This window comes from Nomascus leucogenys, chromosome 1a (assembly GCF_006542625.1).
Source record: "Nomascus leucogenys isolate Asia chromosome 1a, Asia_NLE_v1, whole genome shotgun sequence".
Taxonomy (NCBI): Eukaryota; Metazoa; Chordata; class Mammalia; order Primates; family Hylobatidae; genus Nomascus; species Nomascus leucogenys.
The window spans coordinates 59,068,931-59,357,288 of NC_044381.1; the positions used below are offsets into that span (position 1 = coordinate 59,068,931).

At 37.5% G+C, this 288,358-nt stretch overlaps 1 protein-coding gene across 1 annotated transcript; it reads right to left on the minus strand.

Moving 5' to 3' along the window:
• Window positions 1-25,010: 25,010 nt before the first annotated feature.
• RORB (RAR related orphan receptor B) lies at window positions 25,011-224,468 on the minus strand. Its single transcript, XM_003267416.4, has 10 exons — window positions 223,816-224,468; window positions 88,481-88,566; window positions 84,087-84,228; window positions 75,732-76,133; window positions 57,425-57,546; window positions 55,571-55,703; window positions 52,624-52,731; window positions 50,322-50,432; window positions 46,324-46,436; window positions 25,011-32,711 (listed from the first exon to the last, which is right to left on the minus strand). Exons 1-10 carry the CDS (start codon window positions 223,820-223,822, stop codon window positions 32,556-32,558), a joined length of 1,380 nt encoding a protein of 459 aa, XP_003267464.1. The 5' UTR covers window positions 223,823-224,468; the 3' UTR covers window positions 25,011-32,555.
• Between the last annotated feature and the right edge of the window lie 63,890 nt (window positions 224,469-288,358).

Sequence of the window (288,358 nt, forward strand, 5' to 3'; positions counted from 1 at the left end):
TGCTGCTTCATTAATCACAATCTTTTTTTATGGCAGCGCTTAAAGGCCCATCCATTGTACTTCTCGGGAATGGGGTAGATCAAAACCAAGTGCTTTTAGTGCACCTTTGACATCTGGCACAACAGCCGGCTATCTGCGATATTGCTCTCAAGCAGTATGGGGAGCTGCATTTACTGTGACCATGCTGGCCCCTCTGATTTAAGCTACTGCAGAGGGCAATGAATTACCTTAAAGGAGCTCCACTGCAGAACTCCAAGTTTTATGCCGGACCCCCACCAGCTTCCCCACTTTATGAGTATGAACAATCAGACAATTGAACTGATTTGACTTTGCCACTCCTGGAGTTTCATTGCTGCGAACCTGGGGATGTAATGATGGCAATGCCATGCTAAATGCTGCTCTGACTAGCAGCAGTGCCTGCTGCCCATTCAAGTAGGGCACCCATTCTTGTTAGCTGAAAACTGCTCTGATTTGCAGCAAGGGGGAAAAGAGATCCCATGCAATCAGATTAACTCAATTCTGAATGTTATTTTCATTTAACACCGTGGAACCAGGCAGTGTCCCAATTTTTTTTTTTTAATGGTAAACTCATTAAAAGGCAGGGTTCTTTTGCAAGTTGTCGTATAGCACTGATGTGGAAGGCACCTGCCAGGTCCTGATACAGATTGCAGACACACACGTTCATAGAAACTTACAGATTGCAGACACACACGTTCATGGAAACTTACATATATAACACACATATATATCTACTCCACAGACAGGCTTAGGCTGTCTTATACGAAGAATCAGCACCATAAATGTTTATTGAATTGATTAATTAATCCAAGAAGATAAAACATTTCCCTATCCAGGGACAAAAATTTCATTGACTTTTGCAACATTAAGTGTTAAAAGACAAAAAAAAAAAAAAGTGTTAGAAGACAATAAAATGCCATTTACCAGCTTTCAGGGAAAAAGTTAAAATTTTTTATCCGAGAATCCTATACTCCACCAATTTCTTGTTACTGTGTAAAAATGCAAAAAAAATCCAAATAAGCAAGATGGCAAAAGAATAGTAACTACATGGTTTTCCTAGATAATGAAAAAAAAAGACTATTTTCAAAGACATTTGTCAGACCACTGAAAGATGAATCAAATGCAAAGAAAGGAGGAAATAATAATAATAATTAACAGTGCTTGCTATGTGCTAGGCACTCTTCTGGGTACATACATTAATTAATTTAATTATTCTTGTGCAAACCAATGAGAGATTGCTACTATTATTATTCCCCATTTCCAGTGAGGAAGCTGAGGCATAAAGAAGTTCACTTTCTTGCTCAATACCAGCCATCCAGTAAAAGGTGGGGCCAGGATTTGAACCTCAGCATTTTAGGCTTCAAAATTGGCACTCTTAACCCTTACACTATGCTGCCTCTAATAAGACTTTAAACATAATCACAGAAATTAATATTGATGATTCTAAATTATTACCTCACTTATTATTTACAAAATTGAGTGCTAAAAAAATTTTTGTTCCGAATGATATGCTGCAAAACCCAAGAAAAAGATGATAAAGACAAAGGAAGTAGAATAACTCATCTTTTAAGCACAGATACTAAACACATGGCTTAAAATAAAAAATAAAAAATAATTGTTTTGACTTTGAAATTGATGATTACATGAATATAGGCTTAAGCACATTCTTAAAGAAAAGAAAGATTTACTGTAACCACTCATAAAATATTTAAAAGAATATCTAGCTATAATTCAGATCAAATATCTATGAAAGACATCTAAAAACACTGGATAAAGACATAAGATAAAATAAGAGAATCTCTAGCTAACATATTATGACTTAGGATTAATAGGACCCAAAGACAACTATGTAGAATAAAATAGAAAACAAAAATATAGAAATCAGTCAATGTAACAATTATTTATAATAATAAATATAATTTATAATGTCCCAGAGCTGACATGGGACAAAAGATGGGAGAAGTGGGTGGATACTGGATCTGGAATATATATATGGAATATAAATAGACATATATGGAATATATATACACTTTTAAAAAAAAATTTTTGAGTTGGAATATCTTGTCACCCAGGCTGGAGTGTAGTGGCACAATCTTGGCTCACTACAACCTCTGCCTCCCTGGTTCAAGTGATTCTCTGATCTCAGCCTCCTGAGTAGCTTGGATTACAGTGGATCTGGTATATTTTAAAGAAAGAACAATCAGGATTTGCTGATAGATTGGATTCCTGAAGATTCCTCATTTTACCGTGTAAATATTTACTGCATTTAGTTAGGCATGCTTTTTTTTTTCAGTAAATGGCCTGAAGCACAATGACCCTTCTCAATCTGAAACATCTTTTTTGATTTAGCCTCAATTATTCATCCTATTCCAATTTTTTTCTGTTTTCTTCCTTAACTGGCTAGATCTCTATGGCTTGTTCTTTGTATCCAGTTATTCTTTTCTCAAATCATTTTTATCCCTTCATTCTTTTCTTTGCATTCCTTAAGTGCTTCTTGGTTTATCTCTTTTTTGTTTGTTGGTTTCTTTTGTTAATCAGGGGTTGACATTTTTGTAGTCCCAGGGGGTGCATACATGGCTAGACAGTCAGATCGGTGGTCACTCCTGAGACATGGCAGGCTGCAGTCTTGTGGTTGAGGCAAGGAGATAGATAGCAACAGAGGGCCCCAACCTTCAGTAGATGGGAGCATTCAAGCCTAGGGATCCTGGCAGATGGAAACACGGGATCAGCAGCAAGGAGGGTTCATGCTTACCTGTCAAAGATAGTGCTTGATCCCATAGATGCTCCTCTCTGAGTCAGCAAACAGGGTTCAAGCAGACTTAGTTGTTGGGAGTTTTTTTAAAAAAGTTATTTTAAAAGCCGTGCTGCTTAGAAGCCTAAGAGGAAGAAACTGATAAAATCAATAGCACAGATGTATATGTAATTACATTCTCATACTAATTGGTGATGTCTGTTTGTAGCTCTCCCCCACTGCACCCAATAATCTGATCTGTCGGAAGTTTCTTTTATAGCTTTTTCAAAGAGTCAACTTTTTGTTTTATTGATCAATTCTACATAGTTTGGATTAATTTCTGCTCTTTAATCTATATTATTTTTCTTTTTCAATTTTATTTGTGTTTATTTTATCTTCTCGAGCTGAAAGCTGAGTTCAGTTTAAATATTGCTTTCTAAACTGTATAAACATATGTATGTGTTCCACTAAGTTCCACTTGGTTACATCCCATAAATATTGGTATTTAGAGCTCACATTATTTTCATTTCTAAATCATTTGTAATTTGATTTCTCCTTTAATCCAATAATTACTTAGAAATTTATTCTTAAATTTCTAGGTGCTTTGATTTTTGTTTTTGTTGGTCGTGGTAATGAGGTCTTTATTTTCTTGTTTAACTTCTAATTTTTCCATTATGATAATTTCATGTTTTTGGAATTTATTGAGACTTTTTATGACTCAACACAAAGTAAATTTTTATGAATGTTCCATGTGTTTGAAAATAATGTGCATTTTTCCCAGGGCCTTAAAAAAGAAAATAATGTCAATTTTTTGTTTATTGGGTACAGAGTTAAATATTTTTATGTAGTAGATCAAACTTGTTAACTGTTATTAAAATATTTTCTAAATTTTATTAAAAAAAAACCTGTTTGATCTAGGATCTGAGAACTGTATGATTTTTGTCCTTTGTGGGTTTTTCAATTTCCCCTTGGAACTCAAATAGATTTTGCTTTATATATTTCAAAACTACATGGTTAGGTACACAGCAAAAGTAGATGATGGTCAGGCACAGTGGCTCACACCTGTAATCCCAGGACTTTGGGAGGCTGAGGTGGGTGGATCACTTGAGCCTAGGGGTTCAAGACCAGTCTAGCCAACCTCATCGCTACAGAAAAAAAAAAAAAAATGAGCTGGGCATGGTGGTGTGCACCTGTAGTTCCAGCTACTCAGTAGGCTAAGGTGGGAGGGTCATCTGAGCCTGGGAGGTCGAGGCTTCAGTGAGCCATGATTGCATCACTGCACTCCAGCCTGGGCAACAGAGTGAGACCCTGTCTTGAAAAAAAAAAAGTAAATAACTGCAAGTGAATTTAACGTTTTGAAATGCTCAATAATCCAAACTATAATTTTCTTGATTTTTTTTGTCTGATTACTATTTCTACATACTAAAAAAAATCTTTTTGCTAGCATTTGTCTATGACATTTTTTTCCATTAACTTCTCTCAATTATGAGTGTCTACACAAATACCAATTAGATATTTGAAGAGGCTTTTCTCCATTGATGGAAACCTGTGGGATATTTTTTCCAATATTTAATTTTTGATTATTATGGATACATAATAGTTATACATATTTATGGGTACATGTAATATTTTGACCCAAACATACAATGTACAATGATAAAATCAGGGTAATTGGGGTATCCAGCACCTCAAATGTTTGTTTCTTTGAATTAGGAGCATTCCATTTCACTTTTTTAGTTATTTTGAAATATACAATAAATTATTGTTAACTATAGTTGCTGTATTGTGCTACTGAACACTAGACCTTATTCCTTCTCCCTAACTGTATTTTTGTACCCAATAACCATCCCTTCTTTATCGCCCCATCCCCACTACCCTTCCTAGCTTCTAGTAACCATTATTCTACTATCTTCATTTTTTTTCCAGCTCCTGTATATTCGTGAGAACATGCAATATTTGTCTTTTTGTGCCTGGCTCATTTCATTTAACATAATATCCTTCAGTTCTATCTGTGTTGTTGCAAATGACAGGCTTTCATTCTTTTTCATGACTAAATAATATTTCATCGTGCTTATGTACCGCATTTTCTTTATCCATTTATCAACTGATGGGCCCTTAGATTGATTCCATATCTTGGTTATCTTGAATAGTGCTGTTATAAATATGGTGATGTGGCTGTCTAGATATCTCTCTCTCTTTTTTTAATTTTCTTTTGAGACAGAATCTCACTCTGTTGCCTAGGCTGGAGTGCACTGGTGCAATCTTGGCTCACTGCAACCTCCGCCTCCTGGATTCAAGCGATTCTCATGCCTCAGCCTCCTGAGCAGCTAAGACTAGAGGGGCACGCTACCACGGCCCCGGCTAACATTTGGGTTTTTAGTAGAGATGGGGTTTAACCATGTTGGCTAGACTGGCCTCGAACTTTTGGTCTCAAGTGATCCACCCACCTTGGCCTCCCAAAGTGCTGGAATTACAGGCTTGAGCCACTGTGCCTGGCCTAGATATCTCTTTGATATATTGTTGTCTTCCGGATAAGTCATTTTAACTGGAGTAAGATTATATCTAATTGTAGTTTTAATTTGCATTTCCCTGATTATTAGTGATATTGAGCATTTTTTCCATACGTGTTAATCATTTGTATGTCTTCTTTTTTTATTTGAGACAGAGTTTTGCTCTGTCACCTAAGCAGCTGGAATGCAGTGATGCGATCTCGGCTCACTGCAACCTCCGCCTCCCAGGTTCAAGTGTTTGTCATGCCTCAGCCTCCTGAGTAGCTGGGATTTCAGGCACCTGCCACCACACCCAGCTACTTTTTGTATTTTTAGTAGAGCCTGGGTTTCACCATCTTAGCTGGGCTGGTCTCGAACTCCTGACCTCAAATGATCCCCCTATCTTGGCCTCCAAAAATACTGGGATTACAAGTGTGAGCCACTGTGCCTGGCCTATATGTCTTCTTTTGACAAATGTCTATTCAAATCTTTTGCCCATTTTAAAATCAGATTATTATTTTTTTGCTATTGAGTTGTTTGAACTATTGATATATTATGTAGTCCGGTTATTAATCCCTTGTCAGATAAGTAGCTTGCAAATGTTTTCCTCCATTCTGTGGGTTGTGTCTTCACTTTGTCAATTGTTTCCCTTGCTGTGCAGAAGCTTTTCAGCTTGACATGATCCCATTCATCCATTTTTGCTTCTGGTGCCTGTGCTTTTGAAGTCTTACTCAAGAAATCTTTACTCAGACCAATGTCCTGCAGTGTTTCTGCAATGTTTTCTTCTCAAGAAATGTTTTTAGTTTCAGGTCTTAGACTTAAGTCTTTAATCTGTTTTGATTTTATTTTTATATATGACAAGAGATAGGCATCTAGTTTCATTCTTCTGTGTTTGGATATCCAGTTTTCTGAGCACCATTCACTGAAGAGACTGTTCTTTCCCTAATGTATGTTCTTGGTACCTCTGTGAAAAATGATTTGGCTTTAAATACATGGATTTATTTCTGTGTTCTCTATTTTGTTCTGTTGGTCTATGTGTCTGTTTTTATGCCAATACCATACTGTTTTGACTACTATAGCTTTGTAGTATAATATGAAGTCAGGTAACTTCCAGCTTTGTTCTTTTTGCTCAGTATTGTTTTGACTATCCCGGGTCTTTTGTGGTTCCATATAAATTTTTGGATTTTTTTTTTCTATTTCTGTGAAGTGTGTCATTGATAGGGATTGCACTTAATCTGCAGATTGCTTTTGATAGTACAAACATTTAAAAAATTTTTAAATTTTTTTATTTCAATAGGTTTTTGGGGAACAGGTGGGGTTTGGTTATATGAATAAGTTCCTCAGTGGTGATTTCTGAGCTTTTGGTGCATTCATCACCTGAGCAGTGTACACTTTACCCAATGTGTAGTCTTTTATCCCTTGCTACCCCCACCCTTTCCTTCAAGTCCCCGAAGTCCAATGTATCATTCTTATGGCTTTGCATACTCATAGCTTAACTCCCACATATGAGTGATAACATATGATGTTTAGTTTTCCATTCCTGAGTTACTTCACTTAGAATAATAGTCTCCAATTCCATCCAGGTTGCTGCAAAAGCCATTATTTTGTCCCTTTTTATTCCTAAGTAGTATTCCATTGTGTGTGTGTGTATATATATATATATATATATATATATATATATATATATATATGCCACATTTTCCTTATCCACTTGTTGACTGATGGGATTGGAGCTGGTTCCATATTTTTGCAACTGCAAATTGTGCTGCTATAAACATGCATGTGCAAGTATCTTTTTCATGTCTGTTTTTCATAGTGTGGTGGTGCACACCTGTAATCCCACCTACTCAGGAGGCTGAGGCACAAGAATTGCTTGAGTCCATGAGCCTAGATCACACCACTGAGCTCCAGCCTGGGTGACAGAGAGAGACTCCATCTCAAGATATACAGATGGTCAAACGCTGTATATGGAAAAATGCTCAACATCATCACTAATTATCAGGGAAATGCAAATTAAAACCACAATGTGCTACCACCTCACTTCTGCAAGAATGGCCATAATCAAAAAATAAAAAAAAATAGATGTTGGCATGGATGCAGTGAAAAGGGAACACTTTTACACTGTTGGTGGGAATGTAAACTAGTACAGCCACTATAGGAAACAGTGGGGTGATTCCTTAAAGAACTAAAAGCAGAACTACCATTTGATCCAGCAATCCCCTATTAGGTATCTACCCAGAGGAAAAGAAGTCGTGATATGAAAAAGATACTTTCAGTATTTTATAGTTTTCATTGTAGAGATCTTTTATAGCTTTGGTTAATTCCTAGGTATTTTATTTTATTTGTAGCTATTGTTAGTGGAATTAGTTTCTTGGTTGATTTTTCAGATTGTTCACTGTTGGCATATAGAAATGTTACTGATTTTTTGTATGTTGATTTTGTATCCTGAAACTTTACTGAATTTATCAGTTTTAATAGATTTTTGTGGAGTCCTTAGGTTTTTTCCCAAAATATAGATCATATAATCTTCAATCAAGGATAATTTGACTTTTTCTTTTCCAGTGTGTATGTCCTTTATTTCTTTCTCTTGTTCTAATTGCTCTGCCTAGGACTCATAGTACTGTGTTCAATAACAGTGGTGAAAGTGGGCATCCTTGTCTTGTTCCAAATCTTAGAGAAAAGACTTTCAGTTTTTCCCATTCAGTATGATACCAGATGTGGGCTTGTCATATATAGCTTTTATCAAGTTGAGGTATGTTCCTTCTATACCCAGTTTTTTAAGGGTTTTTATCATGAAGTGATGTTGAATTTTACTGAATGCTTTTTTGGCATCTATTGAAATGATCATATGGTTTTTGTGTTGTTCATTCTGTTCATATGATGTATTACAATTCTTGATTTGCATATGTTGAACCATCTTTGCATCCCTGGGATGAATTCTCCTTGATCATGATGAATGATCTTCTCAATATGTTGTTGAATTTGGTTTGATAGTATATTGTTGAGGATTTTTGCATCTATGTTCACCAGAGATATTGGTCTGTAGCTAGTGGTGAAGCCAGCTGGGGCTGAGTTCCTCCTACCAGGGTAGAGAATTATCCTCCAGGCTAAAATGCTTCCCCAGTGAGCACTTGCAGAACTCTGACCTGTGCTGTGTTCTTCTGTGATAGGGAAACACTAAGTTCCCATGCAAAGTTCCACACTCACTTCACTCTCCCTCCCCCAAGCACATGGATTTTCTCTCTGTGCTGCACTGTCTGGGTTGGGAGACAGATGGAGCAGGAAATTCAAGATTGTTCTTCCTATCCTCTTCAAGGTCCCTTTCCTTGATATTATATTCAAATTAGGTACTGTGATTGCTCACCTTATTTTTTGGGTCCTATGAAAGTGCTTTTTGCATGGATAGTTATTCAATTTGGTGTTCCTGCAGGGAGACAATCACTGGAGGGCTCTCTTAGACTGTCTTGCTCAACCTTCTCCCTTAAGGTTCTCTTTTAAAATATTATATATTTAGATTTTTTTTAAAAAAAACTGATTTGTCATTCTATATATTCTTTCTTTTTAATTTTTTTTATTCTTTGCATTGCTATAAAACTCTCTAAAGGGTAATTAACACATCTGTTACAAATTAGTGTGTATAAATTTATTTTGTGTCATTTTATTGTATGTTTTCTGTCCATTATGCGGTCTATTGTTTCTCTTTTTCCCAGGAATGTAGTATGCTTCTCCATGCACTTCAATTTTTTTTTCTGCCTTACAATAAGAGTTTATAAGTATGATCATATGAGATTTTGTACGTTACAGTATTTATTACCGTAGTCATTGAGTTTTCTTCATTTCATTTCTTGCTGATATAGTACTTTAAAAATGTATATTTTTGCATATGTATCATCAATGCCACTATCTAATAAAATTATCTTTTTACTTTGAATAGATTGTTGGAAAATAGTCTTTTTGTGTTTTGTAGATATACAATAATATTGCTTATAACACAAAGATGATTTTTTTCTTTTATTCTGATATTTATTCCAATTATATAATTCTTTTTATCAGGTATACATAGTTTCCTTCTATTCATATATTAGTCAGAGTTTTTTTTTTATTAAGTATGTCTTTTTGGGAGGTGGAGCCAAGATGGCCGAATAGGAACAGCTCTGGTCTCCAGCTCCCAGCCCCAGCGACACAGAAGACGGGTGATTTCTGCATTTCTGCTTGAGGTACCGGTTTCATCTCACTAGGGAGTGCCTAACAGTGGGTGCAGGACAGTCGGTGAAGCGCACTGTGCGCGAGCCGAAGCAGGGCGAGGCATTGCCTCACTCGGGAAGCGCAAGGGGTCAGGGAGTTCCCTTTCCTAGTCAAAGAAAGGGGAAGCAGACGGCACCTGGAATATCGGGTCAGTCCCATCCTAATACTGCGCTTTTCCAACGGGCCTGGAAAACGGCACACTAGGAGATTGTGTCCCACACCTGGCTCGGAGGGTCCTATGCCCACGGAGTCTCGCTAATTGCTAGCACAGCAGTCTGAGATCAAGCTGCGAGGCGGCAGCGAGGCTGGGGGAGGGGCGCCCGCCATTGCCCAGGCTTGCTTAGGTAAACAAAGCAGCCAGGAAGCTCGAACTGGGTGGAGCCCACCACAGCTCAAGGAGGCCTGCCTGCCTCGGTAGGCTCCACCTCTGGGGGCAGGGCACAGACAAACAAAAACTCTGCAAGAACTTCCACAGACTTAAATGTCCCTGTCTGACTGACAGCTTTGAAGAGAGTAGTGGTTCTCCCAGCATGCAGCTGGAGATCTGAGAACGGTCAGACTGCCTCCTAAAGTGGGTCCCTCACCCCTGAGCAGCCTAACTGGGAGGCACCCCCCCAGTAGGGACAGACTGACACCTCATTCAACCCGGTACTTCTCTGAGACAAAACTTTCAGAGGAACTATCAGACAGCTGAATTTGTGGTCTCACGAAAATCCGCTGTTCTGCAGCCACCGCTGCTGACACCCAGCCAAACAGGGTCTGGAGTGCACCTCTAGTAAACTCCAACAGACCTGCAGCTGAGGGTCCTGTCTGGTAGAAGGAAAACTAACAAACAGAAAGGACATCCACACCAAAAACCCATCTGTACATCACCACCATCAAAGACAAAAAGTAGATAAAACCACAAAGATGGGGAAAAAACAGACCAAAAAAACTGGAAACTCTAAAAAACAGAGCACCTCTCCTCCTCCAAAGGAACGCAGTTCCTCACCAGCAACGGAACAAAGCTGGATGGAGGATGACTTTGATGAGTTGAGAGAAGAAGGCTTCAGACGATCAAACTACTCTGAGCTACGAGAGGAAATTCAAAACAACAGGAAAGAAGTTAAAAACTTTGAAAAAAAATTAGAAGAATGGATAACTAGAATAACCAATGGAGAGAAGGGCTTCAAGGAGCTGATGGAGCTGAAAGCCAAGTTTCGAGAACTACGCGAAGATTGCAGAAGCCTCAGTAGCAGATGCGATCAACTGGAAGAAAGGGTATCGCTGATGGAAGATGAAATGAATGAAATGAAGAGAGAAGGGAAGTTTAGAGAAAAAAGGATAAAAAGAAATGAACAAAGCCTCCAAGAAATTTGGGACTATGTGAAAAGACCAAACCTACGTCTGATTGGTGTACCTGAAAATGATGGGGAGAATGGAACCAAGTTGGAAAACACTCTGCAAGATATTATCCAGGAGAACTTCCCTAATCTAGCAAGGCAGGCCAGCATTCAGATTCAGGAAATACAGAGAACGCCACAAAGATACTCCTCGAGAAGGGCAACTCCAAGACACATTATTGTCAGATTCACCAAAGTTGAAATGAAAGAAAAAATGTTAAGGGCAGCCAGAGAGAAAGGTCGGGTTACCCACAAAGGGAAGCCCATCAGACTAACAGCTGATCTCTCAGCAGAAACTCTACAAGCCAGAAGAGAGTGGGGGCCGATATTCAACATTCTTAAAGAAAAGAATTTTCAACCCAGAATCTCCTATCCCGCCAAACTAAGTTTCATAAGTGAAGGAGAAATAAAATACTTTACAGACAAGCAAACGCTGAGCGATTTTGTCACCACCAGGCCTGCCCTAAAAGAGCTCCTGAAGGAAGCACTAAACATGGAAAAGAACAACCGGTACCAGCCACTGCAGAAACATGCCAAATTGTAAAGACCATCGAGACTAGGAAGAAACTATAGCAACTAACGAGCAAAATAACCAACTAACATCATAATGACAGGATCAGATTCACACATAACAATATTAACGTTAAATGTAAATGGGCTAAATGCTCCAATCAAAAGACACAGACTGGCAAACTGGATAAGGAGTCAGGACCCATCAGTGTGCTGTATTCAGGAAACCCATCTCACGTGCAGAGACACACATAGACTCAAAATAAAGGGATGGAGGAAGATCTATCAAGCAACTGGAAAACAAAAAAAGGCAGGGGTTGCAATCCTAGTCTCTGATAAAATAGACTTTAAACCAACAAAGATCAAAAGAGACAAAGAAGGCCATTACATAATGGTAAAGGGATCAATTCAACAAGAAGAGCTAACTATCCTAAATATATATGCACCCAACACAGGAGCACCCAGATTCATAAAGCAAGTCCTGAGTGACCTACAAAGGGACTTAAACTCCCACACAATAATAATGGGAGATTTTAACACCCCACTGTCAGCATTAGACAGATCAACGAGACAGAAAGTTAACAAGGATATCCAGGAATTGAACTCAGCTCTACATAAAGTGGACTTAATAGACATCTACAGAACTCTCCACCCCAAGTCAACAGAATATACATTTTTTTCAGCACCACACCTATTCCAAAATTGACCACATAGTTGGAAGTAAAGCTCTCCTCAGCAAATGTAAAAGAACAGAAATTATAACAAACTGTCTCTCAGACCACAGTGCAATCAAACTAGAACTCAGGATTAAGAAACTCACTCAAAACCGCTCAACTACATGGAAACTGAACAACCTGCTCCTGAATGACTATTGGGTACATAATGAAATGAAGGCAGAAATAAAGACGTTCTTTGAAACCAACGAGAACAAAGACACAACATACCAGAATCTCTGGGACACATTCAAAGCAGTGTGTAGAGGGAAATTTATAGCACTAAATGCCCACAAGAGAAAGCAGGAAAGATCCAAAATTGACTCCCTAACATCACAATTAAAAGAACTAGAAAAGCAAGAGCAAGCACATTCAAAAGCTAGCAGAAGGCTAGAAATAACTAAAATCAGAGCAGAACTGAAGGAAATAGAGACACAAAAAACCCTTCAAAAAATTAATGAATCCAGGAGCTGGTTTTTTGAAAAGATCAACAAAATTGATGGACCGCTAGCAAGACTAATAAAGAAGAAAAGAGAGAAGAATCAAATAGATGCAATAAAAAACGAAAAAGGGGATATCACCACCGATCCCATAGAAATACAATCTACCATCAGAGAATACTACAAACACCTCTATGCAAATAAACTAGAAAATCTAGAAGAAATGGATAAATTCCTCGACAAATACACCCTCCCAAGACTAAACCAGGAAGAAGTTGAATCTCTGAATAGACCAATAACAGGTTCTGAAATTGTGGCAATAATCAATAGCTTACCAACCAAAAAGAGTCCAGGACCTGATGGATTCACAGCTGAATTCTACCAGAGGTACAAGGAGGAACTGGTACCATTCCTTCTGAAACTATTCCAATCCATAGAAAAAGAGGGAATCCTCCCTAACACATTTTATGAAGCCAGCATCGTCCTGATACCAAAACCTGGCAGAGACATAACCAAAAAAGAGAATTTCAGACCAATATCCTTGATGAACATTGATGCAAAAATCCTCAATAAAATACTGGCAAACCGAATCCAGCAGCACATCAAAAAGCTTATCCACCATGATCAAGTGGGCTTCATCCCTGGGATGCAAGGCTGGTTCAACATACGCAAATCAATAAATGTAATCCAGCATATAAACAGAACCAAAGACAAAAACCACATGATTATCTCAATAGATGCAGAAAAGGCCTTTGACAAAATTCAACAACCCTTCATGCTAAAAACTCTCAATAAATTAGGTATTGATGGGACGTATCTCAAAATAATAAGAGCTATCTACGACAAACCCACAGCCAATATCATACTGAATGGGCAAAAACTGGAAGCATTCCCTCTGAAAACTGGCACAAGACAGGGATGCCCTCTCTCACCGCTCCTATTCAACATAGTGCTCGAAGTTCTGGCCAGAGCAATCAGGCAGGAGAAGGAAATAAAAGGTATTCAATTAGGAAAAGAGGAAGTCAAATTGTCCCTGTTTGCAGATGACATGATTGTATATCTAGAAAACCCCATTGTCTCAGCCCAAAATCTCCTTAAGCTGATTAGCAACTTCAGCGAAGTCTCAGGATACAAAATTAATGTACAAAAATCACAAGCATTCTTGTACACCAATAACAGACAAACAGAGAGCCAAATCATGAGTGAGCTCCCATTCACAATTGCTTCAAAGAGAATAAAATACCTAGGAATCCAACTTACAAGGGATGTGAAGGACCTCTTCAAGGAGAACTACAAACCACTGCTCAATGAAATAAAAGAGGATACAAACAAATGGAAGAACATTCCTGCTCATGGGTTGGAAGAATCAATATCGTGAAAATGGCCATACTGCCCAAGGTAATTTATAGATTCAATGCCATCCCCATCAAGCTACCAATGACTTTCTTCACAGAATTGGAAAAAACTACTTTAAAGTTCATATGGAACCAAAAAAGAGCCCGCATCGCCAAGTCAATCCTAAGCCAAAAGAACAAAGCTGGAGGCATCACGCTACCTGACTTTAAACTATACTACAAGGCTACAGTAACCAAAACAGCATGGTACTGGTACCACAACAGAGACATAGATCAATGGAACAGAACAGAGCCCTCAGAAATGATGCCGCATAGCTACAACTATCTGATCTTTGACAAACCTGACAAAAACAAGAAATGGGGAAAGGATTCCCTATTTAATAAATGGTGCTGGGAAAACTGGCTAGCCATATGTAGAAAGCTGCAACTGGATCCCTTCCTTACACCTTATACAAAAATTAATTCAAGATGGATTAAAGACTTATATGTTAGACCTAAAACCATTAAAATCCTACAAGAAAACCTAGGCAATACCATTCAGGACATAGGCGTGGGCAAGGACTTCATGTCTAAAACACCAAAAGCAATGGCAACAAAAGCCAAAATCGACAAATGGGATCTCATTAAACTAAAGAGCTTCTGCACAGCAAAAGAAACTATCATCAGAATAAACAGGCAACCTACAGAATGGGAGAAAATTTTTGCAACCTACTCATCTGACAAAGGGCTAATATCCAGAATCTACAATGAACTCAAACAAATTTACAAGAAAAAAACAAACAACCCCATCAAAAAGTGGGCAGAGGACATGAACAGACACTTCTCAAAAGAAGACATTTATGCAGCCAGAAAACACATGAAGAAATGCTCATCATCACTGGCCATCAGAGAAATGCAAATCAAAACCACAGTGAGATACCATCTCACACCAGTTAGAATGGCCATCATTAAAAAATCAGGAAACAACAGGTGCTGGAGAGGATGTGGAGAAATAGGAACACTTTTACACTGTTGGTGGGACTGTAAACTAGTTCAACCATTGTGGAAGTCAGTGTGGCGATTCCTCAGGGATCTCGAACTAGAAATACCATTTGACCCAGCCATCCCATTACTGGGTATATACCCAAAGGACTATAAATCATGCTGCTATAAAGACACATGCACACGTATGTTTATTGCGGCACTATTCACAATAGCAAAGAGTTGGAACCAACCCAAATGTCCAACAACGATAGACTGGATTAAGAAAATGTGGCAGATATACACCATGGAATACTATGCAGCCATAAAAAATGATGAGTTTGTGTCCTTTGTAGGGACATGGATGAAACTGGAAAACATCATTCTCAGTAAACTATCGCAAGGACAAAAAACCAAACACCGCATGTTCTCTCTCATAGGTGGGAATTGAACAATGAGAACTCATGGACACAGGAAGGGGAACATCACACTCCGGGGACTGTTGTGGGGTGGGGGGAGGGACAGCATTAGGAGATACACCTAATGCTAAATGACGAGTTAATGGGTGCAGGAAATAAACATGGCACATGGATACATATGTAACAAACCTGCACATTGTGCACATGTACCCTAAAACCCTAAAGTATAATAAAAAATAAAAATAAAAAATAAAAAAATAAAAAAATTAAAAAAAAAAAGTATGTCTTTTTGGAGGCTATTAGTAAAACCGTAGGCTCTTCTTCTTTAATCAATTCTTATATAACATTTATTTCAACCTAAATTTGTTATGTGAGAAGTTTAGTTTACAGCTTTTAGGAATCATTTTTCTTTCTTTTCAGCATATGCAGACAATAAAGAGGGTAATATTACTACAATAAAAATACAATGTGATGTATCATTTATTTAATGGTAGAATTTATTTTAATAACTTTATAAATGAACTTAATCTTAAATTTCTAGTAATATAAAGATCTGAAGGTCTTCTTTATATTTATCATTTGTACTTTACTTCATTTTATGGTGGGAAATTGTACTTCATAGCTGAATTTTGGAAGTACTGTTTACAAATACTAATATTCTGTAATACTTGTTTTTCTCATAATGGGCTGTTGTGGTGTTCAGATAAAAATATATGTGAAAGATTTCATTAGATATAAAGAACTCTGCAGTGATTATTCACTGTTATTATAGTAAGTGCTCAATCAGTATATGTTAATTCAATTTGATACTTAACTTGGCCACCTTAACAGCATATTTCCTATTTCAATGATCTATGTTCTTTTAAAAAGGAATATGTGATCCTGTGCCCAGGGATGCATTAGGTATGTAGGAATTATTTACTTACAGATGAATTACAACAGAAAGCCTTTTTTTTAAAGGCAGATTTTGGGGCTTGTTTTTACTGTTGATGCTGACAACACATCTGTGAAATACATGCTTCCCAGTGGTCATTTTGGTCAAACACGAAGCTGAGCAGATGCACGCTTGAGCTCCAACCACCTGGCAGGCCTTTGTTGACTTGGCAAGAGTCTCTAGGCTGGGAAATTTGAAGAACACATTTCATTCCAGCTGAAGGCAGGATTATGAGTTGATGATTTACTGTGAGACCCAAGGTTTACTATAGAGATTTATATTCGGAATGAAATGGGAAGCTTGGGGATTTGTATCCATCAGGCACAAGGACCAGGAGCCAGAAGGTAAATTATAGACTAAAGCTGTTTCACCAGCTGGTGAGACTTTGCAGTTCAATTCCAAAGCAGGTAGAACTGCATTCATTAACAAAAGGGCAATCAGGTAAGCTGGCATAGACTTTGCCAGGGTCTTTGCCTACAAGGGAAATATCTTTCCACATGGTAAGTGGAGACTTAGAAAATATTCCCTGTGGTTTCTCCTAGGTTGAGTTCCATGAGCCATTTCCCAAGTAAAGAACCTCAGAATGTCTTCTTCTGCTTTGTGGTCGTCAGATGTGTTCAGGTATCAGAGCTCCTGGGAGTCACATGCTCCTTACAGGAAAAAAATACCTCATTATCAAATATTACTGTTAGTCATAAAATAATTTAATAAATAATTTGGTTCTAAATATTATTTCATCGGTGGTTAAATTCTAGCATAAACTTAATATTAGCCAAGGCTTTCTTATTTTATGAGCTCTAGCTTCAACACAATTCCTTGCCCATGGACAGCCAAACCTCTTCTCAGGATTTCTGGGTATTTAAATCCTCAGCATCACAGAAATCATTTTGAGGTTTTTACAAAAAAATTGAAAGTGCATGGGAATGACGTTGTTCAATGAGAAGCAAACAACTTAAAAACCATACATTAGGCATCCTTGTTCTTAAAATCCTCTGGGCCATGCAGCCACCAAGAGTTTTTCATTGACCTGTTGGTTCATCAGTGCCCAAGTTGCATGATCTCATTGAGTCTTTTCTTGGTGTCTCCTTCCCTGGTTTCTTTATGCACTTCTTCTCTCTTGGAGAGCCTTGGAAACTGAATTATTCTCTAAAACTTGTAAGTACAAAGCCATACAGTCTCAACAGAACGGAGCGTTTTATGTTTAATGGAAATCGTCTTTCTGAGCAGATAGTTGTGATTTTAAGTAACAGATATTTTTTCCTGGTTTACCAATATAGATGAGTGGCATCCAGTCCTAATGTTTTAAAAAAAAATTATAAGGGAGAATAATCAACAATTTATCTAGCTTGTGGATGACCAGTTTGGTGAGGGCATAGTGGTAGAAACACTGGGCTAAAAATAAGCTTCCCAGGTAGGCATACTGAGCCTCTGTAACCAGCCTACTTCTGACCTTCCTCTTCCATTCTCCCTCCATCATTGCTCACCATGTACTCAACTGCCTATGGAGCCAGGCAGGTAGCAAATGCTTACAAGAAGAAAACCAGAGAAAATGTGTCCTGTCTAAAGGGAACAGCCTTGACTGGGCTCTCATCAATTTTTGCATGTGGGAATGTGGGAACCATGTTGCTGTATCTTCTGGTTTTTACAAAAGAATGTAGAAATTTTGATTTGATACAAAATTTTCTAATTAGGTATAAGCCTAACAAAACATGTTTGGGGGCAATATTTAGAATGCAGCTGCCAGTTATTCTACATTCTAGACCTTTGTCTCTGTCTCAACATGCTTCTTTCACTATATGTTGTGACAAACATCTTGGTATCCTTCCGGGCTCAGTTCAAATGGCACCTTTTCCCTGTTTTCTCATTCTCCCCTTTAGTTTTACTCACTACTTCTCTTCTTCTTCTTCCTCTTCTTCCTCTTCTTCTTCTTCTTCTTCTTCTTCTTCTTCTTCTTCTTCTTCTTCTTCTTCTTCTTCTTCTTCTTCTTCTTCTTCTTTTCTTCTTCTTCTTTTCTTTCTTCTTCTTCTTCTCCTTCTCCTTCTCCTTCTCCTTCTTCCTCTTCTCTTCTTCTTCTTTTCTTCTTCTCTCTCTCTCTTTTTTTCGAAGTCTTGCTCTGTCGCCGAGGCTGGAGTGTAGTGGCATGATCTCAGCTCACTGCAACCTCTGCCTCCTGGGTTCAAGTGATTCTCGTGGCTCAGCCTCTTGAGCAGCTGGGATTACAGATGTGCACCACCACGCCTGGCTAATTTTTGTATTTTTAGTAGAGACGGGGTTTTGCCGTGTTGACCAGACTGGTACTTCTTTTCTGTTCCCAGAATTCTCTCTTCAAATACCTCTTTCTAAATTTGTCACGGCATTTTTTTTGCTGGTCTGCTTGCTTTGCTACATTGTGAAAAACTTGAAGATGGGGACCATGTTAACCATCCCTTCATCCTTAGAATCTGGAATAGTACTTAGCACAGAGTAAGCACTCAACATTTGTTGAATCCATGAAGGAAATAGACATGATTCTGGGACCTGGAACCTGAGACCTGAGATCTGTTTTCTGCTTTACCTCTCAAATTCTTTTTGCTGCAAGGCAAGGCATCGTGATCAAGTTTAAAGTATACTGCCTTTGAAAAATTGTTATTCCTAATCTTTGGGGGCAAGCAGAAAAATAGCTGATACAATCTATGTGGAAAACTAATGGGAAAAACACTTACTGGTTGTATTGATCAAATGTCTGGGCTCTTTCTTTGAAAAGTCTGGTTTTTGAAGAGTATTTTCCTGTGCAGTTTATTGAGAGCAATCGGGCAGGCATTTGTTCTTGCCAGGGTTGGGGGGGAATGTGTGAGCAAGGTACAAAGTGGAAGCTGGATGAAACTATAAACATCTGGAATTCTTTTTTCTGGAATGTGAATTAGAACAATTTAACTGTTACCTTGAATCTATGTAAAAAAGAGATTTAAATTTTACTAAGGAATAAATTAGTATTTCCCCCAAAATACTCTCAGATGGCCATTAAACCATCTGAGAATTGAGGTCTCCACAAGTTTAGATTAAAATTACTTTTAGAATTTAAAATCCTAACTTCAGGGAGGAATGGTATTTTCAAATGGAAAATTTAAATAGATAAAACTTAGAGCCCCCTCCCTGTTATCCTGAAAAAAGTAGTTTGATTAAAAATATCAATAAAGGTGAAGATTTTCTTTTAGTTGGAAGATGTAGAATTAAGATCTGTGCCAAGGGATTATTTTAATAGCAAACATTTTTATGGCTTTTTTCTTCAAGACTAGAAACATTTTAGGGCTTAATGGCTTTAAGCACAAGACAAAAAAAAATCAAGTTTCTGTGTATGTCACGTTTTTAGATTGTCTACTATGTGTGCAGGGAATTTTGAGGTGTAATGAACAATTCTCTAGCCAATGATGTGGATGTGTGGTTTGAGAAGAAAAAGTTTCCGGTGACTGAGGGGCGTGAGAGTTGCTATTTATTTTGGGAAAGTCTTTCCTGACTCTTCTCTCTCCACTCGCCTACTTCCAACCCATCCCACCTTAAAATAATGTTTAATCTTTCCAAAGGGGGAAAATCCAAATGGCATTAAAGCCAAGCATGTTTGAAGACTGCAGGACTTTAGGCTTGTAACATGTGGTGAGGATGGAAAGTACAGAGGAGGAAGTTGTTAACAGTCTAGATGATACCAGGTGGTAGCTCAGTATGGCTCACAGCTCGGGTAGAACTTGTCCTGCCATTTGGTGAGTCTCTTCTGCTGCCACTTGGAGCTGTAAAGGAATTCTTAATTCCCTTCTTCATCCTCCTGGTTAAACATTTTTACCTGGCTGCGAGAAGGTGTTGTAAATCCTTTTGGTTCATGTTTAAATACACAGTGGGGCATTCGATCCCTGGGAAATCTGCATGAATTAATAAACAAATACCCTCTTCACATAGGCGGCCTCTGTGGCATCTAGAAATTGAGACTAAGTGCCTGTGTTCTAGAGTCATCTTTTTTTTTTTTTTTTTTTTTTGAGATGGAGTCTTGCTCTGTCGCCCAGGCTGCAGTGCAGCAGCGCAATCTTGGCTCACTGCAAGCTCCGCCTCCCGGGTTCACGCCATTCTCTTGCCTCAGCCTCCGGAGTAGCTGGGACTACAGGCGCCCGCCACCACGCCTGGCTAATTTTTTTGTATTTTTAGTAGAGACAGGGTTTCACCGTGTTAGCCAGGATGGTCTCAATCTCCTGACCTCGTGATCCGCCCGCCTCGGCCTCCCAAAGTGCTGGGATCACAGGCGTGAGCCACCGCACCGGGCCAATTCTAGAGTCATCTTAATCACTGCATATTCCTTCATGATCTAAACCTTGCAGATTGAAAATCCTTCTCTTTGGTGCCCTGTGTAAGACACAGTAATCTTTGCAAAGAGCCTGGGAGTCAGCTTTCTACCCAGTAAAAGTCCTTGAGGAAAGGAAGTACAAAGAGGCTTAGGTATGAGTGAGAGGAGGGAAAATGAAGGGGGAAAAATACAGATGAAGTTCTCAAAAAAATTCCCTTCCATGATGGACAGATATTCCTTTATTCTTCATATATAAGGTTTGGGATCAGGTATTTTCCCACCGTGGGTCAACATGCACAAATCAATCCGTGTTGCGTATGCCTTTTTATCCTGGTGCTTTGACATCTGGGGGCTCACTGATGCAGGAAAGTCTGCCCCTTCCAGTGCTACCCAGTTCCTAGAGACAGTTAATTATTTGCCTCTGAGCCCACTTTTTGAATGCAAATTCACCAATCCAGAGTCCATACTCCCAACCATCTTTATTGAGCTCTCACACAGGGTGACATTAGCCCCCTTGCCTAATCACCTAGAGCCAGGTACTAGACAACTGGAGACAGCCACCACACCACAGAGTCAACTGAAATTATTCAAATTAGTCAATCCTAAACCTGCTTAGTCTACTTTACCTGTTCCTTTTCACAACACAAAAAGTGTCTTACCCACATGTCCCCCTTGTTCCTTCTGCCTCCTGGCACTTCACCGTTGCTTCCCCTTGTGGCCCTGTGTGGTGTGGCATGCCGCCTCTTGGAAACTGTGAGTAACAAACTATCTTCTCAGCAGTAATTGTCTCCTGATCTCTTGGCTTCACAATACCTGAATAATAATAAAACCTACATTGTAACACAAGTGCCTGCAAAAGCCATGTTCTAAATGTGTATGACTGGCATCCATGACATAGACAAGATCCCTGATGGTCTCCATGTCAAGAATCTGTTCCTGGTTGTTCTGATGATGTTCTTCAAATGAACGGAACTTGATTTTATGAGCAGATTAAATTGTGAGGGATAGCAGGGATAAGTGAGAATTTTTATTGTGCAAAAAATTAGACTGGGAGCAAGGACTGAAATATGTATCAATTTTATTGAAGGTGTTTTTTTAATGATACTTTAAATTCTATGGTACATGTGCACAACGTGCAGCTTTGTTACATATGTCTACATGGGCCATGTTGGTGTGCTGTACCCATTAACTTGTCATTTACATTAGATATATCTCCTAATGCTATCCCTCCCCCAGCCCCCCACCCGACGACAGGCCCTGGTGTGTCAGTTAATAAGACAGAGAGAGGTTTGGACATGCACTTGCTCTGCTTAGTCTCAATGAGCAGAACTAGCTATAACTTGGGGAAAAGATATGAGAAGAAAGATTTTATTTCACTATTGAGACTAATTAAATAATTAACATTATTAAAAAAAACCCAAGTGGGCTACGATGGGTGATAATGAGTTCAAGAGTAGAGCTAAATAGAGAATAACAGATAATCTGTAGTGACATCATATAATTTTGGTGTAGCTGGTGTAGCAGCTGTAATAAGGTTTACTCTTTATAATTATTTATATTATATCTTTTTCCTCTGTATATCCACCTTTCTTGGACCCAGACCATAGATTCTATGAGGGCAGAGTCTGTACCTGTCATATTTCACCACTGTATTATCAGTGACTTTGTTGGCATTGTAGTGGATCAATAAATACTTGTTGAATAAATGTTTGTTGCAGTATCTGATGGAAGATGAAATTAGAGACTTTCCTGAATTTCTTTCATATTTGGGTCAGGACTTCTATTTCCTAAACCCTGTTTCCTTTTCTCTGTGGGCACACAACTAACTAGGCTACGTGTCTCAGCCACCTCCACTGCTTTGGTGCTATGGGATTAATTCCAGGTGATAAAGTGTGGGCAAGCCTAGCCTATGTAAATCTACTGTGTAATCCTGCATGTTCTTTCTTGCTTTCTTCATCTTCTAGCCACATGCAAAGCCTCTAGTGACTAGATAGACATCTAAAATGACATTTGATCTGCTGTTTTGACTGCTGTAACAGGAACATACGTTCACAGATAAAATGGTTTCCATCTCTGAAAAAGTGGGACCTTTTATAAAATTTCTTACTTGGGCAGGGATATATTTCAAGAAGTAATCAGTTATCCAGATTCTCTACTTTTTGACTGAGACTCTGTGATTTGATCAAACCAGACTGGAAGGTTGGAGAAGGGCATGCCAACACTAGGCTTTGATGCCAAATTTGCTTTACAAATTAGGCTCCCAGATCTCTCTGTTTCTTGTTTCCTGCCCAGCTGAGTCTTCTGTGAAAATCTGAGAAGATATGTCTAATATCTAATGCCCTCCAATAAGCTACTTTCAGGCTCCTTCTCTTGTTGCTTTTGGCTAAATCTTTGGAGAAAGGGAAAGACCATTCTTTCAATGTCCATTGCCAATGGGCCATCACTTTCCTTCTCATTGCTTATGGTGAAAAGCATGTCTATGTCTGGTGACTCTGCTGGAGAATGATTTTCTCAAGGGCAACATCAGTGAAATGACAGCAAATAGTTGGGAAGCTAGAAGTAGAAAAGGACTGCAGACTCCAATAAATGTAGTTGACACATTTATTGAGTGCCGCCATGCCATGGCCTACCTCACGATCTTGGGTGCTTTAAAGGTCTCTGAGACAAGGCTGTCAAGAATTTTACAGTCTCTTGGAATAATATTGATTCAACCAGTTAAGCTTAGCAAGTTCAAGTTCAGAAAACAATAAGAGAAAACTTATAGCATGGTGGCTTTGTAATCTGAGACACTTCACTGCCAAGATGGTATTAGAGGGTTTGCTTCACTTCTGCCTCTTCTCTAAATGGATCAAGAAGCTGCTGCCACCTGGAATATGTGGCCACACCCGGGCTATGCCTTTGATAATTGACATGCCTCATGCACACTGGCCTACTGTGATTGTGGGAATATTTCGCCAGGACTTGCTCTTAAGTAAAGAAGAGGATCTATGAACAGAACAAAGCCATGTGCATAAAAAGGGCTTAATTTATAATTTCTGATAACACTATCAAAAGTTAATAATTATCATGTTATATGGTCCTAGCTGAATTTTAAAATGGTAAGTTTTTTTTTTTTTTTTTTTTTTTTTTGAGACAGAGTCTCGCTCTGTCGCCCAGGCTGGAGTGCAGTGGCGCTATCTCAGCCTCTCCGAGTAGCTGGGACTACAGGCGCCCGCCACCATGCCTGGCTAATTTTTTTGTATTTTTAGTAGAGACGGGGTTTCACCGTGGTCTCAATCTCCTGACCTCGTGATCCGCCCGCCTCGGCCTCCCAAAGTGCTGGGATTACAAGTGTGAGCCACTGCGCCCGGCCAAAATGGTAAGTTTTATCTTGCATTGCAATGCTGCATAGATCTAGATTTCTGAAAAAACTTTAGATGACTTTTTAGCCAAGAGTTCTATGACCAGTCATTGACGACAATTGACATGAGCCTGGGATAGGTTAAGGTAATATGTTTGCCATCTCTGACTAGACACTTGAAGACCTTATTATAAACCAAGGGACATAAATGGTGCTCTCACAGAAACATCAGTGCAGTTCTCTGTTTCTGTAATCTCTGAGCAGAGTCACATGGGATCTGAATGTCTTGTGTAGAGATGTGGCTTGAAACATACTGGAAGGGTTTTCGTTGGTTCCAAAGACCAGCGAAGGTTGGAAGAAACTTTATAGAATGGTTTCTAGGGCTCATCTTGTCATTTGCATCGGTGCTTTTACTTTTAAAATCTGTTAAATCTTGCTTTAAACTACTCTTCTTGGAGCATTTCAGCTCTAGGGACCCCAATCTGCAGCAACTTCCAAGCACATGAAAAATTGCTGGCCTCTCTTGGAGCTACCTTTTTCAACATCACTGTGAGTCTGTGATTATCCTCAATTGCTTCCTAATCCAGCTCCAAATGAGATTCAGAGCATTCATATGTTGGTGGGCATTGATTTTGGTAGTGGAGCAGCTTGATACAAAACAAAAAAAATCAGACACAGAGACTTAATCATTAATTATCTGAAAGCTTTCATCAGATGTAGGGATTGTCATATCCATTTCAAACCTGCTGCACGTTATTTCAACAAAGTGGTTGCAGGGGAGTTGCTTATGGCTCTGTTAGCTGGGGCTTCCTTTTATTAAAGTGCTGAGAAAAAGAGAGCTATTATCTTTGAGAGATGCTGCTCTCATTTTAATTGTAACTTGGTAAGCTATTTGGCTAGAATGGACTCTGAGTCTTTTCTCAATGAATATTTCTAACTCAGGCCAGGTCCCTGAGGACACAAGAATTTCCTGAAAAAAAAAATTAACCATTACTTACTAGAAAAAGGAAAACTCTGTAGGTAAGAACCCATGGGGTAATGTTTTCAAAGCTAAATCTTATCTTTTCTACCCATTCCCTGTTCCCAGGGATGAGAGTAGGGGTTGGGGTGGGGAGGAAAGAAAACCATTAGGCAGTCCTTTTTTCTTTTTCTTCTTTTAATTTTGTTCAGCATTAAAGGAGGGAACTTCATAAACATTGATTGTCATTTACAGAAAACATTCAGAAATCATGTGTGCATTATCCGGGAATGCTAACAGTATTGAACTAATAATTTACAGGACATAAAATAAGGACAAAAACCTATTACATTCTAAAGTAATATAAAACTCTTTTTTAATTGTTAGGGAGTGCTGTTTTATTCTAGTATATTTATAATTAAAAAAACTCAATACTTACTTCCTAAATGACTCAGGCTGCAGTTTTACTCACATACACAGAAATTAGGGTTTATATATTAAACAAGGAGAGAGAGATCAGAAAATTGAAGATTTTAAAACTATATATGTCACTGGGTTTATTTGTGGTTTGCCTTTTTCCTCTACAGGCCAATAAGAATACATGGTAATAATGTAATTAAACTCCAGAAAAATCAGTGGTGACTATAAGAGACATTATTCTTTTAAAAAAGTAGAATTATTATGCTTTTTAGAGTGGATATTTTTATTTTACATACTTGTGGCAATGCAACTTTTATGCATTGCCAACAGTGGTGTGCATGCTAATGAGATGCAAACTGTGCCCCTCCCATGCTGCCCCCCAGGCGCAGTAGGTTAGTGGGCACAGCCAAGCCCCAGGCAGCCCACGGTTTCACGGGACTTAGAGTCGCTCTTCACTTTACAAGTGTAGGCTGGAGCTAAGGTAAAAACATTAAATCTCTGAACGTTGGAAGTATATGAAAATCATTTCTCTCGATCCTAAAAGCAAGGAAGCATTGTTAGGGATTTCAAAAATATTGGAATGTCTCATTTAAATCTAAATATCTTTTTATCATTATAAATCGATCATCATAAAATACTAGCCTTTTAAAGTCATATTTGGGATGCAGGAAAAGCATCAGTTTCAACAACTTGCTCCTGCCTGTGTTGCTATAGCTCATGACACCTTGGATTTTCCTCCCTCTCAGTCTCTCCCCAACCCTCCCCCAGGTTCTTTACAACATTTATTTGGTGAAGGTCAGTTATGGCTTCAGCAAATGAGTGGTCTGACCTCAGGTTATTAATAAGAAATAAATGTGTACAAAAATATCTTGTTCATCAGAAAGTGGAGTTTGTTTTCCTTAAGCTATTCCATGCAGAAAGGATTTGGACAAAGCCATTTGCTACAAGGAAAGATGACTTAACTCAGGCAACTTTTTTTTTTTAATTTTCCTTTTTCATATGGTCTAGTTATAGATGGAGTTTGCAGGTCTTAGGCCAATCTTCAATACAAATTCTTTGGAGCAGATTTAATTGACAGCCCTGTCCCTTTCTCAGTCATATTACAAAAAGAAGCATACACTTAACACCAATGACCCGTCAAGATGCTTAAACTGTTACAACCAGTTTCCATTAAAAAACTGAGAAGTACATAACACGCAGAAAGGAAGCAAGTACATATTTGCTCTTTGTTGATTTTCCCCCTCTAAAAAAATTGTTACAAAGTCTTATGCTTAAACAGAGACATAGAAAAATCAGTGTACTCACTGTCTCCAGTTATTTACAGCAAAAATTACAGAGACAGCATACATTGTATTAGACCTTCCACAAGCATATATTAAAAGTAATTACATTTGAAAAAATATTTTTATTTTTCCTCTACATTTCTACAATACATACTCAGTTTTCTGTGGGTGTAATTTTTCTTTCTTGTGTGTGTGTTAATCAGATGAAGCAGACGGTACTGTGCTTGGATGTGGGATTTGTAGCTTTCCAGACATACCTAATGTGTTTCTACGCATGGTTGTGACAGAGGCACGCAAATGCTTGCCACCAACTACTGCCAGAAGAGTATAGTTGAATACAAGGATCATGCTGCCCAGCTGGGGTGCAGATGCCCTGTGCTGCCCTGAACAGGGCTCATTCAATTCCGGTAACCCTTGTGCTTTATTTTTGGCCATGAGAACAATCACTGAGCTGCTTTCTCTGATCCACTGGAGGCCATGCTTACAGTCACGCAGGAGGCAAAGATTACTATGGCCCATTCACATTGGAGGAATTTCAGCAGCTTAGGAAAAAAGTGCACAAACAGACAACCCCCATCTGCTGCATAGGAATCCATGGTCTGCACTTCCAAACAATGGAGGACTACATGATCACGACTATAGAATAAATTCTTCACATATGACTAAGGGAAAATAAAAACTTGTCACAGATATTGAAGTCACACAGTTAAAGAAACACTTTGAGACCCAAAAGAATAAAAGTCATGCATTTGCCTTTCAGAAAAAAAGTGGCAAGAAATCTAGCCCCCTGGCTCTATGAAGAAGGGAGTTGGGGCAAGACAAGTTGGAGTGTCTTTTATAAGCCATCACTAAATTGAATTGTTTTCATTTTTAGAATGTTCGCTATTTTTTAAACTGACCTCCTGTTATATCCTCTAGTTGTGACAATCAAATACCAAAACAAAATTGAGTATCAGAAGGGGAAGATCTCTATCCCCTCCTTCCAAAACTAGTATCATTCTAATATTGTCCAGGGTTGAATCTGGCCAGACTTGCTGCAGTTGAGCTGGCCCCAGATGCGATTTTGCTTTAAACCAGAGGCTGCAAGCTGACGATCTATGGGCCCTCTTCTGCTCAGTGATGTATTTGTTTGGTCTGCACTAAGCTCTGAATCAACTGCCATCATGTATAATTTCAGAGATTTTATAAAATTCAGAAGCTCCAGCAGCATTCAGCTTCAGGTAAATCGCGGATGTCCCTTTTTCCACAGGGCATTTCCTGGCCAGCTTGTCACTGGGCTGCTTCACCCATTTGCATTAAGCCCCCTGGCCCTTTTAGGCTTTCGAATTTTCAACCCCTGCTTTAAATGGTAAACTACCCTCTACCCTGTACCCTCTGGTCCTGAGACCTAAAAATGAATAGAGTGTTAGCTTTTTTTGGAAAGACCCCCTATAGTTTCCCACAGGCCTTTACTCTAGCTGCTGCTTATACTGACAGTTGGAAACAGAACATCAAATAGCACTTCGTCTAAAGCAGATGGTAGGCTTTCCTCTCTTCTTTATGCAGGGGACTTTGTGCAGAGTTTCACTACAGATGCACACTTTTAAGGTTATTGCTGTTCTATTGAACGGTGCTTCTGTCAGGGCACAGACGTCCATGGCCTGAATTGACTGCCAATTGTAGCAGCTTCCTTGGAAATAAAAGTTTATAGAAAAAAAAAAGAGTCAGGAAGAAATTATTTCTTCTAATTTCCAATAGAAGTAGAATTTTTCCTTGCTTCTATAATGAACAGAAACAAAGAACATAGAACAACACTGCCATTATTTGCATCTGATTGTTGTTTTTGAAAAAAGCTGGTAAGTTTTAGGTTGTCCTTGGGACCCAAGAATTGTTTTTGCCTTCAAGCCTGGTATACATTGCATTGTAGAGAGTGAGCATGAGTTGATCTTCATGGTTTTCTACAAACAGTTTAGCTTGACTGCTGTGAGGTTATGCTTTGAACAAGGCAGCTATGATAGGAAATGTACTGACACCTCCCTGGCACCTCTTGTTAGTATGCAGAGTTTATTATGATTTAAGACCTCTTAGAATCTACCAAAGAAATCTAATCACTCAGGAGATTGTTACATTCTCTGATTTTACCTACTCGGAGGTATTTTAGTCCAGAGCCCTGAACACAGTGCTAAAACAAGGGAAATTCAGAAAGGGTATGTTTGTGGAGAATGTCTCCACCTTCAGCTTTCAGTCTTTGGGGGATAAAAGAGCCACTGAAGGCAGGGCGCGGTGGCTCAGGCCTGTAATCCTAGCACTTTGGGAGGCCAAGGCGGGTGGATCACTTGAGGTCAGGAGTTCAAGACCAGCCTGGCCAACATGGTGAAACCCCATCTCTACCTAAAATACAAAAATTAGCCGGGTGTGGGGGCATGTGCCTGTAATCCCAGCTACTCGGGAGGCTGAAGCAGGAGAATTGCTTGAACCCAGGAGGCAGAGATTGCAGTGAGCCGAGATCTCATGCCACTGCACTGCAGCCTGAGCAACATGTTGAACAAGATCTGTCTCAAAACAAAAGGAGCCACAGAAAAAGGGGCACAGAAATTAGTTGAGTCATGGACAGTATGGGTATATACGGGTGTCAAACCAGATTTGGAATCCTTTCCTGTCCTAGTTTCCCTCCAAAATTTCCCTTTCTTTTTATGGACCACAAATACACTGAAGTTTGAATTCACCCAGTTTCACCTCCCTTGTCCATTTTATCTAATGCCAGTCAGATTTCTGTATTTTCCTTGTTCAGGATTTGTATAGAAAGTTTGGATTTGCAGGGAGATAAAAATTCCTCTGAATGGGACAGCTAGATTATTTGGCTCTTAGCAGAGTTTAGAAAATGAGACCAAGTTGTCCTTACGTCGGTGCAACTTTTCAGCAAGTCCAAATAATTCAATCTAGTTTATCACATGAAGTAACTGCTTGTTGGTCTGAAAGCCTTGTCAGAGAGGTGCTCTCAGCAACATATTTAGTTTATACCATTCACATTTTGCTGTCATTTTCCTGTTTTTAATTTTTTCCTCCTTCTTGATGTATTTTTTTTTTTTAATGAAACATCCCTGAGTGGATACAGTGCAACATCTGCATCAAGCAGTGATTGTCATTTATGAAGCACGAAGTGAGAAGCCCAGATTGTGGATTTTTTCTTCCAGTGTACACTTGATCATGATTGTTGTGAACATTTGTTAGTCCTCGTGGGGAAGGAACCAAGTTCTGGGATTGTAGGTACAAAATACCTTGACATGCAGTCATAGGACATCTTCGAAGGGCAGCTTTTTAAGGCTTTTTACCATTGAAAACATGACTGGATTCTCTTTAAAGGGAAGGTTGGGCAACTGTAACCCAAACTAGAAATCTCTTCTCTCAACTAAGTGGGATGAGTACATCCTGGTTGCCATTGTTTTGTTCTGGTTCAGATGCTAGCTCTGTTTCCTTCCTCCCAGCTTCAAAAGGTCCATGCCGTCCCAATGAAATGCTTACACTAGTGGAAACAACACAAATTCAAAAGCAGTACCTCCCAAGGTAAATGTGGGGAACAATCTTTTTCCTATATCACCCATGGGAAAAGGGAGGAAAAAATTCTGAGCCACTTCATCAATTGAGCCAATTTAAATCCTCTAAGGTAAATTGGAGGAAATAAATAACTCCCTCTGCAACTGAGCAGGAATTACAGGCTGACAATGGAAAACGCTAGGCCAACAGAACAATGAAAACAAAGTTTGACATAAGTTCAAAGCTCAAAGGGAAACACCAAGCAGACACATGAAGCATCGCCTATCACAAGCCAATCATAAAACATACATTGCATTTGGAAATGGCTTGGTTTAATTGAGTGCCTTCCATTACCCTGTTTTCCTAGCAATCAGTAGAGTAATCTTTCCATTAGAAAGAAATATGACTCTGGGAATTAATTCTTTATACAAAGAGCTAGCAGGAGTGACATTTACACCAAAAAGAATTGAGTCCCTGTAGCAGCATAATAAGCAGTCTACAGCTGTCTTCTTAGAACCAAAGGTAATTTGGTTCAATGTAGTTAAATTAATTGAATATAACAGTAGTTGAGAAACAGATTCATTATTTTAAAGCCTTTTTGTTTTTCCCCATTGGTTTAGAATTCATCAATCATGAGGTGAGAAAATGTTCTGTTTTCTAAAAGGAAAAGACGACACTACTGTTTTGATCATCAATCAAGAGTTCTGTGGTATCTTGGAGATGGTGCTCAACCATGAACTTCAGGAGAGCATAAGAGATTAAAAAAAAAAAACAAAGTTTCCACTGATGGAAACTTTACAAAGCAGGGGTTTGTGTGTGTGTGTGTGTGTGTGTGTGTGTGTGTGTGTGTATGTGTGTGCATGTGTTTAATATGGAGAAAAGGGCAGTTCTTTAGGAGTTGGTGGCTGGGATATGCTTACAGGAGACCATCATTGTCATTGTCCTATAAACAAACTTTTCTCCTAGCTTGTTTTTTTTTTAAGTTTTATTTTGTATCAGAAAATAACAAAGGTATAGGCCTCCAGGACACAGGCAGAACAAATTTCTTGGAATATATGCTTTTCTTAATTAATTTCATTGGTGAGCAGGTGGAGAAGTGAGAATTTGTACAAGGAAGTCTAAAATCTCTGATCCTAATGTCACACTTGTATTCTTTATTTCTAAAAGTTGCTAAAAAAATAATTCTAGGGTAAATGGATGATATAATTGTAAACTTCACAGGAATTAGTTTTGGCTTTGGGTTACATGAGTTCCCTAGAATAACACAGATCTTTTATTTTCTCATCTGTCAAGTTTTTGCTACATTTTTATATTATAGCATTTTATAATATGCCTACCCCTTTATTGCCACTTTTCCTAACAAATATATTAAAGAGAAGGAATATAAGGAATTACTTCTTTACTCTGGGTCTTCTCTTTCTACCTTTTCTTGCCAAAACATGGTGAGAGAAAATGTTTACATGAAATGGTATTGTTGCCCTGGGTTCTGATTTATTCTTTTAACTTTTCTAGAAAAAAATTGCTGGTAGTCATAATCCACAGATTGTATTTTTCAGTTGAAGACACAATAAGCACTGAAATCAAGCTTCTTTCACAACTGGAAATCCAAAAGAAAGAAAGTGTTTTTATGTGTTCTGGTGAAAAATAGAAAATACCTACTGTTTGGTCAAAAAAGTCTTGGACCTTGCAATGTTATCTGTGGCCTAATTCTTGAAACAGGAAAATGGCTTCAAATAATGTCTCCTTCCCAATATGTACCATCTTGACAAGGCTTTGATGTCACTGACAGAAACAGAGTTTGTATATAGAGGCCACACATTATGTTTATTCCTTTGTAGACTTAATTCTGAGTTGGTACCGTCCTGCCATTGACTATAGATGAAAACTCTGGCTGGGAAAACAAAATCCTGATTGTCTAACATAAAGATAACATATAACACAGAAGGTAAATCATAGAAGAGAGCCTGACTGAACCTCCATTGCTAGTAGGTATGGTATTTAAGCCACAGTGCATGTGCATGTATAAGTAATAGTCATATATAATATTCTCACATATTATATACTTATTACATACATGCACAGTACTTTCCAAGACAGCTACAAATTTACACATGCATCAACTACCTAAAAACATGGAAATAGGTAAGCCTACTAAGTGGAATTTTCTTAAATTATATTTGAACAATCAACAGGAAAAGTAATCATGTAAAGTACCGCTCTTTTCTTGTATATATCTACAATAAAATTCTATAAACAGTTGTCTCCCAAAACGTACCCGAATAAAATTAAAAAAAGGATAACACCCAGTGTCCTATATTTGTATATTTATGGTCATTTCAAAAACAAACAAACAAATAAAAGAGCCCCACTCAGGTGCATATTTACATTCTTCAAACTGTAGCGGTGAAAAATAATTCTATTAAGTGCAGGACATTCCTAATGTTGCAGTAGTGACATTTTTCTTAAGTCTTCATGAACACATTGCTTTTGTCTTAATGGTGATGCATTCCATGACTATGAGACAGTTCTCTTGTCCCCTTCATTTGCAGCCGGTGGCACAGTCAGGATTAAAGAGCTCCTTGTATAACGGAGGAAACAGTGTATTCACTATCTCTGGATGAGATTGCTTAAATACCTGCAGCTTCTCCCCGTGCAAGTTGCAAACTGCCGTGATGGTTGGTATCTTGGCTATTAACTGCAGAACGGAAAGACAGAGAGGGAGATAGAGAGGGAAGCTCATTAGTGCTCTGTCTGTGGAAGCAGTGTCCTTTCTGGCCCCAGATGAAGGTAAACGGCTTTGGAAAAAGATGTTCAAAAAGAAAGAAGGCGCACTTCCAGCTTTTCTCTTACAACAAAACAAAATAAAACATACCCACCCCCACCCCCGCCCCGCCGGACACCATCTCCTAAAGGAAAAATAAAGAGAAAGAAAGCAAGCAGGACCAAGATTCCTGATTCATTGCTCTTAAATAAGTATATATGAGAGGTTTTCTAGTTTAAGAGTTACAAGTGGGTGCTCTGTAGGTGGGCTACCTGAGTTCCAAAAGAGCTTAGCAATGGTGTAGCTGTGACTTTGTCGATGTCTCAGTTTTCTCATTCATAAAATGGGCTTACTAATAGTACCTACTTCATTGGGTTGTTGTGTGGACTGAGGGAGGTAATTCCTACAAAACTGTTAAGAACTTTTGTAGTTCTTAACACAACACTGGAGATGTGAAGTGTAATTGTTAGTGAACATTATTATTACCCATAATTTCCCATAGATTTTTGTGACATGAATATTAGATTTTTAGCTTTGGAAGGTGAAAATATTTAGGGATATACAACCAAACTGTATGAGGTGTAATCTATAATGATCTGGACTGCTTGGCTATCAAGCTCACTAACCCACTTTTATAGTGGCTCTCTAATCCGTTTCCACTGTAATGCATAATATGAAACACATAGAGAATTTGGGAGGTCACTGGCACTTAGCTTCCTTAGGAAGGTGTTCTAAAAATGAGTGGAAGGATATCCACTTACAATTGTTAGGTTTTGATATATGTATCATGTAAGATGTAATTTTTTGAGTTAAGATACCCAGAAGACAGTGTTTTATAATAATTTAAATGCCGTATGGGTCTTAAGAGATGAACAATTCAGCTTTTAACATACTTATAGTTTAGGAACACTTCGGATCCATCATTTTTGTGTCAAAATTAGCTTAAACATAAGTCACTGTGATTAAATTATTGTGAGAGATATGTTCTTGTATAGAGGAACACTCTTATAAAAGATAAGCATGATAGTTCATATAGCTGACTAAAGACACACTTGAAAGTGATGAAAAATACAGTTAAACAAAACCTATCTCATCACCGGTTAGGCTCATCATGTTCCCTACCCTGTTCAATAACAAGAATCCATTTCAGCCTTTGAAATAAAAGAGGAAATAGATAATTAGTTGCCTTGTGGTTTTTCAAAATCAGGAACTTCCACTCTTTCATTAATTTTCCTTTTAACAACTAATGACTATATAACCATACTACAAGCAATTTAAAAATAGCATCAGGATTACAGCTGTTGGCACATTCAGTAAAGGGATCTAGAACATGTAAAGAAGTTTAGAGTTCAGACTTTCCAATCTTAACCATCTCCACTGCTATTTAAAGACAGAGATAGAAATGAAAAATGCGGAATCTTTGTCGATAGAATGGATGCTAAATTTTAGACTGAGAATCAAAACTTTACCTCCAACATTATTAATTTTTTTTTCGTTCTTGATACACCACAAGGAATTGTGTGCCTAGTATGTAGCAGGCACTTGGCTAAACACCAGAATGCACAAAACATTATGAGTCTTGTTTGTAGTCTACTTGATGAGACTGATGAAATAAGTTTACCACACAGTCAAAAGCAGACTGAAAAACTGTGGTGAGTGCCAAAGAAGAATAGCGGGAGGAAAAGTGGGAGGTAAGAAGATGCCCTGACTTGTGGCAGGCCTGGGATGGCTGCCCTGAGAAAGTGATATTGAAGCTGAGCTCTGATGGAAGAGTGAGAGAATTAGGTGCTGGGGCAGAGGGTACATAACATGCCCTAGGATCATGTGCAAAGATGCTGTAGTGCTTTGCACTCTGGAAGAACCAAAGGCAGTTCAGGGTCGCTGGAGCAGTGGGTGAGGTAATGCCAGAGAGGTGTGCATGGCCAGATTATGTAAGCCCTCATAGTTCACGTTATGTTCTCTGAGAGGGTTTTAAGCAAAAAAGAAAGATGATTCAGAGTCCCATTCTGAAAGACTCACTTTGGGTCCAGGGTGGAAAACTGTGTCTTTTCTATATTTTCATAGGTACAGAGTGTTCAAGTGTCCACTTAACTGGAGTCGCTTGGGAAATTATTCAAACTCTCTTAACCAGCTGGCTCACACAGAAGGAGACTACAACAATTTAGGAACAGTTCTTGCACATTGTAATTCTCCCTGAAATAGCTGTTGAATGCAGAGTGGCTTTGAACGCTTTCTACAATCATCTGCAGTTGAATTGATGATGTGCAGAGCTCTTGAAACTTCCAGATGCAACTCTATAATTATTGTCAATCTTGTCAACAAGAGTGGCTGGGGTGCTTCTTAAAAATGCAGACTACTGGGACCTACTCCTGGAGGATTCAGTTTCAGTGAGTTTGGGTGAAGCTCAGACTCCATGTTTGAAACAAACATTCCCTGCAGACACTGATGCAGTGGGTTCATGGCATCAACTTTGGAAAACACTGCTTCAGAGGTTCAAATTTCATAAATTTACAACTGGTTTTCAAAATTGAAAAGTTGAGCCAGGCACAGTGGCTCAGATCTGTAATCCCAACTACTCTAGAAGCTAAGGCAAGAGGATCGCTTAAAGCCAGGCGTTCGAGACCAGCCTGGCCAACATAGCAAGACTTTGTCTCTTAAAATTTTTTTTTAAAAAGTAAATTATACATTGAATTTGAAACAGTCCTGTGAACTAAGTGTAGAATTAGCTGCTTTTCAGGAGGTAGACATGGAAGTTCTCACATCTAGAGAGGGAAGGTTCCATGTGCTTAGAGCTATTAGTTTGGTGGGGGTCAAGTAATGAAATTCCTGAGTTCCCTGTGACACACAAATACTACAGAGGGAGGATTAGTCTGTTGATAAAGAACATGGGATTTGGAGTCAGGCTGCCTGGGTTTGAATCCTATTTCTGTCCTTTATAGCTATGTGATCTTGGACAAGCCACTTAACCTCTCAGCTTTTTAAAAAAATATTTTTATTATACTTTAAGTTTTAGGGCACATGTGCACAATGTGCAGGTTTGTTACATATGTATCCATGTGCCATGTTGGTGTGCTGCACCCAGTAACTCATCATTTTACATTAGGTATATCTCCAAATGCTATCCCTCCCCCCTCCCCCCACCCCAGAACAGGCCCCAGTGAACACATGGACACAGGAAGGGGAACAACCTCTCAGCATTTTATCTGTCAGATGGCGATTATAACAGTCCCTGCCTCAGAGGGAGGTTGTGAGCATTAAGTGAGGCAACAAAAATTTTTTTACAGTGATGCCTGACACACGTGGTGATCTGTGTGGTAGCTGTCATGCTTCCACTCCCACAGTCTGAGATATCTCTCTTCCTTTCAGGAGAGAAAGAGTCAAGGCCATGCTTTTCAGTCGAAGGACATGGAGGGCAGGAAGCCAGCTTAGCTCTCAACCAAGCTCCAAAAGTGGAGTCATTAACCAAAAGTTAACGCATGGCAAAGTCAGCCATTGACATTTATTGAAATGAAAAAGCAAAATCATATTGATTTTTCATTTTCTTATAGCAATTCAAGTAAGTTGCTTATTTTACTAACTGTGACTCACAATGTAGAGTCCTGTGTACAACAGTTCTTAAAGCATTTTTCTGCTCCTTTGGTGACAGGGTGGTGTGGGACATGAAATGTATAAGAGGATGACTGAAACCCTTTTATAGTTGCTCATTTGCCCTGGAAATATTTAATTACGTGCCTGGTTTTGGAATGTTAATATGGACTCTTCCTCTTTTCCTGGGAAAATAACTGGGATTTAAGAGTCTGGTTCAGGACCCAGTTCTGCCTTCTTTTATGCGATTTGGATCTAGTTCCTGTTGCTCATCTGTAGAATGGGCCGGATGGTGAGAATTGCTTTCTGTTAAAGAGCACTCAGACCGCTTCAGCAAACAGCACAGAGAAGGCAAAGAGCTCTCCCAGCACCCATGCTCTTGGAATAGGCTGACTGCAAGACACCCAACTGGCTGTGGAAACAGAAGTGCCGACAGGGGCATCCATCACTCTGGAGGCATGGTGGGCCAGGAGGCCATGTGGAGGCGGCAGCAGCACTTGTCAGAGCCCAGAAGGGCCTGGTGTAGAGAGCAGCAGGCAATCACTTACTGCTCATTAATATTATGTACTGCAGCCAGGGGACCCCCATTTCAAAGGGAGCTCAGAGCAGCCTCCACAGCAGTTAATAGCTCAACAACTTTTTAAACAGCTGGGGAAGTGATCCAGAAGCACTTGGAGATGGAGGGGGTAGTCAATTTTAAATCATCGTGAAATTCCTTCATGTTTAAATAATCCCCATAGCAGAAGTAGACAGAGGGTCTATCAAAAGGCATTTTCACACTCATCTCTTTCTTATGACAAGCATTTCTTATGAGAAGGGAGCTTTAGCTTATACCTACAGGGGTCTACAAGAAGAAAAAGCAGCTGTTTGAGAAGAGATAATAATCCTATGCTTCTCTCCAGAGGGCGGTTTTATGAGAAAATTCACAATTTTATAACTGGTACATTTGATGTTAGAAAAATGGAACATGCAGAGGGTAAAACTAGTGATCTTGCTCATGTGGGCTTCCAGGCCATCAAGATGCCCTCCAACCTAAAGCAGGAAGACAGCAATGGTTTGATCAAATTGGAAGAAGCTTCAGGAGCATGAGTGAAAACAGGGCACACAATGTGAAGCTGAACACATCAATTTCACATGTCCATTTGATTTTCTTTTCTGTTTTTCTTTTTTTTTTTGTTTTTGGTTTTTGTTGAGTCAAACCTAGTTGGATTCGAATTATAACATTAAACTTGAGATATCTTTCTGGGTCATAAGCCCTGCCCCCACCATCCTGACCCCATCCTTAGCATCCGTGTGGCAGTGCCTGTACTTTCTACCCTGGGCATGGCTGACCGAAATGGAAGTGGACACTTGACTCAGCTGGGGCTGGAATAGGAAACCAGACTGAGAGTCAGCAAGTTGCTTTTTAACTGTAGCAGAAACTACCTGTAACCTGAGGAGTGAAGAGCTAGCCGTATTTCATCACGTGCACCAGGGAAGCACAGAAAGCTGGTACTCAGAGAGGGAGAAGAATGAAGTAGATACCTACAGGGACATAAGTGTGTAAGATGAAGAATTCGGAAGGCTTCCCAATTCGTAGTTCCAGTACTTTCCTGATTGATGGCTGCATTTTTAACCTTGAGTTCTATGAGATATTGCTTCATTATTTGTTTTATTTTTATTTTTTATACTTTTGCTTAACCTAGTTGGAGTTGGTTCCTCTTACTTGTAACCAGAGTATTTATTTATTTATTTATTTAGAGACAGAGTCTCACTCTATTGACAGGCTGAAATGCAGTGGTGTGATTTCGGCTCACTGCAACTTCCACCTCCCGGGTTCAAGCAATTCTCCTGCCTCAGCTTCCCAAGTAGCTGGGACTACAGATGCGCACCACCACGCCAAGTTAATTTTTTTGTATTTTTGGTAGAGATGGGATTTCACCATGTTGGCCAGTATGGTCTTGATCTGACCTCATGATCTGATCCGCCTGCCTCGGCCTCCCAATGTGCTGGGATTACAGGCCAAAGAGTCTTAATGAACACATCAACTTGCAATTTGATGAATGAGGAGCAATATCAAAACCTTTCTTCTCATTTACAGACCATTAATCTGATGGACAACCCTTGGAATTTCTGGATATTGTACCTATAGTATATGCCAGCAAACCATAAACAGTTAAAATACATTGAAATAATCTAGCTTCTCAGTGGAGTTCCTCAAGGAAACCTGCCATGTGTTATTCACAATTGTCTCCTTGCACCTGGCACGTAGTACCTATTCATAATAAATGCAGGTTCAAGCAGAAAACTATCCCAGGAGAGAGCTGTGTTTCTTCAGTCTAGATTTGAAATTTAAAAACTTGGGGGATCTGTTGAACTGTTTTCTATAATTTTGCCTATTCTTGCATTAGTTTAAAGTATATTTACTGTTGGGAGGAAGCCTGAGGGAGGCTTTGGGGATGCCAGTTTTACCTCAGCAGTGGTCACACGGGTATGCTAACTTTGTGGTAATTCACTGAAGTATGCACTTACGACTTGGTAACTTTTCCCTATGTATGTTATACTTTTAAAAATTATTGACATTCTAAAGTATGAAACAAAGTCCTGACCAAATAGAAATGAGAATGGGGAGACTAAGACCATGAGTCACATCATCTGGATAGGGGCTCCTCAAGTGCTGATTGGCCAGACTGTGCTGTTCAAGATGAAAGTGAACCCAAATCTCTAGTCCCACCTGCTAGGAATTCTAATGTAACACCCAGTTTTTTTTGTTTTGTTTTTTTTGTTTGTTTGTTTTTTGTTTTGTTTTGTTTTGTTTTGTTTTTTGAGACGGAGTCTTGTTCTGTCTCCCAGGCTGGAGGGCAGTGGTGCAATCTCTGCTCACTGCCATCTCCGCTTCCTGGGTTCAAGCGATTCTCCTGCCTTAGCCTCTTGAGTAGCTGGGATTACAGGCACCTGCCACCATGCCGGGCTAATTTTTGTATTTTTGATAAAGGTGGGGTTTCACTGTGTTGGCCAAGCTTGTCTTGAACTGACCTTAGGTAATCCGCCCACCTCGGCCTCCCAAATGCTGGGATTACAGGCATGAGCCATGGTGCCTGGCCCATCCCATTATTAATCATAGTGAAGTCTATTTTGATTTCAATGAGAAAGCAATAAAAATAACCATAAATGACCTTTTGCAGTTTTCTTTGATCTCTCAATCAGTGTTCGGTCCATAGACTCCATCTACAAATCAACTGACTGTTTTTCCTAAATCTGAATGATAATGCACACTACCAATGTGACCAGAAATGATTTCTTTCAAGTACAATTTCAATTATTAACATGCACAATAGGGTTGTTCAAGCCTTCTATCTTTTAAGCTTTTTAAAATTTTTTTTTAGTAATTCATTATTGTTATAATAGAAAGACAAGCTTCTCTCTCATGTTGATGATACAGTTTTGTTATCTTTATGCTAGAAACAAACATAGGAATTAAGAAGTTAGTGAATCTGTTGGCATGTACCATTCCCGGCCCAACTTACTGCAATTCTCCCTGGGAAGGTGCAGAGGTCTGAGCTGGGAAGGTGCAGAGGTCTGAGCTGGAAAGAGACATTTTCTGGGCCTCTCAAACATTTAGGAGTAGCTGCCTTACATTAAGAGTTCAGGTGCTGGAGTTGGCTTAACTGGGTTCAAATTCTGGCTCTCCCACTTAGAAGCTGCTTAACGTTAGGCAAGATATGTAATCACTTGAAGTTTCAACTAATGAGAGTATAGTTTTGAGAATTAAATGTCAATCTATTTAGAATCTATCAGGACAGTGCCTGGCCCATAGTAAATGCTCAATCCTTTTCAACTTTCGCCATTCTTTTTATCAGTCATGTGATTCTGATCATGTATTTCTTTTCATTGTAGTCAGTGAGGCACTTGATTTTTTCCTCCACAGCATGTGAACTTGTATCTCATCTATGTTTATTTATCTTGCATATTTGACCTGCAGTAAATATTTATTGAGTGAACAAAAATGATAAAGATGAATTTTAGGAACACTTCCTACTTCGCCCTATTTCCACGTGAATGTTTCTTTTGCAATATGAAAGCTATGGCTATGATGTTGTATTAATATAGCACGTTATCATTATATCCTGCAAAGTGAAGGCTGCATACTCTAGATAGTGTCTCACCTGAAAGCTGAAGGTAATGCTCAGGTTCCTCACCTGGATGAGAAGATTTTGCTCAGACAGAATGATGGAAGCAAGAGAATGTGTCTGGAGTAGGCAGGGGAGGTGAATCTCCCTCTTGTCTGAACCACAGAGATTCTAGATCAGCCGTGTCCAATAAAAACATAATGTGGACTACAGATGTAACCTAAAACTTTGTAGCAGCCACATTACGCAAAGTTAAAAGAAAGAACAGGTGAAATTAATTTTATAATTTATAAAACTTGAAGTACCTAAAATATTATTATTTCAACATATAATCACAAAAAGAATGAATATTTTCCATTCTCTTTTAAATCCTAACTCTTTGAAATAAGTATATATAAGTCTAAAGGCTTAGGAAGGGGAATCTTGTGCTATAGATGCCCAAGGCAGTGCTGGCCACTGTATAGTAGGTCAGAAGTCAGGAAATGAAAGGAACGCCTCCCTTTCTCATCTTCCTGAGCCTTGTTGGAATGGGATGGGTGCGAGATGGGGAAAGGTGGACTTTTTACACTTGATCATCTGGAGTTAGATCAATCTCCTCTCTCTATGTCGTAGCCTGTATGGATTATGTCTTTTTGAGAAGTCTGGCTTCTTAGCGGTCTATGGGGGACCCGGAGAAATGCCTAGTGTTTACTCTGGGACTCAGCTGTGTGAGGGAGGATCTGTCTCCTCTGTGGCCCACGTGGCAATGACAGTGAATCAAGCAAACTATCTGAGGAGATGAATTTCAAAGTTCAAATTCAGCACAGGCTTCAGTCATTCTTCTAAGTCAGGATATTCTCTTTCCATGGCTACCCTTAGAATCCCATTGCATTTTCATCAACGTGACATAACCTTAGACTACACTAATTCCTTGTGGATGCTGGTGTGTGGTTAGGACATCTACATGGTTAGCGGGAGCTTAGGAAGAATAACGGGAAAAGAGAGAGCCCCGCAGGGGACAGGATATAACTTTCTGGCCAGCCAGAAATAGGAAGAAAGAGAGAGGGAGATTGTGAACTTCAGCAAAGTAACTATAGACTCCTCTACATCCTAGGAGAATTAGAAAGGATTTATCAGCATAGAGCTATGGGCCTAAAACCACCCAGAGGTGTGGTGTGGCCCATGATTCCTGGAAAGCTTGCATGTAAAGCACATGGTGAGGCACAAGCACTTGAACATGTTTTCAGAAGTGAATTGAAGGCATGGTACTCGCTGAATGTTAGTTGTGAGAAAATAAAAAGAAACATTCTCTCTAAGCCTGCATATGGTGAGCTGAGTGGGCTTTGCCTCTGAGGGATATCAGCAGTTCTCTATGCCTTCCTGTTGGATATATGTGTTGTTATAGAGTTAGCTATTTTCAAACTTCTCAATACAGCTTTGGGCAAGAACACACCTCCAGGAGTGTTGTATCTATTTTCAGGAGTGCTGGGAAAAATAAATATGCTATCTAACAATATTTCATGACTCTAATTAACCAGGAGGCACAAAAGGAGGGGCTAGACTGGGGAAGGCCAACATTAAGCAAGGCTCCAGCTACGGGCCTGACCTGCAGGCTGCATTTGGGAAAGGGCTGGATGCATGCATCTGAGGACAAGATGTGAGCAAGACACCACAGATCCAAGCTTTGGCCTTGGCCATGAGCACACTGCCACAGCCTGGCCCCAACTGGACCGGCCTTCCTTATCCTCTACCCTCTGCACCTCTGGTCAGCGCAACAAGAATGGCAGACTCAGTGCCTTTAATAGAGAAAGCCCTAGAATGGAAGAGCAACAGTCTTTACAGTTCAAACATTCGCTGCCCTATCTCTCACCCTCTCTTTAACCTCAGCAGTGGTCCTGCTGTTCTCAACTGAGTGGGGAAAGAGCATCACAGGTTCCTAATCCCCACAGCTGTCTTCACTGAGGAAGTAAACCTCCTAAAGTGAGTCATGGCAGCATCCAAAGCACAAGTCACGGAGCTCCTCCTGGAAGCCTGACGGGCACGCTGACCTCTGAACCCGGGCTTTGCACACACTATAGGCTTTGCAGCTTTGAGGCTGGAGTATCATCCTCAACTAAATGACCATAGTGCAATGAGTACTAATTTGGATCCATAAGACTTGGCAAAATCAGTCTTTTTCTTCACTTCTTATAACAAATAATAAAATATCAAAAAAGTCCTTAAAACAATCACACTGGACTGGACGTTGGAAGGCAACACAAGATGTCAGGAGGAACCTTTTGTTTTTCTCTTTAGGGAGTCAAAGAAGATAATACTAAAGAGACCTTAAAGACCATGCAGTCCAACCTACTCATTTCCCAGACAAGAAAAGTGAAGCCCAGAGAACAGATGGGCTGCCTCCTCTAGTCATATGGGGCTTAAAAATATATATGTATATTTATTTTATATATATATATGTATGTATTTTTTTCATGAGCTTTAGTGAAAGTGACCAGTGTTATCTCATTTCCTGGCTTCTCAAATCCAGGATCCAGCCAAATCTAACTATTATTTATAGCATGAATATACCTTATGCTTTCCTACCTCCATGCCATTGCCCCCATCACTTGGAATGCCATCCTGCACTTCTTCAACCTCCCAACTTCCATCTTTTGAAATAATTTTCATCTATCAGTGATTAGCTCAAATATGCCATCTCTTAGATAAAAATGTCTCTGCTGAAATATTTTTTTTTTCTGTCAACAACAACAGCTACAACACAGCAACAGCACTTACATATTACCTATTATGGACTGGGCAGCTTACTTACATTTTATCTCATTTAGTTAGCCATATATTGGTGTATCTTTAGTCACATGGTACAAATGAGGAAACGGAGGCACAGAGAGTTAAAGTCACATGTCCAGGGACACTCAACTAGCAAGTGGCTTTGATGGTTTATTATAAATATGCTATGTACCATAATTGTGCTGATAAGGAGAAGAAACTAGATTCTTTAATAGGGTTTTTTTCCCCCGATCAACCCTCTCCTCTCCCCAAACCAAAACACAGGTTAACAAATGGGGATTAAAATCTTTTAGTTAATATTAGGATACATAATCCCCAAATTTTCAAATCTTCTAAGATTAAAATTTGGCCCAAAGTAGAAGGCACTGCTACCTGAACTTTAATTTCAGGAAGTAGGCATGTAGAAAGTGTGTTGGAGATTGCTCTTGCAGAATGAAGTTCAGTGACTGTGTAGGAGCCTTGTACCTCTAACCTGATGTCTGTTAACACCTATTCAGGGTTGAACAGGTCAGCAGTAGAAATAATCTTTTGCACATGACACAGAAGGCAGAGGTACCCTCTACCTACCGGCGATTTCACCGGAGCCCCTGGACTTCAACACAACATTTCGGGTACATGTGCAATTTTTTAGAGACAGGTTTCACAACATTCACTGGAGTCCCGAAGGGGTCTATGAATAACAAATATTAATAATGGCCCTCACTGTTTTAGAGGTATTGTGGAAGGCAGAAGAGCTTCCATGACTACGATGGCATAAGGAGCCTTTCTGCAAAGATAAGAAGAATCTGTGGTGGGATGAAACAGTTTCTCTCGCATTTAAATAAAATATTCCTTTTGGGGAATTTGATGAGAGGGCATCCTAGACAGTGATGGCACATTTGTCCGGAGTGTTAAAGCAGTCAGGAGCTGATGAGGCTCACTCCGTATTCCCAATCCTCCAGCATTTGATAATGGACAAATGTGAGACTTAGACAAATGGAGCGATTTAATCTGAAGCCACAGAGATCAGAGCTGCGATAAATGAAAATTCAGTTCTCATTCAATTTCATGGTCAGTTCGCATTAGTTCAGATAACATCTTATTAAAATGATAACTGTTACAAGAAAGGGGCCACACAAAAACCCAACATCTGCATGTGGCCTATAGAAGCAATGCTTTGTCACCTGGTTCTAGCCAATTTTATCCAAGAAATAATCCTCTTCTAATGCTTTCTCAGTTTTGCAACATTACTTGTCTATAAGAAAAGAACTGAATTGTGCACTTTTCCAAGTAAAGATGGAGAAAGGGAAGTTAATCTGATGTACAGTTGACATAATTTTCTTTCTTGCCTTCAAACATCTTTCGTTCTTCAATTTCTGTCTTCTTCCTATCTCACATACCTCAAATCATAACCAGGACAGTGGGAGGTAGAAAGTGGTGCAAGCATAAACATTTTACCCTCCTAGGGGAGTAATAATCACCATTTCACAACGTGTTAGAATCTCATTTGAACCTCACAACACATCTGTACAGGAGAAGAAATTGTAATCTTCATTTTATAGATGATGAGACCACGGTTTTCATACAAGCGGACAATCCTCCCAAGCAAGGAGAATAGCAAGAATTTTCATCTAACTTTGTGTTTTTACAAGACTTTAATTTTAGGATGGTAAATATGGGGACAAAAGTCTTCAGGAGATCCCAAATGCAGACAACATCCCTCCACATTAATTAACAAGATGTATTTATGCATATACGCTACCAAGCAACTATGGAGACACATGCATATATTTACATTATTGTCTTTTCTGCCCAGTGAATCTGAAAGCATGTTGAAGTTCTGCTATTGACTGGGAGAATACAGGTGCAGAGAGTAGGTGATTTGTCCTTGACCACCTAATAAATGAAAAGTTACGTCAAAGAGAACTATTGCTCTATAATGTGGAAATGTTCTTGCTAGTGATGCGTTAATTTTAACAAAATGTTACCATAATGAAGCAGCATATTTAACTCATGGAGGTTTTTTATAGCAGTACTCTGTATGTGCAAAGTAAAATCTGATGGTGTCTCCAAATAGAGTCTTTACCATCCCCCTTTTTAAAACAAAGAACTTCAAGGGCAGAGTGGGAAGGTTTTAATGATAAAAATATAAAGAGTAGGATTCCTATGATCTTTAACCAAGAATAAGCTCAATTTCTTAATTTCTTACCCTGTAAAATATTCTAGTTCTTAAGAAATCAAAGATACTTTAAAATCTACTATAATTCTGACTGCCCAAAAATTTCACTTCTTGAGAAATCAAAGATACTTTAAGATATAAAACAATGCTGAATATCAATCATTGAGAATTACTTTTTCCTTTTGTGATTATTCTACTTTGGTAAACACTTTTTTTCAGTACTCTTATTAAAGATCATTCTTAATTAAGCTGAATCAAGAAATTGATGGCATGTTGCATGGATTTTGCTCCAGGGAAACTTCCCCATTTTGAAAGAACCTCAGGGCAAGTCTTGCACGAAGAGATCAGCATTGAAGGGAAATTTACAAGTCATCAGTCTAATCTTGCACTCTGAGTGGGAATGTCATTTATAACATACCTGAGAAGTGACTAGGTAGTATCTACCAGAACATGACCTATGACACAGAGCTCACTGCTTTATACAGTAGTCCACCCCCCTGTACAACAATTCTCATCATTTGATTGTTCTTTCTTATTTTGAATAAAAATCTGCCTACTTTTAACTTTGTCCCAGACCTGGCTCCTGAACTGGCACAAAGCCCCCTCTTTCTTCACATATGAATTTTGAAGACTTGTTTCCTTGTTTCGAGTGCTTTTTCTTCTGATGAAACACCCTTGGTTTCATTGATTTGTCCTCCTGAACCTTGGGTTCAGATCTGTCAATATCATCCCTCTATAAGAAAGCCCTTCTTGCAATCTATTACAATTCACTAGTCTCTCTTTTAAATTGCATACCTCAAAATTTATGCAGTCTTTGGTAACTTTCAGAAATTGTGGCTGCTGAGAAATTTCCCTTGATTTATAAGCAGGCCTTTTTGCTCACTGTGCTCTCTTTTGGTGGTGGCGGCTCTGTGATCTGCGGACCTACCTTTGCCAAGGTCTCATCATCCAGGTGATTCTTCTGAATCACATGTTGAAGTGCAAAATAAATTTTTTCCTGAAGCTTCTGGACCTTCCTTGGTTCTATAAGCCAGGCTCGGTCTGATGAAAGAAAGAGTGGATAAGTGGAGGGAACATCAACTTTGTTTTGCTTCACCCACATATATAAGTGCCAAGCTTCAGGCCCATTTCATATTACTTAGTTCTAAGTTGCTTCTGAAGACATGTCATTATTTACATCAAACATAAGTATTTCATAGGCAATACCGTGATGCCAGGAATGCGCAATATTATGACACAGGAAATCACTTTGGAGGAAAGGACACAATGGTTCAGATAATCTGCTGCTTTGTTTCTTATTGTCTGTGACAATTTACATCTCTCACTCTTTGCTTTGGACATATGCTTAGGTTTTCTTTCAAAGTAGAAGTTAGCGATTTGTGAAGAAGAATTATAGAAGTGAAGAAAATCACAGGAATATTTTTGGTGTTCAGGATCCCTTTTCCTTTTCTCAGCTTATTCTCTCATCAGATATAAAGCTGAAGCTATGTTAGAATTTATATAGCATAAACATAAATCAGTTTCAAAAATTCACTTCTGAGTTCTATTTTCCTATATTGAATTCTTAAATGGTGAATAGGATAATCCCTCCTTTCCTTCCTGCCTCTCTTCATCTGTCTCTCCCTCCCTCAGACCCTCTCTCCCTTCTTTTCTTCCTTCCCTCCTTTCTTCCTCTCTCTTTTTCTCCCTTCCTCCCTCCCTCCCACACTTCTTTCCTTCCCTCCATCCCCTCTCCTTCACTCTCTCCTTCCTTCCTAGAAGATTTATACACCACGGTGACAAAACTCAGCCCAGCATCAATGCGTTAGGTTGGACCTTTATGGAAGAGACACCCCAAATCTTCAAATGCCGAACAAATAGTCATGGAAAAGAACTTGAACATGATCTTCCTGAACACAGTTCAGGTCAGGTGAGAAACTCAATTCTGTAATCCTAGACAGGATGAAGACCAGTCTAGCCAACAGTTAAGCAAACCCTTACGTAAGTGAGTACAAAAGCTTTCAGTGACAATTGTCAATCAGAATACATTAAGTTCCCCTCCCTCTCCCTTCCCTAAGCTGTTTGAAGCTGAATAAACAGTGGCTCTTATGTCAGGACCCTAGAGAAAGAATAGGGGGCTGTCTGGCAAGAGATGGAGCCTACATAGGCTGGAAATCTTTTTGAATATGGCACTAAGCCAGGGTGGCAAATGAGGTATTTGGAGTTCGTGAAGCCTCTCAGTGTGAGTCTGCTAGCAGCACTGGAAGAGTCCCCACTAGGTAGAGTAAACCAAATTGCATGCTTCCAAACTTCTCAGAATTTAATGATGATAGCACTTTTTTTTTTTCTAGAAAAAGGCCAAACAGCTCAGCTGATTTCTAGTTCAGAAGGAAGAGGCTAGCTTTTCTTCTGGGGTGATCATTTTCATAGATCATTCATATTTAATACATTTAATATTTCATGTCTTAAATATTTGCTGCTTAAAATTTACTGACTTGCCACAAATATACCCAAAGAGAAAAGTGACTCTTTCTAACGCTTCCTTGGAGCAAGCAAGAACTAGAGGAAAACCATCTCCCTCATCCATAGATTCACCAGCTTAGATTTAGTTTTCTATTGAACTATTCTCAATGGAAATAATCAAATGCAATGAGAAAATGGTAGAAGGAAAATTATTTGGCATGTGGCTGCTAACAGAGAAAAGTATTCTTGTCACTTCTTCCATCTATCTTTGTGCTTCCAAGCCTGGGAAACTTTCTAGGGTTTAAAAAAAAAAAAAAGGCCTAGAGGAACAGCTTGATTTTAGACAGAGCCATAAACGAAACTGTTAGTAAAAACACTCTATGTGATAACTAATTTCCATTTTTGATAAAGTGGTTAAATAAAAAACAGTAGCAAATTAAAAATATCCTGATAAGATCGTCAAGAATCATATTAGGAATAATAAAGCCGAACAGATAAAAACTGCAGACATTGGTGTTATTGGAAAATATAGTTACAATGACATGTTAAAATTATAATATGTTATCTTATGTCACAGGTAAGATTAATTTCTTCCAGTTTCATTGAAAAATATAGTAGAGCATATATAAGAAAAGAAATCTGGTCTCTACAGATAAATGGGTAACAGAAGAAATGAGTCTCTTGACCTTAAAAATTAGGCAGGATTTTGTTTTTCTTTCTGTAGAGAACTGTCAGTGATGCTGTTATCCCTTAACCCAAAATGTAACCAAACAACAGCTGAGTAAGTAACTGAATTCTCATTCTGGCTGGAGACCCATGTATTTATTACTATATTATTGTTGTTATATTATTATGATTATATTATTTATTACTATATTTTAAGCTGGCATATACTTTTTTTTTTTTTTTGAGACAGAGTTTTGGTCTTGTTGCCCAGGCTGGAGTGCAATGGCATAATCTCGGCTCACTGCAACCTCTGCCTCCTGGGTTCAAGTGATTCTCCTGCCTCAGCTTCCCAAGGAGCTGGAATTACAGGCATCTACCACCATACCCAGCTAGTTTTTGTATTTTTGGTAGAGAAGGGGTTTCACCATGTTAGTCAGGCTGGTCTCAAACTCCTGACCTCAGGTGATCCGCTGGCCTCGGCCTCCCAAAGTGTTGGGATTACAGGCGTGAGCCACCATGCCAGGCCTAGTATATACTTTTAAAAAATATTTTACTCACTACACTTCTAGTTGATCCATAAATATTGTCACACCTTGAATTCTTTGAGAACTTGGCATTTCAGTGCGTTTTAGAGCTAGTAGAGGTCTTAGTTATTATGGAGTCCATTCCTCTTATTTTATAGATGAGGAAACTAGGGCTCTGAGGGGTCAAATGTTTAATATCACACAGATAACGTGGTCACAGAGCTGGTACCAGAATGTCCACCTCCATGTCTGAAGTTTTTCCTCTTCTACCGGGCGGTCTTCAGTATGAGTCATTTTCCCCTCTGCTGTCCTCACCTCCTTTTAAAAACTCCTGATACAGGTGACCCTTCTACAATATGGGTTTGAACTGTGTAGGTCCAGTTATATGAAGATTTTCCTTCTGTTTCTGCCACCCTGGGACTGCGAGACCAAATCCTCCTCTTCCTCCTTCTCCTCAACCTACTCAGCATGAAGACGACCATGATGTCGTCTATGATGATCCACTTCCATTTAATGAACAGGAAATCTGTTTCCTTTTGCTTATAATTTTCTTAGTACCATTTTCTTTCTCTAGCTTACTTTATTGTAGGAATACAGTATACAATACATTTAACATGCGAAGTCTGTGTCAATCGACTGTTTATGTGATCAGTGAGGCTTCCGGTCAACAGTAAGCTATTGGTAGTGAAATTTTTCAGAGTCAGAAGTTACATGCGGATTTTTGACTGCATGCAGGGAGTTGATGCTCTGACCCCTGCATTGTTCAAGGTCAAATGTATTGCTAAGAAAATAGGCGCCAGCATTTGTCTGAAGTGAGCACATCAACATGAATTTGGGCAAAGATGCCAACACAAGAGGTATTTAAAGAGTAGAAAGTGTTCCTTTTACTTATGTAGGTCCCCATTCTGGAGCTTGCATTTAGGTACATTTCTACTGTGTCTCATCCAACTGGACATTTATTTTCTATGTACTTTATTCTTAAAGTCAAAATAGAACTTGGCTGTAACTCAGGCCACTATTTGTCTTCCTTTATTTGTCAAGGAATGATTCTGCTTATCTGAACCTGGAATAACCCCTGACCTATGCTCTACGCTTACTTTCGGGCCGAAATTGGTCATTTTAATAAACTTGAAGCTATTTCCCTTTTCACTGTCCAAAAATATCAAAAACTTGGTAAAGAAAATACAGTTCTGTTAAAGTTTCTCCTGAACATTTTGGCTTAGGCAGGTGTCATCGATGTTAAAAATAGTAAAACAAGTTTTTAAAAAAGGTAAGAGAACTGAGACTGCCCTACCTGGAGATATCAGAACAGCAGATGAGAACAAAGCGATCTCCTCCTCGGTCAGCTGCAAGGAACACAAATTCTTTGCAAAGTCAAATGCTTCATTCACTAGGTCATCAGAACCTATAAAGGAAGAAGAAAAATGGAATAAAAATACTTGAACTTGAAATGGGGCAAGAGTAAGAAAAATCTCATAATCAATAAGCTATCCAAGGAGGTGCATACTAGACTTCTAGAAAAGATATTTTTTAAGTTTCTAATTATAAAAAGTGATTTGATACTAATCAAAGAATGAGAAAATTGGGCAACATCTTGACCAGGCAATCGAAGTTAACATTACCTACCAATGGCAAGCAAGTAGACTTGGTGTGTGAGCAGTGTCACATCTGTCTGGCAATCCATAATATGATTACAACCTTATAAATTTGAAATGATTTCACATTAAAGAATATAAAATAAGTGATTTGGGGGTTCTTTACAATAGAGATAGTATTCATAGAAAACCTAAAACATTACGTATAGGGGCTGAGGATTGTCAGTCTTTGTAGCACTTGAAGCTAGCAACGTAGGGTATTCTGTTCTTTTAAACTGAGACATTAGAAATACCTTATGGAACAGAGATGAGATACACCAGTTTCGCAATTTCCTTGGAAATTTGACAGAGGAGCTAGAGTTTATTTATTATTACCTTCTAATGAATGACTCACAGGTCAGTTGTTTAGCTGTTGCATATTTTGGCAAAATAATGTTGCATCTCTACACTGATCTCTGGTGAATGTTTATTTGATGAAGCTGGAAATATACTGAGGCTGCTTGCCAAGGCTTTTCCTCCTTTCTTGAAAATCTAGCCTTAGAGATGACATGGATGTGTATCAACCGTAGAAGGGAAACATTGCCAGCCCCAATGGACTTGTTGTTGGCTGCCATATCAACTAACAGCACAAGAGGTGAAAGGGCAGTGGCCTTCTTTGGTGTCCATGTGCAGGATATGGAACAAATGGCACTATCAATCGTTAAAACCTTTCCTGGCATCAGCCCATCTTTGCTAATGTTCTTCCTACCATGCCATGCACTGATGACTGGATGTGATGATATATAACACTTTCAAACAAAGACTGACTCTGTTAGTGCCTTCCCACAGGAATGGTCTGGGATCATTGTGGACAGGTTGGCATGAACTCTGTGCTCCCAGAACTTTGTGAATTAACTTCTGTGGGTGAGAAACAAGTAGAGGAGCTCCTCATTTAATTAAGTATCTTAACTCATGATGATAAATTGACATAAGAAACGTAAGAGGTCACCCCCATGGATGACCAGGGGTCTACGCAATATACAATAAAGTTGGAAAAAAAAAGCTGATTTCACAAAGAATGATCTAGAATTCAGCCCAGCTCTTTTAGCATCAGTCTCCGGTTATTTCTTATTTCTTTCTTTTTTTTTTTTTTTTTTTAACAGGGTCTCGCTTTGTCACCCAGGCTGTAGCGCAGTGGTGTGAAGATGACTCACTGTAGCCTCAATCTCCCAGGGTCAAGCAATATTCCTGCCTCAGCCTCCCAAGTAGCTGGGACTACAGGTGTGTGTCACCATGTCCAGCTAATTTTATTTATTTATTTTATTTATTTGAGATGGAGTCTTGCTCTGTCGCCCAAGCTGGAGCACAGTGGAACGATCTCAGCTCACTGCAACCTCCGCCTCCCATGTTCAAGCGATTCTCTTCCCTTAGCCTCCTGAGTAGCTGGGATTACAGGTGTGAGCCACCACGTGTGGCTGATTTTTGTATTTTTGCAAGAGACGGGCTTTCACCATGTTGGCCAGGCTGGTCTAGAACTCCTGACCTCAAGTGATCCACCTGCCTCAGCCTCCCAAAGTGCTGGGATTACAGGCATGAGCCACCACACCTGGCAATGCCCAGCTAATTTTTGTATTTTTTTGTAGAGATGGGGTTTGGCCATGTTGCTCATGCTGGTCTTGAACTCTGGGGCTCAAGTGATCTGCGCCCCTTGGCCTCCCAAAGTTCTAGGATTATACGCATGAGCCACCACACTGGGCCTCCATTTATTTCCGAATGAACGATGTCTCAATAGGGTTGTTCTCAGGAGGGTCCTTAGTTCTCTCTCTCTTTTGTATTGGAGGCCACAGTCAGAAGATCAGGAGAGGCTTGCCTGAATTAGAAGCTCACCGGGTCCATCGCTTATCAAATAATGAGATACTGGTTCACATCAAAGAATCAAGGCATTTCATTTACCAATTTCAATCTAAGTGGAGAAACTGATGGTGGCTAATAAAATTGTGTCCTCATCAAAGGGAAACTTACCTAAGGCTTTGAACATTTGCATTCCTCCATATTTTCCTTCAAACAGAACAGTGTTGTTTAATGGGTTGAAGGCACGGCACATTCTCACTAAAACCACTTCCAAGCAACCTATGAGTAAAAATAAAAATAAAAATAAAATAAAAATATACATATATATCCAATAATAAAGAAATTATTACTACATATAGGTAAGAGACTTTCAAGAACTTTAAAACACACAGAGAGACACATACACACACAGGCACACACATACAGAAATCCCTTAAGTTCCTTCCCCTAAAATAACTATCAGGTTGGTGCAAAAATAATTGCAGTTTTTGTCATTGAAAGTAATGGCAAAAACCTAATATATTTGCACCAACTTAATATATTAGAAATAAAGTTTTCTTGATACTTATATGAGGAATTAAGGAGAAAATATATTTTACAGGTGGCTAAGCTGGACACTACTTTTTGAAAATACATTTCTCTCTATTTTTCGACTAATATTAAAGTTAGTTTCGATTCTTGAATTCACAATTGAGGAAATGAGGGCAGAAATTTTGTCTGCAGTGATAGGTAGCCACGATTATTGTATTCACTCTTGCATCTCCAGGACCAAGAAAAGTTTCTGGCACATAGTAGGTGCTAAGCAAATATTTATTGAATGAATTTGTTTACTACCATTGTTTTTCCCTTTGAGCATTATTAACGTCCTGAGGAAATACTGCTGCATAGCTTCTCCATGTTTTGGAGAAATGGGCTTTTGCCCCATAGTGCAGTTGAAGTTAACAGCCAGACTCAGCAGCCACAGATTTGCATGAGAGCATCATACTGGTGATTAGCCTACAACTTTGGTACCTGTCTTATGCCACCACTTTATCTTTATGTCTCTGTTTTATTTCCTTTGCTGTATATATGTTTGCTGATTCTTCTCTGCTTGTCTTTGATATGTCATCTAGCATAGAGGCTTATACATGGGGAGGATTTGCAAATACTAATTGAAGGAATGCTTTTCTGACACAAACAGTAGATGGGTACCATTTAGTGAGTATCTACACAATGGAAGGAACTTTCTTTGGCCTCTTACATTCATTTTTTTATCTTTGCTCCTTATGATAACTATTTCAGGTGAGTTTATTAGCCCTATTTTATGGAGGAGTTACATGAGGCTAGAAAATATTAAGTACCCTACCTTTTTGACTAGAGTCAACATTTTTACACCAGGTAGAGATGTTAAAGATTATACGGTTCAGTGGTTCCCAAATGTCAGCCCATGGATTGGTTATATCTGAGTCTTAGTTAGAGATACAATGAACTGGGTTCCCCTCCAGGAGATTTGGATTCCATGGGACTCATGGTGCCCATGTCTCTGAACTGTCAATAATCTCCTTTGATGTTGTTGATGCAATTCCGAGTTTGGAATTCATTGTTTCTAGTCCATCTCTTTATTTTGCAAATGAGGAAACTGCTATCTAGAGAGTTTAGCTCAAGGTCACATATGAAGTATGGCAGATTTCACTTTTCAAAGAGGGTCAGAAAAAATATCTTCCATCCCATATGTTTTCTAGGACCTTACCACTCCCCTATCAAGTAGTAGAATCCATGTCTCCTATCTTTGAATCTGGGTGGGCCTTCATGACTGATGGTATATAATGGAAATAACAATATGTGTTTTCTGAAGCTAAGTTAGAAAAATCTATGCATTTCTGCCCTGTTCTCTTGGGGTGTTGGCTTTTGGAGCCTAGTGATTATGTTGTGAGCAAGTCCAAGCAGTCTATGGAGGGTCTCACATGGAGAGGAACTGAGGCCTCCAGCCCAGTTCCAGGCTGCCAACCAGCACAACTCATCAGCCGTGTAAATGAGCCAATTTGAAAGTGGATTCCTCTGCCCTCAGCTGAACTGACTCAGTGAATACCACATGGAGCAGAGATAAGGTCATTCCCACTGAGCCCTGCCCGAATTGTAGCTTTGAGAGTGAAAGAAATAATTCTTGCTGTTTTAGTTAAATTTTGCAGTGGTTTAGATGACTGGTACATCAAGTTGGCACTCAGTCAAGGTTTTCATCAACTTGCGTCATTTGGTAAAGAAGGGATCTTAGAATAACAGTTATATGTGGCCCAAGTTCAAATGCCAACTTTGCCTTGTACTGGTTTTGTAGTATTGAACGTAGCTCTTCAGTTCTCTGAATCTTTTCCTGCTCCTCTGTTAGAGGGAAATAATAATATGGATCTCACAAGATTACTTGAGATGTCACAGGGAAATATAAACATATATGTATGTTATTTTACATATGAGTATGTTATTATTATCATGGCCTAGGACCATGAAAATTCTCATAAACACCATCATGGTTCTTAATTTTTATTTTCAAAGGGGCTCAAGAAAGACAAATAATTTCTTTTTCCTGTTTGGTAATAACATCTGCAAAGTCAGTCATATGCAGAGTTTCTTGAGCTACTTCCATAGCGATTGTAGCAGTTGTGTGTGTCAGAGAGTGTGTGAGGGAAGCGTAGGGGAAGATTAGAGTACCGTGGAGTTTCTCCTGGTGTATACTGGCTGCAGGCTATCCTCATTAAAATGATTGGAAATGACCACAGAGGCAGAACTCAGCTAGCCTGCATTTTTTTTTCCTTTCACAGAAGGCAAGGAGTACGTTTTAGCGCCGGCTCAGCAATTCAGCCACCTTGACACGCTAATTACTTGCACTGCCTGTCAAGCTGGGTATCTCAACCTCCGCAATTAATAGCTCCACTTTCAATAAGCAAAATTGTATTTGACTTCAAAGGGGAACTGAATGAGTATCAGGGCATTTTTATTACTGAGAGTTTCCTTTGGGAGTTGGCTGACAATGTGGGTGGTAGAAACGAGCTGCATATCGGAAGGAGGATTTTCTAGAACCAACACAGTGCTAAGGGCTGACCACATCCTTATCTGAAATAGGCCCCCCATGAATCTTCTTGCTTACCTGACTTCAGAAGTAGAATTTGATCATTTTGACAGAGCTCCATGAAGCCTGTTATCCGCTTTGCAAACTCCACCACGTATTGGATGGCGTGAGTGATCTGGATGGCACATTGTTGCCACAGTGCTTCCCTGGACTTCAGGAGAGAAGACACAGAATGTAAATAGGGCAAACGACTTATGGAGAGTCAACAGAACACTCAGGTTTGCCTTACTGGTGCTTATCTGTCACTTGGGGCCCAAGGAGGGAATTCATATGATTTCTTTAAAAGAGGAGGGCACTACTTCTATTTTTTTTCCCTAAGATAATATTTTGACCTGTTTGGACCTCAATAAGCCCAAATGATCAAAGTACTGAGGCTAAAATAATAGCAACATTGTTTATAGTACGTAAGGATAGCTTTGTTATTTTCTTTACTATTTTTTCCTCCTTTTCCTCCTTCTCACCTAAACGAAGTCTGAGTTTGTAAAGAAAATAACAAATCTATCTTTACATACTATATTAATATAAAAAACAAAGCTTTGCATTGAGGGATAGTGATTTCATTCACAGGCTTCCATGACATCATTTTCATGGGTATCTGATGGACACTAAATTTGTAGTATTTTTATGTTATGTTTTTTTTCCAGACCTATGGAGAATGTTTTCTGGTTTAAAAAGAATTCCGAGGCTGGGCGCGGTGGCTCATGCCTGTAATTCCAGCACTTTGGGAAGCCGAGGCAGGTGGATCACGAGGTCAGGAGATTGAGACCTCCTGGCTAACACTGTGAAACCCCATCTCTACTAAAAATACAAAAAATTAGCCGGGCGTTGTGGGGGGCGCCTGTAGTCCCAGCTACTCGGGAGGCTGAGGCAGGAGAATGGCGTGAACCTGGGAGGCAGAGCTTGCAGTAAGCCGAGATCGTGCCACTGCACTCCAGCATGGGTGACAGAGCGAGACTCTGTCTCAAAAAAAAAAAAAAAAAAAAAATTCCGAGGAAAAACGCATTACATCAAATCAAATCATTCTCCTAAGTTCAGTAGAATCCCCCAAATATTTTTTAGTCCTCAGTTTATTTTTTGAAATGAGAAACAGAAATCTATGTGTGTTAATTCTAATTTTTATTGACCATAGTGACTCAATGCCTTTGTTTCCCTATTTATATAAAAGTACTAAGATTTAGTTGTTCTGGTGGAGAAAAATCAGCATATTGTAAACATTTATTTAGATATACAGACATTTAAATATTTTATTAAAGTTCCATCTACTGGTAGATTTTGTAATTGGGGATCTCTATCCCAAGGTAATGTAATGTAAATACTGAAAAACAACAATAAATTCCTCTTAAAAACTTCTTCTATAAACCCAAAGAAATAACACACTGTAATAATAAAAATATGGGATGAGTTTTCCTGTTTTTTGGATTCTTTTTAACATGGAGGGCAAGAAAAAAATTTAGAAAGCCTTGTTCCATATATTTGTTGTGTAAGTTTGTGACGATTACAACTGCTGTGATTATTACATTGCTCCTGCTCCTTGCCTCCACCCAAGAAGCCAGCAAGAGATGTCCTAAAATCATTTGATGAAGGCACAGTCTCTGTAGTCACTCAAATAGGGCAGTGGTTTTTCAATCAGGGTAGTTTTGCCTCCTTGGAAACAGCTGGCAGCATCTGGAGACATTTCTAGTTGTCACAAGTGTGTGTGAGGGCGATGCCACGTCTAGTGGGTAGGGCCAGGGATGCTGGTAAGTATCGAACAATCTGCAGGATGCCCTTACAGAAAAGAATTGCCCAGCGCAACATGCCAATAGTGCTGAGCTTGAGCAAGACAGCAATAGGGTAATCACAGAAAAACTTTCTCATGGTTTCCCAGAGTACCTTGCTTTGATAGGCTTTAATTTCTTCGTAGGTGTGGGTCTGCCACGCCAGCTGGTGCAGCTCTTCCATGGTGTATTGACATGTCTCCAAATGGGACTTAATGATGTTCTGTGCAATTCGATCTGTGAGAAAAGATAACAGTTCAAAGGTTTGTGAATAAAATCAGTCTGCTCATTAGCTTTTAATGTGTTTACTATAAGAATGCCTTTTGGAGATACTCCTATTGTATTAAAGTGTCTTTAACATTGCTATCTATCTTAAAATCTTCAGACAAACTCTTTATTGCATTTTTTCAATTTTCAGTATTTTAATCAAAATTTATTGCTTTCCCCCAGATCTTTTGATCACAACTTAGGGGTTTTACAAGTTGGAAACCATTCAAAGGTATTTATTTATAAAAAAGATATAAAATTATTATATTTCTTGCTTTTTGGCTTGAAAGTCAACTAACAGTCTTAACACTTGTACTCCAAATACTTTAAAATGTTTTGAAAATCACTAGAACCCTATTGTTTATCTCAGAAAGGGGGCATTAAAATATAAATTTATTTGCTTACTTTTTTTAAAGGAAGCATTAAACAATGAACTAAAAGAAAGGCTATGTATAGAGGAAATAGGGAATAAATAGAATGCAGGGACAAGGAAAGAAATTAAATTTTCTGACTGTTAGGTAACATGGGCACAGTAAGATGGCGCCGGTTCTGGGTTTTTCTCCCCCAGTTTCCGGTTCCCCACCCTGCGAGCCCGCCAAGAGAAGGCCAATCAGGGAAGAACACCTCCTGCCTTTTACTCAAACCCCACCCCTAAGCCAATCACCGACGCCTACGTAGCCCCACTGAGTATAAAAACCCAGCACCTAAGCAGCTCGCTCCTTCTTCCTTCCTTCCTTCTCCTCAGTGTGGTGTCGCCTTGGTGCCTCCAATAAAATCTCTTGACCGCGACCAGCGTGTCTTTGGTTTGAGCCTGATCGGGTCCGACTGTTTGAGTCAGTCCGACTGTTTCACTGACAATATTATTTTTGTAGATTTGACTTTGGGGCAATGTAAATATCTTACATAATAATAGGAGAGGTGGTGTACACAATACAATATTGGCTTATGAGTTGGTAATGATTGGAATTGGGTCATAAGGACCATTATATTCTCCTTTTAAATTTTTTATATAGTAACCTTTTTCTTTTAAAAAGTTTTAAAGTGATTAAATAATTATATTCACAAAAATTAGTAGCAAACACAATTTTGGGCAGTTTATCCCAATCGAGTTGTATTTCACATCGTATCTTAAATACCAATCATTTTGGGTTTGGAGACATGAAATTTGAGCAATAGAACCTGACATAAGAACTCTCCTTAAAAAAAGCCTGCTGTGGGAGATCAAGACCATCCCGGCTGGCACGGTGAAACCTCATCTCTACTAAAAAAAAAAAACAAAAAATTAGCCAGGTGTGGTGGCATGCGCCTGTAATCCCAGCTACTCAGGAGGCTGAGGCAGGAGAATCGCTTGAACCTGGGAGGTGGAGGTCGCACCAATGCACTCCAGTCTGGGCGACAGAGCGAGACTCCATCTCAAAAACAAAACAAAACAAAACAAAACAAGCCTGCTGTGAGTCCCCTGGAGGTGGCTAGAGCTAGGAGGTGGTCCCTTGTAATCCCACCTGCTAGTTGAACACTAGTTGAAAATAAAATTTTCTTGTATTTCAGGTAGTGCCATTTCAAACATAAGTTCTGTTCTTTCTAAATGGCCAACCCCATTTCTCCAGGACAGCCCTCAAAGCAGCATTTGGCTGTCTCCTTTCTATCTCACTAAGCTTCTGGTTTATAGGGTACAAAGTAAATTAAATTTTAGTGATCTAGAGAACAAAAAATTGTAAACTTAAGCTTCTAATAAATTTTCTAAACAAAAATCTATAGACCATTGCCTGGCCCATTGGAAACACTGAATAAATGGTAGCCACAGTTATCCTTATTAGGACAGTCCACATAGTTTGTCATCAGGGGAGCAATATGATGACTCCAATGGAGATACAATTCAGTGGAGATACTTAATTCTGTAATCCATCCTACAGAAGGAAGATATTTCAAGAGTTTTTCAATCAAAATAAAATAATACACGTTATGCTACCAAATGCTAACTTCTGATGATAGTTCTACTCTATTGGATTCAGCATTGAGCATTTCTAGACTTGCACTGCTTATGATATTACAAAATCCTTTCTTTAAAAAATCCTATATTCAAAGTTTTATTGAACATTCTCCTATGGTGTAAAAAGGGTAAAAATTACTCTATCCATCATATTAAACTAGATTGGTATGTCATGGCTCATCATTTTTCAATTTCACCGGGGCAGTCTAATTACTTAGAATCTAAAAAACATATTTGCTTTCCAGTAGGTACATAATGATAACAAAAGATTTTATAGCTTTATAGTTTTCAAACTATTATCTTCTTGGTGTAGTTTGTTTTCATTTTCAAAGACATGCTGATTTGTTGGTAATTTACAGGCTTCAGGGTTTATAAACTAGATTATCATTGTCACTCACAATTGTATTATGAAAAACTCTATCTGTTCTTTTATGATATCTGCCTGGAACTGTTGGCCAAAGCTTAAGAATTCTCTGGCCTTCTGATATCAAAATTTAGGAGTCTATGGTTTATGAGGAAGGGTAGGTACAATAAATACGTGGGAAGGTTAAGGAAATAGGAAATTAAATCCACATGCATGCTTCAGGACTCAACCCAGATGGCCATGCCTGGTGAAAGTTTCCCTGCCAACCATGTCCTCAGGAAGAAGGGCTGGCTGCCATCACGCTTTGATTCTGCCTCAATTGAGCCCTTGTTCCAGTGAGACTCATACTGTGGTTATTTGAATCCCTCTGTTTGTCCCACACCCTTTAAGAGTATGAGCTCTTTAAGAACTGGACAGCAGATCCTAGCATAATGCCTTCATATATTCATTCACCAAATATTTTCGAGAAGGTACTCTGTATCAGGTCAAGGTACAGATTAAAAAACAAAGATTTTGGCTTTTCTTTTCTTTTTTAATTTTAATTTATTTATTTATTTTGAGACCGAGTCTCACTCTGTTGCCGTGGCTGGACGGCAGTGGCACGATCTTGGCTCTTTGCAACCTCCACCTCCCAGGTTCAAGTGATTCTCATGCCTCAACCTCCCAAGTAGCTGTGATTACAGGTGCCTACCACCACGCCTGCCTAATTTTTGTATTTTTAGCAGAGACAGGGTTTCCTCACCTTCGCCAGGCTGGTCTCGAACTCTTGACCTTAAGTGATCCACCTGCTTCAGCTTCCCAAAGTGCTGGGATTACAGGCATGAGCCACCATCCCCTACCCTTGCCTGTATTTTATAGTATCTTACAATAATATATTTTCATATCATGATGCAATAAATGCCCACAGTTACTGTGGGAGCCCAAAGAAGAAAGTGGCTAACTTAGTCTGGGGGTAGGGGCAGGAAAATAACCACAGAGGAGATGCCTGGGTCTTGAAGGATGAGCACAGTTTGTCACATGGAGAAGAGAAGGATGTATCCCAGGTAGAGGGAATGATGTTATGAAGGCACAGATAGAAAGCTAGCTGTAGGCTAGGTAATTTCTGACATTACATCTTATATCTTTACAACCTTTACTTCTTTACAACCAGTCTCCCCTTTACTGAGGATAGAAGTGAGGTTTTGAAAGAGTGAGTGAGGGCTGGGCGCAGTGGCTCACACCTGTAATCCCAGCACTTTGGGAGGCCAAGGCAGGTGGATCACGAGGTCAGGAGATTGAGACCATCCTGGTCAACATGGTGAAACCCTGTCTCTACTAAAAATACACACACACACACACACACACACACACACACACACACACACACAGAAAATTAGCTGGGCATGGTGGCAGGTGCCTGTAATCCCAGCTACTCAGGAGGCTGAGGCAGGAGAATTGCTTGAACCAGGGAGTCGGAGTTTGCAGTGAGCTGAGATCAGGCCACTGCACTCCAGCCTGGGGAAATAGCCTGACTCTGTCTCAAAAAAAAAAAAAAGAAAAAAAAAGACCAAGTGAGTCTAGACCAGTTTCTATGGAGCTAGCAAGCAATGTTTTTGAAACTGAGTCTGTCTTTCCTGGCTTGAAGTCTTGTATATTTGCAACATAGGGTGCATGGAGGAGATGAGGAGAAATAAGACTAGGGTGGATGGATTTTGTGACTGAAGTACGGACATCTGAGTAAGCAGGTCAAGGAATTTCATCTTGTAGGATTTTTGGATTTTATCTCTGAATTTTACCAATTCAGAGATAACTGGTAACCAACTGAAGTTGTAAAGTAAGAGCTGTAAAGTATGGTCTGTTTTTTGTCTTATTTATTTATTTTTGAGACAGAGTCTCATTCTGTCACCCAGGCTGGAGTGCAGTGGCATGATCGCAGCTCACTGCAACCTCCACTTCTCAGGTTGAAGTGATTCTGCTGCCTCAGCCTCCCGAGTAGCTGGGACTACAGTTGAGTACCACCATGCCTGGCTATTTTTTGTATTTTCAGTAGAGCCGGGGTTTCTTCATGTTGGCCAGGCTGTTCTCGAACTCCTGACCTCGGGTGATCCACCCGCCTTGTCCTCCCAAAGTGTTGGGATTACAGGTGTGAGCCACTGTGCCCCACCTTGGTTTTTGTTTTAGAAAGGTGACTTCAGTCATGGCAAAGATGAGATGGCATTAGTGAGTACATGAAATTAATCAGGCTGTTGTGAAAATTCAGGCAACCTATGAGGAAGGTCTGAACTAGGTCATAATGACAGAGATGGAGTGGAGGAGCTAGATTCAAGAAAATTTTGAAGGAGAATACATGGGACCAGCAGATGAGGCACCGAGAGAAAATATTAAATATAGTAGGTGCTCAACCAATGCTGAGTTAGTGAAGATAATGTTGAAGATGTCCATCCATCTATCCATTCTTCCTTCCTTCAATTGCCTGCTTTATTTCGCAAAGGATTTGTAAGAGTTAAGATTGATCCTTTGTTTGATGATCTTAAAGCCTAAGCACTCAGAATGGCTTTGAAGTCAAATGGTAAGCATGCAAAATTATTTTCCATATCCATGTGGTGGGAAATGCAAGTCAAATCTCTTTTATAAATAAGACTTATTACGAATGGCAATGAAGGCAAAAGCAGCCATTGCAGACACCTTCCTCCTCCGCTTTCTCTCACTGTTCTGCAGTGCAGAGGTGAGCCACGTGCAAAAACCGACTTGACCCTCTCAAAGCTCAGCTTGATACAAGACACGGTACAGCTAGACTTGGTCTCATGGGAGCAAGGCTGGAGGGCTCATTCTGTCAATTAGAAAGATGCTTGAATGTCCAAGGAGATGGTTTGCTTAGACTGAGAGTCTGCAGTTGTGAAAAGAGGAGAAGGATTTAAAAAGAAAGGCCAAAGGAGAGACAATGAATACAGTATGCAAAGTTCCTGTTGGGAGCCAAAGGAACTTTCAAGAGTCCTTGCTTGGAAAAGTAGAAAAGGTAATAGTAAATGTAGTCCTCTCTAGGGACCAACCACATGAGAAAGTCCAGACAAAAGGAACTGAGGTAAAAGAGCAGAGGATATGGAATCTTTCTGGGCAATCTCACATCCTTCGTCTGTTACCCTAACTTGGATTGCAGCTGTTTTCAGCTCAGTTTTTGTTGGCTTCTTTGACTAGCTTGGGCTGCAGATGGTACATGTCGAAGAATAAGTCAGCATGCTCTGTGCTGGAATAGTAAGTCCAACAGGAATATTGCCCAGATTACTAACTGATGGGAAATTCCACCACCTGCAGAGGTGATGCACACAAACTCTACACTCTGCTCTTCCTGAGACCACGGATGAGGCTGCAGATTTCTTAAGTGGGTGTGAAAGAAAACTTGTAATGAAAATGCAGCTACATCTTCTCAGTTGTTAAGACTCCCTACATGTGTTCAGTGAGACAGAGGTTTGTTCAATTTACTAAGAGTATGTGGGCTGCTTTGATAGTTAATATAATGATGTAGAGGAAAGAGAAAAACAATTTTATATGCTCAGTCTGTCCAGTCATTCCTTTTAATCATGATAAGTGATTTAATCATGAAAAGTGAACATTGATGCAGGCAAGGAAAAATTGGGTGTGTATTGCAGGTTAATATTAAATCCACATTCCTCATTTTCTATTTGTTAATTTCATGAACAATCACTTGCTATCACTCTCTCTTTCTCTTCCTTTCCCTTCTATATTCTCACATGTATAAACACATAAAACTTCCCCCCAAAAATTGCTGTTTCGTTTTCAACTTTGGCCCTGATACTATTCCTTGTGGAAGGCTTATTGGAATCCAAGATTTATATTCAATTAACAGAATTTATAACTTTTTATATTGAGCAACTTTATGGGATAGAAATGACAATGTGTGAATCAAATGAAAAAAGTCTCAGAAAGTTTTAAAATAATTGATATAGGTAAATATACTTCTGTATCACTTTGACAAAAAAATGTTTTAAAATATTGTTAAAATTGTCACACCTCCCTAGAAGTCTTAAGGGTAATCTTTACTTTTGATGTGGGCAATAAGAAAAGAGAAATTAAATTTTTGAAGGGAAAACTAGAATAAAATTGATGGTAATTCTCAATAGTATGTGCAATCATTATAGAACCCTGGGGCTGGAACTAACTTCCTTCTTCCATTTCCAAATGGACTATATCTAAATAATCCTAGAAATTAGCTGAGTCACCTCTCTCTCTCTCTCTCCTCTCTCTTTCTCTCTCCCCTGAGACTGTAAAGGACTTCTACATATCCTACCCCATCCTCAATACTCTTCATTGTGATCTCTTAATAAATCAAAGGAGTATGAAAGACAGTCCAATGTAAGGATTTACAGCATGATTGGGATGTGCGTGATAAGGTTTATACAGGTAAATAGAGTTTTAAAAGGTCAATTATATCAGACGTTGTAAAAAGCTAATAATATTTTGAAGCAATGTTTATAGAAATGTGTGAAAAATAACTTCTCTTACATATTGATCCACATAGTTAAGCAAAGTTTGGAAACAAGTCATCCAAATTACCTAATTCTATGTAGAAAGAAAAAGGGCTACATCTGCTTATTTTGGTGAAAAAGAAGTAAACTGACAAGCAAGGTGACAATGTCTTGTTTATAACTGTGATGTTATAAAATGAGGACCAGCTTGCAGTTACTAAAATAGCAAGTGACCTTCTGCAGCTCTGATTTCAACCACTCAGCGGGTTTTTTTCCACCAAAGCGGCTTATTTTAGCTGTCACTAGACATTTCAGCAAATGGCGCTCTCCAAAGGCTACAATGTCTCAGACACGGATTGCATGGGTAGATTCATTAGAATCCCACATCTTGGGAGTGGGGAAAGTTGAGAATATCTTTAAAAACTGCTGCTTTCAGTGTTATTACCAAGAGCACCGGAGGCCCTACTGCACCAAGGCAAGAAAGCTGAGCCTCAGAGCTATATATAGCGCTAGAGGGTGTTGCTCCTGAATTTCCTAATTCTCTGCTCTCACCTCCTCCCTCTTTTTTTTTTTTTTTTTTTTTCCTCCTGAGAAAGAATGGTTTCTTCTTGGTGAACTATACCCTCTATTCATTTTTCTCCACAAGAGACTTTTTTTTTTTTTCAAAGTTGGAAGTATTCTTCCTAAAAATACCGTATCTCAGCCTCGAAGTGATTAATGAATTTTTAATTTGTCACTTGCCTTAAGGATCCAGAGTACCACTGAATTCTCTGTTTAGTTTATACTACTAGTGCGAAAATGGAATTCTTAGGGGATTCACTGTGAATTAGTGGCAGGATATCTCTATGGACTTGCCCAAGGCATGTTTTAAGTGCCTACATTAGGTTTTCATACTATCAAGATTTCTTAGAATCTGTGCTCTTAGGCGGTAACTAAAACGTATTAAAACACTTGGTTGAAAGGTGAAACATTTAACCAAATGCACACACATTTTTCCTTTTTCAAAACAGACCACCAGTTTTGCTTTCTGTCATTAGACAGAAGTCTAGTGGTTTGTCACTGATGGCAATGTCAGAAAAGACAATGTCTATTTAAAGACCTTTCTGATTTTTCTAATCCCTATTTAGAGGTCGTTATTTTTAGCATAAATAGAATTCTGCTGTCATAATAAAACCATTGATATATTTAAGCTTAAAACAGCAATCTATTAGTGATCTGTAGATTCAAAGGAAGAGTAGGAGATTTAGCATTTCGTTTCCTCAAGTTTTTTTAAGCAGAAATTGGGGGCATCAATAATTTATAACTTATTTGTTGGCTCAGTTCATGGTCCAGCCACTCATTACTTCCTCCTCAATTAATCAGGATAGCTTTCAATCTCCTTTACACGCAAATTCTATTGCCAACTCACATATCAGAGAATGGCATAACTGATTTTTACTTCATGCAGACCTGAATATTCTAAGACCAATTTGCTCCTAGAGTTCTTCAGAAAAAATATGTTGACAAAATGTAAGATTATGCTGTTAACTTTAAAAAATGATAAAAATATAATAAAACACAATTCAATAAATTATGAAATGGAATAAAAATTTAAAAATCAGATTAATGCAAGTAATAGTAATAGCTGGGCAAAGACTAAATGAATAGATTAATAAAGTGATTAACATTTTCTCAAATTTTAGGAAGCTTAAGTAAGATAGCATTTTTTTTTTTTTTTTAGTTGGAGTCTTGCTCTGTCGGCCAGCTGGAGTGCAGTGGTGCCATCTTGGCTCACTGCAACCTCTGCTTCCCTGGCTTAAGGGATTCTCCTTCCTCAGTCGTGCAACTAGCTGGGACTACAGGCACGAGCCACCACACTTGGCTAATTTTTGTATCTTTTAGTAGAGATGAAGTTTCATCATGTTGGCCAGTCTGGTCTCGAACTCCTGGCCTCAGGTGATCTGCCCGCCTCGGCCTCCCAAAGTGAGCCACCGCACCTGGCTTCAAGTAAGATAGCATTTTCTAATAAAGGCTAAGAAAGCAGGAAGTAAAGCTGAAAGAACCTACATAGCATTTGTGTTTAAACAGAGTATATCCAAAGCAGGGAAAAAATTACAAGCAGGAAAAACAAGTTAACTATCTAAGAGGGTGCTTTCTTTATTTAACAACAGAAAGCTGTTTTGGATCACAAGCATTTTGCTATATTGCAACAGTGTGTGTCTGATTTTTGGGAAATTACAGTTTCCTTTCTTGAAATCAGTTGACGAAACTGGGAAAGAATCTATTATTAAAAGATTGCATTTAAAAGTGAACTTTTACAGTAAACGATCTTCTTCACAGAACAGTCAGAAAGATTAATTTACTTAAATGTCCTGCAGTTGATGAGTTTTAAGGGAGTTATGTAGTAAGACCAAGGAAGCCAACATGGCCCCTTTCAGTCTTTTAGTATGTGCTTTTGAGGAAGTCACTTAACCCATTTAACTCAGTTTTTTGGGGTTTGATCCTCCATCTGCAAGGGATTTGGCATCAGCAATGTTTTCTAAGGGCTGTGTGAAGCTTGACAACTTGAGTCTGGAAAGGCTACATGAGAATTTTCTTTCCTTTTTTTTTTTTTTTGAGACAGAGTCCCATTCTGTCACCCAGGCTGAAGTGCAGTGCTGCAATCTTGGCTTACTGCAACCTCTGCCTCCCAGGTTCAAGCAATTCTTGTGCCTCAGCCTCCCAAGAAGCTGGGATTACAGGCACGTGTAACCACAGCTGGATGATTTTTGTATTTTTAGTGGAGACAGGGTTTCTCCATGTTGGCCAGGCTGGCCTCGAACTCCTGACCTCATGTGATCCACCCGCCTCGTCCTCCCAAAGCGCTGGGATTACAGGTGTGAGCCACTGCGCCCGGCTGACATAAGAATTTTCTTTGTTGTGACGCATGGGGGAGAAGCCTTGTAGGGTTACAGAAGGTGAGAGTACAGTTTATAGGCTTACAAGCACTTGAAGAGTCTTAGATAGGACAAACCAAAACAGCAAAATCCAGAGGCCATGGAAAATCTTCCTTTAGTCTCCTTAAAAACTGCACCTCCACACGCTACCAAAGGACAACCAATGGGTCACAGATGATGAAACCTCATTATGAAAATTGCTCAGGGCCATCACTAGGATTGATTTTCACCATTTGAATTTTGTTGACATATGGATTGATTGTTAATTTAAACAGATGCAATCTCTCCCCCACCTCACCACTCTTTTGGATGTTTAGTCAATACATTTCTGACCTTTAGGAAGAACTAATTTAGAGGTAATCTTTGAAGGCCATTTTTATATTTTCAAACACCCTAAATTTTAAAAAGTACATGGTAATTTAAATAATGCATTTAATTGACTAAAGTTTAAAATAGTGGTTTTTGATGGTTCCTTATTGTGTCAAATTGTTCCAGAACAAATCTTGCTGAAAAGCAAATAGCAGTTCCCCAGTAGGCCTCATAAACATGCCTCAAATTTAAACAGCAAATTCATTCTCCTCAGTATTGAGATTATGTTGTCAAGAGAAAGCTTACCTTAGAAAATAAATAAAACAAAACAAATAAAACAAAAATTGTTTTCCAGTTGGGACAATTTCCAACAGGTTTCCCCACATTTGCAAACATCACAGAAATAAATCCCGTATTGGTTAGCAGAGAGCACCTGTTAAATTGGTTGCATACTATGCTAATCACACCAAAGTATGCTGATCTCCATCAACCTTGTGATCAATTGGCATTTCTGTGTTCCATAGCCCATGTGGTATTCTAACCCTTACCAGCTCTTCCAAAAATGGGTGCTTGGAAATGTGGCTAATACATTCACCCCAGCCAGTGGAAAAGTAATTCAGAGCTCTAAGAGCCAATGTCAAAGCTTGCAATGCCTTAAAAGTATGGCTTCTCTGCAGTATCACGTCTTGAAATACTATTCGATGTAGAAACTGTCATTAGGGACTGATTCTGAGGTCACTTCATAAATAGAAACATTCCCTGCTCCTCCAAGTCACAGGCAGCCCCTCCTGTAATCTCCTTTCCTTTTGCTTACTGTAGACTATTTTATAATTACTATGGCTTTTGAAATTGAATGTCTAAAATGGAGTTGGCTTTCCAGTAGCTTCTTAGTAACATTTTGTTGGTGGTGGTGGTGGTGGTAGTCGATTTTAGAATCTTCTTATGAGGTTCTGAATTCTAAGGCAAAATGTAATCCCAAACTAGTATCTCCAGGAGAAATACACTGAGGAAGATAAATTTTGCATAGTTTCAACTCAAAATACAAACGGTGCTTTAGAAGATTAATATTAATGTAGCCTAATGAATTGCTAGCACATTGGGAGAACTGTATTAACAGAGGCACAAGCATGTAGTGACTGATATGCACACGTGTACTGTAAGTAGATATGTATGTCTATGTGTACTTGAACTGAGCATATATGTGTGTGTTGTTTGTGATGTAAATCATATTTATATTTGTTTGGAAACTGGCTGCTTACAAAGTGCTTTGTATACATTCTACCATTTATTGCAGTTGTGGGGAAGCACTGTACATGTTACTAGGTGATTGTAGGCCATCTTTGCGGGGTTACTAGAGGATATCTAGAAAGATATGGATTCAAATAACCCTAGGGATTAACTGTAGAGTCCGTGGCTCCAGGTATCCTCTACGATAATTCACGGCCATAGACTGGTTAATACTATAGCTGTAACCATGGTAGAGGTCCTAGGAATATGACAAATTGGCCCCAAACTGGGAGAATTCCTTTTTGAGATAGAAAGCAGGATTTTGGAAATAAGCAGGCTTTGGGAGATATTCTGTGGTTGGCACAGAACAAGGTGGTGCTAAAATTTCAGAAGAGTCAAGTAAGTCCCTCTCCAATGACCCAGGTGACCTAGGTAAGTTGGTCCCTCAGTAGTCAAGAATATCTTCTGCTGGGCATGGTGGCTCACCCCTGTAATATCAGCACTTTTGGGAGGCTGAGGCGAGTGTGTTACCTGAGGTCAGGAGTTCGAGACCAGCCTGGTCAACACGGTGAAACCCTGTCTCTACTAAAAACACAAAAGTTAGCCAGGCCTGTAATCCCAGCTACTTGAGATGCTGAGGCAAGAGAATCACTTAAACCTGGGAGGTGGAGGTTGCAGTGAGCCGAGATCGCACCACTGCACTCCAGCCTAGGTGACAGGCAGACTCCGTCTAAAAAAAAAAAAAAAAAAAAGAACCTATATTCATTTTATGAACATATTTGCTTTTTCTTCAAGAGGAGCTTGGAAGTGATCAGGTTGTAGTGAACTAGAGAGGACAGGTGCGTTTGCCCTAAAGCCGCATCTGTACAGCAGCTCACTCTTTAATTGGATTGTACATGAACTTGGAGTGATTTGGGATTGGCCACTACCCTTTCCTTGAGCTGCTCCTGGTTGTCCTTGACATTCATTTTAATCTGATTTCTTGTTTTTTTGTTTTGTTTTGTTTTCAGGAGGGTGGACGGAGAGAAGAAGCAAGTGCACGGTTCTGATTTGACAGTGGTTGTTAACTGCATGTTTGGCTGGGTCATTTCACTCAGTGAAAGCCCCGAGTATCGTCCTGCTCTCCAGGAGGGAGGTGTGCCGGCTACTGCCATAGACAAGTTATGCAGCATCATTCAGAATTGCTTAGTTGCTTCCAAGTCCCCTCCTCTCTTCTACCCTACTCTTATCTGTGTGACGTGGCTATAACAAGGGGGGGATATTAATGCACATGACCAAATCTCTCTGGAAGATGAGAGAACCATAGTCTTTAAGAGTCATTTGGTCCAATTGTCTTATTTTTCAGATGGTGAGACAGAATCTCAGACAGCTGGACTAATTTTGAATACATTCACATGGCTAGTATGCAGAGTTAGGACCCCCAATCTCAATGTACTTTCCCTAAATGGCCTGCAAAGGGTGTGTGGTGGGGTGGGGGTGAGAGAGGGGTTAGATGACAATGAAAGTTCACAAGACGTCTCCTCTCAATGCAAGGAAGAAAGAGCTAAACACTGAATTTTCCTTTTCCCATATTGTTCAAGTAATTTTTCTTGCTAGTTTGGTCTACTTCTATCTGTTTTAATGATGTATCAGACAGTTACCTCTAAATGGAATGCCTATCTGTATTTGATACAGGTTCTCTCACAGGACACAGGAAATATATAGCAAGAGTTAAGTTCCATTATCTGCACCATTTCTGCATGGGTAGTTAGATGTGCATAATAGATTTATACAGTATAAAATATTTATCCTTAAAAGCATATGCCATTAAAGGTGCTGCTTTAAGACCAAAGCATCTGCTTGGGGTTCTTAATAAACCACAATTGAAACACCACCATTTTTAATAGAATTCTGCAAAATAAAACACTACTAGTAAAATCTTCTGTATTTTTATGTAGCCTTAATAGAATGAAGTAGTACATTACAGGGACTGGATCGCTTTTAGGTCAATACCTCTTTGTAATCTCCTTTAACTATTAATACTCAGTTTCTGTAATAGGTGAATTTTTAAAAAAGAGATTTTTATTTATTTATGATGCTTAACCTTCCAGGTTCTATAAATAGAACACAAAAGCAATATGAAAATAAGTCTTTGTTAAAGACTATATAAGAAGGGATCAATTAATTCACATTTCATTGTCTTTATCTGGAGAGAAAGTTACTGAATAGAAGAGCAAACCAAGGTGATGTTTCTGAAAGGCAATGTACACCCTTAGCATTGTAGCGAATTTGATGGATTTTTTAAATATAAAAAGCATGTTATTTGGCTGTTTGAATTGTCTTGTTGTCTGAGACGTTGTAGATACATTGCCAATCACTTCCAGCTTAAATGAGCTTTCATTAAGAGTATTAGTCCTGCAGAATTCCCCAACTCATCTGAGCTCGTTAGTGGTGGAGCAAAGACAAGATGTTCCACTTTCCTTTTCTGCATGTTTGCGGAGCATCTTTTAGCTAGCTTCCTCTCCCTGCCACCAACCACTGCAAAATGTTATCCCTAAAGATATAACACATCCATCACGCCAGCTTGAAGTAAAATTCCAGCTAAACCCAGTTAATACTGCTGTCTAAATATTAATTTGCAGCTTACTTGTTGCCATTCTTTCATTTCATGGCTTCTTTTTCCTATGGTTTTAGAAAAACCCAAGGATGTAACTCCTGAAATATTTCATGGTTTTCTGTTTGCTTACCCATATTTTATTTCTATTCTCAAAACTAGGGGAATAAAACATTCCTGATAAGAGATGTGGCTCAGGTTGATCAATACTTGCCATCTCCCTCACCTCCAGAGGAGTGTGGTAGCATCCTGCCCAGAACGTATACTTAGGATGTGGTGAATTGCCATGACTATTTATTTTCGTGGTACCTCCTAGATGGTGAGGGCAGAAACCCTGTTCTGCTCTTCTCGAGTGTATGGCACATTTCAAAAATAGGTATTTGAAGAAAAATGCCTGGCAGTCTAGGACAGTGACTTAACCTTAACCTTAGAATTTAAGCTTTATCACTTAACTAACTCTCTGTCCTAGGAATATCACTCACTGTTTCAGACTCTCAATTTCTTTATCTGTACAATGAAATGGTTTCTTCACTGCTCACCTGAAGGAATTGGTGTGAGGCTCAAAATGACTAAAACGCATGAAAGGATTTTCTATATTTTTCTCCATATATCAAACATTATTATTAGGGCCCTTAACCTAGGAATTTTGTAGTTTCGTTGGTGAACTTTCAGCAAGACAAGTTTGTTTTTTTGGGAGAATATTCCTGACTCTGCTAATATTCAAAAACTGACTTTTTGGGATCTGCATGCGGTTGCTTATATAGTTGTGTTATGGTTCTTACGTGTGTTTTTAACAAAAATTTCAAACTCATGAGATCTTAGTCTATAGGGACTGATCTAAAAACTGGTTTTTAAAAGCGATCTGCTTTTAAGATGACCCAATATCAGAAGCATAATGACCTAGTTGCACACATTTCATTATTCTCTTAGAATCCAGAGGAAGCAGATCAGGACTTCTGGTAGCCAAGGGATTTGTTAATTTTTTTTTTTTTTGGTGTGACATAATCTCGAATTCACCCAGTCAGGATGTGGCAAAATCTGATTTTCAGTTTTAGATGCGTAGGGTTTTTTCTATGGCAGCTTGCCACCAACCAGATTGGTTTAGATGCCTATTAATCAAAGCAAGTCAAAATGACAGCGTGCATACTCTGAAAGCTCCAGTTTGTAGTGCCTAGAAGGAGGTCAGGTAGGCAGCAAACACCAAACCTGTTTTGCTGTGAGAATGGCAATCAACTTGTGAGGAGCTGCCATTGGTGGGAGGAAATACAGTATAATGGTTAAAAGAATGGGTTTTGATGTCACTCAGATATGGGCTCATACGTGTTCTTTGCTTTTTACAAGTTATATAACTTCTAAGCCTCGATTTTTCCATCAGTAAAATATACAAATACTTACATAACAGGCATAATGGGATTGTTATGAGAATTAAAATAGGACTTGCTCATCACAGTGTAGGTGCTCGATAAAAGGTAATTATATTATCTGCATTAACCAGTGATATAGTCAATTAAAATAACAGTTATATTATTAATAATAATGGTGCTTACGTATGATAGGTATTGTACTAAGAACTCATAAATATTAACTCACTTAATCTACACACACACAGATAAAGACTATTATTGGCCTGGGTTAACAACTGAGACTCAGAGAAGTGAAGTAAATTGTTTAAGGGAAAAGGCACAATTGGGTTTTGAATGCAGGCACTTTGACTCCAGAAGCAGAGTTCTTAGTCACCACACTGTACCACAGATGCCTTCCTGCCCAGTGATACAGTCAAGGATGTAATATTTTAGTGAAATGAGTGTCAATGTTTTGGACGGTGCAGGAAAGACAGTATATTATAATATTGTGGCTCTTCATAGGTACCTAGATTCAACATTCATAGAATGGGTTTGTGTCCACTAGGTGGCATTGCTGTTTTAACGAAATGTGAACCAAACCAATATTTAGGCTTAGGGGTCTGCTAAATTTGAGAGCACTGGCAGGACAGTCCATTTGCATCCCTAAATGTCTGATGAAAAAATCCTCCAAAATTTGAAACATATTTAAAGATATCTAAAGACTAGAGGTATCTTGAAATAATTGAGTAAAATATACGTGAGTTTATTTTGCATGTCAATGTCTGTGCAGAATATCTGGATAAATTTTGAGATTCTCTAGTCCAGTTCTGTCAGTTCACAGAATAGACTCAGGGTCAGAGAGGAAAAATGACTTGTTCAGGGTAACCCAGACCTGATGGTTTGGCTGTGGTTATCTTTCCGTAATATTTAATGTGGTTGCTAAATCATAAAAAAATTATGATTTATTAATTCTTAGAAGACTCCCCTTTTGAATATAGGCCAGAAGATTGCTCCAATGTTGTGAGTTTTTGTTTTATAAGGATTCAAACATATCTCCCAAATTAATAGTAGACTCAGGAACTTAGATATTAAGTAGTATAAATGCAAAGGAAAGTGCCTTTTCCCTCTTGAAAAGATTGAATGACTATTTTAAATGACCGTCCCTATTAGTTGGCAATGCAGTTTATGAATTGAGACCCATGGCAGGTAGCAGTTTAACAGAGGAGTGGAGGGACTCTAGAATCGGACTGTCTGAGGTGAACCCTGGCTCTGTCATTTAGTAACTATAGGACTCTGGGAAGTTATGAGACATCTCTAAGCCTCGGTTTCAGCATCAGTATAACAGAAATACTATTTTAATTTATCTTTTAAGATGTTCGTGAAAAGTAAACGTGTGAAGGGCCCATGATATAGTAAAAACAAGGTTAAGGATGACAGTAATAATTAGCTATTTTTTTATTTTAGTTGATGTTTCTTTTTTTTATGTCTCTCAGCTGTGAAAGTCATTACAGGTGCTTTGTCAACAATATTACTCACTGTCACATGCTGAATTGCTAAAAGGAAGAAATAACACTTCAGGTTTATAACTGTGTCACATTGCTTCTTCCTCAACCAGATGGTACAAGTAGCCAAGAATATGGCCATGTATTTCATTATGTGTTCACAGCAGCTTAATTTAAAACACTTGTAGGCTTTAGGCTCCTATTTGCAGGTTAGACAGAGAAGGTGACTGAGCATGTAGCATAAAACAGCAATAGCTAAGAGTTATTGAGCACTTCTTGAGTGCCAAACCTTGCTATGTTTTACACGCATTAACTCATTTAAGCTTTACCATGTCCCTGTGAGCTACAAACTAATGTTTTTCCCCTTGTAAAGATGAAGGAACTGGGATTGAGAAACTTGCTCCAGCTTAAATAATAAGCCAAGGAGCCAGGATTTAAACTCAGGTAGCACAGTTCTTAATTGCTCTGCTCTGCCACCTCTTTGGGTAAAATGTAAAGAGCCCTTGAAGGTTCCTGAGCTCTAGCCTGCTTTCTCCAGTACACTAAATATTGCAGTGAAGCCTGGGATCACATCGCCACTGTTTGCTTAGCTCTTCTAGGCTACTGTTAACATGCAACCCTGTTACCCAGGAGAGTAATGCGTTAAACCTACTTCAATATTTTTATGGCAGTCAGTTGATGAGATTAACTGGTTAAACATTTAATAGACCCCTGAGTTTGACGGAGTAAAACAAAGTTGCAGCGGGTCAGAAGAGAGCTTGCCTAAGACAGGGCACTCTTGAAGATCGCTCCTTAGGAATCGGAGGAAAGAGGATCAGCTTTCTGATGCAATCATGCCTATGACTAGCTTATTTGTTGCTCTCATGTTCTATAAGATTCCACACTATACTCTTTTCATTGCTGTAATTCAGAATCCCATATGGAATTCTTGAATTCAGATTTCCAAGAGCCTTGGTGATCTTCTGGTCTATCACCCTGACTTCACCAAGAAGGAAGCTGAGATACTGTTTGCTTAAAGTTCGTCCCCATTTATCTTAGAGGAAGAGTTGGGCCCCTGTTAGTTTGGTTATTCCACACTGTTTCTATATCCTTCGGCAATTTCACTTTGAATAGCATCAACTTTGAATACATGCCGAAATTTCCCTGTTTATACCAATAACATTTTTCCTTCAGTGAGAACCCAAATTCAACAGATAGCATCTGTTCTTTACAGATAGCATCTTTCTATTTATAATTTCTTCTTTCTTCCTTTGCTTGAAATAAACTTTTATGGGGTGGGGAAAAATGACATTTATTAGAATATATTTAAAAATCAATTTGTTTTCTCAGTAGAAGCTGTGAATCCAAGTAATTCAATTTAAATCTAAGAAAATTACCATACTAAATAGGACCAAGGTAAATTCAAAGCAAAATCTCAAAAAAAGCCACTGGGAGGAGACTTTCACTTACCGATTTCAGTCATGGTTATCCCTGGTGCTAACTGCCCATTGTTGAAAGAGCTATAGGTAAACAAGTTGGGTACGGATGTGAGGTCATAGATAGGTTCTTGCTTTATCTGTTTGATTCCAGTCATGTCAAGTCCTGACTGATCAGGGGACGGCTGACCGGAATCGACGTTGTAATAACCCTCAGACTTGGGCAGGTCAATGACGTGCCCGTTGGCATAAGTGCCGCTGGTCTCGTTGTTCAGGCTGCTCAGGCCGTTGCTAATGCTGCTGCTGTACACCCTGGCAAGGGCTTCTGCCTCCCCACTCTGCTGCTGCCGCTGTTCCTGCAGCCGCTGCTGGTGCTTCTGCACCTCAGCATACAGGCTGTCCCTTTGCTTCTTGGACATCCTCCCAAACTTCACAGCTGGGTTGGAGAGAAAAGCAGAAAACAGCACTTGTGGTTATCATTCGCGTTAACCACCTCAGGTACAACGGGTCACGGGATGGTTGTCCCTTCAACTTCAAATGCACAAATGTCTAGCACCATAACTGAACCCATTCATTTGCACTCCACATCTTGGGAAAGGTTATATTCAGAGGGTACCTGTCCTGGTTTATGCCCACAGTGAGAAATAAATCTAAGCCAGGAAGAAATATAAAAACTCATGTATGTATTTCTCATTGCCATGAAGTTAGAAAGCATGTTTTCCTCTTTTTTTCTTACCTGTGGAAAAAAACGCAAAAAAACAAAATACCAAATTAGCAATAGTGCCCACTATTAAAATGTTAACCAACACTCATAACTAACTTTTCTCTTAATCTTTAGGATTACTAGATTGCCAGATTGGATCCTAGTGTTTCACTTTGAGATCTATTTTCTGTTTTCTTTCTTAAATTTCCTTTTACTTTTTATAATAATTTTCTTTAAGAGACAGGGTCTTGCTCTGTCACCCAGGCTGGAGTGCAATGGCATGATCATAGCTCACTGAAACCTTGGGCTCCTGGGCTCAAGCAATCCTCCCACCTCGGCCTCCTGAGTTGCTAGGACTGCAGGTGCATGCCGCCAGGTCCAGCTATTTTTTTTTTAAATTTTTGTAGAGATGGGGCCTTGCTGTATTGCCCAGGCTGGTCTTGAACTCCTGGCCTCAAGTGAGCCTCCTGTCTCGGCCTCTCAAAGTGCTGGGATAACAGATGTGAGCCACTGCACCCGGCCAGGCTGATTTTCTAAATAGTGTGTTGGGTAAGACCAAAGACATGGGGCTGGGTGATAAACATAATTTTAAGTGACGGCATCATTTGCCTTCAGTTGGCTTTTGGGATCAAATGATAAGAATCTTTGGAAAATAGCAGTTTGGGGCATCCAATGCCCAGCAAGTGACAAAAACAGTAACTATCTTTTCTCATTCTACCACTCCCAAGTTTTATTCTTCCTATGTCTTCTGGCAATATTCTCAGCAGTCTGAGGAAAAAGAAGGAAGAAGTGCTGCAAGCAGTCACAGAGTACTATCAAGGTGCTTTCATTTCAATGTGTTGTTTCTTAAGATACTTAACCTCCTGAACTGTTGTGAATATTGACATTTCTCCTCACAGGTTGTCAACTGCCTTTTTAGGATGTGAACATCCTGAGTCACAGGCCTACCTTGTTTGAATTATCAAGCATTGTTCAGCTCATGTTAATAGTGGAGGCTACCACAAACTTGGAGGCTCCTCTCTGAGTTTCTGTTTTCTGTTCTTTTGTGACGGTATTCCCACCACCTCTTGGTGTTAGGAGCTCAGAGAATGGAGAAAGAAGGAAATGGAGTTTAGAAAACGGCTCAGTTCCTGGATTCAATCATGAGGGTTGATGCTCTTCTGAGAATATCTAAATGGTGAAGTGCTTAAGAACTCTCTAGCACAAAGGGAACACAGAAGAGATTCCCACAGTGAAAGAGCTGCCATTCACCCTCCTCCTCCAATATTTTTCCAAAATTCATTTTCTTTTTCCATTGGGTACAGAGCTACCATATTTATCTGAGCATAGGCTGATCAGAATGGAGACCGTAATTCCTAAGCCCCCTCACTGGCAGGTACGTGCAGGTGATTAAGTTCTGATTAACAGGAAGTAAATGCAAGTGTCACATTCACTTGCGGGTATTGGGGCATGTTTTCCTCCTTCTTGCCTGCTGGATTGTGGATGTGAGGGCTGGGCTTGAAGAAGCCAAACTCTTTCTGTATCTTCTTAATCCTTCTTAAAAACCTACATTCTGGGGCTGGGCTCGGTGGCTCACATGTGTAATCCCAGCACTTTGGGAGGCCAAGGCGGGCAGATCACGAGGTCAGGAGATCGAGATCATCCTGGCTAACATGGTGAAACCCTGTTTCTACTAAAAATACACACACACACACACACATACACACACACGCACACAGAATTAGCCGGGTATGGTGGCATGTGCTTGTGGGCGTGGTGATATGTGCTTTGTAGTCCCAGCTACTCGGGAGGCTGAGGCAGGAGAATCCCTTGAACCCGGGAGGCGGAAGTTGCAGTGAGCCGAGACTGAGCCACTGCACTCCAGCCTGGGTGACAGAGGGAGACTCTGTCTCAAAAAACAAAACAAAACACAACAAACAAACAAACAAACCAACACCTACATTCTGGCTTTCTGATGCTGCCTAAGTAGGAAAACAAAGTGATAATTATCTAGTAATTTTTTCTGTATGAAGACAAACAGTCTGACTCATTCAGACTAAACTCCCCTTTCCATCTTAGTGGTTGGTTTTATATGGTCTTGAATTATTTAGATTGTTGTATTTAACTTTGTTTGTAGAGACACTACCCTTATTAGATTCTGATTTCATAGACAAATTTATTTGCTTACTAATTGCAGTGACATTTCCAGTTTGTCTATGTACCGAATTCTACAGTAACTTATATGGCAAGCTTCCTCTGTATCTTTATATTACATCTTCTAAGCAATTTATTACATATTATTCTCTAGGGGAAAAACACCTTTTTATACAAAAAAATAAACAACTATAAATGTTGATTCAGAAAGAACTTCCCCTTCTCCCCCAGGAAAGTAGAGTTCTTTATTTGCTGCCTTTCTGCCCTTTGCATTTGGGTAGGTTCAGAATAGCTCTTTGTTGTAGAGTTATGCAAGTGAACACAAGGTTTGTATCCATTGCTATAGATCAAGATTTTTGTTTTAGCTAGGGTAGATCTACTTTCTGACTTATTTTAATAGAATAGTTTTGTATTTTATTGGTTCAAAATTTATAGGAATCAAAGATTGAGAATAAGAAACTCTTCTAACACAAAAACAGAAATTTGTGGGTTTTTTTTAAACCCTTTTCCATTTAATCCTTGCTTTAGATTTCTGATATTTAGGTGAAATATACTTTGTGGAGGACTGATTGCATTAATGACCCTGATTGCTCTTGTCTATTTCTTTCCATGCCCTTCCCCATGTCAATTTGCAATGCTCTTTCATTCTTTGCAGGCATCCTGCCCAGGGTCATGTGACTTACTGTGGACCAATGGAATATTGACAAATGTGACACAGCAGAGACTTGAAAAAGGCTTGTGTGATTGTGCACCTCACCATGACAAGGACATGCCTGAGCTATCTTGCTAGAGAATAAACTTGCTGGGGGATATGTGAAGCAGAGTCAAACCTCTTTGCTCATCCCAGGCAAGGCCATCTACAATCAGCAGAGCTATAGAACTGACCTGCAGCTGATGTACACAGAAATCTGCTGTTAACCACAGACATCATAATCACAAGCTAACAATGTCAAAAGAGTATGCTGCCAAGACCTCTGCCATAGTTAACATCTAAAACCTCAACAAAGAAAAGCTCTGCATTTTTTACAAAATTGACTTATCAGGTCACTGAGCAACTGAAATATTTTCAAAGAAACAACTTAAAACTACTACATTTTAGAGTTATTTCAGGTGTAATCCTAAATCAAAGACTTCACTGACAATGACTGTAATACTATTCTATAATTAATTTTCCATTTATTTCAGAAACATTGATGAGCCAGTGTTTCAGTTTTGTGCCTCTTCTTGCAATAACAGTGGTGACAAATTTGGGAAAATAATTACAGTACATGGCAAAAATAAACCTACTGACTTTCTTGACATAATTCATTTTCACTATTTGTAAATACATTTGTTGTATGCATAGAACTATTTTAACAAAGGCCATGTTAATATTTCAAATATTAGCATTCTTCTTATCACCACATATTAATCAGACTGGCATATAATTTAACTGTTTGCCCCTCTCAAACTTGAATTACTCTGTTAATGGCATTCACTTGAGTATAAAGACAGCCTCTTGTTAAACTGCTAACTCTTAAAGAAACCAGCACAATTCTGTATACATTGCAAGTGCTCATAAATATTCAATGATGTGGTATTTGCTCATGATATGCTCTTAACCTGCATTTTGATCCCATAATAGCAAAGAACAATTTTATGTGAAAGTATAGGAAATCATTTTATATTTATTTGAATTGTGGTATTCTAAATGGAATAGAAGTTTTGGATATAACTGAAAAGTAAAGTCATAGCTCCTTCAAAGATTTCTATTTACATAACACATGGACATGTGTTTGTGGTTTCAAGAGAGCCCAACTGACTATCAATCTATGACTTTCTAGAAATTTCCAAAATCATTTTATCTACTACCTTTGGTTGTGAAGTTCTCTATATTTACATTTTGCTGCTTACCAATGAAACTGGTCTTAATTTAACTCTTTTCAGCTTCAGAGATGTGCCTCTTCTGCCACCCTTTTTTTAGTGCCGTAGGCTTTGTTATTAGAAGTCTGATTCAATCTACCCAAGCCTATTCATTATTTTAAAATCTCCTCTCTCTTCTCCTTCCTCTTTTTTTCCGACAGAACTCCTTGTGATGTTGAAATGTTCTCTGTGCTTTCCAATATGGTAGCTGCAAGCTGCATGTGCCTAATGAACACTTGAAATATAGCTAGTGTGACTGAAGAACTGAATTGTAAATTTTATTTAATTTAAATTCATTTAAATTTAAATTATTTAAATAGTGACATGTGGATTGGGCAATGTAGTTCTGGATAGAAGCTTAATCTGTGAAACCTGTCCTTTTAGGGCAACTTCTGTCTTTTTGTAGAGACATGCCACTTGGGAGAACATATACTAGTGAGTATCAATTTGTAGTAGCACAATTGGAAACAGTTACCCTGAAGATTCCTTTGTAAAGGGTGTAGGTAAAAGAAAAAAAAATAAAATGATAGAGAAGATTCAGTAGGCTTATGCATGCTGCCAATTCACACACACACAGACACACACATGCACACATGTCTGCACCTCTTTATACACATAAAGACACGTGTATATGTTTCCAAGTGGATTTGATTTTTGATTCTTCGCTTAAGCTAAATTTGAACAAATTCATTATTGATAAATTTGATGACTACTGATATATTTTTGATAGCTAATAAACCGATATAGCAGTGAAATTTCAGGAGAGAATGAAAATCCAGTGTTTTCAACAGTTATTTTAAGCTATCTCCTGGTGGCCACATTAAGCAGCCAGGTATGATGAAATAAACATTCTTGGAGCCTAATTGACATAGAGCAAATGCATATACCAAAATGAAGATGCCACTTTATCTCTGAGGGAAGTAGGGGGCTGTAGAAAGCAGTTAGGTATGAGGGCATCTCACTTTGGCTATTGGTACAATTTCTTTTTCTTTTCTTTTTTTTTTTTTTTGAGACAGAATCTTGCTCTTTTGCCCTGGCCGGAGTGCAGTGGCGCTATCTCGGCTCACCGCAAGCTCCGCCTCCCGGGTTCACGCCATTTTCCTGCCTCAGCCTCCCGAGTAGCTGGGACCACAGGCGCCAGCCACCACGCCCGGCTAATTTTTTGTATTTTTTTTAGTAGAGACGGGGTTTCACCGTGTTAGCCAGGATGGTCTCAATCTCCTGACCTCGTGATCCGTCCGCCTCGGCCTCCCAAAGTGCTGGGATTACAGGCGTGAGCCACCGCGCCCGGCCAGCTATTGGTATAATTTCTAAAGCACTTTAAAAATACTTGCTGAATCAGAAGAAGGTAGGGATTCTTCTGATTAGGAAATAACCCTGCCTTTCATTCTTGAGCCTTTACTAGACATAGGTAATCAACCATAATTTCAGGGCTTTTGAATCATTCAATATTACATACTAGGCAATACTTATCAATAGGAGATAAAACCTATTCAGCTTCCCTGGTGTTAGCATAATTTACTTGGCATAAGGCACCTTTTCTAATCAAAGTTCAGACCAAACTTTCTCTGTATGATATAGTGAAGAGGCAGCTTCTTCTCTTAGAGAGAATCATTTGTTTTCTCTTCTGCTTGAGCCCCTTCTTCTCCAGATTCCCCACCCCACCCACACCCCTGACCATTTCTCCTCATGATAAATTTCACATAAGATGTGCTTAGGAGGCATTTTTGAAGATGTCCCAGGCAGCCTCAGGATTGTCTCTGGGCCTAAAGTTGAAATGAATCATTATTCTTAATCCTCAATGTCCTTAGACACTATATTGCTTTTATTTGCATAGAGGTTTATGTGCTGCAATGAATTCCTTCCTCCTTGAGAATAAATTGTGGCTCTGTTAAATGACCCTCCCATCCTCCCGACACATTTCTTTTATGTTATGGGATCCAGACCATCTAGATTTTGTGGGCTGATGTCACTAAATCTGTTGAATCTGCCTTGGATCATATATTCATCTCTTGCCCATGATTCTATTCACTAGCACAGACTCAGCCCTGCCCTTCCAGAAAGATACTTCATTTTATCGTAGGAAGAAGTAACAAAAACAAATACTGTATGGCTTATCTCTTTGCACAATTATTAATGGGGCTTTTCGGACACTGTGAATTAAAGTGCTACCTACTGCCATATGGTAGAAATGAAGTGCGAAATCATCAGCTCAGATTCCCATATAATTACACCAAATAAGTATCGAAAACTACTTAATCCTCTCTCTTAATTTATTTGCCTTGATTATACAGAAGTACTCATTGCTATAAATTTATCTTAGGCATAAATATATCTGGTTAGTGAGCCAAGTAAAACAAGTAAAACAAAGAAAAATCAGTTAATAGAAAAATTTTGGAAACCTCATCTCTGTAGCTTTAGAAGCTACCTATAAACTGAAGGGTTTCAGGTCAGATTCTTTTTTCTTTTTTTTTTGGTCAAATTTGTTTTATAGGTGTACTTTTCTGCAGGACAAGTTTAGATGGATTGGGAATTAGAGAAAAGGTAAAGAATCTAATCACTCATGAAATCCGTTTATATTAAATGCATGCCAGTTATTTGCATTTCTTTAAAACTTGGAAGTTTCTTGTTTTGTGTGCATCTATACAGCCTTGAATTTCACTAGAGGGAGTGCGACCAGAGGCCCAGAATCCACACTGATTGACATAAAGACAGAATGTGTCGGGGCATTGTCTATGTCTTAGGCTCTAGGTAGAAGGGATTTCCATCGTTTATTCAACAAACATTTAGGTGTGTGCTTTTAAGCAGAGCCTGATGTTTTAGTGGGAACAAGACAGAAATGGCCCCAGGACTCAAGGCCACTCACTGTATGATACAGGGGTGATGTGTCCAATGTCGGCAGGGAAAGAATTACTTTGGATGAATGAACAAAAACGGAAAACAAAGCTAGGTGAAATTCTTCGTTCATCTTGTTTGAGTTTATTTGTCCTCTTTCATTACTCTAAGATGCTCCCTTGGGAAGCCAAGCCATTCAGTGTGGGTGAGAGTCAAGGTGGAGTGTAGATGGTATCACATTCTGAGGAAGACATCACCTACACAGCCTTTCTAAGACTTGGACTTCTCTCTAGCCTTTGGAAACTTCATTATGGGCTCAGATAGTCCAATTCCTCCTCTGGGTAGCTATGACCAGCCAGCAGGACTTCCAAGCTTCCCATAGAGGCATATGCAATTCCTTAGTGTCTCCACACAGTAAGCAAGCCCAGTCAGACCTACCCAGTGAACATACTCAGATGTGGTCCTGGTTTGCTTGGGACTTTCTGGTATCGTCTCTGAAAGTCTCATGTCCCAGGAAATCCCTCATTTGCAGGCAAACCTAGACAGATGGTCACCTTCAACCTACGCCTATGTGGCTTCCACTAAACCTAGTTAGCACAAGTTGCTCCCTGAGCTACGGTAAAGTCTTTGCTTTCTTGTTTCATAGGCAATGCTCTATTTTTATGTATTCTTACTTTTCCTTTTAATGCACTACCAGCACAGTGATTTTCTTTTCTCCTTATCCCGAATTCCGCCGTCTTCCAGCAGCTTAAATAGACTCCGGCAAAGCATCCATTTGAAAGGGCTTAAGTAAGAAACAGGAAGGTAATGCCTTACCATCCCTTGACATTCCTAGGGCAAGACACTTCTGCAGTCGGCAGTGTTGGCAACGGTTTCTGTTGGTTCTGTCAATTAAACAGTTTCTCTGCCTTGGGCAGGAATAAGAGGCATTGTTCTGCTGGCTCCTCCTAAAGAATCCCTTGAGGGAAAAAGAGAAGGGGAGGGAAACAGATTTATAAGAAGGGAAACAAGAGAACATTAACGTATACATTTGCTACATTTTCTACAGTGAACATAACGGAGTTTAATTTTTAAAGCTCTTTGGATACCTCTTCTTATATGGCTTGCAGATATTTCTGCTGGGGAAAATAGATGCTATCTGCAGAGATATGAGGGTATCATTCATTTGCCCATTCACTCATTCATTCATTCTTTGAATCAATGTTTGCTAAAGACATTTGCAGCTGTGCAAATTGTATGCAGAAATAAACAGAAGTTTCTGCTCCGCAAAGAGCAGTGGGGAAGGAGTAGCAAAGGATATTACTAAACCAAACATGACAGAACTTGATGGGGAAAATCACACAGGTTTGTGTCAAGTGCCGTGGTGGTGAGGAACTTGAGGTATTGGTAAGAAAAAGCAACACTGGGGAGTATGCACTACTGTTTTCTTAGTTTCTAAGATGTGTTTTTCCCCACCATAAAATTTTCGAATTTGGCTCGAATGCAGCTGAAAAGTGTTTTTTTTTTTTAACTTTTTGAGGTGTCTTGCTATGTTGTTCACACTAGAGTTCAGTGGCTATTTGCAGGCAGGATCATAGTGTACTGTGGCCTCAAACTCCTAGACTCAAGTGATCCTCCTGCCTCAGCCTATAGCTGGCACTACAGGTGTGTGCCACTGTGACTGGATCTGGCAAGTTGTTTTTAATAATCAACCACACCATTGAAAAAAGAAAATATTATATATAAGCTGTCTAACAACAAAAAGTACTAAGTAAAAACTGAATGAACGGTCTCTACTTGGCCTCAGGCTATTCAGTGTAAGATGCCTTCATGCAAGCACATTTGGGTTCATCAGGTACAAAATGAACTGCCAGTGACCATACACTGCTTCTCTAAATAAATCCACAGCTGAGTTGATTTTTAAAAGATTTCTCCTTAGTTGTCTTATAGAAAACTCTATTGGGGAAAATAAGCATTTTCTCCAGAGACAGATAAGTTATCATCCATCCATTCATTGACTCCTGTAATCGATTTCCCTAATTACTCTTTGCTCTTGAATTGTCTAGAGCAAAAAAGGAAAAGTGCAACGTGTCCTGAGCAAAATGATGGTCTACATCAAGCTTTCTAAGAGAAATTTTGGGAAGAGATATCCCACAGCATCATCTTTTGGACGGAGGAAGTATAGAAAAGTTCAGGAATGGTAGATTCAATGACTATCTTGCAGAGAAGCCTAGAATAGATCCCCTGACTTCCCTCAAACAGCTTCCGTGTTTCCTCAACTATCTACAGGATGAACAAGCTGGGCCAGGGCTAGGTGAGCCTAGTGAGGCAAACATCTTGCCCACAGCATTTAAAGGTCGCCTAAAGTTTTTGTAATTAGAAAATACAATATTTTAACACAATGTGTTAAAAATCAGCATTAATACAAAAATACCCAATAGTTTAAAGAAAAGATCTGTGTTACTGATTTTCCTTTTGTCTCGAGCTCCAATATGGCTCAGCGTGGCACTGGTGAAGAGAGCTTGATCAATCTGAGGAAACTCAGACATGGAGGTGTGGTCGAGCATCTCCTCAGACAGAGAGAGTCCCAACTGGCTTAGCCATTCAACAACAGGGACTAGTTTCATCCCTATAGATCCAAGTGCATTCCTTATTTAATAAACCAGTGATGGCATAATGAGACATCTGACTGTCCAGTTTGACTGAATTCATGGAGCATCTTAGAGTAGAGATCAAACGTAAGCTCCCAGGGATTGAAATGATGTACTTTATATACCATGAAAACTGTCAGGAAGCATAACCTCAGCCCATCAGTCTTGATTAAAGATGACTTGAAATTTACATTTTAAGACAGAATTGTGTGGTTTTTATCTTTGTATACTCTAGTGCTACTTAGCAAAAGAGTTGACAGGACAGAAAAGACTTTTCTGAAGTCACAGCTACAGCCCTAATTTAAGACCAATTTGACATTAATTACGACTCGTTTCTTGCTTATCTGTTGCTCATTATTGCAAATGAGGTTTTTGGCATGAAAAAGAGATTGCATTCCAAATTTTATTGAATGAATAGAAATTTGAATAAGTGCACAAGCTGAATTGATGTTATTTAGAATGGGTTGTTTATGTTGACTTGAAAACAGTATTATGAAAACTCAGAGGTTGATACTGAATGTGCTGACATTGACATCAAATTCTGAAGAGAATTTTTAAGTTTTCTATTTGCAGAAAAAAGTAGCATATTTACAAATGTGGGATTTTCCATGAATTAAAAAAAATAGTGTGGTGTACAGTGCCATTTTGACTAAAACCTCAGAGTATGCTTCATAATAACAGCATAATTTCTTTGATTGTGGATTCTTCCTTTAAATAGAAAAGATGGACACTTGTTCTTGGCTATTGGCTTGCTGGGTTATATTTGTGCGCTACTTAAATTTTTTGGAAATTACTGTTTAAAATATTTTGCTTTTTAACTTGAGCATATCCCCATCTTCTGAAATCACACATTTTTCAGATGGGGCTTATACAATCAAATGCCAAACATCTCCATTTTGATAGTGATCTAAAAATCAGTTTTAGTAGATATTATGTAAACCAGAGCTCTCAAGATTGCATAACAAGCCAATAAAATGCTATCCTTAATGGAGAGGATTTTGACTCCTAAACTATTATTGTTTATGAAGAAAACTATTTGTCTATCTGCCTAGAGGACATAATAACTTATTCAAGGAGGATAAAAAATTGCTGACATAATTTTGTTTTCTTGTTTACTCTTGATGAGTTGAAAAATTGCATTAAAGTGGACAACATGCAATTCTTAATTATAGATCTGCAGAGGAACAGAATGTGAAGAACATCTCACGATAGTCACAAATAGATTATCACTAATCATCTTTAAAGTACAGCAGTGCGTTGACAGGTTAGTACATTAATATGACGCTCCCTCTTCTTCCCTCTCCCACTTTATTCTTATTTATTTCCTTTTCTTCACTCCAGTTTTAACTCCAAGATTCATGCCTTTTTGAGACTATTATGAAGACATTGTCAATTTTTCACACAGTACCAGTACTTGACAGTTACAGTATGTTTTGCCTTGTTTATATTTGAAATCCTGTTTAAGATTAAGATTAGATCTTAGACTCTATGACTATACTACACCTCCTTCAGTTTACTGGCCTTAAAAGAATAATTCACTTTGCTTGCATCTTTGATGAAAAATATAATTGCTCTTGCCAATAACTTTACCAGCATATTACCTTTCCCTCCCAGACTGTGGCTGCATTTTATTTGTTCTGGTTACACATGGTCCTTTAACGTTAGCTATAGAACTGTTTTGATTTCCCCTGGCTATTATGTCTCTCACACTCACTTTCTTTCCTTCTAAGGATTCATTATTAAAACTTACTGTTAAATTTCAACGTTCCCTTATTTCAGATTAAGTCTACGTTTACTGCTATTCCTCCAGCTCTTTATTTAAGAAAGCAACTTGCTCATAAGAATTAGTTTGCCACGGGAAGGATGAGTGGAATCTGTCTGGAAGTGGAACACTGGATTGAGACTGAAAAACCCCGTGTTTTTGGCCATGCTCTGTTCTTTACTGTCTGAATCAATGATGTTGATCAAATGACGTAACCTTGTTTATACCTCAGGACCTCATGGGAAAATGAAGAGGTGGGTGGGGGCAGGTGAATTTTTGTCGATTTACAGTTAATCTTGTCGGCTTCTAACATACCATGCTTCCAGTTTTCTTTTCTTTTCTTTTCTTTTTTTTTTCCCTGTAACGTGAGAATAAAGGATGGCCATATGCATATTGTAGCTGTTACCTTGACTTCCTTTTTCTCAAGCAGAAAGTTAAATATATACCTATTAGTTTATAATCTTTATTTTAACCTTTAGTTTTTTCGTATAGTAAGTGCTTTGGAATTTACTGGAGACAATACTGCTAAAACAGCAGGAGTCAAGTGTTTATATCTCTGTAAATGTGAATAATTCAAGGTTTTAAATACACATCCATTTTTAAGGAGCTGCTGACCAGTTAGAAAATAACAAAAAGGTAAAAGGCAAAAGAATAGAAAATCAACCCTCCCACCCACCACGCAAGAATTCCTGAATGTCAGCAGCAGGCAGAAGGATCCTTTAGCAAGGACGCCTTCCTTAAAAAGGTGTCACCGCGTCTTGTGAGGTACACAGATGCCTGAGACAAATACAGAACCATGCGGTATGAAAGTCCCATACCTTGCAGCCTTCACATGTGATGACTCCGTAGTGGATCCCAGAGGATTTATCGCCACAAATTTTGCATGGTATCACTTCAATTTGTGCTGAAAGGAGAAAATAGACATTTTGAGCACACAAAAGTTTTCTTTCTCCTTTCACTCTTCCTGTCTCTCTCCCCGTCTATCTCTGCCTTGATGTTTGTATTTGAAAATACGGGGGTGTGGGCGGTGGTGTGGGAGTCATCCATTAGTATTTGCATGGCTGTCCTAAGCTGCTTCTAAGTCAAAGTACATTTCTCTGCCATTGTTTGCTTCGTTTTTCTCAAACTAAAAAAACACAACCAGAAACCAGTTTTCCAAAGTCTTGCATTCACTGTTTTCTCCTTTGTGAATTTGACCTTAAAAGTAGTGGGACTCAAAAAGTCTTTGTTTTTTTGGTTTTTTTTTTGGAGACGGAGTCTCGCTCTGTCGCCCAGGCTGGAGTGCAGTGGCGCAATCTCGGCTCACTGCAAGCTCCGCCTCCCGGGTTCACGCCATTCTCCTGCCTCAGCCTCTCCGAGTAGCTGGGACTACAGGCGCCCGCCACCACGCCCGGCTAATTTTTTTTTGTATTTTTAGTAGAGACGGGGTTTCACCGTGGTCTTGATCTCCTGACCTCGTGATCCGCCCGCCTCGGCCTCCCAAAGTGCTGGGATTACAAGCGTGAGCCACCGCGCCTGGCCCCTCAAAAAGTCTTTGAACCCATGGCTTTTCTTTTCTTATTTTGCACTTGAAACATTAAGTTACTAAGAGCTTTCACATGGCCTTATCTCAGTGATATTTAAAATAAATACATAAATAAAGCAAAACTCTGGGAGGGAGCAGTGCATGATAGCTTTATAAATTGTGTGGCTGGATGTTTACTTACAAAAATGTCAATAATCAGTCCAATATTTATTGAGCATGCTGTATATGTTCTCTAAAATAATAAAGGCTATTGATGGAGGATAAGATATGCTAATGATACTAGTAATCTAATTAATAAAATGAAATTAATATATGGAGAAATCAGGATAAATTATGAGGGTACTAAATATGAATTCAATACAAACTGAAATAGTTTCATTGGAGATGAAGGCATTTTTGTTGATTCTGAAGATTGTGCAGGATTTAGTTAGGCTGAAGGGAAAGGCAAAGGGCATTTCTGTTGGCAGAAGGGAAATGAAAAAAGATTGGAGGCCTGGGATGATTGTGGATTGTGATCATTGAGACAATAACTTGGCTATAATGTAAATTTAGGTGAGATGATTGGCTAGAGGGTTGATGCCAGACTATGGAGTTCCTGGGGTTAGGCAGAGAGGTTTTCACCTGATCTCACTGGCCATAAGGAATCAACGAAGTGAACAGGTTAAAGAAATGATGAAAGTAACTCACCTTAGAAAGGTGAGTTTGGCAGGCTACCCATAAATAAGCAGAAGACCACTAAAGATTACTTCCAACTTGGTGTTAGGAGATAAAAACATGGCTGATTACATCAGTGGTAGAATAAATGGAGAGGAAGATGTAAATAGAAACATGGTTCAAAGGCAGAAGCTAGATTATACGATTAAAAAAGGGAACCGACATGGAAATGAAGAGTCAAAGGTGACTCCTAGTTTCCTAGCCAAGAGGCTGAGATAAAGCAGTAAGTTTGACAGAAATGGGGTTGTTGGTAAGGCAGTTACTTTGATGGAATATGGTGGGGCATGGGATTTCTATTTTCTATGTGTGCAATTTGGTGTAATGTCCTGTATATAGAACCTCTTGGTAAGATGATTTTAAATAATCAGCACACAGGTTATGGATGGATCCACGAGATAAAATTTATTTAGAATGTAGTGATTCCTATGTCTGATAGTATTCTAAGAGTTGTTAAAATTATACACACTAGAAGATCTGCTATTTCCTCTTCCAATTTAAAATAATTATGCAAAATATACTTCAAAATGCTTTGTATATCAATCTGCCACTTGGATGCTTTTCTACAGTTTCTCACTCTTGAATATACAAAACAAATAAATGCAAGACATTGCCCTCTTTTTCTTATTATTTTACATTTTTTAAAAAAGACAATACTTAGCTTTAGGGTAGTACGTTGAGTTTTTAAAAAAGTAAATATTTCACAGAAATTTCAAATCATCTTTGTAAGCAAAAAAACCTCAGTGTTGTGTGCCTATTTTTCATGTGAAAAAATTGAGGATCCAGGTTAAGTTCTGCTTTTGAGTTGATTTGGGAATTGACAACCAGAAATTAGATAAATATCCTGATACTTCATTCAGTAACCATTCTCTGACTTCCACACAGACAACATAAGATTACAGTTTTAAATTCCTGTATTACTCCAATAGCTCCAGCTAAAGAGCTAATGATAAAAAGCATCAGAAGAGACAAAGTCACCTAAAATACTTATGAGACTAAGTATACATTTTTATTCGTTTCTTTTTATTTTAGCTTTTAGATTACACGAGCTAGTATTTGTTTTCAAGATTTTGTGATAGGAGAAAAATATGAGATTTGATGTTATTCTATTCTGTCCTTCTGGACTCCAGTCCTTAGTCTGTTAATGATTGGAGCCACGGCCAAGATAAAATATCTGATCTTATGTTTTCTAGTTTATAAAGCTTAACTGACAAACTTCATAGATTTGTGAGCATCAAATAGATATTTTATGTAGAAGCGCCTTGTAAAATGCTAAAGAGCTAGGAATTGTTAGTCTTCATTATCATCGTCATCATCATCACATCAATCATCATTGTTAACTGGTTTTCTAAAACTTTTGGACACAAAATATGACAAGCCACATTATTATTCCTTTATTAAAGATCTTTTCATTTAAAGATAATCTAATAAATGACAGTCATTTGTACTATGGTTTTTTTTTTTTAGCAATAACCTTTCAAATGTTGGATTGTTTATAACGATTACAAAATTGACTAAAAATCTCAGTTATCCATTGTATAGTTTTTAGCTTATATAATATTAAGTCAAAGGTTCTCTTTGCATAAATTACTCCTCAGGGAGTAGCTTACACGTGGGGAGAATCTGCTTCTATAAGTTCTTAATTATAAAATGATCTAACTTTAAAGGAAATGAAAATAGAGATAATTTGCCCCCTGGGGTGTGACAAGATGTTTTTGAAAGCCACAGAGGTTATCTTACACACCTTTGGAAATACAAATGAGATAAGGAACATTCAATAGAGCATCTGCATATTTATACATATTTATAATCCTGGCTCAACATGTAATCCTGAAGAACTATAAACATCTTAACAACATTTTTAAAGAGAAATAAGTCACTTAAAATGGTATATGTGTATAGCTGTGTGTGGAAAGGGGTTATCGGTTTGGAAATCTGTGACCATTTTAACTTATTGTAATAGAATAAATCATCTGAGGTTTATGATAGGTAAAGGTAAATTTAAGTCATTTAAAATACTAATTCTTTTCATTTTCTCTCATGTGAGGAAATAAACTGCCTCTGAGCTGCAGCTTTATAGTTTATGCTTTTTTTTTTTTGAGATGGAGTCTTGCTCTGTTGCCAGGTTGGAGTGGAGTGGCACGATCTCGGCTCACTGCAACCTCCGCCTCCCTGGTTCAAGCGATTCTCCTGCCTCAGCCTCCCCAGTAGCTGGGACTACAGGTGTGCACCACCATGCCCAGCTAATTTTTGTATTTTTAGTAGAGACGGGGTTTCACCATGTTGGCCAGGATGGTCTCCACCTCCTGACTTTGTGATCCGCCCGCCTCGGCCTCCCAAAGTGCTGGGATTTCAGGTGTGAGCCACCGCGCCTGGCCTATACTGTGTGTTTTATAAAGCACATCTTCCAGACAGCATTTCACAAACTGATTAGAACAACAAATCCCATTATTTCTCCAATGCCTGCCATTTCTCAATATCTTGCCACTATAACAGGCGTAGGCTCTTGTGGAATTGTCTTGCAGTGAATACAGATCTAGTGACATGCTGTTGACTATGGTTTCCAACTGAACATCTTGGGAGGATTTGGTTGTTTGGACCTCACCAGCTGTTACAATGAAGGTTATAGAAGGAAACTGAGGAAAGAATTTGACTTTTGTACTTTTGCTTGACTCATGGATTTATTCAACAATAGTATTCCCCAAGAGACAAACTTAGAGGAACTGAAATGCCCTGAGAGATGGCTTGAGTGAGGTTTATTCATTTTTCATTTTTTCAGTTTCTTGTATATTCATTTCACTTATATTTTTCTGTTGGTAATCCTTTGTGGAGACGATTGTTAAAATGTTATGTATTATCAATATTTTTGCTTATAAAATCAATGCTATATAATTTTATCTTTTTTGAAACAATATTCTGACAGTGTCAAAGAGTGCCATGAAAGATTTAAAATAATTTGCTGCTTTACTTTATATTAGAACAATTGATGAAGTACAATTAGTTTACTATCTGGTGATCTGGCAGGCAGATCCTATTCAACAATTATGGAATAAACAAAATTTCTCTCCCTCTTTGAAGATGGCAATTCTCTCCCCTGAGCTCCCCCTGAAAACGCCTTCTTTGTTTAGAGTTCCCTGCCACAACTTTGCACAAAACTACCATGTTTTCACTTCTTCCTGCATATCAAAACACACACATTTTTAGTTCTGCCCCCTCAGAACCTCCGCTAGTAACAGCAGGTGTTAAGATTATATAAACTAATCCAGCTAATGAGTTAACTAGAAAATGCATCACATTGATTCAACAAAATACCTTAACTCTTAAAAGCATCTATTAAGAATGGTAATAATAACAGACTTTTCATGTACTTTCTGGTTGGAGGAAACATTTTTACTGTGTTTATTCTTATGGCTCTCAATTCTCACCATTCCAACTCTTAAAATTCAACTTGGCCATTCTTATATTCTGGGCATTTTAAATCCACTGAAGACAGGACAAGATCATGCTTTGTTTTCTATGGTGTCTAAAGGAGAATTTTTATAACTCCTTAAAGTAGTGGTTCTAAATGTTTTATTTATTTCAGTACAACCACGAGATTTGATATATCAAATTTGATATATCAAAATTTATAAATTGCCTTATGAAAGAGGCAATAAGCAATATTAATTTTTTTTTGAGACAGGGTCTCACTTTGTCATCTAGGCTGGAGTGCAGTGTGATTGTAGCTCACTGCAGCCTCAAACCCCCAGACTCAGGGGATCCTCCCATCTCAGCCTCCTGAGTATCTGGGACTGTGGGTGTGCACCACCATGCCTGGCTAATTTTTACATTTTTTGTAGGGACAGACTCTTGCTGTGTTGTCCAGGCTGATCTCTAACTTCCGGCCCCAAGTGATCCACTTGCCTTGCCCTCCCAAAGGGCTGGAATTACAGGCATGAGCCACCATGCTGGGTCTGATTTTTCGTATTTGGGATAAAGAGAATGAACCAGAGATTGTGGGGGATATATATTTTGGAAAAGGCCCCCAAGTGATTCTTGTATATGATGAGGCTCCCATTGGGAATTAAATGAGTTAAGTTATTAGCTAGGAATTTTCTCTACCACATAAATCACCTGCGAAGGTGGAAAAACCCAGTGACAGGCCAGATCTGAACATTTTAAATAGTCACCAGGAATTCTCTCTATGTTTTCTCACTTTTGGTTTGGGGCTATACTTATAGCATGTTTGTTTTCTGCTCTGTCTCTCTCTCTTTTTTTTTTTCGCCTTAAGGACATCTGACCCGGCTATGATTCCTGGACACCAGACACTGTATTCCTAGACACAGACTACATTTCACGACATTGGATTCACCTGTTAGCTTCTGTTTCCCATAATTTTATAGTTATGCTAAAAGTGGGCAGTGCAATTAAATCTCTTAATGTCTGAGTAAAGCACAATTTACACATGTAGAAATTTCCAATAAAGATGACTATTTTGGTTAAAAATCCTTTTGCAGATGGTCTCAGTAGCCCAAGTTGTATCTCATCTACCCAAATTGTATCTCATCTACCATCTGCGACAAATCCAAGTTAAAAATCTCTGTTTGTACTCTTTCCCTCTCTCACTGGCAGACTGATAAGTATCCATCTCTATTAGGTACAAAGTATTCTGATGTCACCTAATAACAAAGCCAAAGGTCTGTGATGCAGCAGGTATCCCTGGGAACCAGTTCCACTGTAACTGTGATTCATCAGACAGTAGCCCCAAGGTTGGGATGGGATAGGATCTTGGAAAAATGAGATCCTCAGAGGACAACTATAAAAGTCTTGAACTTCGGCCCCTATACCATGCTAGAAGGTGGTGATTCTAAAAGATTCCCGTCATTGGATTGTGCCCATGTGTATCTCATCAGTGCAGAGTGCATCTCAACATCAGCTTCCTGTCGAAATATACAATATGGTGCATGAAATTCAGTGCACTCTAATTTCTACTATAATACTCTCACGTCTATCAGCATCTGGGGACTTCTCTGTAATACTCTGGGTGGTGGACCGTGGGAGTTTTCTGTTACAATGGCTGATAGCTCCTAAATAACTTAAAGACACATTTGGCTTTATATTATTTTATTCCCTATACCATTTATCATTGAAAGCTAGATTAAGAAAAAAATTACTATCATATGATAATGACAAAAGAAGATCATTTTCAAAGGCATCATGTGTAGGATTATCACAATAGAGGCTGATTTATCTTTTACATATGAACATTTACCCTTGAAGTGTTGTTTGCTCACTCCCCAGAGGACAGAAACAACAGAACATGAGACCAACAAATAACGACAGCAATTAGTATAATCATTAAGAGAAAATACTGATAAGTTAAATATTCCCCTTGTAAACAAAGTAAATCACTTTATAAGTTGTAGTGGCTTTGAACTCATACTTTAGGAATTAATTCCCATTAAATTCATCTTGTCCTGTCAACATTTTAATTATAATGGGATAACTTGTGCGTGGGACCTGACGTTATTCAGATTGAGTGAATGTCTTTTTGACCACTCAAGGTGTGGTCCACAGACCAGTGGCATTGGCATCTCCGGGGATCATGGTAAAATTGCACACTACCACGACTCACTCAAGACCAGCTGAATCAGAATTTGCTTTAGAATGAAATCCTGAGGCTAGCATTCGAGTTTGAGAAGCAATGTTTTGTGATGTCCAGGTAGCCACAGTTTTAGCAACTGTAAGAACTGATGGAATTTAAAATTTCCCTGGATTCTGGAAAAGTGGTCTCTGCTTTTTGCCTTTTAGGCATTTCCTTTGGATTATAAAGGCAGTAGGATAATTGAAAGGTTAGAAGAAAATAAAAAAAAAAAAGAGAAAACTCTGGCCACTAACCGACGAGGCAGAAAAAAGAGAACACAGCATATTCCAGAAATATCTTGAGTTACTGTAATTAACACCTAGTGTACCAGGCTTCCTTTACAGATTTAATGATTGTTACCTGCACTCACATTTTCTCCACATTCTAGCAATGTTTGGTAATGGCACCTCCCTCTTGTGTACACTCGCTCTTGTGGTTGTGGCTACTAGCTCGCCCCTTGGATACGTAGTACTGACAAAGGCTCTCTTGAGAAGGTTAAAAAACATACAGTTTTTCTGTTTTAAAAATTGAATGGTACAAAGTTTACTTCTTTTGATACAGGTAAGGGAGATCAAGCAGTTTTTTGAAACCAAGCAATGCACTCATTTTGGCTATTCACGGTAGTTCTGGAAAAGCAACATTTGAAAAGCTGTCCTGTCTCATTGAGGCAGATTAGTTAACACGGAGTTCAACGGTCATGATGGATATTCATGGCATTCCTCTCATCTGTCGTGTGCTGTCCTGAGATTTGCTAACTCAAAGTGTGGTCCCTGACCAGTAGCATTGGCCTTCCCTGGGTGCCTGATTTTTGCTCCTACCCTGGGCCTATAAGAATCTGGATTGTGGCTGGGCACGGTGGCTCAATCTCAGCATGTTGGGAGGCTGAGGCAGGTGGATTATCAGGTTAAGATATCGAGACCATCCCGGCCAACATGGTGAAACCCTGTCTCTACTAATAATACAAAAATTAGCTGGGTGTGGTGGTGCGCACCTGTAGTCCCAGCTACTTGGGAGGCTGAGGCAGGAAAATCGCTTTAACCCAGGAGGTGGAGGTTGCAGTGAGCTGATATCGCATCACTGCACTCCGGCCTGGGCGACAGACTGAGACTCTGCCTCAAAAAACAAAAAAAAAAGAATCTGGGTTGTAACAGCATCTCTGTGATTCATACACACGATAACATTTCAGAGGTTCTAAAAAAGAGGAAAGCAATACATTCTATAATTTATCCCTCAGGATCTCTGTTCCCAAACCTCTCCTCTCTGTGAAGAGAACTTTATTTATTTCTCGCTCTCTATTTGAAGACATGTACTCTACTTGATAGCTCATTTTATCCAGTTAGGAAAAGAAGAAACAGAATTATTTGCTTCAGTAAATAAAACTCTTCTCTCTTTAGTTTCTTATTTTTTTTCTAAACGCCTTTCTCTAGTCTACATTTAGTTAAAATCTTCAACAGGAAGCTCGTGATTACACAGCATCACCTTCACTGAAGGACAGGGATGGGGCACACCACAAAACCAGGTCTCAGAGATAATTTAGAATGACCAGGCAGAGTTTATTCCTTGGAGAATAATTCAAAAAGAGCAAAAGACATTGTTTCAGAAAATGAAAAAAATACAACTTTTCTATGTTAAAAATCAAATTGTGGCCGGGCGTGGTGGCTCACGCTTGTAATCCCAGCACTTTGGGAGGCCAAGGCGGGCGGATCACGAGGTCAGGAGATCGAGACCACGGTGAAACCCCGTCTCTACTAAAAATACAAGAAATTAGCCAGGCGTGGTGGCGGGCGCCTGTAGTCCCAGCTACTCGGAGAGGCTGAGGCAGGAGAATGGTGTGAAGCCGGGAGGTGGAGCTTGCAGGGAGCAGAGATTGCGCCACTGCACTCCAGCCTGGGCGACAGAGCAAGACTCTGTCTCAAAAAAAAAAAAAAATCAAATTGCATTAAGAGAATGGAGAGACGTCAGGACTGAGAGAAAATATTGTGAAACATGTATGTAATAAAGTACTTGAATCCAAAATATACAAAGTGCTCTTAAAATTCAAAAAGTGGCAAAATATCTGAATAGACACTTAACCAAAGAAGATTTATGAATGGAAAATAAGCATATGAAAAGATGCTGAATATCATATGTCATTAAGGAATTGCAAATTAAAAGCAATGAGGTGCCACGATAAACCTATTAAAAAACTGATAATACCAAATGCTGCAGAGGATACAGAGCAAATGGAATGCTTGCTTGTTGCTGTTAGGAGTGCAAAATGGTACACCCACTTTGGAAGGCAGTTTAACAGTTTCTTACAAAGCTACCCATAGTCTTACCAAACCACCTAACAATTGTGTGCCCAGGTATTTACCACTGAACTGAAAACTTATGTCCACATGACAACCTGCTCACAAATATTTATGGCAACTTCATTCATAATTACCTAAAACTGGAGACAACTAAGATGTCCTTCAACAGGTGAACAGACAAACCAACTGTGGTACATTTGTGCTTTGAAATATTATTTGGCAATATAAAAAGAGCTATTAAGCCACGAAAATATATGTTGGAAACTTAAATGGATATTACTGAGTGAAAGAAGACAGTTTGATTCCAGCTACGTAATATTTTTCAAAGGGCAAAACTACAAAGATAATTTAAAAAATCACTAGTTGCCATGGGTTTGGAGTGGAGGAAGAGGATGAAGGGGTGAAGGGCAGGGAATTGTTAGGGAAGTGAAACTATTCTGTACAATACTGTAATGACAGATACACATCATTACAGATTTGTCAAAACCTATAGAATAGTACAACACAAAGAATAAATGGTTAATAATAATGTATCAGTATTGGTTTATAATTGTAACAAGTATACCATACTTATGCAAAATAACAATAGAGGAAATTGTGTCTGGGGGGGTTGGTGAGTGCATAGAACTCTATGTACTATCTGCTCAATTATTTTGTAAATCTAAAATGGTGCTAAAAATGTCTATTAATTTTTCAAAAAAGTGAATTGCACAGAGGTGCTTCTTTTGCTGCAGGTAGTGAGGAGCATCTGAGAGGGCCCAGCAAAGACAAGTAAGGAGTATTTTAAGAACAACCAACTCCCACCACTCAACTACATGGAAACTGAACAACCTGCTCCTGAATGACTACTGGGTACATAACGAAATGAAGGCAGAAATAAAGATGTTCTTTGAAACCAATGAGAACAAAGACACAACATACCAGAATCTCTGGGACACATTTAAAGCAGTGTGTAGAGGGAAATTTATAGCACTAAATGCCCACAAGAGAAAGCAGGAAAGATCTAAAATTGACACCCTAACATCACAATTAAAAGAACTAGAGAAGCAAAAGCAAACACATTCAAAAGCTAGCAGAAGGCAAGAAATAACTAAGATCAGAGCAGAACTGAAGGAAATAGAGACACAAAAAAACCCTTCAAAAAATCAATGAATCCAGGAGCTGGTTTTTTTGAAAAGATCAACAAAATTGATAGACTGCTAGCAAGACTAATAAAGAAGAAAAGAGAGAAGAATCAAACAGATGCAATAAAAAATGATAAAATGGATATCACCACCGATCCCACAGAAATGCAAACTACCATCAGAGAATACTATAAACCCCTTTATGCAAATAAACTAGAAAATCTAGAAAAAATGGAAAGATTCCTGGACACATACACCCTCCCAAGACTAACCCAGGAAGAAGTTGAATCTCTGAATAGACCAATAACAGGCTCTGAAATTGAGGCCGTAATTAATAGCCTCCCAACAAAAAAAAGTCCAGGACCAGACGGATTCACAGCTGAATTCTAGCAGAGGTACAAAGAGGAGTTGGTACCATTCCTTCTGAAACTATTCCAATCAATAGAAAAAGAGGGAATCCTCCCTAACTCATTTTATGAAGCCAGCATCATCCTGATACCAAAGCCTGGCAGAGACACAACAAAAAAAGAGAATTTTAGACCAATATCCCTGATGAACATTGATGCAAAAATCCTCAATAAAATACCGGCAAACTGAATCCAGCAGCACATCAAAAAGCTTATCCACCATGATCAAGTTGGCTGCATCCCTGGGATGCAAGGCTGGTTCAACATACACAAATCAATAAATGTAATCCATCATATAAACAGAACCAGAGACAAAAACCACTTGATTATCTCAATAGATGCAGAAAAGGCCTTCAACAAAATTCAACAGCCCTTCATGCTAAGAACAACCAACTCCTGTAATTCCAGCACTTTGGGAGGCTGAGGTGGGCAGATCACGAGGTCAGGAGTTTGAAACCAGCCTGACCAACATGGTGAAACTCTGACTCTACTAAAAATACAAAAATTAGCAGGGCATGGTGGTGCACACCTGTAATCCCAGCTACTCAGGAGGCTGAGGCAGGAGAATCGCTTGAACCTGGGAGGCAGAGGTTGCAGTGAGCCAAGATCGTGCCACTGCACTCCAGCCTGGGTGACAGAGTAAGACTCCATCTCAAGAAAAAAGAAAGAAAAACAACTCAGCCAACATCTATTTATTTTAGACCACAGTTATGTGCAAAACCAAGTTTCTATCTTCACAACGAATACTATAATTCTACAGCCACACATGTTTACATCACCTGAATGCAGGGCAGACAGGTGACTGCTAAATAAACCTGGAAGAAGATGATGTTAATATGAACTGGGGGAGGCTGGGAAGGTTTGGTGCTGAGGTGGCTTTTGAGCCAGGTCTTGGAAACTGAGCAAGTTTCTAGTAGTAAATAGCAATGGGAAAGGGCAATATTAAAGTTGGTGGTTAAAGAATGAAAAAGGAAAATCTAATAACAAGAACAAAATTCCAGATCACTTGTTTATTTTGGAGACTTAGTTAATGGGGTTAAATGAAAAGTAACTAGTAGCGGAATGCTTCCAGAATTATCAATCATGCCTTAATCTGTAGTCACTAACCATATATCAAGTTGAATCATATGAAATTGCCACCTTTTTGTGCAAAAAATGTTAATATTGCCAATTTCATATAGTTCAACCAAGTATTATTCACTGTATTCTGAGATGCAATTCCTATACTGCATTATTTTCCAGAATACTTGAAAAGACCAAGGATTCAATGCATGCTTGTTAAATATAAATATAAAGCCATTAAATTATCTACTTGGAGTCAGACATTTCAAAGGTTGGGACAATAACCTTTGGCCTTTCACCCCCTACAATATACACACACACACACATATACACACACACATGAGCAAAAGTCAAGTGACTAAAGTTTGGTGTAGAAAGCATACACGCTGTTTCTCATTGTGCTCATTGATAGACGCAGTAGAGACCATTCCTGAAGTTCTCAGCACTTGTTCAGAGAGTTTGAAAATAAGTAAAACATGTCTTTTTCTGGTTGGTGGCAAAGAAAGACTAAATCTCTTGAGTGTGTTAAAAAAAGAGACGAGCCAGGACGGCAGAGAAAAGAAGGAGGCTATGTTCTAAAATATAGTGATCAGAACCAATTTCAGTGTCTTTGTTTTAGAAAAAAGAAACCTGGTAAAATAAAAGTGACATCATATCTTCTCATGAGGTGTGTGAGTGGACTATCACCCCACACTGAGACAATGTCCGTGTAAGATTAGAATGTTAGTACTCTATTAACATTTCTCTTCCTAATCTAATAGTAACTTTATTTAACTGGTTCACAACATCTTAACAATTTGCGTGTATTGTTCTCTGTCCCTTTTTCACGTTTACAGACACTTTTGATTTTTAATGTGCCTTTAGCCACTGAAGCCCCAAATACTTATATACACAAACTATAGAACATAGGTGAGGTATTTATAGGCATGTGCACTTGTGTGTGTGTGTGTGTGATTGTTTGGATTATCTACAAGAGCTTTGATTTTTTCGAACATAGATGATGCTACAATGACTAAATATATTGTCAATTTCTGCACTGAAAATTAAGTTTTTAGATAATTTATGTTCCAGCAAATTTGTGATTTAGCCTCCATTGCTTCAGAATTGAATCTTGAAATAAAAGGAAATTATAGAATTAAAGAGAGAATTTTAGTTCTTATTTCATCTCTAGAGACAAGAATGACTTTAGAGGTTAGAGAAAAGCATATTTGAGTTTAGTTTATCTTTACCCAAGTGGCCTTTTTGAAAAGGAGACATACAGAATTTAAAGGAAAGTATTCTCATTTGCACACCACACCAGAAATTGCTTCAGGAGCAAAATGATAATTTAAAATGTCACTCTAGAAGCTCCCTCTTATAATTTCACCCTATGCGAAATATCACAAAGGCCTGGTGTCAGTGTGAGACTGAGGTGAGGCTTCGTCACCCAACAAATGTAGAATTAGTGAATAGCTCCCTCAAAGACTGAAGCGCCTGTTCTGCTGATACTGCACACTTTCTCTAAAGAGATTACCAGCATAATCCTAAATATTATGGGACCCGAGGTATCTTATATTTGAGCGCATCAGATCCAGCATGCTGCACCTAATCCCTAACAGCTTTATTCGGTGTTTATGTAAGCTGGTGAAGTTGTTGTATGAACATGTCGACTGTCCCTTATTCCCAGAGACAACATCACTCTGTATAATTGCCACAAAAAGTAGTGACAAATGATATTATAATTTTCAAATTTCACTTTAACAAATTTCCATCTTTCAAATTGCTTTTTTAACAAGTAGAACAATCTAATGCTCTTTTGGAGATCTATACTAATATTTGAATGGAGATACTTATGGTTGTTCCATTTGTTAGCTGTGTTTCTTATACATTAATTTGTGGCAAAGGCATTTTGATGCTACCATGTAAATTGAATTAGTACAAAAAATTTCTTTTCCATTTTTTAGACATTTGAATTACTTCTAAAGAGGCAGAGTTTTTTTTGCAGGGGGGAATATTAGACGAGAAAGACATTACTGAAAACTAGGAATTACTAAGCCTAGCACCAGATATTCTACCGTAGGAACTTTTTTTTTTTAGAAAAATGCTGCAGCTTTAATTTGGGATATTCATTTTAATTCCACTAAAATTTAAGCGGAGAAGAGAACTATCTGGTTCTCTTTGCAAACTGTAAAAACACATTTGTTCATATAGATCATTTAAAAAGTGAATTGTGTGTGTGTGTGTGTATGTGCACATAAACCCCTAAAATCGGCCACTATGTTTTATGTAATTTTACAGTAGAAGATAACTTCAAGTTTTTTAAACACAAAATCAGAGGAGAAAGAAACATTTCTGTTCACCTGTGAGCCCCTGCTTATTATGATTCAGACCCAAAGAGGATTAAGTACGTAGACGTTAGTATGTCTAGTGTTATTAATTTCTAAACAACAGCAGCAACAATATCCTGAGCAAATCTGTCAGTAGCAAGGATAAATAGTTACTTAAAGACTCCATTGATGTGAGAAATGCAATCTGCTGGTAATAGCTTATTTCACCAATAAAATCTTAAAATACATATATTTTGAAATTGGTAATTGCACAGAAACAGTATCTACTTTTTTCCCTACAAATACAAGCACCAGGAAGCTATAAGCATTGTGGAAAGATGTGATTCTGAGTTTATATATTTAAAGGAGTTTAGTTTGATAAGTAACTTTTTTGAACGATGCAGTGTTTATATTATTTGAAACAATTATATCAATTTTCATTTTAATATTTCCAACTGTTGTGCATTGCTATCTAGTACTAGCAAGGAAATTACAATAAATCATTTTACCCTGAAATATTCTTAAAACAAGTGCTCCAAATTTGCCTGTGTTATGAGATAATGTGTGTCTAGAGAATTATGCACTAACTTGCAAAAAATTTAGGAGAAAAACTCAAATGTAATTCACCTCATTGTTAATAATCATTCAACCAAATAGCAATTATGTTTGAAAATATATTTCTTACATATGATAAAGCATCTGGTATCATATATATAAATCAAATAGATTTTTTTAAACTTAGAAAAATAAAATAATTATGATAGCAATGCCGATGACCGAAATCAAAGCTACAAAACTGTGAGAAGGATGTTCACATGATTAACCTAATGTTAGTATAATATGGTGGATAACTACTTGAATTTAATCTTGAAACTTATGCATTTGGTAGTTCACTCCAGGATATGACAGTATTTATCTATAAATATCTTCTCCAGTGTAAAATTAAGCCTGAGTGACTTGTTTTATTATATACATTCCTGAGTCAGAAAATATTTTGTTGTCCCCACACCTAGCTATCAATTTATTTTGCTGAGAGCTTATAAATGCTTACTTCCTTGCCTGGAGGATGGTCCATACAGCTAAATATCAGAAGAGAGAAGAAAATGTAAAACTCACCAGTGGCATCAGCTTTAGTTTTGAGCTGGTTCTCACACATTTTGACGTAGCAATTAAAAGTCTAACTGAAAAATATGACACTTTTCACTGGGGAGGTCTGAAGACTGCCCCTGTGTTAACCCACAACTTCAATCCCAACAGGCTGCATTAATGAGATTAAATGAAAGAGGAGTTAAAGGCATCAACGGCTCCATTTCATTAAGTAAGGGTGAAAGGCTGCTCAGGCACAGAAGGTGGGAGGGAGAATTTTGGTTTTTCTTTTTGATGCTACTTATTCGCTAAAGAATGCATCATTTGCTTACTAGCAATCAGCAACTTCAAGATGTTCCCACCCCCAAATTATATAGATACATATAATTGCTGCACTTAAATTCCCCTTTCTTTTCATCCTGTTGGAAACAGATTCGATATGCATATGGCATGTAACAAAAGTTATCCCTGTGACTATAAAAGTACAACATAAATTTTCTTCAGGATTAGTTTGTCTCAAATTATTTTGGATGAAGGATCGCATCAAGGTATTACCATGTTCCTATTCTGTCAAATACTGGATCACAGTTGTCTATGAAGTAGTTAATACAGCAGAGGAGCAGTTTATAGTCTAAGAAAATATGCACACTTAAGAGGAGCAGCAGCAGCAAGAGAGCCTGAGCACCAGTGTAGAGACTTAACACCAGGTGACCTCACCGGGCCCCACACCTGAAGTCTAAAGTGACTTCATTTCCCCAGTGTGCCCTGGTGCTCCCACTTGTATGAATGATGAAGAAACAAAGACAGAAATTTCTGATCCTCGCTAGGAAGGATAAATATATGAATAGGTAAAAATTGCATTAACTTCCATGGGAACAAAATATGTTCTTTATATGAAAGCAAAATGCCTACATATGTATTAGCTTTATTTAACTTTACTTAGAGTTGCTCAGTTGCTTGCATGATGAATCTCAGATCTTTCTCTTTGCTCTTCTCATCCCCTACCACCTTTGACAGCTCTTGATTTCTTTCCACTAATCACTTATCACAAACCTTTTCTTATTTTTTAAAAAATAAATTTTATTATATATATTTAAAATATACAACATGATGTTCTAGGACACATGTATTGTACATAGTAAAATGGTTACTAAAGTGGAATAAATTAACATATCCATCATCTCACATAATTACCCATTCCCCCTTGTGACAAGAGCAACTATACTCATTTAGTAGAAAATACAATACACTATTATGACAAATGGCTTCTTTTTTCAAAAAAAAGGAGGTTGTCTTTTAATTTAAAAAAGTGATATTTGAATATTAAACAAATCGTAACATACACAAAGGTATAAAGCAGAAATTTTAATCTTTTTGCGTTAGCCCAACCCTCAGCCCTCAGTACTACCCCACTGAATTACCCACTGATATTTCCTTGCTTTTTTTTCAGAACAAGTCTATGCATATGCAACCATATATGTTGGTGGGAGTGTAAATTAGTTCAGCCACTGTGGAAAGCAGGTGGATATTTCTGAACTTCAAACAGTACTGTCATTCAACCCAGCAATCCCATTATTGGGTATATACCCAAAGGAAAACAAATCATTCTACCAAAGACACATGCACCCATGTGTTCATCACAGCTTTATTTACAATAGCAAAAGCATGCAATCAGCCCAGATGCCCATCAATGGTGGCTTGAATAAATAAAATATCGTACACATACACCATGAAATACTACACAGCCATAAAAATAATAAAATCATGGCCTTTAAAGCAACATAGAAGCAGCTGGAGGCCATTATCCAAAGTGAATTAACACAGGAACAGAAAACAAATGGTTTGTTAATCCTCCTTTTATTCCTGTCTTCTCTCTCTTTTTTTTTTTAAATCTTTTTTTTTTTTTTTAATTGTACTTTAGGTTTTAGGGTACATGTGCACAATGTGCAGGTTTGTTACATATGTATCCATGTGCCATGTTGATTTCCTGCACCCATTAACTCGTCATTTAGCATTAGGTATATCTCCTAATGCTGTCCCTCCCCCATCCCCCCACCCCACAACAGTCCCCGGAGTGTGATGTTCCCCTTCCTGTGTCCATGAGTTCTCATTGTTCAATTCCCACCTATGAGTGAGAACATGCGGTGTTTGGTTTTTTGTCCTTGCGATAGTTTACTGAGAATGATGTTTTCCAGTTTCATCCATGTCGCTACAAAGGGCACGAACTCATCATTTTTTATGGCTGCATAGTAATCCAGTCTATTGTTGTTGGACATTTGGGTTGGTTCCAAGTCTTTGCTATTGTGAATAGTGCCGCAATAAACATACGTGTGCGTATGTCTTTATAGCAGCATGATTCATAGTCTTTTGGGTATATACCCAGTAATGGGATGGCTGGGTCAAATGGTATTAAATGTTAGACCTAAAACCATTAAAATCCTACAAGAAAACCTAGGCAATACCATTCAGGACATAGGCGTGGGCAAGGACTTCATGTCTAAAACACCAAAAGCAATGGCAACACAAGCCAAAATTGACAAATGGGATCTAATTAAACTAAAGAGCTTCTGCACAGCAAAAGAAACTACCATCAGAGTGAACAGGCAACCTACAGATTGGGAGAAAATTTTTGCAACCTACTCATCGGACAAAGGGCTAATATCCAGAATCTACAATGAACTCAAACAAATTTACAAGAAAAAAACAAACAACCCCATCAAAAAGTGGGCAAAGGACATGAACAGACACTTCTCAAAAGAAGACATTTATGCAGCCAAAAAACACATGAAGAAATGCTCATCATCACTGGCCATCAGAGAAATGCAAATCAAAACCACAGTGAGATACCATCTCACACCAGTTAGAATGGCCGTCATTAAAAAATCAGGAAACAACAGGTGCTGGAGAGGATGTGGAGAAATAGGAACACTTTTACACTGTTGGTGGGACTGTAAACTAGTTCAACCATTGTGGAAGTCAGTGTGGCAATTCCTCAGGGATCTAGAACTAGAAATACCATTTTTTTTTTTTTTTTTTGAGACGGAGTCTCACTCTGTCGCCCAGGCTGGAGTGCAGTGGCGCAATCTCGGCTCACTGCAAGCTCCGCCTCCCGGGTTCACGCCATTCTCCTGCCTCAGCCTCTCCGAGTAGCTGGGACTACAGGCGCCCGCCACTACGCCCGGCTAATTTTTTTTGTATTTTTAGTAGAGACGGGGTTTCACCGTGGTCTCGATCTCCTGACCTCATGATCCGCCCGCCTTGGCCTCCCAAAGTGCTGGGATTACAAGCGTGAGCCACCGCGCCCGGCTATTCCTGTCTTCTCTTAAACATCTCCACTTTTCTCTGGCTTACATTGTAGTAGAACTGCTTTTTGATGGGGGAAAAGGCAAGGGGTAGAGACGAGGCTGGGAAATCCATTCAAGATTGTTTTCGGCATGGTAGAGCTGAACTTTGTGGTTCTCAGCTGTGGATGCCCATTGGAATAACCCAGAAAGCTTAAAAATATTGATGTCCAGGGATTTCCTTCTTACTCTCATTGATTTGTTTGGTGGGGGGATGGGGGCGGCAAGGCATCTGGAATTTTAAACACTTCTAAAGTAATTCTAATGGGCAGCAGGGACTGAAGACCCTTGGAATGGTCCTCAGAATCGCCGGAGACATGGAATAGATTCCTAACCCCAGCAACTACTGAGTCAGAATCTGAGGAGGAGTCTGGGAACCTATAGTCATAAGCACTTAGGTATTTGTTATGATTAGATACATTTGGTAAAAACTTTAGCAAAGAACCTTGGGCTTTGAGTTAACACATCTGGTTGTCACTTCTTGGGTAAATTACTTAACTATTTGTACCTCAGGCTACTCATGTCTGAAATCAGATTGTAACACTCATTAAGTCATGAAAGGAGTAAATGTGAAAGTGCTTAATATTGTGTCTGAAACACACTGGGAATTCAGTAAACATAGTTCAATATGAATCTTCATGCCTTTGCTCATCGTGGAGCTATGCATTTTGGCTGTTGACTCTGGTTATAATTCATTCTTTCAATATTTATTAATGAATTCATAAGTAATTACCACCATTTGTACTTGGAAATAAATGTGATGAAGCTCACAGTCCAGTGTGTATTTAAATCCTATGGATTTAATCTTATTTGATTGTTTTCATTGTAATTGTTAGTTTTCTGTATTTTACAAGAAATAAAATTCTAACTTAGAAGATCTGTAGGTAATGAGGATAAGTAAGAAAACCATTTAAGAACTTCTTTTTTTTTTGTCAGAAAGCAAATCAATTTGGGGGATACCAAATATTTGATGTGTTATAGTTCAAATTGTAGACAGATTTGTTCCCTGTGAACTACTTCAAAGTTATTAAATATTAACTTGAGTAAATGAAATTAATAGGCACCCTTCATAGGGTGCTAAAAGCCAAGTATTAGGGGTAAAAACTTATACGTCTTTATGTCTACTGAGCCTTGATAAAAATCCAGCTCCCACTCTCGCAACCAGGAAATGGGTACAAAAGAGCATCAAAGGAGAATTAATAGCACCTTGATGCACAGAGTATGCTTGTTGCCTAGAAACAAAGGGCAGAGTTGGAGATAGGAGCTCAGATAGGAGGGGTGGATCTAGTGTGTGTTCAGGAAAGAAGGAGGATGGCTAGTATCTCTCTAAAGTTTCAGTTTTATCACATCACCTTCCTTATCAAAAACTTTTCAGCCCTCTAGGTTCCACAAAACAAACCCAAGCTCCTCCTTGGCCTACCTTTCTACAACCCGGGCCAGCTCTGTCTTCAGGCACTCACCTGTGATCCTAGATCAAAGCCATCCATTCACTTGAGCCATCCCAAATACCTCACTTCTCTGCCTTTTCATGCCACCTCTATCTCCTCCTTGAACTTCTTGACAGCCTCTCTCCACTGTGCTCCAATTACCCACACCTAACCTAATTTTGAAGACCCAGCTCAACTCCCACCACATTTGCAAAGTGTCCCCTGACCATTCACCCACTGTAATTTCTGCTTACCCTGGGATCCTGTGTCCCCACCACTCATTTGGTCCTGGTACTCTTCAATAATCCTGTTTATATGCTTCTCTTTCACCTTGACTATAAGCTCCTTAGGCATAAAACCCTCTCTTTGTGTGTCTTCCAGTGTCTAACATAAGGATTCAGTAAAATGAATGGAGTTGGCTGGGCATGATGGCTCATGCCTGTAATCCCAGCACTTTGGGAGGCCAAGGTGGGCGGATCACCTGAGGTCAGGAGTTCAAGACCAGCCTGGCCAACACGGTGAAAGCCTGTCTCTACTAAAAATACAAAAAAGTCAGCCAGGCATGGTGGTGGGTGCCTATAATCTCAGCTACTCAGGAGGCTCAGGCAGGAGAATCGCTTGAACCTGGGAGGTGGAGGTTGTGGTGAGCCAAGATCGCCATTGCACTTCAGCCTGGGCAACAATAGCGAAACTCCATCTCAAAAACATACAAACAAACAAACAAACAAACCAAGAATGGAGTCGATCAATGGGTGAATACACACTTGTTGCTCGACTCAGCACTGGGGGACCATATAGGAGTCTCACTGCCTACGCTCATGATTTCCCCTAACTTGTGTTTTACATCGATGGCTCATCTTTGGGATGTGTTTGCTTCCTTGCTTGCTGATGTTTAGTGGGAATGAGAGATAGTTTAAAAAGAAAAACTCTTGCCTCTTTTTGTTCTTTATTTAATCATAGTTGGTTCTAAGTGTAGGAACAAGGAAGTTGAAACAAAAAAACTTCTCTTTATTTCCTGTTTTCCCTTAATATACAACCTGTCCCTTCATCCCCTTGATCTGGCATTTAATTGTCACTTTGAATTGTTGTCCCAGTGGTTTAGGTCTGTTTCTGTCCTGTTGGTAGATTTCATTTTCTCTGCTTAGGGGAGCTTATCTTTAGAGGCAAGGGGGAGTTGATTTCTCCCCTGGGTAGCTCTCCCTTGACCCCATCTCACAGTAGGCAGCAACTATTATGCACTTTTCACACTAACATGGTGCTTACAACCATCCCTAGTATCAGAAAACATTATGGTAGGGGGACAGAAAAGTTCTCCAACCACCCACAGCTGCCAAGATTCAGGGGGAAATAAGGGATGAATCCCCTTAAATAGAAGAAATGTCATAAAAAATAGCTTGACTTTATAGAAACCATCCCACGGTGGTTCTCGAAAGTGTAGTCCCCAGACCAGCAAAGTCAGCGGCATCACTGGGAACTTGTTAAACGTGTAGATTCTTAGATACCATTCCAGACCTACTGAATCAGAGACTCTAGGGCTGGGTCAACAATCTATGTGTTCACTAGCTTTCTGGATGGTTCTGAGGCATGCTCAAGTTTCAGAACTGCTGGTTTGCACCATGGGTTTTCTAGTCAGAAAGCTAGATTTAATAAACAGCTCTGTTACTCACTAACTGTGTAGTCTGGATAAGTTAATTTTCAGATGTTTCAGCTTCATCATCTCTAAAATGATGATGCTATGGTCTGAATGTGTGTGTCTCCCCCAAATTCATATGTTCAAATTCTTACCCTCAGGATGATGGTATTAGGAAGTGGGGTCTTTGAGAGGTGATTAGAGAATGAAGGCAGAGCCCTCATGAATTGAGTTAGTGTCACTGTACAAGAGGCTCAAGGGAGCTGCCTTGTCCCTTCCATCATGTGAGGACCAGGGAGAAGGCTGTGAACCAGAAAGCAAGACTTGGACATTGAATCTGCTGGCACCTTTATCTTTGACTAACCAGCCTCTAGAATGGTAAGAAATAAATTTCTGTCACTCATAAGCCACGCAGTCTATGATACTTTGTTATAACAGCCCAAACAAACTAAGACAGGTGATAAGAACACCTACCTGATAGAGCTGTTGAAGAATTTAAAGTGAGATAATTCCTGCAAAGCATTCAGTCCAGCCCTGGGCACATAATAAACATTCAATAACTTTGAGGCATTAGTAGGATACTACTTAGTGGAGAATAGAAAGTGTTCCATACTTTAAAAATCTCTGTTATTTTTCTCTACACGTTTCTCAAAACTTGGCTGCACATTAAAATCACTTGGGGAGCTTTTTAAAAAATATCTGATTCCCAAGAGGTTTACATCAGACTAATTTAGCAAGAAATTTTGGGAAGTGAAACCAGGCATTTTTATTTTACAGAAGATACCAAGATCTTTATGAGGTATAGTAAAATCTGCTGTTGCAATGTATTATAATCAATATTGTCATGAGAAAGTGTCGTGAGATTAAAAGCAGCTGAGAGTTAATCATCAGTAATGTGAGATGTTGTATTCATTATTTCCATGATTTTGCCCAAATTCAGTAGTACAGAAGTACAGAGAAATGCCAAAAGGCAGGTTCTAGAGCAGGGTTTCTTATGCTCGTCATTGATATTTTGGGCTGGATAATTCTTTGTTACCTGGGGGGATGTTCTGTGTATTTTAAACATCCTTGGCCTCTATCCACTAGATGCCAGTGTTGCCCCTCACTTATGACAACCAAACAGGTTTCCAAATATTGCCAAATGCCCGCTGGGGACAAAATAGGCCCAGTTGACAACACCGTTCTAGAGTTTCAGTGCCTGGACACAAATCCAGGCTTTACTATGTAACAGTATGATTAGTGCAAGTTACTTAATCCCTCTGTGCCTCAATTTCTTCTGTGAAGTAGAGATGAAAATTATACCCAGCTGATAAAGTTCAGTTTTGCTGTTTGAGAAATAAAAGAGAAAATGCATATGAAACACAGGTGATGGTGTCTGAAACATGGTAAATATTCGGTAAATATCAGCTATCAATTGTATGTTTATTGATAGTCTTATTTTCATTCCAAATCACTGAAAAAATTCTTCTCCTGAAGTCTTTACATTGAAGTCATGTATCCTTCTGGAGGCAGTATGGGTCATATTAAAAAGAAAAAGAAGTTTTGTGTCCATTCATTAATTTATCCTTTGAGTTGAGAATCAGAATGACCAACTACTCATTACCTCCTAGGGTCAACAGTTGGTAGGTGATAGAGAAAAAAGCAAGGGTGAAAGGATGTGTCAGAATTAGAAGAGGGTTCTGTTTCTACACTTCTCTAGCTATGCAATGTTGGGAAGTTACAGCCCCTCAGAACTATTGTTTCCTCATTTGTAAATTAGGAAAAATAATTACTATTTTGTATATTTGTTACAAGAATTGAATCAGATGATATATGTGAATGCACTTAGGCCAATATCTTGGTATGCAGTAGGCACTAATGAAACATTTAATTCCGTGAAAATTATAGATGACAGCATAGAAGGAAGCAGTGTGGGAATAATGTGGGTATATCTGTGTCTTTCTGAACTTTGACTTTGTATGACATCATTTCATCTGAATTGATGAGTAAGCAGTGAGAAATATTTCTTCAGTCATGACAGCATTTTGTTCTGTCAAATCTGCTTTGGCAAAATGAGGTATCTGAAGTGTACTTAGTAAAATTCAGTATTATTTTAATGTAGTCAATTCTTTAGAAGGCTAAAAGAATGGGTTAATCTATTTACAGTTTGGCAAATGCATCATTTGTGCTATTGAGCATTATTATTTTTTTTTTACAATTCACTCAGAAACTTGAGCAGTTTAATTTTTGTGCAATGTAGAATAAGGATTATTCCTTTAATTAGTAGTAAAATTATTCTGGTGACTGGATTTGCAAATATCTTAACTTTGATTCAAATCCATGTTATAAAAAACCATTCACAGTTTTAAGTATTTTCCCGACAGTACTTCTATTTATTTTTCATCAGAGGGAAAGTTATACAGATAACAGAGTAGAAAACAAAGAAACTAGCAATTGTCTTTTTTTTTTTTGAGACGGAGTCTCACTCTGTCGCCCAGGCTGGAGTGCAGTGGCATGATCTTGGCTCACTGCAAGCTCCGCCTCCCAGGTTCATGCCATTCTCCTGCCTCAGCCTACCGAGTAGTTGAGACTACAGGTGCCCACCACCACGCCCGGCTAATTTTTTGTCTTTTAGTAGAGACGGGGTTTCACCATGTTAGCCAGGATGGTCTCGATCTTCTGACCTCGTGATCTGCCAGCCTCGGCCTTCCAAAGTGCTGGGATTACAGGCTTGAGCCACCGCGCCCGGCCAAGAAACTAGCAATTTTCTTATTGGATGACATTAGGAGTAGAACCCAAAATTCAAACAGCAGAAATCTTGAGCCCTGACTGCTCATTTACTAATATGTTTCCCAGCTTCTTTCCAATACTTTTTATTTGAAATCATAAGAAAACAGGAATGACTTCATAATATCATGTAAAATAGATTCTTTCTATTCCATTATATTATATAAATTATTAGACAAAATATGTAAGGTAGATTTTGGGGGATAATTTTTATTTGCATAAAAAGTGCTAAACATTTTTGATATTAAGCAAACACATCCTAACTCAGTAGAAATCAAAGCTATTTAAGAACAGAGATCTGGATGTTAGAAAATGGTTGTAACAATCACTTCTTAAATTTTGACATTTGTTCATTTATCAAATACCTCTTTGTTGAGTGGATATTCTAGTACCTGAGTTAAGAACCTCACTTCATGGAACTTTCAGCCCATAAGCTTATTGTGCAGGAAGAGAAATAGACTTTCCTGGTTCTCATTCAGCATCTATTCAACAATGGGGAGTTCAGCACGTTGCAAAACAAGTTCCTCTGTCGCATTCTCTTGCAACCAATTATCATTCCCTCCAGCCCATACGTCTGTGGTATGCCTATAAACCTTGCTAAAATAAAAACACAATTTCTGTGTTGCTTCATTGATCTTATTAGTATAGTATCAGAAATGCTATGAGATTAGTTTGTCATTACTTAATTTCTGGTATGCCCAAGATGACTACCAATGACACCACTTTACTTCCCAAGTCGTAAGGCTCTAGTCAGTAATTCGTCCTGCAGCCATGGTGTAGAGTGTCTGTAGTGTCTGTAGTGCATGTGTGTCTATATGAATACATGTATATATATATATATATAGATATACTTATGTACTTATGTATACACTTATGTGTGTGTACATATATATATAAATAAATATATATACAGTATAAACACGTGTCTATATGAAATATCTATATGAAATATCTTTCCCTGTCTGCTTTTGAATGTAGGACATTTCACTTATTTCTAACTTCTGAAACGTTTTCATTTATCCAGGAATCACAAATATTGCTGTCAAGGAAGAAACACATCTGTAGTCCCCCAATATACCTTTCATCTGGACACTTATGCTTATGTAAAGTGGCAAGCCTCATCATTACAACCCCCAACTCAGTGGTGAACTTCAGTCCTGCCTGAATGATGTTTGTTTTACCTTCTTGCCATCTGAAGTCATTTCCCTGAGTGGAGGAGACACCATTCAAAAAAATAGACAAAGAAATTGATAACATAAGAATCTTTCCCAAGGGATCTTAACTTGGTAGTTGACTTCAGATAAGTCCGTTCAGAAGCCCATATATGATGAAGACTTCTATTATTTGGTGTCATGGGTGATGGTAGTAATTTTGCATGTGCAAACGTCAAATGCAGCATCATATATCCTGAATATGCAACATCACAGGATGAGCTTTGATTGTTTTAATCCAGGAGACATGGCTATAAGCTGCTGCACCTGGGACCTATATTATTATATATTCGTGCATGGGTTTCATCCATGCTAGCTCAGAATTTTCTACCAAAACCATTCCTATCTCTCATGAGTCTGGTCTTCCATTGTGGTTAACACAACAACAAGAACAACGACAAGTAGAATACCTGCTTCTTTGTAAACATTAGTGCTTTTTAACCCTAGATGTGTTGGTTTGGTTCATTTATTGCTATTTTTTAGATCTCATTCTGTTTCTTTTCTTTCTGTACAAAGGCACCAACAACATATACTCATTTACATAAGAACCCGACAATCCTGTCAGAAAGAATACAGGTACAGTCATTAGTGTTAAACCAACTCAGCTCTGTTCCAAAACCAGCAAAAGAGTTGAGTTTCTCATCTTATATCTTCTAAGGAACATATTCACCAGGAGACAGCTTAACAACCAACTACAGTAAATTTACTTAAAAATGTAGAAAAGTCCAAGAATGGTAGCCTTATCTCTGTGTGCAGCCCAAGTTTACATTTGTAGAAAGAAATTTGTCCCTGAAGTATCTTACAAGGTAGAACTGTGCACGGTTCTTTTCCCTCACTCATCCTGGGACATCTTACAGCCAACCAAAAGCATGAATATTTTACTGAACAGAATGAGAAACAAATGAGGAACATAAAACCACATGAACAATTTACATTGCCAAACTAAATGTGGACTTAGAGTCATTGAAGAACTACATCTTTCTAACTCAGAAGTGAAAACAGGAGTTTAGTCTACTTAAAGGTAAAAGAAAATTCAGAGAGGCAACCAAAGGCAAATATATCATGCCATTCATTGTCTTCATTTTCTGATCTCTCCAGGGTCCATAGAATTAAACAGTAGTAATAGCTAGCATGGATTGAGAGCATATTACAGTAGGTGCCAGGCATTGTGTTAAGATATTTAAATGCATTATCTCATTTATTTAATCACAACAACTCTGGGTGGTAGATGTTAGTACTCTCAAGTAACTGGTGAAGAAACTGAGGCACAGCAGGGCTAGGAATGGAACTTTAGATTGGCGATTCTCCACATGTGTTCCTCCAATGAGTAGCATCAGTACCACCTCCTGCTCCTGTGTACTTGTTAGAGATGCAAATTCCCTGACCCACCTCAAGTCTAGTGAGATGTGGTCCAGGAACCCTAGGAACGAACATGATAGCAATCTGTGTCTGAAAACGCTCTCCAGCCTGATTCTAATGCTTGCTAACATCTGTGAACAATAGCTTATATTACATAATTAATAATGTGGATCCGTGTCTGTTTGAGCATTTAAGCCCATTCTCTAAATCACGTACACAATATATAGACTTGTTTACAAAGGTGAGTGATATTTAGAGCATTTCAAGAAAGACATGCTTTTTAATGTTTAAGTACTAAATATTGATATTTCTTCTATTTGAAGAAGTCTTGAAGCATTGTGCTCCCAACCCCCATACTTTCAGTAGGGCTAGGTGATCTTTGCCAACAAAGACACACTACATGTTACAGAAGCCTTTTCCTGTTTAAGGAGCAGACAGACACTGGGTGGTTACCATGGTGGACACACCGCCTATACTGTGGAAAATACAGTATGTCACTTCTGTTGAAGTTTAAATTCCCCAAAAGGCCTCTGTTGGGATACTGCTGGTCCATAGGAGGTTACTGACCAATAATACCATGAGTTTTTGGTTTGAAAGGCTGTCTATAATCCTCCTAACCCTCATGAAGTCTAATTTGACTACCTGCTGTAAATCTGTGTTTCCGAATGAGAATCGTCACTTGTTTTTTCTTTCTGCCTTTTAATCATAGACATTAGGCTGGGTCGGCATTTTCATCATTACCATTTTTACTTATCATTGTTAATACCTATGCTATACTTAATGTTGAATGTTATTTCAGGACTGAATGAAAACATATTAAACTCTGGTTTCCCTAAAGAAAGAAAAAAGTACAAGGAGAAATACATGTGCACAGTGATCTCTCTCCTTTTCTTTCTAGGACGAAGGGTTACTACATAAAACTTGGGGGCTTACCCTACTTTATCAGAACAAATGAAAAAGTACTGAATGTGAATACAATTTAGCGAATGTAGTAGCATTTGCATTTCCATTTTATTTACTTTTTGTTTCTTATCCTTAACACTTACTAGTTGTTCAAGTTGCTGTCCTAAGTACTATTAAGTGGTAAATGAAAATTATTTTCAAACTCCTTGAAAAGCATTATTAAAATATAGCTGCTTTGGGGGTCAACAAAGCCTGGGGAATCTTCAGTGATAAATGTCGTATCAAAGACTTAAAAGACTTCTTCTTCTACCTTATTTAAACAATTTATTTTTTCCTGGGCTGAGATAAAAATTGCCAAGTAGAAATAATTGCTATTTAACACCACTACACTTACTAACAAATAATAATTGGGTGATCTAGATAAATAAATGTTGAATTATTATCTTATGGTTGAAAATTAAGAGCTGTATCCCAACAGCTAAATAATTTTTCAGATGAGTAGGAACATTTCACTAAAGAACAATATATATTGTCAACTCTGTGATAAAAACACTCATAGAATGGATAATCCAATTGCCCATGCCCTTGCAACTAATGGGTCCAAGAATAGTTAATGCTGGGAATCTAAAAATGATCTTCTGTTTGCCAAAGGCAGTTGATGGGTGATGTGTTGAATACACAGCTGCCTTAGGTATGTTTTAGAAAAGTGCTTATTCTGATTTTCTGAAGAGAGATTAAATGGCCTTGCCAAGGAGTTTACATTGCTTAGGGTATGAAAAAGGCAGGCTCGTTAGCATCCCTCAAAACAGGCAAGGATTCAAATAATATTTATTCAAAAAATGAATCAACCTATGAATTAAGACCTCATCAGCATTGCATATGTCCTGCCTTATTTGAGATTTTAGATCATTAGTTTAGAAAATAATAGGACATTTTTAAAAGAATTGTGTTCTATGTAAATTATAGGGATAGGAGAAAAATAAAATAATATTTAGTGCTTAAGCTACCTTTCCATATACAAGAACATAGTACCAGCTTGCACCGATCCATTCACATGGAAGGGAATAAACTCTCTCCTCTTTCCTTTTAGCATAATAGTTAGGACGATGGCACTCAACCTTTTAATATATTATTACAGCACACTTAAGCAAGGCAAAGACCTCACAGTCTGCTTACCCCACCCGTTATCACTTTCTAGTGGATTTCCAGCTCTCTGTGTGTCATACAGGCAAAATAGCAACTTTACGATGTGTTATGTCAGCCTGAACCCTTGGTAGAGTGATGTATTAGAGCCATCTATAAACTATCTAATAACATGTACATTTTAGTTTGTGAATACCAACATTTTAATGACTCCTAGTAATCGACTAAGTAAGTTACTGGTGAATTGGTCCTTATTCTTACATAAAAATGAAACTCAGTGGAGTAATTATTTTTGTATTATAAGACCTGAGATAAGGACTTGTGATAGTTAATTAGAGTCTTGCCTGGAGGAATTCATGATCCTTCCAGTGGACTGAGACTGAATCTTTGGGAAACACCAATTTGTGGCATAGGCTTTGGACTTGTGCTCATATTATGACTAGTCCACTTAAGAGATGCATCCTTAGTCAACAGAATCAACCTCTCTGTGTCCAACTTTCCCCATTTATCAAACTGGTGCCATGATTCCTTCCTTGTGTTTGGCAAATAGAAAGCGGTCAGAAGATGGTGGTCACTACTGAGCATGAAAACTGCACATCCTGTAGCTGAGCTCACTGCCATTGCATCAAAAAGAGCTGCAAAAGCCCAGACATGATGAGTGCCTGTGTTTTCTTCATCACTGGAGGTTGGGCATCCTCTCCGAGAGCCACTACTGGGCATATGCATGTTTTGGGGTTGAGTACCTGAAACTCTTCTGACTTGGCAGATCATGTGTCAAATAGAGCTGCCCCTACAGACCATGCATTCCTTCCCCTAGGAGCTAGTTCTTATTCCCTACAATTCCAAGACAAGGAAAATTACACCTACTGATTAATTCAGCAATAAATTCTTACCAAATGCATACTAAATGCCTGGGCTTACACTCGTTTACACTAGCTAGTTATACGAGCTAGTTATCCAGCTAACAAGTTGCTTGTTATTTTGGGAGAGCATTACAAACATTATCATTCTTATGGTAATTATAAAAGCAATAATAGTTACCAGAAATAATAATACTTTATATTTAAGTGGCACTATACATTTTTAATTTAAAAATTTTCACCATTTATAAATGAAACCAATGTATACAGTGAATAATTTCTCTACAGAGCAGAAGAAAAGGCATTAAATAGCCAGATACAGGGAAAGGACTTGCCAACTAAGTGTGGGATTTCTTTTGGGGGAGAAAGGTGCTACATAACTCAAGAATTGTTAACTTTCTCCCTCTCTGTGGGTATGGCTCAGTTCCAACAAAATAGTTTAGGGACATAACAGTCTGTTAGTAAGGTCAGCTGCCAAGGACAGATCGTCACTTGTCATCGTGTGTATCCTGTTATCATTAGGGCTTTGGAACCAAACACTGCATTAAACATTTCTCAAATACAAATCCAGAAGTCCTTTTCTCACTATCAGAATGTCCACCTCTGCTGTTTTCATTTGGTACCAAACACAGTGCCAAAAGGTATCATGCATGCCTCTTTAACATTTATTCTTTAAAACAACAATATAGGATTCATTCATTTAGTCATTGCTTGGAAAATTATTAAGTGCTTATGATGCTTCAGGTCCAGAAACTCATTGAACAGTTTCTATAACAAATTTTACATCTTGCGATTTTTATCTGAGGAAAAAAGCACAAAGTTCCAGCAAAAAGGTCATCATGGAAGACATTTTATTTGGCCTGGGGAGACAGCGGGTGAGGGTTGCCTCCCAAGGTTTGTGATGTTTCCTCTAAGCACAATGAGGGCAATGATGTTGATGGAGGACCTGGATGGAAGTTAAATGTGCCATGATGACATAGTGGGGCCCCTGGCTCAGCATGATGGAGGGCAGGAAGTGTCGGTGTGGGACTGGCCAGCACACCGTTCTGCTGACGGTGTGAGAAGCTAAGTTCAAGGTCTACTTTTGCTTTTAAGGTGTTTCCTTGTCACTGTAGCCAGTGTCAAAATTAAGAAGTTGCTTTGCTTGTTCAACTCATCTCTTCTAGTGGATGAGTGAATATCATCTAGACTGAGAAAAAGGAAAACTCATTCACTCCCATTCACCTCCTAAAATACAACCAGTGATTAGGAATTTGGAAGGGAAGTGCCCGCATGACTACAACTCCTTCTTTCTTTTGCTCTTAATCAGAAGGTCTCTGTAGACAGGTGGGCAAATAGGATTTCTAGCAATGTCCCACGGTAGGAAGTCCTTCTACATTGAAAATTTTGGAAATCTCACAGGAAGCTTGGTAGTGAGAAATCATAGAGAATTGAGTAGTAATCTTTTTAAACTTCCAAATTTAATGTGATGTCCTTGAGGGAAGACAAACTTTTATTCACACATGTTAGAAGTTGTTTATGCATAAAATATCTCTGACATGATAAACAAGAAACTGGTAAAACTGATTGCCTTGGGGAGATGGTTAGGCATGTGAGGGGAACATATCATTGAAAACCTTCTCTGCAACTAAAATATTTTATATATATATATGTAATATATATATAATATATATAATTCAAATATTCTCTATGCAAAATTAAATTAAATTAAAATTTAAAATAAAAACCACAATTGTTAAAAGATTACTTTTAGTGGATATGTAATATTTCTTCATGTAATGTGCCTTAATGTATTCAAATTTTTTCATAAGTGAATGTTTAAGTTGTTTCTAAGCTTCTTTTTCCTACTATAAATTGCACATGTCTGTTTACTTCTCTTATTCCTAGAAGAGGAATAGCTAAGAAAAAGAGTATAATTACATATGTATCCATGTGCCATGTTGATTTCCTGCACCCATTAACTCGTCATTTAGCATTAGGTATATCTCCTAATGCTGTCCCTCCCCCCTACCCCCACCCCACAACAGTCCCTGGAATGTGATGTTCCCCTTCCTGTGAGTTCTCATTGTTCAATTCCCACCTATGAGTGAGAACATGCAGTGTTTGGTTTTTTGTCCTTGCGATAGTTTACTGAGAATGATGTTTTCCAGTTTCATCCATGTCCCTACAAAGGACACAAACTCATCATTTTTTATGGCTGCATAGTATTCCATGGTGTATATGTGCCACATTTTCTTAATCCAGTCTATCGTTGTTGGACATTTGGGTTGGTTCCAACTCTTTGCTATTGTGAATAGTGCCGCAATAAACATATGTGTGCATGTGTCTTTATAGCAGCATGATTTATAGTCTTTGGGTATATACCCAGTAATGGGATGGCTGGGTCAAATGGTATTTCTAGTTCTAGATCCCTGAGGAATCGCCACACTGACTTCCACAATGGTTGAACTAGTTTACAGTCCCACCAACAGTGTAAAAGTGTTCCTATTTCTCCACATCCTCTCCAGCACCTGTTGTTTCCTGCTTTTTTAATGATGGCCATTCTAACTGGTGTATTCCATGGCACATGGATACATATGTAACAAACCTGCACATTGTGCACATGTACCCTAAAACCTAAAGTATAATAAAAGAAATGTAGAAGAATGAAAAATAGTCAAAAGAGAACAGATTTTAGCAAAGTAAGAAATGATTATAAAAATAAAATTGACAAACTGAAAAATTACTTTGAAAAGACCAAAATATTACTAAATTTCTGTTAATATTGAAAAAGTGAAAAAAGGATAACACCTCTGGTGGCTAATTTTTTGTATCAACTTAGTAGGGCCCTGAGACCCAGATATTTGGTCTAACACTGGTCTAAATATTGCTGTGAAGATATGTTAAAGATGAGATTGACATTTAAATAAGTATTCTTTGAGTAAAGCACATTACTGTTCAAAAAAAAAAAAGAGTATAATTATTTCAAAAGTTCTTTGAAACATTGAACATTGCATGAGCATGCCTATCTCATGCCTCTTACTGACATTGAATGTTATTATTTTTTAAAAATAGTAATTGCTAATGTAATAGGTGAACAATGGCCTCTTGAAAACTTCATATTACAATACAATAACATATTTTACCCCAGATTGCCTTCTACCTGCCACTTAACATGAATTTTTGGCTCTTACATGTTTTGTATCAAGCATTAGTCTAACAGAATTATCATTTTAAAGGGAAATCTGCTCAATCCTAGATAGAAGTAGTCTGTAGATTTCTCATAATTTTGGTAAACTATGCATTATTTTACATACTCACTGGGTAAAGAATAGAGTTAATTATCAATGTAGAATATGTACTGATAAAATAGGACTTATACTTCAAGAAAAAATTTCAATATATTAATGTTGTTAACTCTAAAGCCTTTGAAATATTTTAATATCTTGATATCTGAGTCTATCTCAGTAAGAAAACTACACCAAATCTAGCATGAGACCCTAAACTCAGTTCAATAGTTTAAGTTGGGACCAGCTGTGGCTCAGAGGATGATCTGAAATAACAATTGTGGGTGATGGACTTTACAGCCCATCAGTGACCCCAGAAACACCAATTGCCTCAGAAGGACTTCATGAAGTTTTCTACATCTTCATTAACTTTCAGCAAGACGGCCAAAGCACCTCAGTGATGAACGGAGATGTTTAATTTAATTCACTTTGAATATGACCTTCACCTATAAATAAATGTTTTCATAATGTGATTAAAGACACTATCAAGTCTGAAAATATTTTTGGTCTGTCTAGTGTCCAAGATTTTTTGATCATTTATTCTTTCAAGACATTGCCTTTGCCCAGGAATTACTTTCAAGAATAAAACCACCTCTCGGAGAAATACTGCAATCTTGATTGTGAATTATTCTTTTACGAGTCTGGAGCTTATTGCTAAGCTCTAAGCGAAGAAGACTGGGGAGAGGGACATGTCCAGAGCTGCCCTAAGTGTCATTATTGGAAACTAGTCCTTATAAGTCTGGTAAAGTGTTCGTTATCTGAGAGGTAGACATAAGTCTGGGCAGGAGATGGCAGCATAAAAAGGAAAGGTAGAAATTCACTAGAGAAAAATCTCAACTTCATAATTTGTCTAGTGCTGGGCCTCAAGTTTCTTACCTGGTTCTTAGTGGCTCCACGCTAGTAGTTTCTAAAATAACTGGAATTTCTGGAATGTTTAAAGTTCGTCCCACGGTCTGGCTCAATCACGATTCTGGGGCAGCCATTAGCACCCCAGAAAGAAGGCCAGGTATGGGGCAGGTGAAACAGCCAGGGCATGGAGTCAGAGTTCTGGCCCTGCCACGACTCAGCCTTAGGACGTTGGGAACGTCATTGAACCTTACTCCTCAATGTAGCTAATTATGTATTGCTACATGGTTACAGTGTGGTTGGAATATTGAAATATTGTATTTTTAAAAGTTTTGTAAACATTTTAGCATTCACAAAACCTTTTAAAAGACCATGCTAAGTACAACTCAACTCTAGAATGAATGTTATTGTTAGTATTACTACTATTAGTTAGGATTCTCTGGGATTGAGTGCTCTTCCAAGACAGCAGAGGAAAGGAGATAGTAGATAGCACTCATAATGTTAGAAAATCTGTGGGCTTGTTTTAATTTCTTTAAATGTGTCTATATTACTCATTCTGATCGAAGGAGCTTCCATATTTTTGAACTTAGAGGCCATTGAAAAATAGTTAGCATTTCAATTCGTGGCATTTTTTTTTTTTCCTGGTGGAAAGACTGGAGTTGGAAGTCCAATGTCTTGCTATACACAAGAAAAACAAGCCCATTTTTACTTAATTCCATAGCTATGTGTGTAAGAAGTACGGTCCAAAGGGTGAAGTGTGAGGAGAATGGGGAAATATTAGTCAAAGGGTACAAAGCCTCTGTGCTATGGTTTGAGTTTGTCCCCACCAAAATTTTTGCTGAAATTTTATCTCCACTGTGGCAGTGTCAGGAGGTGCGGTCTAGCGGAGGTGTTTGGGTTATGCAGGTGGATCCCTCATGCATGTCTTGGTGCTGTTCTCATGGTCGTGAGAGAGATTTCACAAGTTATTGAGGGAATAGAGTATTCATGAGGGAAAGGATTGTTGTAAAGTGAGGTTCCTCTTCTGGTTTGGTCCTCTCTTTGTATGTGTCTGCTCCTCCTTTGACCTTCTCTGCTGTTATGATACATCATTAAAGCTCTCACCAGAAGCCAGGGTCATACCTTTGAATTTCCTAGCCTGCAGAGGCATGAAATAAATAAACCCCTTTTCTTTATAAATCACCCAGCCTCAGGTGTTCTGTTGTAGCGACACTAAACGGGACAGTCAATTAGATAGGAGGAATGAGTATGATTATTATTATACCAATTGCACAGCATGCTGAATACAGTTAATAAATGAGTACTGTATACTTCGATATTGCTAAGAGGAAATTTCTAATGTTTTCAATACAAAACTGTGAATTAGTATCATATTTCACATTGTATTTAGAAATCATAACACAACTTTGTACCCACAAATATATAAAAATATAAACTATACTTTGTCAATATATAATTAAAAAAATAAAAAAAAAGTACAGCCCAGTTGGAAAAGCATGTGTGGGTCCAACATGCTGACCTGCTCTGTAGCTGAAGGAGATTCAATTATGATTGCTCTTTTACTCTGACCTGCAGACCGAGAGTGGGCTGTCAGGATCTTCAGAGGGGAATAAATGGTAGATTTTGCCCAGTGTTTGGAGGAAGAACAGAACCTAAAAAAGATGATCTCCTAGTAGGTTGTCTAGGAATCACAGACTTTCAGAGATGTAAGTGGCTTTAGAGGTCATTAATCTACTACTCTTCACCTCCAACAGCCAGGGCCCCAAGCGGTTGATGGGCAATTGACACGCCAAGAGAGTGAGTTCGAGTTGCAGATCAGCACAGTCCAATACAAATACAATGCAAAATATATATGGAATTCAAATTTTTCTAGTAGCCATATTAAAAATGTAGCAAAAACAGCTGAAAATAATTTCATTAATATATTTTATTTAACCTAATATATATCAAATATTATCATTTCAGCGTGTAACCAATATAATTTTTTTTTTTTTTTGAGACAGAGTTTCACTCTTGTCAGCCAGGCTGGAGTGCAATGGCGCAATCTCGGCTCACCGCAAGCTCTGCCTCCCGGGTTCAAGTGATTCTCCTGCCTCAGCCTCCAGAGTAGCTGGGATTACAGGCGCCTGCCCCCATGCCCAGCTAATTTTGTATTTTTAGTAGAGATGGGGTTTCTCCATGTTGGTCAGGCTGGTCTCAAACTCCTAATCTCAGGTGATCCACCCGCCTCGGCCTCCCAAAGTGCTGGGATTACAGGTGTGAGCCACCGTGCCCAGCCACCAATATAAAATTACTGAGATATTTTACCTTCTTTTTTCATACTGTATTTCCAATATGTTTTACATTTGGACCACATCTCAATTTGTTTTCATTTGAATTTTCTCAATTTCTTTTAACGTTAAATTTTCAAAGATTGAAGTGAAACATAGTTCTGCCAAAATGATATAGTTATGCTCAATGGAAAATATTTTAAATCACTTTGATATTTAAATTTAATAACGTTAAAATTTCATTTATTCTGTGCATGTTTCAAGTGCTCATTCGCCCCATGAGGCCCTGTGGCTGCTGTATTGGCCAGTGCCGCTCTACATAATGCTCCTTTTCAGTTACAGAGTCAAGACTTGATATTTGCAGCCTGGTGCTTGGCTTATAGGAGAAACTCAACAAATGAGTTTTGACTGAATTGAGACTAAAACTTGGGTATACTAATTCATTTTTCAGATGTACCAGTTACCAATGATCGGGTATTGCTCCTACTTCCTATAGAGCAGTGATTCTCAAAACATAGTTTCCTATGGAAGCCTCTGCATCACCTGGGAGCTTGTAGGAAATGCAAATCCTTGGGACCTAATTTCAGACCGACTGAGTTAGAAACTCTTGGGGTAGGCCCCAGTGATCTTTGAGAACTACTGCTCTAGGTCTAAAAAAGTCTTATTTTCCCTAGGGCTTTCCCCGGGAATGAAGGGATGCTGAGAGAGCAAGAGCTTCTCATTCTGCAGTGCTGTCTGATAGAACTTTCTGTGATAGTGGAAATGTTTTATATCTGCACTCTCTAATATGGTAGCCACTAGCCACATGACCACTGACCATTTGAAATGTGGCTAGTGCAAATGAGGAACTAAGTTGTAAATTCTCTTTCATTTTAATTAGCTTAAACATAAATTTAGAGAGCTGCATGTGGTTAGTGGCTATCTAATTTACCTCTTTTACCATTAAGCAGGGGAAGCATGGGTTCAGTAATTGTAGTGAGGAATCATCAATCCAAACTTGGAGTGAGCTCAGGGTTAAGTCTGAGGCAGACTCTGTGAGGCAAAAGCTCTGTCTTCTCCAGGGATACTCTCTTAGAATGGAGAAAAAATGGATTCACTGAATCAGTGTGTGTTCTAAATCCAGGATTAGGGTAACCAAAACAACCTGTAGCCCATTGTTTGATCAAGACCCGTAGAGTTACTTTATCTAGGTCAGCAGTAGAACCATGAAGTCTCACAAGGAGGCCACGACACACAGTAATCATATTTTGTATTTAGTGACTGGACAAGCTGTTCTCATCCTCTGGTCCCTGAGTTATCAGAACTGGAAGTCTATTAATTTTTTAATGACACAGGCTATCTGGCTGTGCTGATGGTGACCCTTTTTATTTGTTAATTCTCTTTTCTAAAAAACGCTTTCTGGAGCTGACGAATGTCTCTACCTTTGCCCTGGACTCTTCTTCCCTCTGCTGTTCTTGGGGGCAATTACCGTGATTTCCTGTACTTCTAAAGTACAGGTGTTTTCCATAATGACATAGAGAAAAAGAAAATGACTGGATTTCAAGGGATGAGGACAAGATAGAAAGCCCTCAGTGCTACAGCTCTTATTACTCAAAATAAGAGTGAATTAGAAGAAAAGTGACTTGCATTTTTTGTTCAGGTCATCATGCCTTACTTAAACCAACTCAAACTCTGAGTTTCCCTGGACACAAATCATATTTGATCATGAGATTGAAGTGGGCTCTATAGAGCTGGGATGTAGCTCCTGTGGAAATTTACTAGCTAAGACAGAGGGACTGCACAGTTCTGTGGGACATCTGAGGAGCCCATCGCAACATGCTTGGTAATTTAGGTGCCCCCAATAGAGTAAACGTGACCCCAAAAAACTCCAGCTCCTCAACCTGATCCTCACCCACCTACTCTTCCCATAGAGAGGAAATTTAGTTTGTATTTAGTTGTAAATCTTAGACGATGGCTAGACCATCCTTACTTGCAAGTGGAACCAAAAAACAACATAGGATGAACAGACGGTGACACAGAAAGTGGTAAACCGGCAAAATGATTCTGTCTTTGACAAAAGGAAAGGGATACAAAGCTGTTGTTTTCAATTGCTCCACCTGAAATCTTGCCAAACACTATGCTCTCTCTACCTCATCGATCTAATGCTTTAATTGGCAGACAGTAAAGTCTGATGGGAAAGTAATGGTTTCTTAAATACTTGAGAATGAAAAGCAAATTAAGTTAGCACAGTGTAAAAGGCAAGTAATTACATAATGTCAATCTTGTTTTATACTGTTTAGTCTTAAAGAGCATACAAAGAAAGGGCATGGTCAGGAGTGAATAAAGTAAGACTGCTTTGTTAGGTTACTTAAGCTCTGCTTACTCTTGGTGAGCCATAAGCTTCAGGGAAGGCTTCTTGAATGACAGCAAGCCTGTCTCCAAAGTTGTCACTTTCTACTGCCTGTCCTAATGTGTACTAACCATTGACAGGATGATCATCATTCTGAGCCAAGGATTGGTCTCGGTTCGTAGGCATGTTTCTGAATAGGAAGATAACCTGAATGCATTATGGAACTGAAGCAGAGGGTCACAGCATACCTTATGTTTCTGGGACAGTGATTCAACTGGTGAAGGGTCCCCAGTTTTTGGCTGTGTCCAAGGCTGGATTTATGGCTTCAGGATGGTTTTCAACCTTAGGGCCTGGGTTTTATCATCCACCAAAAAGGGACACCCTCAGGGACTGGATGTGTAGAATAATCAACGGCATGGACAGGGAAGTCGCATACACATAAAAAGGGGAGGATATCCTGGTGTAGAGAAAGATGAATGGGAACTTATAGGATAGATGAAAATTGGGATATCAATGAAGCAGCTTCTCTCCCTCCCTCTTTCCCTCCTTTTTCTCTTTTTCTTTCTTCTTTTCCTCTCAAATGAAAATAGTGGCATTTTATATGTATGCGTTTGTGTGCATGTGTGTGCTCTTTACAAAAACTTTATAGACTGCAGCCAGAGATGTAAAGAAGAAAGTAAAACTGCAAGTAATACTATTTCCCAGAAAACAATCACTGTTAAGAGTCTAGAATATATTTTTATGAACTTCCCCTATGCATATTCCCAACTTTCTGCTTTTTTCTCTCTCTGTCTCATATATATGAATGTGACGATATAAAAAATTGTATTAAGAATACTATATCAACATATATACTACATATAGATTGTATATATGATTTTCATGATATTTTGTACGCAGATAGCCCCAGTTTTGAATATGCCTTAAGGAGTAGAAAAATAAGGATTGTGGTTCTTTTGTTTGGAGCTTCCATGAGGTTTGATTCAAATAACCATTGAGGACCTAGAAATTTGGGTTGAAGTACGAGAGGGGCGTGCTGACAGCTGTGAGTCCTTGGATGCGTCATGGGCAGTGCTATGCAATGTTCATACCTGCACAGCTGCTGCAGATAATGCAAAGGTCTCACTCGTGCAAAAGGCGTATGGATAACTCAGGGCCCATCAGGGTGAATGTTCCTTATTTCAGTCAATTGACATTATGCTAAGTAAGTTTTATTCTTATAAAAACATACTGAAGTCTCAGCCATCCAGAATTTTATAGATGGAGCCTTTGCAAATTCCCCAAAAATACTGTGGTTGCTATTTCAAGCACCATTATTTTTCTACTGGAGGCTCTTTGCAGGGAGCGCTTTCTAAAATATATTACATAATTTTTATTTTTTCTGATTATAGTATTCTGAATATGAGTTAACTTTTTGTGAAGACTCAGCTCCCTTTTCAGAACCCATTGCACTGATGTACTATATCAAGACCCAGGTCTTTTGAGGTATGTAGAAATGTTGGTGTTTGCACGAAAATGGCACCAGATGGCCATGCTTTATAAGCTCTTGTGTCTTCTATTTGTAGGTCTCTGTTCCTGTATTTACTGGGAATCTATTGCTCTTCTGGCTGGATTAGTGCATTTTCCTGCAGCAACATTGTTCACTGTCCTGTCCCTTCCTTTCCATTGACTCCAATTCACCCCTTCTTACGGAGGACTTGGAAAGCAGATAACCAAGCTTGCTGGAATTATGTGTAATGTAGAATAAAATGGAAAAATAAAAATAGACTCAGCATAGGCCCAGCCTGATTTTACATCATGGAAGAGTGATGAGCTTTAGGAATGAACTTTGCTACCTATTTTGGTTATTTAGAAGTTCTTCTTCCTTTTCTGTTTTTTTTTTTTTTTTTTTAGATGGAATTTGGCTCTTGTTGCCCATGCTGGAGTGCAACGGTGTGGTCTCAGCTCACTGCAACCTCCGCCTCCCAGGTTCAAGCGATTCTCATGCCTCAGCCTCCCAAGTAGCTGGGAATATAGGCATGAACCAGTGTGCCTGGCTAATTTTGTATTTTTAGTAGAGACAGGGTTTCACCATGTTGGTCAGGATGGTCTCGAACTCCTGACCTCAGGTGATCCACCCACTTTGGCCTCCCAAAGTGCTGGGATTACAGGTGTGCGCCACCGCACCCAGCCTCTTCCTCTTCTGTTTTAATAAAGTCATGGTTATGGTGCCTGACTTGCAATCACTAACAATCTGTTGAGTTGAATTAAGCAAAACTTATGGTATGTATCTGGGGAAGACATCACTAGATGTTTCAGTAGTGGATGGACAAAGGGCTGTACCTGAAGATACCTTGAGCAGAAAGCTGCTGTGATTCTCATCAGCCCAAGAAACAGTCTATAGATATAAGCAAGACTTTCCTAAGGTTCAGAAAGCTCCTCGCAGGCCTCCTGACAGCTTCCCCTAGCTCTCCTCACCCCTGAATAGTGTATGTGTGTGCGTGTGCATGTGCATGTGTGTTCATGTTCATGTGTGCGTGTGAGAGTGAGAGAGAGAGAGAGATTGAGAGAAAGAGAGGATAATTGCTTGTTTTGACAATGTGCCATCTTTATGGACTGTTTTTTCTTTTTGGTTTGCAAAATAGGAAGTAGATGACTGTTGACAATGGCCCAAATTTTGATAGTACCTGTGATTCTCATCAGCTTTTGGAATGTTCTTGATAGAGTCCCAGTGCCTCCTTATCACCCACTGCAGGTTTTGAGACATGTTGCTGACCATTACTAGCCATTTTGGTCTGGCTCTTCTGATCATGTACAGGTAGTACTTGTTTTTCTCTCTGAAGTACTCTTCTTTCCATCAACATGTAAGTCATCTATTCCGAGGAAATGGGTGGTAAAAGAAGGGTTTCTCTATGCCCTTGGCTGTTTCTTATTATCCAGTTCTGTAGCAATGTCATGGGGATATTCCAAAGTACTTGGTGGCCAAACATGTGGGAAATCTCCCAGGGCAGTGCTTCCCCAACTTAATGTATGTAAAAATCACTTTTATAAGTGATTTTTATAAGATTCTGGTTCAGTAGGTATGAGATGGGGCCTGATAATTTGAATTTTTAATAAATCCTTCCACTCTAGGTACTACACTTTCTCTAGCAAGAAAGCAAACTCTTGTCTTATCATTCTTGAAGTTCTGCATTCCCACTGTTTATTTTCTAGGGATGTGAGAATCCTGAAGCAGGAGATTGAGAGTTCCAAGAAGATTCAAGTGAGTATGGATGGCTATGGTCAGTTTCTGAACTATCAAAATTTGGGCCATTGTAAACAGTCATCTACTTCCTATTTTGCGAAACCAAAAAGAAAAAACAGCCCATAAAAATGGCACGTTGTCAAAACAAGCAATCATCCTCTCTCTCTCTCTCTCTCTCTCACTCTCACACATGAACATGCACACACATGCACATGCACACACACCCCATACAACATTTCGGTAGCATTCTAAACTTTAGAAATAATGTGACAAATGTTTAGTAAAATATGAAAGCCAGGATCTCTTCTACTTGTTGTACATTAATAAATAAAACATACTTAATCTATCTACTGGAATCCCTGTGATATAAACAATTTAGTGTGAATACATTTGGCTTCCAGCTGTCAGTGAATTTAGGTAAATCCAGCTTTAAGAAAAACATGTTTTATGTGAAAAACAATTTCAAATTCCATGAAAGCATCTACTTATTATCTCAATCATATCACACTAGGGCAGTAAAATAAATAATCAGACTAGTCTCCAGGATTTTATGATCTATGTCCGCATAGTGTCAGCTATCCACATTAAATTAGAGTGTTTATGGCTTTGTTTTATTTAGATTACTTGCCATAAATCTGGAGTTTTCTTTTCTTTGTAACTACAGTGTGTGTAACTTTTGTGTTCTCCTAAAATGTTTTTAAAGCTAAGGGACTCCATCTTAAAAAGGGAGTTAATGAGGAGACCGTGATATTTTGCCTGCTGAATAGACACTGATTCACACAGTGGAAAGCGGTTCATTCACACGCATAGGATATCGTGGTCCCAATTCTAGATTGGGGCCATTTATAAAAGACGATATAAAGCTAGTTGAATTTTAGAAGTTCAGTCTACACTAAGGTCCTTTTTACAAAAACTCAACTAGAAATTTCAGTGATTTCTAATGCTTGGAAGAAGGGTTCTTCATTGTTACCTCTTTTCACTCTATTCAGCTGGCTCTGAAACTTCTTTTAAAATAACCACATTGGCTGGACACAGTGGCTCACGCCTGTAATCCCAGCACTTTGGGAGGCCGAGGTGGGTGGATCACGAGGTCAGGAGATCAAGACTATCTTGGTTAACATGGTGAACTAAAAATACAAAAAGTTAGCCGGGCCTGGTGGCGTGCGCCTGTAGTCCCAGCTACGTGGGAGGCTGAGGGAGAGGAATCACTTGAATCCGGGAGGCGGAGGTTGCAGTGAGCCAAGATTGCACCACTGCACTGCACTCCAGCCAAGGTGACAGAACGAGACTCTGTCTCACAAACAAAACAAAACAAAACAAAAAAAACAGATTAGGAAGATTTTTGAAGTGAAAATACAAATATCTCCTAAAGGGCAACGATTTATGTCTACAAAATCTAAAATCCCCCTTGGGGCCTTGTGAGGTCCAGACAGAAGCCCTAGCTGGCTGGACCAGAGGTCTCACTTGACATGACAGCACATCATGGAAAGAGCTCGCTGTGTGTAAGTCAACCTGCTTGATTTTATATGGATTATCTTATTCAATTCTCACGATGATTTTCATGTACAGGTGAGGAAACAGGAGATTTGAGAGGCTTAGTAAATTTCTTCAAGCCACACAATATGTACATGGCAGAAACAGGACTTACACTGAGACCATGGTACAGCGTTTTAACCACTACAACTCTTAGACTATAACCCAGATTATTATATAAGTAATAAAGTATTTCTATTACACTTTACAAAGACTCATAATTGATCTGAAAGCAATCGGTCTGTCACCAAATGTATCTGAGAGCTTACTGTGCACCAGGCACAAACCTAGGCACTGAGAGTAGAGTGGTAAACAAAAGACACTGCATTTCAGTCCAGTAGACAGTACTGCTACTCCTAGAGGTCTTAGTACTCCCAGCACTGCTGCTGCTACTACTACTATTACTACTACTACTGTTACTACTGAGAGCTTACTATGTACCCAGCAGGATTTTCAATACTTTCTGTACATTGCCTCATACAGGTAGGTAATACTGTTATCCGCATATTACAGATGAGAAAACTGAAGTGCAGGTAAATATTAAGTAACTTACCCAAGGTCACACAGGCAGTGAATGGAGGGGGTGGAATTTGAATTTAAGCAGTCTGACACCAAAGTCTATGTTCTTATCCACCACAGAAAGCCACTAACTACAATAAATTAATAGCAGTGTGCAAATTGTGGCAAAGAATAGGGCATGTATAACTGGAGACCCAACCAGGTGTCTGTGGTTAGAAAGGACTTCCCTGAGGAAGACCTGATGCTGTGGTTTGGGTGGAGTGCAGAACAAGCGAAGGCCAGCAAGTCCCTGGGGGAGGAGAGCGTAGGGTTCATGGGAGGGCACATAAGGAACTCCCAGTGACACTCATCCTGTGCTTTTTTCTTTTCTGTTTAAATTTTGTTTACATGAATGTGGAGATAAAGCATCTAAGTGTGAAAAAGAAAACTAATATTTATTGAGTTTTAGGCACTTTGTTAGCTGCATCTGTGCAATAAATTATTTTAAATTCTCATAAATGTCCTATGAGATAAGTCTTGGTATCATTTTAAGAATGAGGTTTACAAAGTGACTTGTCCACTGTCTCATAGGTTGAAGCCAGGATTTGCATCCAGTTCTGGTCTGGGCTCTTATCACTGACTCGTGGGGACCCTGTTAGAGGAGAAAATTTGGGGCCATGGTTTGCGTGTTGGGGGAGAGAGGTGGGCACCTGTGTAGTCGTATTTCAGGAATGGAAGAAATAGAAAGACACAGGAACCCACTTAAAGTTTTTTGTTCTTTTAGGGCCACAAATTCTTTCATTTAAACATTGAAACTCTCTACTTCCTTAATTCCACTTTCTGTCTTTCCTGTCTATTTGCAAAATTACTAAATCCTTAGATTGACTCTAACTGTGGACAAATGATTCCAAGGAATATTCTGACCTAAAACATGGACAATTATTTTCAAGTGATGTTTCTGAGGTGCTCTGTAATTGGACATCCAATAAGTCCTCTCTGTACTATGCTGTGAATGTTAACATCATGTTTCATTTTAAAGGAAAATTATGGTTACAATAATTATTTTCCTAAGCATGAACATGAAGCCTTCACTTCTTTCTGGTTCTCTTATTTGTTTTTTAAATCATCACTTAATGGTCAGAGCCAAGTCCAGAGGAAAACAAAAAGAAATAAGAAATGTTAACATGGAAAGCAGGCCAGAGAAAAATATACAACTGTTTTCCTCAGAGGATTAAAAGATATCTTGCTTTGAATCACTTTGTACCCATGCAACAAGGTAATACATGTGCTTTAGCTGACTAAACAAGATTCCATTGATAGCTTAAAAGCTCCAGTTCTTATGTAATGAATATACTATTTCATGTACTAATGACCCAAAAAGAATGAGAAATGTTTTTTATCTTACTTTCAGAAGAAAAGTTAACTGGGTGATGAATTAAGAGTATAATACCTTGTTCTAAATCAAAGAATTCTCAACCAAAATGAATGATGATCTATAATAATATGACACCATATATAATGGCATTTATTAGGATGAGAGGTAGACTTATTTCCTTCAATAGCTTTGGCTCTTAAAAGCATTATTTTATGTGTAGATTAAAAATATAGGTATTGATTTCTTTTAAGGCAAACATCAAAATTCATTGACCTGACTTTGTCAAAGTCAACATTTTCCTCATAAGACAGTATATCCATATGTTTACTGAACCACAAAATCACTTTTTGTACTGTTCTACATATTCCAGATGTCTTATAGTTAAAGAATATTAGAGTGAGAAGGAGGCTTAGCCCAAATCCTTCCACTTCCAGGTGAGGAAATTGAGTCTCACTGAGAGTGAGAGACTTGCCTTAATTATTACGCTTGCCCCACTATCATGCTGGTGGAAAAGCATGCTTGTTTAAATTTAGTCTACTCTTCTCGCCACCATTTCCCTGCCTTATTAAATATTTTGAAAATTGTCTTCTAAATGCAAAGAAAACTTACTGTTTAAAAAGACTCCTATGAGCAATATAGAATTCTATAACCTAAGAGCCATGTGTGAAAGGGGAACAATAACCAAAATCTAGTGACAAATTATGCACATTTATATTGGCACGATTTTTCAGACTAAACTCATGCCAGTTTAGTCGTAGATTAGTGCAGTAATGGCTCCCTATGTTGCACATTTCCCTATGTCCACACTTTCCGGTAGTGCCTCCCACTCTGCCTTTAAAATTGGCCATGTGATTTACTATGGCTAATGGGACAATAGCAATACTGAGAGTAGCAGAGATTGACATGTGTGCACACACTGGGCCTTGCCATCACTTGTTGCTCTTTGGAATGCTAAGATCACGTGTGAAAAAGCGCAAGCTAGCCTACTGGAGGATAAGTCATGCCAGCTGAGGCCCCCTTCCCTTGACCAACCATCCTCCCAACCCCAAACATGTGGGTAAGGCCATCCTGGATCATCCATCCCTAGCTGAGTCCTCAGCTGACCTCAGAGATCAGCTAAACTGACTCAGACAAGAAGAACCACCCAGTTGACCCACAGACTCACAATTAATAATACATGTTTGTTTTTACAGGTTCCTAAGTTTTGGGGTAGTTTGAGAGACAGTAAGGCTATGACTGAAAAACATAGAGAACAATATATAAAATAGGCAAGAGGGCAATTCCAGGTTAATCCGTGGAGTCTGGCAATTCTTAAATAGTTCCAAAAATAAAAACCATCCAATGCCTCTTATCTTTAGAGGTGATAGAAGTTTGCATATAACAGTAACTTCTGATAAAGAATTTCTCATATTCCACTGGGAGACGGTTAGGAAAAGACATAATATGAATCTTGTCTGATGGGAGCAATAAAGCTCCGACCAATGGAAGCTCAAATCCTGAAACCATTGATTCAGACCACTGTGGATTGACCAGGCTGGACCTCCTTAATTATTTGATCATTATTAATTCATAAGTATTTATATCATTCATAATATTACTCTCAGTTTAGATGAAGTTGGTTAATTTGTTGATGGAGAAAGTTAAAATCCAAAGTTAAACAATCTGATCTGTAAGGCAGTACCAGCTAATGTCTGCACCAAGGGAATGGACAGATTGGTTAGGAGCTCACGGGGTATCAGATATGACATTTAGTATGGAGCATGAGGTTAAAAAAACTGAACAATGCATCTGCATTGACATGGACAGGAGAAGGCTACATTGTTAATTGTATGATTAAACTAAAGTTAAAAACTTTGTTCAATCTCATTGACCTCCTGAGTGATACTGGCACATGCTCCAGTAATCCCTGTTCTACTCTACATTCAAATACAAAGCAAAACACAAATAAAACATTGCCAAACAAAAATCATACAGAATGAACATCAACTCCGGGGTGGGGGGGGGGGGGGGGACAGCATTAGGAGATACACTAATGCAAATACGATAATTGCAAAATAACATGCACATGATACAATGTAAAAACCACATTCACATATAAAAAAAAAACAAAACAAAACAAAACAAAACAAAACAAAAAAAAATAAAAAAAATAAAAACATTTGCCACATTTAGAGAAAACATTCCAACTTTGTCCATGTGGAGTAGCATAAGTAGGAACAATGATTCCCAAAATAAAATATTCTGAAAATACACACGCACACACACACACACACACAAGCACACGCACACACGCGGACACACATGTGCACACACACATACACGTGCGCATACACACACGCACACACACGCACGCACACACGGACACACACACGGACACACACATGCACACACACACGCACATGCACACACACGCACACACACGGACATTATAAATATACTCATTTGCATACAATTTTATTGTTTTCAAAACAGCAGTACAAATACAAATAAATAAAACACATTTCTCTCTTTTTTCTTTTCTTTTCAGACAGGGTCTCATTCTGTCACCCAGGCTGGAGTGCAGTGGTACGATCTTGGCTTACTGCAACCTCCATGTCCCAGGCTCAAATGATTCTCCTGCCTCAGCCTTCCAAGTTGTTGGGACTACAGGGATGCGCCACCATGCCTGGCTAATTTTTGTATATTTTGTAGAGATAGGGTTTTGCCATGTTGCCCAGGCTGGTCTCGAACTCCTGGACTCAAGTGATCCACCTGCCTTGGTCTCCCAAAGTGCTGGGTTTACAGGCATGAGCCACTGCACCTGGCCCAAAATACACTTCTCTACAATATATCTGTTAACTCTAGATTTTATATGCCATTAACATCTGTGGGTCATTAACACTTTGGTAAATTTATAAGTATCTTATGCTCTTTAAATATCTCCTGTGAGGCTGGGCACGGTGGCTCATGCCTGTAATCCCAGCACTTTGGGAGGTTGAGGCAGGTGGATCACGAGGTCAGGAGATTGAGACCATCCTGGCTAACACGGTGAAACCCTGTCTCTACTAAAAATACAAAAAATTAGCCGGGCGTGGTGGCAGGCGCCTGTAGTCCCAGCTACTAGGGAGGCTGAGGCAGGAGAATGGCGTGAACCCAGAAGGCGGAGCTTGCAGTGAGCCGAGATCGCGCCACTGCACTCCAGCCTGGGCGACAGAGCGAGACTCTGTCTCAAAAAATAAATAAATCAATAAATATCCCCTGTGAAAAGAGTGCTGTGTAGATTTTTTAAAAATATCTAAATGCTCATGAGCTTACATAGGGTTAGAATTGAGTGGTAATACGCACAAACCACGTGAATAGCTTTTTATAGCGGAGAAAAAAGGGACTAGTTGACGGTATAGTACCAATGAGGCTGTTCTTCATAATCTAATGGTCAGGACAAGGCAAAAGGTAGACCATAGCTATCAGCTGCCTTCTCTCTAACACAGAATTCAGAAAGAGGAGAGGACTTTACCAAGATTACCAGAAGGGACTACATTTTCAGTTTAACAACTTCGGAATAATTTGTGACCTGGTTGAAAAATCTTATAGCAGACACCTGCTTACAATAAAAGAAAATAAAAGTGTGGAGTTTCATATAGAATATGTTACTCAACCTTTGGAGAACTCCATTTGCTTTTGTATTTTCATGTATTTTTACTCTTTCAGTCCTTGATGCGTTTTGAAATTAGGCTAGGGAGAGTAGTTTCCAAAATTTGGAATAAAAAGGCCTGCTTTGGAATAGGTAAGTTTTCAGACCCATCCTGAGTCGTACTTTTGGAAGCTGTTGATGGGGAGGATTAACAATTTTAAAATGCTATCGATGCACTCAGTAAAACATCTACATTTGAAAAATGGCTGTATTTATCTATTTGAGATAATAGTTATTTAGTCTGCAGGCAATACTTAGTGCGGGTATAGGTTGGGTGGCTCTGCCATTATCCCGAAGATCTCTGGCTGGACCACTGCATTAGGGCTGAGATTGGAAGGGGGATGGGGACTCAGTCCACCCGAGCCCTGGGTGTATCATCACTTTCAACACATTCCATGGCATTTGTTTTTGCATCGTTGTTTTGTATCCAACAATCCAACTTCCCATCCATTGATAGCCAGTCCTAGTGCCAGAAGCTTTCGTTAGCATAACTGGCTATCCACTCTAAAGGCAGCTCCCAGACTCATTCTGTGGCTCCTGCCTCCCTTTTTCCTATAGCTCCATGAGTCTGAGGATCTATGACAGTAGCCACTGTCTCCATTACCAATGATGTATCTCCAATACCAACAAACAATGACTTTAAATAGAATAAACTAAAGTCTTGCTGGGTGTGTTCCATTAATGGCTTTCTGTCCTCTGTGATACTGGGCTGAAATGAAGAACAGTAGACTCTGGGCTCTGAGAACCAACAGATAACCTTTCTGATGCAATGAATGGCGTAGTGAAAGTCCCAGACTGCTCTTTAGAACAAAGCATACCATACTTCCTCCAGAAATAATAAGAAACTAACATTTAAATGAGTACTGACTATAAGCTGAACCTTGTAGTAAGTCCTGTTTTATCTATTATCTCATTTAATCTTCACAACAACCCTATAAGTAATTATGTTATCATAATACCCATTTTGCATAAGAAAACGGAGAGGCATAGAGAGGATAAATATTTTGCCCAAGATTATGCAGCCAGTACAACTCCAGACAGACTGGTTCCCAAGGAACTCTTTATCCCTCCATCATACTATCTATACATGCTGCAGTAATGACACAGCAGTATTTTAAAAAGCTACAACAAAACTCACATAATTGGTAAGGCTGCACAGGGAATAGCAATAAAATTCTGTATGATTTGCTGCACTGAGCCCACCAGTAATAGCTTATTTCATGATATTACTATTTTTTAATTCTCAGCTTCTCCAGCCAAAGTCTCAAGGTTAGAGAAAGTGTTTATGGCTGTCAAGACTGGCACACAGAGAGACAGTATAAGCTAAGTCCTCTGAAATGTTATCTCACAGAAAAAGTTGCATTTTTGTACCAGTTCTACACAAAGACAACATTTGCATAAGCTTGAGCAACACCATCAAAGTGCTCAGTCTGTCTCCTAGTGAGCTTATTTTGTGGCTGGCAAATGCTGAATTCTGCCTTATAGAGGGAAGAGACATCTTTTACTAGTAGACGGCCCACCAGAACTAACACTGAGCATATTTGGATTCAGCTTTGAGAATCTCAAAAAAGTTGAGAGGGTTAGTGCTAAATAATATTTACTCCTTAGATGCTATACTTTAGCCATATGCCAATATCCTCACTACAGCCTGAGTTCTAAGGATGGATAGAGCTGGTTTGTGGTCTGAACTGTTCATTTTCTACAACTGACAGAACATCAACCTGGGGGTAACTTTTGGAAATCTGTTTGATTGAAAATGCTCCCTGGACAAAACAATCATTTGGCAAACAAAATAACTACCTGTAGAATTAGTAACCCAAATTAAGGATATAATAAATATTTGGAAATATAAACCATCCTGAAAAGAGAGGTAAAGCAGTATCTGTTTTGCAGGATTACCATGACTGTGTACAGAAAATGGATCCATTGTTTCTGTAGGAAATGTTTGGGTGTTCGGAGAAGGTGCTTGGGGGCATGTGCAGCTTTGGGAATTGTCTGCATGAGTACGTGGCAGTTCCTTTTTTTTCTTTTTTTTTTTTTGAGACGGAGTCTCGCTCTGTCGCCCAGGCTGGAGTGCAGTGGCGCAATCTCGGCTCACTGCAAGCTCCGCCTCCCGGGTTCACGCCATTCTCCTGCCTTAGCCCCTCCGAGTAGCTGGGACTACAGGCGCCCGCCACCACGCCCGGCTAATTTTTTGTATTTTTAGTAGAGACGGGGTTTCACCGTGGTCTCTATCTCCTGACCTCCTGATCCGCCCACCTCGGCCTCCCAAAGTGCTGGGATTACAAGCGTGAGCCACCGCGCCCGGCCGCAGTTCCTCTTTAGTCTAGCTGCTGCTTTATAATTATCTACTGAGGCAATAGTAAGTTGGTAAAAAGAAACACTTACATGAGCCCTAGATTAAAAAGTAGATTTGTGTCAGTCCTTGAAGTGGTATGCCTTGCAGACTTTTGAGGAAAGAGGGTGGGTAGAGGGAGCAACATATGCATTCCCCAACCTTCCACTTGTGTACACGGGGGCCCAGTCCATGTGCCACATTGCTGCCTTATTCATGAGTAGGGCCTGTAGGACATATGATCCCATATAGACACCTGAGCAGGTTCAAGCTCTTGGGTCATCTCTTGAACATTTAGCAGCTCTCACTTTTCTATACCTCCAACAAAGAAAATTTTGACACCTCCCAAAAAGTGAATCTTTTTTCTTTTTTGCAAGATACACTACTCAGATCCTACTACTGTTTATCTCATGCGTACAGGATCTTTAGGAAGTTGCAAGCTAAAGTGCCTTCTGAGGCTTGGGTAGGTAATAGACACAGTTTAAGGGAGATGGGCACAAGACGGCAGGGTGAGGGGGCTGAGGTGAACTAGTAAGTACCTGCTCTGTCCAGGGGAGCAGTGGCTGCTCAGATCCAGCTGATTGTTGCTAAGCAAGAATGCAGACTCAGAGGGCCACCCAGATTTTTGTGTGACATCTTCTAATCTTGTAATGTTGGTAACTAATCCTAGTGTTTTAAGGATACTGTAAGGGCCAAACAAAACAACACTGTGAAGGGTATTTGGCATGCAGTCTGCCAGTTTGTAACCTCTGTAAGGTTCTCTTCAATTTAATAATTTGCTCACATTTTTGAGTAACAATGACACTCCTTATCTGCCATTCCTAGGGCATGGGCTGAGCCATTTTTCTAATATGGGGGAAATCTTCCAGTGGCCCATTTGCCCTCTTGACTAGTTGTTTATTGTACACATAGAAAAAGCCAGCTGGAAATTCATAACCGAGAAAGGTAGGAAGTCAGTTACCCTAGAATGGTTTACTGGCTCATAATTTCAACCCAAAATCTTGGTCTTATTAATATCATGGCCTAAACAACTAAGTATGGTTATAAACTTGTGTAGTCTTATGATTTTCCCACTCCACTTAAAGCATAATGCTATTTTGAGTGTTATTTCTCCTGACAGAATGCACTATTTCATTCATGCTGCTAACTTCAAGAAGAGATATAAATAGACATTGAATAGAAGATAGAATATTTATACTGTCACCACAAACCCAAGGAATCTGATTTTTCTTTGAACTGATTGATACAGATGAAAATTCTTCATTTCACTTCATGAGTATAGACTTTAAGAGCTAAAATAACAATGCTATTTTTTAGAACATAAAATAATCATCTACACATGTATAAAGTACATAGCAGGCACCTTTGAGTTTCTGAAGCCCTATAGAAATTGTGGCATAAAATATATAATGTAATAATCCATCAGAGGAACCCCCTGTGTTCTCATGCCTACTTGCACTCATGAATTCAATATCAAATGATGCTTGGTTCTCAGGGGGAAATCAGTTTATTTAGAGAGAATTTCATTGCAGACCAGACCTCTGAATAGATTGATGCAGATCTCCCGACTTTTGTAGGGAGAGTAGAAGATTTAAAGAGGAAGATTTAGGCTCACATTTTATGGCTAATGTCTCTTGCTCCTTTGTATTTTGGTCTGAGGTCTGCAAACTTTTCCTGCTCAAGCAGGTGGAGACACCTTCCAAAAGAATGGTGAGGTTGTGAAGGCAATCAATTCATTTCTGGCAAACCTCACTTGTTAATAGAAGCCTTCCTTTGGTCTTAAGTTCCTGGGATAAGAGATGAAAAACAAAACAAACCTGGTTTCCTTAGTAAATGATCTCTTCCCCATTTTCCCCCTGAAACTAGTCTTAGTTTATTAGTCAGCTGATGTAGCAGTAGAGCACATGGAGAATGTTTGTTTACAGCTCAAGAAAGAGTAGACCTTTTCCTAACCGTTTACCACTATCTGTTTTATATGTCATAGGTGCACTTTTTTGGTCTCTGAGATTGCATGGAGGCTTTTCTCCGGGGCTTAGGACCTTTAAGAAGGTTTAAAGGGTTGAGGTTCCTAAGGGGCTGGTGAATTTTTATGAGGGAAGAAGGAAGCTAGTAAATACATTCTTATTTCAACTTAGGGACACAGAGAAATTATGTAAGATGCCTGTGATTCTGTGCTACCAAGTTCAGAGACTACTCAGGAATAAGCCCTTAATGTAGAGGGAAGAAATTAGACTGCATCCCTATCTGAAATTCTGTCTCCTTCGCACAGCTGGATGGGGCAAAACTTCATTCACATCTGGAGATTCAATGGAGTATTTGATTCTGAAAGAGCTATGACTTCCCCTTATTTATTTGTGGACTTTCTAGAGAAATTTTCGTCTTACTACTTTTGCTGTTATAAACGTTCCCATTATACAGTCAAAGTAACTGGGGCACGGTTTATTTCAGTGGCTTCCCCAAGGTAAGATGACATCACTATAAAACATTGGCTAGCTGAGTTTTCTCGTCACCTGTTTGAGCTGATTTCTGTGAATTGGTTGGGATCAGCGGTTTAAGGCAAATGCAACTAACTGATTTACTATTCCTGATAAACATATTTTGACGGCCTTGATTCCTTTCAGAAAAAAAGTATATTCCTAAAAAAATCATTATAGAATTATTTTTGGGGCACTGCAGTGACAAATGAGAAGTGATAGTCTTTCTCTAATCTTCCCATTAGCCACCATCAATTAGTGTACCAATGAGACTTTACTCTTTGTCTTACACTGTTTGCTAGGCAGTATCTCGTGGAAAGATGATTCTGGATCCCAATCAAGGGACAAGATCTATTAGAATAATTTCACTTTCTTGAGTATCCATGCAAATCTTGCCAAAAGGTAACATTGGCTTAGCAAATTACCATAGAAAAACATTCAACTGTATTTTGTACATATTTTGGAGATTCTTTATGTCACAGGGAAGTTTATTTTACACTGGCTGATGACTTCCTCATCCCTCCAGTTACACTCTTGTTGAGGTATATTATGTCTGTGCCATTTCTAAATTTTACTCCTGCTAAATACGGTCACCACCACTTATTCAAATGGGATATGTTCTTAAACCCCTAGTGGATGCCTGAAACCACAGATAGCACCAAATCTTCTAAATACCATGTTTTTTCCTATACATACATACTTATGATAGTTTAATTTATAAATTAGGCACAATAAGAGATTAACAACAATAATAAAAAAGAACAATTATAACAATATACTGTAAAAAGTTACATGAATGTGATTTATCTCTCTCTCAAAATATCTTAATATTTTCAGACTATAGTTAACTGCATATAATTGAAATTGCTGAAGGTGAAACCGTGGGTAAGAGGGAACTACTGTAAAACCCTTTAAGCTCTGAAACGCCACCCCTGCTCTCCCAATGTTCTGTGGTCAGGTAAGGCTTCCCAGAAAGAAACTCCATCCACTGACAAATGAGAGCCAAGGCTGAGTGGTACAAATTGAAATAAAAATCTGGTATTTTCCATTTCGTATTGCTGGGTCTTTATATGTTACTCCCTTCCTTTTTGGTGAGTGCGACATGATAGGAAAAGTCAACGAAAGGACTTCTCAAGTTCAGGTTTGCAATTTACATTCTTAGGCAATAAGCTCGTTATCCAGAAGCTTTGTTAACCATCAATATTTTAATCTTGTGTCAACCCAACTTTTGTGTATTGCAACATTGTAGCTTTTAACAAAACCAGGAGAAAAAAAAAGTGACCCACCCCTCAGAATTCATTTAATTCTGTTGTCCAGGAGGAAACCCTTTGGGAATTCAGCCTGTTTAAAATGCTCAAAGATGCTGCCAGCAACTTAAAACAGACAAATAGAAAAAAAGAAAGAAATATAAAACTGTGAAAGTACACTTTGCAATGTGTAAATAATTAATTAATGTGTTTAATTAATTGTGTTTAATAAGTAATAAAACAGTAGTTTTGCTACTGTGCAGCACTTAATATCTATTTAGTTTAAAGTTCTATGTTCATTTGCTTGACTTGCTGAAAGTCTTGTGAAATGGGATGCTTCTTATAGGACTAAATATTATTTACTAAATATAAATTGTTGCTTATTAGTCTAGATGAGGAAACAATGGAATAAACATTAGAAAATCTCAAAAATATAATTTAATGATCAACTAAAAATCTTCATACATAGGATTAATACAGTATAAACACTGGTTCATTGGGAAGAGACATTCATCTACTCATATATATAAAATCAAAGTCAGTGAGTGCTCTCTTTTCATTTGCAGATAATTGCTGATTGGCGAGCTGGAGTACAGCAAGACAGGCAGAGGACAAGGGATGAGGACATGCTGAAACACATCAACCAGCAGAGTACCTGACTGGCAATCAGAACTCGTGCAAATGACTTGGGTGGCCTTGGGAGGAAACATAGAATCCCAGTAGTGATTTAACCGGAATATACTTCATATAGAAACAGTGCCGAAGACTAAAGGCTTGTACCATTTTAACTACACTTGTGGTATATGGTATTAATAAGGTATCCTTAAAAGAATCTTCTACTCCAAATAAACCTTTAAAATTCAAAATAAAATATCTTTTACAGCATTTTATATCACAATTTAAAGAATTCATTTGATAAGTCAACTGTATCACTTGGTTGTCTTTTTAAATTTTATTAATTTTTTTCTTCCATCTTTTATTTTAGGTTCAGAAGGTACATGTGCAGGTTTGTTAAATGGGTAAATTGCATGTCATTGGTGTTTTTACATGGTTGTCTTTGACTTCCCAAAGTCTTGCATTCCCTAAACCTAAACATACTTTACTCAACCAAATAATGTGGCAATAGGACCATCTCTAGGAAGATGTTCAGTTTGGATCTTCATAATGCTCTCTATAAACATTTACTGCCTTCTTTCTCACATGAGCCATTAATGACCTGATATAATCGGTACCTTGTCCACTTTCTAGACCCGTGTTTTTATCATATGACCTTGGTGATTGGAAACATTAAAAATTTAGAGAGGATTACTCTTGGATGACCCCTACTGTCCTAAGACTTTTAGTACAAAGAAAAACAGCAAGCGTAGTGAAAAATGCCCGATAAGGAGGCAGAGTGTTTAGTCCCAATTTTATCTTCCTCTTTTGCTCCTGTATGACCTTGAGCAAGCCACTTACCTTCTCAGGTCCTCAGTTTCCTGATCTGTAAAATGGGAGGGTAGGTAGGGATTAATACTTTATCCAGTTAGGCTACATACTATTTTGAGATTTCTTTCAGTTCTGCTAGTACTTAGGATTCTTTGAGTTGGGGCCCGAGAGCTGTGGAGACAGTCTCAAGGAGGGTCACAAGGTTCCTTTTAGTTAAGAAACCAAATTGAAGAAAAGCAATTACTGCTTGGCACCATAACTAATCTGTCAGTGTGTCAGGCATTTTATACAGGCTTCATTTAGTTCTCATAACAAACCTACAGGGCCAATGTTTTTGCCTCCATTTTATAGGGTGGGAATCTGAGGATCAGTGAGGCTAAATGACTGAAAAGTAAAAGAGCTGGGGCAAACCTGCTTATTCGGTTTTAGTGTCTCTGCCCCATTTCACTTTGCTTCCATAATGGGTGTCATCTTCTGCTAACTTTTGCTCAGGAAGTGTTTTGCTCTTGGTTTTGGAGGCCATCTACCATTCACCCTGCAATTGCATGCCCATAGCTCACAGTTTCTTCCAAATAGAAATATTCCCACTACTTTGCCTACTGACAGGTACTTTCCATTTGAAGAGTCATGTACTGTGATGCCTGATAGTGCTCCCTAGAGCAAATTTAGGGTGAGGAAGAGCAAAGGAAACTAAGTAGATTCCTAAAAGTAGACTGATGGTAACCCTGCATTAAAGCCCTTGACTATAATTTAAGGTAGTAATAATTTGGAAGACAAAGGAAAGACACTAAGATCATTCTTAAAAGGAGGATAGGACTCTTTTACAGAACCGTTTTGACAATAGTGAAGAAACTAAATCCAATTAATAGAACTGATGGTACAAGAAGAAACTGATGAACATCAAAAAAAACCAGCAAAATTCAATTGCTTCAGCGTGTAAGAAGATAAACAACATAGCTTTCAATGGGCAAACATTTTCATCTTAAGCATCTCACTTAAGCAGAATACATAGACACACACAGGCAGTCTTTCTTGTAACCTACATACACTTGAAACCTCTAGAGCGCTGGCCTTGGAGGCAATGTTGGAGGGGCAGAGCATTATTTCTGCATCCAGACTGCTTGGACATGAAAACTGGATTCTCCTCTTACAGGCTGTGTGACTGTAGACAAACGAATGAGCATTACTGCCACGGTTTCCCCATGGGTTCATTATGAGTATTGACAGAGTTAACATACATAAAGCACTTGCCGGTACATGGCATGTAGTACCCACTAGTTAAGTGTTAGCTATTATTATTATATAAGAATTTTCTTTAAAAAAGGCTTTTGGAACCCTACCAGCACGAAACTAAAAAAGGCTTTCAAAATAACATTTTCTAAGCCCACCAATTGCTTTCCCAGGCAGGTTCAAAAAATATACACTGATTAAAAATTTCATTTTAAAATGTACCTATACAGATTGATGGACAATTTTCCAAAATGAAATCCAGAGGTTTCCCTGCTAGTCTTGAACAAAAATTGTTTGCATTATAATCATCGTGACATGTACAAGGACAATTCCATTTTCTCCCTCCTACTGAGCCGTCTTTTGTCCCCTGTGAAATCTTGAATTCCCTTCAAATCTCTTTCTCCCTAAGCCTAGCTAATGCTGTGGTCTGCCACTGTTGCCCTTATCCCCACCTCTGTGATGTTTCCATACTTCAAGGCAGGCCACAGAATGGCTGGCATACAACTGGGAATTCCTGCAAGGCTCGTCCTGTTAATGGTGATTAGCTGTTACAGACAGGAGCCAGGATGGGTGTACATGGTCCCAAACAATGGAGTCTAACATGCATCCACAAAAGCTTTCATCTTGAGAACATAGCCTCTTGTGAGATATTACCAGAAGTCTCAAGGTAATTGCATTTTACTGGAATCAAACCTAACAAGTATTTTATAATTAAAGATCATGCTGGTTTCCTTTACTATCACCTGCAACTTAATCATGTACTTGAAGCTTCCCACAAATAGTGAGGCTGTTTAATATTTATTGAACATCCACAATTACCTTTACATTTCATTTCTCTGGAAACACACTCCTTTGGTTTGGCTTCGAGGGACCTTGAAGAAGACCATTATTTTATTAAGAAGGAGGCAAAGAAATCCTGTGTGATAATATTAATAATAACACCAGCTCACATTTCACAGGGCTTTTTCATTTACAAAGTGCTTTTACATGCATTATCTCATTTGATCTTCATAATATTGTGTCTCATTTGTCCTTCCTACTCTGTGGAGTCTAATATTCCCTGTACCACTGTATAGAGGCTGCTTTTTATCCCTCCCTCTTCTGACTTTTAATCTGCAAGATTTTAGGAGGCAGATCTCTAACTTATACAGGAAACTGAACAACATTTTTCTGTGTCAACTGCCTTGTGAGCTCTAGTAGCAGATTTTTTAACAATTGGGCCTTTTGAAATAATTAGCCTATTCCTTGGTGAGTGTCCAGGCATATACATTTGTCCTGGAAGATAATAATAGTAAATGAGAGTTAGAAAATTTTGCAGGCAATCCATAAAAACACAGGCTTTCCTGTCAGGCAGGTGAATATTCTGGCTCTACCACTTCCTGTATTGCTCGGGGGGCTTCAGAAAAGTTTCTCAAGTGCTCAGGTGGAGAGAATGGCAGTGTTAAGCCATGTCAAATAATCAAGACTTGGGTGAAAAGAGGGCGACTGCTAAGCAAATACAAAGCCCTGCAGGTCCTCCATCTTCCCTTTGTCCTGGGACTGTCTCCAACGAGTGGACATTTTCCTGAGCAATTCTGGAGCCATCAAGGAGGCTGAGACTCAGTTTCCTTGTTTGTAAAATGAGAAGAGTAATACCTGGTAATTTAAAATTACCAGGGTAATTTTAAAGACTAAACAATGTGATTTGTTACACGTCTGGGCATAAAACGATAGTCTTGCAGTTGTTGTTACCGAGAGAGGAACAGTCTACCTTTTTTGTATCAGTCCAGCTATTTAAGGTGTCCGCACTCATTGTCAACATGGCTCAAGCAGTTTTTCAAGGGTTTAGGACACACTTTATGTAATTTCAATTTCTTATAGTTATTTACTTCTATATTCCTGCTATGCAATACTCTTTGGGCCCCCATCAGTGCTAAGTTTCAGTCCCATATAAGCTTACCTTAGCACTGAGCAGTGTGATCGGGACTGATGATAGGAAGAGAGGCTCTCCTTCGTGTTAAAACTCCTTCCTGAGGCATTGCTTTCTGTCTTTTCCTCTTTCTTTATAATCTCAGAAGTCACTAGAATTTTAAGATTTCTTCTTGCTTGTGAAAATCATATCACTAGTGGCTTGGATTCTCAATCGTATGACTAGTTTATGGCTTTTTAATGATGCTTTCAAGCTGCAGGTTTACATGGTAAATTTACCTATGAGTTACGGGAGATCCCAACAGGTTGGAGTTTGTGCCCAATTCTGACTCTAAGGTTTTGTTGTTTTACAATAATCTGGTTGCACTATAATGTGGACGGTGGTGAAGGCCTAAAGACACACAAACAGCCATGTTTTTACCAGATTCCATGCTTTATTTATTTTTTAGAGCTCTTTAATGCTACTATTTATGCAATTGTTGTTAACAGCATATTTAAATTAATAAAGAAAGAAATATTAAGGAAAAATATGAGGTAAAATGGAGAAGATAATTTGAGGTTAAACATTGAAGTAAACCATCTTGAAGTGTTAAAGTGATATAACAACAAAGCAGAATACTGGCTTATTTCCCCTCATAAACTTTCTGTCAATTAAGATCATACTTTATTTACTTGATTTTATATTTACGGAGGACCCCTGAAACTGACTCAGGGCTGGATCTGTTTGCTAATCGGGTAGTCGGAGTTGTATGTGTGAATCAAAGCTGTTCCTGCTCCTTTTCAGGGGAAGGAGTGGGTATGATAATGAGACTGCCAGACGATCAGGAAAGACACAATGAGGAGGCTGTCAATAAAAGCTGTGGAAATCTAGAATGGACATCGTCTTCATCTTGCTGGGTTGATGCGGGCATCATAATGGCGCCTCTGTTCCTTTAAAATACTGCTCAGATAATGGCCTGGCCTCCCACGCATTCCGAGAGGGTGCCTCTAGCCTTACTGAAATCCTATCCTGTCCACAGACCTTATTTCCCCTTGAAGCTTTGATACCCTGTCCAGCCAAGTTATCCTCCAGAGACACAGTTGCTGTTTCTTTCGATGTGCACCACAGTGGTTTTAGAAATTGCTTCAAGAGCACCTGAGGACAGAAATTCCCTCTGCCTTCCCTACCCTTTCCCTCTCATCACACACAGATGTTGTCAAGAGTTTCATTAGTGAAGTTCTTTAACATTAATCTATGGAGACAATCTGGCAGTTGGTTATTGCTCTGAAAAGCAACCAAAAGGAGTTGGAAACCAGACAGTAACCGGGAGATTTTTGGCCAAGTGCTTTGTCCTTGTGAGATTTTGAAGCAGTGTAAGTCATTAGCAAGCCCCTGCTAATTGAATTTGATTTCATGTCAACACTGTCACAGTCACATAGAGTACATCAATAAAATCCCAACGCTGTTTGCTGCAATCATTAGGCCCAGTTTTTTTTTTTTTTTAAATAACAAAAGCTCAGCCTTTGGTTGAAGGTTGTCACATCAAGCTTAGGGAATGCAGTGCTTCCTGGCCTTCCGTGGAAAAAATTCAAGCATTGACGTTGTCATTTAGAGTGGAGCCAAAATTGAATGGGAAAACACACTTGTACAAATGACATGCACAAGTGGCTGATTGGCCCCTCATTGATATCTGATGTGCAACCCCCTCAAAACAGCTACAGACCATGCTTGAATTCTTTACAAGACGTACCAGTTAATTAAATATCCAAAATGGCACCACATACTTTGTTCAAAAAAATGAGGTCCATGGAGTTAAGATGTGGAAAAAAACACATTTGAAAACTCTCTAGTCTTCAGTAATTGAAGTATGTGTGAAACTTTTGTTATTTTACCTCAAGTTATATACTTAATAGGTTGGGAAAATGGGCACCTGACTGAATTACCAAAATAGTTTAATACAAAGAAGATAAGATTTTTGTGATCTACAATTAAAAGATTCCGAAGGGTGAAAATTACTGTCTCAAATTCAGCTACAACTTGCTAATTTTGGAACAGTTGTTCAGTAAGCAATTTCTTCACATTCTTACCCTTTGTGCCACACACGAAGGGAAAATTGGGAATATCTTTCACAAGGTGGCACTGGGAATTGCTTTAACTTATATTGTCATGTTACACCTGGATGAGGAAACATATAAAGTAATTAAGTGAAACCTACTGAGGAAAACAGGGATTTCAGCTGAATTTAGCTAATTAATCCCAAGACTGGCCCCAAGTGTAGAAAGAAAAAATATTCCAAGGGGTTTTCCTTACCGGTTTTAATTTAGCTCTGGGCAATGGCAGTGTGATTCTGCTGGTTTTGTATCTCATTACCCTCAAGAGCACCCTTTTTCCCTCCTGTGACCCGCACTTCAAGGGTGATAACATCACCTCATCAATTGTCAATGCTACCAGTTCAATAACCAGCTATCATGGTGGGGCATCTTTCTTGATGAGACGCAGATCTTGGCTCTCTCCAAAAATAGCTTGCATGCAGTGCCAGGTAACCCCAGATTTCCTCAGTCATCTAAGCTCAGGAAAAAGACTTCACACCTGTGCTTTCTTTGGGACTTGTTCATAATCAAATAAGGTTTATATTTCCTGTGACTTTGGTCTTGAGACATAACTGACCATAATATTTTTTTCATATCAGTACCTATCATAACTATCTTCCTTTAAAACCAGTGAAAATTGTCTATATTAATAAATGTTATCTATGCTTCCCTATCCTGTTGAATTTAGCAGTCTGAATTTTAAAAAGAGACAGAACGATGGAGCTTTTCATTTAGTATCGCATGGTACAGTAATAGTTACTCTAGGGAATTAGCTTTCACTAAACCCTAGCAAGAGTCGCAAATTAATATCTCAGGTGGTGCTATGTTAGAGTTTAGAAGGCCTTCCCCAGGTAGAGAAAGAAAGTTCCCCAGAGGTCTCTGCACTATGCAATATCATGTTATGCAGAAACCAGGTAAGAGCCTCAGGAGGGCGGGGGAGGTTCAGAGATGTGCACCGACTGGGAATGCCCACGGAAGGAATTATCACTGCTTCTTTGTGTGAGGAAGATGGCTCAGAAAGCATTTACTACAATCTGTGCTGGAAATCCTGCCTTGCAGCCCTGCCTTTCCTCTATGAGAACAGGGCTATATTTAATGCCTGCAACCTCTCATTTTATCAAACTATAGGAGCATGACATTGTGGAGGTCAAAGTTACCATATTAAAAACCAGAACTCTCATTTAAAAAATTAACCTCAAAGTTTAAAAAAAAATTAGTGCACCTTTTACTATTATGAAAAAAATAATATTGAGTAATATTAGGTGCTCTCCAGCAGTGATAATATTTGGTTAAAATATCAGAGGTAATTTAAGTAAAAATAGGAAGCAAATTTAGTTTTTAAAATTATTTTAACAACGATAACCTTTTTCAAGTAAAAATGTGAGATAGTGAATAGAGAATTCTACCCTTTTTTTTTGGAGAGAACAACTGTTCCCCAACTCTAGTAATTAAAACTGTTTTGTTTTTTTTAAGGGAAGCAGCAAGTGCTGTAGTGAAAAATACTGCTCCAGAGTACTCTCTGCTGTGTAGTATTGTAATGCATCAATTTTCATGTGTCTGCATACCACAATATTCTAAAAGAAGTCTAGAATTTGAGGGATGAATGATTTAGTCATGGTTTAGGTGAAATTCTTTGTTTCAGATTTAATGAAGACAATATGCATTTTAAGACTTTAATTTTGCTTACAGTAATTTAACCATTTTTTAGGAAATGCTCTGACTTTGCTGTCGATACCAGCATCAACCACACGATGTCACCAGTAACTACAGTACTGACTTAGCCTTGGGAAGAAACTTTAATGCACACATTTCTCCATAGGTTAAATTATTTGCTATTTTGTTCATGAATTTCCCATCTATAAAACTAACATGCATTTAATTATAATATAATTAATTATATTATTTATTATTAATTTACAACAATAGTGTGATTCCCAGAATTTACAATTTTTGAGGTTTACTTTTAAAAATATTAATAATACAATGTAAAAGTAGTATCTTTTTAAAAGATCCATTTGCTTAGTCACCTTCACATATGTTCTGATGATACAACTCGGAGGTATAGTAAGAATTAATCAAAGGGCATGTGTTGAACACTATTTTTCAGGCTCTGTGGTGAGACACATTCATACACACATACACACGTGTGCACACACAAATTCATAAGCTGTAGTACACTTGAGTCCTAATCAAGGATTCTTCTAGAATTCTTTTCTTATCTGAAAGCTAGAAAGAATAGAATACTCTTGCTCCCCTAAAATTGTACCAGCCATGCTTAATATTTATGTGTTATATAAAAACTCTTTTTGGCATAACACAAGATTAATTAAAGTAACATTTGACCTCTTTTCATGAAGGTAAAGCCAATCTTTTCTATCTCCAATTCTTCCCACAAATGTATTCTGAATTTACAAGGTTAAAAAAATAAACATATTGTGATTGTAAGACCAACTTTTTCCCTTGAAATGGTTTATCATAATATTATGCTTAATTATGCAAATATGCTGGAGGCTTTTTTTATGGGTGCATCAGCCAAATTCAAATACATTAAAGATGACAAATACATATTCATTTACACATTCAGCACATATATGCCTGTATGCAGAATTCAATTAATTTACAAATAAATTGATACACGTAATGACACAAATATTAAAACGTGAGAAGGTATGGAACAAAGCTACTTGAAGAATGCTTATGGAAAACGTCCTTCCATTAAAAATAACAAACTTCTAAGGAATTAAATTTATTTTGTGGATTATTCTCTATTCATTCCAAAGAAGATTTCTGAAGAAGGAAGAATTTTAGTATTATAAGATTGACAATTTTACTGGCTCTAAAAAGTACCAACTGAAGTTTCATATTGTTAAAATGGATATGCTGTTATTTTTAAAGGAACATGGGCGGGGAGGAGAAAATAAAAAAGATCTTAATCAAAAACCTTAATGAGATCTAATAAAATTGAACAAAAATTTCAAGAGTTTCCAAATATTTGGTGGAGAAAACATACAGGTGAATCTTTAATTTAACAAGCTAGATATTTGGCCTTATTTATATACAATCAAAGAAAGAGAAATGCATATTTGTATTAGAGTTGTCAGACAGATTTGTGAAAAATGCAGTACATAATTTTCTTTTTATTATTTTTCTGAGGCATTTTAAAATTTTAAACCAAACTTCAAATTTTTTAATTTTGTAGATTATTTTTAAAGTCACCTGGTTTCAATGATGAGCAGGGGCTTATAAAAACAGCACACATTTTATCTTTAAGGCTAGTATTTGTGATTGGTTTTTACATTTGCTATTTCAATGCAACACATCGATTTATAAATTAATGTTATCCCCAGACATCAAAAAATACAAGGTAAATATTTTTTCCTTTTTTTGGTATGCAATAAACACTCTTGAATTGGCCCTACTTTTAAAACTGTCATCATAATGAACTTTCACAAAAAAATAGCATTGACATTTATAAATAAACCTGCCTATGGCTACACTATACACTATATACTTTAATATATATTTACATTCCTAATGTCTTTGAGTACAGTCTTCCTAACAACAGAGTTAAAAAAGCATCTCATGTATTCATAAAAACTAAGAAAAATAAACACAAGCTTTATAAGATAAAGCTTGAAATAATGACAGATATACAATTGTATTAATTAATGACCTCCCAGTTTGGACTTGCATAACAATAATAATAATTCCATTTTATAATGATCTATTAAGAATTTTTTCCACTTGTGTCTGGTGACTGAAGTAGATTCATATATGGTTATTTACACCATAACATATCAATGGCTTATCTTTATCCTAGCAACAACCTGTTCAGCTAACAAAAACCTCAGTACATTCACACTAATGTTTCTAGCTAAACACATTATGTTTTCTTAGAAGAAGAGTTCTTCTAATAAGGGCTTTTTTGAGTGTATGATTTTTAATATTTGATAAAAGACGAAAGAGTTTCATAACTTTAGAACTGTGACACTATAAATATCTTGAGGAAACTGCAAATATTTTAATATACATTTATACTTATAAATATGATTTTAGGTTTAGATTTTAAATGTTCATTTCACTCTAGGTGATAATGCTAGTTCAAACCATTGTAACATTTTTAAAGACAAACTTCTGGTTAATTTTCTTTTCTTTTTTTCTTTCTTTCTTTTTTTTTTTTTTTTGAGATGGAGTCTTTCTCTGTCACCCAGGCTAGTGCAATGGCACGACCTTGGCTCACTGCAACCTCTGCCTCCCGGGTTCAAGCAATTCTCTGCCTCAGCCTCCCAAGTAGCTGGGATTATAGGCGCCCACCACCACACCCAGCTAATTTTTGTATTTTTAGTAGAGACACGGTTTCACCATCTTGGCCAGGCTGGTCTTGAACTCCTGACCTCGTTATCCACCCGCCTCCACCTCCCAAAGTGCTGGGATTACAGGCATGAGCCATCCTGCCCAGCTCCAGTTTAATTTTCTTAAGAAAAGAATTGATTGCTGCTCTCATAGTTATATTTATTGTGCTAATTTTCATTATTTTAGGTGACCTCTCTCTATCCCTTATATAATGACCTAAAAAAAACACAATAAATTTGTTGAGTTTTTATTTTCAAAAAAAAAATACATAAATAGATGCTCTAGACCAATATGGAAGCAAAATACTTTTCAACTGAATCAAGCAGCTTTTGGGAGTGTTGTCCTGTACTGAATTTTATTTTATTTTGTTTTGTGTCAAAACTGTACACACTTAACATGTGAAAGGTGTTATAAAAATTTGGAATATTGAGCTCTGTTTCAAATACTGACAGCAGGAAGAATTGGGAATGATGTGTTAGATTATTAACCAGGATAATTTGTCCATTTAAATTACAGATTTGTGGTTAATGAACACATATAAAGCCTCTTGAGGTGCTAAAACCCTGGGTTGTAAAAATAAAATGACAGTAGGCTTAAAAGCTCTATGACAAGTCACCTGGCAGTTCTTGATGCTTGCTTCGTCAAAATGTGTTTTCTTTCATGGCACTTCCATTCCAAAGAAAGCACACATACATGCAATGCCTTCGAATGAAAGGAACCATTTGCTCAGAGAGAGGAATACTTCACAGTTTTGAAAATGGGACTGCCGAGTCTTTATCTTTCATAAGTGGTACCATTTTCCTCATGAGTGGGAACAAAGTCTCAGAATGAGGGGAGACTGTGGTGCTGAATTAAATTCGATTTAATAGATCCTGTTAAAACTATGGTTTCTGTTAAACCATAGGATCTATTACAACTGTGGTTTCAGTGGAGACCCTCATTTCCCCCCCACATTTATCATGTTCCTGTTCCTGAGAGCTGTGACACTGGGGAACTCGACTTTTCTGTCCTTGCCATCACCTACTCTGAATTCCTACCCCTTTCCTTATCTTGGTTATGTGAGATCAGTAACCAAGAAGAAAATGTGAAGGTCCAATTCAATGTTGTCCTGTGTCAATCTCTGTTTCCTTCCTTTGGAATCCATCCAGCTTTCCTAGGACTAGAGAGGGTCCTCTCAAGTAGAGGGTATTCCGGCCAGGCGTGGTGGCTCACACCCATAATTCCAGCACTTTGGGAGGCCAAGGCAGGTGGATCACTTGAGAACAGGAGTTCAAGACCAGCTTGGGCAACATGGTGAAACCTCGTCTCTACTAAAAATACAAAAAATTAGCTGGGTGTGGTGGTATGTGCGTGTATTTCCAGGTACTCGGGAGGTTGAGACAGGGGAATCCCTTGAACCTGGGAGGCAGAGGTTGTAGTGAGCCGAGATCACGCCATTGCACTCCAGCCTGGACGACAGAGCGAGCCTCTGTCTCAGAAAAAAGAAAGGGTGGGGTGGGCATTTGTCGCCCCAAATGAGGTAGGCATGCAACAGCTTTTGGATAACCAAAACCCACAGAAACTTCTGAGTTATTTTAGGTTCCTACATAGAAAGAACAGTCACATAAACAAAAGACAACATCAGTATGGCTGAATAACTGAAATACTAATGACATCTCTGATTTATTTGGGGCTATCAGCCTTATATCTTACCCCGCTTCTTTATTTTATTTATTTATTTTTTTTTGAGACGGAATCTCGCTCTGTCTCCAGGTTGGAGTGCAGTGGCACCATCTCAGCTCACTGCAACCTCCACCTCCCGGATTCAAGTGACTCTCTTGCCTCACTCTTGCGAGTACCTGGGACTACAGGTGCGTGCCACCATGCCCAGCTAATTTTTGTGTTTTTAGTAGAGATGGGGTTTCACCATGTTGGCCAGGCTAGTCTCGAACTCCTGACCACAGGTGATCCACCCGCCTCGGCTTCTCAAAGTCTTGGGATTACAGGTGTGAGCCACTGTGCCCAGCCAGAAGGGCTTATTTTATAAAAGATGAAGATTTGGAGAAGAAGATATAAAGAATCACTGTGGAAACACAAAACTGTTGATAGTAGTAGAGACAGAATAATACAACTAATACAACTAACAAAATAATAGAAAATAACATAAATAATATGCTCTCAAAACGTGAGAAGAAATGTACATGCATTATCTAGTATCTTCCCAACAACTCTATGAAGCAGAATGATTTTGAGATTCTAACTTAAAAAGTTGACATTTCATAGAGCCGGAAAAAAATGAATTGCTGTAAAAGCTTTTGATGAAAGGCATTAATGGAGAGCGTATTTGGGCTAATGGATTTCCCTGGTCTTGGATTTTATCATTTCCTCACTCTTCCTTTCATCGTTTGAAGTGACAGGGGTTGGTAAAGGACAGCAGAGGAAGGAAGCAGATTTACCATTGCCCTCAATAAGTAGCACATACATTGAAGACTATAGTTTTTTTCACCCATATTAATACTTCGTCAGTGCCTGAGAGCAACATTGAAATGTATGAAGTATTTTTACACAACCCGTTGAACGAGGAATTTTAGGATTGGAGATCATCAGAACATCTTGTTCAAAGAGCACTTGTCATTAATCAGGGAAGTTTTATTCGAATTAGGCAATTCTGATATTCATGTAAGAGACATGAAGGGGACTCTGACTTAAGTATAGATGATGAAACTAGGAGATCTCACTCAACAGCATATCCATAGGATAATCACATATAACCTGAAAAAGATTGTGCCAACACACAAGCAGAAAAGTTTAAATAAAAATGTATGAAAAAGAAGATGCTTTTTAGGGAAAGGCATGGTCTAAGATATTAAGACAAGTTTTTACATTTCACTTTTTGAATAAATGTAAAGATAAATAATTTTCATCTTAACTTCACAATGGATGAATTTAACTACTTAGGGGTCACGCGTCTGCTTATCAAATTAAAAGTAAACAAAACCACTTTGATCTCTAAGGTGCAGAATGCTTATGAAAAAAGTTTGATGCTGATATTTGCCAGCAAAAATGAGAGCTGGCAGTGAACAGTGACGAAACTCATCATTTATGTGATGTCACTCAACACATTGATTTTGATGTGAATATGTCTCAAAGATTCACTGTTCTTCTACTCAAAGTTACTAGATGTTAAACCAAAGAAGAAACAGTTAGAAATCCACCTGTTGGTTCTCTCTAGCAATTCTCAAACAGTAATTTTATTTGTATAAATTTGTGAATAAATGGATTTTTGCACAGGGCCCTTTCTGCTGAGTGGTGTGTCTTTGCAAAGAGTGGGTATTTTTAGCTCAGAGTTATCCTGATATCTGGTATTCATGTCGTTAGTTAGTGAATACCAGATTCAAGTAACACATAATAGGAACCACCACTGACAGAGATGTAACAACACAATAGGAAATTTAAAGAGATGCTTGTTTTCTTTTTCTGTGTCTGACAAGTGCCCATTACAGTAAAGAGATCTTCTTTGTGATAGTCGCCACTGCTCAAAAATGCCAGTGAACCAATATTTACTCAACCCATGCTGAGAAGTTGTAAGCAGAAAGATGTTCTGAATGTTGGCTGCCAATCAGAAAGCCACACTTTCTCAATGCCACCAACCCAAGCCTAAGCTTCTGGCCTCTTTACACCTTTTAAACAAATACTAGAACTGAGAAATTGAGATCCTATTAAATCTCAACTTGTCAGTGCCTTCTCCTAGTGTTTCTTTTTAAAAATCTTCTTTTTCATTTCTAAGTTTTTTTGAATCCTAGTGAATGCTATATTTTTTAAAAAGGAGACTTAAAAAAAAAACACGTTTACATTAACTCTACCTACCTTTCACCAGCTGCATATTTACTGACTATTCAAAGAACCATAGCTGGCTATACAAAGTAATGACTGCAGAAATGCAAACGGGGAAGAAAAACAGAGCAACCAAGAGATACAGCAGCCAAAACAAGTACAATTCTTTTCAGCAATCTACCCAAATGGGAGAAAATGTTGGGCTTGCAAGTTACAGTAATTTGCAGGTTATATAACTCACAAGGAAGTAGATGCAAGAAGGGAAACTACACTAGAAAATGGTTTTCTTGGAAAAGAATTCGAATACAGCGGCATAGGCATTATTACTTTGAACATGAGGCATAAACAAAAATCCTCATGCTTCATTTGCTTTTTCTGTAAGTTAATGAATTGTGATTAACTTCATAGTTCTATGCCTATTATATAGCAATGATAATGATCTTTGCAGATACATTGTCGGGGAGATGGACAGATGTTAGAACACCGTCTTTACAGAGACTCAGAGGGGCTAAGTGTCTCCTCTAAGGTAACATGGCCCAAAGCAGGTGATACCAGAAACTGAGACCAGGTTTTCTAATTCATAGATTAGAATTCTTTATATATGTTCTTGTGTAGGACATTGCACATGACAGCTTGGTGATATGTGTCGAAGAAGAGAAACGAGAAATAGGCATATTACATTTTGCAGTGGCTATTCTCCATTTGCCTACAGCTGCATTCTCTTGCCATTGTTTGTCTTGTTTTGGGCCTCAGAAGGCCGACACTTATGAAGGACATCACTGGTTTTTCCTGCCTTCTGGCTTCTTGTTATAATCACCATTGGAAGGCATCTATTTCCACCCCTGCCTTTGGCACAGCTCTGGCAGTGTCTGTATCCCTCTAAGACTTGCTTTCCTCAGTCCCTAACCCACTCACTCCAAGGTTCTAGCTGGAAACAGGCTCCCCTAGAGTTGTAGCCACTTTCTTTGTTGTTAGTTCTGCATGCCTCAGCATCCCTTAGCCCTGCCCATACCTGTGTAGATAGTCCCTTCATTACAAGTCTCTTCAAGACACGTCACTGTCAAAAATGTACAATTTCAATCTAATCACAAAGGAATGTTGGACAAATCCATATGGAGGAAACATCAGTTAAATAACTGGCCTTTACACTTTAAAATGTTAATGTCATAAAGGAAGAAAATGAACTGAGGAAATAGTTCTGATTAAAGGATACTGAGGGCCAGGCATGATGGCTCACGCTTGTAATCTCAGGACTTTGGGAGGCCAAGGTGGGTGGATCACAAGGTCAGGAGTTCGAGACTAGCCTGGCCAATATGGTGAAACTCCGTCTCTACTAAAAATACAAAAATTAGCCAGGCGTGGTGGCAGGTGCCTGTAGTCCCAGCTACTTGGGAGGCTGAGGCAGAAGAATCGCTTGAATCTGGGAGTTGGAGGTTGCAGTGAGCCGAGATTGTGCTACTGCACTCCAGCCTGGGCAACAGAGCGAGACTCAAAAAAAAAAAAAAAGAAAAAAGAAAAAAAGACTGAAGAGACATGACAACTGAAGGCGTGCATGATCCTGGATTGGGCTCCAGTTAAGATTTTTAGTTGTTGCTAAAAACAACATTATTGGGAAAGTAGGTGAAATATAAATAACGTCTGTTCATTAGGTAGTGGCAACACATCATTGTTAATCTCTTGATTTTGATGAGTGTACTGTGATTATATGAGATAATGTTTTTGTTTTAAGAAATGCACGTTGAATTATTTAGAGAAGTAAAATAACATGTTTCCACTTAAAATGATTTTTAGATGGGGGAGACGGAGAAAGGGAACAAGAATGAAAAAGCAACAGTGATAAAGTGTTAATAATTGGGAAATCTGGGTGAGGTGTACATGGGAGTATTTTTGCTATTCTTGCAACTTTTCTGTAAGTTTGACAGCATTTCAAAATAAGAAACATTTAAAAAGAGTTTTCAAAAACCCTAGTTGTGTGCTGTCTCATTCTTGCTAAGTTCCTCACTGACATGGATTCCAATGTCCATGTTGACTGATGTTTGTTAAGAAATGATGATCCCACCATTCAACTCCTTTATTGCTTCAGAGATACATGAGCCAACACTGGGTCATGGTGAAGGAGTAGGGAGAAAAAAATGACAGCTTCCTAGTACATCAGGTCTAAGAAGAGGCAAACTAGCAAGACAGTGATTGGAGTGCCTCCCAAAGCATTCAGAGCTCCACCTCTGGTCTCAGATGGGATTCCCAAGCAAATGAAAATGTATAAATTTCTTGATATCCTTGGTATAAAATGTATTGCAGTAATATGTATTACAGATACAACAATTTATTCATACATACACACAGAGAAGATTGCAGGAATCACAGTACATTATAAAGTATTTTACTTGAATTCCAACTCCATTGGATCTAACTTTGAGATACCAAGAATAATATTTGAGCATATCCTTATAGGTAAGATATGGAGTTACACCTGACATATAATTGAGTGTACGATAAGAAAGTAGACTGAAATACATAGAGCATTTGGGTATAGAAGTTTTCAAGGGTTCAAGGGTAGCAAAGTCAAGATTACTAGCAATTTGCAAGACCCCACCTTAAGCAAATGATCTAATTAAATACCATCAGCAATATGACGTACTGACAACATGCACCATCCTCTGATATAGCACACTGAAAGGGATACAATGTTTTTATGATATTCTGGCCAATAATGCAGATAAACAATCTACTCATGAAGATATCAGACAAACCCAAATTGAGTGGAGTGACATTCTACGTAATACCTGGCCAGTACTCATCAAAAGTGTTAAGGTCACGAGAGATAAGAAAGACTGAGAGATTCTCATAGATTAGAGAAACACATCATCAACTAAATGCACATGGAATTCTGGATTGGATCCTGGAAAAGACATTAGAGCAAAAGCTGGTGAAATTTGAAAAATGTTTTTATTTAATTAGTAGTATTGTACCAATGTTAATTTCCTGGTTTTGATCACAGTATTCTGGTTATGTAAATTGTTAACATTAGGGAAAGTTGGGTAAAGGCTGTGTGTGAACTCTCTGTACTATTTTTGCACCTTCCTATAAGTCTAAAATTATGGCATTTCAAAATAAAAAATAAAATATTACTGAGGACACATTCATCCCAATAAAACTATCACAATTCTAGTTTGAATGTTTCCAATTTTGTGGATGAACATGGCACATTAAGTCCTAAAATGTTATTTTATACTAGAAATAAAAGATTTGAAATCTTAAGCTCATCTTCATTTAGTTGGTACTTAGAGACAGATGTCAAAACATGATTGTATAGGCTTATGTTATTTATAAAAAAATAAGATATTTACTTTAGTACCTTTCAGGGGAATGTATTTCTTTATTAACTATTTCTCCTGATATTTCACTCCTCTTTTTGATTGACATTTAGAACAAGAACCAGAGAAACATAGAATGCAGCGATGACTATTTAATGAGCTGAAATAGTCTATTCCTCACATCTCAAGGAGAGACTCAATGAAGGCCTCTCAGGAAGTTGGAGATTTCTACTCCTATAATTTGATTCTAATATTTCTTCTTCCCATTCAATTCACTGGGAGTATGTAGAAGAGTGTGGCTTACTCTCTTAAAGAAGAATGGAAGGGAAGTTGAATCTATTGGCAGCAACATCATCTTTTATTTGACTCAGGAGCTGGGAGGAATAACTGCTTCTTACCCACACTATAGAATGAAAGCTAAGACTACGGTCTCATGATGGATTTCAAGGCTTAATCCTGATAACCAATGTATTTTCAGATAGAATGAAGGCAAACAGTGTACATTCCCATGGCTCTAACTGGACCATGTAAGAGAAACAGAAACCCACGTCGTTGTAGGAAAGAACCATTTATGTGTTTTACTTTTGATTTTTAGTGAGGGCAAGTAATTATGAAACTACAAATAAACTGTGATAATCACATACCATTTATCAACACTGAAATAGGTTTAGGTTTATTATTATATAAACTTATTTTATTATGTAAATTATTATTAGACAAATTTATTAGAAAAATTTCAAAAGAATGACTAAGATCTTTGGAATCTGCCTTAAAATTTAACCCAACCACTTTTGGTCTCTCTTTGGAAACATATCAAATGTTTCTACCAAATCTAAAAACTTCTGAGAATGTATGTATTTTCTTACATCTACGAAAAAGCAACCCTGCTCGTGCCATTTTCCCTGATGTTTTCAGTTCAATAACCTGGTTTAGAGTTGGAGATGATTGTTCATAGATGGATATACAGTGCTCTTTAACACCCTTTATGTGGATGACGTTCTTACATTGTTAGAGAATTTAAGGGATGTGGCATATTGACCCTTCCACCGCCCTACTTTGAATTCTGAGTACTTTCATTAAGCCACACCGACAAGCACACAATAAATTAAAAACATTTTTTAATTCAAGTCGTGACTTGCAATTTGAACTTTGCAGACTAAGCTGTAAGGTAAACAGCTTAGGATGCTTCTAGAGATGGATTCTTACTCCTAAATGACATATTGTATGAGAACCTTAAGGTTCTCACATGTCACTGAAGAATAGTGAATAGAAATGGGTAAACCATAGAGGAAACAAATGCTCCAATTCTCTTGGCATTTTCTGAATACCTTTGCTTTAGTTTTTTGAAACACGAATTTCAAGCAGGATTCATTCCATATGACTATTCAATATTAATATATTCAAATGACATTTTGCAAATGGTTTGCAATGTGGTCATATGACATTTACGTGGAATTCTTAGATCTTTCCTTACTGTCCTTGCTTGAAAGATCCTGAGGGTCCTAACTCAGCTACTTTCTATATGACCTTGAACAATGCCTTCAAAAGAAGCAGGCCTTGTTTTTTTCATAAACAAGGGAGGATAACAGTATTACATCTACTGCATGAGAAGGTTATGAATATTTCAATATTGCTCTCAAAGTGCATTCATCTCTTTGGTAGGAAAATGTCATAGAAAACCAGAATATTACTATTATTATCCTGTCTAGCCTGAGTGATCTTTAAAGTCCAAAGGTCCTGTCTTTGTGTATAAAAATCCAGTCTGAAATATCTGGATTTGTTTTTAAATTTCATCAGGTTTTTAGCTCTATCAATAATGTGCAAAGTCAAAGGTGAAACCATAGCTATATTAAAAAGAAAAACAGCTCACCAAGACTTAAAAACATGCAAGGAATCATGGTAGCTAAGGTTATATGAAATGGGTTTCATGGGTCTGGGTTGAGGGAGTTGTCATCCAGTAACTCCACGCAATATCAGTCTTATTTTCATATTCTGGCAGGAGCAGCTAGGTCTAACATGTCTGCCTTCCATTAATTTCTGTACCCTGGAGCTTGGGAGACAAGGTATAATGATTCACTCTACCTCTTCCAGGGTTTTAGAAGCCTGGTATTCTGGTATACATGGTAAATAAAATGATTTGTTAAAAAGACACAAATCTACAAGGAAATATTGGGAAATGTTGTTTACAGAGATCTGGTGACTTGGATTTTTCAAAACAGTAGTAATTTTATATATTTTGCCTCCTGACCTGGGCCCATCGTGGTTATCAAATCGTATGCACGGAGTTTGGAAAATATGGCCACCAAATACAACATTTTAAAGTGGACAACCATGCTCCAATCCAAGAGACTAAAGTCTTAATTAAATGGGTCAGTTACACTCTCCCTAGAATTTTCTTTTCATAATTGTTCCTAGCAATGACCACTTACATGTGTCTGCTTTTAATAGACTCTCTTCAAGGGGGATATTTAATATAGCACTCAGGTACTCAGATCCTTTCTACAGCTAAAGTCCCAGGATAACTGGCAAATAACCAGTCTTAAGGCTTATGTAAAATGACATTATATAGATTGCAAAGCTCCTGAAGACAAGTGGGGCCTGCAGATTCTCATTGTTTCTCCCTCTATCTCTTCTCAGCACTTTGTCCTTATTCTTCTTACATTGCATTGCTGTGATATTTTTAAAGTTCTGTCTCTCCAAATACGCTGGAAATTCTGAAAGTCAGGTACTGTGATCCACTCACTCCATACAAGGGTGTTCAATAAATCTGAGTTGGATGAACGGGCAAATGAATGGATGCAGTTTATGATAACAAGTGAATCTTCCATTCATTTAAGTTCTAAAGTCAACATATGTGTCTGTTTAATACAGGCTTAAAATGGGAAGGAGAACTAAGTTAAAAAGGTAGTGAAAGAGGGAAAACTGGCAGAACTAATAGGCCTATCTCAAAGAAGTGCCCACACAAGGACAACAGATTCTGAATGATGAATAATAACAGTCCCCAGCTCTGACAGTCACCCGTCCTACTTGAGCTCAACTCAATATCCTTTCAATCCGTAGGCACACAGGCTGGATGCAGCTATTTGAGGAGCAGCCGCAAAAGGAAGGGTAGCTCTGAGGGCTGTGAGAATTCAAATGGAATATAACACTAATCAAGATGTTCACAGTATGGGAAAAATACAGTAGTTTTAAAAATAGCAATATTTACATAAAGTAAATATTAATGAAAATGTATACATAATGAAGCATATGTAAGTATCTGCTAATAATTGTTTGCCCTGGAGGGTAGGACTATGACAGGCCATTCTTATTTTCTTGTTGTTCAAATATTTTCTAAATTTTATACAGTAATTGGTTATCATATCTTAAGTTGTATAAACTTAGAACTTAGAGAAAAATACAACATGAACCAATAAATGTGCCTCATAAGAGCAACCAGAAAGAAATCAAACATAATGTTTCCTCCTTGTTAGGAAATCAAAAGCAAAACGAAAAAAAAGGAACAAGACAGAATTTTAGTCTCTGTGCTTCTGCTTGTTGCAGTTTGTGTGCTGAGGCCGTAATAAGTTTGCCTTGGTTACTTGAGTTGTGAGGGATATTATAAAGAGTCCTCGGCCATTACATAATTAAGGCCAAAGTTGCAGAAAGCCATGTTAACAATGATAGTGGGAACTTCTGTAAAAGCAAAATCATTTCCTTAGTTCAAATTGTAAGTATTGGTATATTTGCATACCTGAATACATTAGTGTGCATGAGGTCGTATGTTTCAACCACAAGTCACAGAACTCCTGACTCAAATTGGCTGAAACAATTAAAAAATTTATTAACTCCCTTAAAATATCCAGAGACAGGAAAAGCTCAAGGTGCAATACCATTAAGGTTCATATTGTTCTCTTGGCACTATTCTCCTCTGTGTGTAAGGCTTGTTCCTCATGCTGGCTTTCTGCATGGTTCCAGACGTTTGCCAGCAGCAACAGGGGTTACCTGCTTTCTCATACATGTCTGTGGAGGGGCAGGAGTAGCTCTGTCTCAAGTATAGAATAGTAGTTTTCTCATCTATTTATTTGAGCCAACGACGATGTTAGAGAATGCCATGTGATGACTGACTTAAGCCCGTTTCCCAGAGCAATCCCAGGCAAAGGAGAAGAGATTACCTTGATTCATTTAGACTGATTCAATCTGATAATGGGGATGCGAACAGGATCAACTTCACCTGCATCTTAAGAGCTACATGGGGAAAGAGTTTGCTCCTGGAAGAACAGCTGGGAGGGGAGGTACTAGTGGGTATAAAAAAGGGGGAAATGAATACTAAATAGGCAAGGACATATCTACTATATGATAGTATAGTCAGAGCAGAAAAAAAAATTTTCATGAAATGAGTCAAGACATCCAGAATCTATTGACAGTAACACATGATTCGACTGTGAAGAAAGCCACAAAATTTCTGGGTTTCAGCTATTGTAGCAATAGCAGGATGGTGTGAAAATATTTCTATGGCCCCATTCAGCTCCATTATCAGATCATTACTCATTTCCTACCGCCCCCATCCTGGCCGCCTGCTCCCCAGCACACAAAGCACCCACTACAGCATATAGGTAAATACTTTTAAAGGAAAGACTTTCCTGGTGAATTTTTTTTGTTGTTGTTGCCATTTATCTCATGGCAGATCAGCCAATTGCTATGACCCAGCAAAGTAAAACAGTGTGTGGTGCAATTATCTGGGAAATATAAGACCATCTATGCCATCAGATAATGCAGGGAAGGGTGGGCTTTGTTTCCTGAACAATCTGCCTGGTCGCTGTGGATGGTCCCCAAATCCTCAGATAAATGGACAGGGCTCCACTTTTCTTTGGCTGCATAACTCCAGCTCTTTGTGCATCAGGATCAAACTCCTTGCTGTAGAGATAAGATCATTTATGCCACATTTTAAAAGCAAGAGTTCCTTTTGAAAGGCTCATTTTACTCTTTTAGTGTCATATGACACTCTTTCACCATCCCAGAGGGTCCTACGACCTACAGCAGAGGCCCTTGTGTTTCTACAATAACATATCTCAGTAATAAGTATAATATATAAATGAACTGCATTCATATAATGCTTCTGTCTTCCCACAAATAGTTCCAGGGACTTACAGAAGTTATTTCAAGCACTAGCCTTCACATTGATGGCTGTACATAAGTGTTTAAATTTCTAACAATAATTATGTTATATCAGCATCAAAATTACAAAGGCAGAAAGTAACAATGTCAACAATTTGCAATAGAAAACTCGATCTCAGAAAAAGTGAATTTAAACTTTGCAAATACATGCAAATAAAAAACCATTGATATTTTATGACTCAAATAATTTTAAAAAATCACCAAAATATATTTTAAAAATGTGAACACTGCCTAAATTGTGGAATCAGCTGTATGAACTTGAGAAGTGACTTCTCTGAGAAATTTCTGCTGGGCTTACAGATGCTAATACCTTCTTATTTTCCCACGCTGACATCATATGCAAACTACCATGTCAAGAACGCATTTGCAGAATACATAAGCAGTGGAATGAAACATTATTAGTTCTTATTTGCAGCTGCTGCCAACCCCTGAGCCCAAGCTCTAATTGGAATTACAGTGAATTTAAAAGCAGTGGACACTCCAGGATCTGAATAACATACAGGGAGCTGCCATCCAAGACCTATGTTCTTTCAAAATGCATACTTCTGAAAACTCAAAGTTAAATAAACCCTTGAGCTTCATGACTTGATGAACGCAGAGTTTTAAAGATATGTGACTTTGAGTCTTTGCTGAATTATGTATAGGTTTGTTTGAGCAATAATAAATTTAAAATGGAAACATACCACATACTTATATGTATTAAGGTTTTATTTCTCTCCCATCAAAAGTAATTTTCAAAGAGCCATTGGTTTCTGGATTCTTCTCCATCGAAATGAGCAAGCTCCCACTTTAAATGTCTCCTGATTACTGGCTGCTTCTCAGGCTAATAAAAGCTGCTAAATCACTGCTAGGACAAAGGTCCCCACTGTGGTACATGAAAAAGAAGATTTACAGTCATATGCTATGCTGAACAGCCTTGTCGAGGGCAACACAGTGCCCTGCGTCTGTGACAGGCTAAAGCAAACCGCATGCCAGATCTGATTTCAGACTTACATAAGAGGCCAGCCAGGCTGTAGCCTCAGTGCTTAGGAGAATAAACTGAATTGAGAGGGGCTGTGAGGGAGAAAAATGGGGGCCAGGCCATGCAATTAGCATGTGCCTAGTTTTAATGACTGATCTCCTCAGATAGCCAATTCCCAGTGTTGATTTTGCTTCTGCGCCCACGTTTCTCTCTAGGTCTTTTTTTGCTCTCCTCTTCTGTACACAGACACATTCTGATTGAGAGAAACACCACCCAACCATTGAGGTAACTGTATCGTATTTGGCTATATTTACAACTATAGAAAGGAGATGCTGGGCCACGTTCTAGAATGACAAGATATCTTTTTAGTGGGGACTGAATTCTTAATGCCATCTTACTAGCAGAGAAAGCAGGGGGCACACTGCTGTAGCCTGGTGCTACCAAATATTCATTGGTCATCTGAATTTTCAGGCTAGTATTTCAACTATCTTTCTACTTCAACTGAGACCTTTGTATTAATTCAGTCCTCAACAAACAAACAAACAGAAAGCTTGTATTGAAGCTATGATCAGATAAATGCTTTTGAAGACAGATAGTGACCTTCTATTCTGTTTTTTTTTTTTTCCTAAGTTATTCAAATTGCATCTGGAAGAGGCTGGACTTTCGGTTGTTCTACACTCCCTTCTAAGGTTTAGCCATGGCTAAACAGGGCTGTGTCTGCTCATTATTTATGCAGCTTTTAAATAACAAACTCCTGCAACTGTCCAAAATGAAATGAAAGAGCCCAGGTGCTTCGGTGAAGCATACCTTTCCCTGATGTAGGATAGGAGGGCACAGACAAAAAGCAATGATGATTGGACCTAACCTGGGCTTCTCAGGTTGCAATTGCAGAGAAAGGAAGGAAGTCCAGTTAAAGATGCAAATACACGGCACTAGGCGTCAGGAGGCCCAGGTTCTGGTCCTGATTTTGATGCTAAGCTGGATCACCCCAAGCAAATCACTTTACTTTTCTGGTTCTCAGTTATCTCACCTGTGCAATCAAGAGTTTGGAGTAAATCAGTGGTTGTCAAACTTAAGTGTGGATTGAGATCTCCTAACAAAAGGGCTTGTTAAAGCACCAATTGTTGGACTCCATCTCTAAGGTCTGATTCAGCAGGTGGGGCCTGAGAATTCGCGATCTCCAACTGTTAATTGGAAATTAACAATTTCCCAGGTGATGCTGACGCTGTGGGTCAGGGAGTCACTCATTGAGAACTGTTGAATTAGATGATTTCCAAGAAATCTTCAAGTTCTAAAGTGCTACAGATCATTTCATGCCAGTTCTAGATGGTTGCATATTGTTTACACCTAGGTCAAGAAAACTCAAACTGGCCCCATAGCTCAGCCTACTCTGGTTTTAGCAGGAAATCATAAGATCCCAATTGTCTTTGAAGTCATTTGCTTGTTACTTAAAACAGAGGGTGTAAAATAATTGAAAGTGCAAAATAATTTTTTCAAACAGGTAAATGGTCTATCAATTAGTGGTCGTACAAATCGGCCTGCAAAGATAGAGCGGGTGATTCATTTAAGTTCATGCTTATAGAACTTGTGCTTTCTCTTTGAATCCATTTACTCCTTGCATTTAAAAATCACATTTTTGACATAAATTTCACCTCACTGTTGAATACTACCCTTAGTGCTTGATATATAAGTGGTAATCTGTTAGTCACTGGTAAGTTATGTGATGCCAATTCTGGTTATAGTTCTGTTACTGATAAAATATGGCCTTTGAGAAGTAATTTTACTACTCCGGGTCTCAAAATTCTTATTGGTAAAAAGAGCATTCTTACCTGGAATTCTTAATATTTATTTATGATTCTGAATTTTCAAATATGTAAGTAGATGAAATGTTTGGTTCCTGAAACAGAACCAAAATGTAAATGAAAAAAGAGGCAAACTACGTAAGTCTCATCTGGTGGCTCCAGATTCAGGAAGAAAAATAATTGTTAAAACCCATCTGCTCCTGCCAGGACTACCGAAAATTGGTCTTCCTGCTTCCACTTCTGCTCTGTACCCCTCTGCGTAAAATCCTCCAACAGCTTCTCCCTGCTCTCAGAATAAAATCCAAACTCCATATCAAGGCTCCTTCCCCTCTCCGAACGCATCCACCCTAAGTCAGCTTCCCATGGCTTCCTAAACTCCACAGTGACCTTCTTTCTGATACTTGAACATTCCAAGTTTATTTCTTCCTCATGGTCTTTCCACCAAAAACACCTGTCTGAAATGCTGTCTCACTTAGGTCCCTCCTTTGATTCAGATCTTCAGACAGTTCTTCCATGACTGTCAATCTTTCTCCATTATATTGCCCTATTTTAATGGCATAGCACTTATTATCATTATTATTTTGTGTCTTTATATCTTTATTGCCTGTCTCTCTGTGAGGGCAGAAATCTTCTCTGCACTGACCACCTTATACTGAGAGCCTAGAACGGTGCACCGTGCATGATATGTGCTCAATATATTAGTTTATGGAATGAATGAGTGAATGAATAAATGATATTATAAACATGATATCATTTTCTATACTGTGCAAAAGAAGCCCTTTTGCTCAGTACAGAAACATGACCCTACATTGAACTATTGATAGCTAAACACTTATGTTGTGCATATTACATGCTAGCCATTTTTAAAGTGCTCTATTTATTAATATATTAATATTTAACTCTCATAACATACTTAAGATGTAGTCCCATCATCATATTCCACATTTTACAAAGGAGGAAATGGAAGTGGAGAGAAGTTACTTGACTTGCTCAAAGTCAGAAAGCCAGGAAGTACATGGCCAGGATTCAAACTCGGGTTGTCTGTTTTAAGAGCCTGTGCTCTTAATCATTGGGTTATAGATGATAAGATGAAATTCTGAAAATCCTCCCCACAAAACATATCCTTGCCAAATGATTACCCAATAACACTTGATCACTTCTGCTGATGAGATTCTCATTACCTTAGAATCAGCCCATTTCTTACAGTGAAAGCTCTGATAAGAAATTCTCCCTTTTCTGACCCCAAATTTCTCCCAGCTACCTCCACCCTTCAGTCGAAGCTTCACTCCTTGAGACCTATAGAACAACTGTAACCTCTCTTCCACCTGACGGCCCCCCAGCATTTGCAAGCTACTCAGCATTCCCTCCTTGAATCTTTCCTTCTCCACTGACCATCCCTTGTCCTTTCAATAGCCTCTTGTGTAGTGATACGTTAGCTCTCTTACTATACTGGCTGCTCTTCCCTGAACATGCTCCATCTAGTCTATATCCTCTAAAAATTTGGTCCCAGCACTGGATACCATATTTTTGGTATGATCCAGTCAACAAAAAAGGGTGAAAAAGTACTCCATAATAAACTTTTGAAAATCAAACGAATGGCAACCACTATAATTTTTTTTTCCCAGGACAAACTTTTGCATTCCAATTTACTCTGAGAGATTTCCATGTATATTATGAAAAAACCTCAGATTAAGCTAAACTAAACTATCTACTGTTAAGTCTCTACTTATATTGTAAAAGTTGGGATCCCTAAATTAATTTTCAGTATAGTAGTCTGCCCCAATCTATGCCTTCTGTGGTTTCAGTTACTGGTCGTCAACCTTGGTCCAAAAATATTAAATAAAAAATTCCATAAATGAACAATTCGTAAGGTTTAACTAGTGTGTTGAAATCTCTTGCCATCCCGCTCTGTCTCGTCTGGACCATGAATCATCTCTTTGTCCACTGTATCCATGCTGTTGACGCCCTCCACCCCTCAGTCACTTAGTAGCTGACCTGGTGATCATATTAACTATTGTGATATCACAGTGCTTGTGTTCAAGTCACCCTTCTTTTATTTAAAAATGTCCCCTGTGCATTTGCTGGCGATTTACATATGCCAAAAGAAGCCATAAAGCGCTTTAAGTGAAAAGGGTACAAGTTTTGACTTACAATAAGGAAAAATCATACTGTATATAGGGTTTACTACTATCCAAAGTTTCAGGAATCCACTGATGGTCTTGGAATATATCCCCCCTCAGATAAATGAGGAATACCATAATGTGAAAACAACAAATTTAATTTGTGTCAGTGCGCATACATTATCTCTAGATCAGCACTGTTCCATGGAATAGAATGCAAATGTTACATGTAATTTAAAACTTTTTAGTAGCTGCATTAAGAAAAGATAAAATTTTAAAATGTATTTTAGTTAATCCAATATATTTAAAATATTATTTTTATGTGCAAGCAATATAGAAATTATTAATAAAATAGTTAATGTTTTTTGGTAGTCTTCAGAATCAATTGTACATTTTACATTTATAGAACATGTCAATTTGGACTGGCCACATTTCAACTGCTCAACAGCTAGTGGTGCCATATTGGACAATGCAGCTCTAAATGCTCATAGAAGAGATAATGCCCAGCAGATATTTATCCTTTGGGCTGCCCTTTAGATTTTGCTGTTTATGATTACCAGCATATAGGATCAACCTGACAATTGCTTTCTTCCAGAGTAGCTATATAAGAAAAGAGAAAATGGTTTTAAGTGACATCCTTTTCTGTCAAATGTACTGTCAAGTGGTAATTGAAAGGTGGAAGGGACCAAAGTTGGTATTGGCCAATTAAGAGAAACTTGCAGAGAGCTAGAAATAAAAACTACTTCTCTAACATTTGAAACTAATGGAAAAGTATTTCTCAACCCTAGCTAGGTGATAAGACCACTTGTAGAGCTTTCAAAGCTTACAGTTACCCAAGCCCCACCCTGGTCTGCTAAATGAGAATTTCTGGAGATAGAGTTCAGGTTATCCTGATCTGTGGTCAAAGTTAAGAACCACTTATTATAGTCATTTAGGGCTGAAAAAGTGTGTCTTTCCCAAAAGAGTGAGTTTTGCTCTCTAATGTCATCTAGATTGGTATTTGCAAGTGACTTTAAACAATCTATATTTTCAAACATAGATTGTTTTTTTCTTCTTTAAGTGAAAAAATGCCAGAGATTAAAAACATATTCCACTTTAAAATCAAATTAATTAACAGTGGTACAACACAAAATATTTTACAATACTTAAGAAAATATTGATAAGAACATTTTGAATTCACGTTTCTAAATTGATGCAATTGCTTAGTGTGGCCAGAAGAAAGGGAATTAGAAATACACATAATTGGCCGGGCACAGTGGCTCATGCCTATAATTCTACTTTGGGAGGCTGAGGCAGGCAGATCACCTGAGGTCAGGAGTTCACGACCAGCCTGGCCAACATGGTGAAACCCCGTCTCTACTAAAAATGCAAAAGATTAGCCGGGCATAGTGGCACACACCTGTAATCCCAACTACTCGGGAGGCTGAGGCAGGAGAATCCCTTGAACCCAGGATGGGTGGGTTTATTTTTTCTTTATGTTTCTGCATTTTCCACATTCTCTGCAATGACCAGTTATTACTTTTGAAGCTCACACTGCTCTCAGGGTAGCTGCACTGAGCCACTCCAGGGAGCAAGAAGCCACAATATAAACAAAGTTGTACAGTGTGCTGTTTGTGCAGCAAACCTAGATTATGCTATAAATCCACTTATTCTGAAAAAGTAAATTGCAAAATAAGAAACACTAAATAGAATTAATCTGGACAAGAAGTAGTGAATTCCATGGGATAAAGAAGATATTTTCTAACCAGAAAGCTCATTTCCAGTGTACAGTTTGTCCCTGCATTATTTTGAAATTATAGTTTTCTCATACTTCTCAACCAGCAGAAACTGCTGCTTCAGAGAAGCTGAAGTTGTGAAGATCTTTCCACATATAAAAAATACCCAATTTATAATCTCAATAAAGCCAATGCCATTCAATGAAAAAAAGCTAATTTCTAGGATAAGCGAAGGTGATCATAAGAGAAGCTACAATACTAACAGCTAACTCACACTGATTAGCTCCTGATCTGCCCCATCCTCACCCTGTCCCCACACGGTCATGCCATTATGGGTAACATTAGGACCTGGCTGCTCTTGCTGAAAAACATGGGGAGTCATCTTTGAGTGCTCTCTCACATTCCATATTTAATCCATCAGCAACCTATTTGTTCTTTCTTTAAAAACTATATTGAAAACTCAACATTAAAAAAAACAAACCATTTTCAGAGCTACATTTCTGGTCTAAGTCACTCTAATTTCTAGCCTGGATTATTACAGTAGCCTGGTAGTTGGTCTTCCTGGTTTTTTACTTGCCTCCTTTCAGCCTATTTTCTGCAGCCAGGAGGATTTTTAAGAAACATGTCAGATAATATCACTCTCCGTTCTACCCTTGAATGAATTCCTATTTTACTTAACATAAAAATAAATTCTTTACAATGTTGTACAAGGTCTTATGTAATCATGGGTCATAGGAGTCACTATCTCTCCTCCCCTTATTAATTCTGTGACCTCATTTTCTCACACACTGCTGTTCTTTTAACATATAGGGTGCTCTCCTACCTCAGGGCCTTTGCACGGGCTATTCCTTCTGCTTGGGGTGCTGTTGAGCAGATGTCCACATCCCTCACTCCCTTACCAACTTCAGATCTGGGTACAAATATCATCATTTTAGTGAGGCTTCCCTGACAACTCTATTTAAAATTGCAAGCCTCTTGGGTTTACTAATAGAATTTCCCAAATTGGCTGTGATAAACCTCCAATCTTGGTTCCCCAATCCTAACTCTATCTCCTTCAATAGTGGTAGAAGGTCTTTGGTCCTTGGTTAACTGACAGATTTTTAATCATCACCTATTTTCCCTCCCCTCTAGCTCTAAATCTTAGTAGGCTTTACCCATCCTTCTTCCTTTCATCCTTCTTCCCTCCAAGTTCAAACCACCACCTTATTTAAAGCCAGGTTCCTGATACCTCAGATCCCATCTCTTCCTTTCTTGCTCTGTGCCATGCTTCATCAATGATCCCTCTCATACATATTTTCTTATAGTTTTAATTCTCTCCACCAACCTACACACATACTTGGGCCTCTCTCCTGAAAACAAAATAAACCAAAACAATCCAACAATTTTTTTTTTTTGAGATGGAGTCTCTCTCTGTCACCCAGGCTGGAGTGCGGTGGCGTGACCTCGGCTCACTGCAGCCTCTGCCTCCTGGGTTCAAGAGATTCTCCTGCCTCAGCCTCCCGAGTAGCTGGGACTACAGGCATGCGCCACCATGCCTGGCTAATTTTTTGTATTTTTAGTGGAGACAGGGTTTCATCATGTTGGCCAGGCTGGTCTCAAACTCCCAAATTTTGATCCTGATATTCTTCTGTCTTCACTCTCATTGTCAGTATTCTCAAAACATAGTCCTTTATTTGTATCACCTCTAAACTCACTCACAAGTGATAATTAGGCTCTATCCTAAACCTACTGCATCAGAATCTCTAGGTGGGTTTTGATTACATGCATTAAACAACAACAGCAATCAAATCCACAGGCGACTCAAATGCACAACAGGGTCTAGACCTACCTAGCACCACAGTCTCAGTTCCTAGCGGTCTATCTGCCACTTCTGTCTGAGAACTTTTCCCTCTGAGCTGTCTGTGATTAAACTTCTAAGCATCAAAGCCAATGGCTTTTTCTTAGCTTTCTTCTTCCTGAAACTCTCATCAGTTTATGATGCCATTGATTATGCCCTTGTTCTAAAATCTTTTTCACTTGCTTCTGTGACAGTGTTCTACACTAGCTCTTCTCTTTTTTTGCTGCATTCTTTGTTAGCACCTCTTCCTCTTTCTGCCCCCTAAAGCCAGACAATCCTCCAAGGTCTCATGTCAACCCTGATCTCTTCTCTTACTATATCATTTATCATATCAGCTGCTTCAGCAATTTCAATGATGACTTCTCTGAAGATGATTCCCTAAACCCTGGCATATCTCTCCTTTCAAGTGGTAAACCCAGATTTCTACCATTTTCCCATGGGAACCTCCAAGCTTCTCTATCTAAAATCAAATCAATTTTTGTTTCCCATCATGGCAGTTTGAAATCTTCGTCATTTTTAGATTGCTTTATCTAGACCATCCCCACGGATCAGATGCCAAAGCTCACATATTTTCCTTCTGCCATGTCTTTATATTTATCCTTTTATCTAGAACTATAAAAATTATCATTAGTATCACTCTCCTGGACTAACACAACAACCTGTACATATTTCTCTATTGCCAGTTAGATTCCTTTTATTTTTACACCTTTGCATTTTGTTAGATGGCTATGTTTGAAACAAAATATTGACTGTGCCATTGCCCTGATTTAAAGGCTCTACCAAAGGTCCATCAATTATTGGCTTATGCCAATGACAATAGATATATGTCCCCTGAAAAAAAAACTGTCAGGTAAAATAAGAGTTACTCAATTGTGATTTCCATATTGGAGGTTAATATTCTAAGGAGCACTCCAAGTCTCCAAAAAGACTGTCTGAAGTGTTTCTAAATGTAATTGACCTGGGAACTTCTTTCTCTCCTGAGAAATTTCCCCAGCCTAATCAGATTAGTTTTCTACAACCTCTCTCCAACCTTCTCATCTTTCTGTCTTCACCATTGCTTGTTTTTCTTCTTGAGGGTACTCTGCTTCTTTCTCTGATTTTCAAAGACTTTTCTCAGACATTACCTATTTCACAGACACTTCTCCTGATCACCTACACTGGGAAATTGGATTCATTCATTTCTGAAACAGAGAATGAGTTGGCTATGATAATGTTAGATATATTTACTATAAATGACTTGGGGTATCTCAAACAAATCCTGTGGGCCAGTTGTTTGTGTAAAATAATGGAGTGCTTTGATAGATACAAAAAGGCACCGCAATCTTACTCCAACTAGAACTACCAACGTGCTCCAAATCCCCATGACTGAAATAACTCTGGGTTAAACACTGTACCAGAAGATCTCTTTTGAGGCACAAAATTGGAAGGGAGGGCCTGTGAGTAAATTAAGCCATGAACTCCATGCAACTTAACACTAGTTAACTAGATAGCTATCACTTGGCAAAACAGAAGGAAGAACCCTCAACCCCAATAAGCATCGCAAAAAAATCCTGCTCACAGTGGAAATAGAAGGGGAGAGCAAATTTGCAGTTCTGTAGTACATAGCAATTTCCGTAGAACTTTCAATACATTCCCATATTCAAGTACTGCAATACGCCATATTGCTAATCCTCATTTTAGGATGAGGTGAATGAGCCTCTGAGAGTTAAATGGCCTCCCCATTTGCGCCCGACCAGTCAGTGGCCATGCTGAATGCAAATTCTAAAGATCTGCTTTCAAAGTTTATGTTTATTCCTCTAGATGTGATGGGGACCTGACTGTGACATCTGTTATCCTTCTGCAGGTGGGGGTTGACTCAGCTGATCGAGCTGGCTGGATAGAGGAAGGTTTTTCCCTTCAGGATTCCTGTGCACGCGAAGGAGACAGGAATCCGTGTATTTGTTTCTGACAGGACAAGCGTGGTAAACACACAGAAGAGGGCTGGTCGTGATGAGGTTTCCTAGTCAGGGACTTCCATGAGCTACGGCATTGCATGACAGCCCAGTAAGGCTGCGTTTGGAGGCAGAAGAATAGGCAAGAAGGGAGTCAGGTGAAGACATGCAGGCTCTGAAGATGAATGTCAATTTAGCACAGAACTAGACCTCTGTATCAGGCCTGCAGCCTCAGAGCACATTTATTTATTAACTTAGCCCCACTGTATGCAAATGAGAAAATTATAAAGCAATCACTGGAGCACATCCCATCCCCCTACATTTGGCTTTAACCATTTACAGTACTGAATTGTGCGTAGACATCCTGTGGTCTCTGGAAACTGAAGAACAGTCTTTGCGTGTGTGTGAGTGACGAAAAGAGGGCTTGCTCTACCAGTGTGGGCCTTTTCAGCCTCCATCATGTGACCAGATAGCAATGAACATCAATAGCTGTGTCCTCAAATCAGAAGGATAATGATAGAGAATGGAGCAAACAGAGGCACCAAGGCAAGCGGCAAGCCTGAGAGTGTTTGGAGGAGGCGGCAACAGAGGCCGAGTAATGAAGACAAAATAAGAAAGTGAAAAGGTATTGTGTCTGCTGACAGTACATTTCACTGGCTCTCCTCCACCAAAGAGAGTCACTGGTACAATATCCTGAAAGATTTCATCCAATTTAAACCCTAGGTCAAGGGATTGGAAACAAAACCCTCTAGCAGCTTGAGTCTAGCTTCAAGGTGTTCTATTTAATTGCAAATCCACATCACAGCCTAGTTTACACCTACGTATGAAACTAGGTTTCATATTACATGCATTTAGCTGAGACTGTGTTTCACAGTAATTTCCTCCTAGGCTCTGATGAAGTGATATTAATTTCCTTTGCATTACTACAAAGAAAAATATCTCCCAACTCTCTTTTAAAGATCATTGATAAGGGGATTATATTAGTTTTTGATAGAAGTGATTAGGGAGATATTATTTACCGACTCAATTTGTTTTCATTTGGACATATGTGCATTATTTCAAAATAGTTCCAACTCCTTTGATTCCTCCTCCATCAATTGAAGATTAAAAAAAATTAAACTCAAATTCCTTGAACTTCTGGATTTACCTAGAGTGGTCTTTTGAAAACGCCTCATGATTTCTGGGACTGATGTGGTCCTGAAGTCAGGGCTAGAATAGTGTCTGGCACACACAAAAAATGGGCTCTACAAATCTTTGTTGAATGAAATAATAAAGAATGAACAAAGAGGATACTTTGAAATTAAAAGAGCAAATGGGCCTCTGTTGTTTTCCCACAATACATGAGTTGGGCGAGTGGCATGTGACGATGCAGCTCTTCCTCAAAGGGGTGTTCCACACTGTCCTGTTGCTCATATATCCGCCTGTACCTGAAGCCTGTAGCTACCACTAGGGGTGAAAACAAGTATTCTCACTTGAGGGTGGGTTGCCATATGTGGTGGAAAGAAGCATGCTGGCTCCTACCAAGCTCATTCGTGTGATTAATACCAAAATCAGTGAATGATTGAGTGGTGTGAGTGTACCTGACAGAAGGGCTTTGATGGGCCCGTCTGTCTGAAGGCTCTCATGATCAGGGACTGTGAGAATTAATGATGTGCAAATTGAATGAACATGTGCTAAGTACCTAAAATATGCCAGGCAGTATGCTGGGCATTTTATATATGCTACAGTATTTAATTTTCATAATCTGTCTTTTAAGGTAGATTCAATTATTCCCATTTTAAGCATGAGAATGCTGAAGCTCAGAAGGCTTAAGTACCTTACCTGGCATTACAAAGATAGGCTATGCAAAGACCAGACCTTGATCCAGATTCTTATACTCCCAGAGGCTTTCCACAATACCCCACTACCTTTTAAGTAGGCCCTGAGAAACAAGATTGAGAAATGTGTTCTTGGGAGATCCTTGGAAGAATTCTTAGATAATTAATATTGGAATTATGAGCATCTTGAGTAGAGTTAGCCGCAATTTTTGGAGAAAGATATTGGATAAGAAGCAGGAAAGGGATGATTTTGCTAAGTCAGAGAAGTAACGTCTTTTATCAGTCATGAAAAACTGAAGAGTATCTTCTTAAATATTGCCTCTCATTTCCTCTACCTATCTTTCTGTGATTCTAGTTACTTTTATGGTAGACATTCATCTTCTTAAATATTGCCTCTCATTTTCTCTCCCTATCTTTCTGTGATTCTAGTTACTTTTATGGTAGACCTTCATCTTCTATTTCTCTTCCTTTGTTTTTTATATTTTCTAGCTCCTTGCCTTTCTGTGCTGCATTGAGGATAATGACTTCACTAAGTCTCTCTTCAGTTGTGTCTACTTTGCAATTTAATGTCCACTGAAATTTGATTTCAATCAATATATTTTTCATTTCTGTAAATGTTTTTGCTGTTTTGCAAATATGTTTGGTGTTATTCATTGTCTCCTGCTTATTAATTACATAATATGTATCACTTTTTATTTCTTGAATCACAGGAAGCATACTAATTTCATATTTGGATCCTGAAATTCTAGTATCTGAAAAGGAATCTAGATTTCCTGTCTGTGTTTCAGTTGGGGTATTTTGTTTACTTTAGTGTTTTTGTCATTTTTGACTGTTAATTTATATTTTGTAGAACTTTGTGTGAATTCTTTGAAGTCTGGATTGAAGTTTCATTTTTTTTAAGAAGATTGCATTTGCTTCAAGGTAGGTATCTAAGGGTACTACCATTTATTTAAGATAAATTTTTGTATTGGATTGGGCTCCCTCTCCTCCACATAGGTAGTATAAATTTGGGCTGAAAATCCACAAGAGGACAACTTGGTATTAATTCTCAGGAATTTTTTGTAGCTATTAAATTTCAAAAATTATCTAATGTCATGGAGGTCTCCTATTAGAATCTCCATTAGGAGAAGGTCCTAAGATTACTATCCTGTCTCCTGTATTTCCCACACCTGTTGAAATGAAAGCCCATGAGGGTTGGCAGATAGCTCAGAAATAAAAGCTTAAATGCCCTCCTTCTCCTTTCTGGATTAGGTATGTTTGTAAGTTTATTAAACGGAAGCTTATTTTTCTACCCAAACCTTTGTATTTAAACTTTGCAAATCTCTCACAGTTTAAACACACATCAAAATTATAAATAGCCCTGTTCCCAGAGCTACATCATCTCTAAAACTTCAAAACATAGTTTAGGAAAAGAATTAATCACAGGTTAAATACAGTCAGTTTAAGAAAATGAAGGGAGGCTGGAGGATAAGACGGCTGTTTACAGGGGAGGGCTGTTTTTATGTACTATGCACATCACTCTAAGTTTTTATGACAAGAATAATTTTATCATTTAAATCTGTCTTTTAAAATATAATTGTTTAATATAGAGCCCATTTCTCTTGATTCTAGCTTTCTCATATGTGTTTTTTGTTTGTTTGTTTGGTTAGTTGGTTCTCAAAAGGCTTTACTTTTTTTTTTTTTTTTTTTTTGAGATGGAGTCTCTTTTTGTTGCCCAGGCTGGAGAGCAGTGGCACAATCTTGGATTACTGCAACCTCCACCTCCAAGGTTCAAGTGATTTTCGTGCCTCAGCATCCTGAGTAGCTGAGATTACAGGCATGCACCACCACACTCAGCTGCTTTTATATTTTTAGTAGAGACAGGGTTTCACTATGTTGGCCAGGCTGGTCGAACTCCTGACCTCCGGTGATCCACCTGCCTTGGCCTCCTAAAGTGCTGGAATTATAGGCGTGCAGCACTGTGCCCCGCTCAACAATATATTTTTAAAAGATATTTTCTTAGGCACCTTCATAGATGCTGGTGGGGTACGACACGATTCAAACACTACAGGGAGCAGTTTGGAAACTACAGAGAGCAGTTTGGAAATGTATATAAAATAACAGATATATTTAACTCTTTGACTCCGCAATCTTACTTTTGAAAATTTGTCCGACAGATTTACCTGCATACCTACAAGATGATATATTTATGTGGTTTTCCACTGAAGCATTGTTTCTAAAAGCAAAAGACTGGAAGCATCCCAAATGATCAACAGAGAAGCATTTAAATTAAATATGGTACATCTATTCAATGTAATACTATGCAGCTTAAAAAAAAAGAATGAGAAAGATCTCTGTACCAATAATGAGATATTTTAAGTAAAAAATGCCAAATCACAAACTAGAGGGTATTATATTCTACCTTTTGTACAACTGAGGAGGAAGTTACCAATATATTTTCTTATTTGCTGTATGCGTTGATTTACTTAACAAACAGAGAGCTTGCACATTTCATTTGTCAGGAATTCTTCGAAGTTTTTTCTGAATATTAAACGAATTAATACTCATTAAGACCCTTCAATGTGGATACTTTTTTCTTTATTTTTGCAGATGCAGAAATTGAAGCATAGAGGGGTTAAATAACATGACTGAGGTTACACAGCTATGATGTGGAAGGATGCAAAAGAAAGTAACACAAATGATAAGCTAGAGGAGGCAGGTTGGGGCACAGAGTGAGCAGAGAGGGCAGGGGTGGGAGCAAAAGCCCTCAATATATTCCCTGTTATACATATTTTTGTCTTCAAACTGTGCGGAACAATGACATAAACAAAATATATATTTTTTAAAAAGTATACAGCCTTTTAAGTTGTTTTCAGTGCAAGTTATTTAGTTTGCCATATTGCTAGAAGAGGAAGGTGCAAAGGTGTGAAGGTTGATTGTAAATTCTGTTTATTTCAGTCTTCCCTCTCTATCACACTGAAAAAAATCTTTTCATTCAAATAAAAGTCTTTCCTTTTCCCTTTTAAATTTGAAAATGATGATTGCTTTTTCGTCTGGGAGATGACTTAGGGCTGAGGCAAGGAGCAAAATTACTCTGTTTCTTTGGAATCTTTTTTTTTTTTTTTTGAGAGGTTAAGGTGGGTAGGTGATTTGGTCATTTAACCATGAAACTTAAGGTTTTCTGGAATTGTACTTGAAATAATATTTTCCTTCTATCTACACATGGAATTCATAGTAAAAGCTGGCCCCATCTCACTGTCCCCGGCTCCCCCGCCATTCTTTATTCCCTTATCCAGCTTTATTTTTCTTCATAGTATTTATCTATAAATGCCATTTGTATCATTTTTTTGTTGTTGTGTTCATGATTTTCTTCACTACAAATGAACAAAATGCTCTATGAGGGCAAGAACCTTGTATGGCTTCTTAACGCTGTAGCCCAGTACTTTAAAACAGTGTCTCGAATGTGGCCTGCTTTCCGTAAATATGTATGAAAGTTATGAATAGAAAGTTCCAGTTTATATTCGAAATGAGCAATTTTGTACATGACATTTTGTTTCTTTTATTTGTTCTCATCCGAACAACAGCCAATCTTGGAAAGCTGTGCGCTCATTTTTACAGCATGATAGAAGTAGTTTCTCTAAAGATACTGCATTTCAAGGGGTGTTATAAAGAGAAACCAGCAACATCTAAATGAAATCTTAATGCAAAACATGCCTATAAATTTAAAACTAAATATATGTCATTATCTCTGATGTTTGCTTACAATTTTCTGCTGTGGTTCTTAATTGATTGCTTACTTCCATAAGATATTGCTCAACGTGTGAGGTGTATTCATGAATACCGTTCTACAGGGTTTGTTTTAAAATTTAACTTCGTATTTCTAAACTTCATAGAAAATGAACTTGAGTTTAGCTTTTTAAATATATATTTCTATATAATCATAAGTAGGGCAGGGAGTGTAGGTCAGAATTTTGTTTTTGTATTTAATTAGTGTAGAATTCATTAGCAAAAACATTTCAGGAATGAAAACAACAGCCGCCACCATCTTCTTCAAGGTGGGCATTATTATCTGTGTTTGATTAAGGAGCTGGGGATCAGGGAAGTTGAGTGAATTGTCCAAGGTCACATAGCCAGACAATCTTGGATTAGAAATGCCAAGCTGCCAGTTTTATCTGACTCTAAAGACGATGCTCTTAATTATGACTGGAATATTTCCCTTTTACTATTTAACCCTTCCTTTTAATTCTGGTTTTTTTTTTTTGCATCTTTGTGTTTTGCTGTAAGCTACTAAAAATTACTTTATGAAGTAGATCAGGTATAATCTGTACATACATGCACATATATAAATAAATGTATCCCAAAGTTTTCTGATTTTATTTGTATATTAATTGATTAATTAATAATCACTAATAAATAATAACAATTGAGGTGCACAGCATTTATAATAGTATTGCTGAAGCAAAATACTAACAAAGGAAGCACTTTCACAATCAATTATGCAAAACAGATAATCTCTTGAATTTTTTCCCTGCTTTTCAAATCCTAAAGTTTTATTTTTTTCATTCATCTTTAATTTTTTAACTGAGGGGGTGAACAGTGGATAAAACCAAATAAATTTCTTTATTGTTAACATTTCTTTTGCTATTTTAAAATTATCCAAGAGTGCTTCTTGAGAACAAGAATACAATCATGCATCACTTAATTTGGGGGCTAAGTTCAGAGACGTGCATGTTAGGTGATTTTATTGTGGTGTTAAGCACCACAGAGTGTACTTACACAAGTCTAAACGGCATAGCCTACTATATAGCTAGGCTGTGTGGTTTAACTATTGCTCCTAGGCTACAAACATGCATAGCATGTGACTGAACTAAATACTGCAGGCAATTGTAACATAATGGTAAATATTTGTGCATCTAAACATATCTAAACATAGAAGAGGTATAGTAAAAATAGAGTATAAAAGATAAAAGTGGTACACCTATAGAGGAAACTTACCATTAGTGGAGCTTGCAGAACTGGAAGTTGCTCTGGATGAGTCAGTGAGTGAGAGCTGAGTGAATGAAGGCCTAGGACATTACTGTACACTACCGTAGACTTCCTAAACACTTTACACTTAGGCTACACTATATTTTTTTAAAAAGTTATTGTGCTACAATGTTACAACTGCTATGACATAACTAGGAGATAGGTATTTTTCATCTCCATTATAAATTTGTGGTACCCTCATCAGACCAAAATGTTGCTGTGTGGCACATGACTGTATTATGTATTTCATTAGTTAACATACATCTTTTTATTATTTCTATGTCTGTACTCCTAAAACTCATCAAATGACATTTAAAACTTCAAATGGCATGCAACTAGTCAGCAACGAAGTTCTTTGAAAATGTTTAATTCTGGACTAATGAATAAAATGCTTATTTTTGAAGCAGAATGAATAAAATTAAATGTTATTCGTGTTTTTAAGAAAACAAACACCTGTTTGATGATTTTTTTTCAACTCTTGTTAAAAAAACAAGAGTTGAGGGTTTCATGTGGGGGAAACAAATTAGCTTTTTCAAGTTTCAGGAGATGCTGTGGGGACTTTCTTTTGAATAAACAAAAGTGAGTAAGAGAAAAAAATAAAAAGTTTAAGAACTAGAAAGCCATATGCAGAAAAAGTCTTTGTTTTCAGATGCCTAATACATTATTACTTCATTCACCTCTGTTTACTACATAAGAGGATACACAGTCTTTATTCTTCAAGTTCCCAAGCAAAAACAGATTTTCGTGCCAGGAACCATGGGGAAGAGGCAATGATGAATGCTGAAGGAGGCACCATGACATTCTAGAAAACTACATTAAATTCAGAAAATAAAGAGCTGCATTCTATTTTCAGCTTGGCTCTTAACTGGCTCTATAACTTGAAATAAGTCACTTACCCTCTTGGGCTCAGTTTCCTTATTTGTAAAATGGGTCTTATAACTGCCTTATATATATATATATATATATTACCAAGTGGTTGTGGGAATCAATTCAAATTCAAATAAGTAAACTCTATGAGCAAAGAATAAAAGCATGATATTAATATAAGAGAGAATTCTCCCTCGCGTGGGTCATGGGGATAGTTAACACACTATAGAAAAGTTTAAAAAGTCTCTCTCTTTCTCTCACTCTCTCTCTCCAAGTTAAAAGCTTTTTGAATGGCAGATATCAAACTACTGTCTTTATTGCTGTCTCACCAGGTGACTGTGGGCTAGTAAGCTGATGTTTTCTTTTTGTATTTCTTACATTTTCAGAAGTTTTTTTCTTGCTATGGAAACAATTTAACAAATGACTCCAGACACACAGTCCATTTCTGGAACCTTGAAGTTACTGACTTGGTCTTATTGCTACGGGACAGTCAGAGTGAACAATTGGTTTGGAATAATATAGTCAATTGAGTTTGCTCCAGAAAATGAGAGAAGGGAGGTTTACAGTTTATAATTAATTTACCAAATATTTGAACTAATGGCTCTGTCATGTCCCCAAAAGAGGTGAAGGATTTCAGTTAATATATTTCCAAGGACTTAGATGAACTCGAAGAACTAGCTAACATAGAAAGGATCCTCTCTGTCTATTATCCTATAGAAATACATCAGAGTTAGTATAATTTTTCTAATCTCCTCTTCCTCTTCTGCTACCTCTTTTCTTCCTCGTTCTCCTTCTCCTCTTCCCTCCCCTCCTCCCCTTCTTCAGCATCATCAGAATCCCACTCGGTTTTAATGCAGTATTTTAGCCCCCCCTTTTTTAGCACAGTAAGTATAGCAACTGACTCCTCTCTTTTTTAAACCTTTTAAAAACAAGATGTTACATTAATTATCTAAATCATAATAAACCATAAACTGAATAAAGTCTTGTCTTTTCTTGGTGGAAGTAACTGAACAGAAGAATATTTCATGTAAGCAGAGAAATACGTTATATTTTATGAGACTTTATAATAAATTTACTTTTTAGATATGACTCTATTGTTTCCATTTGGGGATATCTGTTGAATCAATGACCTAAGATTGTCCTAAGACCAGGACCTACTATCCCTTATATCCATAATTTATAGATAATCAACAACAACCACAACAACCTGAAATCCTATGTCATTTTATTTTCCAGTCATTTGTACTTACATTTGGCTTCTTATAAATGAGTAATGTTAAAATATATTTAATTTGTATACTACTAACCTATAAATCCAAACACGCATGCATTATTACTAGATTTTTTTTAGCAAGTCCCTGATTTTTTTGTGAATTTGGATAGCTCATGGGAATTATTGTCACCTCATACCATGAAACATTTCTGAAGCAGCCAGACATCTTCTTTTGTTAATATGCTTACCATAAAATGACAAAGGAAATTTCTCTAAAGTTCTTGCAAATATCAAATATCAAAACCATTTCTCAAAGTTCTTAAATTGAGAGATAAAAGTGTGTGTGGGAGGGTGGGGGGGTGTTGATTTTACTAGGGTAAACAGAAGCCTCCCGTGATTGTGTTTTACTAGAACTAGGGAGAGGAAGATTGGAAAATTTATTCCAAGATTTTTTCCATTCTGCCATCCTAGGCACAGCCCTGGAATCCCAGAGACACATACACATACACATATTCTCATTAGCCAGGCATTCCCTTGATTTAGCCATTCTGAGTAACCTAGAAGAAGGTGGGAAAAAAGATCTGCTTAGTCTTTATTCAATGGGCAATGTAAATCCCTCTCCTGCAACGCAAAGATTTTTCATCTCCTTTTTCTGTGTATTTTAATATAGTGAATAGAACAATCTGTTTCTTTTTGTAAAATGCTGTACACACAGACACACACATACACACACACAACACACACACACCCCTATGGTGCTCTGGGAAAGACTGCAGTTTTCATGTAAAATAACTGCATGTTCCACCTTGTTCTCCAGGGCTCCAAATTGCCAATCTTGTGATGCGCTGTCACAACTTATGCGTGACTGACTGGTTACAGAGCCCGCTGATCTATATGGAGAGGTGAGAATTTGTCACTGTGCATAAGCAGAAAGATCAGTCAGATACAGTGATAGATCTGTTCTTTGCCTGGATTCGTCTGCTGCTATATTAGGGTAGCTTGGCAGCTGCCAAATCCAATTGTGAGTCTGGTTTTGTGGTTGAGAAAACAGAAAAAGACGAAGTAATGTCCTGACATAGCCACTTTGGGGTACGGTAGCTGCAGAATGAAAATATTATTGTGATCATTATGTCAAAATATTCCCTTCCTCTGTATCCACCATAGGGGGTGCAGCAGCAACGTCAGCATCTTTTCTCAGGCATTGCAGAGAGAATTTATATATGGTGGCACTGGGGTTCAAGTTAGCATCTAGGGTGTATGGGTGGACAGGCAGGCTCACCCAGAACTCAGTCTGACTTCTTCCAGACTGCTAATTAGAATTAGCATCTGTCATTAAAAATGAAGCCATCACTCTGGTGCCAGGGGCAAAACATGGTCAAATGACTCTTAAACAAGCTGCAATGATGTTCTATGAAAATATTACAGATTTTGCAAAACTCATTAATGATGCTAAAGACAATGCACTCATTAGATTGGAGGGTATAAAATGCACACAGTGGCTTATCTGCTTTTGTGTTCATTCACTCAGCTGTGTTCATTACTACTCATGTGGATTAAAAAGGGGAAAGGAAATAAGATCAAAGAAATAATATCAGGCCATTATCAATCATACTTAACTAGTGCCCTTTAACTACCAACCTCCATTCACGATTCCGTATCTGAGAGAAAGTTCTTTCTCAGAACCCTCTTAGCTCCTTAAGGGAATGCTAAAAGGCATTTAGTCTATTTTTATCCCTATATGAACCTCGCCATTTTAACCATAGGAAGAAAATAGCAAACATAAGGAAAAGATAATTATGAAATAGAAGAAGGAACAGCTTCAGAAAAGTTAAATGTGGTCTCAGTCCTGAAGAACACCGAGTAGAGATATAAATAATTTCGTCAACAGAACAGCTATCCTGATACCACAGTGGCCATCCACTATTTGGAGAGATTTTCTCCCCAATTCAAGATTAAAGAAACAAGTCAATAGTACAGTGTCCTTCTTTAATGTCCCCTTTACCAACCCCTAATGCACAAGTTTTTTTCAAGAATGTCATTCACTTTTTAACTTTTCAGTAAGAGAACAAGTTCAATATTCTTAAAAGTCTGAAATTTCAGCATGAATATATTTAGTAAAAAGGAATTAGACATTATATCTAGGTTCCTCCTAATTAAGGAATCATAACTACTATAGCTGAAGGATATAATGGCAAAGCCAAACGTGTGAGAACTGACACCATTGTCTCTCTGGACTGATGCTCAGCCCTGCAATCAATTTAAATAAGCTTGACCAGGCCCAACCAGATTAAACTAATTTTTCAAAGAAGTGTGTGTTGGCGAGTAGATTTTTAAAAGGCAACAAAATAATATACATTAGAGCTGGTTAACTCTTGGAGAACCACATTGTGATGAAAAGCATACATGTCAAAGGGACTCTGCTTCTATTTTATCATCATTAGTACTTCTCCAGGTTGGGGATGTTGCTGTCACTGCCACCATGAGTAATTTTTCAGGACATTTTACAGAACATTTCAAAAATGTAGATCTCATCATATTCCCAGAATGGGAGCAGCTGAATGAGGCTCCTGTGGAACTATAAAGTCCTGCAAAATTTTGCATAAATATGAGGAAAGCCCCAGGAAAAACATTTTGACACTGACTGGATCCTCTCAGGGGAAACATCCATCATTTTCCTCATGGGGAAGTTACGTTTGTGAGATAATTCTATAAAGTGAATTAGAAACTCTTTGAACAATATTTGTGTGGAGCAGAGGTAGCAAACACAAATGCCTAGAGAGTCCAAGCAGGTGGTGTAATGAGTAAAGCAAGTTCAGTGGGCAGTGGAAATACAGAGAAAATGGTGCCCATCTGAAGATGGAAGCCACTTCTCAGCTCCAGATGTGCTGCCTTATGGGAGTGGGGGCCCAAATCTCCTAACTTTTTAAAAGAGAAACTGAAAATCTGAATTTTTGCAAAGTTTCCTGATTTTAAAATGAAGGTCACTTATTCAAAATGAGCCCAACAAAAACTAACAAATATATATATATAATATATACATACACACACATACACATACACATGCACATACACATGTGTATATAGAAAAAAATGTATCTGTATATAAACATACGTATACACACATATATGGAATTCACCACACCAGCTGCCATTTTTAGCTCATGGAATATGCTACCACACTGTCCACATTTACTAAGGGTTTCCTGAACATAAAGCCCAATATTAATGCTCTGAAGGATTTGTTGGATCTATTGAAGACAAGAATTTTACTCCTAAAGAGTATGATGTATAGCTGAACCAATAAGGAAAGCAGCAATGTAGAGTATAGCACTGGATTCTTCACTCTGATTAGTAGTAATAATAAGACTAAAATAGGCTTTTGAGGAGTAAAGATCAGGAGGAGTGAAGGAGAGTGGGAAGGGAAACTTAGAATGGTGCTTTGGAGCTGGATATCAGAACTCATCACTGAGAAAAAGTGGGGAGAGCTGGAGAATCTGTTAGATTTGAATGATCTTCAAAGATATACACATCTATGTGATGTGACTGTTGAAATAGAATTGTTAGTCACTTCCCTTATGTATAGAATAGCATAGGAAATAATTATATAAATATTATTCGTTTAATTTTTAGAAATTAATACTGACTCTACAGATCATAGCTGATCAAGGATAGGTAAGCTTGAAACAAAATTTCTGATTGCAAATGATTTCACAGCATTATATGTTCTTTTATTTTTATTCACAGTGACAGTGTGTCAGCTTAGATAAAAAGAAACACTGAAGGTTTTTCAAGGGCTTGAGACATCACGTAGCATTAATTCTGATGAAAAATTTTCAAGATGTGACTTTAAATGGCAATGATTTTGACATTGTGAATTTCAAGACTAGGAATTCATCACCCCTCCAGATAAACTGCACCCCATCTGCAAGAAGACAGCAGTCTTTATAAAAAATGTCTCATGTAAAGTTTAGTATGTTTACACTCAAAATTTACTAGGGGAGTGTGGAAAGAGAAAAGCTATTCTGAGTTCATTTGTACTTATTTTTCTTTCAAAAGATATCATTAAAAAATGTAGGGCTTATTTTTTTCTCTTGTATATTAAAGGAGCCAAATAACAATAAAACTTGATTGTCATTCTATTTAAAGAAGGCAATTATGCAGTGGTTATACATATCCTAAGCTCAGATGTCTGAACCTAAGATGTCTGAGCTCTCTAAACGGATCTCGTAATAGAATTGCATTTCACAGAGGGATAAAATGGCATAAAACCCCAAGCTTGGTATTTCTGAAATGGGAATGCCATTCATTCAGGAGGGGAAATTCAGCTTCTCAGTATTTCCAGATCTTCAGTTTATCTTGGGCATAATACATAGAAAACTGGAAGCTTTAGGGCCACTTTTGATTTGGCTGTGTACATGGACCTAGTCTGAAGGTGGCATCTTGCACCCATTGTGGGTAGGCAGCTTTGGGTTAACGGCTGCATTTTAAGAAGCAGAAAACTTGACTTTGATCAATCATTGTCGCTTTGATACAATAATCAGTGAAATCCCAGTGTTTAGGCCATCAGTTTACACGCCTACAAAGATGTGAGCTCACTCATGCTGACTGATAACTATTTCAAAGTAAACTGACTCCTTAGCAAAATGTTCTCAGGTATTGAAGGTTTTCTCATGACATAAATAGCATCATTGGGGGAGTACTATATTGCAGGATAGTATCATTAACAATATAATAATCTAGTACCTTATGAAACAAGGAAAAAGGAAGAGTTATAAATCATTTCTGGGATAAGAATAACATTTAACAAATGAAAATGATAAAAAAGAAAAAAAATTAAGAACACTTGGACACAGGGTGAGGAACATCACACACTGGGCCCTGTCATGGGGTGGGGGATGGGGGGAAGGATAGCATTAGGAGATATACCTAATGAAAATGACGAGTTAATGGGTGCAGCACACCAACGTGGCACATGTGTACATATGTAACAAACCTGCACGTTGTGCACATGTACCCTGGAACTTAAAGTATAATAACCATAATAATAATGAAAAATTTCAATTAGTCATTGGGAAATAAACAATTAGCCTACATTAGAAACAACGCCACCTTGACGCCAGCGTGGAAGGATCAATGTTCTTAATTCATACCTACCAGGAGGAATGATATAAAGGAAAATGAATAATTTCAAACCACAAGCCATAGGTGTTGGTCTGATTTGCAGATCAGTTCCTTTTGGTTATCAGCATAAATGTCAGCGTGACAATTTTTCCTCTACTTGGTCCATCGTCTCTGGATCTACATGACAAGAAAGACCAAATTTTCTCTCCAGGTGGCCATATGGCCAATTCTACTTGCAGAAAACAATGTGAAGTTTTCACAGCAGCATCCATAACATGACCAGTGTCACCTTTACAGATACTGGCTTCACTTTAATCTTGGGGCTGTATTTGGCTTCAAATTCAGGGTACACCAACTATGATAGATTTGACTTTGCTAAACCTAAAGATGGAGAATTTTCAGTCAACGACTAAAAGAAATGAATAGAATCATGTTTTCTTCCTCAACCACCAAAATCTAATTGGGAATACAATTTTACTTCTACTTGGAAAATATTTTGCTTATGTGACCTTTCATCCCACTTGGAGTGGAATTTGGATTTATCTCAGAGATTTGTAGAAACAGAAAGGGAGGATCAATTTTCAGAAGAAACATGAAGTGCTTATACATTTGGGATGAGAGACAGGATATTTATACTACAGAATCTTGAGTGGGCACACCATCAGTCTGATGCACTTTTTTTTGACATAGCTGTGGAGTGTTGCTAAATTAATATGCAAATTTATTATTTTCAATATATTTATTTTAATAGGTTTTTAGGGAACATGTGGTGTTTGGTTACATGAGTAAGTCCTTCAGCGGTGATTTCTGAGATTTTGGTGCACCCATCACCCTAATATACCAATTTAATTTAAAAAATCTGTAATTTAGGACAGAAACCAGGGAGCTAGTTTTCATTTCCCTAGGTATCATGCTTTTATACAAAGATACACAATAATAAAAGTGACACTATCCAACATTCATTGTGTGCTTGTTATGTACTAGTCACTGTTTAAATCACTTTTAAGGTACTTTATATTAGCTCTTTTAAGAATACTATTTATATTTTAAAATAAACACAAATTTACTATTTATTAATAGTAAATTTTACTATTTTAATTCTCAAAAGTCATTGAGCCAAGTACTATTATTATGCCCATTTTAAAGATGAGAAGTTGAGGCAAAGAAAGCCTCAATTTTCAAAGATTGAAATATTGGAGAAATACGCAGTGATCCTACAAGGAGCAGAAACTATGGAGACTTTTTTTTATGGTTAAGAACTAAATTATTAAATCTGATCTCAGTGTTACTTTTTTTTTCTAGCTTTGCATTAACTATTCTTAGATTATAAATTTCTTATTTATCTTCTTCATTCTTCTGTTCAGTCTTGTTTCCATGACAGACTATCCTTCTTTCCTTTCTTCCTTAATTTTTCTATAACAAATCAAGCTTTAGAAGTCGTTGGGTTTTAATATCTCTCCCCTGTATCAAGAAAAATAGATATTATCATCTAAAAGTCTGTGCTTGGAAATTCTGTAATAGCAGGAGAAATTTTTCTTAATTATGAAATATTTGGTCCTTGCAATAATATTCCTCTACTCTTTAACCATCTTCATAGATAATGAATAGGGCACTTCTCCTTAAAATGGTTGTCAAATAAAGAGAGTTCAATCAACCATTTTTTGAAAGAAATTTCAAGAATTTGAATCCTGCTGGTCTGAAATCTTAGCTCCAACACTCACTGAGTGAGTACACAAGCTTAGGAATGTTATTTAACCTACCTTAGTCTCATTTCCTCATGGAAAACTTGGCATTAATAGCAATATCCACTTCACGGGATTGCCTATCCAGAGCCTGGGATAGAGTAGGCATACAACAAATGTTGGTCACTCTTCTCTCCTGTGCAACAAAATCTAAAGCATAGGACATAGAATAGCACCTAGCAGCTCTTCAATAAATGCTAGTGCAACATTACAAAAGAAGAAGAAAATAATTTCAGTAATATTACAAAAGATGATGTTACATTCAGGAGAAATAATTTTCAGGTTGTGCCTAAATGGTATTGAAAGCCCAATTAGGCTCACAGAGTGTAAAAACTAGTTTAGGTATATCCACAGTCTGTCTCTGTCTTTCTCTCATTTGTTCACAGTTTACAAGTGGAAAGGGTAACAAGACTTTGGCCTGGCACACTAAATCCTGGATTCAAACATCCAGAGCTGCTGCTTTTCCCACCGCCAGACGGACGGCTGTGCGAGGAGAGATTAGGAGACACTTGAGACGTTGATGCCTGAGGCTTGCAGTACTAACCAGAATAAACATTTTTCTTTTTTCAGTAAAGCAAATATGCAGGGAGCAGCTGCGCTAGGAGAGTAGTATTTTCACAGTTACTTCTAGTAATAACTGCACTTTAAAAGTGTTTCAACACTTGGACTCTAAGAACCCCTCAGTCCCTTTATGTAGATTACAGTTTCACTCAAGTTGGGTAATTTCTTGCTCCTCTTCCTTCAAGGTCTCTCTGGTCCTTGCCCTAGTGAAAAAATGATCTCTGGTTTTATGCCACTGAGGTTTAGGGAAAAGAAAGTGACAGATTTGGAGTTTCTTTTAAAAACACATAGATAGTTTAAAAATAAATTATAGCAAACTATATTTATGGTCATCTGTTGATCGTCTATATAGATCTCTGTCTTGGAAGAGTAGCTCCGAAACCCCATTTGGAATCATGTGAAATTACGTCACCACTCACAGCATTTTGTTAGCAGCCATCTATCTTCAAGTGCATGAAGTCAACCTGCTACCCTATAAACACGCTGCTGGTGAGATACACAGAGAGAAATATTTTGGAAGAGTGAAAACATTCTTAGTCAAAGCCTGGGCTCGTTTGTAGTGACAAAACAGATTTGAAGGGACAACTCCTAAACTCCCAAGACAGGCACAGGATACGGTGCAAACAGCACTGGCCTTCATGTGATCAGACTTGGAAATCTTTGACAAAACATGAATTGCGGACGGTTGTGTTCTCTCTTCTGTAAAACCAGGGGGTTGAGCTAAATGATACTGAGTCTGTAAAATCTAAAATCATTTTTGGTAATAACAGATGTTGTTTAAATTTTGTCATATAAAAAAATAATTCCCTGCAATGCATCCTTTTGACAGTCTCTAAACCTCTTCCTTGCTTTATTATTCTTTGTAGAACTTACCATTGTCACAAATACTTTCAATTTTACTTGTTTTTAAATTGCTGTCTGTCCTTCCCTTCTGGAATGTAGGTTTCATGAGGGTAGGGGGTTTTGGTTTCTTTTGTCACTGCTTGATTCCCAGATTTTGGAACAGCGACTGGCACATAATACGTGTTCAGTAAATACTTAAGAATGAATGATTCATAACTGTCCATAATTTAGCATCTTGTTTTCCATAGTAGAGTATAGTAACTAAACCTACTCCTCACATCCCATCTAAAAAATGTTTGAGACTAAACTTCTAATGTGAAATCTGAATAACAAAGTCCTTTCACACTGAAAAATGTATTACTATTGTAGTAACAGATAATGGTTGATTACTCATGCTTACGGTTTCTAAATTCTCATGAGTCTTTTGGCTAGCTTTAATTAATAAGGATGTCTTTCACAAGTTGTCTTTTGAGAGTAGCTGTAAATCTATCAACATATAATATTAGCACTTGATGGAATTTAGCTCTTTAATCCCAACGTTCCATTCAGGGAGGCTTATGTTTGTAAACCTCCCTGAAAGGCATCCCTTCCAAGCTCTCTCTAATCATAAGTCCAGTGAGAGAGCCTGATGCAACTCTCTTTGTGGCTTGCTTTTTGTTTCTTAAAGCATCAATTTCTAAAAGGTATATTGGCCCCCTTTTTTTCTTCTGATCAGCCATGAGCATCTCCCATGTTTGCCCTAAGTTTCTCTTTTATATTATTGCAGATGTGGTGCATTCTGAAATTGGTTATAACTACATAATTTTAAAAATCAGATAGCACTGCAGCAATACCACAAATCACAGTATATTGGGCATCTAAGAAAATACACCTTCCTCAAGTTTCTGGCACAAATGTGAGTTTTTGGTAGTTGACAGGAAGTTTGTGTTGGATGTCTTACAGATGCATCCTCATTAGCTGGAAGAAGTAATGGAAAATTCTGAGAAGTAGGCATTTGATGAAAATAGACCCATTCTATTGTGGCAGAGCAGCTTCAAAGATGAGAAAGGAGAAAGTGAGATGGAGGAGGCACTGAGCAGGGGAAGGAAGGCGAACTCCATGCTGGGATCACTACTGCTGACTGCCCAGTTGGGTCTGGATAAGTCTTTTAGGGTTTTCTCACTGGTTGCTCAAGCCGAAAGTTAAATGTAAACCTTTTATTTTCTAAGGGGAAAGTGTGTGAGTTAACTAGAGTAATGAATCTCAAGCTTTAGCGTAAGAATCATGTTGAGAGTTTTTGTGAAAGTGAAAGTGAATGTTTGTTAAATTATTGGGTCCCTCTGTTACAGATTTTGATTCAGTAATCTGCATTTCAAATAAATTCCCTTGTGATTCTGATGCAAGCCAGGAGTGCCTACTACAACTTGAGTGATTCCAAATTAGAAGAGTTTTTGATAGTCCATTTTGGTTTCTTATTGTGAAAGAGACCGTGTGTGAAGAAGCTGTAAATTAGATTCATCGGCACAAACAATTTTTTCTTAAAGTGACTGTATCCCATCCTTATATTTTCTAACTAGTCATTTTGCATTTTTTCCCCTATACTTTAAAAAATTTAGTAATTAACTCTAGTACATTTGCATTTGCTTTCTCAATGTCTCTCAGTGTTGGCTCTATGTGAAAATCACCTGAATCTTTAAAAAAGATTCATTTAGTTGGGAATTTTGGGATGCAAAGGGTTCCTGAATTTCATTGAGGTTCTCTTAGAATGGGGATGGAAAGCAAAAAACAGTAGAATTCTATACTTATTACAAAAACTGAAAATGTATGCTCTTTAATTTATTCATTTTCCCATGGGAACATCTGAACTTAAATCCGGTTTCCCACATACCTGCCTACTTGCTGTTCATAGAGTGAAAATTCTGTGTGGGCATGACATCCTCTTGTCCTTTTAAGAGGGACCAGGAAGAAAATCTGGCTGGTTTAATAAAATGTGAAATGTAAGATGGGAAATGGAAGATTATTTGATCAGTTATGTATAAAGATAAACCTCTAGCTTTCTCTATGAAAGAGTAACAATACAGTTTTACCACCCTACTGCCTAACTTTATGAACTAGACTACATAACTGTTTGGTTTCCCACTGATTTCTAAAAAAGGATCTTGGGAACATGACTTCTCCCACCTTGATTTTAGAATGCATTTTATATGGCATGCAAACCTTTAGCTAGCAATGAAAAATCAATATAACCTCCAACTCTTTATAACTTCTATATTTTTCTTACAAAAGAATATTTAATAAGCCACAGTAGTGATTATGGCACATAAGACACACTTCTTTCTCCATTCAGTTGATAAAATGAAGTATTGCTCGCTTTTTGAAAATCAGGAGTCTAATATTGTCATTCTTGATCTAAAGATTTTATAGCTTTGGGTTAATCTTTTGTGTTTATTTACCAGCATTAGGAATGTAAATCACTAAGTAGACTTAGTTTAAGTAAAATTAAATATAATTTGATGAGCAATTATTGGGTACTTTTTATATCCTTAGCTTTGTGCTATGGCAGATTCCAGGTGAAAATAATAACTTCCCTTTCTAAAGATTTTCCTTATTAGATTATTAGAATATTGAAATGTTAGGTATTAAGGAATTAGAATCAAAGACATATTTTTCAAAAAATTTTTAACAAATTTAAAGAAAAATCAGGCTTCCAGATGTGATCTTTGCAGGCTGTATAATACTTTTACTTTTCTCTTTCATTGTTGAACATAAAAAAAGACAAATATTATTATTTTTTGAATGTGGCTTTTCACATTTGAATTACAATGGTTGATCTAAGCTTTGATTACCAGACAAGGGAAGAATCAATAGTGGTTTAAAAAAAAGTATTTACATTATGCAAATAGAGAAGACACCACAGGCATATTTTGAACAAACAATAGGATAGGTATTTAAACATTACATTCTTCTATAAATTAGTGGAATCTTTCATGCATGCATTTAAATCAACAGCTCATCTTGTAGAAAGGAAATGAAAAGGTCAGCAAAAAATAAAGGTAATTAGCTTTTCAGCAGAAGTCAAGACGTTTGGATTTCCTTCAAGATCTCTTAAGACTTAGTATGTAAGAGATTATAATGACTCTGCTATAGTATCAATCATTCAAGGCAAATTTTTTCCCGATTTCGTGATTCATAGCATCTAGTAAAAAGTGAATCACTTTTTGGATATTGCTCTTGCTTTGATTGACCTTAACTGTTCCTTCCTCTGGAATCCCACTTTTCTTCAAGCCTTTCCACAGTCTTCTTTTCACTTGCCATCCAGGACAAACTAAGTCTCCTCTCCTGTGACCTCCTAGCACCTCACGTAAAACCCCACCCTGGCATATCCCACTATACTGAAATTACTGGTTGGTCACATCTCCAGCTTTCTGTAGATGACGAGATATTTACCTTATTCCTCTTTACTCCCTCCAAATTAGCACAGGTTTTGGTACATACTATTTGGTAAAAAAAACAAAAAAACAAAAATGTGTCATTGATTCAGTGAATAAAGTCATGGCAATAATTTTCATGTTGCAAATTTCAAACTCTGGAGTGGTGTGCCATTGACTCATTCTCAAGAGCATTTCACAGCTCAGGAATTAAAGACTGACTATGAACCCAAACAGCCTTAGGTGCATATATCAGTTCATCAAAAGTCAGACCACACAATATTAATTCAAGAAGGAAGATTCAGCAGGAAACAAAAGATTACTTATCCATATTAAAAGAATCAAGTTTAAAAAGTGTTTGGATTAACCATCTTCTAGACAAAGAGTTTAGTTAAAGCTAGTTTGGAAAAAGCATCACAGGTGATTTTTTTCCTTTTAATGTTCTGATTATAGGGCACTGGCAATCAGGCCAACAATTTTATTTTGAAAGCTCTGGCTTGGGTCCTTTAGTTGTGAATTGTTCATATATGTACAATAACACAGATATGGGACAATCATACTTTTAAATCAGATCCATGGCCTGTAAATACAGATTTAAACTTTGCATCTCTCTCAGTTAATGAAGGTACAAAAATAAGATTTTGCAATCTTTTTTTCTGAATCCAATGGCAGTTGTGATAAAGTTTTGCTAAAGGTGGAGCTATTTAAAGGAAAGCATGAAAATGGGCAGATTGAAGAGAGGAAGAGGAAGATGCAGGCCAGGCAAATGCTTTGAAAATAAATGGGAAAAAAATTAGAAGGCTACTGAGATAAAATCAATGAAAACGAGGGAAACAAGAAGAAAAGATGAAAGGATAACAAAAGAAGAGAGAAAATGCATCAATCTTAAGGGAGAGAACTATGAGATAACGGAAAAACTGAGAAATGACAGAAAACAAATAGACTTGTAAGAAAATGTAAGGGAAAAACATAAGACTATAGCAAATTAAAAGACTACATTTAAATTTTAATTTTTAAATTAAAAGAGGAGGAATTTGAGAGAATCAACAGATAACAACCAGAGTCAAACCTCAAGAAATATCAACCAAATGTTTACTGCTTGTTACTCACCTAAACTCAAGTGGCACCATCCCTATCCTATAAATCAGTGTGATGTGCTAGGTTAGTAAGAATTAGGTAGAGCTAGAAGTAAGAAAAGAGGTGCTCACATGCATTTTACATTCTGCTTCTTATTTTAGGCCAGTAGTGATTTGCAGTGACGCCCTGATTCATCAAAACACTTCCTTCCATTCTTTGGTTGATTATCTGGTTACAGTGGAGCACCAAACAATGACTTTGGCTTACAGGTTGTTCCTTGTGAAGAATAACCTACACAGATTCTGATTTATGTTGTTCTCTTTTTGGTAACCATTTTTTAAAAACTGAATCTCAACACCATTCTCTAAGGAAGCAAGTGACAGACAATGCACTACATTGTAAATAATTTATTTTAGCAAAATCAAAGAATTGGGCTTTACCCTTATTGAGGCAAACACCCATCCACTGCTGTATTGCCAGTTTGTGATCAGTTATTGGGTTAATAATGTGAACTCAATTTCTCAGCCTTTATTTGACCTACATACAGGTAACTCAGACAATAATGTAATGAAAATCACTGTATCGAATAATTTTGGTTAGTTGTTCCTGGAGAGAAGGTGAATTCTACCTTCTATTTTTCTAATGCTTGTAAGATTTTGATGTCAGTTATTTTGGATCTAAAAATGCTTGATCTCTATTATTATATTAATGATCCATCAAATAATGGGCATTTTCAGCATGCTCAGTGGAAATCAATAAGTTCAACACAATGCAATTCTCCAGACAGCCAATTTTTTAGAGGGCTGAAAATGTACAACAAATTGAAGGCATGTTAAAATGCAGTAATTTTACTAAGTTTACTGCTAAAATTCAGTAATTATAAATGTTTTCTAGAGAAAGTTATCTTTCTATTAATCCATCCATCTTCTGCTTTGTTGCAGGAAGGTCTTAAGTGACTGCTCAATACATTTTCATTGAATGTATCAGTGGTGTGACAACAGAAAACAAAAGCCAAATAAGTACAGAACCAAGGCCTGTTGCAGACAAGAGCAGGAATTAGTATAGGATAAAATACACAAGGAGCATATTTATAAAATGTCAAAGGACTGCAGCAATGTTGCTTCACTAGTCCTTATAATTTTATAGTAAACCATCTAAAGAGGCTAACCATACTTTCTTACTATTACAGATTAGGAAACAAGGTATGGTTCAATTTTCTTGGTGCTTTCATTTAACAGACACTCGTGACAGGTACTGTATTCAGCAATAGGGATAAAACGATGAATAATTAGCCTGTGACAATCCTAGATCAGGAGTAAACTGTAGAAGCCTGGCTCTCTTAGTTTGTCTGTGTCACTTGCTCAATAACTTTTCCAGATGACATAATCATGACATTTCAGGAGAGTCCTATGGAGAAGTTCTGAAATATATTATTGAAAGCTGTGCTATTTACCATAGAGATATTGTTCATTGTTCAAACTTTTATTTACTGTGAAGACTTCTTTTAAAGTTTCAGAAAAGGCTCAATTTGGAGTGTGTTTGTTTTTTTGTTGTTAGATTTTAAAATCTGAATTTAATTTTGTACAGCGGAGTAAATTATGGCCCCCTGATTTATCCAACTAAAGGTCATGGGCTAATCCTTTTTGATTGTGGTGAAGGAAAAGAAACACTTTAGTTAATTATAGAATGAGTTTGCATGATTTATCACCCCTAGATCTGTTATGGAAAACTTTCAAGGGATTCAATATACATGTGGTTATTTTTCTGGATGATACTGTTGTTGTTACAGCAGGACTTCACCATCTGAATCATCTTGGACTTATGATTAGACCCTTAAGTGAAACATTATTTGGAATAAATTATCTTTCCAGAATAAAAACAAAAGTTTCAGCTCAAGCTTGGTGATTAACGCAGTGGTACAATGAAGTTTTAGTTAACAGCAGGATTTAGAGACCAGGAAGATGCTATGTTCATGTATTTTTCTAGCTGGTAGGGAAGCCAATTGGCATCTGGTTGCCTAATAAACTAAATACAGGGTTAGCCACATGAAGATGATTGCCTCAGTTTAACACCTTGACCTGGTTAATACATCTGTCAAATCACAGAATTTTACCATTTATTTTCATGTCTAACAGGCCTGCAATAGTGTGGAGCTATAGATAGGAAATAGACTATAGAATATGTATGACTCTAAGGTTAGTGATAATGGTTAGCTCCATGTCAGGCAAGATGTAAGATCAACAGAACCACAGGCAGGTTCACAATGTGCAGAAAAAAAAAAGCTAGGCCCAGAAATATAAAAGGCATATTAAATTCTAGGTAGCTGTTTGAAGCCAACTTTTAAAAGTTGAAATATTGTATATTAATGCTATCTATCAAATAATAATACAGCCAGTTAAGAACCTCGTAATTTATCCCACTATCATCTGAATTTAATAAACAAAAAAAATTTAAAAAAGAACCTAGTAGATTTGATATTTATTGCCTTATTTAATTCTTACACCTATTCAATGATGTAGCTCTCATTGGTATCATAGTGGACAGGTGAGGAAACAGACGAAGAGGAGTAGGTGAATGATCCTAGCCGACGCAGAACATAACTAGGGCAGAAAGACACTTATTTTCAGAATTCAAGGTTTTCAAAGTTGTTTTTTTCTTTCAGTCAGTCTGCCTTTTACTACTACACTGCTACAGCCATCCATAAATATAATATGGGCTCTTTACATTAACAACTTTATATTTGTGTGGCAAAATTGCTTGAGAATGACTATTCAGATTTTGTGGCTGCATTACATGAGAAAGAATAAGAATGTCTAGGTCTGGTCCTATCCCTCCCACTGATTGTCTGGTTAAGCCGCTGATTTTTTTTTCTTTCCTTTCTTTTTGTACAGCATTGGAAAAAATGTCTTTCTTCATCGTCTGCGAAATCCTTAAGGGCAGGCTTTATTTTTTTTCCTTCTCTCTCTAAGTCTCTATGTGCTGTGTGTAGCAGTTAGCAAAGTGGGCCTTTCAGTTTTCAAGGATAATATATAGTGCATTATTGTACCTTCCTCTCAGAGGTATTTTAATTGATATGTAGTTAATGAAGGACGTGGTGATGTTCTTAGAAATTGCTGTGAAATGCGAATTAAAGAATGATCAACGGGACTAGTGGGCACAGCTTGTCAGGCATGTTTTTAATTAGCATTTATGTAACTTTCCTATTTCTGGGCATCCTTGGGAAGACACATTTAATTTAAGAAATTAAAAAGGAAAATTTATTTTTCCAAAACGTTTCCTGACCTTCACAGAATAAAAACCAATGAACCCGAGCTTCGGAGACGACAGACTGTCGGGAATTGTAAAGACGATTTGGGCAGCGCATTGTTTGGCGGGAGGAGCTAAGCCTTCCACTAACAGAAAAGTCTACGTCAGCATTTACTTAGAAAATTTCTTTTAAAAGAGTTACAGAGGCAGTCCACAAGTATCAATATTCTCTGTACAAACTCATATCTTTGTTCTGTTCTCTTGCTCTTGTGCCGTCTTTCTCTTTTTGAATTTCCTATAAAAGCTAAATTAGGTCTCAAGGGTTCCGCACCACTAAGCAAGGATCTCTTCTAGTCCATTGTGATGGAAGTAAATGTACTCAGGAGAAAGACGTACTTGAAGGAAAGGCTAAAGAATCTCCCTTCATTGAATTCCCCTGTCTCCCACACAACCTACCCACCCTGACTTCTCTAAATACTTCCCGCGTGCATGCGTGTGCACACTCCAACTAGCCCTCAGCAAAACTGTGCAGTAGGTAGGATATTTATCTGAAATCAGCACAACCTTTCTGGCTCCATCTCAACTTTGTCAAGAGGGGATGGAACTATCTTTCAAGTTTTCAGGCCTTTGAGCTTTTTCCTCATATTCCTATGAAAATAGGTTCTTAGGAAAGGATTCGGTAAACTCATTTACTGAGGTATAAATAAAATCTAGGCTGAATTTCTCTGTAAAATATACTTTATCATAGCATTCAACAACAGCCACACTCTTCTTTTGATATACGTGACCCTTACCTTACTATAGTTCTAATGAATATTGTATTCTTGGTGTATTGTAAGATTATGAGACTATGTAAAAATTAACTTTAATTCTAACAAGTTGCAGAAAAAGCATATTTTAGGGGACAGGTCTACTAGACTTTAAAATCACAAAGGACACTGTAGTTCAGGATTTTGGAATTACATGGTTCTAAGGTAGAATCCCAATGGCACATCTTATAGCTGTTTGATTTTGGACAGGTTACCTAGTCTATAAAAGCTCCTGTTCCCTCAAAAACTAAAATAACTGAAAACCAACCCTTGTAGCAATGTAAGAAAAGTTTTATACTGGAGGGCATGAACTTATGGACTTTGAAAGCTGGAAAGTACTCTGGAGACAACCACAGCCCACATTCTCATTCAGAAATGAGGAGGGTGGGGGGGCAAAGAGGTGACTTGCGCAGGCTACATAGTTAAGGGTAACAATACGCCTCTTGATTTAAATGCTAGAAGTCTTTCCACTGAACCCCCAGAAGACAGTCTGTCTTTTGTGAGACAGCAAAGCACCACTATGTTGGATACTCCTTGCACTTAGGTGTGAGCCCCATGTTCTCAAATTAATTCAGGTTGTCTTAGGGTCAGTTGAAGTGTGTGGTCATTGGTGGCAATTTTTTAAAGGCCCATTCGGTAGAAAGACACGCTTTCCAATGTTTTTGAACAATCATCCTCTCATTTCACATGTTCAATTAACGGTGTCACGGAGGGACGCTTTCATCTTATGCATGACTTAAAGAAGAAGATAAATTAGTGCATTTCCCTAGACCACTCACTTAGCTTTGGCTTGACTAGAGTAAGGGAGGTTACCTCAGAAAGGACCTCTGAGGCAAATGAGACAGACCCAGAGGAGGACGTCAGCTTGAAGCATCTTGTAGCCATAGGTCTGTAATGGGGAGGGAAGAGCTGTTAAAAATCTGAATTAAAATCCCAGTTCCTTCAAATACTATCTGGGTAACTTTGGACAAATGACTTAACCTCTCTGTGCTTCATTTTCTTCACCTGTGAAATGGGGATAAAAATACTACTAATCTCAAGGGTTTATTCTGATGTTTAACTGAGGTAATTCACATGAAGATTTAGCACAGTGCCTCACATAGTGAGTGTTCAACAAGAATTAGCTATGATGAAGAAGATTTAGACTAATGCCAGGGAGTGTGAACCTTACAACTTATTTTTATTTACATTACACATTTATAATATTTTGTCCAAGATCATTTCTCTCATAGTGACATTCTAAGTATAATTTTTTCTTCTTCTGGAAATTAAACACTAAAAGGTAAAACAATGGTTTTAGGGCAATGCCCACTAGAGTATGGGGCTAGCCTTTTTTAAAAAATAAAATTAGATTAAAATGTCTGGTAAGAAAATATTTCTATTTCCAGATTCAAATATAAGTTTGTTTATCAAATGCCTTTCAAACATTACAGCATTAATCTATATAAAACTTTGTATTCAGAAATAGGTTCTGCCTGAGAAAGCAGGTTTTTGACTGCTAACAAGGTGCTAATATCCACACCACCACGCCGTACCTTTCTGCCAACTGACTTGGCTTGTATTTAATTAGACCACAAGATGTTGGACCGAGTATAGTGCAAGTTACATAAGTTTCACAGTTTAGATCTCCTGATGTCAGTACCTTTCGTTACAGCAGAAAACAACATCGGAATCATGGGAATAAAGGGAATCTTAAAAATGAAATGATGAAGAAAAACATTGATTCATTTTAAGAAAAAAATGATAAGAGAATTTCAGTTTTTTTTAAAGATGACACATGCATTTTGCAGGTGTGTATTTGAAAGTAGACTCAGATGAAATTTTGAGTTTTTCTAATAGAAAGCATATTTTTTAGTGGGAGGGAGAGGAAAGACTCAGCTATTTTAGATTCTTGGAAGAATCTTCAAAAGTTATGTGTAAAGTATAAGAAAATAAAATATTAATTAGCTCCCATTGAAAAAGGGGTGAGCTCCTTCATAAAATACTCCCCTGAAAGAACAAATCAACCTTCCACAGCTATGTAAAAAACACACTGGGTATAATAATACTCAGTGAGATGGTATGTGAGGAAACATTGCAATTTATATTTGGTAAATGTTGTGTCTATAATTTTTTTTCAACCAGATTGTGCTAAACTAATGTAAATAAATATAAGGAAAAAACACCAGACTCAAATCAAGTGCACCAGGTATGTTGGGAACTGTTAGGTGGGAGGGAGGACACTTACTATGAGACAGGTTTTAGGGATATGTCAGTTAACTGATATGTCAGTTAAGCTGACATTGCTGTCACTGAATGCCAAACCAAGTCCCCAGACTGCTTCTCTGCTTCATGCTTGACTCTTCTTTTTATTCAGTGACCCCTAAATCATTAAGAGGCAAGTTTTAAACACAGCAACAGTCACAGATTTCCTTTTTTTCAAAAGTTCAAACGCTAGGTCCCCAACATTTTCAATTTATCTCAGCACAACAAAACTCCTATTTTGACATTTCAGCATCTCTCAATTCTTTCTTCTAATAACCAAATCTCTGCTTCCCAGTGAGAACTCCCTTGGAGGCCTATTGTACTGGGGTAATTATACATATATTATAGATGTTAGTCTAAGACTGTCTGAGCCTCGGCTTTCTCATTTGCAATGTAGAGATAACAATACTTCACTTTCTTGTGCGTGACAGTAAAAATTCAAGAACAATGTTAAGCCACCTAATGAGGGCTAAATATCAGGTGCAATGCTAAGCATGTTATGATGTTATCTAATTTGATTTAACTCTTACAATGAGCCTACGATGAAGGTATTATCTATCTTCACTTTACAAAAAAATTTGAGGCTTAGACAAATTAAGTAGCACGGTAAGCAGTGGAGGTGGCACTGGTACCTGGACTGCTTTACTTCCATGCCTGGGATTTTAACTAGACCCCCTAGGAGGTCAAGGACCAAACACAGTATCTGACACATAGAGTCGAGTCAATGTTAGTTCTCTCTCTTATGCTTTGTTTCTTTCGTTTGGGGTGGTGCACACACATGATTTTTGCTGCCAAGATTTTGTTCCCTCTGTCCTTTCACCTGAAAACTTTCTCTGTGATTCTTTGCCAATAAAATTCTACACAATTTGAAAGCTTGGCTCAAGTGACTTCTCACAGAGTTCTTCCTAATCACTGGGATATTGATCTTTTTAACTCATCCAGCTTTTACTGGTTACAGGTGTCATTTGGCAATGCCATGGTGTGTTGTACTCTTACTTAACAATTTGCATCTGTCATTTTGAAACATTATAGGTTCACTTTGCAAGAGAAGTGACAGCATTTTGGAATGGTGGGTTTTGAGAATTTTGAGTTTTTCTAATAGAAAGCATATTTTTTAGTGGGAGGGAAAGGAAAGACTCAGCTATTTTAGATTCTTGGAAGAATCTTCAAAAGTTATGTGCAAAGTTTGAGAAAATAAAATATTAATTAGCTCCCATTGAAAAAGGGGTGAGCTCCTTCATAAAACACTCCCCTGAAAGAACAAATCAACCTTCCACAGCGATGTAAAAAACACATTGGGTATAATAATACTCAGTGAGATGGTATGTGAGGAAACATTGCACAGACTCAGGAGATACGAGTGCCTGGGTCTGAATTCCAGTTTTGCCATTTACTAGATGTGTGACTTTGGACAAGTTATTTAACCTTCCTGTACCTTAGCCTCTTCATCTATCAAATGGACCTAATAATAAACGCTGTTTAATCAGAAATTTGCTGTGAGGATTAACTGAGTTAATATTTGTTAGAAATTAGATGCAAACATGACACCTAAGTGCTAAAATGGTGTTAGTTTGTTGAATAAATACATTTTCTTCATTGGATCTTTTTCAACAACTATGTGATGCTTACAGCATACTAGATACACCAGATGTTTGTTGATTTATTAATTGGCCAGGTTTTGATTTACCTTTCCTCATTCATAATTAATTTGAATTTTCAATGACCTATTATGGCGAAGATATAGAGTTGGAGTTGAGGATTCAAAGCTGTCTGACCTCAAGGGGTTCAGAAGTTAAACTTGAGGGTTAATTAATTATTCAATATTATGTTGAATAATTATTAGTCAATGGTATATTGAAATAAGTGTATTGAATTATATACAAAATTATATTGAAATAATTGAATACTATAGCTTCATTCTAGTAACTGTGGTCAAGCTGCCTAGTACTTCTAGAAATAGGTCTCCTTGGCCAATATCTAAGCTCGATGAGGTTTACAATTGTCTTATTCTCCTCTATCATTCATTTTACATATATATAATTATATATTATTAAATATATATTATATAAATATCATTTAGCATATTTTAAATATACTGTTATCCTTTTAAGGCTTAAATACTTCTACTCATTTATTCAACATTTATTGAGTTTCAGGTTTTGTGCTAGGTGATGGGAATACTAAGTTCAATAATATCCTGTCTTTAGGGACTTGACAGTCAAGTGTTGGGATCAGCAAACTACTGCCCACTCCAGTTTAGCCTGCCACCTGTTTTTGTAAATAAAGTTTTATTGGAACATTGCCATGATTGTTCATTTACACATTGACTGTGGCTATGTTTGTGCTACTCTGACATTTTTATGCTACAGTGTCAGAGCAACAGAGACCACATGGGCCACAAAATCTAAAATATTTACTATTTGGGGCTTTACATAAAAGTTTGCAGATATGTGGTCTAGCAGAATGTACTGAAGTGTGTCTTTGAGGAGGATACTGTTTCGATTTCAGGGTTGCTGATTCTGAGGTTGGTAGTTATTCACAATTTCTGCAGAAAACTAGCACTTTAAAAAACTTGAGTGAAATAAGCAGTAGCTGTTGTCCAAAGCTTCTCAGATATGATTGTGCCTGGTCATCTAAGAAAAGTTAACGAAGAATGAATTATCATTCTGGGTTTTTCAAAGAGTTTGCAATAGTTCTTGCCCAAGTACTGACTAATGCAGTTTCTAAGCAATAAGGATACCATGTTAATACGGACCTGAAAAACCATGGCTGAACACTGTGGAATAGGAATTGTGGATCCTACGGCATTCTTTTTCATTTCAGAGCCATTGTAAAAGCAGATTACATAGTATATACAATAACACTGCAAAGGATGTAATTTTCGAAGAATTTTAGATTTTATATATTAAAATAGAACTAATGAGTTTCTATTTAAATATACCAATGGAATCTAAATCTCAAAATGTTTTAATAGCCATATCATACATTTGAAAAGAAAATGCATAAACAAACTCTTTTACAGAAATTTTACAATATCTATTTTTCTCCTTGAATTCATATTGTCACTTCCTGCACATGATTTTATTCTAATGTCTAAATTATCATGTTTGAAAGTCTTTTATTAGTTACTGGGTTATACCACTCTCCAAAAAAAAAAAGTCTATATTTTAGATTTAACCATTTTTTTCTCTGTGAACACAGGTTCTGAGTTAAAATTCCTTCTAGATTGAATTATTATCATTATCACTAGAACACAATTGATAAAAATTACACAAATATATTACAAATTTTGTATTTATTAGGTTGGTGCAAAAGTTATTGTGGTTTTTGCTGCCGTAATGGCAAAAACTGCAATGACTTTTGCATCAACCTAATACTAAATATAAGAATAAATATTAAAAGAAAAATTATCTGTTATTGGACCACAGTGAGGTTTTTTTCTTTCACTTAATTCTGGTACTTTTGCTTGACTATTATTTACTACTAGAATGTAATGGGGTTTCACATCGATTCTATTTATGTTTTTGCTTTTAGGAATACAAATGTTGAAAAACTTATTCACAAAAATATGCAGAGGAAGGTGGAACTAATTTTGCCATGGCAATTGAACTCACTTCTTTAAACTTATTCGGAGATATATGCCTCCAATCACGTAGCATTCTATTATCAAAAACTGTTTTAATGACCAATAACTGATAATTTGAATACATCTTCCTTCAATTTCATTGAAAGTAAAGGAAAACTACCTGACTTGCAAAAGACAATTTTGCTCATTCGTTAAAATTGATCATTTTCTCAGCATCAAAATCAATATTTCAAATTGTCTGTTTTTTACTGCAATGGAAGTTTTCCATGTTGGGACCATGCACATAATAATATTTGAAATGAGTGAGAGAGTTCAATCTTTCTTTGTGGAGTGGAAGTGAGATTATTGTAAAGGGGGAGGCAGAAAAGAGGAAGCAGCTTTCTCAGAGAATACACAAAAAAACTGAGGATCCTAAAGTGATTCTATTCAGAAAACCTTCATGTAGTCCTAGGGCAACATTTCTCAATCTCAGCATTATGGGCATTTTGGACAGCATTGTTCTTTGCTTTGTGGGCTGTCCTGTATATTGCAGGATGTTTAACAGCATTCCTGACCTCTACCTATGAGATGTTAGTAGCATCTTCTCAGTTGTGACAACTCCACATTTTTCTAGATATTGTCATTTATCTCCTGCAGGGCAAAATCACTGTCTGTTTTGAATCACTGCATTAGGGGTGTTAGTACTAATATATGAAGACTACTTTGGCAGTGAACATCATAATGAATTCTGCCCTATTAAATACCAATGAGTTTATAACAGTCTTATGAGCAAATTGAGATTTTTCATTTACCACAGAGTGTAGGAATATTTAAAGCATTCCCACAACTCCACCAATGGGAATCAATTCATCATTCATCTTATATTTTGAGAACTGGTATGTCTGTGTTGGTATTCTTTAACATCCTTAGGAATTGCAGTCTTGCAGCTTTGTCAGGGGATAGATACAGGCTAGTTTAATGGAGACAAATTGAAGACAAGCTGACTAATTTTTCTGTGTGAGTATCCTGATCTTTCCTCTAACATTTAAAATAAATTTCCCCAATTAGGAGGCTTTAGAGACAAAAAGCACAGTATTAATCCACTGTTAAAAGAATTTAATAAGGCAGAATTCTTCTTTTCTCAATGATGGAAAAAGTTTTTTTAATTCCTTTTTCTTCTTCTTATTATTATCCCTTGTATTATTGCTATTTCTAGTACCTATTGTGAATTGTAATATACGGTTCTCCAAAAGACCAGACTCTAAGGTCTTCAGAGTATGGGATGGAATCCTATTCACCTGTGTATCTTCAAACCTTAAGATAGTGTCTGGTGTATAATAGATCCTTGATAAATGTTGGATGATGAAGGAAAGAGTAGTTGTGCCAATATCAAATCAGTTAATTTTATAAATGAGCCATTAAACTTTCAACTTTAACTTTATTATCATACTAGATGACCTCAGGCAAATGGATGAGCTAAAACACAGTGAGTGAAAGATAAAGCATAGCCTTATTACTATGCCAGAGTAATTGAACATTCATTCACCTTGACACTTTTTTTTTCTTTTCTTTTGCTATATAGATGAGGGCTTGCTATGTTGCCCAGGCTGGTCTTGAATTCCTGGCCTAGACTCCTTATGTGCCAGGACCACAGGCCTGGGTCCCTGCGCCTCCCACACTTTGACACTTACAACTAATATACAGAGAGAGACTGTGTGAGAAAAGTTGAAAGGAGAGAAAAAAAAGAAGAAAATAGTTTCTAAGATGTTAATATCAAGGGGTGATTTATAACGGGTTTATGTTTTCTTCAATTGCTCTTTATGGATTTTTATATAATTTAAATCACGTAGTACATACAATTTTGCATTTTACTTATTTTTTGTTAGTCTTTATGTTTAGTGAGATCAGGATGATGTCTTTTTTGCTCACCATTTTATCCCGAGTACCTAAAATAAATGATTAAGTACATGTAGAGATTTAATGCTAGTGAAGTATACTGAATACATCATGAGTATATAATAGTATACACAGTGAATACATATTACATGAAAGTATGTGGTAAAGAGCATTACAACTAAGGTTTCCCTATATTATTGAAAACATCACTGTGAGGCTGCAATACGTTTTTAGGCGCAGGTCTTTGGGTATAAAGTCCTTTTTGTACTTTAGTTCTTTGGAAAGATCCCAGAAGGTGAGTTACTGGGCTAAAGAGTATGATATTTTTAAGGGTTTAAGTTAAAAGACTGTACCACTATAAATTCCTGCTACAGAATATGAGGGTGTCATCACAACTGCTATTATTTGACAGGTGAAGACGCTACTCATTCTGTTTGCATTCTTTAATAAGAGAAGTTGAGCTCTTTTTTTCAAATGTTTATTAACCACTTATATTTCCTCCTTTTATAAATTAAATACTTATATTTTCGATTTGGTACAATTTTTTGAAGTGTGGAAACTGCATTTTAAAACTGTTTAAAAAGCACTCTTTTATATTTTAGAGTTTTCTTTCATCTGGGTACTCTGGGCACATTCCTATTCATACCTGTCCTGCCTGTCTCACAAGATTGTTGGGTGTGTCATTGAGACAGTGGCTACATAAGCTTATTGAGAGCTATAGAGTACGAAACACAGGCAAGAGATTATTATAAATTTTAACTACTATTACATTTTGTAGAGATGAGACTGCATCTGTCAGCTCCTCTCAGGTTTACATAGTTCCTCTCTTAAATGTTTTCAGAATTTTCCTTAAGAGCAGCTGCAGAACAGACTGACAGGATTAGTGAATATGAAGAAACATACCACTATATCTAAAACGGAGCAAGCAAAGAAGATATTTTACATGCTGTAAAACGAAGAGGATCACCTGAGATAAGTGTACAATCTTTTCCAACCTGATATTGTTAAACACAGTAGACACTAAATATAAGAGGAAGAAACCCAGTGTGGCTCATTTTCTTTCTAATAGCATCTGTGGTCAAATTTTGTCAAGTTGTGGGTGTCAGGACCATTCTATAATACGATCAATTGGAGTCCTGCAGAATAAATGACAGAGTAGGGTTGGTATTTCAAGCTATGTTTTTACAGTACAGTTTACATTAAAGAGGCCTGAAAAATCACTAACGGTAGACTAATAACTATGCTTTTAAAGAATTGCAAATTAACTTCATTTGAAAGCATAAAAATTAACCACATAAATGATAGCTTGATGTAAGGAATATTATGTTTCAGCCAAAATGCAAAACAAATTAAATTGCAATATTGTTAAGGAGGAGCAGAACTCTGCATTTCTTTAGAATTAATGTCAAATGTAATTTTTTTTTCTTTATAATGCTGGGCACGATTAGACATGGCACCTTCTTAATGTTGTCAAGTTTCTTTCCTTAAGAAAACATCTTAAGCTTGTACACAACATAGAAGGATTATAATAGGCCTTTGACTTAAATAGTGTGTTGATGACAGTTCCAGTCTCAGTGAATCAGACAAAATTAATTAAACTCAGGTGGATAAATGGTGGTATGCTAGGCTATTAACACAGTTTTTTCATTGAAATGCTTATAGCTGAAGATAGAGAACCCGCCTCTTAACAGGCATAAAAACTAGAGGAAAGAATTGACAAGCTGAGGGTCAAATGAGTGCATTCACATCACAAACTAGAAATGCATGTTGGCTATTGAATGAAGAGAAATTTTTTATTGTCTTCATAGCTACTTCTGATAAAATTGCTGCCTTAAAGTGGATACAGATTCTTAGTGAGGAAAAAAATCTGTAAATATGCAATTTTTTCAAAATTTTGAAATACATATAAAAGGAGATCTATTTGTTTATAAAATTAAATATTTGGAACTTTCAAGGGAATAATTATGGAAAGATAAAAAATTTACTACTTATACTTTGAATTTGCTATTATTTTGACTAGACAGATCCAGTTCAGAATCTATAGATTTTTCTATAATACTTATTTTATTTTAGTTTTTCCTGACATTGGTAAATGCCATCATCATTATTTTGGGAGTGAAGGCTGTGGAGAGCTATGGTTTACCCAAGGGGATCTTGTGATTAAATAATAGTTTTACTGTATTATTCTCTATTCTTTATGTGGTCAAAACACTGGTGAGAGTTGTGGTAACAAGTTTTATCTTAAGGGCCAATGCTGGCCAAACGGTAGCGGAGGTTGCATTCAGACTTAGCAAGTATGAATGCCATGGTTGATTAGGGATATCTACTACGAATACAGGGGTGGCAAAAAATAGTATGGCCAGAGAGAGAGAGAGGGAGAGCATAGATTAATAAAAATAGAACTGGATTTGGAGGCAGGAACCCTTGTTTCCAGTCAAATTTTGATGTTAGTCTCTTTTAACAAATAATTATGACCAAGTCATCGATTTTTCTCATTTAAGAAAATGGGACATAATCAATATTGAATATTTGAGAAATTCAAATGAAACAAATATTATCTAAGGAATTCCTTAAGACTTTTACAAGAAATGTAGTTTTGTTGTGCTTGAGACTGTTATCTTGGAGGGTATTTCTTCTTAGACATCATAAGTGCTCAATATTTAAGATTCGCTGAGTTACATTTAAATCGTCTTCACCATAGAAGGTGTCACCTACAACTCTGTCAGATAGTTCCCTTTACTTTTAAAGCATTATTTTAGTTTTAAAAAGTATGGCTTTTACTCTCAATCAATACACAAATCAACCATGTTAGACAACCTTTCAAAAATCATTAATGAACATAAGGATACAGTACAATTTTGGTGGAAAAATTTCCAAATCAATTTATTTTATTACAAAAGAACACTTTCTAAAACCAATCACATAAATTTTAATTTATTCTGACATGAGTGACAGCCAGAACTTATCTTTGGTTATATTAGTAAGCAAAGCAAAAACACAACTGGAAGGGTATTAATGCTGTCTGACTAGGATTCTCATTATTGATATTTCTGAGTTGTCCTTGGGATAATTTACTCCAAAAGCTCTTTTCCTTTGGTACCTAGCTTTTTTGAAATCACAAGAATGAAAGTATATATGCAAGGATAAAAGTGCTTAGAATTAAGCTTATTAAAAGTAGTCAGCATTTAAGTGGGGAAAAAAACTCAGCATATTGAACTGTTTGTTTTAAATTTAATTTTAGAGCAAACAGATTAATAAGTTGAGATCCTAAAAAATTCTAAATAATTTATTTAAAATATTTTATTTTTGTAAAAAACAAAGTATTGCCAAGAAGCATGTACCTTAACGATATGATGTGTTTTTCCTGAACAAATGTTCCTCTATTCTACCAGACTGTGTGGCATTTGCTCATACTCAACAACTGTGGAAATTTGGAACAAGGTTTCTTCTCCTTTCTTTAAAAGTCTTTAATTCCTTTACATGTGCCAGGCACAATTTATCTACGAGTTAACAGGAAATGTTCTGTGTAATAATTTTATTATTTGTCCTGGCAATGATAATGAAAGCCAGTTATTCATTAGAAACTCAGTATGTCTAAGTTCTTGAAACTTGTGTGTTCTTGTTTAGTTCTGGATTCTGGAAGTCAACAGCTGCTGGATGGTTAAATATGATTTGAGTGTTTATTCTGGTTCAAGCTATATGATAAAATTTTTACTTTGGAAACTTAGAATATGAGTTTTCATACTAATGCAGAATTACAGACTCATATGAAGCCCTATGGGATCCTTTCCTTGGAGAGGTGAAATGAAACTTTTTAAACGTAGCCTGCCAAATACAACTGGTTTCACTTATTTTCATTACACTAAGCAAATAACAATAGTATGTCTGCATTTCATGTTCTCAGAGCTAATTACCGGCAACAACACATTTTGATCCTATTTAATAAGATTGTCTTTAAATTGCTTTTTAATGGAAAAACCAAAATAACGGTTTACTGTTTACTAAGTATGACGCATATTTACATAAAAGCTAGAGTAAAAACACTAGACTCAAGTTATATGTAACACTTTAAGTAAAACGACTGTTCTCCAACAGTTTAGCCTCCATTCACCAACCAGAATAGTACACTGGCCCAGGCATAACATGAAATGGTTGTATGTGTCCATTGTCACATTACCTAGGAACACCAGAGACAAATTACAATAAGGCGTGGGGGAATGAGTGTCCAGAAAACTGGTTGTCTTATTAAATAGCTGTTTAATCAAGGCTAGTAAAAGTTACAGGAGCCTTCCAAGCCTTCAACTTTTTGGAAAAACCTCAAGAAATGAAATCATTCATGCGCTTCTTGAATTCTTCTATTTCCAAGGAAAAATCCGGAATTACCATAGCCACTATGTTATCTGGATATTGTTACAACAGAAGGGCACAATTCCTCAGTCTAATATATTCTAGTTAATATTCAGCATTTAAAACAATTATTTGTGTTTCAGGACTTAAAAGGCATGACTCTGTGGTCCTGCCCACTATGTGGAAATTTGAAGATGAGATTCATGCTGATGCAGAGGGTTATGGCCAAGAGTGACAGTTTGGCTGCCTGCAAGTTTCAAATGGAGGCATTTGCTTATGTGAGTTTATCCCAGCTCAGAGTCTGTTTATCAGCTTTGCGGTCTCAGAAATTTGAAATTACCAGTGTTTCAGAGTAAATCAGACATTAGTACGAGGACCCATGTTAACTAAGTTCACAAGAGCTAATGTGTAAGACCAGAATGACAAACTATCCTTTCAAAATGACTAAGCTTTAACTGAGGACTGTAGTGGACACTTTTTTCAGCCTGATCAGCAACTCACTCACAGTGCTGGGATGGAACCAGCTAATATTTGCCTCTCATACTCAGGTTTTTATTAGTAGGAGTCTCCAGAATTTTCCTTCTTTAAATATGCTGAAGAAAGCGAATAGCTCAAAAGTCAGCAAGTGTTGATTTTACAACTTAATTTTCAGATTACAGTATTACTTCCAAGTATGTGGAATGGAAGAATTTGAAGAACATCATTGTGGCCCTCAGACACGGCCTACATACTCTATTACTTCAATGGGTTTTATTCTACTTGATATCTAGTAATCTAAGGTACTCTCTAGAGCAGATATTGCTACTTTCAGATTATAGTATTAAAGAAAATGAAACTCAATATACATCAGTCATTTCCTTTTTTAAAAAATAAATAAGAATTTTACTTATAAAAACAATTGTATATGGATATTATAAAGTATTTTTACGTTTTCTTTTTCTTGGTGATACTTTTTTTAAAACAAGCTATACCCTCTTCCTTACACTGATACTCATCTCACCTTCAATATACTTTCTTTTTGTAATTTTAAAAATTGCCTTAAAGGATTTTGTTTTCAATTGTCACTTGAGAATAATTTTACTACTAAAAGTTTTGAGAGCAATACTATTATTTGTGCTACATCAGGTTATGTTGTTTTTGGAATAGTTCTACTATAAACTCAATTTCACATAACACCAACTGTATAAGGCAACTGAGGAGTACAACTAACAGTAATTTAATAGACCTCATTTATGATGAACAAATTAACCCAAAGAGGGAGTTCTACTTATCTTTAGAGGCCCATCTCAAACAGCACTTCCCCTTAGAGAGCTAGTCCGACCTTCTGGTAGCGTCCTTGCCATGTTCCATTCTGCTGTCTCTTTGATCCTAGCTTCTACTACTGACTGTGCTTTATCAACCTGAGGATCCCTGGGGTTCAGCCCTGTACCTTACACTTTGGGTGGATGTATTCAGTAAATCTTTAATAAATAAATATGTGAGTCAAGTACATTTCTTTTTATATATATGGCTGTAAAAGATGACATCATCTTTGAGCTTATTCCTTTTAAGATTAAAACTGAAATATTTTGGGGAAGATGTTATCATTCTTGTACTTGAAAGTATATCTTAATTTAGGCTCCTAAAAATGAGTTGATCAATGAGTTTGACAAAGTTTTCAGAACAGATGAGAATCAAGCTTAGCTGGTTTCAGATAAGGAGAGACATTTGTATTTGAAAATATTAAAACAAAACAAAACAAAACAAAGCTGGTCAGAAAATTAAAATTAAATAAATCTGCATTTTTTGCAGCTAATAATACTCATTTATTTCATGCCAAGTTCTGGTTATAAATGCCAAGGCCTTTTTAAAAAGCTCTTGTTGTTTCTTTTTTAAGGATAATTTTGTGCTTAAATTCAGAATACCATTTGTACATCTAATTCAGTCCTAAAATATTGTACATCTCTGGTTGTCACATGATTACAACATAATTTAGTGAAATTTAGTTAATGGTATAGCAGTCTTTAAAAGAATAATTCTATATTGGGCAGCTGAGTGAGAATTTTTTAAATACACAATTTCAAATTAATTTATTGCAATTATTTATTGAAAAAAGCTTTACTATGAGGTAAACTATGTAACAGTTTTCTTTAAGCATCCCAAGTTTTTCATATACTCCACAGTGCCAAGATATTTGGTTTATATGAGCACAAAGTAATAAGAAGGGTAGTAAGAAAAGCATAATTTAGTAAACAACCAGATTAATTTGATCTTTCTTTACTGATGTCCGTGATTCCTCTAAATTAGCCAGGACCACATGATATCATAACTAATCATACAAAAATGACATTAGTAAATACCCATTCTAGTAATTTTAATGTCAGCATACCCAGCCAGTTAATAAAATACTTACTACGCAGAGGTGAACATGCTTAAGTCAAAGCAAATTACTTTTGTTCTTTTATAAGAGCATATTTTTGAGTAAGATTTTAGCCTTATATTTTGACAAAGGCAAGATGTTCGTTTTGGCTTTTGTAAAAACATGCCTATTTCAAGAATGTTCTAATGTAAATTTAACACAAAATGTATCATTTAATTATTACTATAAAGTTGTAACCTATTTACAATATTTATAAAATTACTAACCAAGCAGCATGCATGACATATTGAGTATAAAATACTGTACCTTCTAAGTGTTATTTTTTAATGTTTTAAATGCTTACTATGCAAGGTGTACAACAATGAGGGTAGAATATATATTGAATAATTCTTGCTCCTCAGATATGCACTAATAAATTTGCACTTATTACAGAGCCACCAAATCTGGGACTTGAGATATTAATGGCCACGTAGATATACTTTAGAGGTTACCTGAGCAAGCCAAAATTCTAAGTGGTTTGAAATATACAATAATTTTGTCACATTATGATCACAATATTTCCTTTCATAAGAATCTACCCCCAGTGCCATTAGTTAACCACATGGTTATTATATGTAGCTTGATTCACTATAAATGCCGTTATAACACCTGTGGTTTCCCTCATTAAGAATTGAATGGATGGGGTCAGGGGTTGAAAGGGCAGCATATGCGCTATGAAAGAACTAGTTAACATAGCCTATTATATTGGTGCACTGGTAAATCTCATTTCTATTCATCAGATGATTAGTTCAATCAATATTTATTCCTCTATGCTTCCTTTGTCTTGCGCTACAAAGGAGACATCCTTCAAATTCATGGCATAAACCTTGTTATCTATGAATTTGTTGCTTAATTTGAGAGGGAATATTTTATTTACTTGGCAGTCCTGAATTCTTTGATTCCCTTTCCCTCTAATTATCATTAGGTAGTATAATGGAGTTTTGTGTAGATTATTTATAAATAGATGTTATTAACAGTTTCTTTTTTATGCGACTCTAGTACCACGTGTATTCATATCTTCCCTTTGAATGCTCTGGAAAGTTGCTCTGTTTCTCTAAATATATTTGAGTTTGGAAGTCTGGATTGTGAAAGCAAAGATAAGAATGATTTTCTCTCTCAAATATTCATTCTTCTTGTCTGAGTGGGTGGTTATAGGCACATACATATACATATTGCGTATCAGTGTGTATCAACAGACGCCTCCAAAGACTGCTATTATCTGCTGGGGATTCTGTTAAGTCAGAGATTCTATTCAAAGCAAGATAAATATTTGCAAAAAGCTGTAATTGGAAGATGATTACAAAATTACAGGAATAATACTTTTTGTTTAGAGTGCTTATTTCTTCAAAGGTCATCATTCGTTATATCACAAAAGACTTATTTCATTAGTCGGCTTGATTTCTATCCTTTAGACAAGAATAGATAGAATAAGAGAACTACATCTAGAATATAAAACATACATTAATTATTAAGCACAATTTCCATTTCTAATATTTACTTTTCTATATATTTTTAACATCACAATAAATGTTTTGTTAATGTTAATTAAATGAATGCCAGTATAAATAAAGCCTTTACTTTTTTTGTCTTTGTAGAATAAATACAGAAATAGTTTAGTCTTAAGAAATTATCCTCATATTATTAAAATGTCACCTCGATCACTAATAACTTTTGCACTCACAACGTATGTGCTCATGAACCTTTGATGTGTTTCAATTTGGCCAGAATTTGTCAGTCTTCACTTTGGAATTGATTCTTATTTCCTAATATGTTTACTTGTAAGGCTTAAATTTCACCAGTGCACAGTGGCACTGATATTATTGTTCACAATTTTAAGCCGCACTTTATATACAAATTTGCAGAATCCCAGCAGACCCATGCATATACAATTTTTTAACTAATAATTTTTAAAGTTATAATATTAAACAATTAATTGAATGCTGTAATATGTACTTTAAATTAGAGGTGTATTATTCATTGCAATGGAATAATCTAGTAATGCGCTGTGATTTATACTTTTATATCTTTGAACTATTGTAATGAGAGGTCTAAAAACCATATAGGCCGTCCTGTATTTCTAAAAGGTGAATACAGGTTTATAAACGGTGATGTCATAGCTGAAAAAGCAATTTACTTATCTTTTTATGTAGAAAAGCTTTCTGTATCAAATCATATTAAATCCCTGTTGACAACTGTGTATACGCTACTTTTGGGGGAAAAAAGGAGGTATTATTATGAGATTTAAATGTCATTTTCGTGAAGACCAACCCAAAAACTTTGTAATTTGGTGTAGCAAAATTTTTGTTCCTGAAAAATTAGGTTTCATGGCTTGGAAACACTTAAATTTAAAATATAATCTATGCAAATACACTCCTGAATAGTTGTTTTTATGGCTGATCATAGTTTAGTATTATCAAATTGCTGCCAAAATAAGTCAATGTTAACATTCATATTTGGTTAAGAGTATAAAATAATGTTTTTATTTATATTAAATGATCACATAAACCACTTTAATAATGATGCAAAAACTCATCTGTTAGGGATTCTCTAATGAGCAAAAGCTATATTGTGGTTGATGGAAAATCCAAAGATTAGTAAGTTTTAAGTAAATGCAAAGAAAGGAGTTTTAATCTTGTGTCCCTCAGGTTTATAAAGTTTGCTGTTCAAAATTTCTTCATCTACATTTTCCTCCTGGTTTCCCAATTCGTGATTGTTAGAAAATATAGAAAAGTAAAAGCCTTGGTGGTACTAATACCTATCCCAGAAGTCCAGTATGTCAAGCACTTCTGTGTCATAATACTTGTTACAAACTCACCCATGATGCTGGGGGAGGAAGGAGGAGAGAGTCGCTGGATGTAACCATTTAAGAAAATATTTTATTTTTATGGCTATATATTATTTCAACAATAGTTGAAATACATCTTTAGGATTTCTTTTTAAACTGTTTCAATTATTACATTTCTTGGAATGAAGACAGCTTACTGATGATTACTTAATGAGCAATTATTAATGGACTACTAACAGAGATGTCCTTCCAGCAATATTTTTTTAATTGCGGGAGGTGGAATGTTGGTTAGAAATATTTAATTGGAACTTGTGAAGGAAATTAAGAGAGAGAACTTGTTTAGGTAATCTAAAGGCCCTGCCAGCAGGACATTCAGAGCTCCATACTTCTGAAGGGCTGCCATACCTCTGAGAGCGAGAAGCCTCTTTTCTAAAGTTTAGCACTTCGTAAAAATTAACTACCTGCAAATAATAGAGGAAAAGTAGACTTTAAAAAAGCCAAGCCCAATCCTTGTTTATAGAAAGCATAAAACCAGATTTCTAATCCGCCCCAGCGACAATCACCTATTGATTGCGACGACATCTGTGCCCCTGTTTTTGGAAGCAGGGTTTTCCGTGGAGGCAGGACTGAAAAATCCGACCATTTCCGCGCCCCTGTGTAATAAACAGCCCACAGATCTTTCAAGAAGGAACCCTGAAACCCACACCTCGGCTCACTTCTTTCTCACCTAGTGATGGGCCCAATTAAAGGTCCTCCCTTCCGCCTTCAGAAGTTATTCCTTTCAGTAATGAAATCTACGGAGAAGCCTCTCTAGAACTTCTGTGGTACCCTCTCACAGACAAAGGATGAAAGGCTTTGTGCGCCACCAAATACAACCTCCTCCGCCCCAGGCTAGAGTAAGCCACTGCGCTGTGTCCGGGACTCAGTTCAGCCATGGGGCAGGACAAGGACGTCAGCCATCAGGGACTCTTAACCCCTTTCCTTCCCCGTAGCTTCCCTGGGGATAAAGTCTCTTAAATGCCCTAGGCGGGGGAGGAGTAGGGGGTGGGAATAGGTTTGCCGGATTGGCCCCGAGGGAGACCACTGTATCCCAGATCACCTTTCCGTCGCGCAAAGCGCCCTGATTCAGGACAGTTGTCAGCTGCAAACTGTGGAGCCCAGGCGCTAACTAGGACCACCTGGGAATGGAAAGCGCGCGCGTGTGGATGAGGGAAATGCAGTGGGCCCACGGTAAAGCCCAGGTCAAAAACGGCTCCTCTCCCAACATAGGGTGCTTAGTAGCCCTGCACGAGCGAAAGCTGATTCTTTTCCCGCTTTCACTTCTCAAGTTCACTCTCAAGTTCAACCCCCAACTCCACAAGACGTCAGAGTAGCCTGGATCTTTTCTCAATCCCATTCTTATGGAACAGCCTCTCATACTGTGGAAGGGCACTGTCCGGGGAAAATATGAAGAGGTAGTAAGGAAAGACACTAGGGGTCAGGAAAGGGCAACCAGGAATGGCGATAGAGCGACCTGGTCATCTTTTAAGCTTACATTTCCTCCAGCGCGTTCCCCTAAGGCCGCCTTAGAGCTGCCTCAAGTTAGAAGTTGTAAGGGGTCATCAGGCGCCTGGCGAGGCTGGCGCCCTCTTTGATAGGTCTGTGGGCTTAAACTGGTTTTCTCAAGGTGAGCATGAGGACCAGCGCCTGGCTTTCAATCCTTCCAGCTTCTGGAGTCCTCAAAGCGACCGCCGTGGCGAATCAGGACAGTCATCTGCAAACTGCTCCTTCAGGAGAGGCTAGATCAAGCTACAACCCATCCCCACCCCGCGCCTCACTCCTTCTACGATGTAAGGAGTGAGCGGATTTTATGCCCTAGGTCCTAGTGCTGGGTCCGAGCTGAGGTGGCGCATTGTTTCCGACGTTCAGAAAGTATTAACCCAGCCACAGGGGGAAAGTTAGAAGGGAAGAAGGGGAGGGACGAACTGGCAGCTCCAGACTGGGACGGGGGAAACCGAAAGAATGGATGGATGGTGAGATGGGCTAGAAAAAGAAAAACAAAAGACTGGGCGTCTCTTACTAAGCCAAGGTTCTCTACTCGCCAATTGCCCAGGTATAGTTTCTTGAAAGAATTTAGACAGTGAAGCATGTAACCAACCTCCAACCGGGACAATCGGCTGAAGCCAGCGCGCACACACTCGGGTGCCCCACTCCCAGCGAGCCGGCCAATCAAGACCATCCCATCAGGACGTCCTTGTTTCTTATCTACAGTCAACCCCCTCCCCCATGGACAATCTCTCTCCGTTCCTTCTTCTCCTTCCCTTTCCTGACACATCCCAGCGTCCAGCCAGCAAACCCTTGAGTCAAGGCTCGGGGCTCACCGGATGCGGGAGGGAGTGGGAGTGAGACCCGCTGCCTCCTGGGGTGCTCCTCTAGTGGCGTTAGGGGGACTAGGTGGGAGAGGATCACTTTCAGTGGAAGGAGGAGACCAGTGATTGCATCCCAACTCTCCCAAGTGCTCCCTGCCTAGACCACCTCTCTCCGGGTCTGGGATGCAAGAAGGTCTGGAGCTGGCCGTTACTAACTTTCTGTTGTGAAGACCCAGGGGTACGTGCGAAGGATAGAGAAGAGCCCCCGATTAACCGCGGTGTGGCCAGGAAGAGAGACTGGGGGTGGGAGTGGGTGCCCAGAGCTTGCACAGATCCCCATGTCAAGCGGACACCCGCCTGGCTCTTCAGTAAAAGAGTGAAGAAAGGCCGAGCACAGCGCGAAGGAAACCTGAGGTCTCCGGCAAGGCAGGAGAGGAGACCAAGTGACTCCCCGAAACCCACTCTCCAGCCCTTCGAGAGGCCGAGTCCAGCCGGAGCAAGCGTAACGCTACCTTCCCTGGCGCGCATCCCCGCAGACCCCAGCTCGCCCCGGGGTCCCGCCGCCGCCACCGCCACCGCCTGCTACTGCGAGGGTCCTGGCCCGAGGGTGCACCAGCACCTTCTTCCACTACCGGCCCTTTATCTGACAAAAGAGCCGGAGCCCATGACTTTCCGGCCGTGAGTAGTGTGGCCTTTCCAAGCCTCCAGAACTTTCTCATTACAACTTTTCCAGGGTCGCACTACTGCCTGGGCCGCGCGGGCTCGGGCACGAGGACCTGGCCAGGGCGCAGCGCCGGCACGAAGGCGCGCGCCGGAGAACTAACTGCTTCCTCAGCCGCGTCCAGCCTCGCAGCATTGCTCTTCTGCTTACTACTCCAGCGAAGGGACATGCCTGTTGGCCAGGACGCTAGTGGGCCTCGTAACCTGGCAAGTGTGTGCCCGCGCGTGTCCACCCTGCCCCCGGCCGGTGCGCCCCGCGCGCCCAACCCCGGCGGGCGACCACTGCGCGCCGGGCGCTTCCAAACTGCTCCTGTCCAGAGGCATCCCTCTTTCGGCTTTCTCCATCCCGCGTCCGCTTCCGCACCCGAGAGCGACAAGCAAAAAAGATTCAGTGCAACTCAAGGACTGGTAGGAACCAACTAGCCTGTCTCCCCTCTCCAAAAAAGCGCCCTCCCGCGTCCTTCCAGAACTCCCGAAAGACATCAACACCTTCCCGCAACTTTCTACGCCCAGGCCATTTGCAGCCTCACCTGCGAGAGCGAATTCGGGGAACTGCGCCTGGGCAACCTCTTTCCCTTTCTGCTGGGTGCCCTCCCCTCCCCCATCTCCCCGTCTGGCTGGAGTTGGCCGGACTCGGGGAGCCTCGGTGCCCGCAGACTCGCTTACCTCGCATGGTGTGGCCGCTCTCCCGCTCCGCGTAGTCATGAAGCTGCTCCCAGCCCGAACCCCGGAGAGCCCAAAAATCCCGCTCAGCACGAGTGAAGAAGGTGGTCGGCGAAGAGCTGCTCTGCCGAGAAAACCATCCCTTTAGGCGGACGCCGTGGCTGCAGGGTGACGTTTGCCGCCGCCGCCGCTATGTTAACAGTTTTGATGTTGGTGGTGACTGTTTTGATGATTGTTTGTTTGTTTGTTTGTTTGTTTTCAGGGAGGGTGGAAAAAAAATGTTCTGGCTGTCTGGTGCCTGGGTTTTGTTTTGGTTTTGTTTTTCTTTTTCTTTCTCTCCAATGTGCTTGCTTTTTAAAAAATGCCACCGCCTCCGGCTCAGAAGATTTCTTTTGTGATCACTTGGACTGAGGAGGAGGAGGAAGGGCAGCAGCAGGAGGAGGAGTTGGTGGTGGTTTTGTTAGTTACAAAGAAGAGGGAGAAGGAGCAAGGGGGAAAAAAGGAAACAGAAAGAAAAGAAAGAAAGGCGGTGTGGATGGCAGAGCATGTGCGTTTTCACATGACATCTGTGCCTGTTAGCGGATCCACAATGTGAATTTTCACTGTTCAGTTACAGGGAGGAAGGGAGCAGCGAGAGAGAAAGAGAGGGGAGAGATGGAGAGAGAGCGCTGAGAGGGGCTTATACGCGAGGGCGGGCTTGGCCGCGACTTCCAGGCCCCGCCTGCTGTCAGCGCAGCCGCCAATCAGCGCCCAGCAGCGCCTGGAGAGGCTGGGACTGCGGGGAGGGGACGCGGTGGAGACTGGGGGTGGGGCGGGGGCTGGGGACCAGGGAGTCCGAGGCGGCCGGGGCTGCGACGGGGAATTCGAGACTGTCCGAACTGGGCAGAGGAGAAGGGCCGACCGGGAGAGTCGGGCAGATCCGCAGGTGACAGGCACTTCCGACTCCAGCAGAGAAGGGGACACTGATCACGGAAAACCTTCGGAGGCAAGAGACGCGGGGCTCCCCGGGTTTCACGTTCGGTCCCTGTCTCGCAACCCCCGCGGGCCCGGCAGAGTTAGTTTTGAATTTATGGCAGCGCTTTGCCGAGCGCTGTTTGGGTAAACTTCGGTCTCCTGCAGGGGTTTCCGTGGGCAGGTGGTTTGGGTGTTGGTGGTAGAATAATGCAAACCCACTTTCATCACTTTTAGCACAACTAAAATGCAGTCCCATGCAAGTAGCTGTCCCCTTCCTTTAAAAACGTCTGTGAGATGCTCCGTGACCCTCTTCTAAAAAAACAAACAAACAAACAAAAAAACGTGTATGTGTTCTTTTGTCTGGGAAATTGATTTTTATTAGCATTGGAGACTCCCCTGGCTATGGACTACAGGACTGAAGGAGAACAGCTCAAATTGGCGGTGTAGCCACCTTACTAATTCAAGAGAAATGGCTGTTGCTAGAAGGTGTGATTGTAGGGTGCTCTTTAGAAAGGTTTTAGAAGGAAAACTTCAGTTAGAGGCGATTGGTAACTGAGCATAGATAAACTTACTTGTATTCCTTAGATGAAAATTGTCATCTATGACCATTTATTTGTATATTGATAAAAATCTAATACATATATCCAAACTGTGCCTTTGCAAGTTTTTCCTCCTCAGTTGACAAAATAAGCATATAGATGATTACATCTACTTCCTTCCCAATAGTAGGGAACTTCTTAAATTCTTGAGTTAATTGAACACCCTAAAAGATTGGGAGGTGAAAACATTTGCCTCATTCACTAGCCTTGAGGCTGGAGGATGTCTACTCATTAGCATACCTGTTGGCGCAGCAGGCCTCATCATCATTTAAGTATCCAAATAATTTGATTTTTGACTGGTATTTATTCATGATATGTCATGTAACACAAAGTACAATGTAGAATTGGCAGTTATTTAGTTAATTAGGTCGCTCTACACTGCCAAGTAGTTTTTTCCTTCCTGATTAAATAAAAAATGAATTATCTGCTGAATTTTCACCAGTGTTAAATTGACGTAGCCCTGCTATATGCCATCCCATTTGCAAACCAGTGTGTAATTTAGGAAAATTTTAGTATTAAGAGTGAAAGTTGATTGAGTCATTAATTAAATGAAATGAACAAAAGGAAGTTACTGTTCAGAATAGTTATTCCTTTATAAATATCTTTCTCCTAGATTTGTAATTGACACAGCAGTTAATCTTTTAAGATAATATTTAAGGCTCCCTGGTTTTATCATTTTTAATCAAGTAAAATATATTCATCATAATAACTACGTTAAAGCTGTACAAAATTATGCCTAATTTAGTCGCTTCATTAAAAATTACTGAACATAAAATAGTCAAAAAACAAATTGTGACTATATCATTTTAATTTTGTTGCTTCAAGCAGAGACACAGGAATACTGAAAATTCCAAAGGCTTTGTAAACATTGTGTAATTATTATTGTTGTTGTTATCATTTTAGATTTCTATTTCTCCTTAGAGTAAACAGGAATTTCAAAATTCAAAAATTTAAACATTTATGTAATTTTAACTTTCTAAACATTTATTGAATTCTGAAATTTTTTTTAATGCTGCAATATCTGTAATCCTTGAAAAACGTAGTCAACACGTGTATAAAAAGTATTTACCCCCCCATACATTTTAATATTCTCTTTGTTTTGTGGTTTCAACGAGGCATAATTTTGCTTAGAACATATTTCTTAATTCCTTCTGAGTATTTTTGGAGAAATTATTAATTAGAAGACTCCACGTTATTTCGTTTTTCAAAACCATGTATATAATCTCTATATATGATGATACAAAAGTTTGTATTTTCTCTTTAAATGCTCATCATTGGTTATAATGTGGCGGCCCGGGACATTTTGGATCTTTCTAAAAATTTAAAAACTGGTTTGTTGAATGTTTCTAATAATTTTCACATTTATTTCAACTGAATGGAGCCTGTTTATTTAAAATAAATATTAAGAATTTGAATGAAAGAAGTCAGTATTTTCTAAGAACTCACAAAGCAAGTGTATATATAATCTGATGGTTTTGTAACCTATCTGCCAGCAAATAATCATATTTCAAGTGGCATAATAATAATACATTACTGTAATGTCCTTGCTCATATGAAGTACAGTATCAGTAATTTTATTTGAATGATTAGGTCTGGTTTCCTATAAGCTTGAAACTCTGCTTATCACTCTGGGCCTGAAGGATTTTCTAAGTTGATAGTTACATTTTGATTAATTTAAATGACAATCGGTCACATAGCACTCTCCTCAATCTCAAGAATTGACATCAGATTCCACTTAGGCTTGCCTGCTTACCGGTTTTTCTGACACATTAGCACCCCTCAGGTTGAGCTGTACCACGGAATAGGAATGACAACAAATATCCTGAAAGAGGCAAAGTTTTAATATAAGCCAACCAGGTAGGGTGACCACGGCATTTAGGATTATTTCAATCCTAAAAGGCTTAAACAGGAAGTCATAGTTCATGATATTCTGAGCTGATAAGTCAGAATATTCACTGGTCAGGGAATATTTTAAAGAATTAAGAATCTTGAAGGGACATTAGCAATACTGATAACAATGTTACATTTAGGAATGACTGAAAGATTGGTTATGTTTAACTTATTTAGGGAGCTGTGTAGTTGTGAAAATTGGGAAAGAGATATAAAGCTGCTATTAAATATTGGAAAAGCCAGAAAAATGTAAGAACTTTTAACACTCAAAACTTTTACAAGTGGGAAGGGAAGTACTGAGCTCCCTGTGGCTGAAGACATCCAAAAAAGGGTTGAATGAAAGGTTCTGTTAGAGATGCTCTAGTATACAGATTTCTATACTAGGGTGGAAATTGTCTAGATGACCTCCAAGATCCTCTGTAGCTCTAAGTGTACAGTTGGCCTTTATGTCCATGGGTTCCGCATCTGTGGATTCAACCAAGAGCAGAGCAAAAATACATTGTGTCTGTATTGAACATGTACAGATGTTTTTCTTGTCATTGTTCCCTAAACAATACAGTATAATAATTATTTATATAGTGTTTACATTGGCATTATAAGTAATCTAGAGATGATGCAAAGTATATAGGAAGATCTGCATAGGTTATATGCAAATACTACACACCATTTTTTAGCAGAAACTTGAATATCTGTGGGTTTTGGTATTGGTGGGAGGTCCTGGAACCAATCCCCCATGCATACCAAGGGATGCCTGTATTCACATGGACTAAAGGTTGCTACCACTGCCCCAGCAGGCATCAGAGCCATATTTCCTACCTCAGAATGCAAAATTCATGACAACAGGAGCCAGGATTTCCCTAGAGTTTGTAAGAGCTCCTGGTACTTTATAGGTGCTTGATCATTATTGGTGGAGTGAGTGCTTTCTAACCTTTCAGCCACTGGATGTGAACCACAAATGGAGTGAAGACCTGAATAAGATCCTTCTTTCTCAGTTTCTATTGAATGGGAAGAGGAGGGTGGGGAGAATCTGCATTTTAAACTCTCCTAGTTTGGGGAAGCAAATAATAATGTTTGAGATTGGTTATGTAGTCATAAAAGAAAGCTAAAATTTAGTTATTTTCATATTTATTGCTATTCTTAATTAATTAATTAATTCCTTGAAAGGGAGCCTCGCTGGAGGCTGGAGTGCACTGGCACAGTCTCAGCTCACTGCAGCCTCTACCTCGGGTTCAAGTGATTCTCCTGCCTCAGCCTCCCGAGTAGCTGGGATTACAGGCACCCACCACCATGCTTGGCTAATTTTTGTATTTTAGTAGAGATGGGGTTTCACCATGTTGGCCACACTGTTCTCAAACTCCTGACCTCAAGTGAACCACCTACCTCAGCCTCCGAAAGTGCTGAGATGACAGACGTGAGCCACTACACCCAGTCCTATTCTCAATTTTATTCCCAGGTACTGAGTCTTCTTCATAATCTTTGAGTTCTTTAAGTTCTGCTTCATTTTAAAGTATAGATGCAAGTTCAACAAGTTTTCAAAATAAAAAAAAAGAAAGCAAATATTAAAATAGAGCATGTAATTTTGTAATAAATTGGAAAAGGTGATAAGGGCCAAAGCATGAATTAACCCCAGTATGTGGGAGAGGTAAGCCTAGCTTTGGGACAAAAACAAAACATATGGGTCAGGAAAAACAAGAGCCAACATTTATTGGATGAATCACATGATCTCTCAACCTATCTAATTTCTATTTCTTACAAGAGTCTACATGTTATACATTGTATCTCTTCCTCCTCCCCATCTTTTAAAAAATTATTTTATGGCTAAAAGAACAGAGGCTTAAAAAAGTTAACTTATCTAAGATCACAAATCGTAAAATGCTGGATCCAAGATTCAAACCCAGATGTAGCCACTAAAATGTGTTTCATGAGTGCAGGAACTTTCTTCATTTTATTTCATTTTTTTCAATGCTGAATCCACAGAATCTAGAGTCTCTTGCCTGATAAATAGTAGATGTTTAAAATACACTTGTGAATAAATAAATGGACATTTAAACCCTCGTCCACCACACAGTACTACATATGTACATTCTCGTCACTAAATGACATTAAATAAAGAACAGTGAATTTTGACTTTAAAAATAAAAGGACATCGTGAAAAATTTATGAAACAATAATGGCCTAATTTGGTCCATCATGGAGTTTAGGAAAATACTTCTGCCATAAATATTTCAGGTTGTAAATAATGTAAGCCTGAATTAAATTGGCACCAGGAAAAAGGGGGAAAAAATGAAAAGGTTGGATGCACGACACGTTTTGCAGGCAGAAGCTATGACATCTAATGCATGATTAGACCAGTGGTGCTGATGGGCAGAGTGTTGGGTAAAGGGAGGGAGAAGTCAAACCAAAGCTTCACCAGTAGGAGGCTTATAGAATGAATATCCCACTAATATAATAAGTATGTAAGGAAGGAAGAGCAGATTCTTGTTTAAATAGGGGAAAATGTTGACATTAATTTTCAATTTTGCATATCAGTGACAATGTACAGCAGATAGTTGGCTATAGATAGACTGGAGATTTGGGAATTGGTTAGAGGTGAAAGTAAAGATTTATGACATTCAGGCCAGGAGTGTTGGTTCTTGCCTGTAATCCAGCACATTGGGAGGCCAAGGCGGGTGGATCACTTGAGGCTGGAAGTTCGAGACCAGCCTGGCCAATGTGGTGAAACACCGTCTCTACCAAAAATACAAAAATTAGCCAGGTGTGGTGGTGGGCATCTGCAATCCCGGCTACTTGGGAGGCTGAAGTGGAGGTTGCAGTGAGCCGAGATTGCACTACTGCATTCCAGGTGACAGAGTGAGACTCCGTCTCAAAAAATTTATGACATTCAGAAACACCAAGGAGAATAGAGACAATATTAGATTTAAATGTGAACAAATAAGTACATAAAATAATAGAATTGCATTTTTGTGTATATTTATATGATATTTTAAATAGGGACAAACTTGTCTACATCAGAAAACCCAGACACCATAAGGTTAGATATATTTTCCTATACACAAAGTAAATATTTTAAATGGCAAAGACCCCAAAACAAAATCAATAGGCTGGAGAAAATATTTGCTGCCCATGTGACAGATGAAAGATTAGCAGCCTTCATAACAAATGTATGCAAACTTACAAATTGATAAACATTAGATTTTAAAAAACCCTAAAACTGAAGTTGGTAGAGAAGAAAGGGAAGATAATTTAGTGGCTAATTTCTTTTTTTTTTTTTTTACTTTATGGTTTTTGATACAGGTGAATAATTTCTTCTTCATGTTTATAGCTCTGTGAATAAGGTTGAGAAGTTCCTTTCCAGACCAACGGACAAGGCTTTAGGATAATTTCTTATATATTTCTTAAAATATGAATTAAAATGCAAAAGTAATATTTTGTATAACTTCACTATTCTTGCTGTAGTCTTTAAAATTTATCTTGAATTGGCTAATTTTCTGTACTTTCACTGCCTTATCAATCTAAGCTACTGTTCCTCTCCTGTCTAGATGGGTATAATATTCTTAGAATATTTTCTCTATCTCCATTCTTGCCTCTCACCCCATTGATTTCCCAACTGGCAGTTAGAACTTTTAAAATCAGATAATAAACATTGCCCTGCTAAAACACATTAGTATCTTCCTATTGCATTTAGAAAATAACCCATACTCCTTACCGTGGCTTAGAAGTAGGGTGCATATATATTACAGTTTGCCCTGAAACCCTGCATAATTATTAAAAGTGCCCTTTTCATTTTCGAATGTGTTCCTGTTTGGGCAATGCATAATCGAATTATCCTGATGATTATAAAGCTCTGCTGGCTTAAATGTTACGGTCTCAGAGAAATCGTCTCTCATAATACCACCTAAGAGTTTATAATTCTTTATCAAAAAATCTCTGTTTTCTTTATAGTGTATATCAGAATTTATGATTATTTGTTTGTTTTCTTTTATTATCTAATGAAGGAACTCAATTAATTTATAATTAATATTATTAATAGCTGCAGGAGGCAGTAACCACTTCTTGTATTTTGTATTATCAGTGCCTCGAATGATGTCTGACAGTTAGCACATGCTTAGTAAGTTTAACTTTGACTAATTGCCACAAATAAAGTGATATAAGTAATAATTCTTTTTCTTTTTGAAAACTTTGTTCACATATTTGTTAAGATATCTCCAGATCTCATTATGGCCACATGAAAAAAATGCATGAAATATTGTTTTTCCTTTCAAGGCAACTGACATAGTGATGACTAAATGTATTGATTTGGGAGTAAATAAAACGGGACAACAACAGAAACAAACAAAAACTGATTTCGTCCCCAGATCTGCTATTTGCAATGTAATTTCTAACTGGTTGTGAACCTACTGGTTAAGGAATGCATGTTTCTGTCCTCTCTAAATTCGTATGTTGAAGCTCCAATCCCCATTGGATGGTTTAAAGAGGTGGGGCCTTTGGGAGGTAAGTAGGTTTAGATGGGGCATGTGGGTGGAGCCCCTATGATGGGATTAGTGCTCTTATAAGGAGAGGAAGAAACACCAGAATTTCCTCTCTGTGCCATGTGAGAGTACAGCAAGAAGGTGAGCTGTCTGCAAGCTATGAAAAGGCCTCTCGCCAGATACCAAATCTGGCAGCACCTTGATTTTGAACTTCTCAGCCTCCAGAACTGTGAGAAATAAATGTTGTTTAAGCCACCCAGTCGATGGTATTTTGTTATAGCAAACTATTTATGTAGTTTTGTGTGTATGTATATATATATATATATATATATATATATATATATATATACACACACACGCATAAAATAGACACACAATGTTTTTTTACAGGTATGTACTGTGTATATATATATATATATATATGTAAAATAAGGCTAATACACTTAAAAGGATAAAATGAGATGTACTAGTATAATGCTCAGAACATCACAATCAAGCAAAAATCATTAACTATTGAAAAATTTTATTATTTTATCGGGGAAATCTGTTTCATGTATTGGTAATAGCAAAATTTTCAATTCAGGTCAGTTAGACTTTGCTTGTTCATCATACTCTACAGCTACTGTTAAGTGCTCAAAGAATGCACAGAATATAAAATAATTTAATATTTACCCTACTATCAGTTATTTTCAATTTGATTTTTCCCAGCTGCTTTATGACTGCCCCTTTTTTTCCTTCCTTATTATATTGTGGATTAATCAGTTTTGGATTACTTCACTTATTTTCCTTCTGTTTGCATGCAGGTTATACAGTCTTTCACTATTCTACCAGTAATTTCTCTAGAGATTAACATGTGTCTTTGGATTATTATAATTAATATAATCTAGTACTCTTACTACATTCCAGTCAATGCTGAGACCCTCAACATTTAACTCCGATAATCTTTCCTCACCTCCTGAATGCTGTGTTACTGTTATCATGCATTGTTAACTCTACATATATTTTAACCTTCTTAAGATAACATTATTCCTTAAGATAATATTAATTGCTATTGCTATTGTTATTATTGTTTTGTATGGTCAGAATTTCTTCAGGTATTCTCCAGGCTCAGCCTATCTAGTTTTCTTGAATTTTTTGTGTTTCCCTTTGAGATTATTTTCCTTAACTATCTTTAGCAGTTTAGTGGCCCTTTTAAATGTATAGCCCTTATTCATGTAATTCCATTGTCTTCTGTCTTAAATCTTCTCTGTTGCAGAGTCAGCTATCAGTCTTATGGTTGCTCCTTTGAAAATCAAGTGTCTTATTTTTTGGATCCTTTTACAATGTCTTTGTCTTTGGTTTTCAGCTGTTTTATTGTGATGTGCTTAGGTGTGGGTTTTCTGTTTAATTGCTCTCTCTAGATTTTGAAGCAATTCTTGGATCTGTGGCTGGGTATCTTTTAGCATTTGGACTGTTCTTGATATTTACTCATAAATGTAGTTCTCACCTCATTCTCACGGTTTTCCCTTCTGGAGGGAGATGGTGTTGCATGCATGCTAGAACATTTCACCACGTCACCATGACCCACATGTCCCTTTCAGTTTTATATGTAGTTTCCATCTTTTGTATCTTTAGATTTCCATCACTATATTTTATACTTACCTGACTTCTAGTTTTTAATCCTTTCCTCAGCTATGTCCCATCTTCAAGTCTGTTGTTAGACCTATCTACTGAGGCATTTCTTTCAGTTACTGTTTTTAGTCTTAGAATTTCCATTTTGTTCTTGTTTATAGATTTATCAGTTATCTGATTAAATCCTCCATCTTGTCCTTTATTTTCTTGAACATGTGAATACATAGTTACTTTAAAGCCAATGTCAGATAATTCCAATATCGAGGTCATCTGTTCATTTGATATATTGTTAATTTATTCTCTAGAGTTTTTAAATTGAAATTCTGGACATAGTTTATAAAAATTAAAGAATCTCTGGGTGATCAAATGCTGCTTTTTATGGTAGTGTTTTCTTTCTCTGTTCCAGAGAAGATTGGAATGAACAGAGAAAACACAAGTCAAGACAATTTTGAAGATTTGAGTTTGAAAAAAATTTTGTTGAAAAGCATATACATAGGCCAAACTTGACTCAGGGTATTTTCCATGAAGATTAAAGAACTTACTGTGCGTTTCCTCTTCCCAAGCATCAAAATTGTTACTGGTATATAGCTGCATGTTTATAATATCACTACAATTACTACATTCTTTTCAACACACTCACCAAAATCAGATCATTTCTTAGTACAAAATGTTTTTATCTTTTCTATTGCTTAAAGGAGTAGATGGGAATCTGTGTTTTCCCTTGAGATTCTACAGTTTGGTGAGAGCTCATCCTTGGAGTTTATTGCCACATTTCTTTCGTTGAAATAAAAACTATACAGCTAACTGCAGCTACTTTAGGGACTAAGATTATAATCACCATGTCCCTCCCTTAGAATGCATCCACATACAGGCCATAGGTTGCTCAGTTTGAATGCTTGGCATTCCTGGGACCTGATGGCATTTTGATAAATGATGCACATACATAATTTGAAAATTTTAAATGCATTGGCAGAGATCAGGAAATGTTCGTGTTAATAAAAGCATAATTTTCTGGATCAAAGCAGACAAGGGAGGCCAATTTTCTCAGATGAGGAGAGCTGCAGAATCTGTTTAGTAAACGAGAAGAGAGGTTGAGGGAAGATGAGCCCTTTAAATAAGGGAAAAATACTTTATCAATATAAACCAATTTTAGAGTAGTCCATCTTCCTCTTTGAAGGGACACTGGGAGTAAAGGAACGAAAGCAGCATGCTTTAAAAAAAAAAAATTCTAAGCAAGTCTACCTGAACTCCCTAGTGGGATGGCTACAACCTCAGTCAGTTTATATCAAAATGTGGAAAAAATGTTTTATTCGAATGTAAATTCTGTTAACTTGACAGCCAGGACTTAGAAGAAGGAAAGAAAAAAAAAAAAAAAACATGAGCATGAGATGAAAGGTAGGAATAAAGAATAAGGAAAGGAATGAGAATTAAGGGATTAAAAAGGCCTTGAGAGAGACAGGGAAGGCATACATATGTCTTTAACACAATGGTAGCTAAAGTGCTCTGTATATTTCATGGACATATTTCAGATGAGTCATTCTATAATAAGTGAGAAGAAGCCGGGGTGATGCCTAGGATGGTGAGCAGAAAAGGAAGAAGAAGGTTACAAAGGAAAAAGAGAAGAGGACAAAGGGCAGGGGCAACTTTTACTTTGTTTATTGGCTTATTTGAAGGGGAGTTGATCACTTAGGACCCAACTGATTGTCTGTTTTCCTGAGGAGTACTACTGGCGTCTTTGTTGTTTGTTTGTATTTTTGGCAATTAAGTCTCAAGGGTCTTCTCTTAATGGCCTCTGTAAACTACCACTCCCTATCTTTGACAACCATGGTCTACCCTGGGAAAAGGGAATGATGAGCTTTTCTGCTTGAGTTTAGTTTATGTCCAACGTGCAAACATGAAACCAATAATACAAGGCAATGTTTATAGTCCCCCAATAAAAGTTTAAGAAAGGATTATTTTTCTTTACTGCAAAGCAAGCACATATCCATTAACTAAATTGCTTTATGAAGTTGTAAAAACAATTTTGGTAAAGCTGGTATTGTTCATTTGGGGATTATGTAAAATTAATGAAATTAGTGCTATGAGACAACTATATGTTAAAAAGGGAAAGAGTTTCTTCCAAATATCGGTGAATCTACAACACAGTGAAGGTACAATATATTCAAGTAAGTCTTTTTTTTTTCTTTTTTTCTTCAACAGGTTTGTTATACTCAAAATGTACCAGGAACAGGAACAAAAGTACTTTATAAAAGAATTAATTTTTATGGGCTATGAGTCCCAAAGGGTTATGTAATCAAAGTAGAAGCAGAAAAGCATGGCTTTGAAAATAATTGGTGATGTCATGTCACACTTAACACATGTGCAGGTGTGTCCCCAGAAAAGGCTAGTGAAGTTATTTTATGTATTTAAACGAGGATAAGTTGATAAAGAGTTGTAGAGATTTGCTTAGATCACTTGTATCCACTATCTTTGCTTCTGGAGATATGGGCAGGATATAAATGAAATGGGTAAATGGAAGAGTTCGGGGCAGCAAATAAGCTTGTGTTCTCTGCCACATCCAAGGGATCCCTTGCATAAATTTCCTGCCCCAAGAGATTTGGAAATGGAAGAACAGTGACCAGCAGAGGGAGTAGTGCTGGTGCCAGGACCTGATTTAGCAAACACCTTAACTTTATTGGTTTAGAAGGAGCCAGAGAACTTGAACACACACAGCAGTGATGGCAAATAAAAGGGACCAGCATCTTCCCATTCATTGGAAGCTAACGGCAGGCTACAAAATCACTCCTTTTTTTTTTTTTTTTTTTTTTTTTGAGATGGAGTCTTGCTCTGTCGCCCAGGCTGGAGTGGAATGGCGCAATCTCGGCTCACTGCAACCTCTGCCTCCCGGGTTCAAGCAATTCTCCTGCCTCAGCCTCCTGAGTAGCTGGGATTACAGGCATGTGCCACCATGCCCAGCTAATTTTTGTATTTCGTAGAGACGGGATTTCACCATGTTGGTCAGGCTGGTCTCAAACTCCTGACCTTGTGATCTGCCCACCTCAGCCTCCCAAAGTGCTGGGATTACAGGCCTGAGCCACCGCGCCCAGCCAAGAATTGTTTTTTCTAAAGGACTAATGAACTTGACAGCGACAAAAGAACAGAAAATGGAAACATTAAAATGCCTAAGGAAAAGGAAACAGGTTTTGATCCCTGTGGGCTGTGATGAGTGGGGACCAACTCGATGTCTGTGCAAGCATCCTGGACTTGAGAAAAATGTGGAGGATGTAGTTACACATGATTGAGATGAATTCAGCTCTAGGGAGGAAAAAGGGAATTATTTTTGAAAAGCATAGTGTAAAAAGCAGACTTTATAAAGCCATCACTATACTTACAGGTGGGTTTGTCATTCATTTAAAGATTCAATAAATATAGATTTAAGTAAAATCTGCCATTTCAATTTCCTATACATTTCAACAAAGGGCGAACCTTGAGTAAATTGTGTTGCAAAGACAGTAAAAGTGGTTAAAAATCACGGGCCATTTGCAATTTATTTAAACAGAAGTCCTTCTATAAAATATTCTAAGATATAGATAAGCCTGAAAAATCATCGTCCTTTATAATTTTGCTTTATAATTTATGTAGAAATTTTGTAGGCATTTTACAAATGAAAAGAAATACCCTAAAACCAAAATATTAAGCAAACTAAATCAAAAGCTAAGCTCAAATGTGTAATAAAATGATCTTGTAAATCACATCAAAATGACTGATAGTTTTTAATAGACTTATTTTTTTAGAGCAGTTTTAGGTTTATAGAAAAATTGAGCAGAAAGTACAGAGAGTTCCCATATGCACCCTCCCACTTCAACAACAGTTTTCTCTATTAATAATATCTTGCATTCATGTGGTAAGTTTTTTTTACAGTTAATGAACTAATGTTGATGTATTATTATTAACTATTGTTCATAGTTTACATTAAAGTTCATAGTTTGTGTTGTATATTCTATGGGTTTTGACAAGTCTATAATGACATGTATACACCATTGTAGTAGCATACAGAGTAGTTTCACTGCCCTAAAAATCCTCTGTGCTCCACCTAGTTATCCCTTCCCCCCCACAATCCCTGACCACCACTGATCTTTTAACTGTCTGCATAGTTTTTCCTTTTCCAGAATGTCATATATTTACAATCATACAATATAGAGCCCTTTCAGATTAGTTTCTTATACTTAGCAGTATGCATTGACTTTTCCTTCATATCTTTTCATGGGCTGATAACTCATTTTTTTTTTTTTTGGCACCAAATGATAGTATTCCAATGTCTGGATATCCAGTTTGTTTATCCACCTGCTGAAGGACATCTTGGTTGCTTTCAAGTTCTGGCAATTATGAATAAAGCTGCCATAAATATTCTTGTGCAGATTTTGAATGGACATAAATTTTCAATTTATTTATGTAAATACCAAGGAATGTGTGATTGCTGGATCACATAGTAAGAGCATGCCTAGTTTTAACAATAAACCACCAAACAATCTTTCAAAGTGGCTGTAGCATTTTGCCTTCCTAGCAGCATTGAATCACAGTTTCTGTTGCTCAACATCCTTGCCAGAATTTGGTGGTGTCAGTGTTCACCATTTTCATAGCTGTGTAGTGGTATCTCATTGCTATTTTAATTTGTAATTTTCTGATATCATGTTGAGCATCTTTTCATATACTTATTTGCATTGGTATGCCTTCATTGGTGAGGTGTTTGTTCAGATCTTTTGTTGAAAAATGATCATTTTAAATTTATAAAACATATACAATAGTCAACAGAGAAAGCTTGGAAAAACAAAAATGTTATTTAAAATCACATTTAACCACACTATTGTTGTTTTTATATGATCTTTTTCTATTATTTTGTTCAAATGCAAAAGGATTTTACATAACTGTCATTATGTACATGCAATTTTATATGGTCCTTTAGAAATATTATAACATATCTTGTAATTATTAATATAATTTATTATAAACGAGTAGGTATATTATAATTAACTTAATCATTTCCTTATATTGGATATTTAGGTTACTTCCATTAGTCATGCAATGTTTTTAAAAGCTTTCTTTTTTTAACAAAGCAAATTTATAAATATTTCTTTTTTTTGAGACTCTGCCATCCAGGTTTCAGTGCGATGGTGTGATCAGTGCTCATAGTAGCTTCAAACTCCCAGGATCAAGTGATCCTCCTAAATAAACTTCCTGGGTAGCTGGGACTACAGGTATGTGCCGCCACACCCAGCTAATTATTCTTCTTCTTATTGTTATTTACTATTGTAGAGACAGAGTCTTACTATGTTCCCCTGGCTGATCTCGATCGAACTCTTGGGCTCAAGCAATCCTCCTGCCTTGGCCACCCAAAGTGCTAGGATTACAGGCACAAGCCACTGAACCTGAACCTTGTAGATTTCTTTTTGAGTTGAAAACTGCAAATTCTGCTAAATCTGTTTTTTTTTTTTTTTGGTAGATTAAAGTGACCTATGTTGGAAATGAAGAATTATTTTGTAGATACGCTTACTAGAAAACGTGTTCTACTGGACCTGTGGCCTATAAAACCAGAGACTTAAAATATCTTAATATTAACAGGAGATTATAGATAGATATGGATCACTTTTACATGTAATAAAATGCTGACAAGGTTTTGCCCTGGTGGAGCCCCTAACATATGATAGTTAATTTGGTGACTGTGAAAACCCAGAAGGTAGAAAACTGTCTTCTAGGGATATAACCCTATCATAAAAGCTCCATGCCTAGTCAATTCTTTGAAGAACTTCTCAAACGTGGCACAGTTTTGAGCTTTGGAAGTTTTAACATGTTCTCTGTGATCCTAGCATTTCTAATTAGAACCTTAACATTTCTTGTGACTTATCAGAATCCTGCGTTGGCAGGGCGCTCTGTAACCACTTTACTGTGCTAGAAGAATTAAGTCAGGATGGAGGTCTCTGAGCTAGAAGAAGGATTAGGCCAGGGAAAGAGTAAGGATTCAGAGCCAGAGGCTGGTCATTTACTCCATCTCTTTCTTGTTTCTGACTTGTCATACCAATCCTACAGGAATTTTTTGAGAATTAAAGGAAGTACCATATACAGAAGCACCCAGCATCTAATTATTATTACATAAATGTTAGTCTGCTCCTTGGAACAACTCCTCTTGTTCATGGTTTGTTGAAATTCTAATTGTCAAGGAAAGGCAATTCTGTAGCATATCTGCATGATCAGGATTCTATGGGTTACAAGTGACAGGGAAAACACTCAAGCACTTAAAAAATAACACTAGCTTGAGAAAAACAGGAAATCATTGGCTTATGGCCAGAAGGAGCACAGTGGGATGTAGGACTTCACACAATATCATCAGACTTGTTGCTTTCCAGCTTCTGACTGTGTCTTACTTTGTGTTGTCTTCCTTCTCATGTCCCTAGGAGATGGCGAAGCTAGTTACCAGATGTTCTAGCTTATATTCTACCATCCGAGTAAACTCTGTGCAAATGACATATCTCTTCTAACAGTTCAGCAAAAGCCCCAGATCTGATATCAACTGGCTTGGTCTGGATCATATTCACATCCTTGACCCGGTGGTTGTGGGTCTGATTGGCAGGTCTGGAAGGGGTCCTTTGTGACCTCTGAAGGGGTCAGCCGTACTGGAATTATATGAAAGGAAAATATCCCCAAAAGAAAATGAGTTGGCAGGCAAAATTGCATGTGTGCTTTCTTTTATTTTATTTTTCTTGAGATGGAGTCTCACTCTGTTGCCCAAGCTGGAGTGCAGTCATGTGATCTCGGCTCACTGCAACCTCTGCCTCCCAGGTTCAAGCAATTCTCCTGCCTCAGCCTCCTGAGTAGCTGGGATTACAGGCACGTGCCACCATGCCCAGCTAATTTTTGTATTTTTAGTAGGGACAGCATTTCACCATGTTGGTCAGGCTGGTCTCAAACTCCTAACCTTGTGATCCGCCCACCTTGGCCTCCCAAAGTGCTGGGATTACAGGCATGAGTCACCGCACCTGGCCCACATGTGTGCATTTTACACATTTGTGTAGGGATTTCTTTTGTGACCCTTTTAAAGGAACATTGCAGGAGGGAAAGACAGTGAAAAAAATCACATCTATTCTCATTTGTTATCCCCCATGGGAAGAAAGAACTCCTGAATCAACTGCTCCTGCCACAGAAGTTACAGGACAGTCAGCCTTGTGGAACATGAGAAACTGCCACTGTTTTCTCTTTACACCTTACTACCTGGTCCAATTCCACCTTGTTTCCCTGAATTGTCACTGAGCATTCTGTACAAGTGAGGATAGTGTTTGTAAATCACAGAAAAACAAGTTTATCTGTGGAGGAAACACATAGAGAGTTATTATTGTTATTTTACACAATGTGAAGGCCAGAGGTAAGCAGGCTAGTACAGTATCTTCATGGTTCCATCAGGGACACAGGGCCTTCTGTCTATTCCTTAGATACTTGTAGGATATGGATTTTGTCCTGTTGCATTTTCCCTGAAGATCTCAAGATATTTTCTCCACTTCCTGCATTATCTCAGGAAGAAGCAGAAGGCAGAGGGCAGAAGGTGCATGCCAGCTAACTGTCCTCCCTGAAAAAGAGAGAGGGAGAGAGAGAGAGAGAGAGAGAGAGAGAAAAGGGGCCCCTGGCAGCCAGGAACTGGCCTGGCGCTATCAATGGGCCTTGTTGCTAGGAGCTGACCTGGCACTCATGGCTAGGCCTTAGCAACTAAAGAGACAGTGCTAGAGGTACCAGAATTATAGTGAGGGTTTTGGAGAAAAGGGGTGGAGAAAACCTTTGACTATTCACAAGCTGGACTAGATTTGACTTTACTCAACAGTACACGGACCAAGTGGACCACTGTAAATATATTTCAAAAAGTTACATTAATTCTCTGTCTGGATTTATGCAAATAGTCTCAGAGAAGGCAAACTTAGCAAATGGCAAAACTGTGAAATACAGTTTTATTTGCACACAGGAGAACCTAGTTTTGACATTTTGTTAAACAACCAAGATTTATTCTTCAAAAAATTAAATAACACAAGTGATACATAAACACTTATGTATTATGAAACATTCAAGTATTAAATAATATGAGCATATAGAGTGAACATTACAATTTCCTTTCCCTTCTTCCACAATCTTCCCTTACTAGCAGGAACTACTTCTAAAATATTAGTGCATTTATTAGAGAACTGTTCATTTTACATTCACACTTGTAATTTTAGTTTCTTGTGTGTGTGTGTGTGTGTATCATTGTCTTTCCTTATACATACAAGTTAATCTCTTACCATAACAAGTAGAACTGCTGAGTCTGAGGTTTAACTTTAACATTTTGGTGGATATGACCAGACTCCAAAATGTCCTTTTCCAATTTCCATGGCCACAAATGGTGTATGAATGTAGTCATTTCCTCTTACCCTTACCAACCCAGAGTCACTCACTCTTCAATTAAGCACTTGCTACCCAACTCTTGGTTTATTTTACATTTCCCTGATTACTACTGATGTTGAGGACACTTCCATGTGTTTACGGGACATTAGGAATTCTTGTTCTGTGAATTGTTTATCTTTGTTCTTCCCTTGCTGATTTGTTTGGAGTGTTTTTATAGTATGGATATTAATTCTTTGTTGCAATCATACGAGTTAAAAACATTTTCTCTCACTCTGCAGTTTGCCTTTTAGCTTACTATAGTGTCTTTTCCTTGTAAAATTTTTTATTATAGAATGACCTGAAAACATTTTTTCCCTTTAGATTCTGGGTTTTGTGTTTTACAATGAAACTTTTCCTTAATCCAATCTTGTAAGAATTTTCTCCCATATTTTGTTCAAATACTTTATAGTTTGGCTTTAGTTTTAGCCAGGAATCTGAGCTTTCTTATTTAGTATGATGTAGGTAGGAATCAAACGTGTCTTTTCCTACATGATGTAATGGAATCAAAATTCTTGGGTCCATTTTCCAGCTCTACTGTTTGCTGGTAGTTCAGAACAACTAGCCTCTTCTGTGCCTCAGTTTTATTATCACAAAACATGAATAACACTTTTATCTACCTCATAGGATTGTGGGACTGATAAAATGAATTATTACATGAAAAATACTTAGAATATTGTCTGGCATATTGTAAACTCTTCTTAATATATGCTAACCACAACAAAAGTCCCCCAAACTCCCCAAACAAAACAAGAACAGCAACAAATCTAAACTCTCTTCTAGTGAATTGATACATCATGTTTGCTATAATATATATACACAAATGGGTCTGTTTTGGCCCATGAATTAAGTTTAAAGCAGTTGTGGATACATACATTCTTCTAGTTATAGGAATTAATTCAGAGATGGGAGCTTGACCAAGTCAAAATTGCTAAGATATGACAAGACTCTCCCATTGTCCCTGTGTCTGACTAACAGTAACAACATTGGGAGTTCTTCAGCCACTTTACAGTCAGAAGCAAGATATGAAGAAAATGCTGACATTTAGCTGAAGAACATAAAACAAGACAATTTTTTGGAACAATGTGTCACATGTGAACCCATCTTCCAGGAAAATTCAGTATTATAAAAATATTAATTCACCCTAAAGTAATTCATACATGTAATTACAATCCTAAATAAATTTCTGTGGAACCTAACAATTACTGAAGTCGGCAAGATGTTTCTTATAGAACTTAAAACGATAATTCTAAAATTCATCTGCAGAAAAAACATGCCGGAGGATAATTTTTTTTTAAAAAAGAACAGTGTATTAGTCTGTTCTTGCACTGCTATGAAGAAATACCCAAGACTGGGTAATTTATAAAGGAAAGAGGTTTGTTCATTCACAGTTTTTCATTACACAGGGCACCAAGTCCCTAAGCTGCACACAGCATGGGGACCCTGGGCCCAGCCCATGAAACCACTTTTTCCTCCTAGGCCCCTGGGCCTGTGATAGGAGGGGCTGCTGTAAAGACCTCTGACATGCCCTGGAGACATTTTCCCCATTGTCTTGGTGATTAACATTTGGCTCCTCATTACTTATGCTTGAATTTCTCCTCAGAAAATGGGATTTTCTTTTCTCTCACATTGTCAGGTTGCAAATTTTCCAAACTTTTATGCTCTGCTTCTCTTATAAAACTGAATGCCTTTAACAGCACCCAAGTCAAGTCTTGAGTGCTTTGCTGCTTAGAAATTTCTTCTGGTAGATACTGTAAATCATCCCTCTCAAGTTCAAAGTTCCACAGATCTCTACGGTAGGGGCAAAATGCTGCCAGTCTCTTTGCTAAAACATAACAAGAGTAATCTTTGCTCCAGTTCCCAACAAGTTCCTCATCTCCATCTGAGACCACCTCAGTCTGGATTTCATTGTCCATATCATTATCAGCATTTTGCTTAAAGACATTAAACAAGTCTCCAGGGAGTTCCAAACTTTCCCACATTTTCCTGTCTTCTGAGCCCTCCAAACTTCCAATCTCTGCCTGTTACCTAGTTCCAAAGTTGCTTTCACATTTTTGGGTATCTTTTCAGCAAGGCACTACTCTATCGGTACCAATTTAATGTATTAGGCTGTTTTCACACTGCTGATAAAGACATACCCCAGACTGAGCAATTTACAAAAGAAAGAGGTTTAATTGGACTTACAGTTCCATGTATCTGGGGGAGCCTCACAATCATGTCAGAAGGCAAGGAGAAGAAAGTCATATCTTACATGGATGGCGGCAGGAGAAAAGAGTGAGATCTTGTGCAGAAACACATCTCTTTTTAAAACCATCAGATCTTGTGAGACTTATTCATTATCATGAGAACAGCAGAGGAAAGAACCGCCCCCATGACTCAATTACCCCCCACCAGGTCCCTTCCACAACACATGGGAATTCAAGATGAAATCTGGGTGGAGACACAGGCAAACTATATCAATTTCTATTTCTATTTTATTTATTTATTTTTGAGACAGGGTCTTTCTCTGTTGTCTAGGCTGGAATGCAGTGGCGTGGTCATAGCTCAGTGAAGCCTTGCAATCCTCTCATCTCAGCCTTTTGAGTAGGGACTACAGGTGCACATCAGCATGCCTGGCTAATTTTTTAAAGAAATTTTTTGTTGGGATGGAGTCTCATTATGTTGCCCAGGCTGGTCATGAACTCCTGGGCTCAATCAGTCCTCCTGCCTTGGCCTTCCAAAGTGCTGGGATTGCAGGTGTGAGCCACTGTGCTCAGCCTGATTTATCTTTTGATGGGCTTGTACTCAAGAGGGTCTGAGGCTACTGTAATTCCATTTCTCTTTAGCAAATGCAAGATGCTCTATTCATTTTGGTAGAGTAAATCTTCACTTAGTGTCAAAATAGGTTTTTAGAAATCAAAACTTTAAGTGAAATAAGGTACTGCTGCCCTCAATTAACATGATTTTGTGATAACATTGATGAGAAAAGTATTGATTTTGTTATACATCATTCTGCTTAAAGTCACAGTTTCAAGAACCTATCTATGATGTTAAGTCAGGACTTATTATGTATCATTTGCCTTTTGAAAAACTATTTATATTTCTAAACTCTTGTAACTTAGAAAAATTAATATATTTTTGTTTCAGTTAATGATAGGCATCTGGAGGATGTAATAGTTTTTCAGAATATGCTAGAAGTTAACCATTTTTTAGTTGCCATGAAAATTCATTTTATCAAATCATTTATTCATTCGACAAATAGGTTTGAATGCCTTCTTTTTGCCAGATATTGTCCTGAAATGTCTTTCAGAATCTTCATTATTTATTATGTAGCATAGACACTCCTGGGGAGAGGGCTGTCATGTGAACTTGCATGTCCTATTGTTTGTTTCAATCAGTTTTTATTTAACAGCTTAAAAAACGTCTTCTAGTCCCAGGTCCAAAAGCTTTAAAATATGACGTTGTATCTCCTTCCATAAAAAGGTGGAGTCTGCCTGCCTATCCTTTGAATCCAGACTGGCCTCGTCACTTGCGTTGGACAGGGATATGGTAGTAGTGATGATGTGCCAGTTTTGAGCTTAGATCATTGAAGGTCTTGAATGCTTCCCCTTTCTTTCTCAGATCTCTGTGGCTACTCTGTGAATTGGTCTGTACAGGCCCATTGGAGTACAGATGAGCCATTTCAGCTAAGCCTACAAGAAACTTCCAGCTAAACCTAGCCCAAACTGCCAACTTGCAGAATTGTAAGCTAAACAAATGACTGTAAGGCATTAATTTCTGAGGTGTTTTTTATGCAGAAAAAAGTAACTACTACAACACTAAAGCTAAATTGATACTTTTATTGTATATATAGGATCTTATATTAAGATATAGGTAATTGGTATCAAAATAAAAATGATTATTGATACGTATCTATATCTCTATATCTATATTATCATCTATATCTATATTATCATTTTTATGTAACTATGTTTGTTTATATCTCTCTCCATATTAAGATGACTAGCTTGGTCTAAACTGGAAATCAGGGTTTAATGAATCTAATAAATAGCTGAACTGTGTGTTATCATAAGCAGACATTTAAATGATTTAATTTGCATTAGAATAAAGAGAGGCTATATGGAGGGCATTTTGAAATGGACACCTTAGGAGAGAGATGGGGAAAACATTGTCTATTCTCCAGCCCTGTTTGATAGACAATGTGTGAGCTGCATAGGCATTCTCCCTATTTCTGTGGAATATAATTTGTTTTTGGTGCATGCATGATTGAAAGGAACATGCCATTTGTGATGGTTAATTTTTTAGTGTCAATTTAACTGTATTATGGAATACCTAGATAGCTGGCAAACCATTATTTCTGGGTGTGTCTGTGAGGGTATTTCTGAAGGAGATTGGCATGTGATTTGGTGGATTGAGTGGGAAAGATCACCCTCAATGTGAGTGAGCATCATTCAATTGCTGGAGCCAGATAGAACAAAAAGGCAGATGAAAGGTGAATTTTCACTCTCTCTCCTGGAGCTGGGACATCCTTCTCCTGCCCTTGGGCATCAGAACTCTAGGTTCTCTAGTCTTTGGACTCTAGGACTTTTACCACTACCCACCTCCCACACCTCTGGATTCTCATCCTTTGGCCTTGGACACAGAGTTACACCATCAGCTTCCCTGGTTCTGAGGTCTTTGGGCTTGAACTGAGCCACACTACAGAGTCACTGGTTCTTCAGCGTGCAGACATCTTATTGTGGGATTTCTCAGTCTCCATAATTGTGTGAGCCAATTTTCCTAATTCATCTTCTCATCTATTTATATATATATTCTATTGGTTTTGTCTTTGTGGAGAGCCCTACTACATTTCTGTTTTTGATAGCTTAAAGTTCATGCACCAGGAGGCCTTGCTTTAATTGAAGCCATCAACACAGTGGCAGTAGAAGGGTGTGACTCAAAAGTAGAGTTATAGGCAATGGAGGAGAGTAGAAGGAAAGAACAAGAGAGCCCAAATGTGTCACAAAAAGTGACAAAAAACCACTGTGAGGGACTTGGTTGGGAGAGGTAAATAGAAAAATCTTTTAATATTCATATGAGCTTGTTGGTTCTCATTTGCTTATAGATTTTGAAGATTTCAGGTCACTGTAATAACCAATCATTTACTACCAATGGTCCTTTTTAGGTTTTTAAAAATGTATGTTAGAAATTAAGCATGAAAAAATAGACTGTTAAGGGAAAAATATTAATAAAAATGATTCCTCTAATGCCAAATGATAATAGAGTTTTAGAAGTGAAGAAAATCTGAAGGCAAAATGTACAAACAGAAGCAAAGTAGTCAGATTGCAAGGAAAGTGTACTTACCTGTCCCAAATGATATAGAAAATGAATTAGTGGAGAAACAATAGTATCATATTACACAGAACTGCTGTATTTTTTCAAAAGTTACACTAAATATACTGTGATTTAATTTAGTTTCTTTTGAAAAATTTTAATTCATAATTGGAGTAATATTTATGACTACCGAGACTGAAGCATACTTTATAGAGTCAAATTCCTTCGTTGAATTTTCCAGGCTTAAGCTACCTCAGGATATAATTCTTATATTTAGAAAAAAATTTAAATGGCATTATCTTGGGAGAAGTGTTTACTTACTCCAATTACATCAAGTTCTAATTTTAAAAAATTGCAAAAGATGAAGGAAAACTGCATCATTTGAATGGAACTCTATGATTTTGGGGTTGTACCAGATTTCCTTGATTTTATTCCTGCTTCATCAGTTACTCCTTTTTGGTGCTCTTCTTCCTCTCAGCCCTAAATATAATGCTTTTCAAAGGCCGTTCCTTACCTCTTTTATCTTCTCCCTTATTTTCCATCTGATAAAGCTCATCTAATTTGACAGCTCAGCAATGAAGGTGACTCCCAGTTCTTTACCTCCACTTCTGTTCCTCATCTGAGTGCTTTCATTTCCAACTTCGTTGGCACCTCAGCTCTTGCAGCCCATCAGCGTCGCAAATGCCAACCATCCTAATGTGAATTGATCAACTTACCTTCACCACTCCTCTTCTTCCTTAACTTCCCCTCTCTTGATGAAATTGAATATCGATTATTAGCTACAATTAAAACCATAGACTTTGATTTCTCTCCTCTTTTTTTTTTACACTAAAACCAAAAGGTTGCCAGATTCCGAAGCATCTGTAGACTATGACTATCTTGCAGCTGCTCTTTCCTTTCTATTCTTCCTGCAAATACACTAATTCAGATATCAATACCTCTTACTTGGGCCACTGGACTAATCATTTCACTGGTAATTATTTTTATTCATATTTTAATTCATCTGTCCTCCAATTAATTTGATTGCAATATGTACCCATTTAAAACTTCAAAATGCTTCCCATGGCTCCTGAAAAAATCCCAAATTCATTATCTCTGTTTAAGCTTTTTTATGAAGACCTTCCATTCTAAGCCTATGTCTAACTGATTTTCTTTGAGTGCTATAGATCTAGTCAAACTCTTCTACATACTCTTTCTTGTGCATGTACAATGATTTCCTGTCTCTGTTCCTTTTCTGTTTGTATATTTTTTAGTACCGGATATTTTTTCTTCCCATATCAAAATATTCAAATTATACTTTTCCATAAAAATTCAGCTCTGATATAATCTCTGTCATAGTACCTAAAATTTATCTATATCAGCTAAAATATATTAAGCATTTACTTTGTGCTAGATTCTGTGCTAAGTACATTATCTCATTTAATTATATAGCAAGATATTACTATTCCCATTTTGCAGATGAGGAGATTAAGGCACAAAGAAGGTGAGTGATTTGTTCAAGATCACACAGCTAGTAAGCAACAGCATTGCTCATTTTACTTTACCACATGTCCCTTATCCTTTTTTTCCACTAAGGGCAATTCATGTCTCTCTTTCCCCAATTCCCATATATTTTTTTCTGTACTTTTACCTACTTCTGTTTTATTATACTTATTTATGTGTAGGTCTCTTCCAAAACTGGAGCAGAAGCCATATTTGATTCATGTTGGTATCTCTCACAGTTCTTTAGGAAAGGTAGATGATTGATTAGTGTAAATACACCAAGAAAATATATTGATGCCTATTTTGCATTGCCAAAAATAATTTAAGGGGCTTAAAATTTTTATAATGCAATTTCAAAAATGAAATAAGTGTAAAGAAAGGAAAAGGTAAAGCGAATTCATATACAAGATTGGTTCATAGCTACTATGTAGTGTGGTCTAGTATTATTTTCCACAGGTGGTTCACAAAGTTTATGGTAAGCCAAGGCAAAAAGAAGAAATACAATCATTCATTTACAGTAGGCCCAATGTTCATGAGATGAAAATAGGTAAGTTACTGATGAGAAGCTCAATTATTCCTGACATAGGGCTTGAAAGACATTTGATATGGTTTAGCTGTATCCTCACCTAAATCTTATCTTGAGTTATAGTTCCCATAATCCCCACATATTGTAGGAGGGACTCAGTGGGAGTTAACTGAATCATGGGGGTGGCTACACCCATGCTGCTGTTCTCATGATAGTGAGTGAGTTCTCACGAGATCTGATGGTTTTATAAAGGTTTTTTTCTCGCTTTGCTTGGCACTTCTCCTTCCTGTTGCCATGTGAAGAAGGACGTATTTGCTTCCTCTTCCGCCATGATTGTAAGTTTCCTGAGGCCTCCCTAGTCCTGCAAAACTGTGAGTCAATTAAACCTCTTTCCTTTATAAATTACCCAGTCATGGGTATTTCTTCAGAGCAGCATGAAAAATGAACTAATGCAACATTTTTCTAACCTATCTTCATCAGGAAGATCTGTTTGATGTAGCAAACAGCATCCTCAACAACATCCTTAAAGTACAAGTAATGTGGGTTATTTTAAAAATGAGACTTATTCTCAGTGCTGCACTCTCAAGAATGATAGGCAAGTTACCATAGAATAGAAATAACAGTACAATAAATAGTCTTATTTCCAAAGTGGTAGAGAAGGCCACACCTAATTCAGGTGACAACTGTATTGAACTGTTTCACACACATTGTAGAGGGCATGATGACATACTTCATGTACGATTTCTTCTTTCTCCTTTTTTTTAAACAGAAAATGAGAGAGCAATTCAGTATTGTAGTGGGTTTCTCAAGATTCTTGGACGTTATTAGCTACACAGTGGGTCCTCGTTACCATCCTTCTACATAATAGAAGGAATGACAAATACTATCACAGTATGATTGTATATGTCTGTGATATCAAAACCATAATCACAGGTGTTGTAGTCAGCAATGACAGTAGACAGTAACAACATATATATATGATATATATATGTACCCACACTCAAACATATACATACACAGGTGTGCACATACACATATTTCAATACATATTCAGCATTACTTTGCAAAATAATTTATCACAAGCTACTTAAATTTGGCATTCTTATCTCATAAGACCTAATCCTTTTTGTCATATAATTGTCACTATTAATGATTATTTTGCTTTTGAGATGATGAGACATTACTGCAAATAAAGAAACTTCTTAACAAATTACTCTTTAAGAGTAAATAGGAAATTGTGTGCGCTGACTTCAAAAAACCCTTGAATTTCCTACCTGGTGTTTACTGTCAAAAAGCACAATGGGCATTCAAACAGGTTCTTGTAAGAAAAAAATCCTGTTTGTTTTGTCATACTTTTTCCATTAATTTAAAAACCAGTGAAAGCCTGAAAACACTGGGATGTGCGAAAATAACCCCCAATTTTGAGTTTTCAAAATGCTCTTGGGAAGCACATTTGATGGATAATTGCAAATGCTTTGTGAAAGAGCTTCAGAACTGCATGAGCTTCCGGATTAAGGATGTATCATTTTAGAGCACAACAAGTCTTTTTTATGCTTTCTCACACTCTTTGTTTGATGGGCCTCATCAACCTATGCTAGTGGTGAAAACCAATTTGCTCAGTTGAACAGCTCTATAATGCTTGTTAGTTAACTGTCTCCTAAAAATCATGAAAAACAGTTAAACATTTCATGAAGCTCTAGAAATTAACATCTCCTAAAAGTCTAAAAATTAGTCCAAACAACAACAAAATAGCACCTTATGTAAGCATGGTTTTTGTGAAATTTGTACTACTACGGGCATTGTGGATTGGCATAACCCAGTTAGAAAGCATTATAATATTATATAGCATGCATTGTCATATAGCATATAGCATATATGGAACCATAAATGTCCATTCTCTTCAGGAGAACAATTTTTTCCTTGATAGTCCCTAGATTTGGTTTGATGACAAATCTAAACCTCTGCATTTTTTTCTCATATGATTTAGTACTAACTTCCAGCTTGAGGCTTTGAGCTACTTGAAAGCATGAATGTGTGTGTGTGTGTATACATATACACACACAAAGAGAATGTATTTGTCTTTTGGATAATGACTGCCATTATTCACTAGTTATTTTTTCATTAACCACTGTGATATGTACTTTACATATATTATTTATTTATTTTTATAATACTTCTGTTTGGTAGATATTGTTAACTACCTTTAGGCATGATAAAACTTGACCTCAGAAAGATTAATTTAGACACATTACGGCTAGCAACTGACAAAATCCTGAGATTACAGCATGTGTAACTCCGACTCCAAAGTGTAAAAGCCTCCACTACTGAACTCTTGATTTTGTTGGTGTTGTTTGTTTTTTACAGGTTGACTAGTATTTGAGGTTACTTGTACACAGATCTTACTTCCACAGATGTGGATCAAAGAACATTTAGAGTTGTCACTCATAGTCTGGATCACATTTAAAAAGGCTGTTAATATGCCATACAAACTTTCCGAGTGTCAAAGTTCTCTCATGATTTCCCAGCCGTCTGTCCATTTCTCAGAGCTTGTCTGTGCTTTCCTTTCTAAGACCATAGGATAGGAAAGTTTGTCATGTGTGCACAGTATGTTCCCCACTCAGGGTTCTGAACTCTGTTGCAGTGTGGGCTGCAGCTCTGTCACCCACACTTTGTATTTTATGTCGTTTGGTTGCTCAGTAGGGAGAATTTTTCTCTTGCTGATAAATCTATAGATCACCATAAAATTTCTCTTCCTTTTACTCTTGGACCACAGATATTAATAGCTCAGCAGAACCTCACTCAGAACTTCCCCATAGTCAGTGCTCACGCTGTCCTTTGCTCCTTCTTGACACCACATTTACTTAAGGCCAGCAGCTCAGAAGGGCATCAGGTAGATGCAAAGTAACGTTACAGGCTGAGCATCAGAAAGGATCCTTCCACTAAAGAAGTAAAATAAATGCTACCAAGATATACTTGTGTAGTTAAGTGCAGTTGGTAAGTGGAGGAACTTTGAAGAGTCCAAGCAACAGGCCATTTATAGCAATAATCTCATTTATCTTCACAGTAGCCTTATTGTTTAACTGTTCACCACAACACTGGCTGTGTTGTGGTATTAACTTGCTTGTTCATTTTATTTGCTTTATGTTATTCCATTAAATGAATATTACACAATTTATTTGACAATTCTACTGTTGACAGACATTAGCATTATTTCCTATTTGGGCTTTATATATATATTTTTATTATACTTTAAGTTTATTATACTTTATACTTTATTTTTATTATACTTTAAGTTTATTATACTTTAAGTTCTAGGGTACATGTGCACAACGTGCAGGTTTGTTACATATGTATACATGTGCCATGTTGGTGTGCTGCACCCATTAACTCGTCACTTAGCATTAGGTATATCTCCTAATGCTATCCCTCCCCACTCCCCTAGAACTAGAAATACCATTTGACCCAGCCATCCCATTACTGGGTATATACCCAAAGGATTATAAATCCATGCTGCTATAAAGACACATGCACACGTATGTTTATTGCGGCACTATTCACAATAGCAAAGACTTGGAACCAACCCAAATGTCCAACAATGATAGACTGGATTAAGAAAATATTTGGGCTTTTATAAATTATACGGCTATAAAATTCTTGCATATGTCTGTTGGTGGATATATGTATGCAGTCATATAGGTATTAAAATAAATACTTTAGATACATTTAACAGAGTATATTTGTGTAAAGAACAATTCATGAACAAGGCAGTAATCAGAACAAGTAGTTCAGAGAGTTTTGCCCAGCAGCATGAGCAGTGAACTTTTTTAGGCCAAGCACAGAAACAAAGGAGAGAAATCATCTGATTGGCTACAGCTAGGCATTTGCCTTATTTGATTATAGTTTGATCAGTTGACTGACTGTGATTGGCAGAAGCTGTTCAGTTGTCTGTCTGTGATTGGCTGAAACCTGCCTGTTTGTTACTACTAAGTTAGGATTCAGTTTGTTCACATACTATGTTTTATTGTAGTTTTTATAGAAATTCAAAGTATGAAGATAGCCTCAGGCTAATGATCTCCTGCCAATTTTACTTTTATAATTTCCCCCTTTTGGTCAGCCTCTCAAAACCTTCAACATTGACACCACTCTCTGTTGCCATCCTCATGGACTTGTTTGGTCTTAGTATGGAATTCACAAGTCAAGGTGTCAGGTCAATTGATTGATGCTTTATGTTTTCTTTGTGTTTTTGTTATTCTAACCAGATTGAAACCATTTGATGCATAGTGGATGGCTGCATACAAGCATTTAAGACTCTTGATACAGTGTACCAGGGAGACTGCTATGATGACTATCAGGGGGATAATGAAAATTAGGGTTAGGAATTTGTTTACAAATTGTTGAATTATCTTTCCTTTTAATTTTCTTATGTGGTTTCTGGCAAAAAAACCTGCAAAACCCTCACTACAGTTTTTGCCTGCTGTCAGATTTAAACAAACACTGTGAATATATGAATCTAAAAGCCTAACACTATGGAAAGAATCAGATGTGCAATTTGAACAGTAGTTGCACTTGGAATATGAGTGAAATTTGTTATAGGATAAGCTAGAGGATATCTAAGACCATGTAGGGATTTAGGTTTAATATGACATATTCATCATTCAGTTAAATTTCCTATGGAAGCTATCAATTGTGAAACTATAACCATAGCACTATCTTCCCATGTATAAACAGAATAGTGGCCCAGGAAAAAGAAGAAAAAGAGTAAACATTTCACGATGACGGAGGAAAGAAGTCTTGATCTGTGATCTTGGGAAAGCTGTCCATATCTGGGATGTCACTTGCTTATGGGAGGAAGCTCTCTGATAAGTTGAGGTCTCCGACTGGAGTACCCTCCTGAGTCTGGAGGGGCCCTCTTGAGTTGAGAGATACGGACCCCAGGCTTGAGGCTTTGAAGTTTTGCTGATGTGTGGGTGGTGAGAATAGAGTATGATCACTTCCAACAGGGTTAAAGGGCAGTCCTTCTCTGGTGTCACTCCCAAAAGGTGCAGTCTTTAAGTCTTAGTTTGTGAAATGTCTGGTTATCATTTGTGGGTGACAGAAGGCTTCTTTTACCTGATGAAAATGTACATTAGCATAACGCATTAAAGCCTTGCAACAATGAATCATGTCAGAGTTTGTAAGAGCAGGAGATACAGAAGGTTTTAATATTAGGGACATAGGTCTCCCAGTAACTATTCCATAAGGGGTTAATTTGTGTTTTCCAGTAGGGATGGATATGATTTCCTTCAAGGCCAATGATAATGTCTTTAGTAAAGCAATCTAGTTGATTCAGTTAACTTTATCAACTTCAATTTTTAAATGCCACTTGTCCTTTCACCTTTCCCGAAAGACTGGATATGATAGGGACAATGGTAATGTTTGCAATAGCTCATTTAACTGTTTTATAACTTTTTCAGTGAAATTAGTACTTCTATTGCTGAAGATTTTTCCAGAATGCCTCCAGTTGCCATAAACACATTTTCTTTTTCCCCTAATTAATCAATTTATTTCTAATTGACAAATAAAAGTTGTACAGATGCTGTATATGTTTTCAAAAATGCATAGATCATGGAATGACATAATAGAGCTAATTAACATATGCATTGTCTCACATAGAGTAATCCCTTATTACCCACAGTTCCCCTTTCTGTGGTTTCAGTTATCTGGTCAACCATGGCTCAAAGATATTTCATAACTAATTTTGCACTTTGGGCTCTTGTTAAGTAAAACAAGGGCTACTTTAACACAGGCACTTTGTTACTGCGACTGTTGATCTGGTAGCCAATACAGCTACTAAGTGACTAATGGAAATTGGGCAGGATGAAGTGCAGTGGTACAAGATTTCATCATGCTACTCAGAATGGCATGCAGTTTAAAACTTATGAATTGTTTATTTCTGAAATTTTCCATTTGTGTTACAATGCCTAGGTCATTCACCTCACTTCATCTCATCACACAGGCATATTATCATCTCATATAATCATAAGATGAAGAAGGATGAGTACAACACAGTAAGATATTTTGAGACAGAGAAAAAGCTACCATATTTGTATAGCTTTTATTATAGTATATTGTCATAATTGTTCTATGTTATTGTGAGTTATTTTTGTTAACCTCTTGCTGTGCCTAATTTTTAAATCAAACTTTACCATAGATATATATGTATAGGAAAAAACATAGTATATATGGGGTTTGATATTATTTCTAATTCTGGACATCCACTGGGGGTCTTGGAATGTATCTTTCATGAATAAATGGGGACTACTGTACTTATCTTTTTTTGTGGTGAGAATGCTTAAAATCTACTTTCAGTAATTTTTAAGAATACAGTGCATAAAGAAACACATTTTCCAATAATCTTTTAGTTATTGTAATAGCATAGACCTTCTTGCAGGGGAAAACTTCTATCCAATCAGAAAACGTACAGGCTATTTCAAGAGCATTTTGATATTCCATTGAGCGTTGGAAATGGAATGAAATCCATCCGTAAGTATCAAATGATTTAGCAGGTGGTGGAAATGTAACACTTGAGGTTTTACTGTTTTACCAGGATTATGGGTTTGGCAAATTAAGTATTGTTTGTACATCATTTAAAAAATTTTAGAACAGTCAATATACTGATTTTTCTCATAATTTGTATGATTTTATCTACTCTATGCAGAGTACAGACTTTTTTATAATGAAAGCTTTAAGGACTCAAGAATGATAAGGTGGCTATCTGGGCCCTCTCTGGGTCTTTTCTTAACATGAAATTTACATCCTTTCAGATACCAACTTTGTTTTTTAACAATCAGGTGCATAGCACTGTTTATTAAATAGATCATCATAGATGCTTTGACTTGGATCAATCTTATGAAATTCGTTCAAATTGCATGTTCTGACAGAAGGAAAATCTATCAAGGCATTTTCTTGGTATTCAGTTAATTCTTATTCTGCTTGATGTTAGGTTAGCAGTTTTACGAAACAGTTAAGAATTCCCAGAGTTCAGGGAACAGTCTAATGGTATGATCTGAAAGTTGTCAGAAATCTGTACAGTTATCAGAGTCCTTTCAATGAATCTTATCAAAGATAAAACACTTTGGGTTTATAGATACTCGCAATAGCTTTCAGGAAAGTATCAGAGTAAAACAATTAACTATTCGTGGATGACAAGAGTTAAAACAGCCATAGTTAAAGATCTGACTAGAGCTCATTATAATGCAACTGACAAGGACATTTTGTTATTTCTGTGACATACAATATTTTCAGATAACTAGAATTATGACTGATAGCATTATACCAGGACTATCAGATCTCTAGGTGTTTCATACAATTTCTGAAACATGTATTAATGACACATTCAATATGACTTAAAGGAGGTTCAGAATCACTTATTTGATGATACTTCCCATGCAATTTAACATATTATCAAATAAGCCTAATTGGTTAAAAATCCCTGCTTTTATAAGAACAGAAAATAAATTTATTCAAGAAATTCCAGGGGCCAATATGAAAGCTTTCAAAGTTAGTTCAAGGTCAAAATGTTTTAATTTGTAATTTATCAAAAATGTCAAAAATGGAAATTGTCAAATATGTCAAAAAGTTTAAAACATTTGATTAAAATAGGATCACAGGTCACTGTGAATCAATACTTATTCATTTAGTTGGAGTAATAATTAAAAGACTTCAAAAGCAAATACAGAAAGCCATATAGTTGTAGGAAAAACCTTAGATTATATTAAATAATCAAAGACTTAATAAGGGCAACATGAAGCACAGGAAATTATCTTCATAAATATACAATCTTAAAAAAAAACATAACCAGAATTTTTGTTCCCTAAGCCAATTACTTAAAAGGTAAAGGAAAACCTTATACAATTTCTTATTGAAAGCAGACCAGAAGTCCAGGAAAACCTTATTGTTTTAACAGAGAGAACCAAATTTTAGTTTTATGTCAGTTTGCTTTTGACAGTAATGCTCAGTTTCAAAAACGTATACACAATTTCCTTCAAATCTTAGCCAGCTTGATCACACATAAAGTTCCTTTCCCAAGATTTGTCATATAAACTTTCTATAATTTTCTTATATACATTCAATTCTTGTCCTATATTTTTCTCTTTTCTTATTGTGCAACAGCCTATCATTCTATTTTAACAAAAATTACTTTTTCCCTTAACAAAACAAAGCACATCCTCATGACTCATAGTTTTCCTTACCAAAAACACATTTTGCCTTCCTTGTGAACTTACATAAAATGTTGTTTCCCGTATAATTTCTATGAATTTTAGTTACTTATGTCAATTATTAACCCTTAATAACCTTAATTTCCAGTGAAAGGTAAGAAGCAAGCAATAGTAAACTGCCTGGCATATACCAACATTGTATAATTTAACACCACCATTTCATAATTCTAGAAGCATCTTCTTTATCACAGTACACTTTTCAATGTACCACAGGGCATGCTTACTAATAGACCCACCTATCTTTAGTCTCTCTGTAATAAGAAGCTGTAAGGAAGGCAACACTTTATCTCTATTGTCCTATTTTTTTGCTAGGCCTAATAATTAAATTGTTTGTACAGATTTCTCTCAGCCTCAACGTTGCATTCTGGATAAGAATGTTAAAATCTTCTGGTATAGAAAGAACATTTTTCACATGAGAATTTTATCTTATATGTATTCAGCTCATTTGTTTTTAACAATTGTGCTTGGATTGCTCATAAAAATGAGGCATTAAACAAGTAGCCATCATTTTAAGTTATTTTTCTTGCTGACAAATTTTGTAATATAGAAATAACATACATGCATTTTACCAGTAACCCTCAGTAGAAAAAGTTGTCTGCATTATACTTCATACTGAACGCTGAAGACGTATCTGTTTTATTCAAACTGATTAACTGAATATTATTTACTAGAGTAATAATTAAAAGACTTATCTAAGATCATGCGAACTGGAAAAACATTTTGGTTTGGTTTCTATCTAAGAGTTTAAGGAATACTTAATTTATATAAAGGCTTATTTTCCTTTAAGCCAGTTAACAGAGCTTTTTTTTTTGAGACAGAGTCTCGCTGGGTCGCCCAGGCTAGAGTGCAGTGGCACGATCTCTGCTCACTGCAACCTCCACCTCTCGGGATCAAGAGATTCTTCTGCCTCAGCTTCCTGAGTAGTTGGGATTACAGGCGTGCGCCATCACACCCGGCTAATTTTCGTATTTTTAGTAGAGATAGGGTTTCACCATGTTGGCCAGGCTGCTCTTGAACTCCTGGCCTTAGGTGGTCCACCTGCCTCGGCCTTCCAAAGTGCTGGGATTACAGGTGTGAGCCACCACGCCTGGCCAAACAGAGCTTTTAAAAAAAAAAATTAATTAATTTTGTCAATACTATGCAGAAATAGAAAAATACCACAGACACATGCATATGTACATACATACATAAATATAAACATACAGGCTTTCATTCAAAAATTTTAGCCATGTGTTAGGTACAATAACACAAAACTCACTAATTCATTAAAAAAATCTCTGAATCCATTTTTGTTTTTCTGGTTGATGGAACAGGGTTACCCACCTAGATGGCTAAAGTTTTTTACTAATATATTTGAAAAAGAGCTTTAAGATTTTTCATTTGAATTTTATGAGGATTCTTATAGAGAGGCAGTGTTTTGATTGGTTTAGTCTTTTAGAAGTTCCTGCATGACAGTCAAAAATACATTCCATTGTATTTGAGGTGTCTTGCATCTTTTCTTTTTTTTTAATTTATCTTTTTCAATTTTTTATTTCTTACTTTTTTTTATTTTGAAATGGGGTCTCGCTCTGTTGCCCAAGCTGGAGTGCAGTGGCGCGATCTTGGCTCACTGCAAGCTCCGCCTTCTGGGTTCACGCCATTCTCCTGCCTCAGCCTCCCAAGTAGCTGGGACTACAGGCGCTCACCACCACGCCAGGCTAATTTTTTGTATTTTTAGTAGAAACAGGGTTTCACCGTGTTAACCAGGATGGTCTCGATCTCCTGACCTCGTGATCCACCCACCTCGGCCTCCCAAAGTGCTGGGATTACAGGTGTGAGCCACGGCGCCCAGCCGCATCCTTTCTTTTTTAAAGCGCCTCTCAAGCTAAGGCTTCCTCTTTGTGGCCACCGTAATTCTAAGTTTTCCATAGTAAGGCTAACCATTTCCCCCAAAATACATGGTTTCTGAAATCATCATTATTGTACATAAAAGTAGTCAGTGTCCCAGAAAGAAGAGTCCCAGACTTCTGAAGCACCAGACTCTTCAGATTTGGAGAAAGCTACTTTCAAGGAGCAGGAACCTAGTTATTTATTAGATTCAATCCAATTGCAAATTCTGTTTTGTAAAAGAATTGTTTAAATAAAGTCCGGAGCTCACAATGCAAATTTGCAGACCTTTGATCTGAGAGGAAACTCATCCTTGACTTCCAGTTTAGGCAAGAGAGCAATGTGCCCAGTGGTTTCAGTGGGTAGCTTTGCTCAGTCACTTCGTGCTGTAATGCCAAACTGTTAAAAGAAAAACTTTAGACAAATTAAATTTAATAGCGTTTATTTGGGCAAAGAATGATTCATGATTGGGCAGCACTCAGAACCAGAAGAGGATCAGAGTTCTGCCCAGCAGCAGCATGAGCAGTAAGCTTTTATAGGCTGAGCAGGGAAGCAAAGTAGAGAAATCACCTGATGGACTAGCTAAGCATCTGCTTCTTAGGCATGCTGTGATGAGGCATTTGTCTTATTTAGGCACAGTCTGATTAGTTGGCTGCCTGTGATTGGCTGAGGCTCAGCTGTTTGTGATTGGCTGCAACCTGGCTATTTCTTATAAAAAAATGCTACTGAGTTAGGTTGTGTTTTTTAATGTAGGAACTCAAAGAGACGGCGTCAGGCTAATGGCCTCCTGCTTGTTTTATTTAACATTGGCATATGTTTAGGAGTGTTATTGCTAGTCATGGTATGTTAAGTTTAACCTTTACATATATTGCCTAACAATTTTTCTGAGTGACTGTATCGATTTAATCACTATCATCCTTTTATGATAGTTCCCAGTGCTGCTCCTCAGTAGCATGTGGCATTGTCAGTCTTCTTAACTTTAGTTCTTTGGTGGCTGTGTACTTCATCTTTTTGTGGCTTTAATCTGCATTTCCCTGTAACTAATAAAGTTAAGCACCCTTACAAATGTTTACAGGCCATTTTTATATAATGAGTTCTTTTTTCTTTTTTTTGTAAAGTGCTTCTTCATGTCTTTTTTTCCTCCCTTTTGGCTGTTTGTCTATTACTGAATGATTTGTAGTTCTTTACATATTGTGGATACAAACGTTTTCTTGGGTATGTGTGCTGCAAATATCTTCTCTTATTGCCTATTTACTTTTTTGTTACTTTTAATAACCAGAAGTTCATTGTCTTAATAGGGTCCGATTTATCGTGTTTTTCTTTAAATATGGGGATTATTGTGTCATTTTAAAAGAACCTTTGCTCATCTCAAGATCATGAAGCTATTATCTTCTAGATGCTTTATTGTTTATCTTTTACTTTTAATTCTACTGTTCACTTGAAATTGATTTTTGCATATAGTCAGAAGTTGGGGTCAGGTTTCTTTTTTTCCCCATATGTCTATCTCACTGACTCAGCACCATTTATTGAAAAGACTGTACTTTTCAGCCAGGTGCGGTGGCTCATGCCTGTAATCCCAGCGCTTTGGGAGGCTGAGGCAGGCAGATCAAAAGGTCAGGAGTTCAAGACCAGCCTGGCCAATATGGTGAAACCCTGTCTCTACTAAAAATACAAAAATTAGCTGAGCATGGTGGCATACTTCTGTAATCCCAGGTACTCGGGAGGCTGAGGTAAGAGAATTGCTTGAACCCAGGAGGCGGAGGTTGCAGGGAGCCGACACTACGCCACTGCACTCCAGCCTGCATGACAAAACAAGACTCCATCCCCCACCCCCCGTCCCCACAAAAAAAAAAGACTACTTTTCTGTCACTCTCCAGTACCACTTTTATCATAATTCAAGAGTTCATGTATGTGTGGATCTGTTTCTGGACTATATTTTCTATTTCCATTATTAATTTAGCTACCCTTGGACAAATTCCACAAGGTCTCTATTACTGTATCTTCAAAAATAAGTCAAAGTCTGGTACAAAAATACTTACTCTTTTTTTCTTCTTTTTCAATTTTGACTTAACTGGTTTTAGCTTCTTATATTTACAAAGAAATCATAGGATTCATTTGTCAATTTCCACATACATGCACAAACCCTGGTGAGATTTTGATTGTGATTGAATTGAATTTATAGTCCAATTTGGTGAGAATTGATATATTTACAATATTTTTTTCTAATCATGAACATGATGTATTTCTCTGTTCAATTTGTGTTTAGATTTTCTTAATGGTACTTTATGGTTTGCGAGAAGTATCCACATTTGTTAGATTTATTCCCTGATATTTAATATTTTTGATGCTACTGTAACTGGCTTAATTACAACATATTATTTCAAATTCTTTGGTTGTTATATTGGAATGCAATTGATTTTTGATAATGGCCTTTTATCCTGGAGCCTTGCCAAACTCATGCATTAATTCTAATAGGTTTTCTGTAGATTCCTTTAGATATTCCATTTAAACCATCATATTATTTGCAAATATTGCAAATCTTCATTCCCAATCTCTTTACCATTTATTCATTTAGTCTAATTTCACTGCTTGAAAACTTCAGCACAATGTTAAATAAAAGTGCTGATAGTGGACATCTTTGTGTTATACTCAGTCTCAGAAAGGAAGCTCTCGCCATTTCACCATTAGTGTTTGCTGTACTTTCTTTCAGAAAAATAGGTATCTTTTATCAGATTAAGTAAGTTTCTTTCCTTCTCTAGTTTTCTAAGGGTTTTTTCCCCATGAAATGATATTAAAATTTATAAAATACTCAAGCATAACTTTCTGTTTATTCTGTTAATGTGGTGAAAATATGTTTTTTTGCTTTATTTTGTTAATGTAGTAAAATGCACTGATGATTTTTGATGTAAAACTGACCTTATATTCTTGTATTGCCAGCATAAACTAGACTTGTTTTTTTGAAATATGATATAAACACACATAAACAAGACACACACATCTTCAGTGTTAACACGCACACATTAACACATTGAGTCATGTGAGATATATATATAAACTCAATGTGTTAATACTTTTGCGTACTATTTTTGAATCTATATTAATAAATGAGATTAACCTGTTTTTTTAAATTATAGAGTTTTTTTTTTTTTTTTTTTTTTTTTTTGATATGGAGTCTTGCTCTGTCGCCCAGGCTGGAGTGCAGTGGTGCGATCTCAGCTCACTGCAAGCTCCGCCTCCCAAGTTCATGCCATTCTCCTGCCTCAGCCTCCTGAGTAGCTGTGACTACGGGTGCCCGCCACCATGCCTGGCTAATTAATTATAGAGTTCTTATCAGATTTTCTGTCAAGGTTATCATGGTCTTGTAAAATGAAATTGGAGCTATTAAGGACTTTTAAATTCTCTAACAGTGCTTTTACCAATCGGTGTCATTATTTTATTACATAATTTATATGTTTTATAAGCTTTCTGGACCTAAAGGTCTCATGCATTTGTGTGAGTGTGGGAGATGTTAAAAAAATATATTCAAAACTACAATAGATAGGACGATTCAGATTTTCTATTTCTTGGGGGTCAATTATGGTATGTCATGTTTTCCTAGAAACTTGTCCCTACATCTCAATTATAAAATATATTGACAGAAATATATTATAACATTATATTTGTAATGGTTTTAAGAGTTATAGCCTTGACCTATTTTCCACTTTGACTCTTGGTTATTTATGCTATCTTTTTTATAATTCTCTTCAGAAATCTATTAACTTTATATTTTTTCAATGGACCAGCTTCTACTTTGTTGATCATATACTTTATGTTTGTTCTTTATTTCTTTATTATCTGTTCTTTATTTTTTTATATTTACTTTGGGTATAATTTACTGGTGTTAGGAATTTCATGAGATGGATGCTTAGGTCATTGATTCTTCAGTCTTCTTGAGCCAGCAATAATGAAAGGACCATACGACACTTCAACTTCATTTATCTCCCTTCTCTCCTCTGTATGCTATTGTTGTTGTGTATTCTATTGCAAATAAATACTATAATAGTAACAGTAAATACTGTGCTTTTTGTTTCATTATTTCCCTAGAATCTGGGCTATCCCTCTGACTTGCTTTGACTAACAGAATGTGACAGAGTGACGTTGTGCAACATCCAAATCAGGACTTAAGAAACTGAAGGCAGCCATCATGCTGTGAACCCAAGCTGTGTGGAGAGACTAAGTGGAGGTGAATGGAATCACTTCAGTCAACAGCCCTACCTGATATTTCAGTCCATAACTAGCCCTGTCTGCCAGCCCTGTGAACAGGTCATCTTGGACTTTTCAGCCCAGTTGAGAATAATGACTATATCCTCAGCTGATAGCACATGGAACAGAGGAACTACCTAGCTTAGCTGGGCTCATATTGCAGAATTGTGAGAGATCATGAAAAGTTGTGTTTTTTTATAACTATACATTTATTTAATAAACATTTCAGTAATATTATTGCATATTTTTTCAATGCTCTTTACAGGTATTATGGCAGATTATAAATAAATGCTCGGAGGGTTTCCCTCTACTCACTCTTATAACTGAGATGGGTTAAGGTCTTTCAGGAATAAACAACACAAGTTCTTTCCAGAATACCTAGCATGATAATAGAAACATTAGCAAAATGCACACACACCTCCTTTTTCTGGAATGCTCTTTACTCTTTCCATCTGCTACTGTCTGCAAAGTCCCCTGGAGTCACATCCCTCATGAGGCCCATTCCCCAGCACCGGAATTGGGCTAGGAAGAGGGAGCTGGGATAAATGAGCCACTTTTTCCTTTGTACTCCCAATATACTTTTTATGGCGCTTTAATACAGGACCTTCTTTATTTTAGTTTGTAATTGCAGTATTTGTTTACACCTTTCTATTCTCTGGCAGACTGGGACCTCCTTAAGGACAAAGATTACCTTCTTAACTTTGGTATCTGTCTTAGTCTTTTCATTCAGCCTGCTATAAGGAAATGTCATAAAATCAGTGGATTATAAACAACAAGCATTTAATTCTCACAGTTCTGGAGGCTGGGAAGTCCAAGATCAAAGCACTGGCAGATTCAGTACTTTGTGACTTAAAACAAATGTAACCTTTCACAGTTTACCTGAAAGGAATTTTCCAGATTAACTCTGAAATGTGTTTGTTTTAAGCCACAAAGATTTGATGTGGTTTGTGATATTTTACAGATCACCAAAACAAAAACTTTCATTAAGCATTAAATGAATTAATAAATATATGACTTTATAAATAGTGATGGGTGTATGGTGATTGCCTGGGTAAGTTTCTGTCAATTCTTTATATATTAGGAAGAAAAAAAGCAAATGTAGACTCATGAAAGGAACAGTGAATACAAATTTGTTGAACTACTGCAAAAGAACTAGAAACTCTTGGAAACATTTAGAGCTAAGTCAATTACGTTACTTCTTGAATACGAAGCTGTCATGTAAATACAGGCTTGTCACAAATGCATCTGTTATTTCCTGATATTCTATAAGAAGTAAGTACCATTAGTGACTTAGGCCAACTACCTTTCACATAATATAAAACCAAATGTGAGCATAGGTGGGCATTGTTTATTCTGGAGTTTAGCTATAGTTTTGAGTCTCTATTTTTAATTAAATTGCTCAAAACCAAAACCTCTTCACCTTCAAGACACATGTCAAATCTTCATACTTATAAATTTTCATAAATTTATAGATTTTCACTGTAAAGGAGGAAACTATTCAGTTAAAAGTGTCTGCCCCACCTTCCATTAACAATCTTCCCAAATTACCTACAGGAAGAGTTTTTTTGTTTTTTTATAAAATCACAAAGATGATATTCTGTAATCATTGCTTAAAGAAAAAATTGACATAAGAAACCAAGTAATTTTCATTTTTTAGTGGGGAGGGAAAAAATTTAAAAAAGGAGACTGGCAGGAAAAAAAAATGCTGGGTCTTTAGCATTTAAAAAATATTCTAGGTAAATTTTCATGGTATACCCCAATTTCCTTCACTGCCACTGTTGCCTTTTGCATAAAGAAATACTGAGTTTTTTTGATAAGGTTACAAACAGGTTCTTCCAATCTTCCTTTCTCTGTATTGTAAAAGCAGTGCACTTTTTAACAGTGACACTCTTCATACTTTATATTCTTGTCATTTTAAAGATGAAGAAAAGTTCAAGGAACCAACGGAATATCAATAGTTATTTGACATCATAAAAGACTGAAAATTTCAAGAAAATAAACATCAAAGCTTTTATTATTTTTGATGAAATCTATTTCACTTTCTACAAGTAAGCCAATACTAGGACACACGTGATTTTTAGCATTCAAATACTTGCTGATATATTTCAGCATGTATTGCCTAACAACAAGGACATTCTCATCCAGAAACAAAATACAATTATTATACTATGTAAATTTAACACTGACAATTCTATTATCTTATGTATAGTTCATATGCAAATTTCTCCAATTGTCTCAATGATGTCTTTTAAAATATTTTGTTGTTGTCTTATTTGATTCAAGATCCAATCAAAATCATACATTACATTTGTCATGTTTCATTAGTCTCCTTAATCTAGCATAATTCACCACCCTTTTTATGATTTTTATGATACTGGCATTTTTGAAAACATTTGAGTAGTCACGTTGAAAAGTGTCCCTCATTTTGGATTTTTTTCCTCATGATTACTTTCAAGTGAAAGTTTTTTTTGCAGAAATATTATCTACGTGATCTTGTGATTTCTGTGTCTCACTTATTGCTAAATTACATCGTTTTGGTTAATTGGTATCTTCCAGACTTTTCCATTGTAATTAATACGTTGCCTGTAAAGTGATACATTGACACAATGAATATCTTGTTCCCCAACATTTCTACACTCATTGGTTTTCTTGTCTGAGTCAATAATTATTATGGTTAATGCAATACAGTGATTTTCTATTTTTATAGCTTGATGGATTTTGCCACCTTTTAGGTTAAGGCAGCACATGTGTTTTATTTAGGATTGTTTAGTATTCCTACCACTTACTAGTAATATCCCAAATTTCTTTTGGAAAACCACTACTTTCCTATTCTCCTCCACGTGATTTGGAGCTCCCCTCTGCTTTTAAGGATGGGCCAAAATGACAGTCTAATGTCACCTCTCTGGCCATAACGAATATTTCAAGAATGGCACCTGACCCCCTAAACACTGATAAGATCAGCAACAATAGATTTTCTGAGACTCCTGCAAAAGTGAAGCAAGCTCTCTCTTTCATAGGAATTGCCAGGGATAACCATCATTCTTTCTCAGAAACCTCATTCTATGTATCTTAATTGCCTAGTTGACCACCGCAATGAGCTGAACTGTGCCCCTGCAAAATTCATATGTTGAAGTCCAAACACCTAGTACTTCAGAGTTTGACTGTATTTGGAGAGAGAACCTTTGAAGACATAATTAAGGTCACTAGAATGGGCCCTCATCCAATATGACTGGTGCTTTAATAAAAAGAGTTTAGTCTCTCTCAACAAGTTGAGTATAGAATAAATATACCTCAAAATGATAAAGACCAGATATGACAAACCCACAGCTAATATCATACTGAACGGGGAATAATGGAAAGCCTTTCCAGTAAGATATGAAGCAAGATAAGGATGCCCACCCTCACCACTACTATTCAACATAGTCCTGGAAGCCTTAGCCAGAGCAATTAGGTGAGAGAAATAAAGGACATCAAATTAGAAAGGAAGAAGTCAAATTATTCTTGTTTGCAGAGACATGATCTTATATTTATAACATCCTGGACTTCACTAAAAGACTCTTAAAACTGATTAATAAATCCAGTAAAGTTGCAGGATAATCAACATACAAAAATCAGTAGTATTTCTATATGGTAACAATAGTTAATCTAAAAAAAAATCAAGAAAGCAATCCCGTTTACAATAACCAAAAAAAAAAAAAAAAGTCGAAATACATTTGACCAAAGAAGTGAAAGATCTTGACAAGGAAAATTATAAAACACCAATGAAGGAAATTGCAAAGGACATGAAAAAAATGGAAAGATACTGTATGCTCATCGACTAGAGGAATCAATATTGTTAAAGTGTCCCTACTACCTAAAGCAATCTACAGATTCAATGCAATTCCTGTCAAAATACCAATGACATCCTTCACAGAAATAGAATAAACAATCCTAAAACTCATATGGAACCAAAAAAGACCTCAAATAACTAAAAAAAAATCTTGAGCAAAAAGAACACACCTGGAAGCATCACACTACCTGACTTCAAATTATACTACAAAGCTATAGCAACCGAAACAGCATGCTACTGGCATATAAATGGACACATAGACCAATGGAATAAAATAGATAACATAAATAAATCCATACATTTACAGCTGACTCCTTTTTGTCAAAGGTACCAGGTGCATATGATAGAGTTTGGCTCTGTGTCCCCACCCAAATCTCACCTTGAATTGTAATCTCCATAACCTCCACGTGTCAAGGGAGGGACCAAGTGGAGGTAACCAAATCATGGGGGTGGTTCCCCCATGATGTTCTCTTTATAATGAGTTAGTCTCACTAGATGTGATGGTTTTATTAGCATCTGGCATTTCATCTGCTGGCAATCATTCTCTCTCCTGCCTCTCTGTGAAGAGGTACCTTCTGCCATGATTTTAAGTTTCTTGAGGCCTCCTCAGCCATGTGGAATGGTGAGTCAATTAAACCACTTTTCTTTATAAATTACCCAGTCTCAGGTATTTCTTCATAGCAGCATGAGAATGGACTAATACAGCATACATTAGGGTAAGAACAGTGTCATTAAAAAGTGGTGCTTGGAAAACTGAATATCCATATGCAGAAGAGTTAAACTAGGACCCTGTCTTTCACCACACACAGAACTCAATGCAAAATGGATTGAACAATTAAATATAAAACTTGAAACTACAAAAAAACTAAAAGAAATCATTGAGAAAATGCTAGAGATGTTGGTCAGGACAATGATTTTGGGGTAAGACATCAACAGCGTAAGCAACAAAAGCAAAAATAGACAAATGGGATTACAACAAGCTAAAAAGCTTCTGTACAGCAAAGAAAACAATCAACAAAGTGAAGAGACAACCCACAGAACAGAAGAAAATATTTGCAAACTATTCTTCTGACATGAGATTGATAACCGGAGTATATTAGGAACTCAAAACAACTCAATTGCAAAAACCAACCAATAAACCAACCAACCAAACAAACGAAACCCCCCAAACCCACAGGAACAAATAATCTGAAATAATCGAAAATGGAACTTCTACATGATCCATCAATGCCACTGATGGGTATACCACCAAAATAATGGAAATTAGTATACTAAAGATATATCTTCCCTCCTTTATTTATTGCAGCACTATTCATAATAGCCAGGATATGGAATGAGCCTGTGTTCATTAATGGATGAATGAATAAAGAAAATGTGGTAAATATACACAATGGAATGCTACTTGGCCATAAAATAGAATGGAATCCTGTCATCTGCAGCAATATGGATAGAACTTACTGGGAGGTCATTATATTAAGTAAAGTAAGCCAGGCACAGAAAGACAAACATCACATATTCTCACTTATTTGTGGGATCTAAAAGTCAAAACAATCGAAATTATGAAGATAGAGAGTAGAAAGATGGTTGCCAGAGGCTGCAAAGGGTAGGGAGGAGAGGGGGCGGGATGAAAGGAAGCTGTCTAATGGGTACAAAAATACAGTTAAATAGAAAGAATAAGCTTTAGTATTCAATAATACAGTAGAATGACTATAGTTAAAAACAATTTATTGTATATTTCAAAATAGCTAGAAGAAAATGAAGTTTTCCCAACACAAAACAGATAAATGTTTGAACTGATGGATATCCCAATTGCCTTGATTTGATTATTACATATTGTATGCTTGTATCAAAATACCACATATACCCCCTAATATGTACAGCTTTTTTATATCAATGAGAAAGGAAATAAAACTTGCAAACAAATAAAAATGCAAGGACACACCACTCTGTGTGCAGCTGCCACTTCCTTTTCTTTGAGAAAATAAAAATTTTGCTACTTAAAGGGAAATAAAATCCTAAATTGAAGACAGGCAAAAAAAAAAAAAAAAAGATAAATGAGTACAGAGACATACAACACATGAAGACACAGGGAGAATATGGACATCTATAAACCAAAGGACAGAGGATTCAAAATGAAATCAACCCTGCTAACACCTTGATCTTGGACTTCCAGAACTGTAAAGAAATAAGTAACCGCATTTAAGTCTCCTAGTCTGTGGTACTTTGCTATGGCAGTCCTAGCAAGAGAATGCAACAATTTGGCGTAAAGCCTGGACCTGATGATGAGACTCTTGAGCTATGAAAGTGGCCTATGGAATCTGAGGGTGGAGGCCAAGCCATAGAATGCAAAGCAGAGAGATACAGAGAAACAACTCTTGGTCTACTACTAACTGAAGTCAACCTTCCTGCAAAATACTGAGTTACATAAACCAGTAAATTCTATTGTTTAAACTGGATTTTTTTTTCTCAAAATACAGATCCTTACAGATGCATGTAGCATAGCACCACCAGTCTAGCCCCTTCATATCCACGTAGAGTTACTGGCCAGCTTCAGATAATCTTGGTTACCCAGGATACAGCTACATTCCAGGATAGTGGCAAGCTCTCAGGAGACTTCCAATGGAGGAGCTCAAGAGCTTCCAATGGAAAGGATGAGTTAGCATGGTGACTGGGGGTGGGGCAGAGGAGGGAGGTCTGAGCCTTCCTGGATGAGTGTAGTGCGAGACAAGGGCAGAGATTCTGGTTGAGAGAGTGATGCTTTATGTGAGTGCTATCAAAGTTCAATGAATAGAAATGGCAGAGGGAAAGGTACAGAACTGGACTTTAACCTTTGTTCAGACAATGACTGCTCTGATACCCTGTTCCCAATTTCTCTATCATATTGTGACATATGTCCTCTCAATCAAAGTTATGAGTATCCTCTGCCTCAAAGGCAAGTTGTGAGGATGAAATGAACAATTTGCAGATCATTTCAAGTTCCTTAGAGAAAAATTATTGACCTCTAAATACTGGATTTGATCTGCATTTTTCCCATTTAATGCATCTGTGATTGTACTTTGGGGTAAGCAACTATTGGGCAAATTAAGCACATAATATAAAGATTAATTGATAACTTATATGTTTGTTTCAGCTCCCCATGCTAATTAGCAATAAGTGTATGAGTCCTAGAGAATCATATATTTTTTCAAATTATTCTCATATTTTATAATTTTCATGAGACAAACTGTAAGAAGTCTAATAATGTTCTTACATTCAAGTTCTGAGAACATAGAGGACTTTTATTCATTTATGGCTTACACATTTATTTTGACCTCAAAAATAGATATAGTTTCTTTGGCTTTATGAATCAAAACTTAATATTTTAAAAACAATTGATTTTTACCATAGACAAATACATAAACAAAGCATTTTAAGCCTATTAAAAATTAAAAAGACTGCTAATCTAACACATATTTTGACTTTAATGAACTTCATCTAGAGTCAGCACCTAGTGGAATACATTGCAAATGTAAAAGGTGTCAGGGTTATCTCAATTCCTAGCAGTTCCATGCCAACCTCTTCACCTTGAGGGCCCTGCTGTATTCTTAAGGGAATGCAGCCTATGCACTAGGTAGGTTCTTAGAGGCTCTGTGGTTGATGACAGAATTTCTTGGATAGTTCAGGCTATTCATTTTTACCATGATTAGGGGTAAAACCCTAGTTAGCAGAATGCTTTTGGGATCTAGATTATCCATATAACAGTGTACATGATAAACTTGTTGCAGGGTATTAAATTCCAAGGGGTTAGGTTGTTAATTAATAAGGGTATCTTATTTTAAGCTAGTTCAAAATATGAAAACAGATTTCTCTCCAAAATGTATAAATGGATAAGGCTTATAAATAAGTCATAAAGATACGTCATCACCAACATGGGTGTAACTGAGGTATCCATGGATGGATGCCATCTGGATAATTCAGCAGCCTTATAACTTGTTTCCCAGACATCTTTCTTTCCCTTTCATTACCCTAGTCTTCACCACAATACAGTGCCCTCATTGCAGTGCATTGGGATAAGTTATCTTTGTAAAATTCTGTCATCTCAAACTAAACCTATTGTCATGGAAGTAAAAGGTAACACAAAGAAGTCTTAACCTCTTAGGTGGCGAAACACACAGAAACACTAGAGGAGGTCCTGGTTAGTCCTTCACTTGAAACTCAAGTGATAAAGTCAAATGCAAATAGAAAATAGTAATTTAAGAGAGGGCTTCATTATTCTCTTTGACTTTCCCTAAGACAAATCCCTGGGCCTGAGACCTTAAACGTTAACCTCTAGTCTCTGAGGATATCCTGTGGAGGTTTGTTGAGAACATCCTTCCTGTAACTTCTTCCTACCTCTCTCTTCCTTAGCCCATTGGCTTCCATGACTCATTCATTAACAAGTCCTCTTCGAATGATACCCTCCTACCATCTCTGGTATGGGGCCTCTTCTTACTTTATGTTTCATCAATGGATGAGGTGGGAATAGAGTTGAGTCCTCTGGATCCTGAGAAAGAAGGAGGGAATGTGTGCAAGCCCTCACCATTTGGGGTTTCAGGTTGGATTCTAGTTGACAAGACAGACCCTTTACCCTTCAAAGATCTTTTAAAATTTATTTTTAATAATGCCAAAAGAATCATTCTGCTTCTTTCCTTTGCCTTGAATTACATTACACTAGTTGTCAAGCCATTCCCAGACTTATCCAATCTTGTGACTTGGTGTATGAGACTCCACATGATCAGGCCCCTGCCTCCCCTTCTATTTTCCTCTCAGCCCATTTTCTCTGACACTTCTGTGCTCTGGCTATATAGGACTTCTCTGGTCTGAACACTCAACTATCTCAAGGTCTTCAAAAATGTTGGTGCCTAGAATGATTTCCTAACACATCACGCTCTTCACTTCACCCCTACGTTCCTCTTTGTCTTTCAGGCATCATTGTACGTGTTACTTTCTAAGGCAAGCTCCCTTAGAGACTCGGTTAAATTACTGCCTATATGGCTCATAGCACAGTGTGCAACTCCTTTTCAGCAAAAAACTTCCCTTATTATAAGTTTATAATTTCATAGTTACCAAGAAGTTTCAAGAATAGTAAATAGAATCCTTTGGCCAGATTCACCTGTTGTTAATATTTTGTCTTATTAGCCTTATTGTTGGCATTCTCTTTTCTCTCTCTCACTCACTCTCTTCCTCTTTCTCTGTCTCTCTCTCTCTCACACACACACACACACCACATACATAGGTTTTTCTTTTTAACCATCTGGGTGTAGGTTGCATACACTATGCAAATAGGATGACATATTTATCCCTAAATACATCTGTGTGTATTTTCTAAGAATAGAAATATTGTCTTTCATAACCACAGTAATCACCTTTAGTAAGCTTCACATTGGCACATTATTTTTATCTAATTACCATCTATATAATATTTTTTGTTAATTCACCCATTTATGTCTTTTTAAAGCATTTTTAATAATACAGGATACAGTGTAGGCTCATTTGATTATCTCTTTAATTTTAAAACATTTAGTCTCATACAATTTCCACACCTTCTATTGTCTTTTTCAAGAAATCAACTTTTTTTAAAAAAACTTGCCTTTTTCCTTTTCAGGAGAACATTTTCAATTTTGGTTTCGTGCAATGTTTTACTATGGTTAGATTTATACTCTGCCTTTCATGCTGGGAGAATGCGTAAGTGATACTGTGTTGTGTCAGAGATATCATTGCTGTTTTAATTAATTATTTCTTTGTTCTGCCCTTTTTGTTGGATAGAAATCATCAAGAGAGCAGTGACCAACCTTACTCTATTTACATTTTTAGCTCCAAAACTGACCACAAGTCCTGGCACATGATAGGTTCTAAATAAATATTTGATGACTGGCAGAGGTGATAATGTAAATTTTCACTTAACTTTTCAGAAGCCTGCCTGAAATTGAGGTGCAGTTTTGCACTGCTATGCAGGATTATCTTATCGTTACTAAATTTAAACGTGTTAGGCCGGTGACCCCAGGCTCTTTGTCCTCTCCTTCTTGATTAAGAAGTAGAGCTGAACTAGGTTTACCTCCTTCTATACCTCTTCCCTTTTACTGTCCGAGGTGCCCAATCCTCAGTGATTAGTGAGTATGCCCTATTCTGAGTGGCCTCAGTGTGAGAAAATACATATTTCTCTTCATTTTGCCAAAAAAGCTGAAGGCATTTTTTTCTCAGACAGCAATGAATGCATATTAAATGAACTGTAATTGTCTGCTAAATGTATTTCATAAACAAGCAAACCAGAGCTAGATTTTTCTGAGCCTTTAAAATACTTGGGATACTAAAAATATCCTGTCAACCTTGAGCACAAAGCTGTCAAGCTAGAAACATTAAGCATTTCTGAAAAAGAATTCGGAGGAGGTTGGTGGAGAAACATTGAAATTCATTGTGAATCTCATTTTTTAAGAATGAGGAGGCAGCTATAACATTGATGTGCATTTATCCTAAACGAAAAGAATGAATGAATTCCACTCACATTGTAGGACACACAACTCACTGAGATGTTGCACATTATGAAAATTTCCCCTTTTGCTTTTCAAGAGTGTTATCTGTGGTTGGTTTGTCAAGCAGGTATATGCCATTAAATGGTGAGGCTAGAGCTAAAAAATGTTAAAATAAGAATATATTGATATGTTTATATACGTTGAAGCAATGTTCCTAAATATGAAAATGTCTCAAAATGTTTTCCAGGGTTTGACAATTTTTTAAAACACTCCCATTTGAAAAGTATCTGCAGTAATGAACTGCTAGTCAGAACTAAAACTGAGAAAGAAAAAGAAAATAAAGCCGCACAGGAATGATCCTCACTGAGGAGCATTTTCTGCTGGGGAGTCCATTGGCATTCAGTTGTCTCATTTAATTATCCCTTGTGTGATTCAACCATTATTTATGAGCTTCTTCTTGTTCTTAAAGAGCTCTGGGCTCTGCTTGCCAATGTTATGGCATATGACGAGGCACAGTTATGCGGCGGGGGGTGCGTGTGATAATGCATTGGTCCACACTCCTGGCATGTTTTCTATCTGAACTCATCAGCTGCCAAAAGGATGCAGAGCTCTCTCTTTAAAGATAAAACACTAACTGGGGTTTCAACATTGTGTGGGATTTGGCAGGCATCACATGCTCCTGCATTATTTAGGTAGAATACAGTCCCTAAAATGTGAGCAGTACATGTTCAATAAATCATTTGCATGGGATTTACACCAGTTTCTCTCTGATAGAATCTCTGCCACTTGCAATGAGGAAATGAATTCATAGAAATAGTCTGATCTTAATTAATGTAGTTGTTAGACATACAATCAATAGAAACATTTCACGTTTTTACTTTCAGTCCAAACTCCCCTAATGCCTCCATTCCCAGTTTGAATTAAATAGTCCATTGTGGGTCTGCCTTGCTTTCAGCTGAGTTAGAGTGTTGGTATGAAATGTAAAAAGCAACAGAAACATCCTACTAATTTCTGGATGGGAAGAAAAGAGAGGCAATGATTAATAGTGGAAAACACTGAAAAAATTCAGTTGCCAGCAGCATTATAGCTATTTTAAACAAATTAGTACCATTGATTTAGAATATAATATGGAGATAAATGGTCTTTAATAAAGTTAACAGTGATTTTTTGTTATTAGCAGCTAAATTTGGCTCCATGTCAAGCTAAGTAAAAACATCACTTAATAAAGATTTTTTGAAATAAAAATTATAGCTTTGGATGCAACTGGCACTTAATATATTTTAATTAAAATGCCATTTCTAATTAGACTTTTGTTTTCTTTTCTGTGGGAAAAAATAAATCCCTACAATGGAAAAATCTCTAATTGACCAGGTCTCCTAGATGACAGTAAACAAAGTGTTTAACAGAAATGACTAAGCAAATCACGGTGAACCATTGATCTTGCCAGCTTACTAAATTGTATTCTCAAACTAGATTGACATGTAGGAATAGATCCAACTATAATTGAGGAAATTAGTAAGTTCTTATTCATATTTTAAAAAGACTACGAATAACAGAACATACATTGTAGTGTCATAGCAATGAGTCATAGTAGTTACTGGATTGGTCTGGTCTAAATTAGTTTCCTAAGACACAGTCTATATACTCAGAAAGAGTTTGCATATTTAACCTCTTCTAAATAAATATTAAGAGCTTTAGTATCGTTAATAAAATTTGCAAATTTACTCATCTCTTCAGAGGTTTATTCCCTTCCTACTGACCATCCACAACATTAAAGCAAAAATATAACAAAGCTTTTAAAACAAAAAAAAATCTATTTGCCATTGACATACCTGAGATCTACAGCATGCGAGTCTTCTTCCAATTACTGGACAAAATATGTATGTTTCAAGTGTGTATCAGTGACTTCAAGTTTGAATTACCTGCTGTTAGAGTTTCTACTTAGTCAATTGGCCATTAAGATGAATAATTTAAAGAACCTGCAAACAACTCCATATTTTAAAGACTATTTAAGCTTATTTCTGTATTAATAATATAATCTGAAACTTAGATATACCACCAGTGATACTTGCTGCTTTCCTCCCCCACCTCGATGGAATTGCTTCAAAAAGATAACTAGTTAGAATAAATATTATTACTATTTCTAATAGTAATATTATCATTATATGGTTGTAAATATTTTCAATAATCATGAGACTGTCAATTAGGACTATTTTATTCATTTTTAGGTTCAAAATGATTAAAATTTTACATGCTCTATAATTATTTGTTTTACAAAATATAATAATCTTTATTGTTAATATATGAAATATAGATTTTTATGTACCAGTTTCCTTAAATCCCTGTTGAAAAATTCATGTATCTTCAATGACACATATTTCAAAAGTAGAGAACACCAGAAAAAAGAAATGTAACAAAATCCTTTGCACCCAGAACTAGCAAATGCCAACTTTTGCTGTATTATCTTTAAATTTTGTTCAAGTTATCCCCAATCCAAACTGCTTTCTCCATCAAGTAACCACTGTCATGAAGTCGGCATGTGTCCTTCTTGACTGTGCTTTATATTTTGCTGTGTATTTGTGTGCTCATAATACTATATTGCACTATTTTGTTTTTAAACAATATAATTGATATTAGACAATATGCATAATTCTGCAACTTGCTTTATTGACTCAACATTGTTTTCAAGGAAAATCATAGCTGTTTTAGGATGGTATTCTGCTTGTTAAAATTAGAATTATACACATTTCAACCTCAACTAGACATTATCAAGATGCTTTCCGATGTAGGGGTTCCAAAATACACGTCTACTCACAGGAATGGAGAGCTCCCACCTTCCCACATCCTTGCCAATATTTCTTTCATGTGGCAAAAAGTTATATAATGCTTAAAAATGAGCACGTTCTGTTCTCAGAATTCTGAAAACACAAACTCATTTAATTCTCATTACAATTCTGTGACAGAGGTGCTTTAATGTTCTCATTTTACTGATGAGAAACTGACATATACAGATTAAATAACTTGCCATAGTCATATAACTAATAAGGGGCAGAGTTACTTTTGAAATCAGACAATACTTGTCGTTTACATATTTTTATTTTTATTTATTTTGCCTATCTTGTAGGTGATATCACTCATCTCTCCAATTATTAGTGTGGTTGAACATCTTTTCAGTTACTGGAAGTTCAAATTATCCCTTTCCTATAAATTATTTCTTGATATCATATGCCCATTTTTCTACCGAGTTATTTGCTTTTCTCTTGTTTATTTGTATGAGTTCTTTACATATACTTGCTACTAATTATCTCTTGTTGATCATATGTAATGAAAGTACCTTTGCTCAGTTTGTAGCTACTCTTTTCGTTTTCCATAGACATTTTTTTGAAGATGTAGAGACAATGAGACAATGCTATTCATATTTTTTCATGTACTCTTTTGTGCTCTTTATAAGACAATCCTTTCCTAACTTGACCTCAAATAGATATTCTACATATTCTTCTAAAGCTTTAAATTTTTAATTTGTTTTCAATATTTATAAAAAGAAATTTCATGTTGAGAGGTAATGTAACTTTATTTTCCATTTTGAAAATAAACTGTTACAATGAGTTTTATTAAAAACTCATTTGTCAGCCTTGGGCTTGTAATATCACCTCTGTCAAATGCCCAATTTTCATATAAGGATGCGTGTGTCAATTCTGCTTCACTGCCCTCTGTATCTATTTCTGCAGCAATACTACCATGTTTAAAAACCAAAGCCTTATAATGGTTTGAATATCTGGAAGGGTGAGTGTTTCCTTCTTCTCCTTGCCATTCCCTTTTCATTCAGATACTTTTCTTCTTAATTTGCTTTCGATCTAATGTGCAGAGAGTACATTTGGAGTACATTTTTTAGACAAGCATAGTCTAGGTTTTGTTTTGCTTTGGTTTTCTGTATTTTTATTGATGATTTATATTTCTAGGATTGCCAGATTTAGAAAATAAAAATACAGGATGCCCAGAAATTTGAATTTCAGATAAACGACAAATAATTTTTAAATTTAAGCATGTATCAAATATTGTAGGGAACATGCTTTTACTAAAAATTTATTTATTTATCTGGAATTCATATTTAATTAGATGTCCTGTATTTTATCTGAAAATTCTAACTATTTCAATTGTCTTGAAATGGAAATTAAGAAAACATGTCATTTGATAGCAAAGACATGAAATCAATAAAGAAAATGTGGTACATATTCTCCATGGAATATTATGCAGCTATAAAAAGAGTGAAATCATGTTCTTTGTAGCAACATGGATGCGGCTTGAGGCTAGTATCCTAAGTAAATTAATGCAAGAACAGAAAACCAAACACCACATGTTCTCACTTATAAGTGGGAACTAAACAATGGCTATTCATGGACATCGAGATGACAGCGTAGACACTGGGGACTTACAGGGGAAGTGAAAAAGGTTGAAACTATTGGGTACAATGCCCAGTACCTGGCTGATGGGATCAGTCATATCCCAAACCTCAGCATCAAACAATATACCCAGATAACAAACCTGCACATGTACCCCCTGAATCTAAAATAAAAGTTGAAATTATTAAAAAATAAATAAAAAGGAAAGAAAGAAGAAAGAAAATGTGACATGTATGATATTTATTCTTTGAACTTTGTTAAGACTTTCTTCATGTTTGTGTTTTGTAGTTGTTCATATGTGTGTTTTTTTTTTTCTTTTTAATAGAGGCTGGGTCATGCAATGTTGGCCATGTTGGTCTTGAACTCGGCCTCAAGCAATCCTCCCTCCTGGCTTCCCAAAGTGCTGGGATTACAGGCGTGAGCCACCACACCAGCCCTGTTCATATGTGTTTAAAAGAATATATTTTTTGCTTGTAGGCTGCAATGTGGATATACACTTACTAAATGAAATCAATTAACTGTGTTGTTCCAATCTTCCATAATCTTATAATTTTTTCTTTGCTTTATCTATCAGTGCCTGGTAGAGGTATATTATTGCATACTCATCTATTTCTTTTTAACATTATGAAGTTGTATTTCAAACCAATTTGTTAGGTACACACGAATTCATGATAATTGTATAATTTTTGGTAGATTGTAGTCTTTATTTTTAGATATCATAACTTCTTATCCTTATTGCTTTTTTTCTTAATTTGTTTTATCTAAAATTCTTATTGTTACATGTCTTCTTTTGGCTGATACAGTATTTGCGTTTTATAACTTATCCTATCTTATTTAAAATATTCAGTATTGTCCTATTTCAAATATTCAGTATTATCCAGTATTGTTCTATTATAAACATTTTTAACAGGATTTAGAAAAATGAATCTGATCATCTTTATCATTTTAAATTAGTGAGTTTAATTCATTTAAGTACATTGAGATTACTGGTGCACATTTGCAGTTATTTCTATTATAAATTAAACTTTAAAAAAATTTTTTCCTTTTTCACATGTAAGTTGAATTGATGAACTTTTTTTTTCATTTTTCTGCTACTTTGGAAATCATATTATATTTTTTAGTGTTCGTTCAAATTTTTAAACATACACTTTAGCCACAAAATTTTCTAACAAGATCCAGACTCAATCAATATCTTCATCTTTTCTCTAGATAGGATAAGAAATGTTTCATGTTTTAACTACCCACTGAACAATATTCCACCTCTCATTGTTTAGATATTTTTCCACATCTATCATAAGAACACATTTTTAATGATTATATTTACCCCTTATGGTGAATATTTGATTAAATTTACCACCACATTTTTATTAGCTTCAGCCGTTATAACTTGTTACTGTCATTTGACTTCTTTGTGTTCATTGCACATTCTGCTGATGAACATCCTTTACAGATTCTTTCAGAAAGTGTCTATGGATGACAAGATCTTAATATTTGTATTTCTGTAAATATGAACAAACATTTTAATTTTTCTTAGATAAAAGTCCAAATTCATTTCCATCCTATCTATTATCATCTATAATATTCACATCAAATGCCCAGGGAGAATTAACCTAATAACTCGTGAAATTTACGTGAGACTTCCAGGTTGCAGAACACTTATGAAATAAAACTGAAGTGAACCGAATAGACCTTCATGTTATTTTTATTATTTTCAGAGATAAGGAAATAGCAGTTATTTTGTAAAGGCAAAAATTTTTTAAATGGAAATTATAATTTTATATTAATATTATTTTGTTTCATTACATTTGGTTCTAGTTATGATTAACTTCTGAAAATGATCACTTTTTTCTTCTTTGAAATTCTCTATTAACCACCTGTAAAAATATTTCCATAAAGATGATAAAAAGAAGTGAAATGCAGTTGTTAAATAGAAAAATAAATATGCAGTTTCATTAAGTACAAGTACAAATGGCTCTGGAGCAATCTTGTTCTTACTCTTTTATAAATCAAAGCTCTTTGAACATGCGTTTTTGCAAGCTTGCTTTCAGCTTTCGATTTTTCTCTTTGTATTTTCTGAGGAGAATTTTTAAAAAATAGAATATTATTTCCTCTTGGAAAGGTACATCATTACTCAGTGGCATACTGTTCAAATGTCCGAAAGTTGTAGTTGTTCTTAGAAGGTCTCATTTTGCTAGATTCATATGTTTTTGTGAAGAAAAAGGAAGCTTAAGAAAACATACCATAGGGTCCATCATACTAGACAACACCTACTGGCAACTACTCTCTCTCTCTCTCCATATATACATATACACACACATATATATGTGTATATATGTATACACCCATATATATGTATATATATGTATGCACATACATATATGTATATATATGTATACACACACATATATGTATATATGTATACACACATATGTATATATATGTATACACACATATGTGTATATATGTATACACACACATATATATACACATACACACATACATATAATTTAAGTTTATATATATGTGTATAATATTGAACCTTGTCAAAATCCATTATTATTTGCAAGGTTTTATTAAATTTCATAAAGAGGGGAGCTGGAGTTCCCCTTATACTGAGGATTGCCTTTTGTGGTGATAGTTAAAAACTGCCTATATGATAAAACCCAACTGTAATAAAAAAAGATTGCTTTCTGTAAATTCCTTTGAAAGGGTTCTGCTTAAAGTAATGCTTTATAAAGATGATGTGCTTTTTATGAAAATTCATAGGTGTACCACCTTTACATTATATTAAACATTGCATCATGCTTTGTGAAATGTATCATTAAAATTACATCTTGAGTCCTTGCTGTTCAGCAATTGATTTTCTTTTTGGGAGTGCATCGACACTGAAATGCATAATGCCATCAGAAACATATGGAAGAAAACTGAACTGATAGGCTATTCCGCATACTGTATGAAATTTTCTCAAGCTATTTGGGCAAGTCTCACAGAAATAAAACATCCCAAATACCCCCAATAGTCTATATGTACACACCTCAGAGGTATTCTCAGAGATATATAAGAATGCTATCATTGTAATTTAATACTCACGTAGACTTCTGTACTAAAAAGAGATGTTCCAAAAACATTCTGAATTTAATCACAAAAGAAAGACACCTAAGTCTTGGAAGAATCAAAGTAGAATTGGAAACCAAATATTCTTTCTTCAATCTAAAGCATAACATTGTTTCACCAGGTATACAGTCCACTAAATGAGTGAACAATTAACACTGGTAAACTCCAAGCTTAGACCTGGTTGACTTGGCCGTGTCGGACATCCTCACCTAACACACCAGAAGATATGACAGCTGCCCAGGAGTCAAAGTGGTAAGGAGTGCTCCTCTTTCCCTCTCCATTGCTTTGGTCTCAACACTCCCAAAGGGAAGAGCTGTCCATTCCTGTGACTCTCCAACCCCATCTATTAAGTTCCTTAAAAATTTATTGGGCATCTGTCTTAGTCCATTTGTGTTGCTCTACAGGTATACCTGAGGCTGAGCAATTTGTAAAGAAAAGAGGTTAGTTTGGCTTGCGGTTATATAATCTGCAGGGTTATACAAGAAGTATGGTGTCACCATTCATTTCTGGTAAGTGCTTCAGGGAGCTTCCAATCCTTGTAAAAAGGGAAGGGGAGCCAGCATCAATGGCAAGAGAAGAGGAAAAAGAGAGAGAGAGAGGAAAGGGGTGCCATATTCTTTAAAGCAACCAGTTCTCTTGTGAACAAAATAGAGTGAGAACTCACTCGTTACTGAAAGGATAGTGCCAAACCATTTTCGAGGGGTTCATCCACATGATCCAAACACCTTCCACCAGGCCCCACCTCCAACATTAGGAATCAAATTTCAACATGAAATTTGGAGGAGACAAATATCTAAACTATATAAACATTTATATATTCCGTGCATTGCACTTGGTGCTGGAGTACAGAGTATGTAAAGACGAGTAATAGGAAAGCAGGCCTTTTTTAAAATTTTTTTTTAAGTTGTCACTTCTCTATCCCAAGTCCTGAGTACATTGTGTGGCATGCATTAAAACAGGATCAATAAGTTTGTGTTGAATAAATGAAGGAAAGTTTCTAAAGTAGACTAAATATGATAATAAATTCTTTGGTTTTCCCCCTTGAGAGATGAGTCTGATTTCCTTTTCTTTCGATTTGGGATGGCCTTAGTGAATTGTTTGAACAATTTAACATGAATAAACTGGTGTTCTGAGGCTTCCAATGCTGGGTCTTTAGAAGCCATGCAATTTCTCTCCGTGCCTGTTTGAATAATCACTGTGGGAGCCCTGGAATACCCTTGAAGAAATTCTACTACCCTGAGACCACTGTGCAGATTGGCCATTTGTAGGCATTCCAGTAGATAATACCAAACCTTCCAGCTACCCCCTCCCAGACACTAAACAAATGAATGAGGCTGGCTTGGATTCTTCTGGCCAACCCATCCAGCAGCTGATACCTGCAAGATCTAAGCTGACAGTACATGGAGCAAGAAAATTGCCCAGATGAGTGCTGTCCAAATTATTGACACACAAAATTGTGGGACAATATAATGTTGTTATTTTAAGTAGCTAAATATTGGAGTTGTTTATTACACAGCAATAAATAACTGAAACAGCTGCCAAAGGATTACAGTTTAGGGTGGATGTGAGGAAAGGTAAAAAGAATCTCAGAGATGCCAGTGAATATACAGATATTTATAATCCAAGGTATTGTTTTCTAAATCAGAGTTTTGCATAGGGGGCTATGTGAAAGCCTGAAAGAGATAATCGACTCAACTTAGGAGTTAGAAAGTTTATTCCTTGAAAGAAATGAGGCCCACGGTAATGCATCTCTTTTGAGGGAGAAATGAATGAAAATGGGGCATGCCACATGACAGTTTCTCTTTTCTGATTTAGATCACATTTTTGTTAATGAATGCAATAAATGATAATTACCTTTTTCACTAAAATAATAATAATCTGATCCCTCAGAGCTATTCTGGGGGATATTGGAGACTAGCTGTCCAAAATAAGTTCACAAGTCCTGAGACACAGTGGTTGATTATGCAGAATTGACCCAGCTGTTGAGAAAGAGGCAAAGCATGGGTTATCCTCAGGATTTGATATCACGGAAATCTAAGGAGAAGAATGGTATTTTTTTTGCAGTAGCTGAGGAACAATATTTTTGGGCAATGTCTGGTACATTGCTTAGCCCTTTTGCAAGCTTGTTTACATCAAAAGTTCATGGATCACCTTCAGACAATATACTCAGAGTTTGTCAATATAGAGAGGTATCACTTGTGTCTGGGGAAGAATTGAAAATTCTGAATCAGTGATGCTGAAATACTACAGATACATCACAAATTAAATTTGGAGGTGGTAGACTTGTTTCTTCTACTGTAAACAGATACTACAGATACATCACAGATACTACAGATACATCACAAATTAAATTTGGAGGTGGTAGTACTACAGATACATCACAAATACTACAGATACATCACAAATTAAAATACATAATGCACAAATACTACAGATACATCACAAATTAAATTTGGAGGTGGTAGACTTGTTTCTTCTACTGTAAACAGAGTGACTTAGCATTTTAAATCATGATTTATGAAGTATCTCCCATTTCTAAATGTACGGGATTCTACATCTCCCACAATTCTTTCTTGTGCTACTGTGAGTACTGTGAGTTCTTAGGCCACAGTTTTATGCCATTTAACAACTTTGGAATTCCTCATACTCAATTTCCAATGGAGAATTAATGCTGCTGCCTCTGGGAAGCAATGAACACCTCTTTGAACTGCAGATCTTTACGGACTGCATTAGTCTTCAATGTAGATTCTCTTTCACCTCCCAAAACTGGCACATTTGTATTTCTAATGACAGTATATGAAGTACAGCTTACATCTCTTCCCAGAGCTGCAGCTGAACATACCAGTACTCTCAGATGTAGAGGAGTAAGCGGGAATTATTTGCTCAGTGTTTCTCAAAGTTCAGACACAATGACTGGGTTTCCCCCTTCTGTATTATTTGACTTTTATTTTTAGCTCAGGTTGAACTGGAGATAGGTGGGAAGTATTTTTCAAATAGATAAGCAAAGTGAATGTTGTTACAGGATTATGACACTGAAGTGGACATTTAATTATCAATGAAAGACTGTCCTTAAGTCTGAAGTGACTAGAGACATTTTCAGTCTAGAAAGAGTTAGTTGTAAGTTGTGCTAGAGATGGGCAATGGGGGAAAAATAAAGTTTTCTTCTTTGGGAGATTAAAAAAATATGATTGGTCTTGCACAAATTGTGGCTGCTGTGCACAGGAGCTAGCAAGGACTCCACCTCGGCTGCAGCTGGAGGCTGGTGTAGGAGAATCGAGGGAGTTTCCCCTAATTCAATGACAAGGTGGAGAACCATCTGCAGAGGACCTAGGATGCCAGGGGAAGAAATTTGGATACTATTTCAAGATATTTGGCAACAATAAAATACATTTGAGAAGGAAAATAATAAAATTAATGCAGCATTTTAAGTTCAAATCTAAAAGATATTTAACATATATTGAGCACTGACTAAATATGCCAAATAGTTTTTATACATTAGTTAAATAACACTGTAAAGAAATATTCGTTTCATTTTGTAGATGAGAAAATTTAACTTTGGAAGTTAAACAAGCTTGTCCAACATCACACATCTGGCAAGTGGAAAAAATGAGATTTAACCCCAATTTACCTAATTCCAAAGACGGTACTCTTCCGTGAGGCTAGGCATGTATCTAAGAAATGAATTAGTTAATTAAACCAGAGGGGATTCTGTGGGAATGGCAAGGTGATAACAAAAATATGGAATATTGGGAATTCAGATTCTTAAAGACTTGAGAATTAATAACTAATATGGAAGATGGAATAGCAGAATAAGAACTATAAAGTTTCCTTCCTAGGTGACTGGAAAAATGTCATAGCTAGGGAAGTTTTGAGTAGCAGTTGCATTGAGGGGAAATATTATACCCCTCATACTCCCAGCATTCATATGCTGCCTCTCTTAGTGTGAGTTTCAACTTAACACTGATTTTATTATAGTAGTATGCTCAGGTTAAAGTGGCAAGTACTTAGCTGTTGTTACACATTGGGAAGGAAACTGGGAGAGAAGTTAATTCACTGTATTTGTCCTGGCAAGTTGGTGGGCTGGGGAAGACCAGGGTCGGCTGAAGGATCCAAGGTCAGCTAATAGGAGAAGTTCTGAAGAAGACCATCAATGCACTAGGCAGGCTCAGAAAGAATGAATGTTCCAATTAAGAGCACTTCTATCTTCTGGTACCACACACCACTCAGTCAAGCTCACCCATCAACATTATCTTCTCTGCTTCTCCATCCCTAACTTTGGTAACCTGTGTATTGGTATTTACACAGTACTCCATTCTAATGTTTCCTCTGAACATGCCTTTCTTTGGCAGATTCTCAAATTGTAGCACCCTCTTTTTTCATCAGCCTTTATGTAGAGAGAGCCCTGTTTTTACCTAGCTGTAGTGTTGAAAATAAATTTTGCTGATCTTTATTATTGCTTTTAGGTTCCTGGAGTATTGGAATTTTAATTGACTAGTGAAGTAATCTTTTTTAACTGTAGCTCTAGCACACTGAGGTAAACACACCCTCATGTAATAAGAAGGCTATGATGTGTGATGTTCCCCAGGAGAGTCTGAAGCTAATTCTCAACCCATGTCTCCCTCACTAGGGAGCATTGCCTATAATTTTAGTTCAGCCAGTGGCTCGCCTTGCCCAACATACCAATAGAACCCAAATCACAGAGCGGCTAACGTAAAGGTTACTTTCTAACGTAGCTTCACGAACTCCCACAATTTTTCCCAATCTTAGTAAAAACAGAGAAACTTGAGACAAGATCCAAGAGAGAATTTATAAGGGGAATATAGAAAATAATTATTGGCTTAACTTTAATTTACAGCCCATGGGCAAGCGGCAAAGAAAGTACAAAGAATCTTTGGGCTGCCAAAGTGAGGCAAAAAAAAAAAAAAGTTGAAATAAAAAATAATACTTAAAGCTCTGCAATGAAACAGGCTTCCCTTGCTACTAACTCTAAGGTTGCCCACCTTCTGCCCAAAATGCCCCTGCCAAGTCCTGCTTTGAATGTGGCTAACCTACAGAGGAAATCATGTAGTCCAGTTAGTCTTTTCAGGGCATATTAAAAATAGGTAGAACTGGTAAGAGTGTAAAAGGTACATACATGCGAATATTAGATTAAAACAGATTAACTATATTTGTATATTTTTCTACTTTTTCTGTAACTTATCTGAAATGGATTTTATTCTATTCCAATTGCAACTAGAATTCTAATTCTATTCCTATTGCAACCCTAGACAACTTGCTTTCCATTTTCAGTCAAAAATCTATTAGTGAAACCAACTGAAATGGTAACTTATTTATCTTCTTTGCTTCAGTTCCTTTATAAAAGTGAAAGTGTTCACATTTATCTCCACATGGTTACTTCTAAGTTTTTTTGTTTATGGTGAGATAAAGAGAAAGAGAGAGAGCGTGAGTGAGCATGCATGTGTATGTGTGTTTATTTTGAGAACTAAGCCCTTTCATAGGAGGATAAAACATTGAAAAAATCTATAAACAATATTCTACTGAAGTTATTTCTTATTTAAATGACTAGGTGTTCTGTAGGATTTATTGCATCCAAGTACTGATATGAATTAAGTTTAAAAATTTCTTAAATTCAGAACTTTCTGTTAAAAAACGTGTATCAAGACGACAGGAAATGGAAACAATCACCATCTGCCAGCTTATTAGGCTTTTAGTAAAGATCGTAACTTGTACATGAAAAAATAGGGAGCTGACAAGTATGACGTATGGAGTGCCTAGAATTTGGGGGTAGTTTCCTTTCCTCTTTGAGAACTCCACATTGTGGTCTTTCCATGTGTCAACATGCTCTTAAGAAAAACTCCAGCACCAATTCATATCACAGCAAAAATGGCTGCCTCTTTACAGTTTTCTTCTCTCAAGGATATTTGCATTATATTGGGGTTTATTCTAAATGGTGAACCTTCTACAGAGACATTTTCGAGCATCAGCCAGCAGGTGGAAGATCTCTTTTTGGGTAAGGGGATCAGGGACATCATATCCTTGCAGAAAGATTTTTGTGCTCCACAGTGTGACTTATCAGTAAAGAGCCTCTGGATTGGGATAATGAGTATGTTGGAGGAAATGTGTAGTAAGATGACTCAAAGACACAAATCCAGTGTCTTGGTACTGCATAAATCTCCTAGAACCTTGACAGAGTCCTGAGGACAGAGACGAGATTAAAATTTCCTGCCAGCTGGTTTGAAAGGGATCTTGAAATACAATAGAAATTAAATTGCAATACAGAAAATTACTTTTTTGCATATTATACTTTTTGGTCTAAGATTCATATTCTCTGTAAACAAACGTTGCTTTCAGTCAAGGAGTTTATGTGCTAGGGTGTTTCAACATAAAGATTTTTAGAAGAAATTCAACATATGTATATATGTCATCATTAGGAAGCTAAGAAAGTACAACATTTAATAATTCCTTACCAATAACTTTCAGCATAAAAATTTTCATGTGAATATATTTGTAAAAGCATTGCTGACTGTTTACTTGGCAGAGAAGGGGCTCTGTAAAATGCATACTCTAGATTTCAGTAGAGGGGCGCTCTGGTTTCAGACACACTCCAATGCATACCTTTTGATCTTTTGATGATATAAATACATACAGGACACAGGGGAGCTAATTAACCTAAAATCTGGTTATGCTACTCATCAGCAGATGGACCTTCAGTTTAACTTCACTGTAGAAAAAAATATGGTGATGTCTCAATTATCAAATCACCTAAGAAGTAAATTGCTTTGAGTATACACCTATCTCTTGCTTAATGATTTTAACTCTTCTCTGAAAAATCTACCACTGAATAAAAAGCTGGTAAATGAAAAAAATTCGATTAACTTTTATAGGAAAATTTGTGAGGAGTTCTATTCCAAACCATAGGTAAAAAAACAAACCGACGAACATCCTCGAATAATGAAAACAACGTTATAATATTTTAAACATTATAATGATTTAAAAGTAAATAAATATAATTTGTATGCAAAATGCAATGTAATAACTCACGAAAAAAAAAAAACGTCCAAGAAATTGGTGGTATGTGAGAAGAGGTAGAGAG

Coding starts and splice junctions, on each gene's coding strand:
- RORB (XM_003267416.4), bottom strand. Junction 55,704..57,424: donor TTAAAGCCTATCAAAGCAAG/GTACTCTGGGAA, acceptor TCTCTCCTGAAG/TCCAGGGAAGCACTGTGGCA. Junction 52,732..55,570: donor AATTCTACTTCTGAAGTCAG/GTAAGCAAGAAG, acceptor TTTTACTCATAG/GTTGCTTGGAAGTGGTTTTA.